This window comes from Zootoca vivipara, chromosome 5 (assembly GCF_963506605.1).
Source record: "Zootoca vivipara chromosome 5, rZooViv1.1, whole genome shotgun sequence".
Lineage (NCBI taxonomy): Eukaryota > Metazoa > Chordata > Lepidosauria > Squamata > Lacertidae > Zootoca > Zootoca vivipara.
Window position 1 is genome coordinate 91,443,357 of NC_083280.1, and position 258,182 is coordinate 91,701,538.

Here is a 258,182-nt window from a genome sequence, read left to right on the forward strand (position 1 = left end):
GGACTCAGTGTCTTCCTGCCCATAAGCCATGGAGACATGTGATCCATGCAGCAACTGCAGCGATTAGCAGTTGTATGAGAGGAGTGAGACGGATGAGGCTCAAATTAAGCAGTATAGCGCAACAGAGAGCAGCAGAGGCCCTGCAGAAAGCGTCTTATGGAACAAATAACTTGAGATTATTCAAGCCAAGCCATGGACTGCAAGACACAACCCCCAGCCCCCTAAGAACATAAGAACCAATTTGCTGCATCTGCCAATTTGATGGCTCAGGAGGTCATGTCATCTAGTCAGATGCCCCTGCATACTCAACAGCAGGGCACCGGAGTGATTTCCACCCCTTTTCATTTCTCCCCTGACTCTATTTGGTAGCAGGAGGGACCTGCTATGTTATGCCCCCTAAGAAGGGTGCTCCAGTTCTTTGCTCCTGCCAGCTTGGAGCAAGAACCTGTTTACATGGCGGAAGTTGGGGAAGAAGCAAGTGAGGAGGGGGGGGGAGAGATAGTACCTTTCCTGAAGCCTCCATGTATAACGCAGAGAGAGGAGTTTGGCCTCTCTACTGTACTATAACTTCGTTGGTCTTGGTTGTGCTTGACAATCCTACCCCCCCCCCCATTCCTGCAGCCGATTCTCACCTGTTCTCAAAATTCTGTTGGTCCTGAAAGCCACAAAGCCCTGACCCTCATCAGTCTGCTTGGGGTTCTCTTCTTCCCCACACATACACATCTTTTCATTTGCAACTCCCCCCACAGAAGTTATGTTTGCTTATCCTATCTAATAGCTATTGAACGTCCCATCCTTTGTGAATGTGTCTAATCCTTTCTAAAAGCCATCTAAGCCACTTGTCATTCCCAGACCTTGTCTTAGTGAACCGGATAAGTCAATTATATATGAAGGAGTGCATCTTTTTGCCTACTGTCAATCAGCTTGACTGTGAGATCTCCAAGTCCTAATTTATGAGAAGGGGGAGCTCCTCTCTCCTCGTTGTTCATACATTTATAAATCATAGAATTGTACAGTTGGAAGAGGTCCCGAGGATCATCTAGTCCTGTGATCTACTCTCAATGTTAAAAACTGGCAGTGAGCCACCCCCTTTGGGGGGCTTCAGGTCAAATTTGTTGAGCTTTTTTTAGGGAAGAGGAAGGCCCATATTTTAGGGGTTCAGGTCTAAATTGTGTAGCTTTTTTAGGAAAGAGGAAAGCCAGTGATCTACCAGTGATCTACTGGTAGATCGTGCCTGATCTAGTCCAAACCCCTGCAATGCAGGAATTATATGTCAGAAATTATATATTTCATGAAATATGTGCCATGTTCTTCTAAATCATATTTTAATCCAGAGGTGGACAGAAAGAAGATGAAGGTTCATAGTGTTCTACTGGCCAAATTCTGGTGGACCACCAACTACCTGCTTGTTTCCAGTATTCCTTGAAATGATCCAAGTGGATCTGAGTCCAGAGCTAAGTGGACCTGGGTCTAATGCTGCAAGGTTCTTCTAATGTTCTTAAAGATATTCTTTTTTTTTAAAAAAAAAAGATTCTGAGTATTCATTCTTGCTCTATAAATTAAAAATGCATCAGTGCCTTTAACTTTAAAAATATACTATGCAAGATGGTTGGTGCTTCATCATTGCAAATCTGACCTGGGGAAATTCTATTTTGATCCTGAATACAGCAAATCAAACTCCCAGTTATGCAAAAACCCCAATAGCATTTAATTGGGCACATCTTCATGGTGCACAAGCCTCATGTTTCAGACAGGTTCTGATGCTCCTGGGGATGTTGGGAGGAATTTTTTTTTAATCATATGTAGGGGGTTAAAGAAAAACTTATCTGACTCTGAAGGGCCGCAATATTTTCAGGTCAAAGAAAATGCAGCAGATTTGTAACTCATGTCTTTACATGTTCATTTGGAAACATGTTCCACTGTGTTCTCCCCAAAAAATATATAGATAAGGATTGCAGCTTAAATGTATCTGAAAACCAGTAAAGAGTCATTTCAGTCCCACATAAACAAAGATTAGTTCTTACCTATGCAAAGAATTTCCCACAGGGAACCTGAGGGAGTTTAAAACAAACAAACAAACAAACAAACTGGAAGAGATATAAGCCATGCAGAACCTCAACATCCTCAACGTCCACATCCCCACCAGCTCTACTTCCAATTTATATACACGTGTTTGCCACGGGGGCTTCTAAGTAACTTCACGGATGTGAACCTATCAAAGTGCAGTTCTACTGTACATACAAGAAAAAGACCTGGAGAAGGTCACTGGAATGCAAGCCTCTTAGATTTCTCAGAATGGCATAGGGAGGAAGGGGAGGGACTCACTGCCGTAGCGCTTACTGCAATGATGTCCATCAAGGGCTGTTCAGTATCTCATGCTTGGTGCCACCTTCTTGCTTCTGGTGGCACAAAAGGACCTGCAGTATGCAAAACAGTGGCCTCTGAGGAACAGAGATATCAGGGATTAACTTCCAGTGCTCTGAAAGAGCTGCTCCCATGCTGCGGGAACAAGAAATCTTCAAAGGACCTGGATAGATGGGGTGAGCAACCAAGAGTGGAAAAACCGTAATTGTTCCTGAACACTGCATAACAACCCTAATTGTTAGTCCTTAGGATAAAGGTCAGCTCACTTCCCTTTCTTCAATTATTTCCAAAATTTATATAAATCATGACCAAAGCCATCTCTCTGGTGGTTAAAATGTTCATCTGCAATATGACCAGACTGCTGGCTTAAGAGGAGAAACCATTAAGGGGATGAAAGCAAAACTCGCAAAAAGTGTGCTTCAATAATAAATAGCAAAGAAATTTTATAAATAGACAGGAGATTCTCCAACTAGGAGAAATTTTCACTTTATTTTGTTTTTATTTTAAATCCTCCTATTCACTGATGAATGTGCTGACTGTAATGTGAAGCTATCATGGCTGTTCGCTGTGAGAGTGGAATGTTAGGAATGTAAGTAAGACTGTGTGGATCTCAGAAAAAACCCCACTGATTGCTGGTGTCATGCGACAACTACTGAATGATCAATTGGAAGAACTTAGAACAGAAATGCACAGAACAGTGAATAAAAATGGACTGAGGGGAAAAGAGTACTTGGGAAAAAATACTAATGGAAGATTGCCAGAATGCGAGAATGGAATGGTAAAGCTGGACGATGAAATCGAGAGGTCTTCCACATAGGTGTCTGGAGGAGTGAAACAGTCAAATGGTGGAGCTATCATGTTGGAGGAGAAGGAAACCATGAACAGAGAGATTAATAGTTATCCTGAGCTGTCAGAGACAGAGCTGCATAAAATTTGAAGTTAAATTAGAGGGAAAAGCTACTAAGTCTCTGACAACATTCTTGAAAAAAGAATGAAAGAGAAAATGAAAGCCGACTTAAAAAAGAAAAAGCAACAGGAAATGGAATTAGAAGATTTGGACTTTGATGTGAATTAATGAATAAACAATAAGCAATTATGGATTGCTGTCTCAGTATATGACCACAGCGAAGAGTCACCTGAGGGAATATAGATAAATGATGTATTGTTTCTGAATATTGGAGGCAAAGCTGTTATGTTGGACTGGGGAAAGATTACTACAGTGGTACCTCGGGTTGCAGACCCAATCCATTCCAGGGTGCCGTTCGCACCCCGAAAAGTCTGCAACCCGAGTGGAACTTTCGCGCATGTGCGAAAGTGCGATAGAGCACTTATGTGCATGCACAAAAGCAAGCAGAATGCTTCTGCACATGTGCACGCACGGCAGAACCCAGAAGTAAACATTTCCGGGTCCGCCGCATTTGCAACACGACAAAACGCAACCCGCAGCGGACGCAACACGAGCTATGACTGTATTGGCTTTTATCGATAATACTTTTCAGAAAATCTCTTTTAAACTTTTTGTGTGGAAGGTCAACAAACTTGAGATATGCAGAATGGAAGAATATTGCCTAGCAGAAGGAGGAACAGCTGGATAGCATCCTGGGGTGAACATTTCAAATACTTGCAAGAAATCTCATATATACAACTGACAGGCCCCGAGAAGCTATTTCAGCTGGTGGCCCTGTTGCAGGATATAGGGGTGCAGTATTCTGTGTACAGTTAACTTGAAGAAACAAAGCAATAAAGGCATGCCAAGTTGCTCTATGAAACTCCCAGAGCAGCAACCTTCGTTTTAATATGGCTTCAGCTTCTGTAAACTTCTAGTCAAGAGCAAGGGAATAGTGGGTGAGGAAGTTATTGTCTTGGGATAAATGAATTTGAAAACAAGTCCTTAGAAAACCCAGCCTAGCAACAGAATGCAAATAAGGATGCAATTCATTCCACGTTGACGTTAAAAGTTTTGTTTATAATGCTGTGCATTTGAGCTCTTATACACAGGACTATTTTTTAGGATGCCTCTTCCTCTCTTCTTTCAAATCTTTCCTCACTCACCCCTTAACTTTAGCCCCAGCTGCAACTTAAAACAAAGCCTAAAAACAAGTAATTGCTGATTCATCCCCGCTGCTTTCCTTTCCTTTCCCTTCCTTCATGTCTCTCACTTGTTGAAAATTTGATTGTAAGCTCTTTGAAGCAGGGATCTGCATGTTGTCGGACTCCCGCCTGCCTTTGATAGTTTATATTGCTTATAAAGGTAAAGGTAAAGGGACCCCTGACCATTAGGTCCAGTCGTGACCGACTCTGGGGTTGCGTGCTCATCTCGCATTATTGGCCGAGGGAGCCGGCGTACAGCTTCCAGGTCATGTGGCCAGCATGACAAAGCCGCTTCTGGCGAACCAGAGCAGCGCATGGAAACGCCGCTTACCTTCCCGCTGTAGCGGTCCCTATTTATCTACTTGCACTTTGACGTGCTTTCGAACTGCTAGGTTGGCAGGAGCTGGGACCGAGCAATGGGAGCTCACCCCGTCGCAGGGATTCGAACTGCCGACCTTCTGATCAGCAAGCCCTAGGCTCTGCGGTTTAACCCACAGCGCCACCTGCCTCCCTTATATTGCTTATAGCACCATATAAATCAGCTAGCTGATATACCTTTCCTTTTGTAGTCACACAGTAGTGAATAATAGCCTTTGCTTTCTTTGGAATATCCCCCCTGCCCAACAAATTAATCACCACCTTCTCTGGAGACAGGATTTCACTCTTCCCCATCTGCCATACCTACAACGTAAGTATCTCTATTTTTCTTCTTCTTCTTCACGATGCACTGCATTCAAAACACATACCAACTTGTCACATTCAAATGCAGAGCACAGATTCCACGTCATTCCATGTCATGCCTCCTCTATACACACTTCTCACTGACAGATTGAGGAAGCTATGGCGATGGCATATTCAGTGCCATATACTCTACAGTGCTTCACAGTGCAAAGCAGCCATAGAATTTGGCACTGATTGTAAAAAAAGAAAGTTTACAGCCCTCACACCTTCAGGTAAAGTGCGTAGGCAATGCCTGGTGAAATCTCTGGAGCCAAAGGAACAGAGGAATTAGAACGTTCATTGGCTGAAAGAGAAGCATTAGAGCCCTGCAGAACTTACTCTCCCTCCCCATTAATAGGAAAAGCAGAATGCAGAAATGTAGCTTTCTTGGTGCAGACCGTTTACATATTTATTTGAGAGATGACATAGCCCTGGGTCGATTATAGCACCCCCCACTGTGTAATTGTCATGCTGTACTCACAGGCAGTCCGTGTAGACTTTCTGGATCCATCCCTGCAAGAGTGAAAATGCCTAGACTCAGATTTTCAGTCTACCCTTTCAAAGGGAGACACACCGCACATGGCACCATTTCGTAGTTGCTGGCCCAGGTGGGAATCCCAGGAAATCTATAAGCCAGATCTAGAGAAGATGGTCTTCAACTATTATTTCTCCTTCCTTGCATGTAAAAGTGTCTGTCTATCTATCTATCATCACTCAGGACCAGAAGGAAAGACAACAACACCAGTGTTGTTGTTGCTGAAAGTGTTGTGCTCTTTATCATCTCAAGGTACCCAGGGGCCTCATTCCATGGCTGCCACCTGAGAAGTCACCATAGCAACACCAGGGACAAAGAAGCAGGTGTGGCTGTAAAGAGACTGAACTTCAGGAGCTTGCAAAGATGCCTCTGGTTGCATAAAGTTACAGACTCAGGTGGGTTCTGCTGCACTAAAGATTCAGGAGATCAAGGGATATGTGTACAGTTTTGAATCCTACGGTTGCAATCCTTTGGGCCACGCATGTGGGAGTAAGCTCCATTGAACCCTGTACAAACTATTTCCAAATAAATATAAATACAATTGGGTTGCATGGCTGCAATCAAAAGCAAGCTTACTTGGAAGTAAGTCTAATTGAACTCACTCAATTTACATCTCAGTAAATATGCTTAGGTTCACGTTATATGGCAAATAAATTTAGGAAGGACTCTTTGTAAAATAAAATCCAATCCCATGCCTTGCCGCCACCATTATCATCTTCCAAAATTTCGATTGAAAAAAAGGTTTCACAGTTTTAAATTTGGTCACTCATCTCTGGTCAACTCATCATTTCAACGTGAACTGTTAAACACCATGCACCACATCTATGATTAAAAGTTGAAGCATTTGGAAGCAAATCCTACCTGCTCTCAGGTAATTTTGTATTGAGCTGCAGCCTAGGTGTGCTTGTTTGAAAGTCAAGTCCCACTGAATTCAGCGAGGCTTACTTCCAAGTAAATATGCACAAGATTGGACTCCCTCGCTGCAGCGCATGTTTACTGGGACTAAATGTCACAATCCTCCTCTGTTCAAGATCTGTCAGCTAAAATGCCATGCAATCTGGTGGAAGCTTTGCTCTACCTTGTGGGTGAAGCCTGTTCCCCCCCTGTGAAGATACACTGGTGGACTGGGAGAAAACAGAGTAGGGATGTGGCGCTGGACACACAAAGGCTATACACCTTGATGCCCACATTGGTGCACCACTGCATCGTCACCAACCCTGGCGCAAGACATTTCCCTTCCATTAATTTCACCGTGAGGGAGCCCTGCCCACGTTGCCACAATAGAGGTTTGGTTACTGTTATGTACTGAGCTGAATCATAGAACAATAGGATCCAGAATCAGCAGTCTGATTGGTCCGCTGGAGCCACCCAATCCAACTCCAGGTGGAAGTGAATCCGCAACCTGATTGGCCTGCAGGAGCAGCCAATCAGGCGGCTGGCAGAAGTGAATCCGCAACCTGATTGGCCTATAGGAGCAGCCAATCAGGCTGCTGGCAGAAGTCAATCCACAAACTGATTGGCCCACAGGTGTAGCCCTGAAGTAGCCAATCACGCAAAGCCCATTGTGTAAATAATGTATATAAGTAGATGGTTTTGGGAAAAGGGCATTCTTCTTCTCTTCTTCTCCTTGATGACTACGAGCTGAATAAAGAGCATGAAATTCACTCTCGACTCAGAGTATATTTCAGTTATGGTGTTACTCAGCATCCAGTCACATCCAGAGATATGGGGCTATACCTCTGGCATTTTGCTATATACACTTGTAGCTCACAAGGAGGGGAAAACTAAGGACAAGGGCATTTTTAATTACCTCACATGGAGCAGAAGACTCTGTCACCATATGTGCCGTGTTTCACTGCCGCACCCAAACAGGGCGGGTGGAAGGGAAAGAGTATGTACATTCGCAGTCACTGAAGTCTCCCCCTCTCCAGGGGGCTGAGGCGTGAGCACCCACTTGAACCATACCCTCTCCTCCCCCCCCCCCCACAGGCACCTCCTGTGCATGCAGGTTCAAGGATTATGTGCTCCAGCTGCCGACTGAAACTTTCTTTCGGTTTCTCCCCTTGCTCTCAAACAGGTTGCTCTCCCACAGATGCAGAGTCCCCCCTTGCGTCCCTTTCCACACTGGCCAGAGAAGAGGCCCACCTCTTGGCCAGCACCACAACCACATTGGTGGGGGGGGGGAGATGTCTGTCTCTTTCACCTTTTTCCAACCACAGATTCTCTACATCAGTTTGCTATTTCTCTCTCTTTTTAAGAGAGTCCTCGTGAAAATTCATCAGCATTGTTGCGTGAATTTTTTTCTGACGTACGCATTTTTGCAGAGTGGTTACGGCTTCTCCTGCAGCTCCCCTGGACCCTGATTGGATCTTTTGGCTGGGAAGGTCCAGGAAGAGACATGAATTGCTGTGGCTGAGTGGTCAGAGAACAGCTCTGTGGAGCTTGCAGTGTGGCTTTGGGTCCTGGCAGTTTCTTCACTTTGGACCCCAATGTGGCTCGCTCCGCCTGCCCAAAGCATGCAAGAGGTGACTGGGAGCGTGCTGGCCCCTTCTATGCCCAGTGGCGTGAGCCACTGGAGGCTGGAGTGGAGTGGTGATGCAGAGGTGTGCACAGGGAAACGCCCCTACCATCACAACATCCCAGCATCCCTCCGTGCATTATCAGTCAGCTAATTAACAGCAATTTGCATTTAGCTTCAAAATTTGTTGTTATTATTATAATAATAATTTATTATTTATACCTCGCCCCTCTGGCTGAGTTTCCCCAGCCACTCTGGGCGGCTTACAACAGAAAAATGAAATAAAACAATTAAACATTAAAAGCCTCCCTAAACAGGGCTGCCTTCAGATGTCTTCTAAAAATCTGGTGGCTGTTTTTCTCTTTGACATCTGATGGGAGGGCGTTCCACAGGGCAGACGCCACCACCGAGAAGGCCCTCTGCCTGGTTCCCTGCAACTTGGCTTCTCGCAACGAGGGAACCGTCAGAAGGCCCTCGGTGCTGGACCTCAGTGTCCGGGCAGAACGATGGGGGTGGAGACGCTCCTTCAGGTATACTGGAAGTGTTTAGCTTATCACTTATTTTAATTGTTATTGGAATGTTTTAAATAGCCATTTATATTGCAAAAGTATTCCCCTACATCTTGTAATGATTTTAAACAATAGGATAGCCAAAGGTTTCTTCTGCGTTGCAGAACTGTGTAGAAAGGGAAATAAATACTAATACTAATACTAATAATAATAATAATAATAATAATAATAATTTATTATTATTTATACCCCGCCCATCTGGCTGGGTTTCCCCAGCCACTCTGGGCAGTTTCCAACAGAACATTAAAATACAATAATCTATTAAACATTAAAGCTTCCCTAAACAGGGCTGCCTTCAGATGTCTCCTAAAAGTCTGGTGGTTGTTTTTCTCTTTGACATCTGATGGGAGGGCGTTCCACAGGGCGGGTGCCACTACCAAGAAGGCCCTCTGCCTAGTTCCCTGCAGCTTGGCTTCTCGCAATGAGGGCAACGCCAGAAGGCCCTCAGCACTGGACCTCAGTGTCCGGGCAGAACGATGGGGGTGGAGACGCTCCTTCAGGTATACTGAACCGAGGCCATTTAGGGCTTTAAAGGTCAGCCCCAACACTTTGAATTGTGCTCGGAAACGTACCAAGTCCCTCACTTTCTTTCATCCTTGCCCAGCAAACATTTTGTAACAAAATTCCCTCCTTTAGACAACTGTTAAAGGTGTAGCCTAGAGCTAAGTTCTGTCCAGGCATTCGGTGTGCATGGGTACCAAATGTCTGACAGGGTCAATGGGAACCCATAGGGTTAGCCAACTCCCTCAACAACAGGGAACATTCTGTCTGCTGCCGCTGGCCTATGGCTGGCATCCATCCGAAGATGACTGCTTCTGCATTCATAGGATTTCCTTCGCAGAGAGCACTGAATGAGCTGAGCTTCCTGCCCCTGTGTTCACTGGTCTCCCTGCTGTGTAAGCACCTGGTTATCCCTCTGTAAAAGGTAAAGGGACCCCTGACCATTAGGTCCAGTCCTGACCGACTCTGGGGTTGCGCGCTCATCTCGCATTATTGGCCGAGGGAGCCGGCGTATAGCTTCCAGGTCATGTGGCCAGCATGACAAAGCTGCTTCTGGCAAACCAGAGCAGCACATGGAAACGCCGTTTACCTTCCCGCTGTAGCGGTTCCTATTTATCTACTTGCATTTTGACGTGCTTTCGAACTGCTAGGTTGGCAGGAGCTGGGACCAAGCAACGGGAGCTCACCCCGTCACAGGGATTCGAACCGCCGACCTTCTGATCAGCAAGCCCTAGGCTCAGTGGTTTAACCACAGCGCCACCTGGGTCACTAACAGCAACTTGGTCTCCTGCAATTAGCCATCCCCCATTTCCTTGTGGTGCAGGGAGGAAAGACTGCCTGAAGCCTGGGTGTCTTGTGTGGATCATTAATATGCATTAAACACCAAGCAATCAAGGAAGCAGTTGTTGCCATTATCTCTTCCAATTTCTCACCATAAATAATACAAATTAGAATATGGGAAATAACAGCGCCTTTTACACATGCTGTTGTTTCCTTGGGGTTAGAAGCTTTCCAGAGACTGCACAGCTTTCTCCTGACATCAGCCTTTGAAGCATCACAAGGCTTTTTCCTTGGTTCTCCCAGCCTTCAAAATTACCCTTGTTTGCTTAGGTCTTTCAGAACAGTAAATAGGACCCAGGGCTTAGTGTTGCAAGAGACAGAAATCATATTCTGTACATATACAGAACTGCAACAAAGCTTCAAAGAAAAAGCTTTATGCGAGCCTTGTGAGGCAGGCAGATACGAATTTTGACAACATACGTGAATGGATTTTGACAACTAAAAATGTCAATGAATTCATAGAATCATAGAATCGTAGAGTTGTTAGAGACCACAAGGGCCATCCAGTCCAACCCCCTGCCAAGCAGGAAACACCATCAAACCATTCTTGACATATGCCTGTCAAGCCTCTGCTTAAAGACCTCCAAAGAAGGAGACTCCACCACACTCCTTGGTAGCAAATTCCACTGCCGAACAGCTCTTACTGTCAGGAAGTTCTTTCTAATGTTTAGGTGGAATCTTCTTTCTTGAAGTTTGAATCCATTGTTCCATGTCCGCTTCTCTGGAGCAGCAGAAAACAACCTTTCTCCCTCCTCTATATGACATCCTTCTATATGACATCATCTTGGAAGAGGGGTCTAACCAATAGCCACTAGTTATATAGACAGCTTCCAATTTCAGAAGCAACCTGACTTGGGTAGATCAATTCTGTATTCCCATTTATGCCAGGTTTAACACCACTCTCCCAACTGAGTGTTGGCCACAACCTATTCAGGCCAGCATGCGAGGCTGAAAATAACAGGACGCTGGAATAGATTGGCTGTACCCTACAGTAACTAATTAAGGATAAAGACCACAGTTGCGCTCTCTGCACCGATACATGGAGACAGCAGCCACCAATAATGTTCTGTACACACACACCCAGCATGTATTCCGTGTCAACTCATTCAGTGTCCAATAGCTACAGTGGCATAGTCCACTAGAGAAGCTGGAGGCAGGAGTTCAAACACCACCAGGGAGGAAGGTGACCTCCCCTGCCCTTTCCATATCAACAAGCTCCTATGCTCAAACACTGAAGACACCACAGAGCAGCACCCTAACCACTAAGCCAGGCATCCCCAAACTGCGGCCCTCCAGATGTTTTGGCCTACAACTCCCATGATCCCTAGCTAACAGGACCAGTGGTCGGGGAAGATGGGAATTGTAGTCCAAAAACATCTGGAGGGCCGAAGTTTGGGGATGCCTGCACTAAGCCACAGCAGCAGATGACCACCCCCCCAGTCCCAACAAAGACCCCACAAGCTTAGGGGGTATTGAAGGAACCTGGCTCTGGGGAGCAGGGAACATGCATGTGGATGACTCGTGGTTTGTCTCTGAGGCACGACGACATATGGGGTGGGGGGCTCACACCTCAGCCAATCGGCAGGAGCCCTGCAGAAACCAAAAGCCTGGCTCCTTCATGGGTCAACCAGCTCTTTTGGCTGCCCCCTCATTGTAGCCCGATAGGACTCTGCATTCTTCTCTTCCAGCCAATTGTCCCTCCCATGTCCAACTGCCTATCTCTCACACCATGAACCCAAAACAAACCCCTGTGTTGCAATAAGAACCAATCACAACAATACAAAAAAACACAACACGTAGGCTAATAGTTAGTAGAGGATATATCATAGAATAATGATATCATTCAAATTATAGGAATAAGCCAATCAAAACTCATATGTACAATAAAACAATGTGTATGCAGGTAGCTCAGTTTTGTTATCGTTCATCGGTTGTATGCCTTGTATTTTATTTCCAGCTGCTGAAGACCATTACGAAACAGTAGTATCATTCCGGAGACACTATCCTTTTGAGATGTCTTCCGTTGAAACTTTTGAAAGACTATTGTGAGATTGTACTTAGGCATCTGTTTTGAACTCACAACTTGACAGTCCTTGCTACCACTCTGTTATGGTGTAGTGGTTAAGAGCGGTAGACTCGTAATCTGGTGAACCGGGTTTGCTTCCCCGCTCTTCCATATGCAGCTGCTGGGTGACCTTGGGCTAGTCACACTTCTCTGAAGTCTCTCAGGCCCACTCACCTCACAGAGTGTTTGTTGTGGGGGAGGAAGGGAAAGGAGATTGTTAGCCTCTTTGGGTAGTGATAAAGCGGGATATCAAATCCAAACTCTTCTTCTACATATGAATTTTGATTGGCTTATTCAAATAATTTGCATGATATCATTATTCTATTATATATTCTCTACCAACTATTAGCCTACAGGCTGTGTTTGTATTGTTGTGATTATCTCTCACACCATGGCAGTATCCCCCATGGGTACCATGAGAAGTCTGTTCCCTCACAACCTTGGGAACCCGAGTGAATCTCTTCCTGAGGCAGTTGAGGTGGGCAAGGGCCCTGCCTACCACTCCCCATCAATATAGTTAAAACATTGCGTGAAAAGCACCAGGGATGGCGCAGATCCTCAAAGCGCAACACCCACATGTAGGGTTGCCAGCCAGTCCCTCCTGCAGGGCTCCTATGACTAGGAGGGTGTCTAGTCCGACATCAGGATAGCAAATGGAGCGCCACTTATGCCACCAGTTCAATAAAAGGAGACCAGAACATGCTGCATTAATATCCATCATGGGGAATGTAGAAGTTTGCATGAAGCAACACCCACAGCAGAAGATCATACCTGCCAAGTTGCTGTCAAAGAAATAGCAGACCGGAAGTCGCGCTGCAGCCATTTTGGAACTGGGCAAAGCAGCATCAAAAGTCGCTTCTGAGCATGCTCTGCCCAGTTCCAAAATGGCCGCCACGCCAGAATAAACCGAGGAAAAACAAAAAAATTCGTTTTTTCGGCTGGGAACAGCTGGAAAAACGGGGGTTTCCCGGGGAATACGGGAGACTTGGCAGCTATGCTTATGCCACCAGTTCAATAAAAGGAGACCAGAACATGCTGCATTAATATCCATCACGGGGAATGTAGGAGTTTGCATGAAGCAACCCCCACAGCAGAAGACCAGGAGCATCATGGTTGCTGCTTCTTGTAAGGTGGCAGGCCTCTGCTCTTGTCAGCACAGAATGGATCCTGTGCCAACTGGAGAGCGTCAATGGAAAGAAAGGAAAGGCACAGAGGAAGAGCAATGGGCAGCAGTTGGAGCACACAGTCCCTGGACCTGCACACAGGAAACCATTTGGGCAGGAGTGGTGCCATCTGAGTGCAATGCCAGGTGCCTCGGGCTCTCTTACCGTAGGTCCTGCCACTGGGGAAGGAGGAGGCTAGAGTGACTGCGAGTGTACTCACCCCTTCCATTTTTCTTCTGGTAACAAACACTGTGGTGGCAGCTTGCTCCCCTCCGTGCTTTTGGGGTGTGGCTCTGCAAGGAAAAACCGCTCATGAGTTGCAGTGGTTGGCGGGGAGTGCCTGGCCTTGGCCAAGGTCCCAGAGATTACCTGCACATGGGGATGGTCGCAGTGTTAGGAGAGAGGACAGGAGTGTTAGAGCAATGCAAGTTCAGACAAGACATATATATTCACCCAGCAAAAGTGGCAGTGGCTGTGGAGAGACATGAGATTGAGTCTTTTTAAAGAAAACAACAGCAATCAGGAGCAGTGATAGAAAGGCTAGGACTCCATGTGATGCAAGGCAAATGCGAGCAGAGTTTCTTAATCTTTAAACATTTTGCAGAAGAACAAATTTTGGTAGACGCAGGCCAGCAAAGGCAAGGTAAGAGACTCCTGCTTCAAATTTCCTCTTCTGTACTGATATTAACAGCCCCCTCTGATGTTTCAGGCTGCACCTGAGGATCACACCTGTTGCTGCTTTTGATAAGGCTTGAGAGCTTCCACATGGAGGAGGTTCCACACATCTTTAAGCTGCAATCAAATGTCACCCATTTTTGAGGTGAAATGTCTGAGGAATATTGAGGAAAGAAGGATTTCGGTAAGACTAGCAAAAATAGCTCTGGTTGTGGGAGTTCTAGCTGAAGGGGATCCAGTTAGCCAGTTGCTAAGGTTGACTTTTTAATCAGACATATCCTAGTTCATCCATAACTGCATAATTAACCAGATCCCAGATAAGTTGAAGTAAGTCAATGGTCATTCCACTGATTCTACTTACAGAATTTTTATGAGTCACTCTGTAGCCGGATGGTTCTGAAGCCCCATTGATTCTTCCCAAATGTACAGAGCGCTGATTTTGAGGAACGGTGAGGTATTTTTTGCTGTTTTTTGAAGCAGAGATCCGGGTGACTTTTCTATTGTAGGTAGGGTGTGGGGGAGTTAAAGGCATATCTGAGGAGCAAAGGTCAAGAAGAGGAATAATTCTGTAGTATTTAAATCAACTGAATAATTCACTACTTACTTAGTACTTGATTCATAGTAGCATGTGTGGATTGCCTCCATTGAGAGGCCTTACCAGTGAGGGGTTACCTTCCCGCTGTAGCGGTACCTATTTATCTACTTGCACTTTGACGTGCTTTCAAACTGCTAGATTGGCAGGAGCTGGGACCGAGCAACGGGAGCTCACCCCGTCGTGGGGATTCGAACTGCCAACCTTCTGGTCAGCAAGCCCTAGCGTTTCCGTGTGCTGCTCTGGTTCGCCAGAAGCGGCTTTGTCATGCTGGCCACATGACCTGGAAGCTGTAAGCTGGCTCCCTTGGCCAATAATGCGAGATGAGCACCACAACCCCAGAGTCAGTCATGACTGGACCTAAAGGTCAGGGGTCCCTTTACCTTTACCAGTGAGGGTGGCAAATGTGAATGTCTGGAGGTGGTTGGAGGTTGGATGGTGGTCAATGGATTGAGATTGAATCCTGACAAGACAGAACTACTGTTTCTAGGGGACAGCGGGAGGGCAGGTGTGGGGGAATTCCTGGTCCTGAATGGGGTAAGAGTGTCATGGCTTGCATTTTATTTATTTATTTTTTGGCACAGAAAGTATTGTTCCAAATTGTAGAGATCTGTTCTATTCTACTTGATTCAAAAAGGTTCTGGGAAATGGGCTCTCCAATCATGGAGAGCACGAGTTGCGGAAGGGTTAACGAGACATCCCTTGGGTTGTTGGGCGGATTAGTGTAGATGGTCTTTGGTGATTGGGCATTTTTGTTGCTGGGGTAAAAACATGTTTTGATTGATTGACAGGCCTTAGCCATTATAAACTCTTGTGTGCAGCTTCTGGTTTCACTTTTGCTAAGTGCAACGGATCTCCCTCCCACCCACCTGTCATGGGGTCGTCTGCTTTGGGGCAGGGGCCCGGTAGGAATTTTGTCCATTTGGCTGATTGGCTGGTGCCGTTTGGTTTTTGCCTACTGCGTAGCAAATTGTCACAACTTGTAAGGTTGGCGGTTAGGCATTGGTTAAAAATTTGGTCGGTGGAGGGGTATGGAAAGGCTGGGCCTACCCCTCAAAATTGCTGCTGCTTATAGAGGTATTCCGTTAAAGGAATCCTGGGGCTCGACGGGCTCTCGTCTGTACCCCTGTAAGGGGCTAGGGCCTTTCAAGCGCAAGAGCCTCAGGGAGCATTTCGGGGAGAGGTGGAAGGACCTGACTCACAGCTCCATCCTCTCTCATGGGGTGTTTACCTACTGACTTCCCTAGATGGCTAGAGGAAGTCAATGCGGATCTGTCCCAGGGCGGGGGACAGATGGAGGAACCAATGCCTAAGCAACCACTCACATTTGGTTGTATTTTAAATAAAGTTGTGGCCAAAATAATGCCAAAAACCTTAAAAGTAAATTGCTGTGTGCGGTGTGAATTATTGGGGGGATGTCTTATGACCTCGACACGCAACTTTCTCTGATACAAGCTGTTGAAAGCTAGAAGTTTCTAGCTGACAAGTCAGTTTCCTTTGTGCTGAGAGCAGGTGTTGTTTTGGTTTAAGATGGTTCAAACTGGTTCTATTATCTCTCTCAAGGTTATGCCAACTATAAAAACTTTCTCTTTCTTTCTTGGTTCTCTCTACTTCATCCCTGTGTGGTGATCTATACTGATAAAGTGCTAAGGTTTTAGTCTGTGGGTTAAACCACTGAGCCTAGGGCTTGCTGATCAGAAGGTCAGCGGTTCAAATCCCTGTGACGGGGTGAGCTCCCGTTGCTCGGTCCCAGCTCCTGCCAACCTAGCAGTTCGAAAGCACGTCAAAATGCAAGTAGATAAATAGGAACTGCTACAGCGGGAAGGTAAACGGCGTTTCCATGTGCTGCTCTGGTTTGCCAGAAGCGGCTTTGTCATGCTGGCCACATGACCTGGAAGCTATACGCCGGCTCCCTCGGCCAATAATGCGAGATGAGCGTGCAACCCCAGAGTCGGTCACGACTGGACCTAATGGTCAGGGGTCCCTTTACCTTTACCTTTAAGTTTAAGTTAAGGTTTTGCTGCAATTTAAGGACTGTGCCAATCCCGAAGAGTAGGATTTGTGACACTCATTTGCCTTCAGTAAATAATTAGTGGATGAAGCTAATTGCCCAAAGGAGCGTCTCTACCCCCATCATTCAGCCCAGACACTGAGGTCCAGCTTTGAGGGTCTTCTGGTGGGTTCCCTCACTGCGAGATATGAAGCTACAGGGAACCAGGCAGAGAACCTTCTTGGCAGTGGCACCTGCCCTGTGGAATGCCCTCCCATCAGATGTCAAAGAGATAAACAGGCAGCCCTGTTCAGCAAAGTTTTTAGTGTGTGGTGTTTTTTGTGTTTTTAATATGTTGTGGGGAGCCCTCCGGAGTGGCGGAGGCAACCCAGTCAGATGGACGGCATATAAATAATTAAATTATTATAATAATAATAATTATTTATTACACTGATGTGAAAGTTCTGCATGAAGTGTTTCATCAGAACCAAAGTAGATCTGATGGGGTAGGCACCGTTCTTAGGTCAGCCCCACTCAAATAAAAAAGGGGGGTGGCGCACATGGCCTGTGCTCGGGGGCAGGGCCAGCCATCGTAGGGTGGGGAGAGCTGGGACAGGCCGCTTTGTGGGGCCTCCAAGGATTCTGCCTGCCTCCTTCCACTCAGCCGCCCTACAACTGACGGGGAGGCAACGGGCGCGGAGCCTGTGGGTGCTCAAGTCACCGCATCACTCCCAGGAGAGACAAGTTGCTTGGGTGCGCTGCAGCCCCCAAGGTGAGTTCCGCCCACCATCTTGTCCCCCCCCCTGGTGCGGACACCTGGGGCGGGGCGCACCCACCAACCACCACTTGCTACGCCCCTGGCGCTTCCCTGTTGTGGCGGCCAGCAGAGGCGGAATTAGGGGAGCACTACTGGTTCAGTAGCACTAGGCGTGGAGCCTTGGGGGTGCCTCAGGGGACGGAGCAGCTTTGATTTAGAATAATAATAATAATAATAATAATAATAATAATAATAATAATAATTTATACCCTGCCCTCCCCAGTGACAGCCGGGCTCAGGGCGGCTGACATCAACAAGATCACAACAAAACGTAAAAGAAAGAAAAACAATAGATTAAAATGCGGATTAAAATACAATCCAGATTTAATTATTTTTTGTTTAATGCAGCCTCATTTTAAAATGGAGTGTGAGAGGTGGGAGGCACCAGATGTTGGTGCCCCACCAAAAGGTGTCGCTGAAATTTGAGACTCCATGATCCGCCACTGCAGCCAGGTAGCAGAATGTCCTCCTTTGAGAGGCCTGAGCGACCCTCTCTCTGCTGCTACGATCCTCTTATCCCAGCCTGACTTCCCATTTCCCACTGCTTTGGTGTTTCTGCTGCAGCCTGTGAAATATGCAGATTAGGGCATGCCTAAGCCAATTGAAAACTCCCCAGTTCTGCATAGGACGGCAACCTGTGAACATGATCTCAGAATCCACAAATATGGGGAAATATGCAGATAATAATAATACACAAATTATACCCCTGCCCAAATTTGGTGATTTTTCTAGCTTTTCCGTATAGATTATGTTGCCTGTGCTAATTTATATTTTCCCAGTAAGGAACTTAAAACTAGATACAAGAAGACCTTCTTTCCTGGACCCTGTTAGGAGTGAAAGCATAATTAAGAAAACCAGTCAAATACCATTCTGAAGTCACCTCCGTTCCTTCCCCTCCATGAGTTTGCCTCCTAGTGTCAAATTAACAGTGAAGCCAAGGGTAACCTTACCGTGGGCTTCCATATTTCAGCAAGGGCTTAAAGTTGCCTAGAAGTTGCCTGGACACTAAGAGGACGCGGCTGCGTTGGTCTCACGCTGGGGTATCATTGATGAGCAGCTATTTCCATCCTAGCCTGCGCTTTCTTGAAAGTCAGCCACGAGCCAAAGCAAATTAGCCAGATCTTCTGTTTCAATAATCACCATCTAAGCAAAGAGCAAAAATAACCAGCCACCAGCCACTGACGCTCAAGGGTATCTCCTAGGTGGGATGCCGGCATCTCTGCCTCTGACTCACAGACTGCCAAAAGCAAGAGCACAAACAGCAAGGGATAAAATCCAGGGCAAAGCCAGTGTCTTAAGTTAGAATCCGCTCTACTCAAAAGCCAAAGGAAGCAGCTGCTTGTGTCGGTGAGGATTAGGCAAGGAATCCTAGCTTATTACTGCTGCAAAAAGCCGCCGTTCATCTGAAAGGGTGGACAACGCTACCTGGCAGGAGGTAAGTGTGGCAGACTTTTTAAAAGCCTGCACTTCAGCTTGCTCATGTTACCATACTACCTGGGTGCTGTATGCTCATTTCAACATGAAATATTCAAGGGATTATCTTGTAATCAATGGTCTAATCAGAGCAAGGCCACCAGGTCCTACTTAGCCTCGAACCCTGAGGCAAAAGCAGGTCCTTCTCTGTGCTTGAGCTCTTACTGGTAAAAGTTTTCTTGAGCAGAGGAACGGGAATGTTGGAAGTGTGCATCCCTGGGGAAATGTTCCTTTTGCCATTGGTATCCCAAATGGTTTTTGTTTTTGTTGTGTATTGAGTCAAAGGATTTTATATCTGTATTATTATTGTCTGTATTTGCATTAGGATAAAGTAACTGCCTTTTGGTTCCAGAGGGTACAGCTACTATTGGTTCATTTAAGCTGCTGTATTTGGATCCTCTGTCTTATTGGTTTCCTCCAAAAGGCAGCACTGTGATTGCTTGATATTGTTCCCTCCAAAATGTATCCCTTCCTAGCTAGTCCCCTGTCCCTATAAATGTAGCTTTCCTCTCCTCAGTCTTCAGTCTTGTTCACTTTAATAAAGAGCTGTTACTAGAGAACTGTCTCCAGCATGTTATGTCAAGAGAGCTGAAATCACAAACCCCACGTCACAACAACTGGCGACGAAGGTGGGATCCGGAATGCTGAGGAGCGGTTAAACACAGCCCTGCCTCAGAGTCCGGATTGCAGCTTAGAACAAGACTCACTGGCCAGCTGAGAAGACGACCCTGCCCGCTAGGACAATGGAGAGTCCAAGGGTATTGGAGCCCTTCCAGCCATCAGAGCCCCACACATGGGAAGACTACGTCGAACGCTTCGAGTTCTTTGCAGTGGCTCAAGGGATCACCGATGCCAGCAAAAGAAGGGCCACATTCCTGAGCTACTGTGGGCCCGAGACCTTCAAGCTGGCCAAGGCATTACTTGCTCCAGCGAAGCTGAGTGAGACATCTCTCAAAGATATTCTTGCCTGCCTAACAAGCCACTTGGCGCCTACTGAGACCAAGATGGCCCGGCGGATGGAGTTCCATAAGAGGCAGCAGCATGCTGGGGAGTCTGTATCCACATTTCTGGCTGAACTCCGGAAGCTCGCTCAGCACTGCGGCTTCCAAAATCTGGAAGAGACTCTCCTGGATCGGTTTATTGGTGGTCTGAGCAGCAAGAAAGCCAGAAGACGCATCGTGGCTAAAGAAGAGGTTACCCTTGCTTCAGCCTTGAAGGAGGCCACCGCCACGGAGAATTATGAAAGAGAGGAGCTTGATGCCAGTCGCAAGGCCACTAAGCCACAGATAGAAGTTGCGCATGCCATGGACGAGCTAGAGGCTACTCCGAGCCAGAGCCCAGTCCGTGGGGTCGAGTTGGTGCGTCAGGCCTGCACAGTGCACAAAGATCGCCGAGGCAGTTGCCCAGGTTGTGGCGGAAACCATGAGCGGAAGAGTTGTCGTTTCAGGGATGCTATGTGCCGGACGTGCGGAAAGACGGGTCACATCGCCAGGGTCTGTAGATCGGCGGCGTCGGGAGCAACAGGAGCACCTAGACTGGAGCATCGCAGACCGCCCACAGCAACTCGTTTTCTAAAGGACTGCCACTACGTAACGGAGATCAACGGGAGGGCCGTGCAGTTTCCAGCGCAAGGCAAGGCACACGTCAAGGTGAAGGTTGAGGGTCAGCAGTGCGACATGGAGGTGGACTCCGGATCTGCATTCACCATCGTGTCGGACCAGACCGCGAAGACATTCTTCCCCAGGGGTAAGTTGCCCCCTCTGGAGCCCTTCCTGGCAACCTTGCAGTCGTACTCAGCAGGCCGCATCCATGTTATGGGAATGTGTGCCGTGAGAGTACAGTTCCGGGACAAACAGGCTGTACTCAAACTGGTGATTGCGAAGGGCAGTCGCCCCAGTCTCCTGGGCACTGACTGGTTCCCCGCCCTGGGACTGAGTATCTCAGGGCTTAATTCAATCCAAACCTGCCCTGAGATGAGCGAGGCATTATGCAAGGAATTTGCTGGTCTCTTTAATGGAAAACTGGGTTGTTATAAAGGGCCCCCAGTTGACTTCGAGTTGGACCCCGGTGTGGCCCCAATCCGACTCAAACCAAGGCGAGTGCCATTTGCACTGCAACCCAAGATCGAGGCAGAGCTGGATAAATTGGTCAAGCAGGGAGTTCTCTCACCCGTGGACTCTGCTAAGTGGGAGACTCCAATCGTCACGCCCCTTAAAGCAAATGGGGAAGTCAGGATATGTGCAGATTACAAATGTACTATCAATAAGGCACTCAGGGGAAACTCATACCCCATTCCAGTCGTATCACATCTGTTGGCTAAACTGGCTGGGGGCAAGGTGTTCGCCAAAATTGACCTGGCACAAGCTTACCAACAGCTGCCAGTAACCCCACAATCAGCGGAAGCACAGACTATTGTCACACATAAAGGGGCGTTCAGAGTTAACAGATTACAGTTCGGAGTTTGTGTGGCCCCAGGGATTTTTCAAGGGCTCATGGAACGCCTGTTAAGAGGTCTGCCGGGGGTCTTGCCATTTTTTGATGACGTTTTGATTGCTGGAAAAGACCCACAGGAACTGGTTGCGCGTGTCTGTGCAGTGTTGCTCAAGTTCAAGGAGGTGGGGTTGCAACTGAAAAAAGAAAAATGCAGTTTTGGGGTGCCAACTGTGGATTTCTTGGGGTTTAAAATTGATGCATCAGGCATCCACCCCACAGATGCTAAGATTAAGGCCATCATCGAGGCACCACGACCACAGAACAAGACGGAGTTGCAGTCATTCCTGGGACTTATTAACTTTTATCATTCGTTCTTACCCCAGAAAGCTTCGGTAGCTGAACCATTACATAGACTATTGCAGAAAAAGAATGTGTGGCGATGGGGGTGGGAGCAGCAGAAGGCTTTTGACTCCTTGCGAGGAATGCTGAGTAGCAGGAGCGTCCTTGCTCATTATGATGAGTCAAAGCCGCTGGTCCTGGCATGTGATGCCTCTCAATACGGTCTGGGGGCTGTGCTGAGTCATAGGGAACCGGATGGGTCGGAAAAGCCCATCTCTTTCTATTCCCGTACGTTGTCGCCCACAGAGCGCAACTATGCTCAAATTGATAAAGAGGCACTGGCTATTGTGTCCGGAATCAAAAGGTTCTATGATTATTTGTACGGTCGCCATTTCTCCATTGAAACGGACCACAAACCACTGTTAGGGTTGTTCAACCCAAACAAACAAACGCCACAAATTCTCTCCCCCAGAATGTTGCGTTGGTCAATATTCCTGAATGGGTTCCAGTACACCTTGACCCATGTGCCGGGGAAACAGTTGTGCCATGCTGATGCGCTGAGTCGATTGCCCCTTCCTGGCGGGAGCAATGAGGATCCTGCTCCGGCGGAGCACATTATGATGCTAGAAACACTTCCGGGGGCTCCTGTAACAGCTACGGATATAGCTGAGAAAACTAGGAAAGATGCTGTTCTCTCCCGTGTGCTCACTTGGGTGGGGAGGGGGTGGCCAGGTGGTCCGCATGAAGAAAAATTCAGGCCTTATGCGACAAGGCAGCACGAATTGTCCATGCATAAGGGTTGTCTCCTATGGGGAGATAGGGTGATCATCCCAGCACCACTGAGAAACAGGGTTCTTGAGACGCTTCACATGGGACACCCGGGAATGGTCAGGATGAAGTCGCTAGCCCGATGTTATGTGTGGTGGCCTGGAATGGACCAGAACATAGAACAATGGGTACGAACATGCAAGGCATGCCAAGAGGTGCGGCCAGAAGTGGCCAGAGCACCAGTCCACTGGTGGGAGCAGTCCAGGACTCCCTGGAGCCGGCTGCACATAGATTTTGCTGGGCCATTCCAAGGGAAGGTCTTTTTGGTTATCGTTGATGCATATTCCAAATGGTTAGAAGTGGCGATGGTCCCTAGCATGGCATCAGCTGCCGTAATCAAGGTGTTGAGGCAGCTGTTTGCTACCCACGGGTTACCTGAGACCATTGTATCAGATAATGGGGCAGCTTTTGTATCCCAAGAATTCAGGGCATTCTTGGCTGATAACTTTATAAGAGGGGTCACATCCGCGCCCTTTCACCCATCCTCCAATGGGCAGGCTGAGCGCATGGTAAGAACAGCCAAAGAATCCATTGCGCGCTTAATGGAGGGTAACTGGTCGGCTCGCATTGCGCGAATGTTATTTTTGCAGCATGCGACGCCGTGTACTGCGACGGGCAAGTCGCCAGCCGAGCTGCTCTTAGGTAGAAGACTGGTAACGGTGCTGGATTATGTCCACCCAGATAAAATGCCAAACCGTAATTCAAGAGCAACCCCCCAGGCTGAGACTGACACAACAAGGTATCTCGCCCCTGAAGATCTGGTCTGGGTGAGGAACTATTCACGAGGTCCGCGGTGGGTGGCCGGTGTGATCACCCGGGCTAGTGGACCTGTGTCCTATTATGTGACCTTGGAAAATGGGCAAGTTTGGAAGAGACATATAGATCAGCTGAGGCGCCGGGCGCTCAGCAGGGAGGAGTCAGATAATTCATCCCTGGCTAATGACGCACAGCTGCGAGACCAGAGTGAAGATGGCCCAGAGGTGCAGTCACCAGGGGCTTCAGCAAATGAACCAGGGTCTGCTAGTCCTCAGGATGACGAGGTACAGGTCGGGGACCCTGAGATGTCTGGGACTCCATCTGTTCCTGACGAAACCCCTATAGCAGCCCCTCCACCACAGGTAACACCCAATCCAGAACCTGCAACACCTGTTGTCAGGAGATCAGGTAGAAGTTGTAGGACCCCACAGTACCTGAGGGATTACGTCTGCTGTGCTCACTAGGGGGGGAGGGGTGTTGTGTATTGAGTCAAAGGATTTTATATCTGTATTATTATTGTCTGTATTTGCATTAGGATAAAGTAACTGCCTTTTGGTTCCAGAGGGTACAGCTACTATTGGTTCATTTAAGCTGCTGTATTTGGATCCTCTGTCTTATTGGTTTCCTCCAAAAGGCAGCACTGTGATTGCTTGATATTGTTCCCTCCAAAATGTATCCCTTCCTAGCTAGTCCCCTGTCCCTATAAATGTAGCTTTCCTCTCCTCAGTCTTCAGTCTTGTTCACTTTAATAAAGAGCTGTTACTAGAGAACTGTCTCCAGCATGTTATGTCAAGAGAGCTGAAATCACAAACCCCACGTCACAACAGTTTTGTCTTCTATAGCCTAGACAATTTTGTGCTTCTACATCTCTCACATGAGAGAAATAGAAGATTAGACTGCCTGTTTATTGAAAACATTTTCCTTAAAGCAGAAAAAAGACAGAAAGTTGCAAGAGATTTGCCTGTTAGAAATGCTGGCCATGTGTTCTTTAATGACGGGGTAGAATAAAACCTGGGGATTAACTGTAGTCAGTGTGGTATTAATTAGTTCACATCAGCAAGAGTTTCTCCCTTCTTCAACTAGCAATAATCTAAAAAGACACTTGCTGCTTCTTATTGGTTTAGGGAATGAGACAGAGCCACAGGGAACCAATCCACATTAGATTAGTATTCCAAAAAGATCACTGACCTCTTTACTAGGAAGCAGATTAGCGGTGAAAGGGCTGTGCAAAATATGCACCTTAATTCTCATTGGCTTTTTCCTCCTTCGCTTGCCATCACATTGCATGTTTGGGACGCTTGTCAAATAAATACATATATATTATATTATTTTTAAAGGGATGCGGGTGGAGCTGTGGTCTAAACCACAGAGCCTAGGGCTTGCCAATCAGAAGGTCGGCGGTTCAAATCCCCGCGATGGGGTGAGCTTCCGTTGCTTGGTCCCAGCTCCTGCCCACCTAGCAGTTCGAAAGCACACCAGAGCAAGTAGATAAATAGGTACCGCTGCAGCGGGAAGGTAAACAGTGTTTCCGTGCACTCTGGTTTCCGTCACGGTGTTCTGTTGCACCAGAAGTGGTTTAGTCCTGCTGGCCACATGACCCGGAAAGCTGTCTGTGGACAAACAAGGCTCCCTTGGCCTGAAAGCAAGATGAGCACTGCAACTCCATAGTTCCCTTTGACTGAACTTAACCGTCCAGGGGTACTTTACTTTACTTTACTTTACTTTACTTTAGTGGGATGTGGGTGACACTGTGGTCTAAACCACTGAGCCTAGGGCTTGCCAATCAGAAGGTTGGTGGCTCGAATCCCTGCGACTGAGTGAGCTCCCGTTGCGACTTAGTCATGCTGGCCACATGACCCGGAAGCTGTACGCCGGCTCCCTTGGCCAGTAAAGTGAGATGAGCGGCACAACCCCAGAGTCATCCGTGACTGGACTTAACAGTCATGAGTCCCTTTACCTTTACCTTTTATTATATTATTTTATTTATTAGATGTCTATACTACCCTTCATCTGAGGATCAAAGGGCAGTTTACAATTTATAAACATAGAAATGCATACCATAGTAACAAACAGAATCAATACCACCACCACCCCTTCTCTCTCACACACACAGTTTAAAAGGCCACGTATTGTTTATTTCTGCTGAGTGGCTGGTAAATCTGGAATGAGTTAAGAATGGTTGCAGGGTACTGATGCTAAGTCCTCATCTCAGATAGTCAACATTGTGCCCTCCTGATGTTGTGGATTTGCAGTTCCTATCATCCCTGATCATTGGCCATGTTGGCTGGGTTGGAGAGCGCCAGAGTCCAACAACATCTGGGGAAGACTGCTTTGGCTACAACTGGACTAGAATGAGTCAGGTCAGATACTGACCAATATTTCCAATATTTCAAAATATCATTTGGATCTAGAAGTCATAATAATTATTTTACATTTAATCTTATTTCCTCCTACTATATCTATTTGCTTCTTCAGCCTCTTTGTACTTCCATTTCCCTTATTGTCCACTCTTAATTTTATATTTCTTTTCCAAATAAATCTTGAATTTCTTCCAATCTTCTTCCACCTAACTTTTCATTTTCCTTTAGTAGCATCTAGGCAGGCCCCAAGCTCACGAGCCTATTAATTATTCTGCTACCGGTGAAAATGTGTCCCATTATTCTAAACTGAAATGTTGTAGCAGTGGCTGGCACTACTTTGCATTACCTTTGTTTTGAGCATCGCCAGAAACTAGATGACCAGGTAATTCATGTTCTAGTTATTTCCTGATCACTGTGGTGTATTTTAAATAGTGCTGCTCTTGAAGGCACTTTAGAAGCTTCAGTTAGCCAATAATAATAATAATGATAAATTACAATAATAAATTTATTATTTATACCCCGCCCATCTGACTGGGTTTCCCCAGCCACTCTGGGTGGCTTCCAACAAAATATTAAAATACAAGAGTCCTTCAGATATTAAAAGCTTCCCTAAGCAGGGCTGCCTTCAGATGTCTCCTAAAAGGCTGGTAGTTGTTGTTTTTCCTTTGACATCTGGTGGGAGGGTGTTCCACAGAGTGGGCATCACTACCGAGAAGGCCCTCTACCTGGTTCCCTGTAACCTCACTTCTCGCAGTGAGGGAACCACAAATGTTACACGGCCGTGGCGCTGGACCTCAGTGTCTGGGCAGAACGATGGGGGTGGAGATGCTCCTTCAGGTCTACTGGGCCGAGGCCATTTATGGCTTTAAAGGTCAGCACCAACATTTTGAATTGTGCTTGGAAATGTACTTGGGAGCCAATGTAGGTCTTTCAAGACCAGTGTTACGTCGTCTCAGTGGCTGCTCACAGTCATACTGTATTACTTTGCATATCAGTCAGGAAGCACCGTCTTATGCCAATTGTCATGGTCATTGCATGCCCAGGCTCCACACCCCGCCACCTCCCCCTACTGGCAGGATATGAATGATGGACACAACACAGTTAGATTGGATTGAATAAGGCCACAGCTTTATTGACAACAGATGTGAGAGGTTTGGCAAAGGCGCTGGACTGCCAGAAGTGACACCAAGGGTCAACCCGGCATCAAGGGATTCCTATGAGAAGGAGGCATGATGCTCTGACTGGGTCCTATAGTCCTCCCTCCTCCTTCCCAAAGCCTCCTTGCCTGCCTTTGGAATCATAGAATCATAGAATCATAGAGTTGGAAGAGACCACAAGGGCCATCCAGTCCAACCCCCTGCCAAGCAGGAAACACCATCAAAGCATTCTTGACATATGCCTGTCAAGCCTCTGCTTAAAGACCTCCAAAGAAGGAGACTCCACCACACTCCTTGGTAGCAAATTCCACTGCCGAACAGCTCTTACTGTCAGGAAGTTCTTCCTAATGTTTAGGTGGAATCTTCTTTCTTGTAGTTTGAATCCATTGCTCCGTGTCCGCTTCTCTGGAGCAGCAGAAAACAATCTTTCTCCCTCCTCCATATGACATCCTTTCATATATTTGAACATGGCTATCATATCACCCCTTAACCTTCTCTTCTCCAGGCTAAACATACCCAGCTCCCTAAGTCGTTCCTCATAAGGCATCGTTTCTAGGCCTTTGACCATTTTGGTTGCCCTCTTCTGGACACGTTCCAGCTTGTCAGTATCCTTCTTGAACTGTGGTGCCCAGAACTGGACACAGTACTCCAGGTGAGGTCTGACCAGAGCAGAATACAGTGGTACCATTACTTCCCTAGATCTAGATGCTATACTCCTATTGATGCAGTACATGGATGGAGTGCACCAAATTTTGGCCTCACACAGGGTTCCATGGTACCCAAGTCCACCACTGAGAACCGAACAGATAATTTCAATATCAACTTCGAAAAAGCCTTCCATAGATGCAACATTTACAGGTACAGTAGAAATAAGGGGAAGTAAATATCTCGAATGTTACATTGCACTTATGACTAAACTGAAGGGCTGCCCAAACTGTGCATTTTTTTTAGGTTGATTATGTAAACTAAAACACCTCTCTTGAATTCAGCCAGCAACTCTGTTGAATCAATATCTCCTCTTTGCACCCCTTTCCAAGGTCAACTCCTCCCATCCATTTTAGCCAAAGATTTAACATCAAATATGAATTTACCCTAACTGCACCATTTCCTTACACCTGTCACCTTTTCTTCCATCCATGGGAAACAATACCATGAAGGAATGATATGTGAAGTTTGTCTTTCGAATCGAGAATGGGATCCTCTGAAGTTTGATCCAAAGAAAGTCTGTACTTATTTTTTTTTACATGCTGCCATGGAATCATCTCAGTTTCTGAGATAAAGGAGGCAGGCAATATTTTGTGGAATATTTTGGATTGCCATTTTGCCCGCCACCCCAAAATCCACCATTGCCTGCATATAAGGCTTTATGTCCGCTTTCACCCAGAGCCCCAATTCCTGACTACTTCCCAAAACACCCTTCCAAAACAGGATTTGTTATTTGCTTCATCTAGTTGAGGCTAACATCTGTGTAACCAGTTCAAAATCTTCTTAAGACCCTAACTTTTATAAATAGCCAATAAAGCAGCTTAAGATCCCTTAATATGTGGTAGTCCATTCCTTGTTCATTGACACATCCCTTTGATAGAGCCTGAAACCTCCATCTCTTATATTCCTGGAGATTGTAAATTTATTTCAGATGGTTTGAGTTAAAGTTAGTTACTTGAATTGTTCGCTCCGGCGAACAGAAGGAGAAAGAGGGAGCTTTTCCCGCCTGCGGAGCATTTAAGTCATTGGCCCCGCCCCGCCCGACCTCATTGGCTGGTCGGGAGGTGACACAGGCGGGAACCTACCATCGCGTAGGGGCTGAGCTCGCAGGCCCTACGCGATGGTACAGTCGGGCAGCCCACAACCCCACCTCCGACGCAGGCGCGGAAGTGGCTTTACCAGGGGAATAGATATTGCCTTTTTATACAATGAAGCTGAATCTTCCTTTAGTTATCCCCCTCAGTGGTGCTTACAATTAAAGCCAGTAACTTCAATCTTTGAAAGCAACATATACCATTTACTTGTCAAAACTTTCAGTTTCATAAGATTTTTGTATGCATTTAAGAAGGTTAAAAATTTGGAATATAGAAAAGAAGGGAGACTTCCCCTTCCATTTGACTACCCACCTTTTGGAAGCTCAAACACAGATCCCCAATATAAAACCATTGCTGTTTATATTGACAAAATAATAATAATAATAATAATAATAATAATAATAATAATAATAATAATAATAATAAATTATTTATACCCCGCCCATCTGGCTGGGTTTCCCCAGCCACTCTGGGCGGCATCCAACAGAAATATTAAAATACGCTCATTTCTTAAAGATTAAAAGCTTCCCTAAACAGGGCTGCCTTCAGATGTCCTCTAAAAGTCTGGTAGTTGTTTTACTTTTTGACATCTGGTGGGAGGGCGTTCCACAGGGCAGGTGCCACTACCGAGAATGCCCTCTGCCTGGTTCCCTGTAACTTGACTTCTCGTAGCGAGGGAACCGCCAGAAGGCCCTCGGCACTGGACCTCAGTGTCCGGGCAGAGTGATGGAGGTGGAGACGCTCCTTCAGGTATAGATGAGATATCTCCCAGAAGATCTGGGGAGGAAAATCATTCATTAATTTTTAAAAGAAATTTAAGGTGTGGTGACAAACCAAGATTCAATCTGTTTTGCACTTTCTGCCAAAATAAAGGATACTGTCTTAAGTACACCAACAGATCTTCATGGGTGGGTAGAGAGACATTGTTACTCAACTTTGGGATCACCTTCTACTTCCTCAGCCAAACCTCAGCCTCTCTTCTTTGCCTTTGGGAAATGCTGTGAGATATTCTTATTCAGACTGGATTCTGGTCTCCAGGGATAGCACAGAATGATGGGCATATTGTTATTCACCCAAGACCTTGGGGTGGGTTACATCCATGTCCAATTAAATAAATGATAAATGTAGTACAACTTTCAGTTGGGATGAATAGAGAAACACAGGTGTTTTTAGATTATATAAAGCATCGTAGTTCCAACTTCACTGGGTGTCTTTGTTTTCTTCCCAAGGCTAGGAGAGTGGTGTTAGCTGATAATGCAGAGCTGTGACAAATAATGCCGTTATGCTAGATAGTGTTTCACGTACTGGAGGAGAATAGTGCTTGAAAGTCTTTAAAGTTGACTGAGAGATTACATGCAGTTAATAATTGAGGAGTTATATAAAACTTCTCCCTAAATCCATTTAATGTTCCTGTAATCCATCTTCTCTGGTGAGCTGCAATTAAATCAGTTCTTCTCCAGTTGGCTGAAATGGTTGGGGCAAGTCCAAAACGTATTTAAATATACAATATCAGTGGTGACACCAGTGTTTTTTTTTCCTGGAAAAATAAATGCCGATACTCATCATGTAGTTGTTACAGTAAGTGCCACGCTTTTGTTGTTGTTGTTGTTGTTGTTGTTGTTGTTGTTTAGTCGTTTAGTCGTGTCCGACTCTTCGTGACCCCATGGACCATAGCACGCTAGGCACTCCCGTCTTCCACTGCCTCCCGCAGTTTGGTCAAACTCATGTTCATAGCTTCGAGAACACTGTCCAACCATCTCATCCTCTGTCGTCCCCTTCTCCTTGTGCCCTCCATCTTTCCCAACATCAGGGTTTTTTCCAGGGAGTCTTCTCTTCTCATGAGGTGGCCAAAGTATTGGAGCCTCAGCTTCACGATCTGTCCTTCCAGTGAGCACTCAGGGCTGATTTCCTTCAGAATGGATAGATTTGATCTTCTTCCATGGGACTCTCAAGAGTCTCCTCCAGCACCATAATTCAAAAGCATCAATTCTTCGGCGATCAGCCTTCTTCATGGTCCAGCTCTCATTTCCATACATCACTACTGAGAAAACCATAGCTTTAACTATAGGGACCTTTGTCGGCAAGGTGATGTCTTTGCTTTTTAAGATGCTGTCTAGGTTTGTCATTGCTTTCCCCCCAAGAAGCCACGCTTTTTAGCAACCCCAAAAAAGAGGTACCATGCAGAGGAAGAAGCCCAGGTGGAAAGGTGAATAAGGGACCGTGCTGAAGGTGAGGAATGGGTACGGAAAGAAATTCCACCAGAAGAAGAAGAAGAAGAAGAAGAAGAAGAAGAAGAAGAAGAAGAAGAAGAAGAAGAAGAAGAAGAGGAGGAGGAGGAGGAGTAGTAGTAGTTTGGATTTGATATCCAGCTTTAACATTCTCCTTTCCCTTCCTCCCCCACAACAAACACTCTGTGAGGTGAGTGGAATGGAATGGAAAGAAGGAATGGAAGGGCCCAAGATGGAGATTTTCAATGCCCCGCCCCTCTGACCCCCAGTCATGCCAACACCATCACAGGAGCTTTTGACATTGGCTTCAACCCACCAGCCAATCACACCTCACCGTCAGACGTATTTAAGCTCCGCATGGGCAAGCTGCAACTTAGCCCCGTACCAGCTGAGCTCTTATCTATGTATGCTACACATGATCCTGGCTGCATGGACATTAACAGGCAACTCTGGCCCTGAAGTGCCCTTTCCTTCACCAAAGGTGCTTTGCAGTGCAAGGGAGCACCAAGAACACACAAAGGCTTCCTTGCTCACCATCAGGGAACCTGCCTCCAGAGTGAACTGGGAGTATTGGCCGGAGGAAGGGTCCTTACAAAGTCTGGGGCAGGAAATAGTGTTTTAAAAACAAAGAGTCCAGTGAGCTGAGGGTTATTTATGAATGAGTTTCAAAGCACTGGTCCCAATGCAGACTTCCTCAGGGAGCCCACCAACATGGAAAGGGATTTGGGGGTTGTGGTAATAATAATAATAATAATAATAATAATAATAATAATAATAATAATTTATTATTTATACCCCGCCCATCTGGCTGGGTTTCCCCAGCCACTCTGGGCTGCTTCCAACAGAAAGATAAAACACAATAATCTATTAAACAGATTTAATAATCTATTAAATCTATTAATCTAGGCAGCACAATGAAAAGAAGTTGGGGGTTGTTAGGCAAGGAATATTGAATACACCCACCGGCATCATAATGCAGGCTGGCTTGAAGGTTTTGCTGAGGTATCTACTACAATCCCAAGGTCTCTTTCTTGTCATATTAGGGATAATTGCTCCAATGTCTCTTTACCCATTGACACACACCTGCCATTTTAATGCCCATTCACCCAGTTTGGATAGATCCTTTTGGATCCATTGGCTGGAATCCATTGGTTCAGGTCTTACCTTCTGGAGGAGAAAACAGGCTCGCTCCCTCTTCCATGCATTCATGGCTCGCTCTTTACACTGATCATCATTGTACTACAGAATTCAATAGTATGTTATCTATAAAACTTCTGGCTTCTCTCTCTCATGTGTGTGTGTACACGTGTCTACATACTCTCCCTAAAAAGGCATTTCCATGGTTAAGTGAGGTGCCTGATCTAGGTGGGAACAACTATAAGACATAGTATGGGAAAAGTGTGGGACCCAGGTGGCGCTGTGGGTTAAACCACAGAGTCTAGGGCTTGATGATCAGAAGGTCGGCGGTTCGAATCCCTGCAATGGGGTGAGCTCCCGTTGCTCGGTCCCAGCTCCTGCCAACCTAGCAGTTTGAAAGCACATCAAAGTGCAAGTAGATAAATAGTGACCGCTCCGGCGGGAAGGTAAACAACGTTTCCGTGTGCTGCTCTGGTTCCCCAGAAGCAGCTTTGTCATGCTGGCCACATGACCTGGAAGCTGTCTACGGACAAACGCCGGCCCCCTCAGCCTATAGAGCGAGATGAGTGCCGCAACCCCAGAGTCGGACACGACTGGACCTGATGGTCAGGGGCCCCTTTACCTTTACCTATGGGAAAAGTGTACAGAGAAGGTATTTCTCCCTCTCATAATACTAAAACCCAGGCCAGCTAATGAAGCCGTACGTTATAAGACACAGGAGAGATAAAATAAAGCACCTAGTGAAACAACAGAATTCACTCCCGTAAAAATGTAGTGATGGCCTTTAGAAGGGAATTGTTGAGGGTAAGGCTTCCAGTTTTCCCTCCGGTGTTGGATGCAGTGGGCTCTGAATGTCATTTGTTGGGGGTCACAAGTGGAGAGACTTCTGCTGCAATCAGATTCTGCTTGCAGGCTACCCCGAAGCATCCAGTCGGCCACTGTGAGAACAGGATGCTGCCCTGCATGGGCCTTTGGGCTCTTTTTTGAATACACTTGCTATTGTGTTGTTGTTTTTAAGGAAGGAAAATACCTGAGAAAATACCTGCTCCTTATTATCAGCAAGAACCTTCCCACATGACTTGCTTATATAACTGTGTCGCCACCCACAGTAGCAAATGCAGTTGGGAAAAAAAATCCTGGCTCTTGACCCAGGAACAGCAGCTCAAAGATTTTTTTTTTCCCCTCTAGAGACTCAACTCAAATGCACTCTCACTGCAAAACAGCAGGGAGCTGTAGAGTCCTTATCATGCTCTTGCGGTTTGCTAAACTAGTTTATGTGCATAGCGTTCAACCTGGCTACAGGCCGATCTCGTTTCTCAATCTAATCTCTTGATCTCATGAAAGAGCCAACATTAGCAGCCCTGAGGGGGGAGGGTCTGTTTCTGAGACATCTAATCAAACTGTGTGCCTCAAGCGGCTTGATTAAATTAATAGGTGCAGAAGGGAGGAGCATGGCTTGAACAGCACTGAACAACACTGGACACAGGCAATAATTTTTGAGAGAGAGAAAGGTAAGATAAATATCAAATGTGGTCAAAGTATAATGCTTCAAAGGCCTCGAAACTTATTTGAGTGGAAGTGACAAGGAGATAAAGGACAAGTATGTCTACCATGGGCAATAGTGGTGCTATCATACCACTTTAAATAACCCTGTCTATCTCTAGCCTGAGACTTTGATTCCCAGATTCTCACTCCTGCAACAGTCACAGCTGTAGCAAGAAAACAAATGGCATTAACAGCTATGGGAACTGTCCTCTGGATGTTCTTGGAAACTCATGGTCTTCTCTGTTGGGAGCTTCTTGATGAGTGGACACCATTGGGCAATTAATGGGCTAATTCAGGTTCTTCATCTGGAAAATCTGTGCTGTCACTCTCAAGGTTGAAGTTTGCAATCTGCAGGCTGCAAGGAGGCTTTCCTCCAACCCCCAACTCACTCCAAACCAGGGGTAGGCAACCTAAGGCCCATGAACGACAAGCTGCCTACAGGGGTCGTTTAACCAGCCCATGAGCAGCCCCCGAACCCAGCTGCCTGCTCGGCGAGTCCCCGCGTGCTGCGCTAAACCGGCTCAGTGCAGCACAGGGACTTGCTTCCACAGCGCCGGAAATCACTTCCGCGCATGCGCGGATGCCGGAAACCGTGTCTGTGCAGACACAGACGCTGGAAATTATGGGCGCACGTGCAATCCGGCCGACAGAGGGATCTCCGCTGGAGTGAACTGGCCCAGGCGAGGTAAACCTTGCCGACCCCTGCTCGAAACAATACCCACGCTGGCTTGGATTGCGGGAAGGGTACTCGCTCCCCCTGGGCAGAAGATCCTGGCTCAAGGCCATTATTTGACATACTACTATTGACAAGGTCAGAGCACTGGGTCACAATGGGGTGTGTACACACGTGCACATGTTTGTATGCGTGTCTCAGTTTAACAATATGTGGGTCTATGAGTATCAAGTATAGAATACTTATATTTGTTTGTAAGAATATAAAGGGTTGAACAAACCCAAGCAGATGCCAGCTATCTCACCTGAGAGCTTGTAGATTCTCCTTCCTTGGAAGTTTATAAGCAGAGGTTGGAAGGCCACCTGTCATGGATGCTTTAGCTGAGATTCCTGAATTGCAGGCGGTTGTACTAGGTGACTACAGTGGTACCTCGGGTTAATGACACTTCAGGTTACAGACACTTCAGGTTACAGACTCTGCTAACCCAGAAATAGTACCCCGGGTGAAGAACAGAAATTGTGCGGTAGCAACGCGGCAGCAGCGGGAGGCCCCATTAGCTAAAGTGGTACCTCAGATCAAGAACAGTTTCAGGTTAAGAACGGATCTCCGGAACGAATTAAGTTCTTAACCCAAGGTACCACTGTATTGGGGTCCCTCCCAACTCTACAAGTCTATGATTCTATGAAGTTATACATATTAACTGAAAGCTAGGGTTGATTTCAAATTATCAGGATTATGTGCTTGCTCATTTATTTACCCAGTCAACAGTTTTATATTAAAATCTTTAAGTACAACACAACAACAATAAAAAGTCAGAATCAAAATGCTAAACTAAATATTTAGCAGTGCAACCTAAAAAAAATAGCAGCCAGGAATACTTCCTGCTTAGTGTTAATGAGGAAGGGTGCCCCCTGGTGGGAAAGCTCCCCACTGCACGTGTGAGAATGAATGTTTTCCTTTTCAGCTATGATAGAAGCGTGCCTTGATGAGGGTGGCTTAATGAATGTTTAAAGGTAAAGATAAAGGACCCCTGACAGTTAAGTCCAGTCGCAGATGACTCTGGGGTTGCAGCGCTCATCTTGCTTTACAGGCCGGCGTTTGTCCGCTCCACAGTTTTTCCGGGTCATGTGGCCAGCATGACTAAGCCGCTTCTGACATAACCAGAGCAGCGCACAGAAATGCCGTTTACCTTCCCGCCGGAGCGTTACCTATTTATCTACTTGCACTTTTTGGCGTGCTTTCTAACTGCTAAGTTGGCTGGAGCTGGGACTGAGCAACGGGAGCTCACCCTGTCGCGGGGATTCGAACCGCTGATCTTCTGATTGGAAAGCCCAAGAGGCTCAGTGGTTTAGACCACAGTGCCACCCGCATCCCTAATGGGTATTGTGGTTGATCTGGAACGTAGGAGGGCCACCAAGAGTAGCCTGCTAGTGGCGGCGTCACCATTCTGTACCTGACGGATGAGCAGCTCAGCTTGAACTGGCAACCGAAGTCTCATCCTCCGGTCTACCATGTTAACACTCTCCGCATCCTGCTACAAAAGACCCAAGTTCTGAAGATGGCGCTGTGAACAGCTCCCCTCTTCGCTCTCCGCAAAAATCAGCTCGTAAGTAGCCAAATTATCGGTCTGCCTGGACTTTAACAGGGATTTAAGAAATTTCTTATCTTAGATTTCTATGCCCTTAACAAGGTGTTCCCTAAAAGACCACCTGCTGCTTCTGTCTCTGCCTCACCCGCCTCAATTTCTCACCAATCAGTCTTGGCTGAGCAGGGGAACGTGGCCCTGGAGACAACCTCTTCAGATGTTCTCAAAGAGATCTTGGGTCAATTTCAACTTTTGAAGAGAACTTAAGAACCATTAGGGATAACATTTCCGTGCTTCAAGATGTTGCCAATTTAAAAGTGGACATTTCTGGGATAAAAAAAAAGATTCAAAACAAAGAAATGAAGAAGTGAGTTCTTGTGAAACTCACTGGACATTCTGGACAAGAGGACAACATTCCTTGTAAGCCAGATGCATAGATGCAATTTTCATATAATTGACGTTAGAAAAATTCCGTATCAAGAAAACTGCTTTGTGTTTATGGCAAATCTCCTTTAAAAACTTTTATCTTTGGGGGAAGTTTTCCTGCTTGAAATAGACCAGGTCACCGTAATTCCAATACTGAAAAGGAGTTCTTCACCTCCCTCCAGCATTGTGATACTTCAGTTTCTTCACACTGAAAAGAGACATGATTCTTTTATTATTATTATTATTATTATTATTATTATTATTATTATTAAGGATTTTCATGGTTTACAAAGGTAGTACAATGTCTCGTATTCTTTCCCATGTATCGTTTTTACACATTAATCTTGGCTGTTAAGACATTAGGAAGGGTGGGAGGGGTGGCTAATACTCCAGAGGACAGGATCACACTTCAAAATGACCTTAACAGATTAGACAACTGGGCCAAAGCAAACAAGATGAATTTTAACATGGATAAATGTAAGGTACTACACTTGGGCAAAAAAAATAAAAGGCACAAATACAGGATGGGTGACACCTGGCTTGAGAGCAGTACATGTGAAAAGGACCTAGGAGTCTTGGTAGACCACAAACTTGACATGAGTCAGCAGTGTGATGCAGCAGCTAAAAAAGCCAATGCAATTCTGGGCTGCATCAATAGGAGTATAACATCTTGATCTAGGGAAGTAATAGTACCACTGTATTCTGCTCTGGTCAGACCTCACCTGGAGTACTGTGTCCAGTTCTGGGCACCACAGTTCAAGAAGGATACTGACAAGGTGGAACGTGTCCAGAGGAGGGCAACCAAAATGGTCAAAGGCCTGGAAACGATGCCTTATGAGGAACGGCTTAGGGAGCTGGGTATGTTTAGCCTGGAGAAGAGAAGGTTAAGGGGTGATATGATAGCCATGTTCAAATATATGAAAGGATGTCATATGGAGGAGGGAGAAAGATTGTTTTCTGCTGCTCCAGAGAAGCGGACACGGAGCAATGGATTCAAACTACAAGAAAGAAGATTCCACCTAAACATTAGGAAGAACTTCCTGACAGTAAGAGCTGTTCGGCAGTGGAATTTGCTACCCAGGAGTGTGGTGGAGTCTCCTTCTTTGGAGGTCTTTAAGCAGAGGCTTGACAGGCATATGTCAAGAATGCTTTGATGGTGTTTCCTGCTTGGCAGGGGGTTGGACTGGATGGCCCTTGTGGTCTTTTCCAACTCTATGATTCTATAATTCTAAAGGAGGGAGAGGTGGGTGGGCTGGGGAACCGATATTTCTATTTTCCTTGGTATGTGTAGGGGTTCAGTGTCAGCGTTGGTCGTGCAGGTTCTCTGTTCGCTTGTGCTCCTTTGTTGGTGAGAGAGGTCGGGGGTTGGCGTAGGAGGCGCTTGTTCATTTGTGTTTGGCTGTGGTGATCTTTGGTTTCTTGCATGAGTGGGGTGGGCGGGTGTTTTGATTAGGTTAGCCATATTGATTTGTATGCTGATGGTAGGTTTTTGTCATTGTCTTGTTGGGCTGTGTAGGTGATGAAGGGGAACCATACTGGCGTGAAGGTGTCTTCTTCCGTTTGTCCCCGTGTCAGTTTCAGCTTACTGGTTAGTTTTTTCTAGTAGGGCTGTTTCCCATACTACTTGATACCATTGGTCCATGTTTACTCCTGACAGGTCTTTCTAAAAAATGTTGTCCAAAATCTTTTTCTTTTTCTTCTTCTTCTTCTTCTTCTTCTTCTTCTTCTTCTTCTTCTTCTTCTTCTTCTTCTTCTTCTTCTTCTTCTTCTTCACTTTTTAACTTTCTTTTCCTTGTTCTGGGCATATCGCCAAGAAGCAGATAACACTCAGCTTAATCATCCATATAATAATATGCAGAACTCAGCCAAACTACTGCAGTATTAGCTATGTGAATTGTCTAGATTCTAGAACTGACAGTTGTGCACAACGCCACCCCGTATAAGGAACACTGCAAGATTCAGAAAGCAAAATATCCCAAATATGTTGCTAAACGAGTTCAGAGTTTATTGCTCGGTATGTTACAATGAATGCCTTGGCTAGAAGAACAGTATCAAAATACAAAATACACAAAGAAAATTAGAATTGGATTGTAAATTTCATGGCAGCTGGGTACAAAAAAAAATAAAAAATAAAAATTCACATTAGCTCCCAGAGATATTTATGGCTTGCATTTCCGAGAGAGACATTCACACTGTCTGGCGCTAAAAACTTCATGCTGTACTATGGAGCCATTGGCACAGCGGAGGGGCACTCGTATGGACTCTGTCTCTGTAGCCGAACAACAGGTGCACCGATCTTCAATGCTGTTCAGTGTAATGTTATAAATGGCTCTGCTTGTGCATTTGCCCTGGAAGTGAAATTAGAAATATTTTATTCCTGCGACACTGTTTCCAGGATAAAATGTTCTGACACAACAATTGCTCATCCAGTCTCTGGGGAATTAGTTTTGTAAAAGGTCGGGTGCAGACAGAAGGCCATCTCTCTATAAAGCATGGTTTGCAAATCGGACTCTGGCTGCAGCATCTACACTCCTCCCAGACAAAAAAATCTACCTTATTTGCCTAAACCATGGCTTAACATGACATCATGCCCACTAAAACTGAACGGAGCAGCCGTGTTCAGCTGTAATAGCCTTGCCAACAACTTCTTGGAAAAACTTCAGTCATTAATATGGAGACTGACAGGCATCTAATTGGACTCAGTGTTTCTGATCATTACCTGGATGCCTCCCATTCTATTCCTGCAGATTTATGTAGTAAATCCGCATTTATTGATTAGATAGGCTATTTATTGCTATAAAACCCTCATGACACACAGAACATTTTTATGTATAAACAATGTTCACAAAGTATTATAGACCACTGGGGAAGTAAATGTTTTGTATTCAGAAGCTTCCCTCCCCACCTGACACCCTTTGTGTCTCTCGTTCAAAAGGCTTTTCTCTTGGCTAGCAGCACAGAGTCACAATGACTGCTACCTCACCTCCATCCCAGAACTATGAAGGAAAGAGTAAAGATCAGGCATTGGCAAACTCAGCCCTCCAGATGTTTTGGGAATACAACTCCCATCATCCCTAGCTAACAGGACCAGTGGTCAGGGATGATGGGAATTGCAGTCTCAAAGCATCTGGACGGCCGAGTTTGCCTATGTCTGGTAAAGATAGTTGGATTGGCTCCAATCTAGAGGCACAGAAGGGAGGCCTAATATAAATGTAAACCCCAATGGCCATTGCAATTGGGTAAGTAGCAGGAGAAGAGATGATTAATATTTTCCCTATTGGTCATCCTTCCACTACAGTGGTGCCTCGCAAGACAAATTTAATTTGTTCCGCGAGTCAATTCGTTTTGCGAAAAATTCATCTTGCGAATCATGGTTTCCCATAGGAATGCATTGAAATTTCCTTTTTTGCCCATAGGAACGCATTAATTAAATTTCAATGCATTCCTATGGGGAAAACGCGATTCGCGAGACGAATTTTTCACAAAACGAATTCATCTTGCGAGTCACCAAGAAAAATTCGTCTTGCAGGGCATTCGTCTTGCGAGGTACCATTGTACAGTGATTGCTCCCTTCCCCACCCATGGTGTTTATACTGAGAAGTAAACCCCTCGAGTTGCTTTTCTTTATGCAAAGTGGCCCTGGGGCTTTGTTTTAGGGTCTCTTCGTGTGTAGTTTGTCCCTGACTATATGCCCACACTTAGCAAGCCTTATTTCCTTGGAAGATTTTAAATTGCTGCTTATGCTGCAGCTCAGGCTGGGCAGAAGACAGGGAGACTGACTGTCGCTGTGTACACATTCCTGTTTACTCTGTACCCAGTGTGCTCCCACTGGTGGTTTGGAAGCAGTGCACATTTTAAGTCACAACCCATATCTATCCCGGATCTATTCTGCCATTGTCTATTTTGATGCTTCTCCACCCCCCACCCCCCACCCCCGCCAAACCAACTTTGATCAATATTGAGAAACAGAATGATCTGGGTATGTTTCAAGCTGGCAATGTGTACAGAGCCAGAAAATTCTGTTCCAGAAAGGAAGGAACATGCCTTTCTGCAGCCTGCTCTCTGTGAACTGATGCTAGGACGTGTCATAAATTGTCTGCAGCAGGCACGTCCAACAGGTAAATCGTGATCTACTGGTAGATCACTGGATGTCTGTGGTATATCACTGCTAGTCACTGGCACCCCAAAAAAGCTCACCCAAAATTTTCCTCCTCCCTAAAAAAAGCTGAACAACTATGACCTGAAGCCCTAAACAAAAATGGGCCTCCCTCCCTCCTAAAAGAAGCTCAACAGGTTTGACCTAAACCCCCCAAAACAGGGCTTCCCTTCCTTAAAAAAACTCAACAGCGTTGACCTGAACCCCCCCAAAGAGGGTAGATCACTCCCAGTTTTTAACTCTGTGAGTAGATCACAGTCTCTTGGGAGTTGGCCACCCCTTGTCTACATAAATATCTCCTCCAACTTTGCTCACCCAGAGTTCATGAAATGGGTAAGGATAGGTTACCTCACAGTAGTGGATATTCAGCTGGCTTTCATTCACACAGTCGGCCACTTTCACATATTCCAGTCTGCCTGTGATTTGCTTGCATTCTGGCTCTACACCTAAAGAGCAAAGAAAAGTGCAGTGGTAGCATCTGTAAGAAAGAGGCATGCATCCTGACATTCTATAAAAAGGTAAAGGTAAAGGAACCCTGACAGTTAAGTCCAATCGCGAACAACTCTGGGGTTGCAGCGCTCATCTCGCTTTACTGGCCGAGGGAGCCAGCTTTGTCCGCTCCGCAGACAGTTTTTCCGGGTCATGTGGCCAGTCATGTGGCACAACGGAACACCGCAACCAGAGCAGCGCACGGAAACGCTGTTTACTCTACTTGCACTTTTGGGGGTGCTTTCGAACTGCTAGGTCGGCAGGAGCAGGGACCGAGCAACAGGAGCTCACCCTATCGTGGGGGATTTCGAACCGCCAACCTCCTGATTGGCAAGCCCGAGAGGCTCAGTAGTTTAGACCACAGCACCACCCTACACTGCATGCCAAAACAGTAAGCCATCTTCTGTGACACTAGTGGGCAGAGCTTGACAGGGTAAATATTGTTGGGTTCTATGGGTGGATTGACATGACCAAACCATGTGCTGCATGTCACATGAGCAGCTCTTCTTTTTCTTTTCTTTTTTCTTTAAAAAAAAAACAATTTATTAGATTTTCCAATTAAACACATTTAAACAAAAACAAACCACACATACAATCACATACACAACAACACATAATAAACATAATAAACACAAATTTTTCTTCTTAACATCTTATCAATCCTTACAATTTTCTTGCTCTGCTGAGCTTTGACTTCCCTCCCTCCCCCCATTGGGTTTTCTTATTCACTCCTATCTCGCAGTTCCTTTTATTGCATCTACTTAAAGTCAATTCGTAGGATTTATTTCAGTCCTGCAAGTGTCTTTAAATTTCTACAGTTTTTTTCCCATATAGTCCACAAATTTACTCCAATCCTTTTGGAACCTTGACTCTCCCTGGTTTCAGATCCTGCTAGTCAGTCTTGCTAATTCCGCATAGTCCATCATTTTCGTCTGCCACTCTTCAATCGTCGGTAACTCCTGAGTTTTCCATTTTTGGGCTAACAAAGTCCTAGCCGCAGTTGTCACGTACATAAATAATACTTAATCTCCTTTCATTATCTCTTGTCCTATAATTCCCAGTAAAAAAGCTTCTGGTTATTTGGGGAAAGTATATTAAAAACTCTTTTCCATTTCATTATATATCATTTCCCAAAATCTTTTAATTTTATCGCATGTCTGAGCAGCTCTTCTCCATGTGGTGGCAATAAGGCTGTCAATGCTTTAATAACTACCACCAGTAATAAAGCTGTGTGCCACAAGGCGGTCTACAGCGAATCCCATCACACAGGCCATTGACATGTGTGGGTGTTAGCATCCATATTGCCCATCCTCACTAACGCATGTACTCTTTGGGACCCATGCAGAAATGCTGCTGTGGGCCTCACAGGTCTGATGGCTTCCTTCCTTCTGTGTCCTGAGCTCTGACAAATCTTGGCAGTGTCCAGGAGACTCAAATCTATGGTTATCTGAATCAGATGCTCAATAGGGACAGTTTGTTTTGTTTTGTGAATGTTTAAATGATCCCAAATGCCTTCTTTTGGTCCATCATAATAGCCAATTATATTGATGCATTACATGGCTGCATTATAATCAGAAATGTAAAAAAATTGCAGATTCCTTTAACGGAGGAAGTTGCACCTCTCCAGGATAGAGCTGCGCAATTTAGACCAAGGTTTACATTCAATCAATCCACAAAAACCCCACTATTCAGGCATCATGAATTGGTACAGAAAATTGAAAAAGCGGATGTGTGTGCAAAGCACAAATTAACGGTAGAGCATTGTCTAATCTTAAATATTATGTGATATTTCAATCAGCTGACAAAGGATGGGCTTTACTAACTTTGAACAGAACCTGATAATCCACAAAAAAACCAAAAATAATTGTGATCCCTTTCATATATGAATGATATACTAGGAAAATCAGAGGTATGTGATTGTCAAATCAATAAAGCAACCAACCTATATAGTGTTAGGCTGGCTTCATGTTCTCATAATGATGTGAACAGAACCTTTGAGACATTGCTAGCAGAAGAAATTGGAGGCTGATGTTCTGTATGCAATTAATTGCCTCGTTGGGAAATGTTTTTTGAACCCCATTGACAACAAACTGTATACATACAAAACTGTAACACAAAAGGAGTGGTGTGTGCTCTTCTGTGTCTCTGTAATGAGATCTATGTGGGAACAACAGTGAGATCCATCAAGGTTCGCATCTGTGAGCATTAAAGCTGCATTAGGAACCATAGAATACAAGCTCCCATTATCCAGCCATTTCCAGAATATGGATGTATTCAGGAAGGCCTAAATTTTTCTGCCTGGAAAAGATCCGTGCCAAAGGATTACAATTCCATCAGAAATTCCTGCAGAAAGAACTATATTGGATGTAGACTCCGAATACAAAATCCTCCAGGGGTTTAAATTAAAATATGAACTGGATGGGTAATGTTATGAATTGTCTATAAAAGGAGATTCTGGCTGCATAAAGGCCATAGACGTCTGAGTATACATATAAGTATTTGTTCATGCTCTTTCAGTAATGCGCTCTGTATGTAACTATGTTTTGAAATGGAGGGTTAGTTGCTGCCGCATCAGCACAGTTTGTTGTAAATAGGGTTGCCGTATTTCAAAAAGTAAAATTCCTGACAGCTGCAAAGTTGTTGACTTTTTAAAAAGAAGACCTAACCTAAAAATAGTGATTTAAAAGCTTTTTGAGCTGTTTCCACTGCTTTTTCCATTGCGTTGCCATACACCTGGGTTTTCCCTGACATTTTGCCAATTCGGCAAAATTTTCCCGGCACCATTTTTACACTGAAAACCAGGACATGTCAGGAATTTTCCTGATGTATGGCAAGCCTAGTTGTAAAAAACTTTAAAACAGAGATTTAGAAATGGAGATTTAGGGCTCAATAGCTGGTGTTTATAAAATGAATTTTAAAAGATGACCTAGATTGCATGTGGCAGTTAAGAGACGGAATGAAAATTTGATTTTGTTTGCATTTTAATAAAAAAAACTATTTAACTTACACTTCTCAAACCAGTATGTAAACCAAAATACACCTATCCTTCAAAATTTGCACTTATTTGAATCTTGCAATGCAACTCTCCAACCAAGCGATGCGTATAAATATAGATGTATTATTGGGAAATGTGCATAAAACACACAGTAATATATTAGCAAAAATAACACATGAAATGTATTTTACTTGGGGAAATTGCTTGCAAAAATGTGCATATTAATTAAACCAGCATACAAAAATATATTTGATAGGAGAAAACTGCATTAAATGGGGAGGATTTTTTTAAAACCACATATTGCTGCAGAAATGTGAAGGACTGAATTTAAGATGGGAAAATATTCGGAGAACTAAAATACAAACTCATCCATTCGTAGTGATGGAGTACCCAAATAAACTAAGTATTTTTTTCAGTTATTTCTAGCGTTGCATTTAAAATAGTTTACTACTGTATTTGTCAATTGGGCACGACCAGTACAGGAAATCTTATCTGTAGTAGCAATTTTACCCTTTTACATCACTATGACTGTCACCAGGTGAGAGGCTCTTAAAAAGGGTTCTGCAAAGGCACTGGCAAATGCATGAAGCAGCATTATTGCACTGAATTCCAAATCTGCTCATTTATACAAGCCACAAAAGAAAACACATCCTGCACCAGATTCTTTTTTTTCGGGACTATGGTTGTGCTAAATGTATTCACGTTGAAAGGTGTGTGTTTTCTGAATGAGTGTCAGAGCTGAGTTCTCCTCCACTGTCCCTTCTTCCTTCTGCTGTTGGCCAACTTCACTGTGACGTTCCTGGCTTGTATTAAGCAAGAATTCCCTGTTATTTCCATACCAAGGAACAATGGCTCAATGTCAGTTAAAGCAAAGGTAAAAGGACCCCTGACTATTAGGGTCCAGTCGCGGACGAATCTGGGGTTGCACGCTCATCTCGCATTATTGGCCGAGGGAGCCGGCGTATAGCTTCCAGGTCATGTGGCCAGCATGACAAAGCCGCTTCTGGCGAACCAGAGCAGCACACGGAAACGCCGTTTACCTTCCTGCTGGGCCTATTTATCTACTTGCACCTTGACGTGCTTTCGAACGGCTAGGTTGGCAGGAGCAGGGATCGAGCAACGGGAGCTCACTCCGTCATGGGGATTCGAACCACCGACCTTCTGATCGGCAAGCCCTAGGCTCTGTGGTTTAACCCACAGCGCCACCCGCGTCCCTTCAGTGTCAATTAGGAAGCCACAAACTCTTTTTATGTCTGAACCTGGGTACTCTGGTTTAATACGGTCTAGGATCTTCATGCCAAAACTGATACATGATAAGGTGGGGCGAGGGGGGGGGTGAGTCATGGCACCTTGAACTTGGACTGTGATTTGGTGCCCCATTTTCTCTTGGCTGCTGCTACTTCTTGTTGCCATTTCCCTTCCTTTTGTCTGCTCTCATTGCCATCATAAGACTCATTTGCCCAAGCTGTCATTTAATCCTGTCGTTTGGCAGTGGCTTCCTATGTGGTTTTAAGTGTCAGTGTTAGGAAATAAGGAAATACAAGAATATCATTGCGAGACCAGGCAGATGTGTTCACAAGTGCCAAAAATGGCTATAAAGAGGAGGTCCTTTTTCAACATTTGCAGAAACCAACATGAAAAGAGGCAGGTGGTTTTGACTTAGCCCTAGAACTGACATGTTGGTCCTAAAAGCAACTTTTGGACCTCTGTAATGTTCGTTGGAATTTTGCCTCCATTTTCACTGGATTCCCTCAACCTTGAATTAGTAGAAAATCCAATCAGAAAAACGATATTGGTCAAATTTTGGACTTTTCAACATATTTAGCATCATCCTATAAAAAGCTTTTCATTAGTAGATGAAAGCCAGAACTGGGAGATTACAGTTAGGAGATTTAAAAAAAATTATTTGCTTTGCTGTTCATTTTCTGCAGTGTTTCTCTCTTTGAGCCTTTTCAGTATTGCATTCACATCTGTTTTATGTAATGGTTAATTGACTATTTTCAGTAATAGTCACTGTGCAGATAAAAAAAACACCTCTTAATTAAATTAACCTGTGAGCACTTTACAGTGATAGTCTATTATCTCAAGAGCTCCGGTGACTTTTATTTCTTAAAACTGGAACTTGCTGATATATGGACAGGCAACGGCAAGAAATGATCTTGGAATAAATTCCTCAAACTGGGGTTTTGTTACAGCAGTTACTGTGGCTACATAGGGATGGCCATCTTTTATTTATTGGCACATGAAAAGAACAAAAAGTAAGAGGAGAGAGCATGGCGGGTGAAGAGGTGCTGACATTTTGACCTTCAAAGGAGGGATAGTTTTCAGTGATAAACAAATTCTATAATTATCCACCATATAACTTGACAACTGACGCCTTTATTTGAGGTCATGTTGAAGAATTGGTTTGGAGACTGATCCAGGCAAAAGAAGAAAATCAGGGTAAAGTCTCCACTTTAATAAATATAGTGTTTCCTAAACTTTTGGCAGTGGGAATCATACTTTTACAGCTCAAAAGGTTTATGCTTTAGAGAAGGCAATTAAAACCAAAACCAAAAACAACCCCCCTGACCTTCTGAGGAAGGGACTTTCTTGCCTGCAGGCATTTTTTTTCCTGCAGGAGTCATTGACCAGGGTTGTGCCTCTTGGCAAGAAGGAGGAAAGCTCTGTAACTTATTTAGCCTCCACTGTGGGGGTGATACCTGCATCTCTCTGTTTTATGCTTTGTTGTAAAAACCAACAAAAAGCAAAAGGAAAAACCATACATCTACGTCACTTGTTACACCAAATACAAAATAAACAAAAGAATAAAATCATCTGTTTTGACGGTAAATCTTCTTTAGGTACATCTAACTTCCCGTCTTCTCCATGCTTCTTTTAATATTTACAAACTTATTGCATAAATCTATCTGTTCATTTTATATTAAAGTATTATTCTCTTATACCCTTGTTTCTTACTTAGTACAACTACAGAAGTTATTTGAAGGCTGCGACCGTGTTCATACTACAAGAATTGATCTTAAGATATGATTTGAAAACCTTCTGTTTTGCAATAAATACTTGTATTGACTTATCTTTCATTTTTTCAATGATTGGGCTAGCTCTGCATATTTGGCTAGTACAGTGGTGCCTCGCTAGACGAATTTAATTCATTCCACGGGTCTTTTCTTATAACGAAAAATTCGTCTAGCGAATCCCATAGGAATGCATTGAATTTTTTTGAATTATTTTTTTTTTTTGCCCATAGGAACGCATTAATTGAATTTCAATGCATTCCTATGGGAAACCACGATTCGCTAGACGAATTTTTCATAAAACGAATTTGTCTAGCATGGCAACCTTTTGTTAAGCGGAAATTTCGTTAAGCAGGGCATTCGTTAAGCGAGGCACCACTGTATTTGTAACCATTCTGACCTGGAAGGGATTTTATCACTTTTCCACTATTAAGATTCTCGCTGCGACTGTGGCGTATAAAAAAAACTTCTTTTACATTCTTAGGAATGTCTGATCCTGTCATTCCAAGTAGAAATGCTTCTGGTCTTTTTAAAAACGAAACCCTAAACTTTTTAAAAAGTTCTATATAGACGTCGTCCCAGAAGATCTTACTTTTTTTACATAGCCACCACATGTGGAACATAGTACCAGTTTCTACTCCGCATCTCCCACAAGTTCTAGATACATTTTTGAAAGCTTCCAAAAATGGGGGTTACCTGCATCTCAGGGTGCCATATCTCTGTGTCAGAAAGTATTCTGCAGTCCAATCACATCCAATACAGACAAAATGGAATCGAGCCAAGTGATTCAGTGTGGTGTAGTGGTTTGAGTGTTGGACTAAGACCTGGGAGACCAGGGTTCAAACCCTAAGCAAGCCATGAAACTTGCTGGATTTCCTGCCTCACAGAGTTGCTGTGAGGATAAAGTCAGCAAACGGGAACTAAGTGTGCCACCTCGAGCTCTTTGGAGGAAAAGTGGAACACATACGTAAAGGTAAAGGGAAAGGGACCCCTGACCATTAGGTCCAGTCGTGACCGACTCTGGGGTTGCACGCTCATCTCGCATTAGTGGCTGAGGGAGCCGGTGTATAGCTTCCAGGTCATGTGGCCAGCATGACAAAACCGCTTCTGGCAAACCAGAGCAGCACATGGAAACGCCGTTTACCTTCCTGCTGTAGCGGTTCCTATTTATCTACTTGCATTTTGACGTGCTTTCGAACTGCTAGGTTGGCAAGAGCTGGGACCAAGCAACGGGAGCTCACCCCGTCACAGGGATTCGAACCGCCGACCTTCTGATCAGCAAGCCCTAGGCTCTGTGATTTAACCACAGCGCCACCTGGGTCCCACATACGTAAGAATACATAAAACACATGCAGCTACCCAAACAGCTACTTACATGTTTTGCAGCAAGTGTTGTCAAGGTTTGCGACTTTACCCTAAAAAGAGAACACATATTTAAAATATGTTAAAATATATGGAAGCCACCCAGAGTGGCTGGGGCAACTCAATATGGGTGGGGTACGAATATTAATAGTCTCTTTCAGGGGTACCAACTTGAATAAATAATTGGGGGGGGGAGTAAGTAAGCCCTACCCTGCATAAACGATCACAAGATGCACACACACTTTTTTTTAAGGCCTTGCCCATCAACTGAGGGAAGGAGAGGCCGTCTTCCTTAAATATATTATTTAAAACATTCAGAAAATAATTAAAATTAACAATAAGCTAAAAAGAGATTAAAACCCTTGTAAATATTCTGTATATCTGAGTTGTCTTATCTAAAAACAGAAAATGTTTTAGCAGATGAAGGTGCCTGCCTGGTGTCAGTAGGCAGGAGGCCCGAAGTGTGGGTGCTGCCACACTAAAATATGGATTTCATACAATTGCACAATGTGGCACCTATAGCAAGGCCAAATCAAAGCAGCAGAGTGCTTGTGTTGCTCTGCATGGACCAGGCAGACAAACGGTGCTGTAATAATCATCACCTCACTGCATACCTGCCAAGTCGCTGTCAGAGAAATAAGGGACCGGGCCGGAAATAGCAGACCGGAAGTAGCGCTGCCACCATTTTGGAACTGGGCAGAGCATGCTCAGAAGTGACTTTTGATGCTGCTTTGCCCAGTTCCAAAATGGCCGCCGTGCCAGAAGTTGCACTGCAGCCATTTTGGAACTGGGCGGAGCAGCATCAAAAGTCGCTTCTGAGCATGCTCCGCCCAGTTCCAAAATGGCCGCCGCGCCAGAATAAACCGGGGGAAAACAAAAAAATCCGTTTTTTCAGTTAGGAACAGCTGGAAAAACGGGGATTTCCCGGGGAAAACGGGAGACTTGGTAGCTATGCCTCACTGTGCGATCTATTCAATAGGGCACTCGGCTCATTACTTACTCCTTCAGACAGACATTTGTTGGTATCAAATGGTGGGCAAGCAGTGATTCTCTTTTCCCAGGTGAAATCTCCTTTCATATTGACTTTGCAATAATGGGTGTCGCACCCGTCCTGGATCATTTCAGCTGGCTGTGAAAAAAACAGAATGTCCAGTTATACAAATTATTGTCATCATTACCACCATCAAGTTGTATTTGTCTCCCTCTCTCCCTCCCTCCCTACAGCAAGCAGACGAAAGTCTCAAGGTCAGCTCGTATTTCTACCAACCAGGGATTATTCACCAGATGCTGAGTGTGGAACAGTCCCATGCACTCCTGGTCATCTACTTGTGGCAAAAGGTGGGATCTTTGGATTTAATAAAGAAATAAATATGAATATTTTTTGGAGGTTGAAGTGTTGTGGTAACTGGCCATGTATACTCATGGTATGCGTAACATGTTCAGCAGAATTCATCTTGTGGGGGTATAGAGAGCTCCACTGTTCCCTCCAGATAAAGGTAAAGGGACCCCTGACCATTAGGTCCAGTCGCGGACCGACTCTGGGGTTGCGGCGCTCATCTCGCTTTACTGGCCGAGGGAGCCAGCATACAGCTTCCAGGTCATGTGGCCAGCATGACTAAGCTGCTTCTGGCGAACCAGAGCAGCGCACGGAAACGCCATTTACCTTCCCGTCGGAGTGGTACCTATTTATCTACTTGCACTTGACATGCTTTCGACCTGCTAGATGGGCAGGAGCAGGGACCGAGCAACGGGAGCTCACCCCATCACAGGGATTCAAACCAATGACCTTCTGATTGGCAAGCCCTAGGCTCAGTGGTTTAACCCACCACAGTGCCACCCGCATCCCAGGTTCCCTCCAGATACACAGTGTATTTGTGTGGAGAACATGTATAAACCAGCCCCTTATTGTTCATGCTCAAAAAGCAAGAAGCCAAGCAAGACAATACCTTTTGCCTATCTTCCCTCCATTCTCCCCCTTTGTCTGTAAGTGGGATACCTTCCACCTGAAGGAGCGTCTCCACCCCCATTGTTCAGCCCAGACACTGAGGTCCAACACCCAGGGCCTTCTGGTGGTTCCCACACTGCGAGAAACGAAGTTACAGGGAACCAGGTAGAGGGCCTTCTCAGTAGTGGTGCCCACCCTGTGGAACGACCTCCCGTCAGATGTCAAGGAAATAAACATCTATCTGACTTTTAGTAGACACCTGAAGGCATCCCTGTGCATGGAAGTTTTTAAAGTTTTTTGAATTTTAATCTTTTGTTGAAAGATGCCCAGAGTGACTAGGGCCACCCAGTCAGATGGGTTGCATATAAATAAAATCATCACCATCTTTTTTTTGTGTATCTCCTGTTGCAAGTTCCTTACAGTAGTTGTCTAAGTGCCTCTTAAGCAAAAGGGACTCTATCCTGTATATAAAGGTAAAGGGACCCCTGACCATTAGGTCCAGTCGTGACCGATTCTGGGGTTGCGCACTCATCTCACATTATTGGCCGAGGGAGCCGGCGAATAGCTTCCAGGTCATGTGGCCAGCACGACAAAGCCACTTCTGGCGAACCAGAGCAGCACATGGAAACGCCGTTTACCTTCCCGCTGTACGGGGGAATACCTTCCCGCTATTTATCTACTTGCACTTTGAGGTGCTTTCGAACTGCTAGGTGGGCAGGAGCTGGGACCGAGCAACGGGAGCTCACCCCGTTGCAGGGATTCGAACCGCCGACCTTCTGATCAGCAAGCCCTAGGCTCAGTGGTTTAACCACAGCGCCACCTGGGTCCCTCATCCTGTATGTAGTTAACACTATAAATAATACACAACAGTACTGCTACTGCTGCCACCAAGACACAAGGAACTGGACTTCTTGTTGCCTTTTCATCTGGAGTTTGAAATGGCAGGAAATGTTCTTGCAGAAGCCCCTGTCTTGTCAATGGAATATAGGCTAGAGTGGAATCTTCCACACAAACTGCATTCACTCGGCGTTATCGTGGACCCAGTTTTACCGTAGGTGAAATCCACTCACCTTCAGGGAAATGATGGTTCTGTTCCTTAGCTGTATGGAACATGCAGAGGGCAAACACTTGCCGCAGCAGGAGCCAGAGACTTTTTCCATCCTGTAATTCTGCAAAGAAATAAAACAGATGATTTCACTGAACCTCAGTCTTCACCAACATCACATCTAAAGTGCAGTGGCCCTGCCTCACTTCACGGCCATACTCGACTATGGCATTCCAATAGATTGAAGCCACATCATCTGTAACCTAGTGGGCATGCCATTCACGAGACGGTCAAATCCATTCTCACACCCGTGGCTCATGTCCCTTGCGGGGAGACACCCCATAGCATTATGTAGTTACTGGGTTACAGATGACGATCAGTGGGAGGCAATTCTGTGCTGAAAATTTTTGTGTGGCAAATCCGATCCTCTTCAAGGAGGGTACGCATTGCGCTTGGGCCCCCAGGGGTCTCCCAGCTCCTGGGGTGGGCAAGGCTATGCCCTGCTCCACTCTGGTTGGTCGTTTTGTGGTCACTTGATCCCTAAAGCCAATGGCTTGGCTTGGGGAGTGGCCGCAAAACATTATTGAATCCTTGCGTGATGTTTGCTGGACCTCTTTGCCTTTGCACAGTGGATCACCCGCCCACCCACCCCCTTTTATCTGGTGTGTTGGCCTTCCTATGGATGTTGTTGGTTGCCTGTTTTGCAATAGGGGCCTGGTAGGAATTTTTCCATCTGGCAGATTGGCAGAGCCATTTGGTTTTTGCCTACTGCGTAGCAATTGTCACAACCTTGTAAGGTTTGGTGGTTAAGGATTGGATCAGCAATGTGTGGGGAGGGGAAGTGCGGCAATCACCTGCCCCTCCAAGCTCAAGGGTATTCTGTTAAAGGAATCAGGGGTTTGCCTGGGCCTTGTCCGAAACCCCGTGGAAGGGGCTAGGGCCATACCAGGACCCCACGGGGGCAGACTCAAGTCAGTTCGCATCGGCGGGGCTCCCTCTGGTGGTGTTTCACCCTTTTATCAGATTCCCCGCGATGCGGGTGTGAGTCTGATATAGTTTGGATTATTCCACTGCCTAAGCCAATACCACTCACATTCTGTATTCAAGAATGTTGTGCCCAATAACTTAAATTAAAATGCAATGTCACTGTGTCTTCATTTTTGCGGGTGATTGGGGATCTCGAAGTGCAACTGTTCTGCAACAATAACCTGAGAATCTGTCCTTAGAAGTCACACATTTGTCGTCATTTATAACAACACATAGGGATGCAGGTGGCGCTGTTGGTTAAACAACAGAGCCTAGGGCTTGCTGATTAGAAGGCCGGCAGTTCGAATCCCCGTGAAGGGGTGAGCTCTCGTTGCACGGTCCCAGCTCCTGCCCACCTAGCAGTTCGAAAGCACGTCAAAGTGCAAGTAGATAAATAGGTACCGCTCTGGCAGGAAGGTAAACGGTGTTTCCATGCACTGCTCTGGTTTCGCCAGAAGCAGCTTAGTCATGCTGGCCACATGACCTGGAAGCTGTACGCCGGCTCCCTCGGCCAATAACATGAGATGAGCGCTGCAACCCCAGAATCAGTCACGACTGGACCTAATGGTCAGGGGTCCCTTTACAACAACACATACATAAATACTGTGTGCAATGTTGCTTTGGGGGAGATTGGCAAAGGCCTATTTTTATTCCTTCCCCCCTCTTCCTTCCCTCCTCCATGATTTCATCATTTCATGAGGAGGGATTGGGCTCAGAGGAAGCTTCCCTGGAGTCTAATCCCTCTTTTCAACAGCTGCTTTCAGGGATGAAGTAAATGTTAAGACCTCCCTTCATCTCTGAAGCAAGTCTTGTGGGAACAGAACTGGGCACAGAATAGGAAATCTATACTGAATGACGTTGAAGGGGTTCTGCCTTTACACAAAAACTAAATGAGCAAATCTGAATGGCAAAGGGCCTACATAAGAAAAATGACATTTTAAAAAAAATAACAATAATGGCTGTATTTCCAGCATGTAAAGATTTAAAGTGTCCAGTCCATCCAGGAACTCTGAGAAATGTAGGAGTCCCTAGAAACCTTGGATGCTGCTGCTGCTGCTGCACACACGTGTGAAGTTTCTACCAGTAAAAGCTGTGTTCCATGAACTGGTAAGTTAGAGGGAGAATTTCAGCAAGGTTCTGAGCCGATCATGCTGCAACCTAACGTCCCCGCCAGTTTGGGATGCATCCACCATGAAAACAGTCATTTCAGGTGTTTAGAAATGTTTTCTTACTTAAGCCATTTTAAACAGATCCTTTACCTAATTGCATGTGGAAAAATGCAAAATGCATCTCTAACAAAGTTCAATAAAAAAATAAAGCACACACTAAATATGTAATAATATTCCGTTCTGAGCCAACCGGAGTGAAGGAACATGGGAAATTTAGGTAAGAATTGCGGCTGTGATTAATGAAAGAGAGCCTTGAAAATTATATGGCAGCAGCTGTCAAGTATATAGAAAGACCCTGAGCATATTCTCCTTCTCCTTCTTCTTCTATTAGAAACATTTAACACTTTTTGCAGACCATGTGCTTTAACTTCTACTTTTCTTTATGGCAGGGCCCTTTTAATTCTGCTTCAGGTATTTATTGCCTTATTTCATAAAATTTGTATACCACCTAGGTAAAGGTAAAGGGACCCCTGACCATTAGGTCCAGTCGTGACCGACTCTGGGGTTGCGCGCTCATCTCGCATTATTGGCCGAGGGCTGAATGATGGGGGTAGAGACGCTCCTTTGGGCAATTAGCTTCATCCACTAATTATTTACTGAAGGCAAATGAGTGCCACAAATCTAACTCTTCGGGATTGGCACAGTCCTTAAATTGCAACAAAACCTTAACTTAAACTTAAAGGAAAAGGTAAAGGGACCCCTGACTTTTAGGTCCAGTCGTGACCGACTCTGGGGTTGCGCGCTCATCTCGCATTATTGGCCGAGGGAGCCGGCGTATAGCTTCCAGGTCATGTGGCCAGCATGACAAAGCCGCTTCTGGCAAACCAGAGCAGCACACGGAAACGCCGTTTACCTTCCCGCTGTAGCGGTTCCTATTTATCTACTTGCATTTTGACGTGCTTTCGAACTGCTAGGTTGGCAAGAGCTGGGACCAAGCAACGGGAGCTCACCCCGTCACAGGGATTCGAACCGCCGACCTTCTGATCAGCAAGCCCTAGGCTCAGTGGTTTAACCCACAGCGCCACCTGGGCCCCTAGTGTTATTTAAAAAGCAAAACAAAAACAAAACCCTGAAGCAGTATGGAAATCAGTGGTACTGTATGAAAAAGCACATAGTTAATTTATATGGTCCAACCAACTCCTGTGGCACAAAACGCATGTTGCACTTTTCCATGAATTTTGTTAGAGTTTGTGACTGTGAGTGTGCGTCTTTTAACAGAGGTGTGAGAATAAAGTAGCTTGGACTATATCCTAGAGACCTTCGATATCAGCAGGGCCATAGCGCACTCTCTTACCTTGGGGCAAGGTTCACAGGTGATTTTTCCACATGTCAATTTATATTTCAAAAACAGTCCCCTCTGTAGGCTGCACTGACAGCTGGTGCATTGATCCAACAGCACACGTTTCCCAGGCTGAAAAATGAGAACAAAAATGCACTTTCAGCTGATCATGCTTTCTCATCAGAAACAAGAAGAATGGACCATTCTTAACCAGATGGGAAAAAGAAAAAAAAACTGTTCAGCCTCCAAACGTATAATTTCAAAAATATATACAAAAACTTCCACTTGGCATTTTATTTTCAGACACATTCATCCTTGATAGTTTAAGTAAATGATATTAATATTGAAGTGTCTAGGGAAATGAACTATCAAGTAAATGTCCTTCTGCCTTCCCGTTCAGCCCCCATTGTGGCAAAGAACTCCTTCCTCTTTCTCCAGTTGTGGTTACAAGCCATTCGTTGATGATAAATGCAACAAAGGACACACACGCAAGGAAATAATATGCCAATTATTACCAGACAAACCTTTACCAGGCTCCTGGTTATCCTGATCCCCTTCATCTGAATGCACAGTCCTGTGTTTAAGACAGGGTCACACACACGGGATAAATTTATTAGATTCCTACATGAAGTAGGAGAATTTAATTTTTGCATTTCCTAATTCAGTGGCTAAAGTTTCCACATAAAATCTATAATTACTATATCCCAGGATGGGGGGGAATCATATTCACAGAACTGAATCCAATGGCTCTCTGTTCTTTTAGCTTGAATCGTTTATTTAGAAAAAAAAGAAGTTTCTACACTGTAAACTAGCAGCAAGGCAAAATTAAAAACCCACAAATATCGCATGTTTTTGGGGAAAGCTGCCACCCAGATAAAATCATTATATAATTGATTCAGGGATTATTCCTGGACAGTAAAGCCCCATTAACAAGGAGATTACTGGGAGCTGGGAAATGCATAATTATTGTGAAATACACCTATGAAATGCTGCGTGAGAATCCTACAACATCTGCTAACACACTACTGGCCAATGCAAGCTGTAAAAGTCAGTATCAAGGCAAAGAGCACCCGGGTCTTCCTTAATCACTCTGCTCCATAAAAGCCTGGGAAACCAGATGACTGCTGCAAGGCGATTCCATTTGGTAAGTCAAGCCACCTGGTTGGAAGTTTAAAGCAATTCAGAATGAACGCAGTTAAACCAAACTATGGGAGGATAAAGCTGGTAACTAGATACGAGGTGGAAATGTAAAGGGATTAAGGCAAAAAACAAATGGCTCCAGTGATAGAATGGCAACAGAAGACTCTGAACGTTGTTAATGGGGGCCAGTAAGGAGAGGTGAGGAAAGAAGAGAGGGGATTTTCCTTTAATGGAAAGTGAAATATGTACTTCAAGGGTGGTTAAAAATACATTTTTTTTTTAAGTCTGGGAAATGTAAGTGTGTAAGATACCAAGTCCTGCTTCCATGTTACTTCCAGCAGTACTTTATTGGATGAAGGCCAAACTCTCAGGAGGATGTCTAAATATTACAAATCACAGACTATGCATTTGGAGATTCTTGGGTTTTTCTTTTCATGGGAAAACAGAAACCCTGGAGGAAAGATGGATGGATGTACTAAAGAAACACTGATGGGTTGAACTGAACTAGGAAGGGTGTTCTACAAAGAAAAAAACTTTTAATTAACACATGCACATACTTTAAACTGCTGACAGTTTTTGTGGAAGTGACCGCTCCCCACATAAAATGGGGGGCTCATTTTGCATGGTCGCGCGCAGCCCTCTCGAACCCCAAAAGGCGACTCCCTGGAAGTTCGGATCTGGCACCACCTTGCCAGGCAGGAGGCAGGGGGGTCTCCGCCTACCCCAGCCAACTGCCCAATCCTGCCTGAGGGAGGTGTTTGCCAGGGGTCTGGCCAGGTAAGGGGAGGGTCTTACAGCTCACGCAAACCTGTACAGGGCTATTGTTTTTTTCTAGATTTGTAAAGTTTTAGGTTTTTTTGCACTTTTGTCCTGCACATTCCAACTGGTGAACAAACAAACAAAGCTGCAAACCTATACTGCCTTATCTAGGAATACATTCCAATGGATTCAGTAGGATTTTCTTCTGAGTAGACATGCATGGAATTGCACTATAAACAGATAAATGCCCCTGAAGCAGTCATAATAATGAGAGACTAGTACTGGGCCTTAGATAGAGCTAATAAGGATGATTTAAAAAATGTTTTTCTAGCACTCTCTCTCTATCACCACCCCCTGCCCCCTGCTTCCTTTTCCTATCTTTCTCTATCCTATCCTAATTTGCCTTTTTCTGATTCCCTCTCTGGGCAAAACTTTTGATGCCTTAATTAGATTTGTGGGCAATTGTATTCTTCCTTAAAAACTGCTGCTGGGGCTCCAGATTGGAATGAAACATAATGAAGCACTGTTTGAACAATCAAACTGCTTCTCGGGCATCTTCTCTGTAATCTTTTTGGATTTTTTTGCATTCAGAGTGAGCTTCCCTTTTCCACAGAGCACAATGCTCTTCCATGGAGCACAATGCAAATATTGGAAGGAAAGTCCCTTGGTCTCAGTTCCTTTTTATGGTAATAGGGATAGTGAAATCAAACGGGGACATGTTACTCAAGTGCTTAGAAATTAATCTATTTTAGTCATGTTCAGTCAATGGCACAATTCTGAGGGAAACTGAGTTGCGCACCACCCTTCATTCTTTTAGTTTAAATAAGGCTGGCTTCCTGTTGATCCTTTGGCCACTATTCAAACAATATCATTTAGTAACAAAAGATGTAGATTTGGAGAGTCTAGGCCAGAGCACTTGGGGACAACTATCTAACTAACTCTGTTCTCCAAAATGCCAAGTCCTCCTCCTCATATGCCAGTCCTGCTCAATGAAAGCTGACGGCTCTCTGTACAGTTATTCACCAGTACTCATAATTATTCATTAAACTATCCCTGAGAATCTTTGTTTTCCAATAGTAGAAAAACCAAGGAATTAGAACTAAAAATATTTTTGAGAAGTATGCTTTTGTATGATTAGAATGTAATGCTAACCAAGTCAGTTGCTCATGCAATTTGATGTCATCAGCTAAGAAATCTGTATTTTTCCAAAGTACCCTCTTTAATTCATCAATATCTGAAGGAGGAGGAGGAGGAGGAGGAAACCCAGAAGAGGAAATGAGAGTTTATTCCCTGCTCAATCAAAGGGAATGACTGCATGAAAAACTCTCCAATTCATGGTTCCACTTCTGGTGCAAGATCAAGGGTCTGGAAACAGAGGAACAGTGGAGAGGGTTGGGTATGTTTAGTCCAGATAAGAGGAAATACGATAGCCATCTTTAGCTATGTAAAGGACTGTCCCGTGGAAGACGGAGCAAGTTTATTTTCTCCTGCTCTGGAGGGTAGGACCCGAACCAATGGCTTCAAATTACAAGAAAGGAGAATTTGACTCAACATCAGGAAGAACTTTCTGAAAAGAAGAGCTGTCTGACAGTGGAAAAGACTCCTTCTGTAGGGGGTTGGAATAGATCACCCTTCGGGTCCCTTCCAGCTCTACAATTCTATACTTCTATGATACAAGCAGCCTATGAAACCTTACAGTCTCTTGACGTTTATGACTCCGCATATTATTGGCTATTTTTATCGTGATTTTGTTAAGTAGAGTTTTTGTATATTTTTGAAATTGTAAGAAGCAAGAAGCAGTGTAAACATTTAATTGATAAAGTAGTAAGACTAGTTACAAGTGAAGAATTCCCCCCCCCCCAATGGACTTCTGACTCCCAATCTGGTATAAAAATATGTGGAGTTTAGCACTAGCTGGAAAAAATAATGCATAAATCAAGTATTGCCAAACACAGACACTGTCTTAACCATACTCTGCTTACCTGATTTAAGTCTCTTCCAGATATGCTGTACTGCTTTTTTGGGGTGGGGTGGGGTAAGGGGTATTATACTTCCGTTATTTTTATTGTGTTACTTTGTTTGACTTCCTTCAATATTCTTTTAAAAGAGAGAGAGAATATATAGAGCTTGGAAGTAAAGCACCCCCAGGCTGAATGTACTCAAAAGAATTGGTTGATGGCTCAGATCAAGGGAATGTAGAGGGAGAGGAACTACAAGGCTCATTTATACCATAAACCTATACTGTACAGGCAACTCCCCACTTACCCAGGGGTTGTGTTCCAGGCCCCTGTGCACATGAATGAAACACACATAAGTGGGGAGCACTGTGGCTCACAAAGAGACTCTCCCCAGAGCCCAAAGATGATGTTGGGGAGGGTCTCCTCGTGAGTCAGGGGTGCAAGAGGGCTTTGCTCAGCTGATGTGTGGGCATGCAGCGGCTGCTGTGCTACCCCACGTGCCAGCTCTTTGGCAGGGAGGCTAAGCAGCCTCAACAAAGCCCTACTGCACCTCTGGCTTGTGATCAGACCCTCACCGAACAGGGCCTTCACCTCCTCTCAGTCTGGCCATTCTTTTTGGGTCCATCCATCCTTTCTCTTCACCCTCCTGCCCACTCCTGTTCTGATAACACACCTAGAAACTGCACATGTGTGGAGATACTGCTGCCAGTGTCTGTCCAACAAAAAGCTACTCCAAAACCTAGGAATGGGCTGCAGTTCTGATGAAAACAGGATGAGACCCACTGTTGTCTAGATTGCATTGACCTAGATAGCCTGACCCAGTATGTTTCCTAGGTCCTTAACTCTTCCCCCTGACATCTAGTTTTCTGTGCCAAAGAAATGCTTTGCACTGACAAAATCCATTCTTCAGAGATCTGATGTGATACAGTTCAGGTACAGGGTTACCACCTTGGTGAGAACTAAGGCTACGATTTGTGGTTAAAGGTTTAAAACTGATGGAGAGAAATGAGAATTTTTTTTTTATCAGAGACCTCTTAACTCCCAAACTGAAGATCGTTTCAAAAGTTGATTTTCTATTATCTTACCGCAAGAACGGTGCCATTCAAAACGCAGCCACTTACAGGTTCTGCAAGAGAAAATGGGCGTCCATTAGCATGAGTACCTTCAATGCAACCACGGGGATTATAATAAGATATATTCTGCATTTCCATGGTGTCATCTGGAGTGCAATGTCATCCTTATGCAGGTGGCAAGCAGCCTTATTTCTCCTGCAGTGATGGACTAGATGGGGGCCACACTGCCCCGAAGGATCAGGTTCATAGCTGGGGGTACTCCTGGATCCATTGCTGTCATTGGTGGTGCAGATCGCTCCCATGACATAGGGTGCCTCCCACCAGCTTGGGATGATGCCCCAGCTCTACATCTATCAGGCTATCTGGGGCCTGGTAACATGGGCGTACCCAGCATGGGGCAGGGGGGCAGCTGGAGAGGACAGGCAGGTACGCTGCCTGCTGTGCTCCGCTTCAGCCTGCTTAGCTGAAGCGAAACGGCAGCAGTGGCAGCGAAGCTGCATCCGTTGAAAAAAACCTGGACCTGGACCTGGGCTAACTTCAGCCCACACTCTTTCAAGTCACAGCGAGCACAGCACAGAAATGAAGTACATGCAAATGAAGTGCCGTGGGGCAGTACTTTCTGTGCTGTGCTCGCTGTGACCTGAAAGAGTGTGGGCTGAAGTTAGCCCAGGTCCAGGTCCAGGTCCAGGTTTCCTTCAACGGAAGCAGCTTCGCTGCTGCTGCCTCACTTTAGTCACCGCTGCCATAAAAGGAGCGGGCAAGGCAGGAGTGCAAGCGTGGGTGGCTCCGTGTGCTGCCTTGCAAATGGCCCCCTTTCATCTGGGGGGCGTGGATGTTGACCATGCCTCCTGGGGGATCCTGGCCATGTCATTGCCAGCTAGCCAATCGGGTGGCTGGGACGTGGCTGGTGTGCCCCCCCTAGCTTTGATCCTGGGTACGACCATGCCTGGTAACCTCATGGGTAGATTACTGCATTGTGCTATACGTGGGGCAAATAGCACATGTTGTTCTGTATGATTCCCTCTGGGAGCAAGGGAACGTCAAGTCCTATCGCTCCCGAGAGGGACTTGCTCTATCTGTGTTGAAAGTGCTGGTGGCAAGGAGTCCCAGGCACTAGCTGCTCAGGCCGTGGGTAGCTGAGCTGGTTATTACCATTTCTCAATAATTCTTAAAAAAATAAACAAATCCCTAAGTGGTATACCATTTTAAAGTGGAGTGGAGAAGCAAAGGCAGCACACAGCCCTCAGACCACCTCATACAGTAATGGAACAGGCCACGTTGAGGATTCTGAAATGGACCATTGATTTCCCAAGGAAACAGAAACTGCTATATCCTGAAGGAGCGTCTCCACCTCCATCATTCTGCCCGGACACTGAGGTCCAGCACCGAGGGCCTTCTGGCGGTTCCCTCGTTGCGAGAAGCCAGGTTGCAGGGAACTAGGCAGAAGGCCTTCTCGGTGGTGGTGCCTGCCCTGTGGAACGCCCTCCCAACAGATGTCAAAGAGGAAAACAACTACCAGACTTTTAGAAGACATCTGAAGGCAGCCCTGTTCAGGGAGGCTTTTAATGTTTAATAGATTATTGTGTTTTATTTTTCTGTTGGAAGCCACCCAGAGTGCCTGCGGAAACCCAGCCAGATGGGCGGGGTATAAATAATTTATTATTATTATTATTATTATTATTATTATTATTATTATTATTATTATTTTGCGCAGCCTGTTTTTGCTTCCAAAACTGTTAGGCGACAACGTGCTTAGTCAATTGTCTTCTCCTCCATGAAAAAACATCCTAGGACAATGAATTCCACAAGGCAATTGTGTGTCCCAAAAGAACCATGCAAAAATTTTATTAAAAAAGCAAAAGTGGGGAGAAAAGTGGGAAAGTGAGTAATGCTAGAGAGGAAAAAAGCATAGTGGCATCAGTATGTTCTTGATGTCACACAAAAACAAAACAGAAAGCGAACTGTTGAGTTTGTAGCCCAAGTCCTACAGCCCAAGCCAAATGTTTCACTTTGACTGTCGGACCACTTTCCCTCATAAGAAATACACAAGAAACTGGCGATCCCTTTTTTGTGTGACAGACCATTCCGTACCACAGTGGCATGTAGGACAACAGCCAGTTGTTCGGTCACAGTGCAGTTCGGTTCCAAATGGGCAACTGGGTTGCTGTGCCTGAGCGCACGAGACGTTCTTTGTCTGAATAAACACCTCCTCGTTCACCCGGACGCATTCTCTGATGATGCATGGATCTGAGGGGGAATGCCACTCGGAGCCAACCTGTAAAGGAAACACAGGAAAAGGACTTCTGTGGAATGAAGACTGCCTTCCTCTTTTAAAGTGGAGGGAGAAATATGTCAAGGCAGTTGCCCTCTCCCATCCAAGCAAACTGTCAGCCAGCCCTTAGGCCAGGCAAAGGCAAACTCGGCCCTCCAGATGTTTTGGGACTACAACTCCCATCATCCCTAGCTAACAGGACCAGTGGTCAGGGATGATGGGAGTTGTAGTCCCAAAACATCTGGAGGGCCGAGTTTGCCTATGCCTGCCTTAGGCCTTGCCGTTGCTAAATGTCAAGCAATCATTAGAAAACAGCTGCCAAGGATGCTATCAGGATGACAACACTTGATAGCGATAATCTGCCTTGTATCACCAAAACCTAGCTGGGCAAAGGCAGAAAAGGGGTTAGTTTCTCAATTGTGTCCTATGTGGCTCCTCAATGGCGTGCCACCACCATGTTATTCACATTTTAGGAATCCCAATTGTGTTTATATTTGGCGTTGAATATATAACCCCCCTATGGGACCCGCCAGCTGAGACCTAGTGCTGAGGTACCCAAGGCTTTCAGGCCTTGTCAGGACCAGCGCAGGACTTTGTGGGGCTATCCCAACAGATTAGACACCCAACAGTCACTACCCTTTAGTTGGTGTACTCTTGGACGAGGTCTAATTATGGTGATATATAAGTGGGGGAGGACGTCAGGCGTGCCCTTCCCATGGTCCAACCCACAGACTGACCTCATGCCAATGGACACCTTCATCTCCATCTCCCGGAGACCAGTGTGATGCCTCTTCGCACATCGTCTTGAGACATTTCCCACAGCATGCTCCTTCCTTGTTCACATACTTATATCCCTGGGGGGCGGGAATGGAATAAAAGACATTCTGATTGCACAATAGAAACAAAGATGAGTTAGTAATTAGTTTATTTCCTTCCTTGGGGGCGGGGGGGGAGGGGAGAGGAATTGTCAATTACAGCTTGCCCTTAAACATTAACTACAGAGATAACACACACAACTAGAGAGATAGCTAACCATTGGTGAGCATTTTTTTTAAAATTAAGATGCATTTTTTATTTAAGCTATACCTTCTGGGCAAGGCCGGTGAGCAGATCCTTGCTCCCATTCTGCCCCCTGCGGCAGTGCAAGGGTCTGGAGTGGATTCCCTGACAGCTGTACCTGCCAAGGTGGTTGTGTATGCAAGAGTAGGATCTGGCATGTGCATATTGATGCGCCTCCCCATTCTCCCCCTCCTTCCATACCTGTCTCCCCCCCCCCCCCGGCTACAGGTCCCCTCCAACAGATCCCCCCCCCGGAGTGATGACGTAGGAAAACTAAGGCCCGGGGGCCGGATGTGGCCCAATCGCCTTCTCAATCCAGCCTGCGGGTGGTCCAGGAATCAGCGTGTTTTTACATGAGTAGAATGTGTCCTTTTATTTAAAATGCATCTCTGGGGTTTTTGTGGGGCACAGGAATTTGTTCATCCCCCCACAAAAAAATATAGTCCATCCCTCCACAAGATCTGAAGGACAGTGGACAGGCCCCCTGCTGAAAAAGTTTGCTGATAACTCTTGCAAAGGAAGCAACCAGAGCAGTGAGCTGACCCCCCAATCACCCCTGCTAAGGCTCTTCTGAAACCTCAGTAAAGACATCAACATTGAAATAACTTATTATATACATATTCAGCCATTTCCCCAGCATCTTTAGCCATTTCCCCAGCATCTTTAGCCATCTAGATTTTTAACCTAGGTACTTCTAGGTACCTATTCTATATCTTGGTTCCACTGTGTTTGCCATATCCTGCTACATGCCACACTCTTATTAACTATTTGTTATGTATTAAGTTAACTGCAGTATTCCTTCTGGCCACCATGACTGCAGTTCTTACCCTGCCCACTGTGGCTGCAGTTCTCACTCAGGTCCACAACATGCAAATGAAGGATTGAGAGTGCTGTTCACGGATTGGGTAGCTGGGGGAAGTTTGTTACTGTTGCAAGTTACTGAGTACTATATAAGCCAGTTGGCTAAGCTGCTGTTCAGTCTGGACTCAGAGCTAGAATAAAGAGCTGGTTGTTTTGAGAGCTGTGTCTTCATCCTTCTTACCCACTATTCTACCCTATTCATTCCTTATATTATCTTCATATGATCTACCTCAAGGATCACCTCCCGTTATGAACCAACCCGGACCCTGCAATCATCACTTGATCCATAGAGTGACAACTTGAGAACAGGCCTTTTCTGCGGTGGCTCCGCAACTGTGGAATGCTCTCCCCAGACAGCATCATTATACAGTGGTACCTCGACATCCGAATGACTCGACTTCCGAAGGTTTCGACTTACGAAGTCGGCAAACCCAGAAGTCTTTTCGCCAAGCGCATGTTCTGCACCTGCGCAGAAGCAGCGCACGTGGTCTGCGCCTGCACAGAAGTGCAAAATCGCACAAAACAGGCGCTTCAACAACCGAAGACTTTGACTTACGAAGAGCGCCACGGAACAGATCGTCTTCGTAAGTCGAGGCACCACTGTATACCATATTTTCCCGTGTATGAGACTATATTTTTTCCTAATTTTTTGAAGTTTAAAATAAGGGGTTGTCTTATACACGGATAGTGCATAGTGCATTTTCTTAATTTTGAGTCCCCCAAAATAGACACGAGGGCGTGTTATACACGGAAAATATGCTATCTTTACGTGCCAGACAAAAACTTTTCTCTATAACCAGGGCCTTTGGCCTTTTAATCTGTGGCCTTTTAACTGTGTTTGTGGGAGGGGGTAATTCGTTTGTGTTTGTTTTTTTATGTATTTTGTGTTCTCATTTTGTATGTTTATGTTCGAAACTGCACTGCATTCTTTGGATGAAGGGTGGGATACAAATTTAATAAGTAAATCATGTCCTCCCTTAAAGAGGGCATGTGTTGCGGTGAGACCTGGCAACCAAACCCTGTGTTGTGGGTGGGTATGATTGAATAGCCACAACACCCAATTGGGAAGTCCCTTGATGCAGGGTTCAATCAGGCCAATGGGACACAGTCCAAAAGGATCAAGGAACCTATATGTGCCCATGCACGTGACCCAGAGCTTCCTCTTTCGGAACGTGCATCGGAACATCCGCCCACCTCTCCCTACTTTAAGGGCTTGTGCGCTTGACCTTGCTATGCTGTCGTGTGTTGTCGGTCGTTGAGACAGGGGCACGGCAGGAATTTCCCCCACCTGGCTGATTGGCTGGGGCCATTTGGGTTTCGCCTGCCACGTAGCTTGTAAAGTTGCGGATAGGCTCTGGTTCAGGTGATAGGGATGGGGGAATGCTCTCGCCATCCCTATGTGAAGGGGTTTTCTGTTAAAGGAATCCAGGGACTCAAATGGTTTGGTCAACCCTGCAAGGAATTGTGCCCGTGCCTGAGTCCGGGGGACATCTGGGTGGTGGACATAGCATGTTCCCGGGCTTTCCGCCTATCCAGGTGTTCACCCTTGGCTGACCTATGCTGGTGCCCTGGGTCAGCGCTACCTGCAAGGGTGCAGGGAGCTAGTCGAACCAGAGCCTACGCAACCACTCACCTGATGTAATCAATAAAGTTGTGGCCTAAATTCTGCCAAAAACCAAACCAATATTTGAGTCTTGTGTGAATTTATTTAAGGGGGAGGTTTAAAGGTCTGAACACGCAAATCATTATCATCATCTAAAAGACAGAACAGTGCCAAATCCACAGGTTATGATAAACCAAAGCAGTACGAACATATTACCATCAACTAAAGCATTTAAATGCTTTACTGATACTACGGAACATAAATTTATTAAATCTAAGAGAGTTTCCTGTCCCTTTTCAAAATGATTATATGAGAACAATGTACAGAAAGTGATAAAAAAAGCTTTGCATCTGCCACAGTCAAATTTGTGGTGATTCTGTCACCTCAGCTTTCTGCTAACCTGGATGTTTTCACCGTCAGAATGTCTGCTTTCCTTGTATTGTTTATCCAATTGTATTATGCTGTTGGGATTTAGAAAATTTAACGAAGATTTAAAACACAAGATGTCTCTGTGATAAATATTCCTAAAGTTGGTCATATGGACAGCATGAAGATCACTATCTACAAGACTTGTGGGGGGAAATAATAATAATACTTGTCCCAGGAGGTAACGTTTTATGTAATTTTCTAGGTTTGAGCAGGTGATTTGGGAGTAATAATAAGCAGCAGCTGTGGGGAGACTGGCTCATATTCTGTTACAATAACTCTTTTGACTTGCATTGCCAAAACAAGTACAATCCAACAGTGAGACCGAGGACGACACTTGTACTTTTCACCATGTTCTTTCTACTTGTAAAGCTAGAGCTGGGGGGCTTTTGGGAGACAATACTCATATTATAGAACAATGCTCTCAAAGAAGCCTACCAAAGTCTCACTACTTGCTTATCACCAACTGCTGAAACTATTTTTCATTTACTGGCAATTTTTGGGTGTATCTGTGTTGCGAGTGTTATTATGGCTTCGTTTGAATTGCTTTTTTAAAAAAATTGTCATTGTATGTTCTGGTCTTTATATGAGAACCTGTTAAGGAGGGTGAAAGAGGAGAGCGCAAAATATGGTCTGAAGCTCAACATCAAAAAAACCAAGATCATGGCCACTGGTCCCATCACCTCCTGGCAAATAGAAGGGGAAGAAATGGAGGCAGTGAGAGATTTTACTTTCTTGGGCTCCTTGATCACTGCAGATGGTGACAGCAGTCACGAAATTAAAAGACGCCTGCTTCTTGGGAGAAAAGCAATGACAAACCTAGACAGCATCATAAAAAGCAGAGACATCACCTTGCCTAAAAAGGTGCGTATAGTTAAAGCTATGGTTTTCCCAGTAGTGATGTATGGAAGTGAGAGCTGGACCATAAAGAAGGCTGATCGCCGAAGAATTGATGCTTTTGAATTATGGTGCTGGAGGAGACTCTTGAGAGTCCCATGGACTGCAAGAAGATCAAACCTATCCATTCTTAAGGAAATCAGCCCTGAGTGCTCACTGGAAGGACAGATCGTGAAGCTGAGGCTCCAATACTTTGGCCACCTCATGAGAAGAGAAGACTCTCTGGAAAAGACCCTGATGTTGGGAAAGATGGAGGGCACTAGGAGAAGGGGACGCCAGAGGACGAGATGGTTGGACAGTGTTCTCGAAGCTACGAACATGAGTTTGACCAAACTGCGGGAGGCAGTGGAAGACAGGAGTGCCTGGCGTGCTATGGTCCATGGGGTCACGAAGAGTCGGACACGACTAAACGACTAAACAACCACAACAACAACCTGGGGTCAGACTAAGACTGAAGTAAGGATGTGGAATCTGCTGCAATGCATCTGTGCAAGGACAACTCCACAGTCTAGGAAGGTCTCTCTGGGTCAGGCCAAAGAGATGGAGCAAACAGGAGCCATGACAAGGCAGCCCTGCTCCTCTGCCCATTCTATATCTCCTGCCTTTCATCTTATCTCCTGGGTAAAAGGTAAAGAACCCCTGGACGGTTAAGTCCAGTCAAAGGGGACTATGGGGTTGCGGCACTCATCTCGCTTTCAGGCCAAGGGAGCCAGCTGGAAGCATCAGCCAGTTTCCAGTCTGGGCCAGTGTTGCATGTTTTCAACTGTAAATCTGTTCTGTCTCATTTTCTGAGCATTAAACACACACACACAATTGCTTTTAAATTGCACACATTTTAGGCACGTCCCCAGAAATTTTGTGTTTTGGATGTGTTTTATGATTTAAATATTCATCTTTGCATGCTTTTCTGTGTCCTCCCCCTAAAATATGAAATTTTCTTCACATTTTGTAAAAAAAACCACACACCATATAATTCAGAGAAATACGCAGTCCAGTTATTGCCTGTTTTCTGATCTCTGTCATGGAAGTGATTTACTTCAAAATGAAGCTGTAGCAAATGCTTAATCTCTAGTTTCATCCATTTAGGCAGTAAAAAGGCAAAGGTAAAGGACCCCTGGATGGTTAAATCCAGTCAAAGGCGACTATGAGTTGCAGCGCTCATCTCGCTTTCAGGCCGAGCGAGCCAGCATTTGTCCACAGACAACTTTCCAGGCCATGTGGCCAGCATGACTAAATCGCTTCTGGCGCAACGGGACACTGTGATGGAAACCAGAGCGCATGGAAACGCCGTTTACCTTCCCACCATGGTGGTACCTATTTATCTACTTACACTTTGACGTGCTTTTGAACTGCTAGGTTGGCAGGAGCTGGGGCAGAGCAACAGGAGCTCACCCCAAGGTGGGGATTCGAACCACTGACCTTCTGATCGGCAAGACCAAGAGACTCAGTGGTTTAGACCACAGCGCCACCCACGCCCCAAAATATCTCCTGGGTATCAGAAGGTGAAGGTGGAGAGTCTGTGGTGTGGCATGAAATTTCATTCAGGATCCAGGGTGAGCCAGGCATGCTGCGTGATCCCAAGCCTCTTCCCCAGATTGAGTACCCTCAGGAGAGACTGACTTCGGACAGGTAATCTTATTAGCTGTGGTAAAATAGCTGAAGCCACAACTTTACATGCTTACTTAGGAATAAGTCATATTGCCCGTAACAGGACCTGCCTAACTGTATCACGCTGCAGGAGAATGAACTGTGAACCAGGAAATCCTTAGTTCAAATCTCACTTTGGCCAGAAATGACAGCCAACATTCCTTAATGTTTGTGGCAAATCCATTTCTCCATAAAAAGCCAGGATTTTCAGAATGCCCTGGGCTAAGCACACACTAATTTACCCTGGGCTAATTTGCCCTGGGCAAAGCACACACTAATTTATAACAGATTAGCAGGAAAGAGGAAAAACTGGGAGGAAGAATACTAGTATGTCTGAAAGGAAGGTGATATAAAATAAAGCTCTACATCTACTAAACTTCGTCTGAATCTACCGTACATTCTTTCTTATAAGGCAGCTGAATGCAACCATTCAGTCTCCATTTCCCTTCTATAATATGGGGATAATAAAACTGGCCTATCTTACACAGTGGTAATGATTACAAAGAAAATGTATGGCAAACTGCTTTGAGTACTTCTAATGTGATAAAAGAATAATACTAAGTCTTCAAAATATAAGGTGACCTGGTATTTCATGTATTAATGCCTTAAATCCGGACAATGTCTGTCTTTTTAACTTGTTAAATATTTTATTTAAAAATTAAATGTGCTATTTTCTTTTAAATGCTAGCATTCCTTTAAATAAATACCCTTTTGATCTTTATTGCATCTAATGGCAAGTGCTTTTGCACTCATGTTGAACATCTGGGGGAACTTTGTGAGTTCAAATAAAACTATCAAACTGAAATATTAGTGATTAAACTCAGAGATTTCACGGTCAACCTCTATTACACTAATAATGCATCACATCCCACTACAAGTGAAGTAAATATTCTAGTTTTCCTATGTCATACACTGGTCCGAAGGGTTGGGAAATATTTCACGGTCAATTTACATATGATTCAACAAGTGAGTATGATTAAAGAATGTTTCTGAAAATCAGGAATAGGGCTATTATTCTGCTTTGAAAGTGGTTATATATAATTAATGCAATCTTACCAACAGTACAGGAATGGCAAGAAAAACTAATTGAATATCTAAGGATGGCAAAATTAACGGCAACAATTAGGAATGTTCTGAGGCAAAAGATAATAGGCAAATGGAAATATGTACAAGACTACTTGGAAAAAGAAAATATAGAAGTTAATTTAGCGAAATGCTTAGAATAGAGATTTAAAAGGAGAAAAGAAAACTATAAATAAAGAGAAAAATGGTAATGGAGTGGAGTAAGAGGAACAGCAAGGGAGAGAAAATCCGCAAAGGAACGCGTACTGTAAATAACAGGAAGTGAACCTCTTCTATCTTTATATTTCCTTTTCACCTTTATTTGATTTTTTGTAAATGTATTCTTTTGTTTTCTAATTTTTACCCTGCATTTTTTCTATGATTTGTTCTTCATGATTTTGTAATTTCCTTTTTTTTGTTCTATTTTCTTCGTTTTGTATGTTTTTTAAATTGAATAAAGATTATTAATAAAAAAAAAATTAATGCAATTTCCAGGAAAAAAGAATCAAGAAAGCATATAAAGAAATAAATGCTTTGTTATTTTGTTTCTGCATGGAGGGTTTCAAAGTTGTCACCCGCTTTATATTATTGCTGTGTTTTAAGATGTGCACACAAATCATGCTTCAGAATCTCCAGAAGGCATTATGGTCCAGGCAGCACTCCACCTTGTGGCAAACGTAGCAATAGCAGCAGGCTAGATTGAGAAGATTTATGTGGCGTCTTCGTTGGTTTATGGACAAGCAAGGCCATTATGGACCACCCAGCCCACAACACAGCACTCTTTGGAAAGGGATAATGAAGCTATCATTGCTTCCTTGCTCAAAGTCCACTTCACAAGGCTGCATTAGCAACCTGATAAGTGTTACAGGAGGCTGGTTTGCCTCTAAAGCTAAATGTTGGTTTAGCATGGGGTCACCAACCCAATGGCTGCAGGTGCAAAACACCCCTGGAAGAGGCACCAGACTGTGAGCTTCCTTTAAAAAGGGGGCAGGGGCTAATTCTCTAATTATGAAAGGAAAATGTGCAGGTATGCTTCTAAGCCAGGCATTGGCAAACTCGACCCTCCAGATGTTTGGGGACTACAACTCCCATCATCCCTAGCTAACAGGACCAGTGGTCAGGGATGATGGGAGTTGTAATCCCAAAACATCTGGAGGGCCGAGTTTGCCTATGCCTGTTCAAAGCAATCTATGAAACGGATCGGCCTGACTACTCATCCCTGTCAAGTGTTTTAACCATTCAAGAGTTGTGATTGATAAATACGTTGCTTGGACACCAGGCAATGGCTGGTGTTTTCCCTTCCCTTTTAGTGCAGCTTTCCTGCTTCTCGGTGGCTTTTTCTGGGGGCATGCAGGGGTACGCATACCCCTAAACATTTTGTGAATCTTTGTACTTTTGTCCATTTACTGTATTTATTTTCCCAATTGGAACTATAAAACAGTGATTTCCTTGAGTCAAAATTAGAAGAAGAAGAAAGCACTGATGCTTCATATTTTCTAGTCCCTAGAACAGGCACCCCCCAAACTGTGGCCCTCCAGATGTTTTGGCCTACAACTCCCATGATCCCTAGCTAAAAGGACCAGTGGTCAGGGAAGATGGGAATTGTAGTCCCAAAGCATCTGGAGGGCCGAGTTTGCCTATGCCTGCCCTAGAAGTTCTTTTTCTGAAAATACCGCTACACAGTAAGTGTTTCATGCAAGCAGATTAGGAGTTGCTCCTTGGTATTTTGTGAAAGAATCAGAGGACCACTTGACCCTGAATTCATCGTACCCAAGAATCAAGACTTCAGCATATGGCAGTGTATAATTAATTAGTGCAGAGCCAACTTGTGAGATAGATTGGGGGAAGGGGGGTGTTCCATGCGTCAGGATGTTGGAGGGACCAGGGACATGGCAGCGGCACGGCTCCCATGGCTGGTGCCTCCTCCTCCACCTCCTGCCACCACCACCAGCCAAAGATTGATTCCTCCTCCTTCCAGGGGCATAGGAAGGGGTGGGGTGGGGGCGTTCTGCCCCAGGTGCCTTCACTGAGGGGGGTGACATTCGGCGAGCCACCCACCCAATTATAAAATTGAACCACCTTCGACTGCTCACTTTTCAGGGGATTCTCCCGTGGCAGTAGGGGGCTCGTGGAGGATGGGATAGAAGAAGGTGGATAATATGTATGTACAGTGGTGCCTCGCTTAACGAATGCCCTGCTTAATGAAAGGTTTTTTTCTAGTGGAGGTTGCCTCGCTAGACGAATTCATTTTATGAAAAATTCGTCTAGCGAATCGCTGTTTCCCGTAAGAATGCATTGAAATTCAATTAATGTGTTCCTATGGGCAAAAAAATAAAATTAAAAAAAATTCAATGCATTCCTATGGGATTCGCTAGACGAATTTTTCGTTATAAGAAAAGACCCGTGGAACGAATTAAATTCGTCTAGCGAGGCACCACTGTATATGTCTTTTTTAATTATGTAAAATCAATAAAAATTATTTCAAAAAAAGAAAAAAAGAATTAAGCATTCATTCATGCACGCCCCCTAATCACACTGTCTTGCAGATCCCCAGCACCCACCCAAACCAGGAGGATTTCTTACATCCCTTCCGCAACCCGCATTATCTTTGATAAGATACTGTAATGCGCTTTGTCCACAACCAGTTTGCAGGTCATGTGGCCAGCATGACTAAGCCGCTTCTGGCAAAACCAGAGCAGCACACGGAAACGCTGTTTACCTTCCCATCAGAGTGGTACCTATTTATCTACTTGCACTGTGTGCTTTCGAACGGCTAGATTGGTAGGAGCTGGGACCGAGCAACGGGAGCTCACCCCGTTGCGGGGATTCGAACTGCCGACCTTTTGATCGGCAAGCCCAAGCGGCACAGTGGTTTAACCCACAGCGCCACCCGCAAGGAAAGGCTTTAGCCAAAACTGAAAATCTTATCAATGTTTAAATCCTCAGATAAAACATTTTAGTACTCCTCAGCAAAGAAGCATTCTGAGTTTAATGTTTTAGAAGTAGATGGTGGATTTGGTTTAGAGAAGAAAAAAACATCCCTCCAGCAACAAATAATTTTTACTCTGTCCCTTGGAGTTCCCAGCTAAAAGTTATGATGTCCATGATCCAAAAGAGCACACAGGCTCCATCTGTGAACACACCTGGACTTTTTGGACTTTTTTCCCCTCTGAGTTTCCGCCACAGAACTTCTCATGCTGCATTTTAAGCACCCTGGAGTTTAAAAATCTGTTTTGGGGATTGGAATGAAAATGGTTTTTAAAACTGACAATAGGGGGTGTGGATAGCTCATAATCGTTTGTGGAAATGGTTTGTGTTTTTTTAAGTGGCTCCCTACCAAAAGTGCCCCCAACAAACCTGCTCTTTAAAGCAAAGGGTGTTTAAAATGTGATTTGGCTGCACCTCAAGTTTTTGAAAATCCAGCAAACATGTTACCAGCTCTGCTCATGTGCGCAAAGAAGTGTGCAGTGCTAGCCTGTTATTAAATTCTGTTGGCTGCAGACTAGATGGCCTGCAAAGGAGTTTTCTTGGTGTCAGTTCTTAACTTTTTTTTACTACCTGCCACAACCCACACACAGCCAGGGAATCTGGTGCGTGAAACCAACCGTAACTGGCAACTGGCCTTGAAGAAAACAACAGAAGCCAGAGTTAAAATTGCTTTATTACTATTAGTCAAGCAATAGGTGTCAGATTTTATAACCTGGCTAGGAACATTTAATACAACACTGGTTCGCGATGTATTAATGAATTTGTTTTATTACACAACTGAGAATATGTGCAGGCCTAGGTCTTCTTCTACATTATGGTCTGGAGGGGAATGAAACCATGGAAAAAGTTTTAGGTTAAGAGGAGACTGTGAAGGAACAGTTCCCACGCCCAGTTGCGCCAGAGCTAACACAGGTCCCCATGCGATATATGTTCAGTGTCCTGCATTGTGTGCCATCAACAGTGAGGCCTCACTCCAGGGAGCAGAAGGAAGGCAAACCAGACCGAGTATGGTTTTAAAAGCCTCAGATCCACTTTTAGAAGTTACCTTTTGATGACCTTTTTTGCTATTACACGAGAAAAAATATGTCCCGTTGCATGTTTCCTTGTTTGTGTTGACAGCCAGGAAATTAAGAGCCAGGAAATTAAGTGTGTGGTTCAACTCTGAATGCCTTTTTATGTTTGCTATGCTTACAGCTAAGCAAGAAAGAAATTATTAATTACAGCTAAGAAAGGAATTATTACTGTACTGCAGAAGTCTTCACAATGAATATTTTAGCAGTTTTTTTTAAAAAAAACATTTTATATTTTGTTAGATTATTTTGAACTTTAGGTTTTGTAGTACCAAGCAGCTAAACTGCAAGTTTTGAAGATGGGTAGATGACTTAATTTTGAGAAACCCATGCTGTATCTTAGTAATCACAGCATCCTTTTCTAAGTGCTCACAGACCGACTGTTGAATTATCTGTTCTAGGACCTTCCCTGGTATCGATGTCAAGCTCACGGGTCAGTAGTTATGAAATGAAACTAAACTACTTTGTTACCAAAGAACAACAAATATAAAGTGTTAGGCAGGCATCCCCAAACTGCGGCCCTCCAGATGTTTTGGCCTACAACTCCCATGATTCCTAGCTAACAGGACCAGTGGTCGGGGAAGATGGGAATTGTAGTCCAAAACATCTGGAGGGCCGAAGTTTGGGGATGCCTGGTGTTAGGTATGCAAATCAGCCAACCATTCCGTTTAGAGTAGAAGCTGCAGTGGGAAAGGGAAATAAGTTCAGTGATGGGAGAATCTGCCCATTTTCTGTTTCTCTTGGTTTCTCAATTTTCCCATCTTAAGTTCACTTCTTCACATTTCCACATCAGTTCGAGATGTGGAAAGTAAAAATTTTAATTTTACTTTCACTAATATGTGCATTTTATGGCACTTTACCGTGGTATATTGGATAAATGTGAATTTCAAAGAAGTTCTCATATTGTTTCCAAATGTGCAAATTAGATCCGAATCGAATTTCTTTCCCATCCCTACAGAAGACTAGCAGGGCCATAGGAGGAAGGGTGCATTCTAAGAACAGCCTGCCACCTTTATGCCACCTGCAATTTCCCCGTTAGACAGAACTGGTATTCTAATGGAGATTTTGGAGTTTTACATACCGGTGGACAAATCTTATTGCACTCCTTCTCAAGGCATTCTGTAATTCGAAGTCCAGTAACATCATCTTCCATATCTGTGCAAGTACATTCTGTGCAGCCTTCCTCCCAAGTCTTCCCAATAGGATAGACAACATTTTGATGGACGCAAACCTGCCAATAACATTTGACAATAACATTTTGATGGACGCAAACCTGCCAATAACATGTGACATTTACTTCACAGAAAACCAACTGTTCTCATAGGATTTTGCTGGGTTGCAAGGAAAGCTAGAATTCCTTTATCAGGTGGTTAGGTGGACAAGCTTTCTTGTATGACAGCAGGCTTATCAGTTTGTTCACCATTGCTAACATCCCTCACAATGTGCAGTTGTGGAAGCTTTGAGTTTGTTTTTAGGGCACACTCTCAGTTTAATCCTTCTTATGCTTATGCAGAGATACAGATACAGTGGGTCCCAGCAAGGGTTTTATATATTTGCAAAACATTTCAGCAAACGTAAACCACGTCAGCAAGAAACTTGCACAACCAATCTGGTTCCCCAAAACACCATATTTTTTCTGATATGGGGCGTGAGATAGAGAAATGCACTGGAAAGTGTGGAATGACACTTGCTTTTGTGAAATGTCATCTAATCTCCCTGCAAACAAATCAGAACGAATGCCCAATAAAGGGATTGTCTGGAAGCACCTACAATCTGCTATAAGTTTTATTAAATAATTCTGATTTCAGTAAATCTTGCTTTGTATTTGTTTGGGGGTTTTTTTGCATTTATTGTGTCTTATGTATTTTAGCAACCCCCAGAGCTGTTTTGAATTCTTTTGCAAAGAAACTTAGGATAGGATTCAAAAACAAACATTGACATTTAGCATGCCAGTTTGCCGTCCATAACAACCAGTGCCGGATTTACGTATATAATAATAATAATGTTAATAATTTATTATTTATACCCCGCCCATCTGGCCGTTTCTCCCCCGCCACTCTGGGTGGCTTCCAACACACATCAAAATACATTAAAATATCACAGACTAAAAACTTCCCTAAACAGGGCTGCTTTTAGGTATTTTCTAAATGTCAGGTAGTTGTTTATCTCTCTGACCTCTGATGGGAGGGTGTTCCACAGGGCGGGTGCCACTACCGAGAAGGCCCTCTGCCTGGTTCCCTGAAGCTTTGCTTCTCGCAGTGAGGGAACCGCCAGAAGCTATAGCTTAGGGGCCCCCTCTATTAGGGCCCCCCAAAAATTAAAGAAAAAAACACACCTGGGTGTACATTTCCAAAATAGAAGATAAAAAACAAATAAAATAAAAGCTACATACAGCAACAGTGTTTTGTGTTGTGTAGGCTCCTATGATGTAAGTAATGGCCCCCGCCTGCTAGCCTGCTCCCTAAAATACCACTTTGATAAAATACATATTTTGTTATGTACAAATGGCTTTAGATACCTAGATGGCTTTAGATACCTAGGTAATTTAGATACCATAAATTACCATATAGCATATATTCAACACAAAAAGCCAGCGACAATTTGTTGTTGACAAAGGACAGCTGGACATATAAAGGGCCCCATTACCTTCAGGAGCTTAGGGCCTCATCAAATCTAACAACCATCTCCTTCTGATGTTATCCTCCCATTCTGATGGTGCCCTATGCATTATACCCCTATTGCAAAATGACACAACCTTCAGGTACCAGCTGGATTTGGGTTGGCTGCACCAGAGCTGGCAGAAGATGGGACAGGCAGCCCCCGATATGCACAAACTCTGCAAAGGTAGCATCTTGATGGGAATAAAGGAGATGGTCTGGGCATAGCTGCCAAGTCTCCCGTTTCCCCCGGGAAATCCCCGTTTTCCCAGCTGTTCCTAGCTGAAAAAATGGATTTTTTTTGTTTTTCCCCGGTTTATTCTGGCGCGGCGGCCATTTTGGAACTGGGTGGAGCATGCTCAGAAGCGACTTTTGATGCTGCTCTGCCCAGTTCCAAAATGGCTGCAGTGCGGCTTCTGGCACGGTGGCCATTTTAGAACTGGGCAAAGCAGCATCAAAAGTCACTTCTGAGCATGCTCCGCCCAGTTCCAAAATGGCGGCAGCGCTACTATTTCCGGCCCGGTCCCTTATTTCTCTGACAGCAACTTGGCAGGTATGGGTCTGGGTGAGATGGGCAGGAATAGCCCACGCATGGTGCGAGCCTTGTCAACAAAGTCATTCTTCATGGGCAGGTAGGACAATTCATTATTTTTACCTTGTCGGGGTTGCAGGTGGTAGATGTGCAGCCGCAGTCATTAGTGAGAGATGTTGATAAGTATCCAGCAGGGCAGGCCACTGTTGAATTGACACAGTCACAAGTACACTGAAATTCATCACAGCACTGAGTCTTCTTAACAGTAAGCTTCCGGTGAGGTGGGCAGAAAGCAATTGGCTGTGGGTTGCAATCCTCTTTTTTGCACACTAGGAAACAAAGAATCCAGAAACAAACAATGCTATGCGACGAGCAAGCTGCAAAAGGAGTGTTTGCTTTTTTAAGAACAGTATTTGTATGCTGCCCAAAAGCTAATGTTCTCAGGGCAGTGAATACAATGTGAAAACAGCAAATAATTTATTAATTAACAAACAAGCAAAAACAAATAATCCTATTAAAATGAAAACAGAACCACCAGCAGCAATCAAGATAAACACCGCAAAAAGAAATCAAGTACATGGAGCTCACAGAGCACATCTCATGTGTTCATACATACACATAAACCTTACCTTCCAAGTCCCGGACTGCAGAATCCGGGACCGGCAGCCGTGTGACACCGGAGGTTGCGTCGACGTAACTTCCGGTGTCGCTTTGCCCTTCTATGGGCACCAAAAATGGCCAACACCGGCTTCAAAAGTTGCTTCTACGCATGTCATGAAGTGCGTCGACGCAACTTCCGGTGTCGCTCTGCCCATCTATGGGCACCAAAAATGGCCGCCGCCGACACCGGAAGTAGCGTCTATGCACTTCTGGACATGTGTAGATGCAACTTTTGAAGCCCATTTTTGGTGCCCATAGAAGGGCAAATCAGAAAGAAAAAAAATGGCTGCCAGCAGGAGAAAATAACGGAGAAAAACGGAAGACGAAGTGATACAGGGGACCACCGGGAAAAGGTAAGTAAAAACGGGGGTTTCCCGGGGAAAACAGGGTACTTGGCAGCTATGACATAAACACACAATCATGCACCAGAAAGAATTGCATAAGTAAGTAAAACCAGTATTTGATGTATCAAAGGAATTTTACCACATGCATAATCTGGCCTGCATTTCCCAGGATTCGTCTGCAAAAGCTGGAGACCATCTTCACAATGAGGTACAGCAGGCATTTTGCAACTGACCAGGTCGCAGACTGAAAACAGAAAACATAAAATGGAAGGAATCAAGGGTTATGCATTTTTACCGTTTTGCAGCACAAAATGTCGCACTTGCTTGGGGTTCTAGCCAGACAGCCATGTCCTATTTGATGAACCCATTTGAATTCCCCAACAAGCACTCTGCTGCCACTGCACATGCTCAGTCCTCACTGGGCTTTTCCTGGGGGTTCTCTACTCCGAACTTTTTCAAACCCCCACAGCTCCCCAATGCCTCCATCTTCTGATCAGGCAGTGCCCTTTCGGCTACATAAGGATTGGTTCTCAGGGAACAAATTTGATATTAGTATATATTATTTTAGGGTTTGCCATATTTCAAAAAGTGAAAACCCAGAGACAAAAGTTGTTCAGCTTTTATTTGGGGGGGGGGGGAGTTGTTGAGCTTTGTTCTCCCCCCTTATTTTCTTTTGTAAATCGCTAAGAAATCTATACTCCTGATATGGGGTGCCATATGCCTGGGTTTCCCCGGACATTTTAGCCACTTAGTGAAATTTTAGACGGATGAATCCCAGACGTATGGCAGCCCTAATTGTTTATTCTGCTTTTGTTAGTCATGGGCAAGAGTTATGGCACTGAAACTCTTCCTCCAATCACTGGAGATCTGGTTCTAGTGCCCTAGCTTGGGGGTGGAGCAAGCAGCCCATGGGGTGGGGCAAGCCAGGGCAAGGTGCGCTGCACAGAGCCTCCAAGGAGTCCCCTTGCTGCCTTGCCATCAGTTGTAGGGTGGCTGGGGGGGGGGTGGCGGCAGGCAGACGCAAGCCCCACACTGCTGTTTCGCGCAGCGCGGAGCTTGCAGGTGCCCGAGCCACCGCGTCACTCCCAGGAGAGATGTGTGGCTCGGGTGTGCTGCAGGCCTTGCGGTAAGTGCTGCCCCCATGGTGTGGCGCCCTGTGCCCCCCCACCCCTCTAGCTGCACCTCTGTCTGGCTCCCCCGAGATCTGAATAAGAGTCACATTTTCAAACCTATATGTGTACCCACAAGGGGGTAGAACCTGGATTTTCCATTTAAAATCAAAGTCAGGATTCTCAGTGCTACATTCTGTACGCCAGCTGCATGAAGACAGCCCTCCAACATTTTTCCAATGAGTGTAGGGATGTCCCATTCCATAATGATAATTTTACTATTTATACCCCACATATCTTGCTGGGTTGTCCCAGCACTCCAGGCAGCTTCCAACATATATAAAAACACAATACAACAGTCGGGAGGAAACCTTCCCTACACAGGATTGCCTTGAGGATAACTCCATACCCTCCCACATTTCTCCAATGAAGATAAGGAAAAGAGGGACATTCCAGGATCAAATCAGAAAGTGGGACAGCTTCTCTAAATTAGGGACGTCCCAGGAAAATAGGGACACTTGGAGGGTCTGTGCATAGGACCTCCCTCAGAGACTCACCGCATTCGTAGAACGGGCAACACTGCTCAGAATCCCTTCGTAATCTTGGAATTTCACAGGAACCACAAGCAGGAGCTACAACAAGAGGGAAGCAATAACCCACGTCCATTAATACTCAAAACAAGAACAGCCAACCTTTCCCCCAAGGGCCACTCTCCTCTACAGACACAAACCTGGAGGCCAGAATTGCATATATTTCTCAAAAATGGCCAGGCTCTCTCTCTCTGTATATAAAAACTGGCCCTGCCTGGTAGTGAGGGCTTCACAGATACAAACACTTGTCTCGGGTGGGATGAAATCAATGACCGGTAGAGGCAGGGCCGGCCCAAGACATTTTGAGGCAAATCACAAGATGGAATCTCCCTCCCCATTGGGGAAGAAAAGGTGAGTGAAGATCTACATCAGGATCCGCTACCCGTGCGGATCTGCTGCCTGAGGTAGTCACCTCACCTTGCCTCATGAGTGGGCTGGCCTTCGGTGTAGGAAGAGGTTGGAACTAATGCAGCTCCTGAAAAGTCTCTTCCAGTGGCTCTGAGCAATTAGCCCTGCTCAGGCTTTTAAATAAACACAAGAGGACTTAAAACAGCCCAGGGGCATATGGGCTCATTTTCACATCTTCATGTGTTTAACACAAAGGTCTGCACACAGGTTTTAAGTGTGTTTTACAGGATGCATGTAAAAGGCAGGGCCTTACCTTCCAAGACTGCAGAATCCGGGACCGGCAGCCGTGTGACACCGGAGGTTGCGTCGACGCAACTTCCGGTGTCGCTCCGCCCATCTATGGGCACCAAAATGGCCGCCGCCGACACTGGAAGTCACGTCTATGCACTTCCAGACATGTGCAGATGCGACTTATGGGCCATTTTTTGTGCCCATAGAAGGGCAAATCGGAAAGAAAAAAAATGGCCGCCGGCAGGAGAAAATAACGGAGAAAAATGGGAGACAAAGTGATATGGGGGACCATCGGGAAAAGGTAAGTAAAATCGGGGTTTCCCCGGAGAAAACGGGGTACTTGGCAGCTATGGGCAGGGCCATGGGGTGGAAGGACAGCACAGGTAATGTCTGACCTACAGCTTAATCCATGAAAAATCAGGGAAGTTTTAGACGGTAAATCAAGTGTTATGTCTTTTTTGAAGGGTGGGAATTCTTGACTTACGCTGGGGAGTCGGACAAGGCTGAATGGCACAGCTGATGGTCCTGTTTTCTAGACACATGCAGATCTTGCAGGGTTCATTGGAAGGAATCCACGTTTCCAAGTGCTATTTGTTTGAAGAAGAGAAATTGTGTGATTATTTGTTATGCAATCTGGTTGGGGTGGGGAGGGGTGAGGAGAGAGAGAGAGAAAGCTACCCAGAAAATAAAGCAAAGCAGGATACTACATGTGGCATTGCTTTGGTTTGTTAGAACAATTACAAGAAACCAGAGATGTTGCCCAATTTAACATTAGGGCTAATACATTTAGCACAGGATGCAAAGAACGAACCAGATCTCTGCAATGCCCCTTTCCTGACTTTATGAGCACAATTATAAAATACTAGAGGAAATATAAGGCATTGTGGGGTTCTATAAGTTGAAGATCACATACCAAACATTGGCTGTGTAAGCCAAGTAAAGCTGGACCTTATAAAGTTTCACTAAATGAAATGTTTCAAATTAATCCTATTTTAGGCTGAGAATGTTCCAGATTTCTTGCCACAGCATATGACTACAGTCCTTTTCTATTGGATTCAGACTGGTAGTAAACAGACCTTGGATCACACATCAAAAGAACCTCAGAGAGATTGCTAAAATACAATAAATAAATTGGTAGGTGATGAGCAATTGACAGGTGTTCTGCACATGAAGGAAATGAGGGGGAACACTTAAAAGCCTAGTCCTAGGATTTCAGTACATTACCCGTGATCAGTGGATCTACATACACACAGAACATGCAGAAATTCATATAAAAGTTAGACTGGGCAGGAATGGGATGTAGAGGAAAGCAAAGTCCCTGGGGTCACCCAACGAAGTCGATTGATGGTAGGTTCACAACATAAAAATACCTACTTCTTCACACAATGCGTAATTAACTTATGGCATTGACAGCCACAAGACACAGTGACTATAACCATCTCTGAGGGCTATAAAATGGATTTAATAAATTATCGGGTAGTGATAAAGCGGGATATCAAATCCAAACTCTTCTTCTTAACAAACTACAGTGCCCAGAATTCTCTGAAGGAAAGAACCTGCTTCGACTGAGCTTTAAAGGTAAAGTGAATACACAGCATTGGACAACCAAAATCTATAATTCATTACAATTAAGTGCACCCTCCCCCCCCCCCCACAGCCAGAGTCTCTGAAAAACCAACATTGCAGATAGGGAAGAGCCATTGCCTTAAAGCCCTGCTTAAAAGCTTTCTAGAGGCAGTCAGTCAGCTGTCGCTGACAGAAGCAAGCCAAAGGTACAGAATAGCTTATTGATCTGAGTAGCGTGAATCTCAACCATTTCATTTTTTTTAAACATACTTTTTATTAATTTTACAAACTGCAAAAAAGAAAACGGTACATACATAAACACCTTTTCCACCTCCTTCCCACCCACCCACATGGATCCTCCCCTGCCACAGAAGTATCTCATGTAGGTGAACAGTCAGAGATGGTCCATTTTATGCTTGGAATTCTGTCCTCCTCCCCCTCCCCTGACCCCAAAGCCCCCCCCCTGCCACCAGGGAGCTCCAGCAAACCAGGGCAGTACGCAGGAGGACATCCATCCAACCATCTATTGTCATACCAAAAAAAGAAAAAAATTGAAATAGGAAAAAAGAGAAAAAAGAAAGAGCAAAAAAAAGAGAAAAAGAACAGTACAAAACAGAATTTTTTTTTCTTACATTCATAATTGTAAAACCATATTTTGTGGGCTTCCCCTCCCCCCCCCTTCCCCGGTTTTCATCCCTTTTTTATCATCTTTAACAGTTTCTTACTTTATAAAAATACACCTTTATATCTTATACAACTTATAAATCAATTATTATCATTTTCACCTAATGTTCAAATCACTGAAAAATCAAACTCCCATTTTATCTTCCCGTGCCTAATTTTTACTCCCTCTATAAGCCTCCATATTTTCACATTTTTCCAAAATCCATTCACTTTTAAAACTATAACTATTCTCAATTTAACCTTACATCCCCGATTACCGGCTCCACCCCCCCAATCCAGCAAATTCCATAATCAGCAGACCAGTTATAAACCTGTTAATCCATCCTTATAATCACAACATCACTTTCCCTTCACCCCACCCCCTGTTTACAGTCTTTTGCCATCCAGGCCACCATACAAGACCCCTGAATTTCTTCTCTTCTCTGCATATTTTTTCCTTGTTCCCTGTGGGTGTTCTGGAGTTCCAGTAATACCAATCGTGCCCCCCTCAAATGCAGGGCACTCCATCCAACTTTTTGTAGAGTAAAGTCATCATTTTTTTCGTGGTGTGCTTCATTTTGTGTTGAATCATCACAGTCCTCATCTTCATCTTTTTCTTCCAAATCACAGTCACCATCATTGTCATTCTCACATTCATCTTTTTCAGTTTCAAAAGCTTCATCTTCTAGAAAATCATATTCTGCCATCACCATCTGAAATTGTTGCTGTAACTCTTGCCGTTTTGTCTCCTCTTGACATAGTTCTATTCTTGTTTCCCACATTAAGGTCAAAACAGACCGCTGGAACTCAGGGGAACACTTTTTTGTTGACATAGTTCAATCCTGCCAAGGTCAAAACTTGTCACGTGGGGTGGAATATGATCACAGTTTATTTTCTCGACTGCATTTTAACAAGCTGGCTGCATTCTTCAAGTCTTATTGACAATAAAGTTCGAACTCACATTTCACAAACATTTAAACCAAAAAAGAATTTCCACAAAGTTCAAAAATACAGTGAAATAAAAATTGACTTATAAATCCTGATCAACTCACTGGGTTGTCTGGGCTGCCGGCTCCCGAGGAAAAGAAAGGTTTTTCGTAGTCTTTACCTCTTGCTGCAGGGCACTCACAACCACAGTCTCTCTCCCCTTTCACCCTGCATTTAGGGGAGATTCTCTTTGATGCCTTTGAGGGATCCTTTTAAGTTAAGATCTTCTGTTTACGGCTTCGGGTTTCTGTTTACTGTCTCTTATGTTACCGTGGGGGGGGTGGCTTCCTCTTTTCCCCCTCTCTCCCAAATCCAAATTGCCTTAATTTAAATTCCAAACAATCAAAATTACTCACAGTCTATTCATTTGCTAATTATTCTTGGAAGAATTGGCCGCCTCCACTTCCCAGACTCGCAGCTTCGCGCTCTCAGAGCAGCAGTGTCAGCCTGTCCGCCGCGGTTCACCTCCTCGCTCTCGGGGGCTTAAACAAAGCCGATCCGGGGAGGAGAGAGCCCGCTTTTGGCGCCGCCAGGCAAAATCCGTCCCCAAAAAGCTCGATTTGGGGCTTTTAAGGAGGTTTTGCTTCGCTGGAGCAATTCCCTCCACCTCTGAAGCGCCGAGGTCCGCTCCGCTGATCGGACCCCCGTCTGAGCAAAGATGGCGCGGTCAACCGGAAGCCTGAATCTCAACCATTTCAGTCTCAGTGTATTTTAAACCAGGGTCTCTAAATTGGGGGGGGGGGGCGTTGCAAAAAGGTAGATTGATACATTGACACCAATAAAGAGTATTTTCAATAAATAAATAAATAATGGCTGAGAAGGGAGTGCAGCATAAACTTTTTGTCTTTGGAAATGGGGAGGCTATGGGGAGGAAATTTGGAGATTTCTGGGGAGGGGGGGAATTGAGAAAAATGGGATAAGTTTTTTTAAATAAAAAAAGCCTCTGCCCTCGCTACTTGCATAGCTGCCAAGTACCCCGTTTCCCCCGGGAAACCCCCGTTTTCCCGGTGGTCCCCTGTATCACTTCGTCTCCCGTTTATCTCCGTTATTTTCTCCTGCTGGTGGCCATTTTTTTCTTTCGATTTGCCCTTCTATGGGCACCAAAAATGGCCACCGCCGGCTTCAAAAGTCGCATCTACGCATGTCCGGAAGTGCATAGACGTGACTTCCGGTGTCGGCCATTTTTGGTGCCCATAGATGGGCGGAGCGACACCGGAAGTTGCGTTGATGGACTTCCTGACATGTGTGCAAGCGACTTTCGAAGCCGGTGGTGGCCATTTCGGTGCCCATAGAAGGGCAAAACGACACCGGAAGTTACGTCGACACAACTTCCAGTGTCACACAGCTGCCGGTTCCGGATTCTGCAGTCAGTGACTTGGAAGGTAAGTACTTGCCATTGTATGTATGCATCCTGAAAATTCCTAGAAAGTTTCCCTCTCCATTGCCAAAATGTCTTCCCCCACTTTAATGGCCTGAGTCCAGGGGGAGATCTTGGTGGTGGACATAGCATGTCCCCGGCTTTCCGCCATTCCAGGTGTCCACCCTAGGCTGACCTATGGTGGTGCCCTGGGTCAGCGCTACCTGCAATGGTGCAGGGAGCTAGTCGAACCAGAGCCTATGCAACCGCTCACCTGATGTAATCAATAAAGTTGTGGCCTAAATTCTACCAAAAACGAAACCAAAATTTGAGTCTCGTCTGAATTTATTTATAGGGGGAGGTTTAAAGGTCTAAGCACGCAAAACAATGTGAACTCCTTAAGAGCCAGCCGAGATTCAGAACCGCTAAGCAATAACTAGAGATCTACCTGGTGGCGCGTCCCATCCTCACTGACGCACTGGGTGCATTCTTCTTCGTGAACACACCTGCCATCGAGGGTCACTTGTCCCTGTGGGCAGAAACAGCCTTCTGTGGGATAATCCATGCAGATTTCTGTGTTGCTACCATTCCCACAGTGCTTCATGCAGCCTCCTTGACAGTAGCCATACCTCATCGAGACTGGACATTCCATAGCTGTGAAGAACACCAGACACAAGGAAATAAACGAAATGGTAAGTAAGCAAATAAATAAATAAATAAATAAATAAAACAATATTATTATTTTGTCTGCAATGGAGATGCAATATAGAATAAAAACAGTCCGTCTTAAATCCATCCTGAATGCTTGGACTAGGGTGAGAGAAATCTAAGTTAACTGCAATTCAATCAATCAATCAATCAAATTAATAATAATGGTTTTATTATTTATACCCCGCCCATCTGGCTGGGCCTCCCCAGCCACTCTGGGCGGCTTCCAACAGAAAAATGAAATGAAATAATCTATTAAACATTAAAAGCCTCCCTAAACAGGGCTGTTTCAGATGATTCTAAAAATCTGGTAGCTGTTTTTCTCTTTGACATCTGATGGGAGGGTGTTCCACAGGGCAGGCGCCACCACTGAGAAGGCCCTCTGCCTGGTTCCCTGCAACTTGGCTTCTCGCAACAAGGTAACCGCCAGAAGGCCCTCGGTACTGGACCTCAGTGTCTGGGCAGAACGATGCGGGTGGAGACGCTCCTTCAGGTATACTGGACCGAGGCCTTAGCTGGGAAATGCCAAGAGTGTCATTTCATATTTCAGTTGGGCACATTGAATGTTAAAATATGGGAGGAGGAGGGCACTTTTTGAAGTATTTATAGTGGTTACTTTTTGATGCCAAGCATAAAAATGTTGTCAGCACTGGACAGCAAGCCATTTTTTCAAGCAAATGGATGTCAGCCTTTGGCACACATAGCTCACATACGGCATTTAGAGTGCTCCATGGGGTGTTTATTATGGAATGAGTGCTTCTGGAGCATCCCCATGTCTCACAGCAATTCTTTGTGGCACTCCAAGTCAGAGACTGCTCTAAGGTGCCACGGTTAGTAACTTTGCAGGCTGCACATCCCTGTGACAATTCAGAAGACAGCATACATCTTTGTCCTCCCTCCTGCCTTTGCATTTTGGCAGGTGGGGGATCTTTGACATCTTAATCCCTCTCGTGGGATATACTATGCAGGAAAGATTCAAAGATGGGCCTGTAGTGTATTTAAAATATGTCCGTATTTGTGCTTGAAAGATATTAGTAAAGCAACCGCAGAGCACTTGAATGAAGGTGTTAACCTTGTAGCATCTTAAAGCGGAAAAAATATATATCACAGAGTCATCTTCATCGAGAGCCCTGCCAGAAAGTTGGCTTTGTAGCTGCTGAGCCTGCTCTCTCATTTATTTAAGTGACTATTAAAAGTTTTATGAGACTTCAGTGCGAACATAACCCAGAACTTTTCCTATCCCATGTATCATTCTTTCTTATCACTGCACAGGATCACCACTGGCTATTCAAGGATGAAACAAAATTATCTGTAACCCAGAGAGGGTCATGGTGGAAAGTCATTGCTGTCGTCATGGTGGCTGCCATTGGCACTGGTGCACCATGAGCTGAGCACAAGAATCCCATTTACACCTCATTTGCATGCAAGAACATTTTGCCTCTATGAACTCCCCCCCCCCCAAGTTCTCCTTCCCTACCTGCTTTCCCCCATCATAGCCCAAGCCAACCTAGAACAGAGCAGTCACTGGAAAAGTGTGATGTAGCACCATGTCGTGTCACACATTTGTCAACCACGTACATATTACAGATAAGGTAAAGGTAAAGGGACCCCTGGATGGTTAAGTCCAGTCAAAGGTGACTATCTCGCTTTCAGGCCGAGGAAGCCGGTGTTTCTCCACAGGCAGCTTTCCGGGTCATGTGGCCATCATGACTAAACAGCTTCTGGCGCAACAGAACACTGTGACAGAAACCAGAGTGCATGGAAATGCCGTTCAAAGGGACCCCTGACCATTAGGTCCAGTCGCAGATGACTCTGGGGTTGCAGCGCTCATCTCGCTTTACTGGCCGAGGGAGCCGGTGTACAGCTTCCAGGCCATGTGGCCAGCATGACTAAACTGCTTCTGGTGAAACCAGAGCAGCGCACAGAAATGCCGTTTACCTTCCCACCGGAGTGGTACTTGCACTTTGATGTGCTTTTGAACTGCTAGGTTGGCAGGAGCTGGGACGGAGCAATGAGAGCTCACCCCGCCACGGGGATTCGAACCGCCAACCTTCTGATCGGCAAGGCCAAGAGGCTCAGTGGTTTAGACCACAGCGCCACCCGCATCCCTACAGGTAGGATCGTTCCCCCCCCATAGCATATACAATTTGGACCTTATGAAAGCTGTGCCTTTGGGGTCGGGTGGCAGGTGGACTGTAAACATATTCCCTGGCTATTTCTTGTCGCAGGCATGCATTGCTCGTTCACATCCATTACTGCGGGTAACTAGCTAAGGATTGATTTATTTTTAGTTTGACAATGCACTCTTCTTTCCACAGACAGTGAGGTCATGTTCAGAAATGAGAAGATTTTCCTAAACACCATCAGCATCCATCTGCAAGTTGTTTGTTGCAAGGCGTGATGCTCAAAGGTTACACCATACTTTTGTGTTTACTTAATTGAGCAGCAACGTTCCTTTCTTTTTAGCTGCAGATCGGGTCCTTAAAATACCTTCGTGGCTATAAAAGCCGGCAGTATTATTTGTAACGCTTGCATCAAAATGGAGACATAAAGCCTCTTACGTGGGGATTTCCTAGTGCTTGATCCAGAAGATGCAGTTGGTGCAGACTGCTGCAGCACAATTGCCGACAGGAGTGAGGCCTTGTCAGTATATAAGACCCATGCTCAGAGATGCGCACTGCTTGCTCATTTGCTGCCAGGCCAAGTTCAAGGAGTTACTATTTGTATAGAAAATTCTTGGAACCAGTTGACCTATCATCTTGCCTTGCCCCACATGTGCCCACTGGACCGCTTCAGTCGGCAGAATTGGAACTGCCACAGATGCCACATAATACCCGTTTTCTGCATTTGTAAAAACTTGGTCATTTTGCGTGGCAGCGCCTACAACTTTGGAACTCCCTGCCAATGGAGATGAAGCAGGCGCCTTCCCTTTACTCTTTTCGGCACCTGCTAAAAACATTCCTGTTTAGACAAGCCTTCCCAGATGTTTAGAAAGTTGAGGTAATTTTTATCTTTATTACGTTTTAAAGTAGGGTTGTGAATTTTTCTTTATTTTACTGCATTATCAAAATGTAAACTGCTTTGAGGTATTTTACGGTCAAGCAGTTCGAAAGCACATCAACGTGCAAGTAGATAAATAGGTACCGCTCCGGCAGGAAGGTAAACGGCGTTTCCATGCACTGCTCTGGTTCACCAGAAGCAGCTTAGTCATGCTGGCCACATGACCCGGAAGCTGTACATCGGCTCCCTCGGCCAGGAAAGCGAGATGAGCGCCACAACCCCAGAGTTGTCCATGTCTGGACCTAATGGTCAGGGGTACCTTTACCTTTACCTAGTACAGTGGTGCCTCGCTTAACGAATGCCCTGCTTAATGAAATTTACGCTTAACGAAAGGATTTTTCGAGTGGAGGTTGCCTCGCTAGACGAATTCGTTTTTCGAAAAATTCATCTAGCGAATCTCGGTTTCCCATAGGAATGCATTGAAATTCAATTAATGCGTTCCTATGGGCAAAAAAAAAAAATTTAAAAAAAATTCAATGCATTCCTATGGGATTCGCTAGACGAATTTTTCGTTATAAGAAAAGACCCGTGGAACTAATTAAATTTGTCTAGCGAGGCACCACTGTATATGAATTTTATGAAATAAATAAAAGTTTAAACAAAATTATATTAAAAGAAATAGTATTACTTCCCACAGTGAGCTGTTCAGATCTATCAATCTGTTTAGAAAACAAAATTATGAACAGTGAGCGAGAGATTCCCCTCCCCCCACAAATACTGTAACTCAGTGAATGAAACTGACTGACGGTAGATTTAGCATGACATAACTATTTCCCAACACAATGCACACTTAGCTTAACTTATCAATTCACTATAAGACTATTTAATTTTATATTCATTTATAAAAGTTGTAGACTTCAGATGTGGTCCCAAAGTGGATTCCAACACAAAATGTGATTGATAGACTTCAGAAAAGGATCAGAGAATATCAGTTGGCTCTCAGCACAATCAACATTTAAGCAGAGAGGCTCAGAGATTGGGCAACCTTCACATTATGAGTCAATAACAATGGGCCAGTGTAGAAATTAGGCTGGTGGGAAAGAGGAGATACAACTTGCACCTTGCCCAACTTTTGAGGGAGGCAGTGGAAAATGGAACAGCTAGCTGAAAAATCCACTGCGAATCAACACCAGAGGTACAATCATTGTCAAACTCACGAATCAGGGCCGAGAGGGAACGGCAGGTGATCCTAAATCTGAACTTGGATGCTATGTTCTCTAGCTCGGGATCCCTGGGGTCAGTGGCTGGAGCTGAAGAATCAGGGAGCTAGAACCTGATGTGCAACAGGCAAAGGTTACTGGCCCGTTGACCAGGCAAGGGCAGAATGACAGGCCTGGTCAGCACAGAAGCTTCATGCTGCTGGCCAGTTGTCGAAGCCAGCATCACAGGTCCCTGTTCAAAAGAGATCTCCAAGTCCTGCACACACATGGTCCCAGATGCTCATTGGGCCAAGTTCCAGATACAGCCCATATACAGTGGTACCTCGACTTACGAATTTAATCCGTTCCGAATGCACATTCGTATGTAGAACATTTGTAAGCCGAATCGCAGTTTCTCATAGGAATGCATTGGAAACGGATTAATTCATTCCGGAACCTAGAAAAAAGCCCCAAAGCTGCGGAAAAAACGGCCGCAGTGTTCTCGCACCACGGAGCAGGGAGCGCAGCGGTGGCGAGGGCAATGATCCGGCAGGAGGCCGGCAGGGCAGTGAAGAGGGCCGGGTAAAAGGCTCCCTCGAAGAAGCAGGAAGCGTGATGGCGCGGCAGGCATGGCGGCGGTGGCCGAAAATCTCAGCGCTCCACTTTTTGCCTCCCTGCCACCGCACTTCCTGCTTCTTCGAGGGAGCCTTTCATCCGGCCCTCTTCACCACCGCTGCCCTGCCGGCCTCCTGCCGGATCATTGCCCTCACTGCTACTGCGCTCCCTGCTCCCTTCGGATGTCGAAAAAATTGATTAGCGCGTGGCCATTTTTTCCCTTCGTAAGTAGAATATTTCGTAAGTAGAGTCATTTGTAAGTCGAGGTACCACTGTAGTTTCTCGTTGAAGCCCAGGTGTCCCTAATATCAGGACACCCAGAGAAATGTTGTAAAGTAAACCATTTGCCTTGTGAATAAGGGCAGTTGCCAACCTCCGCTCTCCATCTACCCACCCACCTTTAAGATCCCTTCTTCTCCCTGGCCTTAAGGGGTGTGACAAGAAATGCAACAGCAGCACCACAACCTGGTGGGAGCTCCATGAAGAATTACATTGCAGCTCCAGGAATTAACTAGTTCTCAAACAGAGATCTGCAGAAGTAGGTTAAATTAGGTTTGGTAAACCTATACGCATTTTTTATTGGTCTGCAATGTTACAGTGATTAAGCAGTGCTGTCCATTGAGTCATTTGTGTATTCTGCACAATGTCCTTGTAATTGACAATGCTATTCCTGGCCACCCTAAGTTATGCACCTGCTCCTAAGAAACAGGGAAAGAAGATGCCATTGTTAATACACCAAAGACTACTTTATGCGAACTGGTAGTTAAATTGGGGAGTTCTTTGGCTGTATGTGGCTATGTCACAAGCTGAGAATCTGAGGAATTCAGAGAGGTTATTAAAATGCCTGAGCCTTGGATGCTGTGACGGGAAAGCTGGCTTTCTCACTAAATCCAGGAAATGGCAGGCAGTACTTCTCTCTCTCTCTCTCTCTCTCTCTCTCTCTCTCTCTCTCTCTCTCTCTCTCTCTCTCTCTCTCTCTCTCTCTCTCCCTTTTCTCAGATTATTCCTTATGGAATATTTGCAGTAGGTAGTTTCTTAAAACACTAGGCTGCAAGAACAGTGCCTTCTCAAATATGTCTCGTGCAGTTCTCTAAGAACTGAAATCTATTTCATTCTGGCTAAATTCCCCTTCAATTAAAATGCAAGTAGTTTCTTCTCTGCTTGGATCTGAAGGTCAAATGAAAACCACCAACAGCAGAGATGCCTTCTTCATATACTTGCAAGGTGGAGACTGCACCTTTTGTTGTGGTTGCACCAAGCTTTTAGGTAGTGGTTATTTTATGTGCAGCCTTGTGTGACTGAGTAACAGAAGAATATTATAAAGAGTGAGAGGGAAAAGAGCAATACTGTACAGGAGAACACCCTTCACTGTGTCCTTCTAGGCAGAAAGAGGGCAGACCTGTAGAGCAGTGGGAATTAACAGTAGACAAGAAAATCATGGCATATTCAAAATTTATATCCAAGATTTGTCTTGGAGACAGCCTCTTGTTTTAAAAAAAACTGAAAGTGATGTAAAGGACACTTAATTTCCTGTTGGAGATAGGCACTTTTTATTTACTGGCATCTCAGGCCAAATGGATTTTTGAAAAATCTCTTCCGCCGTAGGAGGAGGAGATGTTGTGGGCCCACGAGGCCTTCACGTGGGGGGGGAATGGTTGCCATTCCCCCCCCAGCCCATTGGTCAGCTCCCTGCCGCAGCGTGCCCTTGGCGCATCCAATTAGGAGGTTCCAAGGGGGCATGGCTCGCTGATTTAAGCGAGCGCGCGGCAGGGAATCGGCCTCATTGGATTATCTCTGAAAGGTACAGGTGGGGGGGAGGTTGCTGCCATCACCTCCCCCAAATGCGGAAGGGTACTCCCTTTAGGAGTCTGGGGGCGTGGCCACGTCCGAAGCCGTGGTAGGTGAGGGTCAGAGGGCACGCCCTCTAGTGGTGACCCCAGGATGAGCTCCTAGTTGATGTGCATCACAGGACTCATCCAACGGTGGTTAACCCTTCACAGACTGCCAGCAGAGTGGGCTGGAGTCGGATATAGTCGGTTAGATCCATTGCCTATGCCAATACCTCTCTACATCCGTAATCAATAAAGTTGTGGCCTTCTATGCCCATTAACCTTATGCAATGTGTCCTGTGTCTTTATTTCTCCTGGGGAGGCATCGGGGTATCGCCACACAACTGGAACATAAGAAGAGTCTTGCAAGATCATGACTCCCCTTAGTCAATCATCTTGTTTCTAACATTGACCAACTATACGCCTCTGAGAAGTCCATAAATAAAGCATGGACAACTGCCCTCCCTTAGGTATTCCAAGGTATGTTGCCTCTGAAGAGGAAGGGTTCGTTATATTTCCTGGCTCGCCCCCTCTAGAGCAAATGTGAGATGAGACTACAACCAGCCGTTTTGAACTTTCCGGGGCGAAAGCTCAACAACCATCTTCTAGCCTTATAAAGCAGAGCTTGGTGTCAAATCACACTACCAATGGCAATCACATGTATTTCCCACATAAGTCCGCAAAACTGAGCAAAGGGTTGGAGCAGCCTCTCTATGAGAAAAGGTTAAAACGTAAAGGGGATGGATATGCTAGAGTAGGGGTCAGCAAACGTTTTCAGCAGGGGACCGGTCCACTGTCCCTCAGCAGACCTTGTGGGGGGTCAGACTATATTTGAGGGGGGGAATTGGAGTGGCGGGGGCTGGCAGAGGGATGGTAAGTGGCACGTGAAAGGGCTCCGGAGAGGGGCTGCTTAAAATGGCAGCCACTCGAGCGCTGCTGCTGCTGCTGGCACCAACAAAGCCCAGCCCCCTTCCTCCTCTAGGCAGGGCGGGGACAAGCCAGGAGGAGGGAGGGAGGGAGGGAGGGAGGAGGAGGCGCCATGTAGGGAGGGAGGGAGGGAGGGAGGGAGGGAGAGAACACAGGTGCTGGTGATCCACACGGCGATTCCCGGACCGTCCGCGGGCCGGATCCAGAAGGCAATTGGGACTGATCCGGCCCATGGGCCTTAGTTTGTCGACCCATGTGCTAGAGACAGCAAATTATGAGTGAGACGGAAAGAGTGAACAGAAAGCATTCTCCCTTCCTCATAATACTAGGATTCAGAATAACCCAATGAAGTTGATTGGCAATAGGTGTAGGTCCCAATCAAGACTGGAGAGCCCATGATAGTTAACTCCATTGGAGCGGTGTGACAAATTGAAGCACTTTTGAAATGTTTATTTCTGTCCGGCTGGCAAAGAGTTAACCCACCTTTAGCCTGACTGACATAGAACTCTGATGGGGGCGGGACTGTGCCCGGTTTGAAAGGAGGGAGTGTCGGTTTGGTCAGTGAGGAGGGAGAGGGAGGAAGGTGTGGTGTGGTGTTATGAGGTGGCTTGTATAAAGACAGTTAAGAGGCTATGAAAACTTAAAGTTAAATGTTTGACTGAGTTTATTTTGTACAACTGGAACAAAGCTAATTAATAAATGACACGTTAAAGAATCACTTATGTTTTTAACACAATAAAACTTCATCTCTGTTTTTGCCAACAAGAGGTCCGTCTGTATTTTTCCAGCGAGGTACCAGGACTCACAGCCGTGGTGACTCAAGAGAGGGCAAAACTCACCTCAGGCAGGGAGGTAGTGGTTTGTGTCCTGTAGTTACACGGAGGAGGCTTAGAAGGGTAACCTGAGGTGCCAAGAAGTTGCCAGAGTGCATAGGGCAAACTTCTACAGTGGGGAAATCCAACTGAGGGAGACCCTTTACTGGAGGCAAGAGGTTATTCCTGGGGGACAGCCTAGAGTTTCTTAAGGTACCAGGCCACGCAAGCTGGAAGGCTCTCCTTACTAAGAAACTCATTAGTAAAAGGGGGTTTATTTTTGAGGCGGCAGGACCAGAGGGTGGGTGTTTTCCCCTCAGGATTCCTGTGTCGCAGTGATAGTAAGGCAGAGTGGGACACGGGTCGTCACAAGCGGGAAGGGTCAACTTGAGAAAACGGGAGCTCTCTCTGCCCCAGCAAAGAGAAAGCGTGGGAGAATCCAAATCTAGGTGTGGCTTACCAAACCTCCAATTGAATTTCAAAGAGCAGTTCTCACCACGGTTAATTGCATGTATTTAATTGTATTTAGTTTCGTCCTTAGTCATCTTTGTAAAGGCGTTACCACAGCCAGTGTAAACAACAAATCTACCCACAGCTATTAGTGAGGACGGTTTAATAATAGAAACAAAACAAAACCAGCCTCTGTGTCCAAAGTAGCATTTCTCTGAATATCAAAAGCTGGGAGGAAACCAGAAGGGAGGGCTACTTTCTGCACACCCTGCTTATGAACTTGTAGACATATTTGCATGGTTACTGTTGGGAGGTGGCAAAAACTAGTTATAAGCAGGGAGGACAACAGTCTGAATTAAAAGGTATACATTTCACACCTGTGTGTGTACTATATATGTGTTTGTGTTGTCTGTGCTGGTAGTCAAGGGGGGGGGATGACCAACCTGCCCTTCCGCACCCCATACCTGCCAAGTTTCTGTCAGAGAAATAAGGGACCGGGGCCAGAAATAGCAGAACGGAAGTAGCGCTGCCGCCATTTTGGAACTGGGCGGAGCATGCTCAGAAGTGACTTTTGATGCTGCTTTGCCCAGTTCCAAAATGGCCGCTGCACCAGAAGTCGCACTGCAGCCATTTTGGAACTGGGCAGAGCAGCATCAAAAGTCGCTTCTGAGCATGCTCCGCCCAGTTCCAAAATGGCCACTGCACGAGAATAAACCGGGGGAAAACAAAAAAATCCATTTTTTCATCTAGGAACAGCTGGAAAAACGAGGATTTCCCGGGGAAAACGGGAGACTTGGCAGCTATGCCGCACCCCCACCTCCAAGGTTTAAATATTGTGTTCAGAAATTTGAGGCAGCACAAAGACCGAGTTGGATTACTGAGGATTATATTTCTATAAGAAGCAGTGAAATCCTTACCGCAAAACTCTGGAGATCTCCAATCCACGCAGATCCTTTGCATCCTGCAGAGGTGTGCATAGGAAGATATGATCTCACATATTTCATCACCATAGCAGTTGTTTTCTTCACAAGCTGCATAGTACAAGTTTGGAGGAATGATCTGGTGGCATTCGTAAAATTGAGGGGACAGCAAAATGCTGCACTTTGTCGTGGCATGGCCAACGCATTGGCCAGCTCTGTTCACCTCACAGATCTCCCCTGGCCGCTTCACTGTCCACTCGTCAATGAAGAGGCTGCTGTCAGATGTAAAGGAGCCATTTCTTAACACCAAGTCATTGCCACTGTTTTGGTCACAGATCCCTACAGGAGAGGGACGGAAGAGAATTGTACAATATCTCAGCTTTAGAAGTCATTTATCTCCAACAGGGACCTGAGCTTAGAATATGCATAAACCCCATACTTGAAAATGTTTGCTAATCCTACCAAAACTATGTTAGGCCTATCTCAAAATTGCTACAGATGTTTCACCTGAAGAGGACCCTTCAAATTGGCTTCACATTTTGCTTCACCTAATGCTACACCCCTGCCACACACATTTTCTGTATTTCAGGTGAGCTGCAGACACAATTCTAATCAAAAGCTCCTAGAAGGTTTATGAGAAAGGCAAGAGTTGGTTTATGCCAGCTCCAATCAATGCACACCATAGCTGCCAAGTTTTCCCTTTTCTCACGAGGAAGCCTATTCAGCATAAGGGAATTTCCCTTAAAAAAAGGGATAAATTGGCAGCTATGATGCACACTGTTTCTAGAGAGGGCTCATCCAGACTTCCTTTTGTTGCTTCTAGGCAAAGGTCTGGGCTTTGAAGCTGCATGTCCGAGTGTTTTTTGTTCTGATGTTGTGTTGTGTTTGTATTATTTATTGTTGGCAGCTGCCCAGTGTGGCTGGGGCAACCCAGTCAGATGGGCGGTATATAAATAATCAATTGTTGTTGTTGTTTTGTCCCAGTGCTTCCCGTGGAAAAGCCCGTGTTGTGTCGATATGACCCACCATTTAAAACGCTAAAAACCCTTACCTAATAACTACCTGAAAACCACCCAAAGTGTAAATTTTCTAACATACCACAAAGGCCATGCGTTTCTGAAGCGAAGCTCTTTGGGCTAAGTTGTAAAGTAAATTCATTGTTGCTTGGAGTGAAGGAGAGGATGTGCCCCAGAGAAGAGAACCGGATCTCATGCATTATTGCCCCATAGATATTGACTTCAACATGACCATCAGCATAAGGAACATTCGTTGTTTTGCCATTCACAGCAACCTGTTTGAAAAAATTGAGGGTAATGTATACAATTAAGGTGAATGACTGACTCATTTGGGGGATATGAAAGGGCTACATTAGGTGGCCACCACATTTGGGATGGGGGCTATACATTCTACACTCCCCTGAGGTCTCAGCCAGTGCAGTCTTTAGCATATGCACCCCCGGGGTGCAAAGATCCGCCCAGCGCCCCCCAAATTTAGTTTAGACCCCAAATTAATTTTTATTATGCTTATGTCAGATACCAGGCTTATGCCTTATCTCTTGTTTACGAAAGAACGGAGGAAAAAGAAACAAACTTTTTTATTTGCTCATTTATATACAATACACTTATCCTTAAGTACACAACAACAACACACTTAAACTTCTAAGTATTGTTTAGGCACCTACTTAGGAGAAACATCAGTCGTGTCAAAGGTGCCGCTGACCCCGCTGCCGCGTAGCAGCTCAATACAATACGTAACACAATATTTTGATGTAAGAGTTAATTTTGCGCACACGGCGCCGTTGTGAATAACAAGCACCATTGTTGACTCTGACAAGCGCCACCGTTGTGAATGAAACAATAGGTATACATTTCAGTAATACCTAGGTATATCTGTATTTTGTTTTCCTAGCTTGATCAAAATTATTTATTATTTCATAACAGGTAGATAGTTAAGAGATTAGGCAGCTTCAGCGGCAGACGCCTGGCGCCCCCCAGAATTCAGCGCCTGGGTGCCCCACACACCTTGCACCCCCAGGTAAAGACGGCCCTGGTCTCAACCACTGAGAATCAAGACTGTTCTTGTAAGCATAGCCCAGTCCCAGGTTCTGTTTTGGGTGACACTGGAAAGAGATGGAACGTTGGGAACTGGTTTTTACATATACTATATATTTTGGAAAGTATATGTAAAAACTAGTTCTCAACATTCCATCTCTTTCCAGTGTCTGTCCATCCATCTCTTTGTTCTCCATAGGTTAGGCCAGCTCTTGAGAGATCACAGCTAAATTTGGCAAGGGAGTTCTAGAAGTGGGGGTAGCGGTGTTTGTTGGGACACTAGCTGCCATTTTGCATCAAGAGGGTTGACTGAAATGTCACTTTGGGTGACTTTGCCGGGTTTATTTGGCTCAGGTTCAGCTGCCTCTTGAGGTATTGTTTCGGCACAAAGCTTCCCAAGTAGAGGGCGGTGCTCTTCATCAAATGTTTGGAGACCAACTGCCATTTTATTTCAACATGGTGGAGATCTTCCAAGGTACGGTACCTTCTAGCCAGCTGCAAGACTCAAGGTTGTAGTCAACTAAAGTTTACTCAAAGTAGACCCAGTGACATTAAGGAATGTGACTAGGTCCATTAATTTCAATGGGTCTACCTTGAGTAAACCTTAGTTGAACACCATCCCCAGGCTTGTTTCTTCTCCACTGGCTATATCACAATTCTAAGCTGCTCATCTAGTCCTGTCAAGCGTTATTCCCACTACAATGGTTTACCGTCATGTTGCTGAAGAGCAGCACAGACAAGCCCTTGTATGTGATCCCCACGGCATTCATGCAATTGAATCTTGGGGTTGAACTGCAGGGCCTGTTGCGAAGAACGATGTCAATATCATGTTCTTTGTCTTCAAACAATGTGTAGGAACAATTGCCTGTCAGTTTGAAATCCAGTCCATCAAAGGTGACAATATGCCTCGTTGAGCTTCCCATGCACGTGCCTGTAAAGTGGCAGGAAAAAAACAAAAATGACCATCAGAGGACATGATCATTTTAAGTAAACCTTCTCTTTGTTGAAATAAATTAAAAAAAATAAAAGGTGCACCTTGGAGACCAACTAAGTATGTTCTGGCTACAGTCGTACCTTGTTTTTTCTGGAGCCCTGGCCGCTAGCTGAAAAGGATGGAGGGCAAAGCGCCGTGTCTGCGCATGTGCACAGAGCGGTTTGAGCTTCTGCGCGTGTGCGAGCAGCAAACCCGGAAGTAACCCGTTCTGGTACTTCTGGGTTTGCCACGGACATTCGCCAGAATGGACACTAGATGAGGCGGATGTTCACGGAAGTATTACTGTATAAGCTTTCGTGTGCATGCACACTTCTTCAGATACCCTACCTGAAGGTATCTGAAGAACTGTGCATGCACATGAAAGCTTTTACCCAGAACAAACTTAGTTGGTCTCTAAGGTGCTACTGGACTATTTCATTCATTCATTCATTCATTCATTCATTCATTCATTCATTCATTCATTCATTCATTCATTTAGGCTGTGTCAGACCTACACAGCTACCTACCTGAATCTTCTCTTGTTGACAGGCAAAGCAACAGGGGAAACTGAGCAGTTGGATTCTGGTGCCTTGCTCCCTATACCATTGTGCCAGTTCTCTACTGCGCTCTAGTCCCACAATTGCAGGTGGTAAGAGGAGCCAGCTGGCCATAGTTGAGAGAAATCTGCTGTCTGCAGCCTGGCTCCTGAGAGTGAGCAGCTTTCGAACTGCCAACTCACGCCTTCCTAGCGCCACTGTCAGCTTTCTTCCAGGCTACCTGCTTCCACACCTACCCTCTTCTTACAGACGTATAGAGTCTATTTTAACTAATCATTTGTAAAGATGTGTTGCTTCGCTCTATGCGTTAAGTTCAAGTAAGCTGAAACTCTCCTGCCTGTTACTTAAACTGCCCTCATTCGCTCTGTCAAGTACCAATCACACCTGAGGGAGGATGATAAGGCAGCAGAGCCAACTACTCACATGGACACACCCAACGACAGCCACATGTTTCCTCTACTTTAATAGCAGGGAGACTGTTGCGACATGTTGGTCTGGGCATCTTCTCACAATTAATTCCATGGCTCTCCAGAGCTGTGCGGCCACCCGGGAAGCATGTCACAGTGTGACATTGATCCAGCAATGTCCATTTGTCACCAGGCTGAGCAAAAACGACATACTGAAGTCAAAATAGGATTCTATGTTTAAATGATAACAATCAAAGAGCATTTCGTAAGTAGCCACCAGACTGATCTACAGTCTAAAACTAGACAAGTAAGATGATACTGTCCTCGGGCTGCTAAAATAGCCTTGGGCAATTAAATAAAAGAAAGGAACAGGTTTTGTGCGTGTGCAAAAATATTAACAATGTAGAGAAACACTTTGTTGGTGTTTTAAACTCCCACTGATTTCAACAGGGGAATTAAGCAGGTATATGAAGGTTATCAGATTTTTTTTCAATGAATCCAGGGACACTTTTCAACCTCCTACTAAATAGATGGAATTTGTCAAGGGACTGATTTGGAAATCTGGGGACTGTCCCTGGGAAACGGGGATGTCTGGTAACCTTAATGTATATATGTTTGATCCACTGAGATCATGGGACTTAATTGTCTTTAACTCTGCAAGAAAGACATGACAGAATGTAAAACAATCAATATGATGGAATACAGCGCTTGAGGAGAATGGTACTTGGTCCTATGCAAGGACTATTTTACGATGAGACTATGAGAGTTCATGCATAATCAGACAAAATCCCAAAGAGAAACATGCCAGTAAAGCATGTTTTCTCTTACTTCTTCCAACATGAAAACATCAGGAGTGAAACAGTAGACGGTCCCTTTTACCACACTGAAATATACTCGGAGTCGAGAGTGAATTTCATGCTCTTTATTCAGCTCATAGTCATCCAGGAGAAGAATGTCTCTTTTCCCAAAACCATCTGCTTATATACATTATTTACACAATGGGCCTTGCGTGATTGGCTACTTCAGGGCTACACCTGTGGGCCAATCAGGTTGTGGATTGACTTCTGCCTGCAGCCTGATTGGCTGCTCCTACTGGCCAATCAGGTTGCAGATTCACTTCTGCCAGCCGCCTGATTGGCTGCTCCTGCAGGCCAATCAGGTTGCGGATTCACTTCCACCTGGAGTTGGATTGGGTAGCTCCTGCGGACCAATCAGACTGCTGATTCTGAATCCTATTGTTCTAGGATTCAGCTCAGTACATAACACACACCTTGATTAAAATTTACTAGAAATATCAGGTAAGAAAGGGCCACATTAGGTGGCACCACGTTTGGGATGGGGCTATACAAGCTCCACTCCCCTGATGTTTTGCTTAATGTTGGCAGTACTGATATATTAGCCAATAATAAGCAGCTCTCATTCAACGGTTGAGCACCATCAACCTAAAAGGCATTTATTCCTCTGCACACCCAGTCCCATAAAACGGAGGCCATCTAGAGACGTTCTCCAAGACAAGTGGCTCTGCAGGCTGATTTGATCAGTTGGACACCCACATCATACCTGCCAAGTTGCTGTCAGAGAAATAAGGGACCGGGCGGGAAGTAGCAGACCGGAAGTAGCGCTGCCGCCATTTTGGAACTGGGTGGAGCATGCTCTGAAGTGACTTTTGATGCTGCTTTGCCCAGTTCCAAAATGGCCACCACGCCAGAAGTCGCACTGCAGCCATTTTGGAACTGGGCAAAGCAGCATCAAAAGTCACTTCTGAGCATGCTCCGCCCAGTTCCAAAATGGCCGCCGCGCCAGAATAAACCAGGGAAAAACAAAAAAATCTGTTTTTTCAGCTAGGAACAGCTGGAAAAACTGGGATTTCCCGGGGAAAACGGGAGACTTGGCAGCTATGATCCACATAGTACCTTTAAGTTATGTAAATGTAAATATAATGTAAATGTAAATATATATACTGCATCTACTTACTGCCCTCACATTCCCATCCTCATCTATGCACTCTAAGACAGGCTCTGGAAGAGAAGCAATCATTACACATTTAGAATATCTCATTTATGCAGGGTGCTGAGGACTACTAAACCGGGGGTTCAAAAAATACAGGCTTCAGCATCACCCACGTGTCACAACATATGTTATTGTTGCTGTGGCATCTTGAGGAATCATCCTTCGTGGGTTTTAAGTTTCGCTCCTCATATTTTTATTATGTTCTCAATGTTGATATATCCACAAAATTCTATAAAAAGTATTGTAAAAAATAAAATAAAATACATGATTGCTTGAAGATGGCGGCCGCCGGCTGTGAAAAGGACTTTTGGATTTCTGGACTGACTTGGCAATATACCAGCGTGCGAAGAGTCAGTGCTAACTTACAGAAGGGAATCATAGGCATAAATTCACACAGAATCATACGCTGTTTGGTTAAACTTGCTTGCTGGAATAACTCAGTGACTTGAAAGAAGATAGAAGGATAATAATAGATTGTTGGATAAGATCTGGACTATATATTGAATAGAAATGCAGTGATTATAAGATGACTAGGCCTTCTGAGTCTGAAGCATGGGAAGTCAGATTAAATTTGTATAATTTGGCAGAAGATTTGGATTAATTGTTTAATTTATATTTGCATAATTTGCATAATTTGAAAATGGATTAGATATTTAAATTGCAAAATTTAATAAAAATGTTTATTAAAAAAAAAGATGCCCACAGACTAAGACAGAACAAGACCTAACTTGATCCTATACTGGACTTGGGACCTTTCTAACTTTCTCACTTTCTGACAAAATTTGTTTTAAGCTACAAAACAGATAAATCACCAGGGTGGGAGTGGGGGATGGTAGTTGGTAATGCATAGCTCAGGGGTCGGCAAGGTTTACTGGCCATGGGCCGGATCACTCCCACGAAAATCGTCCGTGGGCCGAACTGGCGCAGGCGCGATTTCCGGTATATGCGCGGGTGCAGACACAATTTCTGGCGCAGCTCGTCGAGTCCCCGCGCCGTGCTGCACCGGTTTAGCGCAGCGCGGGAGAGATTCACCAAGCAGGCAGCTCGGTTCGGGGGCAGCTTATGGGCTCTTAAAACGGTCTTCGTGGGCCACATCTGGCCCATGGGCTGCACGTTGCCGACCCCTGGTGTAGCTCATAGTCTTAATTTCTTCTTAACAAGTTTTGTTCTTCACCTCTCACTATATGATGAAGTGGCATACTTGAAGAACTTCTATAAGGTAGGATCCTCTAGGTTATGAAAAAAGAGCGGCAGTTTCTGAGAATAATGGAAGCAATTAAAGAAGCAAAGATTGCACCTTCGATATCTTGTTGTGATGATGTTGTTTTCTTTCCATTTGTTTTTCTGAAGCTCACCTGTGCAAAGTTTCCTGAAAAATGTACCACCCGATGCCAGCAGAGTTGGAAGGTCATCAAACTGTTGCAGCTCCATTATCCTGTCAGAGGCAGATGGCCCAGCTAACGTGCTCAGTTGTGCCTTCTCATACCTGCCTCCGACTCCAATGGGAAGCAGTGCTACCCCTACGGAAAAGTTTGGCATATTGAAATACACCCTCAGAAATTGGTGGACTCTGCTTCACTGGAAGTTCTTTAACTTATTCATTCATTCATTCATTCATTCATTCATTTATTATTCCCCACTCATCTGACTGGGTTGCCTCAGCCACTCTGAATGGCTTGCAATATATATAAACATATACAGTGGCACCTCACAAGACGAATGCCCTGCAAGACGAATTTTTCGCAAGACGAATGCATCTTGTGATCTGATGGTGACTCGCAAGACGAATTCATTTTGCGAAAAATTCATCTTGCGAATCGTGGTTTCCCATAGGAAGTCAATGAAATTTAATTAATGCGTTCCTATGGGCAAAAAAAGAATTTTCAATGCATTCCTATGGGAAACTGCGATTCGCAAGACGAATTTTCCGCAAAACGAATTGACTCGCGGAACGAATTAAATTCGTCTTGCAAGGCATCACTTTATAATGAAACATTAAACATTTAAAAACTTCCCTATACAGGGCAGCCTTCAAATGGCATGGGGTCAGATAAATCCTGTCCTCCATCATGGAGGGCATGTGTTTCGGTGAGATCACCATAAACTGCCTCCCTGTTGTTGGGCGGGACCATTTGGATAGCCACAACTCCCCATTGGTTGTCCGCTCGGTTGCTGGGGTAGAAATTTGGCCTGTTGGGTCATCTATTGGCTACTGAGGGGCTATTTCACCTGTTGCACATTTCTGGGAGCTTTCTCTTTCCTGCGACCTGCATCGGATCACCCGCCCTCCCACCCTATATGTAGGGCTATTCTTTGACCTTGCTGTGCCCGTCTAGGGGTCGTCTGTTTTGGAGCAGGGGCCCAGTAGGAATGTTGCCATCTGTGTCTATTGTGCCTTTATTTTGGGGGTCGTTTCGGGGGGTCTTCACACGCAACTCCATACCCTCCAACAATTCTCCAATGAAAATAAGTCGTCCTAAGGTAAAGCAAGAAACCGGGACAGCTTCTCTAAATGCGGGACTGTCCCTGCAAAATAGGGACACTTGGAGGGTCTGAACGTAAAACATCTGGAGAGAGCCAGTGAGGGGAAGGCTGGGCTTGGGAGTGAGACCAGTGTGCTCTGTGACATTGAGGGAGTGGGATTTACTTGCATGTGTTCATGGTGGCAAAGCCTCTGGTCTCAGAAAGGGGTACTTTGCAATAGAGACAATGTAGAGGAAAAATGAACTCTTAATCATTTTCCTGCCTCAACATACCCACAGATATATGGTTCCACTAACAACAACAATTCCCAGGGCTCATTTTAAAAATTGGAGCTACTTTCCACAGTACCCTCGTACTATAAAAATAAAAGGAGTGGCAGAATATTTACTATTGACTCTTGCAGAATATACAGCAGCCTCCACAGAATCTTCTGATGGGGAAGATACAATGATCACAGCTATTTTGGAAGCATTGGGCCTTCCCCCGTTGGCTTCCGAAACGGCATGCTGAACTGTGAAGTCAATCACTTCTCCTGAAAATGAAAAGAAAAAGTGGTCCATACACAGTAGACTATTTTTCAAGAGGGCTTAGTAAATGGGCCTTCACGTATTGTTGGGCTACAACCTTCATGTCCTGGCTCAAGGGCTGATGGGATTTGTAGTTCAATGCATCTGGAAGGTACCAGGTCAGTGAAGAATGATTTAGAGCAGGCATCCCCAAACTTCGGCCCTCCAGATGTTTTGGACTACAATTCCCATCTTCCCCGACCACTGGTCCTGCTAGCTAGGGATCAAGGGAGTTGTAGGCCAAAACATCTGGAGGGCCGCAGTTTGGGGATGCCTGATTTAGAGCATGGGTAGGCAAACTAAGACCCAGGGGCTGGATCCGGCCCAATCGCCTTCTCAATCCGACCCACAGATGGTCCGGGAATCAGCGTGTTTTTACATGAGTAGAATGTGTCCTTTTATTTAAAATGCATCTCTGGGTTATTAGTGGGACATGGGAATTCATTCATCCCCCCCCCTTGCTGGCACCGGGGGGGGGGCGGGGAGAGAAAACACAAACTTTGGTTCACACATATCACTAAGTCACATTGTGGCTCAGTTCTGGCTAGCACTCCAGAAGTGCGAAGCGGCCTTGATTTCCCTTCTGAGTATTCTTGCTATTATTATTTATTAAATTTGTATTTCACCCGTCATCTGAAGATGACAGGGCAGCTCACAACATAAAAATGGGAACCTCCGGACTTGCTCATTCTCATGCAAACCAGACCATACCTTGTTTCTATATTTACACTTGTTACTCTTTATGTTTTGTGCGCAATATTCCTATATCTATAGATCTGCAATGGTAGATTTATAGTACAATAGTAGATTTATTGTACAATAGTACAAATTCTAAGCATTTGTATGTAAACTGTGTAATAAAGTACTTAAACAATGTATATGCAAGTAGCTTGGCGCTTACATGAAAAACAAACCTGCAAGAGAACATTGTAGAGGATATACGAAAAAGGTTCTGGGGGAAAATATTTTTAATTCGGTATAAGGCCAGAACAATGGAACTTTGCAGTAAAAATAAATTACAGATGGCATTTATATACCCATTCAACTCTTTCTCATCACCTCCAGTCAATCTTCCAGTTGTTGGAAAGGATGTGGAAATAGAGGAATGTATTTTTATTTGTGGTGGGAGTGCCTTCTGGCATGGATGTTATGATCCAATATTTTTTTATTGAAATAAGGTATATTCTTAGATAGCCTGTTTAAGCTACACCTCAGCTGGTGCTATTATCAATATTTTATGGTAGAAATGGGATCACGAAGAGTCGGACACAACTAAACGACTAAACAACAGCAACAACAACATGGTAGAAATGAGGAAATTAAAAAACCCCTATTATTATGGAATATGTGAAAATGGTGCAGTTTTTTGTGTGGAATTCTATTGATATTTTTATGCTTCCCTTTCCTCTTTCCTCCCTTCTTTTTAGCTAATTTCTTATGTTTGTATTACTTCTGTGAAGTGCAAGACACACCAGTCATCTATATCAGTGGTTCTCAACCCCCAGGCCACGGACCGGTACCAGGCCGCCCAAGGAACATTAAATACAATTAACTTAAAATTATTAAATCAAAACAATTTAAATAAAATATAAACAATCAACGTCCCCCACTCAGCGGGCCGTGAAACAATCCACACACCCCACTCAGCGGGCCACAGTAAAATTATCAAGGTGTTCAAGATGGCGCTGGCTTGTGTCGGACTGTTGATGAAAGAAAGGCATTCCAGATCAAGAGAGATTTATGGGGAGGTTGGACTGGATAAAAAAACCCACACAGGAAAAATGGATATGTGTTAAATCTTGTTTGATGCCTATCTCAGAAGCTGCAACAAAAGACAAAGAGAGATGAAAACATCTAGAGGGACTGTTGGAAAAAATCGGGACTATTGTGGATTACAGCAAGATTTTGATATCAGGATTAGGATGGCAGTGCGAACAATTATCTAGAATCCCAGACATTGAAGCATGGGAAGCCTAAATTTTTTTTATGATTTGGCATAATATTTGGCTTAATTGATATGTATGTGTATAATTGGATATAATTGAAATAATTGAATTGTGTTTTAATTGGAAAATTTAATTAAAAGTATTTTTTAAAAAAATAATAATTATCAAACGCTGACTGGTCCGCGGCGATAAAAAGGTTGGGGAGCACTGATCTATATTATTTATGTCTGCTGTCCATCAAAATGTGTTTCACATTTATCACTTACTTTGTTTTATTGTTTTTAAACTAGGTGGAAAAATTAATGAAGATTATTTAAAATATTTTTTAAAAGATAAACTATATGACATTTTAAATAAAATTAAAAGTTCACAAAAGTACTAACTCATCAGGGCGATGATACAAAATTACCATTTTCAAAGCAATTTCGGAAATATTATTTTTCTAGTTAAGAAACTTCATTGAGTTATTTAGGCTAAAGGCTAGGAGAAATATTCAAACACAGCATATTTTAATGCCCTGTTTAAATATTTTTAATGGTGCTACAGCGACACCCAGTGGAAAGAAAAAAGCACAAACATACCCATTCACTCATTAATTAGGACAGCATGCTACAACCATCTCAAACTCTTAGTCACTCGAATGCCAAAAGATATATTTAACAAATTCCTGACATGGCCTAAGGAGTGTTTTCACTGCTACTAGGAAAACACCCACACAAGCAGCAGAACAGCAAATTACCTGAGTGGGCAATGATCTGCCAATCTGGGTGACTAATCTGCATGTTGCTGCTAGGAGTGGCAAAGGTTGAAATGTTTGTGGCATTAATGGATAGGAACAGGAGACTTGCGGACTTGGCTATGCTGTACTCATTGTGTTTCTTCTGAAGTGTTTACTTGGCCAAAACATTCTATAGCATATTAATCACCACTATCGGGAATTTATGTCCCACCCTCCAAAGATATCTTCTGATGCCTTACAGTAACAACAACTGTGTTGGAGATACTTTGCACGGTAAGGACTCTCTGGGCCCCAGATGGCAGGGGAACCCCGAGATGGACCTCTGATGAAGAACTTAATGTATGGACAGGAACATGCGGAGGCATGCAATGGTTCAGTTACATTTGCCCAAAGCCACATCGAAAACAGTAGCTGTACAGCAAAGTAGCATCAGCCGAGAATCTAAACTTGATTTGTGGCATGCTTGCCAAAACTTTGACCACCATATACTAGCCTTGCTTCTGAGCTGCCCTATGTACTCCAGATGACAAGTGGGGACATCATACGACTTAATTATTCCACATATATATATGTCTAGAGCAGGGGTCAGCAAACTTTTTCAGCAGGGGGCCGGTCCACTGTCCCTCAAACCTTTTTGGGGGGGGGGACTATATTTTGAAGGGGGGGATGAACAAATTCCTATGCCCCACAAATAACCCAGAGATGCATTTTAAATAAAAGGACACATTCTACTCATGTAAAAACACACTGATTCTCGGATCTTCTGCAGGCCGGATTTAGAAGGCGATTGTGCTGGATCTGGCCCCCGGGCCTTAGTTTGCCTACCCATGGTCTAGAGCAGGCATCCTCAAACTTCAGCCCTCCAGATGTTTTGGACTACAATTCCCATATTCCCCAACCACTGGTCCTCTTAGCTAGGGATCATGGGAGTTGTAGGCCAAAACATCTGGAGGGCCGCAGTTTGGGGATGCCTGGTCTAGAGGGAAGGGTTCAATGCTTGCCACCCTTCTTCCTAACGTGCTATTTCTCAATGTGTTGGTTTTTTTCACATGGGAGAGTATTCAAATACGTAATCTATCCACCTTCAAAGTGAAATGCCCTTTCCCATGTCCCTTGGGAGGCACAAACTGTGGCATGTTTCAAAGTGCCGTATAGAAAACTTTTGTTTATTTGGTCTTTCCACGATCGTTGAAATATTTTTTTCATATTACACTGCCCAGAGTTGTGATTATGTCTCTCTTAGATTTTTATGATTGATTTTACAATCGCACTATTCTTATAAACTACTTAGAGATGTTTATGTTAAATGATATATGAACTGCAAAAATAAATCAGTGCGTGGGTGGCAAAGTCCAGAAACAGTTTTGCCATGCCACTCACTGTGTAGGTTAGACTAGCAGACATTTGTACTAACCAATAATAATTTAAAATCCCCATGCCAGGGACATACAGTGGGAGAGAATTGCAACAGAAGTCTATGAGTTGCAGATTTCCCCGCTATGAGAGGGGATGAGAAGATTTACTTGTTTCAATTCCTTTATCATTTCTCTACTTGGGTCTGTGCGGTGTTGAATTCATGCTGAGTTCTGGTTTAACTAGACGAACTTCTAAAATTAATTCCAGAATTTGAGCATACAGTACATAGCTTGCAACAATTTTCAGTCCATTTCATCTTCCCCTTGACCTATGTTAATTACACTGGCATCTGCATACTGAAAACACTGCAAAACAATAAGTAGCTGATTTTGCAGTGAACACCTGGAGGTGTGTGTGTGTGTGTGTGTGTGTGTGTGTCAAAAATCTTATCATAAACTAGAAATCAAGGTAAAAATTGCCAAAATTGCTCCTTGCAAAAAAGGGGTGGGTGGGAGCAGGGCCATCTTAAGCCTATCCAGCACCCTGGTTCAGAGATCCGCCCGCCCGCCCCCTTTCCCAGCCAGAAAGCCAGAGCCACACGCTGCCACGCGCTTTGTTTGAGCAACTGCGCCTCACACACCTCCGAGGCACTGCTCACCCCCAACACCGCCACACCGTGCCTTCTGCTTCTCGCCCGGTGTGAGCAGGACCGGCAACGGCAGACTTGTGCTCTGCCGGGCAGTGCCAGGCACGGTGGGCCGCCAGAGGAGGCAACCTGAGGGGTGGGGACGCTGCCAGCTATGGTCCGCCTCCGCCTGCTCGACCAAAGCGGCTGCACGGCGCTGCTGTCCAGGGAGCCCTGGCTGCCGTGCCAATGGGAGGCTCGCGGACAGCTTCCCCACAACGGCGTCCTCAGCCCGAGAAGAGGCAGGCGAGGGCGGCACTGCCGGCAGGGCTTGAGGGCAGCTCCTCCAGCAGGGAGGAGGCTCCAGGCATGGGGCGGCATGGCGGAGGCGCCCTCCAAAGCGCCTTCCAGAACTTGGCGCTGTGGCGCCTTGCACCAGTAGCCTCTATGGCTAAGGCGCCCCTGGGTGGGAGGGAAGGGGAAAATACTGTACTCAACACTAATGCCTCATTACAAAGGGGCAATTTCTGCTTCAGACTGACAAGAGGAAGAATTTCTAAGATGGGTTGGGGTTGGCTAACAGGGGTCAGCAAACTTTTTCAGCAGGGGGCCGGTCCACTGTCCCTCAGACCTTGTGTGGGGCCAGACTATATTTGGGGGGGGGGTGAACGAATTCTTATACCCCACAAATAACCCAGAGATGCATTTTAAATAAAAGCACACATCCTACCTAGGTAAAAACACACTGATTCCTGCACCATCCACAGGCCGGATTTAAAAGGCGATTCGGCTGGATCCTGCCCCCGATCCCTACCCATGGCTTAACTGGAGTGGGTAACCTTTTTTTGCTTCCACAGGTCAGATCGACCTCATGGGGCAAAGATACAATCTGGGAATTTGGCGATTAGAAGTCTTGACTTCAAAGCAGGCAGCAAGGCACTGCTAAAGGAAGTCATTTCAGAAGCTGTTTCAATGCAAACTGCTTTAAACTTTCCTTTTTGCACCACATTGCCATTTTGGTCAAAGCTCAGGTGCGTGAGAGAATTCCCTGCAGTGAGCTCTCTTGCACACGCAGATCAAGCAGGATTGCAGGGTTTACCTCCCTGTCTGGCATTTATTTTTTGCAGTATGCCCCACTCTGCTCCTTTCAGCCTTCCAACTGGAGGCTGAAAGGGGGTACGTGAAGCTCCTTCAAAGAACAGCAGCTTCCATTTAATGGAAAGGAGAAATCAAGAGTGGAGGAAAAGATAATAAAAGCTAGGCATGTGCTTTATTCAGAAACAGAGCAAAGCACTGGCTCTTAAAGATGCAACAACTGAAGGAACACAGCAGAAAGGCGAGAGCCACTTCCCTTAGGTGTGAGCTGTTAGGGCTGTAGGTGGGCTTGACCACCAAAATCTCCTAGCTGTAGAAGACTTCAGACTTACTTTGCTCTGTGCAGGCATGGAACCCATATGTAGATTAGTTAAAGACCCACAAAGAAGAACTATTAAAATTATACAGGAGGTCTTTTGCACCTGCCACATCAATGAACTTTCCACAACAACAATAAACTTTACAGTTAGTCAAGCTAGAAGTTCTTAATGGGATGTTTTTAGGCATATGAGTATCTATTATTCAACAATTCCATTCATGATTTAGAGAATGGGAGGGGGCAGAACAAGAGACCAAACAATCCCTCGGGCATTATATTGGAGCGCAATGGGAATGCGAGAGAAACTGCGCAAAGCTAATGTTTTTTTTAAAAAAATGTACAGGAAATAAAAACATAATGATTGGAAAGAGGAATGCAATGTAGAGAAAAATCAAAATCTACTCAAATGGTAGAGAAGTAGAACCTGAAACATGATAGAATATCCATTAGTAGTTATTTTCTTCGTCCGTAACCCAAAAAAAGCCAAGGAATAAAATGTTAAATCATTTTAGGATGTTGTATGATTACAGGAGGCAGGGGAATTCAACAAAGCAGAAGTTCCTGCCTGGACCTCATGAATCACCATATTAAAAAGGTCTCCACGGTTCTAATAACACCTCCTCAATGGCTTTGACCACGGAAGCATGAATCCCCAAAGGCCTTTCTTCCCCCACACTTATGGAATGCTTCCTGGGGAAGAAGTCAAAAGAAGCAACTTACTATTACTTAAATATGACAAAAGCAGACACCTGACAGGAAGGCTAAGACCTGTGATATACGATACAACTGCACCGAACTAAAACGCTAACCTGTTGGACATGCCCAACATAGTAGGTTTTCTTTGGCAATCACTCATAGCTGAGTAAGATTGTGAACACAGTCTTAACAGTGAGTCTGTGACTGTGGAGGCCAATTCTGGATCCACATGTCCTTCCACAGTGGGGACAGAGGTTCCCAGGTGGTAGCTGATCACAGTGTGGCTTTGCTAAGCGTGCTTTCCTCTTAGCACTTTTCTCCTTTTTGTCCTGAGTTCGAGCACCTTCAAAGTTCATACCTTTGGTAAAGGCTGTTCTCCAGTTGGAGCACTTGCAGGCCAGTGTTTCCCAGTTGTCGGTGTTCTTATTACTTTTTTGAGATTTGCCTTGAGACAGTCTTTGAACCTCTTTTATTGACCACCAGCATTACACTTTCCATTTTTAGGTTCAGAATAGAATAGTTTCTTGGGCAGATGATAATAAGTCATCCACATGACATGACCAGTCCAACAAAGTTGATGTTCCGTGTTTCTCCGAAAATAAGACACCGTCTTATATTTATTTTTCCTCAAAAAAACACATTATGGCTTATTTTCAGGGGATGTCTTATTTTTTCCCCTCCTCCTGCCGCAGCCAGCATTGCTGCTGCGCCTATCACTCTGTCTTATTTTCGGGGTATGGCTTATATTCCTTGAATGCTTAAAAATCCTGCTATGGCTTATTTTATGACTACGTCTTAAAATAGGAGAAACAGGGTTGAAGAATTATCACTTCGACACTGGGGATCTTTGCTTCTTCCAGTACACTGGCATTAATTTGCCTGTCTTCCCAAGCGATATGTAAAAAATTTCGGAGACCCCGTTGATGGAATCTTTTGAGGAGTTGGAGATGGCGTTTATAAATGGTCCGTGTTTCACAAGCATACAGTAAGGTTGGTAGTACAATAGCTTTGCAAGCAAGTATTTTGGTTTCCCTGCGAATATCCTGGTCCTCAAACACTTTGTGCTTCAATCGGGAGAAAGCTGCACTCGCAGAGCTCAGGTGATGCTGAATTTCAGGTGATGCTGAATTTCGGCATCAATGTTGGCTCTTGTGGAAAGATTAACTGCCCAGCGGCAGTGGAGGAAGTGATCAACACTTTACTTTCCAATGTTACACTACTGAGTTGGATTTGTGGTGCTGCAGAGCGGTTGTTTTGTGCTTGTTGGTGCAGCACTTTGGTTTCTGGGGTGTTGAGTGACAGGTCAAGATTTTCATAAGCTTTTGTGAATATATTTAGGTTGGTTTGGAGGTCATCCTCCAAGTGTGCACACACTACACTGTCATCAGCATACTGAAGCTTTATGATGGAAGTTATGGTAACCTTACTCTTTGTTTTCAGTCTACTCAGATTAAAGAGCTTTCCATCTTTCAATACACAATTTCTACCCCGGTGGGGAGTTTCCCTTTGACAATGTGTAGGACAATGAAAATAGTAAATAGAGTTGGGGCGATAACGCAACCCTGTTTAACACCTGATCCCACTGTGAATGGCATCCTTTTTTAATTATATCATCCCTCCAAATAACAATTTTGATTTTTCTGCCTCAGGCGTCAAAATGATTTGAACCGTGTCCTGGAGAGAAGTTGGAAGTATGGATGCAGACTGAGGTCACATCCACACCATAGATCTAAAGCACATTGCTTCCCCCAAAGAATCCTAGGAACTGTAGCTTGTTAAGGGTGCTGGGAGGTGCAACGCTGTAAAGAGTAAGCTACAGTTTCCAAGATGCTTTGGGAGAAGCCATCCGCTTTAAATGTATGGTTGTAGATGTGACCAGAAGTGCCCTAAATGTGATTCATCATATTTAACGTAACTGTCACATTTTAACAAAATAATAATAATCTGACAATACAGCAAATTATATATATTGCAATGTCTAAATGAAGCTACCCTGCTGAGGATGGCGAAGTAACAAATAGGCTACCTTTATTGCTAGCAGAAAAGGCCATCTGAGAGTTTTCTTATTCATCAAATACAGGGATAATATTCTCCAAAATTGACTTCTAGGAGCCAGTTTCAGAGTGGCGCTGTAGAAGTATTAATTATTATTATAATATATGTATTTAGGCATCTTACAGGGGGAAAAATAGGGACCCAGGTGGCGCTGTGGGTTAAACCACAGAGCCTAGAACCTGCCGATCAGAAGGTTGGCAGTTCGAATCCCTGCAACGGGGTGAGCTCCCGTTAGAATCATAGAATCGTAGAGTTGGAAGAGACCACAAGGGCCATCCAGTCCAACCCCCTGCCGAGCAGGAAACACCATCAAAGCATTCTTGACATATGCCTGTCAAGCCTCTGCTTAAAGACCTCCAAAGAAGGAGACTCCACCGTTGCTCGGTCCCAGCTCCTGCCCACCTAGCAGTTCGAAAGCACATCAAAGTGCAAGTAGATAAATAGGGACCACTCCGGCGGGAAGGTAAACGGCGTTTCCGTGCGCTGCTCTGGTTCGCCAGAAGCAGCTTTGTCATGCTGGCCACATGGCCCGGAAGCTGTCTGCGGACAAACGCTGGCTCCCTCGGCCAATAACACGAGATGAGCGCTGCAACACCAGAGTCGGACACGACTGGACCTAATGGTCAGGGGCCCCTTTACCTTTTTACAGATAAAAATAAGGACCAAGCTTAATGCCAATCAGACATAATGCTGAAGGCGTAAAAAGGGATGGAGTCCACATGAAAGCAAGGGGCTGGGGGAATTCTGCATGTCATTTCCAGTCTCATAACCCTAGTTTTACATCTTTGCCAGCCCTTGGTGATTGCCAATTTGCATCTTCAGCCCCAAAGCCCAGGCAGCAACCTCAACCTAAAATTCTGCAAAATCACCACTAGCCAGAGCAGGCAGTGCCAGGCTAGACAGTCCCATTGACCCAGCCCTGCATAAGGCAACCTCACGTTGCAATCCAGCTGACCACCACAGACTGCTATGTGTGCATTTCTGCAACTTACCTAAATGAACGAAACCATTCCTCTCTTTCACACACACACAAAAAAACCCTGACAGAAAATTCTTGACCATCTGTTTGGTTTTTATTATTATTATTATTATTTCTCCAGGCTGAGAAAGCAATCATGGCCAATCCTCCAGCGAACTATGGAAGTCAGGTTTCATTTCTCACTTTTCGGCAGCAATAAACTCTACAGTACAAAGTAGGCCAAGGATCCTAAAATCTGGATACTCCCCTGCTCCTACGGGGCCCTGATGCTCGGCTGCTGCCAGACAGACTATATTTTCCAGTCCAAAAACATTATGGGTGGGATCCAAGGCCATCCATGGTGTTGCACACACGCACCAGGGCTTGACTGATCCCCCCCCTTTTGTAGCAAGTTCTCTCCACACACACACCCTGCTGCTTCTGAAGACTGTGGGATTCTCCAGAGTGGGAATAAATGTGGCACAAGGAGCTGCGGCCAGGAAGCCAAACCAACAAACTGCCACCACCACAAGCAGATGTGCACAGGAGTCTGTTTGGGTCTTGCACAATTCATTTTATGACCGTTTAAGGAAAGCCACAAAACGAGGCTTGACATTTTAAAGGCTTGCCTTGGGGCCTTCCGTTTACAACGGGCCAACCTCGTTACCTTACTGTTTTTCAAAGGTGATAAGGAATGATTTGGCTAAGACTGGGGGAAATGGAAGCTTGTGAATTTCATTATGGGTCCCCTTTCCACTCGCGATTCACTGTCGTTTGCCATGACAATAAATGTTGCTTGTGACACCTGTACACAGGTGACCTACAGGAGTATCCTTTCACCTGCTGAAACCCCATGTGACTTGGGCAGGAAGTCAGCTGACCTTAAGCATAGTCTCCAACTGTGCCAAGAATGCAAGGACCGTCACGAAAACCCTTAAACTGTCGCGCAGAATCCCAAATTCCCATCTTCGTGAAAGACACGCTAACTGGAAATGGCTTCCTGTTGGGGGAAGTGGGGCGAAGCGAGAGTTGGGGCTGAGGCTGAATGTCACTTTGCTGTCAAATGTGCAGATAAAAGTGTGTGTGTGAGAGAGAGAACTCAACTAAGCCATATTAATGCTACACCAGAGTTTAGATCCAGCCATTATAGCTGGGAACCAATACATTGACTTTGAAGTCCTACATTTTCTGACTGCCGACAGGTGATTTTTAGAATTGTTGTTGTTGTTTAAACCACGTTGTGAGCCACCTTGTGCTATAGGAGAGCAGGGGATGAAATGTTTTAAATTCAAAAAGCAAATGTAGGTGGGGTCAGCCCAATAAACCTTCACAGAATCGCCCTCTGTATAAAGTCCCTGCCCCCCTCACAAAAATCTGGCCCATCACTTACCTAGTTTGCTGGGACCTTGCTCTCTTTGGTGAATTGAACTCACCAGAGACAACAGGGTCGCTTTTTCTTGGGGTACGTTCCATGAAATTTCCAAAGTATTTGCTTTTCCATATTGAAGAACTGCCACCTGAGTTGTAGTTTCACCTGGGGGAGGGGGTGGGGACAACATAAAAAATTATTGAAGGAAAAGGCATCGAGAAATTAAAAGTGGTGGAACATATGCAGTCTGATTTTTAATGGTTTGCACCCAGAAGACATTTAAATAGTTCGGGTAGCTAGAAATGCAAGGACACTTGGATCTATGCTATATTCATTTATACTGTAATACTTGATATCTGCCACCTAGTTCCCAGATTAACTTAGATCTGCCATTCAGAAGAAAGTTCTTTTGGTAACCAGTTGGCTCTCTACAGCTTATATTGGCTGAAGTTGTCAATGCATCTATCCTGCCAGAAAAATAATTATGGTACCTGAGTGACAGGCCCAGTCTACACATGAAATGAGGCAGTACAGTTCTAAGGTGACAGAATGAATGCAAGGATGCAAGTGGGGAAGTTATTTTTGAATGTTCGCCTGCATGGAACGAACCAGCACAGGAGAGAACAGAGGGACCTATAAGCTTTGTCTTTGCCAAACTATTTTCATTTTCGCAGATGGTTTGTGCTTGTTTTTCTATGGGGGAGAACAAATGGCACTCCTGTCTTCAGCCTGCCGTGCTATAGACCACTCTCATGACGCTACATGTTGCAGCAGATTAAGCCCTGTTTGAGAATTTCCTAATTTACACTCCTCTGCTTTGAAGTCATTGTGTTCATTTTTACTAAAACATGTTAGTTTTCCCCATATGTCAGATATTGGTTTGCATTTTTTTATTATCAAAGCAGAATGGTTGTAGCTCATGCAAATAGACCAAATTCAAAGAACTGATGTTGAAAAATTCTATTTGCACAGATATTACACAGGCACGTTATTAAAACCTAAGTTGCCGATTAATTTATATTTCTGATATGTGTGGGATGTGTGGGATATTACATTTCTCTTTGCTTTAGAAGACCTTGGATTTTAAAAAAGCTCATGGTTTGAAAACAGCTCATGAATTCTAAGTCGCTTAGCGGGGAAGCAAGAACTTGTTGGTCTGCCACTAAGTGCCTGCTGTCCTCTTTAACAAGGTCAGAAAAAAATAGCAGAAAGCTGTATATTCTTTGTGCAAGAAGAGATGCTGTGTCTGGATTTGGGTGTCTGAGCTAGGCCAACATCTGCCTTGAGTCAATCTACCATTGCATGTGCCAGACAAACAGAAAATCTGGTGCAGCTTGCTGTGGTGATTGCCATAATCTGAGGCATTTATGCCAAGTCAAACTGTTCTGATTATTTATTTTACAAGGGTGGAATCCAACTGGTGCTTTTGCACTCATGGAATAACTTTTCATCCAGCTGAACTTTTCATCCCCCCCCCCTCTCATTGCACCCAGGCGCGGTGCTAGGGCTTTTTGCGCCCTAAGCAAAACACTTTCTGGCACCCCCTGGGCGCATGCATCATGATGCATGCACGCACGCACACCGCTGATGCCCCTGCATTCCCTCCATTGGCGGGAGGAGCGCGGGCCAAGGGGGGAGCTCAGCGCCCTCCCGCCTGTGGAGGGGACCCTTTGAGCTCCTCAGCAGCAGCGGCAGCAGCGCCCATAGCTGAAGGCTTCAGCTGCGGGCGCTGCCGCCGCTTGCTCACTGCAGCTGCTGGGGAGCTCACAGCGTCCCCTCCACAGGCGGGAGGGCGCTAAGCTCTCCTTTTGGCTCGCACTCCTCCCGCCTGTGGAGGGGACGCTGGGGGCTCCTTGGCGAGCGGGCAGGCGGCAGCAGCGCCCATAGCTGAAGGCTTCGGCTGCGGGCGCTTGCTGCCACTACCGCTGCTGCTTGCTCGCTGTGGCCGCTGCCGCTGGGGAGCTCTTGGCGTCCCCTCTATAGGCGGGAGGAGCGCGAGCGAGCGCCTTGGGAGGACGGCGGTGGCGCAGGGGGTTTTGCAGGGCAGGCTTGGCAGCGCCCCCTCCATTTTCGCGCTCTAGGCAATGGCCTAGTTTGCCTAAATGGACGCACCGGGCCTGATTGCACCTGTCCAAATGTCCCTGATACAATGAAACCTCGGTTGTCAAACGTAATCTGTTCTGGAAGACCGTTCGACTTCCAAAACATTCGACAACCAAGGCAAAATGGGAGGTCGGCAAAATCCATTGAAAAAAATGGAGAAACGTGCCTCGGAAGCCATTGGACTTCCGAGGCACATTCGGAAATGGAAGCATTCACTTCCGGGTTGTTGGCATTTGAAAGCATAAAACGTTCAAATTCCGAAGTGTTCGACAACTGAGGTTCCACTGTAATCGCCGTAAAAGGCCTGGGGAAACTTTTTGAGCAGTGTAGAAGATGGCACTGGGGTGGAGGTTGAAGGGGGAGAACTTTGTTAACAGGTAATCATTTGTAAGCTTCTTTACATAATATTTCATGCTTCAGCTAATATTATTTGAATTCCAATTAATATTAAATTACTTGCATGCTTGGTGTAAAAATAACCAAGAATATCACAGGAAGTTTAAATGTGTTCCTTTTTTTAAACTGTATTTTAACATTAGTGACCAACCTCAAGAATTCATCTGTGACTTCGATAACTGTTTTCTGTAACAATATGAATATTTAAAAAAAATCCATCTGTAGCAATATACATAAAGAGCTAATGTTTCCCGGGCAAGTGTCAAGCCTACAGCGGGAAGGTAAACGGCGTTTCCATGTGCTGCTCTGGTTTGCCAGAAGCGGCTTTGTCATGCTGGCCACATGACCTGGAAGCTATACGCCGGCTCCCTCGGCCAATAATGCGAGATGAGCGCACAACCCCAGAGTCGGTCACAACTGGACCTGATGGTCAGGGGTCCCTTTACCTTTAAGTTTAATTTAAATTATGTTAAAAATTCATTTACACTTTGCCTTCAACCTTTTATAGGGTTGTGTTGTTTCCTTGAGGCAAAGCATGCAACCTCAGCTCCCAGATTCCTCCAGATCAGGAGTGGGAAAATTCTGGCACTTTTGACTACATTTGGTGCAGAAGTTTGATTGTTTGCTTTTTAAACACACATCCCTGCTTATGTCTACGACAAATCTAGATTCTTTGCAGAAAGAGTTTCTGGCGCACCACTTCAGTCGTCCCCTTGTGGATAGAATGAACATGGACCCCAAACTTCTAAAACGATTGAGTAAATATATGGTACTCACCAACATTGCTGTGCTCAATGAACGCTTTCACAAATTGCTTCATTTCCTCAAATTGTGATCTGCTAACCTTTGAGCTCCCATCCAGAAGAAATATGACATCCATTGGTTTGCTGCAGGTTTCTAAAGATTATTTTTTTAAAAAAAGCTTGTAATTCTTTTTAAAAAATTATACAAAGCAACTGTTGATAGAAATCAACTGCATGATTTCAAAGAGAGAACACAATAGGTTAAAAACATTACGGAGGGAATATTGAGGGAATACATTCCCTGTCAACTCGTATAGTACAGAATCCCTTGCATGCCTCTCACAGAAACACTCTGAACTGCAGAATAGTTCCTGCAGCCACACCATGCTCAGATTTTGGGCCCTGCTGTCACCTCATGTCAATAAAAACACAACCCATTTCCCATGTAGGAAAACTGCAGGGAGAATATAGAACCAAACAGTGAAAATGTTCATGAATGTCGTCTTGGCAGTCAAGATAACCCTGGGACAAATTGTCATTTGGTGCAAGAATAAGCTCACCTGTTTTGAATCTTTGAGGCTTTAGTTTTGGTTCAGCTGGTCAGGAGAGGGGAGGGTTCTCACACTGGCTCCCTGGCAACTTCCACCTTTATCTAAGTCAGGCATAGGCAACCTCGGCCCTCCAGATGTTTTGGTACTACAACTCCCATGATCCCTAGCTAACAGGACCAGTGGTCAGGGATGATGGGAATTGTAGTCCCAAAACACCTGGAAGTAGACTGGGAAGGGGCCTCTAAGCCAGGGGTGAGTTAATTGGGCTATTGATGCCAGCTTACATAGCTTCCTATGCATATAAGTACAGTGGTACCTCGGTTTATGAACACAATTGGTTCCGGAAGTCTGTTCATAAACTGAAGCGTTCATAAACTGAAGCGTTCATAAACTGAAGTGAACTTTCCCTTTGGAAGTAATGGAAAGTGGATTAATCTGTTCCAGATGGTCTGCGGAGTACTTAAACTGAAGCGTTCATAAACTGAAGCGAACTTTCCCATTGAAAGTAATGGAAAGTGGATTAATCTGTTCCAGACGGTCCGTGGAGTACTTAAACTGAAGCATTCATAAACTGAAGCGAACTTTCCCATTGAAAGTAATGGAAAGTGGATTAATCTGTTCCAGATGGGTCCGCGACGTTCATAAACCGAAAATTTGTAAACCGAGGTGTTCATAAACCGAGGTTCCACTGTAATGCTGAACATATTAACACGTCACGGACACGTCATGACAACTGCTTAGTTGTATCTATCTCATTTGTAGCCATGTTCACACAGGTAAGCACTAGAACTGGCCATTCGGTCATTTTTTTTACCCCCTTCGTTGGTATCCCTGCACCAAACCACTCACACAAGCTCTCCTTTGAGCCTGTAGATCAGGACAAGGGAGAGATTGATCTTTACAAAAACCAGTCAGAAGCAACAGCTCGAGGGGGTAGGGTAGGAATGGTATGGCAATATCTGTGCTATCCTGCCACCCTGAAATCTCCGTGGCCTGCTCAAATGTGTTGAAGAAGGTGCAATCTATTGGCTCCAGAGTTTAGCAGGGGAAAATATCTGTTAAATTTTTAAGAGGGTGCTGTTAAGATTCAAAACTAAACAACTGACTGGATGGCTGCAATATCATCAAGTGTTTATAAATGATGGAAAAATAGGTTTTGAAGTTAAAAGGTCCAAATTTCAAATAGATTTTTTGGAAGGCAGAACAAAATTGTTGTCAAAAATGTATGATTTGCTGTTAGAATGGTATACGAAAGATGAATTGACAAAAGATGTGATGATAAAATGGGCAAAAGATTTTGGGTATAATATTGAATATGATGTGTGGTTGAAATTGTGGAATCAAACTTAGAAATTTACTGCATGTACTGCCCTGAAAGAGAATGTTTGGAAGATGATGTATAGATGGTATTTAACACCAGTAAAATTGGCTAAGATGTTTAGGACGAGCAGTAAAACATGCTGGAAATGTAAAGAGAAGGATGGTGAAGGATGGTGAAAATGATGGACTATGCAGAATTAGCAAGACTGACTAGCAGGATCCGAAACCAGGGAAAGTCAAAGTTCCAGAAGGATTGGAGTAAATTTGTGGACTATATGGAGAAGAACTGTAGAAGTTTAAAGACACTTGCAGGACCGAAATAAATCCTACGAATTGATTTTAGGTAGAAGGAATAAAGAAACTGTGAGACAGGAATGGACAAGAAAACCGATTGGGGGGAGGGAGGGAAGTCAAAGCTCGGCAGAGCAAAGAAAATTGTAATAACTGATAAGATGCTTAGAAGAAAAATTTTGTGTTTATTATGTTTATTATGTGTTGTTGCGTTTGTGGTTGTTTTGTTTTTGTTTAAATGTGTTTAATTGGAAAATTTAATAAATTGTTTTATATATATATAAAAAGATTCAAAACAAAACCCCAAGTTAAGAAAACAGGCATTACCTTCCCTTGTGCAGCATGTTTTTAAGATCAAGTCAGGTCCTTCTTGGATGAGTCTGTCATAATCCTCTAAGATTATGGGAGCCTGAGGCTGGCTTAACTCTCTGAGTTCCTGGATGTTAGCGTTAGGGCTTATACCAATGGGAATGAGGTTGACATCAGTGGGTAGGCGAGTGATGGTATCTGTGGCAGGATTCGCAGTCACCATGTAAACCAAGTGGGGAGCTTGCCTTCTTTCCCTACTGCTTGTGGCTATCGTTTGTTCAGAGACAAAGTTGAGAGCCTTTCCGGTGTTGGTGGCGTTCCCTCCACGGAACTTCATCTCCCTCACCTTCCTAATCAGGTCGGTTTTTGATTGTCTGTCCCTGAAGGAATATTCCACCGTGATTGTGAAGGAGTACTGAATGATAGTGATATGAATGGTTTCCTCCCCGATATCCATTTCTCTGATGGTGCGGGCGATAAACTCTTTGACCAAATTGAAATTCGCCTCGCCAACTTTGTCAGACCCCTCAAGTAAAAAAACGATGTCAATGGCCTTATGAACAGAAACTAAAAATGGTGTTGGGGCTGCTTTGGTTAACTCCCAGCCGAGCCCAGGGGCTGCGGTGACACTGGGGAGGGTTGCAATAGGGGGCCGTGTGGTAAACAACATGGCACTTACTTCAGGCACAAGGCCACAGAAGTAATCAATTATTTCATCCCTACGTTCCCTTAGTTCAAGCACACTGCTCATTATGAAGGCTTTATTCTCAGGCGACTGCCTTTCAATTAATTGAATTTGGTCAATGCTGATATGAGGTCCAAGTCCGACTGGTATGACAGTGATTTTCTTCTTTTTCAAAAGCGGGAAAATCGTTTGGATTCTCTTCGGATCCTTGCTGGCTGTAAGTAAGACAGCGATTCTGGCAGCGTTTGTCCGTGGAGCCTTCCCAAACACATGGAACACAACATACTTAAGTACTTCAGTTGCAGAGGCAACCTCTCCACCAGTGTATTTTATATTCTGAACAATCCTCCTCATTTGAGATGGCTTTTTGATGTCTTTGAGGCCAAGGTAAATGTGTGAGCCAGTTCGGTATTCTAGGATCGCCAGGCGAATTCTTTTCTGGGAGATGTGGAGTTTTTCCATCATGCCAATTATGAAAGCTTTCAGCTGTTCAAAATCACTCTCAGAAAGCTTATTGGAGCCATCAATTAAGAAAGCAAGGTCCATCATTTTACTGCAAGAATATTCATAGGTTATCTGATCTTCTGGAGCAATAGTTGTGGTCATTAGAATTTCATCTGTCTCCTTTGGATCACATCTATGACATGTCAAGTTTCGTCCTTCACAATGGCTGGGGAGGGGAATCAACAAGATAAACCATTACAAACAATAGCAGTATTTCTCCACAAAACGTTTGCAACTAAGGATTGCCTCAAAACAACGAGGCAGAGAAGACACTGTTAAGCTGGAAAAGAGTTGATTCCTTTCTCCACCTTCGGACTGTCACTGTGCTAGAATGAGTAACATGTGCATAGGAAAGATTTAGAGCAATTGTCGGCACCAACAAAATTACAATATGCGACTTGAATAAAAGTTAAGCGTATTGGGTTGCAACAATTCCCTACTGCAGAGTAACACTGGAAGTGGCCTTCATTCTCACTCTTCTGGTCATGGCTCTCCCACTTACATACTAGGGCCATCAAACTACAGAACTGCTTATGAAAACCCACCAACATTTCAACATATCTCAAGCATGATTTCCCCCTTGTTCTCAGCATCTTCAAAGAGTTTGTTTCTTCCAGTTGTTAAAAAAGCAGATCTTGAAACAGTGTCAGAAGAGCGAGCACAAGAAGAGCGAGCAGACTAAGTTAAGTAGAAGCACAGTTTCTATCTAGATGAAACAATATGCCACGTGTACCTTCCTGCATTGCAGGGGGCTGGACTAGATGACCCACAGAACCCTTCCGATTCTACAATTCCACGAGTCTACAATTCTAGAACCTAGCCAAGGTAACATTCAAGAATTCTGCATGGTTGTTTAATGTTATCTTAATGCTTAAGTACCATGTTTTGTTTCAGCTGCTCCATTGTCCCACCAAAATATAAGCACAATACTGATATGAAGGGGGTTGGGTTGGGAATACTTCTTCTTAATTCTGATGCAGCCAGGACAATACAATACAATTGCATCAACAGAATTAAGTGACACTTTTTCTACCAGGAGCTGTGGTTATGGTGTGGTCAGGGATGCTGGAAGCAACACAGGTCTCTTGCTCCCGATTCTAGTTCCCTGTGTTGCACGTTGCCTGAATTTCCTGTGATACTGACCTCACACTACTGCCTTGTCTTGCCTCTGTATCACGTCAAACCTAGACTGATTCTCCATTCATGATCTTAGTTCAGTGATGGCGAACCTATGACATGTGTGAGCCCTCACTGCTGGCATGCGCCCCATCGGCCCATTCACGCTGTTGTTGTTGTTTTTCCCCCATTTGTTCTCCCGCTCCTCCTCACACTACAGCTTATCTCCTTGTCTCCGCTGTTAAAACCCAGATCCTTTTTTGTTGTTATTGCTGCTGGTAGCCAGAGATTGGGTTTTTTAACCCTTTCTGTGCTGTTTTGTCTGGTGCTTTGGCAGACGATGATTGGGTGTAACAGCGTTCGTTTTTTAACCCGTTATGTGCTGGGTTTTTTGGCGCTTTGGCAGACTATGCCGGTGCTGCGTGTTAGTTCCAGCGAAGGTATTATTCATCATTTATTTCTGTTTTCTCCCCCCCCCCCAAAAGCAAAGCAGCTTTGGGGCACCCCCCCAAAAGCAAAGCAACTTTTGCACCCCCTCAAGAAAAACCCTCCAAAACATTGGTCAGCAGCTTCCCCCCAAAAAGCTCAGCAACTCTGGGCACTTTGTGATAAATAAGGGGTTTTTGGTTTGGTTTGGTTAAATAATTAGTTTTTGGTTTATTAAATACAGTTATATATTATAATTATACATTTTTGTTATTTAAACTATAAATATCGCGAAATTGTGGTTTTTTTCTCTCGAAGTGATACACCACCCGAGTTATGCTCTCTTTTTTGGCGAATTTTGATACACCAAGCTCAAAAGTTTTAGAGTCTTGGTTCCTATATTGGGCTGCTCTGCACCCGTGTCCTAGTTGGTAGTGTTTTGGTAAGAGGCTTTTACCGGCTGGGCCCCTACACCCCCATCCCTGAGGACACCCACTAGAGTGTGGCGCTTTTGCCTTCCTCTCCTTCTGCCTTTGTCTTGCCCCATCCTGGGTGTGACAAGGACTGAGCTTTGGAAGTTCTGAAACAATAGCTGTGCATAATCCACTGACATCATTGGAGATGACGTAATGCTGTTGTGGCTAAAAATTATTGGAATGAGCATCACTGATTTACAGAACTATTGCAATTTATTATTTTAAGCCTGGTGTAAATATTTGGTGGATGACATTCTACAAGCTTCCAGTTTTCTTTGGATATTTGCTGTAAAAATGCTTTCCTATTGTTTGTACAGGTGGCGTAGGCATCTAAATTAGGTGACAGCTACGTGCAGTGATATATCCCTGGTGAGGCAAATGTACATAACATTCCCAAACTGCATGGAGGAAGAAGTCACAGTGTGTTGCCATGCACGTTAAATCATTAGCAGGCATTGGGGAAACTGTGGTATAGGATTCTAGGCGAGCAATTTCTCTCAAACGATATAGTGTTTAAAATGATCTGATTTTACAGCACTAATAACCAAGGCCTGCATTTTCTTCCTGGATTCAGAAAATGAGCTACTTATCCCTCGGATAAGTAACGTAAACGCTATGTAAGGAATGGTTCTGCATCCAGAACCTGGGTGTTTTTTTTTACTTTCAGGGTGTCCTTCCTCCAAAACAGAAAACGTTTCCGGAGTCTTGACTAAATGCTTGTGCCTTCATGCAAAATCAATGCTGAAATTCACCGCTCTGGGTTATTTGCATGCATATATTCATGCTCCCCATTCTCACCCTGCCTGCCCACCCCCGTGCAGAAAAAGGCATCTGCTTTACCAGGATTGGCAGAGCTCCGCATCTTCAGTGTTCAACACGATCCTCTTCCCGTGGGGAATCCGGAGATTGTCTAATTCACACACCGGGCATTCTTCAAGATCAACACAAGACTCTGACAGCTCATCAAGTATTTTCCCTGTTTCACAACAATTTTAGAAGTTGGGCTTTTAAAAGAAACAGTAAACAACAATCTACGCTTGCACTTCCCAAGCACCAATGATAAAGATGGGATGGGACATCTGCTTTCTGAAGGAATCAAGTTACCCCACAAGTGGTCCAGTTGCACAACTCAGCCAGTTCCATCTCTACCTGCTCTGGGGACCATAGGAGCCAACTCCTAGGGGCCAAGGTCCCTTTGCCTCCCCCAATAAAATATTTGAGCCCCCCCCCGCCCACTTAACATGCACTGCCATTCACATGGTGAGTGTGTGTGTGCGCGCACACAGCATTTTGCGATTATGTGGGGTGGGGCTTACCTGCCCCCCATATTTTATTCAAGTTGGCACCCCACTGTGGACAGTAAGGAAGGAAGTCAAGATCACCTGTGTGGCTCCTCCTGCTGATGAGAGGGGCAATCCCAAAGAATATCCAAACCAATCCCCTCCTTTCCCTACCAGAGATTAATAATAAAATTTATTTTCACTTTTGATTGCAGAAGCTAAGCTAGTACGTCCACACCCAAAGGACCATGCTTGCCTGCTGGACAATCCACATGACATCCTTCGACACACTTCGCAGGGCAGGCCACTGGATCCAAGTGCTGGCATGTCCTTGGGCAGGCAGGGCCACAGCTGTTGTATCGCCACTCACACAGGTACCCTCCTCCTCCTCTTTCCTTGTTCATGTCTTCACAACTTTGTGCTACCAAATATGAAGAAGAAACAACAACAACTGGGTGCTTGTGCCATGAAGTAACAACGCGACGTCACATCTTATAGTGCTTCTGAGGATTCAGCATGATTTGCACGATCCCGTTTATAACAAGCCTGCAATGTGTCAGCACCGCTTAGGACCATGTTGCAGATGGAGGTTATGAGTTCATGGAAGAAGTGAGAGTCAAACTGGAAACTTCACTTCACACTACTATAGATTCCATCTAGGGATGGACTCAGTGACCTTGATCTGGTTTGTTTCTATGCCACGGGTTCAGCCCAAATATGTGTGTGTGTGAAATTCGAAAAAAAATCCACACAAATTCAGTACTTAAAACAAAACAAAACAGAAAGTGGACAAAAGGCTGTCGTTCACGCTTTCACTTTCTTTTTACACATATTACTGGGGACGTAGGTGGCGCTGTGGTCTAAAGCATTGAGCCTAGGGCTTGCCGATCAGAAGGTCGGCAGTTCAAATCCCCGTGACGGGGTGAGTTCCCGTTGCTCAGTCCCTGCTCCTGCCCACCTAGCAGTTCAAAAGCACAGGGAAGGTAAAACAGCATTTCTGTGTGCTGCTCTGGTTTTGCCAGAAGTGGCTTATTGATGCTGGCCACATGACCCAGAAAAATTGTCTGCGGACAAACGCCGGCTCCCTCGGCCAATAGAGTGAGATGAGCGCCGCAACCCCAGAGTTGTCCGCGATTGCACTTAACTGTCAGGGATCCTTTACCTTTACCATCTAGCTGAATGCAAAAATTCCAGCGAGTTCCATCCATAGTCTTGCCCTAGGTGTGCTTTGCCACTCTGATATATGCACGAGATCTCGGCATAAACCAAAACATCGCAGTTGCCTCAGTTCTGCAGAACATGGCTGGCCATTTCTTGGTTTTGTTTTTTGATAGATTTCCCATTAACAGCAACAAAGAAAGACTTGGATTAAATAAAACCGCTCTAATCTCTCCTTTGCCAACGGAAGCGCCACATAGTGAGGTCACATCCACGCTGCATAGTTTAACAGTTCCGGCTTCCCCCAGGGAATCCTGGGAAGTGTGGTGTGTTTGCCACAGAGCAGCCTGCCTCACCCCTAACAAACTCCAGTTCCCATGATTCTTTATCCCATGACAGTTAGCATAGTATGATAGTGCTTGCAATGTGCACAACTCTCATGCTGTGATGATCATTCCCCCCCCTCAATTCTCCAGCACTTACGGCATAGAGTAGGAGACCTCCAGTGAACCACAACCCCTTTCTGTGCACAGGCATAGGCATAGGCAGCTAGGACGTCACAGAAGCAAGCGCAGTCCCCAATGGATTCACAAGCACAAGTGTCATACAGGCAGATATCCACATATGGCTCAGGGTCCACCTACAAAGAAAGTCATATGGGTTAAATGTGCTGCTGCTAAGTATTTGTCCAGTTAATGAAGCCAGCAAAAGAGAGAGTGAGAACTGAATAAAAAGCTTCTTACCAATTTTTTACACTCTTTGAAGGTATTGCTGTTCAGGACGTTGCAAGATGTTTCCACCATCACTTGCTTCATCACATTACCATTGCACAATGAAGATGCCAAGCTCTGTCCCTGGGAAAGCTTAACAAAGGGAAGTGATATTGACATGTTGTTCTTACTATAAACATATGTGACTACTTAACATTCATCTGCTTACTTATTTGGCCTATATGTAGCAACAACGGTGATAATCCAATCTAGGAAGTCACCACTGGATCCCAATAAACAGACAGGGACAGATCTTAATATCTGACATTTCATTTCTTAATGAACATGGCAAGCTGAGCAGTTTATGGTCGGGCACATGGAAGTACCGTAGCTGCGCAGTTCTTGCACCCTGTCCTATATTCATAATTTTTAAAGTGTACATACAAAAAGGGAAATAGGTAAGGTAAGAAGCGCATCTGAAATTCATGATAGAGCAATTTGCTATAAATAAAAAGGTAAAGGGCCCCTGACAGTTAAGTCCAGTCACGAAAGACTCTGGGGTTGCAGCGCTCATCTCGCTTTACAGCCCGAGGGAGCTGGTGTTTGTCCGCAGACAGTTTTTCCAGGTCATGTAGCCAGCATGACTAAGCTGCTTCTGGCAAACCAGAGCAGCGCACGGAAATGCCGTTTACCTTCCCACTGGAGCAGTAGCTATTAATCTGCTTGCACTTTTCGGCGTGCTTTCGAACTGCTAGGTTGGCAGGAGCTGGGACTGAACAACAGGAGCTCACCCCGTTGCGGGCCCTCAAACCACTGACTTGACAAGCTCAAGTCTCAGTCTCAGTGGCTTACACCACAGCGTCATAAAGGACCTGACCATTAGGTCCAGTTGTGACCGACTGGGGTTGCGGCGCTCATCTTGCTTTGTCATGCTGGCCACATGACTGGCGTACAGCTCCCAGGTCATGTGACCAGCATGACAAAGCCGCTTCTGGCAAACCAGAGCAACGCACGGAAATGCCATTTACCTTCCCGCTGTAGCGGTACCTATTTATCTACTTGCACTTTGATGTTCTTTCGAACTGCTAGGTTGGCAGGAGCTGGGACCGAGCAACGGAAGCTCACCCCGTCACGGGGATTCGAACCACCAACTTTCTGATCGGCAGGCCCTAGGCTCTGTGGTTTAACCCACAGCGCCACCCGCATCCCACACCACAGCATCATAGGGACCTCCAAATATAGATAACAAACTGGAAACCATGAAAAGTCAGCTTCTCAGTATCCAGCCATACACTAGTGTGTATAATGTTCACAACTCAGTTTTTAATTCTGTACTGAAGCCTTAGAAGACTTCATTGTTTGAATTAATTGTGGGATGTATCTTAATTTATTGATCGCTTGTTTTTATTCATTGTCTTACTTGTATAATTTTAGCCACTCTGAGCCCAGCTTTGGCCGGGGAGGGCGGGATATTTATTATTAATTATTATTAATTATTATTATTACTATTAATCATTATTATACCAGACTCCCAATCATAACTACTGTAGCTTAATCTCCAACAATAAAATCATGCTTGATGCAAACTTCAAGGCAAACGCATCACAACTGTCAACATGTACTTATTTTGTCTTCAGAATTATTTATTATTCTTCGATTGGATTCTTTGTTGAAAGGTGTTAGGGAGGCTTACACAATTCTCCAAGTCATACCCATGAGGCAAGAATCAGGGCCACACACAAATCTTAAGCACATCCAGGCCATTCACTAGACTTATCTATCTGGAGATTTAAAAAGTGAAAGTGTGGGCAGGTGATTCTGCCCCCTTCCCATTCTGTTCACACCAACAATACCTTTGTGACATCAGCACACTGTGGATTAACTTTCCAGGAATTCCCAAAGTCACTTGGATCCACTTCAAGCTGGTTTTTGCTGCTGGTCAAGTCATTGTTTTGCATTCCATCAAAATTGCCACACAGACCACATACTTTATCCTTGAAAATAAACAAACCACAGTGTATTCAATAAAAATGATTCTGATATGATTTTTATTATTTATTACTATTACTATTATTTACTAAATGTCTATACCATCCTTCATCCCAGGATCACAGGGGAGTTTAGAATATAAAAACATAAAATGCATATCATCATAAAATGCATAACAAACAAAAACAGTAACACCCCATCACCACCATTCAAAAGGCCATAGATTGTTAAATTAGATTCCTAATTAGTTTACTTAGGAAGGTTTTTGCCTTGGTACCTAAAGATATGTAACGAAGGTGCCAGGAGAGTCTCTCTGGAGAGAGCATTCCAGAGAGAGCACAATAGGGTCCTCCAAAGGGTTTAATCCAGTTCTGATCCTCCCCAGTTGAAACCCAACACTATAGCAACTACCCCATTGGATCTCATATGCAATTAAGAAAGGATGCAATTCAACTAAGTTTTACAGAGAGGAGATCCATTGAAATCAGTGGACATGATTAAGTTAAGTCCATTAATTTCAGTAGGTCTGCTCTGAGCTGGGCTGAATAATATTCTCTATCCTGTGTTCTTTCAGATGCAGCAAGAGTTTTCCTCCATCAGTCCCTGATGATGCCTTGGCCTGCCTCCATCACTTTCTTCCTTTCTCCAGTCCAAATGGTGTCAGTTGATTGGGAAAATGTAGACCCAGAAACATTCTGTTATGGGAATGCTGTACATTTGATTGCTCTGTACTGTTTAAGCCACCTTTTGGGCCTCAGTGAGAAAACGCAGAGTGGCTGGCATAAATAACACACTATTTCAAAATAAACCAGAGTGGACTTACTTTATAGTTCTCTTTCAGAACAACCGTAACGCCCATGTCTCGATCCCAAATGAGAGCAATTCCTCCTCCACCCAGCAACAAGATGTAGTAACGCCCAGACTTCAAGACTTCAAAGTTGACTTCTTCTCTAGGAGGTGTCAAGATGTTTACCTTCATCAGAAAAATATATATATAGAAACTTCAGCATTTGTGATATATAGACGACAGAGGACGAGATGGTTGGACAGTGTTCTCGAAGCTACCAACATGAGCCTGACCAAACTGCGGGAGGCAGTGCAAGACAGGAGTGCCTGGCGTACTCTGGTCCATGGGGTCACGAAGAGTCGGACACGACTAAATGATTAAACAACAACAACATATTACATATATATATATATATATATATATATATATATATATATATATACAGTGGTGCCTCGCTAGACGAATTTAATTCATTCCACGGGTCTTTTCTTGTAATGAAAAATTCATCTAGCGAACCCCATAGGAATGCATTGAATTTTTTTTTTTTTGCCCATAGGAACGCATTAATTGAATTTCAATGCATTCCTATGAGAAACCGCGATTCGCTAGACAAATTTTTCGTAAAACAAATTCGTCTAGCGAGGCAACCTCCGCTAGAAAAAACCTTTCATTAAGCGGAAATTTCGTTAAGCAGGGCATTCGTTAAGCGAGGCACCACTGTATTGCATAAAATGCGAATGCCAGTGGCAAAGGACCAGCACAGCCTACCTCTCTTGCTTGCTTTATGCAAAATATATATAGAAACTTTATGCTTTCCCACTTCTCCTGGAACGTCTTACCACTTGGGGAAGTGGAAAAGCATAAAGCATATAGGATCAGTTGTGAGAAGAGTGTACAGGACATTTCTGGGGTCTTGCAAGAACTATCAAGTATAGTTGAAGTTTCCCTCAGGTTTATTGTACACTGCCCTAAAATCCTTGGACAAAGGGTAGTTTAGAAACATTTCAAATAAAATAAATTTGAATTTGTTTCACCGTTGGCTAAAGGGAGTAGCAAAGTTTACTAGCATTGAGGTCGAAAGATGTGCAACAAGGACACAGGAAGGAATAGCATAAACACAGCTTTAGTTCAGCTCTGCAATAGCCTAGAAGCTCTTAGTAACTCTTTCCATCAAGCAGATTGAAGATACTTCCCCCTCTTCTGCTTCAAAAATATCCTGTTAGACCGAACTCAAACAAGTAGCCATCAGCCAAGAATCCAGTCATTATCTATGTCAGGCATCCCCAAACTGTGGCCCTCCAGATGTTTTGGCCTACAACTCCCATGATCCCTAGCTAACAGGACCAGTGGTCGGGGAAGATGGGAATTATAGTCCAAAACATCTGGAGGGCCGAAGTTTGGGGATGCCTGATCTATGTCCATAGTGCCCATCATCAAGTGTCATACCATGCAAAAAAATTGTTCTGCAGTGACCTATGCATGTTTACTCAGAGGTAAGTAGGTATAGCATTGCAGCTTCATGCTTTTCTAGGAGCAAGTCATGGCTCCTGTTGGATCTCTCATCCAGCTATCCCAGAAGGATAGGAAAATTTATGTTCGATCTACTTCAGGCTGAACCAATGTTCATGATGGGTCCATAACATGGTGGGTCCAGAGCAGCCGCCTGGATGAACCAGAGCAAGGTTGGTTTAGTGCAGTATTCGGCCACTCGTCTTCACTAGCCAGGTGCCTCTGAGGAGCCTTCAGAACGAGCTCAGTGGAGACAGTCATTTCCTTATCTCAGGTACGTAACACCCAGGTGTAAAGCTAATAACTGTCAACAGGCTTCTCCATGGATTTGTGGTGTGCTTTTGATTTTTTAAAAAAATCAAAGTTAATGGGCATCACGACATCCATGAATGATGAGTTCCATACCTTAATTGCACGAAGAAATACTTTTTTATTTCTTTCATACATAAACCTATTGCCTGTCTCTTGACTGGCTGATTTTGAGAGGGAAACGTCTGTAAATTTTACTCACAGAATTCATAGTTTTATAAATCTCTATTGTTTCTCTCTCTCTCTCTCTCTCTCTCTCTCTCTCTCTCTCTCTCTCTCTCTCTCCCCCCCCCCTCCCTCTCTCTCTCTCTCTCTCTCTCTCTCTCTCTCACACACACACACACACACACACACACACAGAGAGAGAGAGACAGACAGACAGACAGACAGACACACACACACACACACACACACACACACAGCATTCCCCCTCCATGTGCCTAACTGGTCAATCTCTGTTCTTTAACTTTAAAAGAGGATAAGGAAGAGGCTGGAAGGTGACACCATCAACTATATTATATATTTGGTGTTAGCCGCCCGAGCCCAGTCTCAGCCGGAGAGGGCGCGTATAAATTTATTATTATTATTATTATTATTATTATTATTATTATTATTATTATTATTATTATCTCCTGAAGATGGCACAGCTCCTCTCCACCACTTAAAGGCCAGTGAGCCCTGAGGCAGAGGAACAAAGTTATCCAGGCCAGCAAGCTGCTAGTTTATGTGTTTAAAAATATTGTTCCCTTTGTTGGTGTAAATTCATTTGAGTTTTTTAAAAACTGAATTGTTTGTGTCTTCAAATAAACAGAAGTGCATTCCCCCCCCCCCCCGTGCAACTTAAAAAGGAAATTTTTGAATGGGAGGGGGGATGGTGGCAGCCATTCTTTGTATGTTCAAACCCCAAAACAAAGAAGCATTGTGTGCCTTCAGATTTCACTGCAAAAAAATGTTTGCAAAGCTCTAGTATTCCAGGGATAATACAGCACTTTCGGAAGTTTAGGTAATGGTAATTCTATAACACACTGGAGATCTGTGAAGGATGAATGCAGCGACATTCCTGGCTGTTACAATGCCCAAGACAAACAGCTGAACTCTGCCCTCTGGAAGGGGGCTCGGTCTTTTGTGAGGGGAAATGCAAAGCGGGGCGGACCCTCTGATTTCCTTTGCGTAACATGTGGTTGAAAGGAGAGAAGAGCAACAGGGCCATCTACAGAATTATTGTTATTTTTCCTGGTCAACCCAAGATTTGCTTTTAAGAGAGGGCTAAATGTCTGAAGTCTCTTGCCTCCTAGATTTTGCCTTCTCTTGAAAGGTATGCCTTTTTTCCATCGGTCTTTTCTCCTTACCCCTGAATTTGTGGGGAAAGAATCTGGTGACTATTTGGGCCAGATCTGTCCTAAAGTTCTCGGCTTGGGGAAGTGTGAGACAGAACTGGAGCCTCTTCAAGGAAACACCAGTACATTCGTACCTTGGATCCCAAACACCTTGCGAGTCAAACGTTTTGGCTCCCGAACACCGCAAACCCGGAAGTGAGTATTCCAGTTTACAAACGTTCATTGGAACCCGAACGTTCGACAGGCTTCCATGGCTTCTGATTGGCGGCAGGAGCTTCCTGCTGCCAATCAGAAGCCACACTTTGGTTTCTGAACGTTTTGGAAGTTGAACGGTCTTCCGGAACGGATTCTGTTCAACTTCCAAGGTACAACTGTAGTGATATTTTAAATGCAAGGAAGGAGGAGGCACTTGACTGGATATGCAACAATCCAGCCTCCCTTAACTACCCTCTCTTGTCGTATTCCAGGTTTCCAGACTGCTGCAATGCAGTAGATACCTTTTAAAAAAGGGCCTGCAGTTAGAGTTTTCTTCTGCCACAAAATCTGAATTTACTTTCCGAATAACAAAAGACAGTGGGGCTCAAGTGTGCCCTAACAACATAACCAACCTGCTCTTTCGAAATGGTTACTGTTACCACAACTGGTTAACACGGATTATCTTGGTGGGTGGGAGAGCAGGGGGGGGGATTTTTGATGTATTTAAGGCACCCACGAGCACTAACACAGAAAACAAGTTCTCGGGCTAATATGCAGGAGCCCTGCTTCAAAGGAAACCTTGCAGAGCCCAGATTCTCTGTTAGTATACCTAAATCGGTTGCTCTCATCATCCACCAAGGGCTTCAGAGGGCTCATCCAGACTCCCATTTGTCTTGCCACTCTCCCCCCCTCCCCAGGAAACCAGATCTTTACCGCCGAATTGGAGCATGCATCAACTGAGTTTTCTCCCAGATTGATGTTTGCTCTGATTCAGTGCTAAAGAGCAGGTTTTCCCTGGGGCAAATGAAAAACCACTCAGACCCATGCTTTCTAAGCATGGGACAAGCAGAAGTGTGAACAAGCCCAGAAAGTCCTGCCCCACCAATATGGAATCCCTTGCTTTTAAACATGACACCACTGAGATCATAGAACTGCATATTAATCAAGTAAAAGTTCTTGGTCCAGACTTTTTAGGAAAGCAATATAAGGCTTGCTCCTCCACAATGGGACTGAAGTAAAGATAAGGGGCTCATACTTACATCTCCATCGTACAGCTCAATCACTCCACTGTCAAAGAGGATGCTAATCCTTTTAGTACATGTCTCTCCTGTGAAGCTACATCCCTCATTGGCAATGAGTACTCGGAAGGTTCCAGAATCATCACTACCATCGCAGTAATCCTTTAAGAAAGGGAAGCGGCATTGACGACAGATGTTTTGAACATGCACGCAGATTACCTGAGGTTTTATTGACAATTGCGTTGTATGGATTTTATTTAAAAATAAAGATCACAAGTGTAGGACCCAGGTGGCGCTGTGGGCTAAACCAGAGAGCCTAGGGCTTGCCGATCAGAAGATCGGTGGTTTGAATCCGTGTGACGGGGTGAGCTCCCGTTGCTTGGTCCCAGCTCCTGCCAACCTAGCAGTTCGAAAGCACGTCAAAATGCAAGTAGATAAATAGGAACCGCTACAGCGGGAAGGTAAACGACGTTTCCATGTGCTGCTCTGGTTTGCCAGAAGCGGCTTTGTCATGCTGGCCACATGACCTGGAAGCTATACGCCGGCTCCCTCGGCCAATAATGCGAGATGAGCGCGCAACTCCAGAGTCGGTCACGACTGGACCTAATGGTCAGGGGTCCTTTACCTTTACCTTTAACCTGAGATCTTTTTTCTCTGCACTTTGGGCTCTAAGTAAGAAAATCAGTTGTGGAGAGTGATCATATCCATGGGCACTGGCATGTGTCTCCTCTCTCTGCTGCAATCTATGTGCGGATGCAAAACATCCACCCACAAATGGACAAAGCCAATTTAGGTCCATACAGTTACAGCACTGTACCACCAGAACTGGCTTTTAGGCTGCTGTGGAGCACAGGAATTGGACCTGGGCATAGCGGTTAAAAAACCAATTTAATGTAAAAGGTTTTCCTTTCAGAATCTTGTATGCATTTGTAGATGGATGAATCCCACCGGTTCTGAAAGGGACTTACACAACAGTCAGCATGCAAGATTGCTACAGGACAACAGCTACAACTACAACTAACCCAGAATGCGGCAGCTAGACTGGTGACTGGGAGCGGCCGCCGAGACCACATAACACCGGTCTGGAAAGACCTACATTGGCTCCCAGTACGTTTCCGAGCACAATTCAAAGTGTTGGTGCTGACCTTTAAAGCCCTAAACGGCCTCGGTCCAGTATACCTGAAGGAGCGTCTCCACCCCCATCGTTCTGCCCAGACACTGAGGTCCAGCACCGAGGGCCTTCTGGTGGTTCCCTCACTACGAGAAGCCAAGTTACAGGGAACCAGGCAGAGGGCCTTCTCGGTAGTGGCACCCACCCTGTGGAATGCCCTCCCACCAGAGGTCAAAGAGAACAATTACCAGACCTTTAGAAGGCATCTCAAGGCAGCCCTGTTTAGGGAAGCTTTTCATGTTTGATGGATTTCTGTATTTTGATATTTTGTTGGAAGCCGCCCAGAGTGGCTGGGGGAACCCGGCCAGATGGGCGGGGTATAAATAATACATTATTTATTATTATTATTATTATTATTATTATTATTATTATTATTATTATTACCTATTCCTCTCTCTCTCCTGTTTCTTATAACACCACCCTGTCCCAGGCAGTGGAACACAGCTCTGCAACTCTATCCAGGGGTCCCTCAGTTTTGTCTGGCCTTGCAACTCAGCAAAACTTTATAGTGGCCACCAACTCTGCCCTTTCCCCTAATTGCAGGTGGGGTTCTCGTCCGTAACACTATACACACCTTCAGAACTCAGGGAGAAAATTTGCTACAAAGTGCCTTTGGACCCCAGCACAATATCCCAGAAATCTCTCATCTTTCTCTAGGCTTTGGAGAAGAGTGATAACTTTGTTCTCAGTATCATGCTGGGCTTGGAAGGAACTTGGAAACAGCTTTACTTCTCACTGCTTTCCAAGTGCCTCCAAAGCCTAGAACAAGAACTGTGAAAAAACAGTTGGAGGTGTGGGGAAGTGAGAGGGGACTTTATGCATATGTGGTGGAGATGCCGGATGGTCAAAGACTTTTGGAATGCAGTATATGAAGAAATGAAAAAGATTTTCAGGCTAAACTTTCAAAAAAGGCCAGAAGCTTTTTTGTTGGGAATTCTGAACAAAGATATACCGGTTAAGTACAGGGATATTTTCTTATATGCCTCAGCAGCCGCTCGATCGTTAATTGCGGGCAGGTGGAAAGGGGATACCGTCCCAACAATCAATGAGTGGCAAAATAAATTGTCATATATGATAAACTTGGCCCAATTAACAGATAACCTAAGGGGAACCACCAAACAGTCATTTGCAAAAAAAATGGGATGTGTTTAGGAGATATATACAAGAGAGAAATAATTATAACGTAATTTCCATGGCAGCCTTAGAATGACTGGCTTTTTATTAGAGGGTATAAGAGTTGTTGGTATGATTGGATTCAGTGATGTACAAAAGAGATTTTTTTTGCAAAAAAAAGATGAGAAGCACTACGGGAGGTGATGGGAAGTCAACACTACAATAACAGTATAAATGATCTTGTAATTTTTGTGTTTGATGATTAATTTTTAGTTGAGTTAAGATTTTTGGATTCATTGTATTATTTGTTTCAAATATTTGGTGTGTTTGTTTTTCGTTTAAATTTCAATAAAAATTTAAAATGCAAAAAAAAAAAAAATAGAACAAGAACTGTGAGGTATCTTCACCAGATTAAAAGTGAACCATCACTGTGACAACTTGGAAAGTATGTTTGATCTGCCCCACTTGCTACTCAACATCTTAGGAACCTGCTGGCTATGCTTGCTTCACTGGCCAATGTTTGCACCCTATTGGGCATGGCCTGTTGTGACCCTGCTCTCCTTCCTATCCAGGCCTACTGCCTCTTGATGAGACAATGGTGGGCTCTTCTCCGATGCCAGACTGTGAAATCACGCTCTTGATTTAAAGTTGTCATCAAATATATACAATCTAAAGTGACTTTGAGGGTTTCTTCTCTGGTCCAAATTCTGAAGAATATTGAGGGAAGCCAAAAGAGTGTCCATAGGTTTCCATGGTAAGGTAAAGGTAAAGGTACCCCTGACCATTAGGTCCAGTCGTGGATGACTCTGGGGTTGCGGTGCTCATCTTGCTCTATAGGCCGAGGGAGCCGGTGTTTGTCCGCAGACAGCTTCCACGTCACGTGGCCAGCATGACTAAGCCGCTTCTGGCGAACCAGAGCAGCACACAGAAACACCGTTTATCTTCCCGCTATAGCGATACCTATTTATCTACAGTGGTACCTCAATTTATGAACACAATTGGTTCCAGAAGTCTGTTCATAAACTGAAGCGTTCATAAACTGAAGCGAACTTTCCCATTGAAAGTAATGGAAAGTGGATTAATCTGTTCCCGACGGTCCGCGGAGTACTCAACCTGAAGCGTTCTTAACCTGAAGCATGGGTGTAATTGGTTTCGGAAGTTTGTTCATAAACTGAAGCGTTCATAAACTGAAGCGAACTTTCCCATTGAAAGTAATGGAAAGTGAATTAATCCATTCCAGATGGGTCCGCGGCGTTCGTAAACCAAAAATTCATAAACCGAGGTGTTCATAAACCGAGGTTCCACTGTACTCGCACTTGAAGTGATTTCGAACTGCTAGGTGGGCAGGAGCTGGGACCGAGCAACGGGTGCTCACCCCGTCGCGGGGATTTGAACTGCCAACCTTCCGATCAGCAAGCCCTACGCTCAGTGGTTTAGACCACAGTGCCACCCGTGTCCCTGTAGTTTCCATGGTAGTTTTACATATCTCTAACTCTTAGCATTCTCTCAGCGGCCGCCACCCTCATCTCCAAGAACTGCATTCTATCCCCCCTCTTACCTGAACTAGCACATACTGACAGTTCCCTGGAAACCTGTATTTCAGTCCGTCAAAGGTCAAGTAATGAGATGTGCCAATGACTGAGCAGCTCCCATCACAGACATTTTCTGTGCATTCCCACTTTCGAGCACGGCAAACACTGCAGAGGGCAAAAGACCAGCAGCTGTTATTGCCTATGTTTATTAATAAAAGTCTGCTTTATAATTTGGTACAAAAGACAGCCTGTGTCTTGAGGAAGCATGCAAAAATCATCATGTTACTTATAAAACCTTGAGACACTAACATTTCTAGATATCATTGCAATACCTATTCACGTTTGTGAAGATAACAAGCTTCTTCAGCCTAGACAGTCAGATTACACACTTACACACACACACACACACACACACACACACACACTTCAAAAATTAAAGTCCTATCCCCTGGTTATGACACTGTTAAAACTTCAGAGGTCCACAAATTTTAATTTAGTTTGGAAACCACCCAAAGTTTGTGGGTGCCATCAAACTTATTTCTCCTCTGAGAGAATTGAAATCTGGAACCAGGCTTCAAAAAACTTTTTATGTGCTTCAGAATAGTTACATCTTCTTTAAAACAACACACCAGTACCAAAGACCAAACAGGCAAAAAAAAAAAACCACCCCAAAACCAGTGTAACCATACCATTTTATATGCTTGAAAGTCTAGTAATCTCCAGACTTTTCCAGGCTGTACCCACGACCCTTTCATGTCAACTGAAGTCTCGTGTCCAGATCAAGGGAAGTAAGAATACTGCTCTATTCTGCCTTGGTCAGACCCCACCTGGAGTCCTGTGTCCAGTTCTGGGCACCACAATTTAAGAAGGATACTGACAAGCTGGGATATGTACAGAGGAGGGCAACCAAAATGATAAGGATCTGGAAACAAAGTCTGATGAGGAATGCTTGGGGATGTTCAGCCGGGAGAAGAGGAGACTGAGGGCAGATATGATACCCACAAATTTTATTGGGAGGGTTAAACATGTGCTGAAATCTTCCCCTGTTGAAAACTGTGTATCTTAAACATGCATAAATTTATCTGGATTGCAATCCATGCATTTTAAAAGCTGCTTCTGAAAAAAAAACCAGTAACTTCCTTCTTTAAAGAAATGTACAGTCTAGCATACACTAATGTTGTGTGTATGGAACCCACAAACAGCAAGTTAAGTTACCACAATGACCGCTCCTCACATCAAATGGGGGGTGACTTTTGCGTGGTCAAGCGCAGCCCCCTGCATCCCAGTGCTGCTCCTGGTAGTTTGGGCTGGCCTCATCCCCCCCCCACTGGATACCTGGAGGTCTCTGCCTATCTCAGCCAATTGTCCAATCCTGCCTGGAGAGGCGTTGCCAGGGGATCGCCCTGCCCACACAGCAGAAGGTGAATCTTACCTGTGAAGCGTCAGTTGGCTCCATAGCTTCTCCCACCCTGCCCTCCCTCAGTTAAGTCTTCTTTTGCAGGTTAACCTCTTCTCCACAGGTACACAGGTGCTGCTACGTCAAGTTCGCTGTTGATGGGCCGGAAAGGAATTTTCCTGCATTGGCAGGTTTTGCCTTTCCCGTAGCAAAATGTCACAACTTTGGCGGTTTCAGGCCTTGGGCGGAATCCTTTAGTCTATCTACCTTAAATGGGGGGGGGTAGGGCATGAAGCGGTGACCCACGCCCCCCCTTGCGGCGGTGATACCAGAGTTCCCCGTTAAAGGGGTCTTGAGGGGAGGCATTGGCCATACGCCGAGAGGTTGTCATTGCTCTCCCCTGCGAAGGCAGCGAAACGAGGGGGCGGGCTCTCTGCTTGAACATATGTTCTCCAGAGCCAGCCCAATCCCCACACATTCTGGATACCCCTGAAGTCTCGAGGATCCCCAGCTGGAGACTGGGAAGGATAAATGCCCAATGCCTGAGCCAAGGTCTCCCTACACCTATATCTTAATAAAGTTGTGGCCAATTTTAATCCCATAGCAAGTTGTCTTGACTCATTATTCCACTTAGGGGTCTCCTGGGGTTGGGGGGGGACTCCGCCTGTCCACGCAAATAGATTCTCTCTTTACTTAAAGGCTATGTGTAAAAATTTCTGCCACTTCTGTATTCCCAGAAAAGATCTAGGCATAACACAAAGTGGAGCATTTTACAACATGTAGCGATTTACCGTGCATATCTGACTCTGTGCTGCTTATTCTCTTACAAAAACACTTTTATTGCCCTCTGAAGGCCAGTATGGGTTAAATAAGGGATGTAATAAGGCTAGTATTTCCTTTCATTCATTCTTTTCTATTTTGTGTGCTCATAAGATGACTAAATAGTAGTCGAGGGCGTGAGACTCCAAACTTCCTATGGCTCTCTGTTTACCAAGGATGGCCCCTAATTTCTGGTAACAAAAAAAAAAAAAAAAGGCAACACGTTAAAGGAACATCTGCCCTGACAGGAACACTGCATTCCTGGAAAGTGCTGTGAGCAAGGTTTTACTGGAATATGTTGAACAATTCATTATTGGGACAGTTTACTGCTTTACAAAAATGGAACTTGCAGCTCCTTTCTGAGGCACCGCCTCTTCCTTTTGTTTCATTGTGGTTGGTGCTGCGTCCTTTATCACCTGCTCCTATTTTTATTTTATTTATTTTAGCATCTCTTTTATCTCTGTTCTGTCTCTGGGAAGATTTCTGGAGGTGCCTTTTAAAATCTGGTTATTTTACTTCTGGGGACCCAGGTGGCGCTGTGGGCTAAACCACTGAGCCTAGGGCTTGCTGATCAGAAGGTCGGCGGTTCGAATCCCTGTGACGGGGTGAGCTCCCATTGCTCGGTCCCAGCTCCTGCCAACCTAGCAGTTCAAAAGCACATCAAAATGCAAGTAGATAAATAGGAACCGCTGTAGCGGGAAGGTAAACGGTGTTTCCATGTGCTGCTCTGGTTTGCCAGAAGCGGCTTTGTCATGCTGGCCACATGACCTGGAAGCTATACGCCGGCTCCCTCGGCCAATAATGCGAGATGAGCGCGCAAACCCAGAGTCGGTCACGACTGGACCTAATGGTCAGGGGTCCCTTTACCCTTTACCTTTATTTTACTTCTACAGTACAAGAATCTTTTTCTGGGGTACCAGGAGTTTCCTGGATCTCAGAAGCTGGTGGGGTGATAGTCTACATGTTGGTCTCAGCAAGATCCCACAATAGTGCCCTGCACATGTTTCCTTCCTTCCTTCCTTCCTTCCTTCCTTCCTTCCTTCCTTCCTTCCTTCCTTCCTTCCTTCCTTCCTTCTGTTCTCCCCCTGCCCTCTGATTCTTTGCAGGAAAGGTGGGCTCCCCTTCCAACTGGGGCTCATAAGGGTAAATGGGATATGGGGGTGCTCTGAGAGATGTAAGTGTAGCAGGCAGCCCAGCCCATATCCCCACACGCAGGGTAGTTCACTGACAACCTTTCAGTGTATGGCCAGCGACACCCATATATATAACCCCTTTAAGAGGGGGGACCCTGGAATCGCTGCCGCAGGGGGGGTGAGTCACTACTTCAGCCCCTCCCCCCATATAGGGGAGAAAAGACTAAAGGATTCCACCCAAAGCCATAACCGCCAAAGTTGTGACGAATTGCTACGGGGAAGACAAAACCTGCCAATGCAGGAAAATTTCTTCCCGGTCCTTCAACAGCAACCAGTCAAAGAGCGTAGCAGCACCCGCTAAACAGGAAGAAAAAGTTAACCTGCAAACAAGAAACATTAAACAAGGGGAGGGGAGGGAGGGTGAATCTCCAGAGCCAACTGCCTGGCTATTGTTGGCTCCACCCCCTGTTTATAAATCGGGCTGGCCCCACCTCCCAGCAAGAAACTTGATTACTGAGGCTGGGTGTGAACCTTCAAAAATTCGTCATACAGAGTCAGGTTTTATTTTAATGCAAAATCAGTCTCCTTCCTGAGCCAAGGGACCTCAACGAAAAGCAATTGCTTACCAGGTATTGCAATCTTTCATGACCGTTTCTCCTGGAGCATACTCCCGCCCGTTATGAAAACAGGGGCATTTTTCAGGTACAATGCATTTGTTTCCATGTCTTACCTAGAACAGAGACGGGTGTTTTATGAAATCATTATAGGTGACAGAATAAATATGGTAGCACACAACAGGAACAGGAAAACAAGGCACATAAGTAAAAACTACCAGGGCCAAATTATACAGCTCCCAGTGAATACTGAAGACACCACTCTTTACCATGACCTTTGACACCAGTGAGATGTGTTTATAGGACCCATGCTACAAACCAAGCAGAGGGCCTTCTCGGCAGTGGCGCCCGCCCTGTGGAACTCCCTCCCACCAGATGTCAAGGAAATAAACAACTACCTGACTTTTAGAAGACATCTGAAGGCAGCCCTGTTTAGGGAAGCTTTTAACGTTTGATCTTTTATTGTTTTTTTAATATCCTGTTGGAAGCTGCCCAGAGTGGCTGGGGAGGCCCGACCAGATGGGCAAGGTATAAGTTAATAATAATAATAATAATAATAATAATAATAATAATAATAATAATAATAATAATAATGTTTCTGTAATCATGTGTTGGTTCAAAAGGTCTTTAAACTCTGTTTGCTATTGTGTTTTGATGTTGTAACCTATCCGAACACCTTAGGGTGAAGGGCAAGTAATACGTTATAATAATATAAGAAGATGATTTTAACAGTAGTAAAATATTTGAACAGTCAGTTGACTGGCATTCTCAATCGAACCTCATGAAATCGAATACTAAAGATATATCTTAACCCTGAGTGAGTCTACTGCCCACATAACCTGAATGAGCGCAATGTGTGCCTTCAGAATTTGGTAATAATGAAATTTTAGAATCAATTATCTCTTTGGCATCCAGCAGAGAATGTCACACCTGGGAGTCCTGCAAAGATGCTGGCCTGTTTCTCCCTGGTCCAGGGGCCCTGACCGATTCCTGCTATCAAAAACTGTTAAGGCTGAAGGTGACAGAGAACAGCTTGCTGTGAATCCAGAAAAGCAGGCTGTTTAGGAGCTTTCAATCTTGTCAAGATTTAATAGTGGCGGTGTGTTACTTTTGGGGTTTTTTTTGTATGTTATTGTTAAACTTTACAATTATTTTTTTAAGGGAATTGCTTGATTTATTGCACTGTATGTTTCTTAACGAGATGCTTTCATTATTGCATTTAAATTTTGTGCAATGTTTTTTTTCATGCTGTGAACTGCTTTGAGCCTCCAAATAAATGTTGATGATTCTTCCCCACCTTCCTTTCCCTGCTTTTCCAACTTATGGGGCTTCAACCTCTTTCTCATAAAAGACAGCATTTATGCAGATCTAGCCTGCAAAGCTGCAGATGCCAAAACTCCAGGTTTCTACACAAACATCAAGAAGGCAGGGGGATCTCTTTAGCTGTTTAGGCATCAACTTCTTAGTCGAGTAAGGAGCTGAGAAGAAGCCTTGAGCAACAGTGCCATCTAGTGCCCTACAAAATACTCTTCCTGCTTTATCAAATGGGAAAATGTTATACCCAGCCAATTAAAAACAGCTGGCAAAGACACATCCAAAATGAAGATTTACAGGATATATGATTAAAATAAATGAACGGTTAAATCTAGACCGCCTTCCTAACTTTGACGCAGGGCTAAGACTTGAACTGAGTAAGTAGTCTGCAAGTAACAAAAGAGACAGCTTCTTTTCTCAGGAAAAGAAGAATTATGGATGATGCTTTCATGTGTGAATATGTACATTCTGATACATTTTTCCTATATCTGTAGCCTGGCATTACTGCCTTTCTACAACTGACATACAGGAAACATTTTGTTTCCTAAGGTAAAGGTAAAGGGACCCCTGGCCATTAGGTCCAGTCGTGACCGACTCTGGGGTTGCGCGCTCATCTCGCATTATTGGCCGAGGGAGCCGGCGTACAGCTTTCAGGTCATGTGGCCAACATGACAAAGCCACTTCTGGCAAACCAGAGCAGCACATGGAAACGCCGTTTACCTTCCCGCTGTAGCGGTTCCTATTTATCTACTTGCACTTTGACGTGCTTTCGAACTGCTAGGTTGGCAGGAGCTGGGACCAAGCAACGGGAGCTCACCCCGTCACAGGGATTCGAACCGCCAACCTTCTGATCAGCAAGCCCTAGGCTCAGTGGTTTAACCCACAGCGCCACCTGGGTCCCTGGTATTTTGTTTCCTACATTGTAACAAAAGTGGCTTTTTTTGTTTGTTTTATAGAAAAAGTCAATCAAAAATGAAAGTTTTCCCAAAAATCTGCTAAATAAATATTTTCCTCAGTATAGAGGTTGCAATCATTATTACATTTGACTCCTGTCTTTTCTCCAATGTGCTTACTTAGGACAGTCTTACGTCGATCCTCTCCATTTAATCCCCTCAACAAGTCTGTGAAGTAGGTTAGCCTGGAAAAACTAGCCTGTCCAGAGGATATTCAGACAATGTCCAGACAATGTGTACTGAATATGCAGAGGGAGGGAAAATACAATGTCTTCCACTGTCCTTGCTCTGCAGACTCTTATGCCCTCAGCTGAAAGCCTCAACAATGAGTAGGTCTCTTTGCTCTGCTCTACATTTGTGACTGAAGAAACACAACCCCCCCCCCCCCCCGTGTTGCAAAATGTGACAATCTACAAAAATGCAAACGCAACACGCTGGCTAACAACTGTTAGTAAATATATAATCGGGATGATGTCATCGGGATGATGCCCATCCATATGAGATCAGCGTAAACAGTTGGGCCAATGAACACTTAACCTGTTCCCAGCCCTAACCCTGTGGAAAGCCATCTAATTAGACTTTAATTTGATTTGACCTGTTTTTAGGAGGTAATTTAATTATTGCTTGATTTTATACTAATGTTATATAACTGATGTTAGCCGCCCTGAGCCCAACTTCGGCCGAGGAGGGATATAAATAAAAGATGATGATGATGATGATTAAAAATATACAAATAAGCCACTTCAAAATAATATTATATATATATATATATATATATATATATATATATATATATATACACACACACAAACACATCTCACAAAATATACAAGTAACTGCAAGTTGTTATATGTATCAGAATCAAACAAAGATTCAAACAACCAATAAATAGCGAGGAACGCAAACCGTCTCTCAAAGGAAGACGTCTCAAAAAAGTCCCAAAGGAAGACACTGTCAAAAGGACAGTGCATCCGGAATAATTCAACTGTTTCAGAATAAAGTGTTAGAATTCACCACTCACTCGCTATTCATTGGTTGTTTGAATCTTTGTTTGACTCCGATACATATAACAACTTGCAGTTACAGTGGTACCTCGACTTACAAACGACTCGACAACCGAATTTTTCGACTTGCGAATGGGGGTAATGGCCGCGCGCTTACGAATGTCTCGACATCCAAAAAAAACGCGCGACGGTTTTAGATAGGGATTTTCCGACTTACGGATTTTTAGATAGGGTTGCTTCGACTTACAAATTTTTCCGTTTTCAATGCATTCCTATGGGAAATCGTGTTTCCAATGGCGTTTTTCGACTTACGAATTTTTCGACTTGCGAAGGTGCCTTCGGAACGGATTAAATTCGTAAGTCGAGGCACCACTGTACTTGTATATTTTATGAGGTGTGTTGTATGATATATATATTATTTTGAAGTGGCTTAGTCATACATTTTGAGTGGCATCATACCGACTATGTATTTACTAAGTGTTACTAGCCAGCGTGTTGTGTTTGCATTTTTCTACATTTCTACGTTTGTGACTAGCAGGGCTGGCCCATCCATGAGGCAGACTTCGGCAGCTGCCTCAGGCGGCAGAATCCAAGGGGCACCTTCACAGGTGAATCTCCTGCCGCCGCCGCCGCTACTATTGCCACCAACCCAGAAGTGGAATCCAGGAGTGGTGATTAGAGTGTGCTGTTGATAACACCATGATCGAAGGTTTGATCCTCATACGGGACAGCTGCTTATTCCTGCATTTCAGGGGGTTGGACTAGATCAGTGATGGCGAACCTATGACACACGTGTGAGGCGTGACACACAAAGCCCTCACTGCTGGCACGCGCCCCATTGGCCCATTCACACTGTTGTTGTTGTTGTTTTTGTTTTCCCCCCATTTGTTCTCCCGCTCCTCCTCACGCTACAGCTTGTCTCCGCTGTTAAAACCTGGATCCTTTTGTTGTTGTTGTTGTTGCTGGTAGCCAGAGATTGGTTTTTTAACCTGTTCTGTGCTGGGGGTTTTAGTGCTTTGGCATTCCCCCCCAAAAGCAAAGCAACTTTTGCACCCCCAAAAAACCCTCCAAAATAGCAGCTCCCCCAAAAAAGCTCAACAACTCTGGGCACTTTGTGATAAATAATGGTTTTTTGGTTTGGTTTGGTTTGGTTTGGTTAGGTTAAATAATTAGTTTTTGGTACATTAAATACAGTTATATATTATAATTATACATTTTTGTTATTTAAATTATAAATATCGCAAAATTATGGTTTTTTTCTCAAAGAGACACACCACCCGAGTTATCCTCGGTTTTTTGGCAAATTTTGACACACCAAGCTCAAAAGGTTGCCCATCACTGGACTAGATGATCGTCAGGGTCCCTTCCGACTCTACGATTCTATGATTCTTACCCATCCGGTGGGACAGAGGCAGCCAGATGTACATCCTTGGCTGAAACAGCCTAATTCATAGGTCTGGCAGGTCTTCATGCATTCAATTCCTTTAGCCCTCAGGTCATTTGCAGGACATACAAACATGGTCATTGGGTGCCTGCAGGCCACACTTCGTTTTGCTTTAAGAAATAAAATTGGAACATGAGAATTAGCATTCATTCCTGTAAGGGGGAGGGCTTATAGAGAACCCACCCCCTTCATCAGAAGCAGCCCGTCTCCCAGCAATCATGAGAGTGAAGGGTCTGATGGAGGGAGTCAGGAAGCGGAGAGGGAGTGCCAGGGCTCCGGCAACATCCAAGAGCCCCTGCTCCATAAGCAGGAATAGAGGGAGGCAGAAAGAGAGGACAGGAATAGGTCAGATAGAAGCAGGGGCGTAGCCAGGATGAAAATCAGGGGGGCAAGGGGCGGGGGCCAAGGGGCGGGGGAGGGGCCACAGCGGGGCAAGGAAAGCTCCCTTCTCCCTTGCCAGCTTTCCCTCATCCCGCCCCGGCAATCGCGGAGGGGGAGGAGGGGATCGAAGCAGCCCGATTTCAGGCTGCTCCGACTCCCTCCTCCCCCTCCGCGATCGGCAGGGGCGAGGGGGAGCCAGGATCAGCCCGAAATCGGGCTGCTCCGACTCCCTCCTCCCCCTCCGCGATCGGCAGGGGCGAGGGGGAGCCAGGATCAGCTCGAAATCGGGCTGCTCCGACTCCCTCTCCCCCCCCCCGCGATCGGCAAGGGCGCGGGGGAGCCAGGATCAGCCCGAAATCGGGCTGCTCCAACTCCCTCCTCCCCCTCCGCGATCGGCAGGGGTGAGGGGGAGCCAGGATCAGCCCGATTTCGGGCTGATCCGATCCCCTCCTCCCCCTCTGCAATCGCCGGGGCAGGTGGAGGGAAAGCCCCAGAGCCGCGCAAAGCGGTTGCCTGGCTTTCCCTCCGCCCGCCCCACAGCCAGCCAGGGAGAAGGGAGACGGCACCAGGCGGGCAGCGGGGCAGGCTGGCCAGCGGCCCTGCTTCTACGGGGGGCAATTGCCCCCCCTGCCCCCCTGCCTACGCCCATGGATAGAAGACCCGTCCCCCCCCCGACGCCGGAATTGAGGAGGAGGAGGAAAGGGAGGCGCTTCTCAGTTCCGAGGCTTTTATGTTGGTCCAGAACACGAGTGGGTAGACATGAAATCAGCAGTCCGTTACACTGTAATAATGTGCACCAATAAAAACGTCTGAAAGACAAGCATGTGGATGGTCGTTACTCAAGAGTAGTCAATACAACCCTGACAATTCCCAACAGTAAATCATTACAATGTTCCAAAGGGGGTCAAACTTCATCGCTCATTCTCCGTACCCTATTGTATCCCTGTCCAAAAAGTAATAATAATGAAGCATTAAGCAGAGGAATGGATAGAATAATAAAGAAATGATAATTATTCAAACTCATTTTTGTAAATAAAAATAAAAATACTAACCTCTGGCAGAAGGACGGTGTTGAAAGAAAACGTCTGGCAGGAAAGCCCCTGGAAGCCTGTTTGAGCTACAATGCATGAAGCCGTTTTCACAATAGCTAGAAGAAAGAAAGAAAAAAGCAGTAGCTCCCTTGGAATAAACTGAGGAACGGTTTACATACTCTGCTTTGGATTGGCCTGCCGCAGCAGCCAGTAGCCACATGGCTACCTGACTGGTGTCAACGGATGTAAGGGGGAGAGGTTATAGAGAACCTCCCCCTCTCATCAGGAGCAGTCCGTCTCCAAGCAGTCATGAAAGCGCGGAGTCTGAAGGGGCTAGTCAGGAGTGGGAGAAGGAGTGCCAGGTCTTTGGCAGCATGGGAGAGCCCCTGCTCCACAGGCGGGAAGAGAGAGAGGCGGGAAGGGTGGACAGGGAGAAAGCAGAGCATAGACTCTTCCCCCTGACACCGGAATTAAGGAGGAGGAGAAAGGGGAGGAGATTCACTGTCCCGAGGCTTTTATGTTGGTCAAAGTTGCGAAAAGGGGCAGTGCCGGATTCTGAAACGGAATGAGAAGTCATGAACCGACAGCTCACTACACTGTAAATAACGTGCACCAATAAAGACTTTTGAAAGACAAGTATGTGGAAGCTCATTACTCAGGAGTAGTCTGAACAACCCCTGACAACCACAATCTCCAGAGGCAAAAAAGAGGGGGGTTGGGCAGCAAGCCAGGTAGCCCAATGGAATGTGGAATATTGATCCTGGGCCAAGTTGCATCTCATTAGTAGTTTAAAAGCAGGACAGGCCCACCCATGAGGCACCGTGAGGCAGTTGCATCAGGCGGCAGGATGGGGCGAGCTGGGAGGGATGACTGATCTGGGCCCCCAAGATGCACGCCATTCGCCTCCTCCTGTGCCTGTCACCAGCTCTGCCTCCACCACCTCCTCCTCTATCACCGACCTCGCCACTGCCAACTGTTCCTCTATAGCCTCCTTTTTTCTTCCCGCTGCCTTCAGCATACCAGGGCTTGCCCCGGCCACCTCCAGTCACCAGTGGAAGCAATGATGGGGTGCCATGTTCTGTTTCGCTTCAAGCAGCAAAATACTGTTTGAGAACCTTGGTTCTCAAACTTAATCCGTTCCGGAAGTCCGTTCCAAAACCAAAGCGTTCCAAAGCCAAGGCGCGTGTTCCCACAGAAAGTAATGCAAAATGGATTAATCCAGTCCAGACTTTTAAAAACAACCCCCAAAACAGCAATTTAACATGAATTTTACCATCTAACGAGACCATTGATCCATAAAATGAAAGGACTAATCAATGTACTGTACTATAAAATAAATAAAACAGTATTGTAGATGATAAAAATTATATATAAAAAAAATCTTACCTGCATTGATAATAGTCATTGTTTGGATGGGGGGATTTTATCCATTTCCGCAGCCACATAATCAATCAATCAATCAGTAACTGAACTGGCATCCACACAGTCACAAAAACAAATTAACTGAAAAAGCCTCAAAACAAAAAAACGCAAAATAAATAGCAAAAACAAAAGCATCAAATATAAGCTCCAAATATCACCTCAGAACACTGCAATCAGAAATGGAAGGCTTGAATTACAATGGGGGGTTGCAAAGGAGCAGCGCAACAGGAACACAGGGGGGCGCAAAAGGGAGCACGTTTGGCTTCCGAAAAAAGTTTGAAAACTGGAACACCTACTTCCAGTTTTGCAGCGTTTGGGTTCCAAGTTTACGTGAACTAAGCTGTTCGAAAACCAAGTTACCACTGTATCCCGGCCTGGCCCTGCTTACTGTTCTCCTCACCTTCCAGACCTAGATTTAGACACAGCCATGTACAGCAAGGTGGGATACAATTAGTTCCAAGCCATGCACTCACCACATGGTGTGATGATCGGAAAAGACGTCATCTGGCTGGAAGATCTCGCCATCGTAGTAACAAGAACACAGGGACTTTTGCACACAGTCTCCCTGCTGGTCAAGGAATAACCCAGCAGGGCAATAGCAACCTTCCATACAAAACTCATTGCAGTTTGTATCCGGATAGGACAAGGATCGACAAGTCTGATTGCATGGACTTCCACACTGCTGGTAAATCTGACCTTCTGGACAACTCAAAGCTGTAGAACAGAGTAAAGGGGAGATGAAATGTATTGTGGATTTTTTAATTATTATTTTACAGTTACTGATATAACTGGAATGCTATTTTGGAAGATGAGAGAGAAGAGATGGCCCTCTTTTGTCAGAGTTGCCCCTTGCCACTAGACATACCACAGGTGGGATTCTGTATATGCCTCGGACCTGTTATCAACCACACTACATAACACACATCCCAATGGGGACAGGATGGAGAAACAATTTCCAAAGACAGGTAGGTAGCCGTGTTGGTCTGAGTCAAAGCAAAAATAAATAAAAATCCTTCAGTAGTACCTTAAAGACCAACTAAGTTTTTTTATTTTGGTATGAGCTTTCGTGTGCATGCACAATTCTTCACATACACAGATACACTGAAACAGAAGTAACCAGACCCTTATGTATATTCAGAGGGTGGTGGGGGTGGGTGGGAATGGGTGATGGGCTGATAGGAGTGGTAAACCTGTTGATTGCTGTTAACGACTGCTGATGACTGCAATAGGTCCTGCAGGGAAAAAGCATAATGAGATAAGAATCATATGTCTTTGTTCATCCCAGGTGACTCCATGGTTTTAAGCTTGGTAATGAGTTCCAATTCAGCAACTTCCCTTTCCAGTCTGTTTCTGAAATTTTTCTGTAATAAAACAGCTGCTTTGAGATCTTGTATAGAATGTCCTGGGAGACTGAAGTGTTCTCCTACTGGTTTCTCTGTCTTGTGGTTCCTGATGTCAGATTTATGTCCATTTATCCTTTGGCGTAGGGTTTGGCCTGTTTGTCCAATATAGAGAGCTGAAGGGCACTGTTGGCATTTGATGGCATACACAATGTTAGAAGATGAGCAATTAAATAGTCCTGAGATGGTATGTTGGATGTTGTTGGGGCCAGTAATAGTGTTTTCCGGGTGTATGTGGCAGCAAAATTTCCTCTGAATATACATAAGGGTCTGGTTACTTCTGTTTCGGTGTATCTGTGTATCTGAAGAAGTGTGCGTGCACATGAAAGCTCATACCAAAATAAAAACTTAGTTGGTCTTTAAGGTGCTACTGAAGGAATTTTTTTATTTCAATTTCCAAATGTCAAACTTTTAATGCTGAGGAAATGTGATATCATTGCAAAAAAAGTGCTGTCTTAAGGAAAGACATTCCAAAGGATGATGCCTTCTGAGCTCAAAAGCCACTGCAGCCTAGATCCTCCCCACACAATAATTTGGGGGAATCCATACTATTTTGTTATTGTTTTTAATTTATTTATACTCTGGTTTTTCCTCCCTGATGGGACTCAAGGCAGCTTACAATCACAAAAACAGGAAGAAGAAAAAAACATGAATAGAATTGAAACTCTCTTTGTGGAACGCAAGGTGGCGTACAGACTTGAGTCAGGCCTGTTTAGCTTCAACAAAATGGTAGTCTCAATCTTCAGACCATGCTCTAGGCCCACCAGGTCAGATTAACTGGCCCTGAGTGACACCTGCACATTTAGCTACATAACGGAAGATTGAAGGTGCTAAACGCAAGACACCAGGTATGAACCCCGTACCCTGCCAGCTGGATTCCCTTCCCTGCAGCCAAATTCTTGCAGTCCTAGCAAAGGCAGAGGTTAGTCCATCTTTGCTGGGCCAGCATTCATGTCTGAATGTTCTATTTGGTGGGATTTGGGTTATTCAAGTGCGGTGCACTGGGTGAAAATAAGGACCCAAATCATAGCTAGAAAGTCCTTGTGAGTACAAAATGACTATAGGAAAATGCAGCCCTGCAAAACACCAATTATTCTTTCATGCACTCAACATTATATGGCACCGAGGCTGGATCGAGACACGTCAAAGAAGCTTTTCAGTTAAAACGCCTTGCAAACTTTGTATGAGAAAATTGGCAAAATGGATCTGCACAGCGCCATCTGGTGTCACAGTGTTAGAATGCATAAGCAGCGCGTATAAAGTGCTTTTTCTTTGCGAGAGTAGTTTTTCTTCTCTTTTCATAAGCTAGCCAGAAGGCCAAACTAGGTATTACTTTAATTTCGTGATGAACAGATGCAAATAATAACAATAAATTATTTATTTTATAAATAAACAAAATAACAGTATGTGTGAGGTATGTGTGGTTTTAATTGGGACCGCAAAGAGGGAATAATAATAATAATAATAATTTATTATTATTATTAAATTGCTCCCTGCTGCCAAAGCCATGATGCTGACTAAAATACATTCTGAATAAAACACACAGAAACCCACATTTGGTAATAATTTTTTTTAAACAAACAGATGTTGCTGCTGGCCACAAAATTAAAGTAATGTCTATTATTTTTATTTATTTTATCTGTATGCTGCTCTTCATTTGAAGATCACAGGCTGGTTCACAACTCAAAAATACAAAATGGGGGCACAGAATTAGAATAGCGGAAATATAATTCAATACCGAAGGAACAGGATATTCCCCACCTCCCGAATCCCAAGAATGAAAACTGGTTCCTGAACCATCAACGCCACACCTTTAATGCTACCCTCGGCATGTTGCCCACGATTGCACAAAGGTGTGTGCTTCTTTTGTTTGGCAGGTTTCTGCGGGGCTTTGTTTGTAGTACTTCAACCCCCACAAAATTTATTTGCTCAAGAGTCCACAGCGGACAGAACAATATTGGCATAAGCACAGCTCCACCACCTCTCCTTTGAGCTTCTAGAAAACAAAACAATCATTCTTACATTGCCCAGAATCCCAAGGAGAAAAACTAAGGCCTGGAAACGATGCCTTATGAGGAACGGCTTAGGGAGCTGGGTATGTTTAGCCTGGAGAAGAGAAGGTTAAGGGGTGATATGATAGCCATGTTCAAATATATAAAAGGATGTCATATAGAGGAGGGAGAAAGGTTGTTTTCTGCTGCTCCAGAGAAGTGGACACGGAGCAATGGATTCAAACTACAAAAAAGAAGATTCCACCTAAACATTAGAAAGAACTTCCTGACAGTAAGAGCTGTTCGGCAGTGGAATTTGCTACCAAGGAGTGTGGTCTTTGGAGGTCTTTAAGCAGAGGCTTGACAGGCATATGTCAAGTATGCTTTGATGCTGTTTCCTGCTCGGCAGGGGGTTGGACTGGATGGCCCTTGTGGTCTCTTCCAACTCTACGATTCTATGATTCTAGTTCTTTCGAGTCATTTTAACTGGCCGTGGAAGAAGCAGGTCAGGGCCAAGCAATGCATCATGCGGTTTGCCCTGAAGCACAAGATTCTTATTTCACTAACAGCCCTGTGCTCAGGTTCCAATACGGAACATGGCGTGGGTGGGATGCCAGTGTTGGGTGATTCCATGCCACCTTTTGCTGCAGGCATGGGATTGTTACATGTCACATGTCTGTTTACATTTCAGCACAGATTGCTGTCCCGTGAGCAGAACTTCCGCTCTGTGTATAGCTTTTGTTTTGAGTCTTTCTCCGGTAAGACAGCAAGAAGAGACAACATGTTTCTTTGTCCTGATTTATGAATAATAAATCCATAGTTTAGTATGTATCCACAGCCTGAGTTTCTTCTGTTGTACAGTTTATTCTGCTAGCTAAAGTGTGCTCAGAAGCTCAACATCAAAAAAAACCAAGATCATGGCCACTGGTCCCATCACCTCCTGGCAAATAGAAAGGGAAGAAATGGAGGCAGTGAAAGATTTTACTTTCTTGGGCTCCTTGATCACTGCAGATGGTGACAGCAGTCACGAAATTAAAAGACGCCTGCTTCTCGGGAGAAAAGCAATGACAAACCTAGACAGCAACTTAAAAAGCAGAGACATCACCTTGCTGACAAAGGTCCGTATAGTTAAAGCTATGGTTTTCCCAGTAGTGATGTATGGAAGTGAGAGCTGGACCATAAAGAAGGCTGATCGCCGAAGAATTGATGCTTTTGAATTATGGTGCTGGAGGAGACTCTTGAGAGTCCCATGGACTGTGAGAAGATCAAACCTATCCATTCTTAAGGAAATCAGCCCTGAGTGCTCACTGGAAGGACAGATCGTGAAGCTGAGGCTCCAATACTTTGGCCACCTCGTGAGAAGAGAAGACTCCCTGGAAAAGACCCTGATGCTGGGAAAGATTGAGGGCACAAAGAGAAGGGGATGACAGAGGACGAGATGGTTGGACAGTGTTCTCGCAGCTACGAACATGAGTTTGACCAAACTGCGGGAGGCAGTACAAGACAGGAGTGCCTGGCGTGCTCTGGTCCATGGGGTCACGAAGAGTCGGACACGTCTAAACGACTAAACAATAACATGTATGCTCAAGTCACCAAGCTTGAGTCGCTGATTTATGTCAGAGCCAGAGGTCGATGAATCTCCGCAGCATGAAGGCGGAGAGGGAGGTGATCCAGCTGGGACCGAGCCAGCTGGCTTTTCGACCCTGGATGCCGACAGCCAGCAGGGGGCTTCAGCCCAATTTCATCCCCCACTGTAATCCTGATCTGGACAATCTGCCTCCTGTTTGCATAAGAAGAAAACTCCTATTTGCTCCCATTGAAACTTTTTTCCCCCTATGCAAACAGCAGACACCACAGGGGCAATCTGAATCAGGACCACAGTAAAGGCTTCTTCCCCTTGGGCAAGCCCCCAAGCCCTATGGCAGGTTCCCAATCTGGACTAGGCACCCTGTGCTGGCTATTTGTGAAAGTAAAGTCTTGCGCTCATGGGGAAACCACAGGATAAACATATTATGAAATATGACCCTCAGTCCCTGAGCAGGAAGCTATCCAATACTTTGGTCCATCAGCAGTCATTATGCAAAACTGCCAGCTGCAATCTCAATCCATTTAAATGAGCAAACGTTTTTTTCTGTTGAGCCACGAGAGGTACCTGGGAAGCCAGGATCACGTAATGCGGCTTTTAAGGGATCTGCAGCCACAGAAAGCCAGCTTTTGTGCAAGGTGTAAATGCACATAATGGACAGTTGAAAGGAAGAATGAACTGCACCACATATCAAAGATTAATTGTGGCAATTGAATGTGCCAAAGCACCTCCCAAGTACAATTGCATCATTTTACCATTTGCGGTCCTTTCCCATTTCTTCCCCTCGTTCCTTTTGCGATTGCTGCATCATTCTATCATAGTACTGCTGCCAACAAGAGGTTCATTACCACCATCCTCTCACGCAGTCTCCAGGCCTGCATAATTTCAAAGGAGGATCATCCCCCCCCCCTCCTCTACTGTTTCACTTCCTAAGCACAAAACTATGAAGCCTTGCTGTGGCTTTGCATAGTTCTGGGCCACGTCTGATGCTGAAGGTTGTGGCCTGCCATTTGAAGTGGGAAAGGGCGTGCCAGTCATGCATAATTGCATACCCACCACGCGCATTAAAATATATGTCCACGTGCCCACAATGCACACTAAAGCACATTAAACATCATGTCATGTTTTATATTACTAACATTTCGGCAATGTGTACATACCGCAAAAATCTGGCTTCCTCCAGTTGATGAGAACTCCTTTGCGCGCGCAAGCCATCGCATAAGCAGAGATGGCCGTACACAGACAGTCTTTTTCATCGGAACAAGAACAGACATCATAGCGGCAATTCTTGAGGTACGGAGAAGGACTGACTTTGCGGTGGCAAGGTTCAAACAACGGGGATAACAGAACCGAGCAGGAGCTTTCAGCGTACTTGGCTGAAATGAAAACAATTTCAAAATGTTAGATGAGCAGTTGTCGGCTGTAGAAAGAAATAGGAACCACCGTAAGCCATCAAAAAACACATTGACCCAGTTAGCATGTAACACCAGGCCAAACCCGTTTGCCAGACAAACCAAGAGCCACGGTTTGGACAATGCAGTAAGCCAAACTGTGGCTTAGCTGATAACATATACCTGAAGGAGCATCTCCACCGCCATTGTTCAGCCCGGACACTGAGTTCCAGCTCCGAGGGCCTTCTGGCGATTCCCTCACTGTGAGAAGTGAGGTTACAGGGAACCAGGCAGAGGGGCTTCTCGGTAGTGGCACCCTCCCATCAGATGTCAAGGAAATAAACAACTATCAGACTTTTAGAAGACATCTGAAAGCAGCCCTGTTTAAGGAAGTTTTTAATGTTTGATGTTTTATTGTGATTTTAATATTCTGTTGGGAGCTGCCTAGAGTGGCTGGGGAAACCCAGCCAGATGGGTGGGGTATAAATGATAAATTTATTATTATTATTATTATTATTATTATTATTATTATTATTATTACAGCCAGACCGGAGGAAGAAAAACACACAAACGGTGGATCAAGGCAAAAGGGGGTGGTCTGCCTTTTCTCCCTTTCTTTGACAAGCTCTGAGCATGACAGTTCAGAGATAAAATGCTGAAAACTGGCAAGCTGAGTCTCTCTTTTTTCCACTTTAGGGACACAGCTGCCAAGTCTCCCGTATTCCCCGGGAAATCCCCGTTTTTCCAGATGTTCCTAGCTGAAAAAACAGATTTTTTTGTTTTGTTTTTCCCCGCTTTATTCTGGCGCGGCGGCCATTTCGGAACTGAGCGGAGCATGCTCAGAAGTGACTTTTGATGCTGCTCTGCCCAGTTCCAAAATGGCTGCAGTGCGACTTCTGGCATGGCGGCCATTTTGGAACTGGGCAAAGCAGCATCAAAAGTCACTTCTGAGCATGCTCCGCCCAGTTCCAAAATGGTGGCAGCGCTACTCCCGGTCTGCTACTTCCGGCCCGGTCCCTTATTTCTCAGGCCGGAACGTGGCAGGTATGTTTAGGGAGCCGTTTCCTCATGCACTTGTCTGCAATGGAAGACTCTATGCTGAAAGAAGATAAACATGCTGCTGTCTTTCATCACAAGCCAACCCTGGCTTCATTGCAAGGGCCAGTACCTAAGCGAGGGTTGAGATTGCAGGTGTTGCTATCTTGCTTCTGCAAATCTTGACAATCTTCTTTGAGCTTCCAGGAATTCCCAAAGTCCTCCACGAGGGTTTCCACCAGACCAGAAGGCGTAAGGAAATCATCTCCTTGGTTGCCATTGTAGTTGCCACACAGGCCACAAGTTCGTTCCGTGAATTCCGAGGGTAACTGAAGAAGCATAAGCGTTAAATTCAGTATTTACATGTTTTGATTTTTTTGTCTCCTGCCAGCTGCTTATAGAACTTCTGTTGAATGAACCTTATACAAACTGTGCTAAATATGAAAGTGCTGTGTATAAAACAAGATGAAAGGCACTGGCCACGATCCCCTTACCCAAAACAACAGTAAATTTAAGTGTATACAAGTACACATTAAACTCTGTGTTGGATTGACATAATAGTTTCTGTCCTCAGGCAGAGAACAGATCTGTGCTTCAGGATCACAACTGACAAAATGGTGTGCTCACTTCGGCAGCACATACAAAATGACAAAATGGTAGCACAGATTGAGTGTTTTGCTCATATAAGTATTTTGCATGTGCCCAACAGTATTAGAAATCTCGGATTAGGAAGGAGTCACATGATTATCAATATTAATCTCCTGTTTTATAGCACTATCACTCTTACAAATAAACATATTTAATATGGCAGTTTATACCTAAAATGTGTTGTATCTGAGATCCAGGGGAGCATAATTGCTATGAATCTGAGCAGGGAAATTCCCAGTTCAAATAGTTTATCTTCAACATGCCTGACAAATTTGCCATAGCAGGGCCTCAGAGGATGCCCACACTCTGTTTCCATGGACAGAAGGCAATAGTCCTCTCATCACACAGAACGTGCAAAAGGCACAAAAGTGTGTGTGCTCTAGCACATACTTTGGCACCAGTACGTGTTGCAAAAAATGCTAATTTCCAAACAATACACCCCCTAGGCTGCAATGCTTTACACACTTACTCAGAAGTAAGCTCCAATGGATTCTGTATGTCTTCCTTCTGAACTGATATGCGTAACACTGCATTGTCAGAGTGCAATTCAGCCAAAGTTGAACACTTTCAAATCCTACTGATTTCAAGGGGAGATTTAAAAGCGTGCTGAAATCCACGGGACTTAAAATTTTAAAATATTTTATGTTGCATGCCAGCTCTCTTTTTAAAATATTATTAGGACATGATGATGTAATCCAACCAAACCAAAGAAAACTGAAATTTTCCTGAAATCAATATAACCTTTAAAAAGTGTTCAGCTTTATAATCTATTTTTCCAATTTTCCAGTTAAGTCCTAAGTAGGAAATGGATGTTGTTCCTCAGGACTATAGCAGGAAAACCCAGAGTTCATTATATTTCTCAGAAGTGTCTGCCCAGGTCACTGGGATGAAAGTACTAAATCACTTCCCCCAGTTGTCTAAAACATTTGGCAACAACTCACTTTGTGTGTGTGTTTGTGTGCGTGAAATTATTTTTGATTGCTCCAAAAGCAACAATGCTGACCTTTAAGGAGCAGATGGAAAGGAACATGACCATTTAAAAAGGCACTGGAAATGTTCTATAGCTTTTATCACTATCACGACCACATTCGAAGTTGAGAAGACACAGCTGTCATCGTCTGGGGCCTGAGTAAGTTTAGCCAGAAAGGTAGGAAAAGGTCAATCGTGGCTTTGCTCTTGCATGATCTAATTTTATATATTAATTAAAATCTTCATGTGTCTTAAATTTCAGAGAAAGGCTGTGTCCTCAGGCTGCCTTAAGAGTCAAAACTGTGTTATCCTGAGTATTAAGTGATCCATGTTTAATAAGACAGGAAATCAGAGCCGTCTTTCCCATAAGGTTTAGTGGCGTGTTGCACCAGGGCGCTGGCCTCTCAGGGGTACCCCAGCGAGTGGGGGAGCTGCACGGCTTTGCCGGTGGCGTCCCCTTTCCCTGCACATCCGTCAGCTGTGTCCTGCCAACCATATGGCTGGCAGGCGAGCATCTTCCCTCCCAAGCCTCTGTGGGAGGAGAGCAATCACCGCAGAGGCTTGGGCTTACCTTCCAAGTCCCGGACTGCAGAATCCGGGACCGGCAGCTGTGTGACACCGGAAGATGCGTCTACGCACTTCTGGTCATGCGTAGATGTGACTTTTGAAGCTGACGGCGGCCTTTTTTGTGCCCATAGAAGGGCAAATCAGAAAAAATGGCCGCCGGCAGGAGAAAATAACGGAGAAAAACGGAAGACGAAGTGATACGGGGGACCACCGGGAAAAGGTAAGTAAAAATGGGGGTTTCCCGGGGAAAACGGGGTACTTGGCAGCTATGGGCTTGGGAAAAGGTCAACAACTCTGCGAAACGGGGTGTGTGTGGGGCGCCGGAGGGATCTTTGCACCATTGCGCCGGATATGCTTAAAACGGCCCTGCAGGAAATGGTTTGGATTAGGCCAAGATGCAATCTGCAATCTGTCTGGAGGGTGGCTGCAGCCCCTCGCAAGTTGCCCTCCGTTCCCAGGGTAGCGAGGAGTCACATCCCAGCGGCTGGCTGTTGTAAATTCGCCAGCTGGTCACATTGCAGGGCAGGTTAGCATGTCGAGTCCAAAGTTTAAATTGCCCAGTCATGGGCAGCCAATGGCGTGGAGCCTGGTCAGTGAACCCGAGAGCAGAAGTTCTTGTTGGTCTGCCAACTGGGGTTAAAAGTCTGCTGCGCCTATTGTTTGCAGCGCAGTCTCTTCTACTCACATGTAGAGTATACCGTATCTAGAATTTCTAGCACATGACAACCATATTTTCTTAGGGAAAAATCAATTTAAATACAATTTAAATACCTTCATCACAAGAGTTCCATGCCCATCCCAGTCAATCTGTATATTCTCTTTATAGCTGAGGCGAACTGCAGACTTTACGGTGTGCTGGATACGGAGACCACCTGGGAAAACCAACTGCTAATTACAGATACATACCGTAGGGATGAGCAACAGAAAATGTGGATGCAATAAAAGGAAATCTAGACAGATCTAAATTGTCTGCTGAAGGTGTAGCCTTATGAGGCTCACATAGCAAGTAGCTTTGCAGGGGGAGGGGTGTGGGTTTGCAACAACAAAAACACCTTGTTTTTAATTATTTTGTGTTATTATTATTGTTATTATTATTTTCTTTCACTGCCCTCTATACGACGCAATAAAACCAAGGCTCCTCATACTGATCCCTTCGCTTATCGCCTTGGAAGACGACCGCATGAAATTTCTATTGGTGGACGCTAACCCCAGGGTTACCCGCGGAGTGGTCATCTATATCTTGCAGGGCCTGAAACTCAGAGCTCTCTCGACTGGCTAACTTTCTCCAGACGCGGATTTCACTAAACATTCCCCAGTGGACAAAACACACATGATGCACCCTAGCTTTTACCAAATTCTGTTTTATATCGCATGTTTTTATATCCAATGTTTTGTAAGTGTTTTATATGTTCTGTATAATAGCGGTAGGTTACCGCTATTATTATTACTATTATAATTATTATTAATGTTTTATGTGTTATGTGCTATGGCCAACCGGCTAATGCAATAAAATTTTGATTGATTTTGTGTTTTTATCTTGCATTTTTATGTTGTGAACCACCCTGAGATCTGCAGATGAAGGATGGTATACAAATTAAACAAATGATAATAATAATAATAATAATAATAATAATAATAATAATAATAATAATAGCTGTGCTCTTGTGGAATGTAGCACTGAAAAGCTCCCTCCACAGGCAAGGGGGGCTACAATAATGGGTTTCATACTATGATCCAGATAAGGAGGAGACTGAGAGGAGATATGAGAGTCATCTTCAAATATCTCAAGGGCTGTCACATGGAAGAGGCTGTCACAAGCCTGTTTTCTCCTGCTCTGGATGGCAGGACTCGAACGAATGGCTTCAAGTTACCAGATGGGAGATTTTGACTCAACATCAGGAAGAACTTTCTGACAGTAAGAACAATTTGACAGTGGAACGGACTCCCTTGAGAGGTGGTGGATTCTCTCCTTCCTTAGATGTTTTTAAGCAGAGGTTAGGTAGCCGTCCGTGATGGATGCTTTAGTTGAGATTCCTGCATTGCAGGGGGTTGGGCTGGGTGACCCTCGGGGTCCCTTCCAACTCTACAGTTCTAGGATACTATAATCTGTTCATGAAGAGAGAACTGTGCACATTTGCTGGTCAATCTACATCATCTCCAGCAAACCCTGGGGAATGTGAAATTCGGGTTTTCTGCAGATTGCTGTTTGCTCTGATTCAGTGTTAAAGAGCATGTTTCCCTGGGGAAAAGCGCAAAAGGGCAAAAAAATAAAAAAGGGAAAGTGCTTCAACACGGATGGCACTTTGAAGTGTGGACCTGTGCCTAGAAACGCAGTACAAAAGGAAGTCTGGATGAGCCCCTTTCCCCACCAAGAACTGAATTCTCTTGCACATGATCTCTCCGCAGTGGGAGGGGGCTGAAGGACTTCGCATCCTTGCTCCCCCCTAAGCTTAATAGCAGAATGAAGGACTATTGTTACAGTACATGGATAATGGGAGGGGCAGGGGCAGGGCTGGAATGTTTGATGAGGCCCTAAGCCAGCGGCCAGCAAACTTTTTCAGCAGGGGGCCGGTCCACTGTCCCTCAGAGCTTGTGGGGGGCCGGACTATATTTTGAAAAAAAATATGAACGAATTCCTATGCCCCACAAATAACCCAGAGATGCATTTTAAATAAAAGGACACATTCGACTTGTGTAAAACATACTGATTCCTGGACCATCCGTGGGCCGGATTTAGAAGGTGATTGGGCCTCATCCGGCCCCCGGGCCTTAGTTTGGGGACCCCTGCCCTAAGCTACTGAAGATAATGGGGTCCTTTATATGTCCCACTGTCCTTTGTCAACAACAAATTGTGGCTCTTTTTTTGTGTTGAATGTATGTTGTATGGTAATTTATGGACCTAATAGGTACAGTATCTAAAGCCATTTGCACATAACAAAATATGTATTTTATCAAAGTAATTGTTGAACTGAATTAATAGTGAAATAAATTTAAGAAGTACTGTAAGGGGGACTCCCTACAGGGAGCCAGCCCCCATCATCCTGACGTCCACCTCGTCAAGTACAGAGAGCACCAGGGGTTTTGAAGGAGCCAGAGGGGGAGGAAGAGACTCGGAGGGGGAGAGAAATCAGAGGGAGGAACAATGGGAAAGCTTGGGGGCGGAGGGAGGCTGCCAGACGCTTAGAGATGCTGCAGAGCCAGGGCACCTTCTGCTCCTTCCGGCACCAGAAGTAAGGAGAGCACCACAACGCAGGTCAAGGGGGGCGGCGTTTTGGGGTGCCCAGACTACTTTGCTGGCATAGGAACAGATATACACCATTGCCGGATTCTGATTCGGGATGAGAGGTCATGTTTTAAGCTGTCTCTACACTGTAAATAAGGGACCCAGGTGGCGCTGTGGGCTAAACCACTGAGCCTAGGGCTTGCTGATCAGAAGGTTGGCGGTTCGAATCCCTGTGGCGGGGTGAGCTCCCGTTGCTTGGTCCCAGCTCCTGCCAACCTAGCAGTTCAAAAGCACATCAAAATGCAAGTAGATAAATAGGAACCGCTATAGCGGGAAGGTAAACGGCGTTTCCGTGTGCTGCTCTGGTTTGCCAGAAGCGGCTTTGTCATGCTGGCCACATGACCTGGAAGCTATACGCCGGCTCCCTCGGCCAATAATGCGAGATGAGCGTGCAACCCCAGAGTCAGTCACGACTGGACCTAATGGTCAGTGGTCCCTTTACCTTTACACTGTAAATACTTTGCAGAATAAAAGTCTTTAAAGACAAACTGGACTCAAGCGGAGTTACTCTAGAGTAGTCACGACGACCCTCTGACAAGTAGGTATATTAATAGTGAAATAATTAAGCTCTAACTGTATGTAGGCTTTATTGTATTTGTTTTTTTATCTTATATGTTGGAAATGTACATCCAGTTTTTTTTCCTTTAAAAAAAATTTGGGGGGGGGGCAAGAGAGTGGGGCCCTAAGCTATAGCTTGTTTAGCTTATACGTAAATCCGGCACTGGGCAGGGGAGGTTCAAAACTCTGCTCTCCTTATGATTCTTCATCACCCACCTTGTGATGCTCAGTTAAGTAATGAGTAGCTCAGAGTGGGGAAAAGAAGACTGGACTGCAGGGGGGAGTTAATTTTTATATTGAGCCTCATCATTATTCCCGCTGTTTGGCCAGTCAATAGGAGGGTGTGTTGTGTACCTCCTAATATTAAATAGTGGGCCAGAAGCTGCCTGGGGTAGGGAGGGGGGAGATATGAGCCCACTCCCTTAAAGGTAAAGGTAAAGGTACCCCTAACCATTAGGTCCAGTCGCGGGCGATTCTGGAGTTGCGACACTCATCTCGCTTTACTGGCCGAGGGAGCTGGCGTACAGCTTCCGAGTCATACGGCCAGCATGACTAAGCCACTTCTGGTGAACCAAAGCATCACACAGAAATGCCATTTACCTTCCCGCTGGAGCGGTACCTATTGATCTACTTGCACTTGATGTGCTTTCGAACTGCTAGGTGGGCAGGAGCAGGGACCGAGCAACGGGAGCTCACCCCATTGCGGGGATTCGAACCGCCAAGCTTCTGATCGGCAAGCCCTAGGCTCTGTGGTTTAGACCACAGCACCACCTGCTGGTAATGCAGAAAAGCACAGATTCTGGCCCAGTCTGAGATACACTTAGTAACATGACACAGAACACACCTTGCGTAAAAGGGATTTGTACATCCTGCCCGTTCAAAGAAATGACACCACCGTGTTTCAGTTTAATAATGCTGTTCTCCTCCAGAAGCTGGACGGATGCTGATTTGGTACACACTGCATCAGGGTCATCAGCACACTAAAAAGAAATCCAAGCATTAAATTAGCATTGCAATTTTGATTTAGCTGCAGCCTCAGTCCATCAGTTGCCGTGAGACCATGCAAGTAATACTTGAACCAATGTTAAAATTGCTATCTGTCCACAGCCAGTCTTGTTACAGAACAGAAAACGAAACACAAAAGATCAATAGAATAAATAACGATAAAATAACAGCGCATTACTAATTTGTTGTAGAGTTATTCCCCCGCAATGTCTAAAAATATAAAATATTTTTTTTAATAAAACATGTGACCAAATAACAGCACAGTGGTCAGCAGCAGAAGTAATAAGCGTCTTTTTGCATGAGGGCGAGTGGGCATGTCTGGTTTAGCAGCTGTTCCTTCTCCGAAGGAAATTGAAATTTTGGTTTAGGACAGAGAATTTATCAGCACCAAGCTGAGGGCGGAGAACCATAACCGCTATAATGTAGTAATATAAAACCAATATAAATTTTCTGTGTTGGTATGTTCCATGTTTCTAAAAAGAGACAGACACTCATATATTTACCTCTGATAGCACTGGCATGTATGCTAAAGCAAAACACCCAGTTCATTTGCAAATGTGAAAATGGTATTGCAATTAAGTCATCCATGGGAAGTCTCTATTCTTTACAATCTAGCATCTTGCCTAACCTACCATGGGGCATATTGATACACAAGTGAGCTGCTGCCATTATACAAATAGTCTCAATGTAAATCTCACTGTAATAATGTCAGGACACAAGATGGCCTGATCTAACTTTATGGAGGGGAAGAAGGAAAACTCAACACCAGGCTGCCATTTAAAAACACAACACAACACAACACAAGAACACAACACAACACAACACCCCAGACTGCCATGTTCAGCTTTGCTCTCTGCAACATGTTGTTTGCCCAAGCACTTTCTCAAATCGGTCGGTGTGTTTTTCAGTGAAAGAGGCAGCCCTTGTTTTTCCTTTCAAGGAAGAGGCTCTTACCTGGACAGTCTCTATGAAAACAGAAAAGGTGTCCTCTGCACAATCTCTGGCAAACAAGTAATGACAGATGCCGCTGAAGGTGAAATGCTTGTTGTCAAAGCTCTTGAAATGCGACTGGCCAGTGACAGAGCATTCACCTGGAAAAGAAACAGCACCAAAAATTGACTTTAAAGCAGGGTCGTCTTGAGCACATCTGGCGCCGTGTCGCAAAGATCCCTCCGGCGCCCCCTCCCTTTCCCAGAATATAGAACTCGGGGCCCCATCAATCAATCAATAAACTTTATTTGCATAGCCAACAGCCATAGCAACAGAATACACGCATTGTAGAATTAAAAACAACATGGATAAAAGGATCGTATGACTATGATTATCGTTTAAAAGGTAGCCCTTAGTCTCACTGGCGCACAATTTCCTGCTTAATGAATCAGGAGTGTAATGGTCCCATCTGCACTGTAGAACCTCAGGCGTGGGCCCGATATTTCCAATCACTATTCCATCACGGGGAAGCCAAGACTAACATGCTAAGTGTTCAACTAGAGGCTCTACCGCAATGGCCACCAGTATCTAAAGAGGAGATTAAGAACCTGATCGCTCAGCTAAGGAATAACAAGCCCCCTGGCATTGACTATATCCCAGCAGAATTTTTGAAGACCAATGCTGGGTGGTGGGCTCCACTGCTGGCGAAACTCATCTCTCTCATTGACTCTACAGGTCTTTTCCCCAAAGGATGGGCGGAGGCGATAATCATCCCAATATACAAAAACGGTCCCACATCGAACCCAGCAAGTTACAGACCAATCAGCCTTCTCTCTATCCCCAGCAAACTATACACAAACTTTCAGATCACCTCGTGGCCCCAGGAGCCTCCGCCCACAGAAGACACCGCCAATGTGGTGGCCGCAGCGCGGCTGGCCATACCTCTGGAACCCCGCGCTGGCCTGCGAGGCTCCAGGGCGCCTCCTCCTCCTCCGCTGCCTGACAACGACAGCCCACTGCCAGTGCTCTCGCTGCTGCTGCCCAGCAGCCCGAGAAGCACGAGGCGGTTCCACACCGCTGCCTGTGCCCTGGGGAGTGGTGGTGCGGCGGCGGCAGGCACTGGCGACACAGAGGAGGCCCCTCAGGAGCCGCTCCCACCACCAACGCCCTCCCTGCCTCAGATGACGGCGGCTCGGCGGGCGGCGGCTGAGGGGATTCCTGCGGCTGAGGGAGAGGAGGAGGAGGAGCCATAGGGCTTAGTGGCTCATTGCGCCCCGCCAACCATCTGGCTGGCATGCAGGGAAAGGGGAGGCTACCGGCAAAGCTGCGCAGCTCCCCCACTCGCTGGGGCGCCCCTGAGAGGCCGGTGCCCTGGCGCAACGAGCCACTAAGCCCTATGGGAAAGACCCCTCTGCTTTAAACAACATGACTTCAAGCTAAAGCAGAGTTCTCACGATCATACTAAGATATTCCCGATTCAAATGGCTGGGCTGGACAGGTGTCCGCTTCAAAGCATATTCCTCTCTGGTTGCCCTTGTAAGAATAACTGCTCAAAAGTATCACTGAGATCTTTGGGCCTGAATTTTAAACATTTTTAGGCCTGGGAACTAAGAAAGCTGGTATCAAGTGGGATGGTAAGATAAAATAGGATGTGCCAATAGTAATCATGAGATGAAAGATCTCTGTTGTGACAAGTAGCAATGTTGTTGTTGTTTAGTCATTCATTGTGTCCGACTCTTCGTGGCCCCATGGACCAGAGCACGCCAGGTACTCCTGTCTTGCACCGCCTCCCGCAGTTTGGTCAAACTCATGTTTGTGGCTTCGAGAACACTGTCCAACCATCTCGTCCTCTGTCGTCCCCTTCTCCTAGTGCCCTCCATCTCTCCCAACATCAGGGTCTTTTCCAGGGAGTCTTCTCTTCTCATGAGGTGGCCAAAGTATTGGAGCCTCAGCTTCAGGATCTGTCCTTCCAGTGAGCACTCGGGGCTGATTTCCTTCAGAATGGATAGGTTTGATCTTCTTATAGTTAGTAGGTCTTAGTACTAGTGTGCTTACCTACAATGGACTTGCACTTAAATACGCAGCAGCAATGTATCTTCAGCGTTGCTGATGCAGCAAAAACAACGTGAGAGGCAGCAGTTACAAGTCCCCCTTTAAGGCAAGACATCTTGAGTAATTTTGTTGTTCCCGCAAGGGGACAATGACAATAAAGATATCTTATCTCATCTTATCTACAGTTCTGGTTGGTTTGGGCAACCCCTTTGTGTTCCGTTAGGGTTCCAGATCAGATATACTCAATTCACTCCTTTATTTGTGCTTTCTTTTTAGCATAGGTCTGTGGCAAGTCGTCGCACTCACTTTGTAGGTTTCTGGGATAGTTTGGGGTCCTTTTTACTCTCAAGATCAAGGTGTGTATGATGTGTGATTTGCTGCCCAATTTTATTGTAGCCTTGCTGTCTGAAAGCAGCATCGAGACACACTGTCATTTTCTTCTTCTCCTTTGCCTTTGTAGGCATTACAAGAATAGGCCTTCATAAAAGATCACAAAACATCCATATATAAAATTTTAAAATATATGCAAATAAACAGCCATGTAAACTATATAATGACAAGGATTAGATAGCATTGGGATTTCTTCCCACAATTAGTGCCATTCACCACTCTGAGAGATACAATTGATGAAAACTCAGCCAGCCCCCCACCCATGCAGTTACTTCCAGGTTAATGTCAGATAGATAGAATCTGATATTTTCATTGTGCCGTGATATTAGACTACCCAAAAAAGGGGATAGCACGCATTTGCAGAGTTGGTTATACAATGGACAGTAGAAAAGGATATGTTCTACAGTGTTCGACACATTCAAAGAACATGTGCAATGTCTATCATTTTTGGGTATGTTTAAACATCTGCCCTTGACAAAAGCTGAGAGGAAAACGTTCAATCGGGCTAACATATGGGACTGGAATTATTAATTTTGAGATATAAGTGGCCCTGTTATATGTTGTATTTAAACCATAGAACTTGGAGGAGCAAATTTTATATACAGCTGACTTGGTGTTTTGTTTTTCAATGTCCCTCAATCTGGTCTGAATATTGCAATAAATATATTGCTGTCATTTTCAGTTCTGCATAATAAACCAAAGTTCCTTTGTTCCTCAGGTGTATGGGGCATATGGTTAAGGGCAGAAACACATATTCATAACAGACATGTGTTCCAACATCTGTTGAGGATCCTAACAGGAATACACATGAGTGTTAGACAGGCATGTGGGTTCAGACGCACACCTCATAACAAAAATATCAACTCATTAAAATAGTGTAATTTAAACAGTGCATGTATTTCAGCATTTTGTGTGTGTGTGTTTTGTATCAACTTATCAAGGGTCTTCAGTGTGCCATCACAAAATACCTAGTTTAAAATTTGAGTTCACCAAAGGGGTAGAAATATGTATCTTTCCTTCATAAATAAAATCCACAACAGAGAGCAAGATACTATTTGCCATGTGAGACACTTGAGAGTTAGATTGTGCTGATTCACTTACTGGTTATTCAATATCAACCTACCTGGGCAAGGTTCATTGCTGCAGATCCAGGTGCCATGCCTGCAAATACTGAAAAATACATTTTTTTATTATTATTTAGATACATGGACAAATTGAACACAGCCTATCATTATTCATACTAAAGCACACATGACATGGAGATTTGTGATGGGATCACCAAAGGTCTTTTTCTTTAGCAGTCAAGGAGATGAATTTGACGGGACAATTGACACAAGGTATGGGAAGCCACACAGATGCTTGTTCTAGTACCTGCATGCCTACTTCCCTGCGGCTAAAAGCAGCTCCTGGGGATGAGAACCCTGTGCACTTTGCACTGGGCTGTCCCCGGGGGGGAGGGATCCTTCTCTGGAAGCCCAGATCCTACTCAATTAAATCTCACTTCTCTTTTTTTTCCCAATTCATTTTTATTGTTTTTCCATATACAAAACAAAACATCCAAAGGAAGGTATCACAAAAAATTCAAAAAATATTTAAACAAGTCTGTACACATATCTGTCCTAATAATACATTCCAATATATACAGATGTTGTGCCGAACCTGACTTCCTTCTTTCCTCTCCTTGGTTTTCCATTTTCTTCTCAACTTTTATGCGCTTTCTTCATTTTATCCCTGTCTTTTCCCTTAAGTAGTTTTTATTATTTTTTGAGACATGACTTTCTTTCTTTTATGTTGCAGTTTTCATGTTAATCCTACTAGTGCAGGGGTCCCCAAACTAAGGCCCGGGGGCCGGATGCAGCCCAATTGCCTTCTAAATCTGGCCCTCGGACAGTCCGGTAATCAACATGTTTTTCATGAGTAGAATTTTTTAAAATTTAAAATGCATCTCTGGGTTATTTGTGGGGCCTGCCTGGTGTTTCTACATGAGTAGAATGTGTCCTTTTATTTAAAATGCATCTCTGGGTTATTAATGGGGCATAGGATTTCGTTCATTTTTTTTTTTTCAAAATATAGTCCGCCCCCCCACAAGGTCTGAGGGACAGTGGACCAGCCCCCTGCTGAAAAAGTTTGCTGACCCCCGTACTAGTGTTTTCACATTTTTAAAATGTTCCTTTAAGTAATCTACAAATTTGCTCCATTCCTTTTTGAATCTCTGATCTTTTTGTTCCCTTATTCTTCCCGTCAACCTTGCCAATTCTGAATATGCCATCAATTTAGCCCTCCACTCATCTACTGTTGGAATCTCTGTTGTTTTCCACCTTCGGGCTAGTACCATTCCGGCAGCAGTGAATAACATGAATAACCGTTGGTCATTTTTTCTTAATTTCACTTCCCATCAGCCCCAACAGAAAGGCCTCCGGTTTTTTCGGGAAGGTATATTTTAACATTCTTTTTATTTCATTATATCTCACTTCTCATGCTATTATTCAACAAAGTTCCCTTTAATCTTTTATGTTATGCTCTTCAGATGAAGGGTGGTATACAAGTAATAAAATAATAATAATAATAATAATAATAATAATAATAATAATAATAATAGTGCCCAAGGCCTTAAGCACATGCATGAGTGTGTTGAAACTTATTATGCAGGATCATCTATAGCAGGCACGTCCAACAGGTAGATCACTGGGCGTCCGTGGTAGATCACTGATAGATCCCTGGCTCCCCACAAAGAAGCTCAACAACTTTTGTCTCCCCATAATAAAAGCTCCACATTTTTGCCCTGTACCCCCCAAAACGGTCCTTCCTCCTCCCTAGAAAAGTTCAACATTGACTTGAACCCCCCCAAAACAGGGCTTTCCTTCCTTAAAAAAAGTTCAACTTTAACCTGAACCCCCCCAAAGTGGGTAGATCACTGCCAGTTTTTAACTCTGTTAGTAGATCACAGTCTATTGGGAGTTGGCCACCCCTGATCTATAGTTATGGCCTAGGCACTTATTTTACACACTGAGATACAGGAGAATCAACCCCATACTACCACTTCATGCTCCAGTCATGGAGCTTCATGCCTGAATGTTTCCCCATCATGAAGTTCCTTGCACATAGAAAAATAGCATACTGTATATGGGAGACAGCTAGACTGATGTCTCCTCCCTCACTTGCTAGCTTTCTATGTGTCGGTTGATTGGAGTTTTTGTTCTTGGGTGTTTTTGGTGCTGTGGAACTGAACTGTACATCTAAAGCACCACAATCCAAAATAAACATTAGGACTTGATTTGGCTGCATGTATAGATTGGTCCTCAGTGTATATAACCAATGAGTTGGCCAGAAATGTAAGTGCCTATTATGGGGATAATCACACAGGGTTTCACTGCCTGTGACAATATTACCATTGTGGATCACATTATTCTATTTACCATGAGTTGCAGTCCTGGAAGACAGAAGAGCCGGGAGCGTAGCGCTTGCCTGAATGTAGGCAGGGGCAGTCAGAGCTGTCAACACAGAGATCTCCATCAAGCAGCTTGCCCTCTAGAGAGCCCAGCAAAAACACTGTTAGTATCTACAAAACCATTTTAACCCTAAATTCTAAGGAAGAAGATTGACACAAGTCATAAATGTTTATCAGTTGGCATCTTTCACCCTAGCACAATTATTTTCAAACTGTGCTGGAATTTCCTTGCAAACTTATAAGGGATTTCTATGTTTCTACATATAAAGAGATAGAGAGATAGGTAAAGGTAAAGGTAAAAGACCCCTGGATGGTTAAGGTGACTATGGGGTTGCGTCGCTCATCTTGCTTTCAGGCCAAGGGTGTTGGTCCGCAGACAGCTTTTCGGGTTGTGTGGCCAGCATAACTAAACTGCTTCTGGCGCAACAGGACAGCGTGACGGAAACCAGAGCGCATGGAAATGCCGCAGCAGTACCTATTTATCTACTTGCATTGACATGCTTTTGAACTTCTAGGTTGGCAGAGATTGCCAGACACACACACACACACACACACACACAATTAAGGTGAAAAAAAATCATTCCAGTAGCACCTTAGAGACCAACTAAGTTTGTCATATGTATGAGCTTTCGTGTGCATGCACACTTCTTCAGATATGTGCATGCACACAAAAGCTCATACCTATGACAAACTTAGTTGGTCTCTAAGGTGCTACTGGAAGGATTTTTTATTTATTTTTTGACTGCGTCAGACCAACACGGCTACCTACCTGTAACTAGTACAATTAAGGTGGAAAGAGTAGTTTTGTTGATGCTACCTTAAACCACTGCAAGTCAGAAACCCTTGCCAAACTATTACAAATCACTCAGAGATCTACCAGCAGATGCCAATATACCTTCTGCCCACCCCTGACCTTAATGTGCTCCTACAATATTCTGTGATAAACTGGGGCTTCGTAGGCGTTCCTCAGCAGACAAGTCAATATGGAACAGGTCCCCTGAATACCATTGCCCTAGCAAACAAAGTTTGCCTTAGCTGAGCTGTGAAAACAACTCTAATCAGAGAGCTAGTATACTACCCAATGTATGTCTAGTTGAAAAGAATACATACTCTTACATCTCCAGGCTCAATTAAAAAGCCTCTCACAGTATTACTTCTTCATTTTCTTTCCCTAACAGCTGGAATGACTTAGAAATAATTCAGAAGCGACTTAAGACTTTGCAGGCAAAGGGAAAGAAGTAATGGATCCTCATCCATCGCCGAACTCACATAGACCTTTATTTCTTTTTATTTAATAGTAGCTCTTTGATAAAATACATGTAGGCTGTATGCAAACCGCCTAATCTGGGGGACAGAGAATGAGAGAAGGAGAAGAGAGAGAAATAAATACTCCTAAACATTTGAAAACAGACACCAGTTTTCTTCTTTAAATGAAATGGGAAATGCTACTGCTCAAAGATCGGCTCTGTAAACAAATCAGGAAATAAATTACCAGGGCAGCTGCAGCCATCAACACATTTTTCTTGGCACACTTCGTTGATATTCAAACTCTGGCAGGTTTTGGCACAAGGGGATGTGCACTCCTTATACTCCAAGCCAACTGGACATCCTGGCCCTGGAAAAGTTGCAGGGATATGAGAGGCAAACCCTTTAGGAATCTACTAGCACTCTCCTTTATGATACAGAAAGGTGGATATTTTATTTGGTCAATTCCTTTCTCGTATTTTATTTTATTTTAAACCACTTCTAAGGAGGTAAACTTACACATACAAAACAGATAACGTATTACAGTGAACATTTGGCAAATAACCATCATGTGTGAATGTTGAAATTCCAAGAAACGTTTGTGAACGTCTGAAAACTTAGTTCTGGAGACAGACAGGAACTGAATGTGGCTCAAGAGATAGTTTGCTTTCCATGGTGTAAACATGCAGTTTGTTTGTTCTATCTCTGGCCAAATCATTTTTCAAGGAGCACCAAAACCTGCAAACAGCTATTAGCTATGGCTAACAGTGAGATGAGCGGGCATGCAATGGGTGTTCTTTCATTCTGCCTTTTGCTCTCTGGAAACAATTAGAATCTGTCTCCAGCTTCTGTGATACAAAGGTGAATGCCTGACTGTTATTGTTGCAAATTATGGTGATTTGCATTGGGAAATGTTCTGATGCCTTGGAACAGAGGTGGCCAACCTGGTCTTTCTGAGATGTTATTATTGGTCTGCAACCAGCATCGTCCCTGACCTCTGAGCATGCTGGCTAGGCTGGGCTGAAGGGAGCTGCTGTTCAACAATATCTGCAAGGCACCTTTGTGGCCACCGCTGCCCTAGAGAGTAGCCCTAATGCAGTGTGTTTGTGTTACTTGTATTCAGTAAAGAAAGCTACTGTATTTTTAAAAACATTTGAAACTGCTAAGTCGGCCTGATATGTACAGTGCAACCTCGGTTTATGAACACCTCGGTTTACGAATTTTCGGTTTACGAACGCTGCGGACCCATCTGGAACAGATTAATCCACTTTCCATTACTTTCAATGGGAAAGTTTGCTTCGGTTTATGAACGCTTCAGTTTATGAACACACTTCCGGAACCAATTGTGCTCATAAACCGAGGTACCACTGTACTAGCAATAGGCACCCATTCATTGTTACAAATGAATTTATGAAATGGCAAAAAATAATCTGCAGAAAAATCACTGCAAAATTTGGAGCCTCTGTACACAATTTGGAGATGAGGGGAGGGTGAAGATCTGTAGTAAAGAGGCACTAGACTAAATAGGGCTTTAAAAGTCTTCACCAGCACTCATAACTGGACCTAGAAGCTAATAGGGAGTCAGAGCAGCTAAGGCCCGGTTTATGTAGCCCTCTCCCACAGCAGGATTCTGCATCAGCGGAAGCTTATGAATTGTCTTCAAGCCCTCAGAGGAGCACATTACAGCATTTGATATGAGAGATTTCCAATGGATGACCGAGGGCAATTTTGATGGAGAAAAGCACCCACACAACTAGGGATTTAGTACAGTATATAAATTTTCCCTCGGCTCTTTTTGCTGGCCCATGTAGGACCAGCATGGATAGTTGGCCCCGGTGAATATTTGACGTTTTCTCCCCTTATGGCTTTGATCTAAGGGGTGCCACTAAAACGAGGCTCCATTTTAAAGCTGCATTTTAAACTGTATTCTAATTTATATTTCAATCAACTGTTTCTTTGGGTTTTTAAAAAAATGTTTTTACTGTATTTATATTTGGTGTTAGCCGCCCTGAGCCCGGTCTTGGCCAGGGAGGGTGGGGTATAAATAAATATTATTATTATTATTATTATTATTATTATTATTATTATTATTTATAGCTCACCTGTCCAAGCTTGTGAAAAAGAACAATGCAGGAGTACTTAACGGAGTCCTTTAGAGGGAGTTTAATCCTATACAGCAGTATTCCTCAACCTTGGGCCTCCAGCTGTTTGGGGACTACAACTCCCATCATCCTGAGCTAGCAGGACCAGTGGCTGGGGATGATGAGAGTTGTAGTCCCAGAACAGCTGGAGGCCCAAGGTTGAGGAACACTGCTATACAGGACAGATGAAAGCAAAAACCCTCTTGCCCAAGGCCAGTCCACTATCATAGCCTTTGACCTATCTGGATTGTGTTTTGTATTGCTAGCCCTCATCTAACCCATAATTTGGTGCAGACCAAATTCAGGGACTCAGCCACTGCCAACGGGTTTGGTGAAAAGACAAAGAGGTCCTGTGTATCCTTAGCACAGTGGCAGTGACACCACATGACAGTCCCTTCCAATGGTTACACATCTCTGTTGAAAAGCATGGATAAGAAACAGCCCACAAATAGCTTGCACCATGAGAGATGCAAGGTCAGAGCAATGCCCTTAGGCAATCGTGACAGCTTTTTGCTCGGAACTGGAAGTTCAAGCTACGTTCCTAGTGTTTCAAAACTCTCCCAATCAATCCATGGGATATTCTAGAAACCAAGTCTTGGAAACTTACTGCATGCAGCACTGGCAGGCCACCCTTCCAGAATCACACCTTGCCGAGCACAGTTTCTGGCGTACTCTAGAAAAACAGGACAGTGGCAGTTCCTATCCTGGGCACATCTGCAGATGTCTTCTTCACAGAGGCCAACGAATTGCTCAGGATCAACCAAGTGATGACATTTGGAAAACACAGTGGATGTCTTCAGCAGCTGGCAATTTTCTATAACGCCCTGCAGGCACAGAATAATGAGAGCTGTCACAAAGCTCTTACAATAAGCCTCGTGGGATAAGGGTGGATTAGGGAAGGGAAGGGTGTAACTGCGGGAATATGCAGGTGCTATTCTCTTCCTCCACCCCGTGAATTGTCCCTGGAGAGAGGTCAGGAGCAGGGCTTCCATGTCTGAATACTCTTTCCTCTGTTCAATCCTGTCTCATTCACCGCAGAGATTTCATGGGGGGGCCTGGCCCTGCTGGCTGGTACAGAGCAGAGGCAGGGCCAGATTTAGGTTTGATGAGGCCCTAAGCTACTGAAGGTAATGGGGCCCTTTATATGTCCAGCTGTCCTTTGTCAACAACAAATTGTCGCTGTTTTCTGTGTTGAATATATGCTATATCAGGCATCCCCAAACTTCGGCCCTCCAGATGTTTTGCACTACAATTCCCATCTTCCCCGACCACTGGTCCTGTTAGCTAGGGATAATGGGAGTTGTAGGCCAAAACATCTGGAGGGCCGCAGTTTGGGGATGCCTGTGCTATATGGTAATTTATGGACCTAATAGGTATCTAAAGCCATTTGCACATAACAAATACGAGCCTATCACAACACAACACAAAACACTGTTGCGGTAGGCTTTATTTTATTTGTTTTTTATATTATATTTTGTAAATGTACATCCAGGTTTTTTTCCGTTACATTTTTTGGAGGCCCCCAAGAAAGTGGGTCCCTAAACTACGATATAGCTTGTTTATTTTATACGTAAATCTGGCACTGCGTAGAGGCCAAGTCCCGAGTGCAAATCTCACCTTTGCCATAAACTCATTACACAAAGTGTCTTTAGTCAAGGCACAGACTTTGCTTTCAAGTCAGGAGGCAGGCTAGCTCCTGTCTTCTCTCTCTTTTAAAAAGAATTAAATGATTCATTATGTTATTATAAATTTTATCCTATACTCCTTTTATTTATTGGGTTCTTAATCCCATAGATATGCCCCAACGCTGCACCCATTTTTTCCTCACACTAACCTTCAGAGAGATTAATCCGAGAAACAGATTTAATGTTCACTGAAGAAGTAACTGGCAGGACTCAAGAGTCACACAGCACTTCTCCACCAACCCCTTTGAGTAGGAAACCCTATAGCTCAATAGTGGTGGGCAGAAGACAGACTGAACCATAGCTATTGTTCTCTGCCCCCGACAGCTGACCATGGCACATTGAAAGGCGCTGAGGGATGGGGAATTGTGCATTCTTGAGACAGAGCCTAGCAAACAAAGGAAGCTGTTTTTCTTTATGTAAAAGATCAAAATTCTTCCAACAGGCACTGGTATTGCTGAACTGCTATTAATAGAACAATGTATTGCTTTGAGAGTGAATAAATTAAACTAATGTTTGAAAATGCCACAAAAGTCTCCTGAATAACACAGAGGCTTCGCTTCTTCGGCCTGCAGGAGAAATAATCCTCTATCCAAGCACTCTGTTCGATAGTCGTTGATACAAGCACAACTGCTGTGGTATCTGTTGTGTAGTGGGTATTCAGCGATTTCAGCCCAGTGCAGATAAGAAGCTGGAGGCGAGGATCTGGTACAACATCTCTTTACTTCAAAGAACAGGTAAGAGTCAGAACACAGGAATGGGGAAAACTGGGGCTTATATAATAACAGAGGACTAGCAGGGAAAAGATACATTTTGGCGGGAACCAATGGCACGGATTCCCTCCCGCGGAAACCAATTCGGCAGAGGATCCAAATCCTGCACCCTGAACCAGCAAATGATAGACGTTCCCACTGGAACCTGTGCATATAAGTAAACTCTGTAATACAATACAATAAACTCTATATTACAATACATACTTGGCTGTGCTATTACTTTAATACACAACAGTATCTTTTCGTAATCCCTAATTCTGCCCAAATGAAGCTCAGTCTCACCATCAGGCAAGGTGAGGTGGGCCACCTCAAAGAGAACATTTCTAGTGCCATCGAAGGTCAGCAAAACAGGTAGGTGGGGGCAAAGGACACTGGGAAGTTGGCAAGCAGTGCACCCCATATTTAAAGGAGCCTGAGGTACAGAAGTCATGCTAATGAACCCTTAGGATTTTCTGCTTTTGGTTAAAAGGTCCAAAGCTAGTCCTAGTTCTGATATTTTAAAAAAAAGGTTAGATCCAGACTTAATTATGCTTAGAGCAGACCCACTGAAACCGATGGGAGAAGTTGATCGTGACTAAGCTACCGTATTTTTCGCTCCATAAGACACACCTGACCATAAGTCACACCTACCAGTAGTCTTTAGAGGAGGAAAACAAGGAAAAAAATATTCTGAACAAAACAGTGGGTGTATGTTTTTTTTAATTTTTTTTGGTGAAGGCTATAGCCATGGACATGCTATGGACATACCCAGGTGGCGCTGTGGGTTAAACCACAGAGTCTAGGGCTGGCTGATCAGAAGGTCAGCGGTTCGAATCCCTGCAACGGGGTGAGCTCCCGTTGCTCGGTCCCAGCTCCTGCCCACCTAGCAGTTTGAAAGCACGTCAAAGTGCAAGTAGATAAATAGGTACTGCTCCAGCGGGAAGGTAAACGGCGTTTCCGTGCGCTGCTCTGGTTCGCCAGAAGCAGCTTTGTCATGCTGGCCACATGACCCGGAAGTTGTCTGCGGACAAACGCCGGCTCCCTCGGCCTATAGAGTGAGATGAGCGCCGCAACCCCAGAGTCGGACACGACTGGACCTGATGGTCAGGGGCCCCTTTACCTTTACTATAGCCATGGACATGCTATGTGATCTGATGGTGAATTTGCAAAAATCCAGAGGATCCATGTGCTTTTACCCTCCCAAGGGCTTGTTTTAGTATTCCTGTCTCCTCTCCTTCCATGTTCACTGTCTTTACCTCCCCCCTCCCAGGCAGCCTCCTTTATCGCTAGTGTCCCTTATCTCCCTCCCAATCACTTGCCGATTAGCTGCTCAACGGCTTCTTTTCAATGCCTCCTTCCCACTTTCTAAAATAAAAAACCACAATCTGCTTTCCGCCCCTGGGCAATTCGGCTCCAGGGGCCATGCATTTGCTCCATAAGACGCACAGACATTCCCCCCTTACTTTTTAGGAGGAAATAAGTGTGTCTTGGCAGGAGCTGGGACCAAGCAACGGGAGCTCACCCCGTCACAGGGATTCGAACCGCCGAACTTCTGATCAGCAAGCCCTAGGCTCAGTGGTTTAACCACAGCGCCACCTTCGAAAGCACGTCAAAATGCAAGTAGATAAATAGGAACCGCTACAGCGGGAAGGTAAACGGCGTTTCCATGTGCTGCTCTGGTTTGCCAGAAGCGGCTTTGTCATGCTGGCCACATGACCTGGAAGCTATACGCCAGCTCCCTCGGCCAATAATGCGAGATGAGTGCGCAACCCCAGAGTCGGTCACAACTGGACCTAATGGTCAGGGGTCCCTTTGCCTTTTTAAGTGTGTCTTATGGAGCAAAAAAATAAACTGAGTTCAATAGGGCTACTGTAAGCATGACTACTTGTGCAATCTTCCTAACCATGCCTACCCAGACATGCCCTATTGCAGGCATCCCCAAACTTCGGCCCTCCAGATGTTTTGGACTACAATTCCCATCTCCCCTGACCACTGGTCCTGTTAGCTAGGGATCATGGGAGTTGTAGGCCAAAACATCTGGAGGGCCACAGTTTGGGGATGCCTGCCCTATTGCATTCAGTGGGGCTTACAAGCAAGCAAATGGAATTAGGATTGTAGTCTAACTCTAGATCCAACCCAACAATATCATTGCAGTTAAAATGGCTGTCATTACCACAAAAGCTGCAAGTTGGGCTAGATGTGGTTAGGTAGGCAGCACTAGACTGGCTGAGGGCAGAGGAAGGAGGAATTGTCCCTGTTCTGGGAGAGAAGAGGACCGAGGGCCTTGGTTAAGCATCTCCAAGCAAAACCCCAAACAAGCAGAAAGCATCAGTCATCAGAAAGTTCAATGGTACGAAAACAAACAGGATATTTGTATGAACCACAACCTCTGTTTTCTATCAACAGGTGTTGCAAAAGAGAAAAGCAGATTTGCAAAAACAAAGTTAGCACCTCAAAGGAAGTCCAGAACATAATAAACAGTCAAGAAGGGAAATGCCTGGCTAAGGCAGTTTGGGTAAGAGACAACATAGAGAGGGGGTGCTTTCAGACATACATAGTAGTCGCTCCCAATTGTCACTGGTCAACTGTAGCTGAATTAGTAACTTATTTTATTTTGTCTAATCCGAATAACATTTTGTAACCAGGTGGGCAATTCCCCTTCCCCAGACCCAAATGTGTGTATGGAAGGGGGTGTGTGACTTTTGTTTAGATCATTGTTTATGGATAAAGGGTTACGTATGTATTCCAACCCTTGCTACAACTCTGACCTTCCCACCTTAGAACTGAATGATCCCCGCTGCAGAACGTCCAGCTGTTGAGACCCCCATCCATACTCCTGCCCAAATAACTGCCTCTCTCCACACCAGAGACCCACATCAACACAGACAAAGAGGTCTAGAGGGCCTGTTAAAGAGGAGGAGGAATGCTAGGCTCAAAGTCAGAGGCCTCTCCCTTTTAAGCCAACCATTCCCGTCAGAAGAGGCTGGTTGATCAAGTCCTAGAAGCATAATGACCACTCCCCACATCAAACGGGGGGCGCCTTTCAGATCCCAGCAGTACAGCCTGGATACGCGACCCCCCCCAGGCTGGACATCTGGAAGTAACCGCCTACCCCTGCCAGTTACCCAATCCCAGCTGGGGGGGGCGTTGGCAGGAGAGAGTTGGCTAGGTAAGGGGAGGGATCGACCAGCCCACACAACAGTGGGCGGAACTTACCTAGGAGTTCTCTCAGTCGGCTCCAAAGCTTCTCCCACCCTGCCCTCCCTTAGTTAAGCCTTCTTTTGCAGGTTAGCCTCTTCTTCACAGGTATGCGGGCGCTGCTACGTCATGGTCGCTGTTGAGGGGCCGGAAAGGGATTTCCCTGCATCGGCAGGTTTTGCCTTCCCCGTACCAAAACATCACAACTTTGGCGGTTTCAGGCCTTGGGCGGAATCCTTTAGTCCAGGGGTGGCCAACTCCCAAGAGACAGTGATCTACTCACAGAGTTAAAAACTGGGAGTGATGTACCCCCTTTTGGGGGGTTCAGGTCAAAGCTTGAGGTTTTTTAAGGAAGGGAAGCCCTGTTTTTGGTGGTTTAGGTCAAACTTGTTGAGCTTCTTTTAGGAGGGAGGGAGGCCCATTTTTCTTTAGGGCTTCAGGTCATAGTTGTTCAGCTTTTTTTAGGGAGGAGGAAAATTTTGGGTGAGCTTTTTTAGGGGTACCAGTGATCTAGCAGTGATCTACCACAGACATCCAGTGATCTACTAGTAGATCACAATCTACCTGTTGGACGTGCCTGATTTAGTCTATCTTCCCTGCCCCCTTCCCTGCCCCCCTTGCAGCGGTGATCCCAGGGTTCCCCATTAAAGAGGTCTTGAGGGGGGCATTGGTCATACGCCATTAGGTTTTCATTGCTCTCCCCTGCAAAGATGGCAAAATGGGGGGGCGGGCTCTCTGCTTGAACATATGTTCTCCAGAGCCAGCCCAATCCCCACACATTCTGGATAACCCTGATGTCCCCCAGATCCCCGGCTGGGGACTGGGAGGCATAAACACCCAATGCCTAAGCCAAGGTCTCCCTACATCTGAAGTTTTAATAAAGTTGCGGCCAAATTTCAATCCCATAACACATTGTCTTGAGTCATTATTCCACGTGGGTGTCACCCAGGGTCGGGAGGTCTCTGCCTGTCCGCGCAAAAGCTCCCTGCACACTCTTGGGCTTAGTCAAGTTGCTCGCTAGGAGGCTGCCCTACTTCACAGGTTTTTTGCTGGATTGGACCACATATTCTCTGGCTGCACTTGGTAGGGGTCTTCTACCTGCCCCACCTTTGCACAGTGGAAGTGGCTGACTGGCTGCAACATTCATTGCAACAGCCTCGGTGGGTAAAGGAGGGGCATATTTGCAATCAAAATAGTATCCCCTTCACCTTTTTTTTTTCCGGCAAGGAACTCTGCTACAGTACTTCCTTTTCTTTTATCAACTGTGAAGGTTGGCAGTTTCCATTACAAAAGCACACACAAAAATTGGGCACAGACAGTTGAGTCGTCCCTCTTTCCCAGTACTACCCCTGCACTCAACTTTGCAAGCTTTCAGCTGCATTTCCCTTTTCAAACCAAACGCTGTACTCTGTTTCCTCTCTCAACCGCATCTCCAGCTTGCAGTGTTTACAGTAAAGTACACTGGCCTCTCTTGCTCTCTCTGCCACAGCACTCCCACAAAAAAATGCCACAAATCTTAAATATGCATTTGTCTTGGCAGGCGAGTTGTTTACAAAGTAAAAAAAAAACCCACAAACTTATTTCTCCCCACAAAGACAGCATGACTTAGAAAAAGCATGAAAGCATCTCCCCTCTTTTTTCTGGATGGATATTGTTTCCTATAGTCAGCTCTCATTCTGCCCCAGGAGAGGAAAAGATGTTGTCAAACCCAACCTCTTACGTTATCAGTAAATAAATTGTTATGTACTAAGCTGAATCCTAGAACAATAGGATCCAGAATGCAGCAGTCAGGTCCGCAGGAGCCACCCAATCCAGCTCTAGGTGGAAGTGAATCAGCGACCTGATTGGCCTGCAAGAGCAGCCAATCAGGCTCCTGAAGAAAGTGAATCTGCAACCTGATTGGCCCACAGGAGCAGCCCTGAATTAGCCAATCATGCGGGGGCCATTGTGTAAATAATGTATATATAGCAGACGTTTGGGGGGGAAGTTTCATTCATTGCTACAACGAGCTGAATAAAGAGCATGAAATTCACACTCGACTCTGAGTATATTTCATAAATGTTCTTAAAAGGAAGCAGGAAGTGGGAGATTCAGGTGCTTGAATTATCAAGAGTAACTCTCTGCTTTTGCTTCCTGAGGCTCCAGGGCCTTATTGGGATATTTGGTTGCCATTTGTGAAACAGGCTTCCCTTAGCATCTAACTGTTAATCTCTCTTCCTGACTGACCACAGCCTGATAGAGCACTTACTAAAATCCCACCTCCCTCCTAACATAGCTGCTAAAGGTACAGGAGCCCTATTGCCCCCCCCCTTGCTGAATCCTGCTGTGCCAAATACCTGAAGACCTGCTAGAAACAGCAGACAGGCAGGTGAAGAGTACAGGTGAAAAGACACAGGGGATAGTCGCAGCCGCCTTGTCTTCTGATTCAGCCCTGAATTTTTGCAACATAACAGTATCTGAGAGAAGCTGAAGGCAAATTTTGGGTGTGGGCCTCGCTCCTTTTCTTTTGGAATCTCAAAGGAGGGAGTGTTGCACATTGTCTCTGCTAAAACAGGTTCTGCAGGGAATTTGTATGGTTTCAAAATCTGATTGACCAGAGATGACAGTCAGACAAATGAAATGGGAAGGGGAAACTCCCTTTTAAAAAATGCCATTTGGAACTTTTTAAGTCCGCTATTAGTCTCCTGCCAAATGTATAAGGAAAAGGTGTTCACGGGAATTGCCTGGGTCCTGTCAAAAATCCACTCTGAAATGCTTTGTGCAAATTTTAAAACAGCATCTGAGAAACTGCTTAGGACAAGTAGAAACTGGTTGACATCCACTAGCAGCAGGAAAAGGCCTCTGCTGTGGGGTTTCTAAATCATGAACATACAGTTCAAGAGAATAAGGTGCATTCTTTAACATGCCTTGAACTCCCTCGTCTGAAAAGCTGTTATTTTGGCATAGGAAATACTGTGTGTGTGAACATGAATTACTATTTTGTACTGCAAAATTATAATATAAATTAACTACAATGTAGGATTCCCTTCTGCCCTGCAGTCAATGAATCTCTCGGTGCCGCACCAACCTTCTCTTCCATCTCAGATGAAATGTTGCAGGTATAGCTCGGAGGATTCACCCTCTGGCATCTCCTCTCTTCACTGTGCATGGCCCAGGAATTAGCAAAAATGTAGGGGTTCTCTTCCAGAGTTCCTGCAGTTGCAAGGAGGAAAATAGGCCATTACTTGGATATGACAATTTGCTTAGAGTTCCATGATCAAGAATGAAGCTTAAGCAAAGGAATCTTCCTTCCTCAACAGTCAGTTGTGCTGGATGGTTTTCTGCAGACACAGCCCATTTAAAATATTCTGCCAAAAGTGCGTAATTGTTTTCTAAACATGTTCCCACACTGTGATCCTTAGAATGATAACACATCTGAAATGTAACTGCCAAAAACCTCATTATAAAGGTTGGAGCTGTTTACTGAGGTAGCTTATTCTAAAGTAAAGACATCAGAAGTCCAGAAAGCATCACATTTAATTATTAAGGTAAAGGTAAAGGGACCCTTGAGAGTCCATGGGACCCTTGAGAGTCCCATGGACTGCAAGAAGATCAAACCTATCCATTCTTAAGGAAATCAGCCCTGAGTGCTCCCTGGAAGGACAGATCGTGAAGCTGAGGCTCCAATACTTTGGCCACCTCATGAGAAGAGAAGAATCCTTGGAAAAGACCCTGATGTTGGGAAAGATTGAGGGCACTAGGAGAAGGGGACGTCAGAGGACAAGATGGTTGGACAGTGTTCTCGAAGCTACGAACATGAGTTTGACCAAACTGCGGGAGGCAGTGCAAGACAGGAGTGCCTGGCGTGCTATGGTCCATGGGGTCACGAAGAGTCGGACACGACTAAACGACTAAACAACAACAACAAAGGGACCCTTGACTGTTAGGTCCAGTCGCAGATGAATCTGGGGTTGCGGCGCTCATCTCGCATCAATGGCCGAGGGAGCTGGCGTACAGCTTCCAGGTCATGTGGCCAGCATGACTAAGCCGCTTCTGGCGAACCAGAGCAGCGTACGGAAATGCCGTTTACCTTCCCGCCAGAGTGATACCTATTGTCACGGTCTGGTTGGCGGGAGGTAGCAGTCCCGACTCAGGACGTCAGGACCAGAGGCAAGATGGCAGAGTGGAAGCAGGAACCGGAGTCCAGGTGGTGTGGGGCTGCGGGGCAAGCAGCAGGAAGTCGCAGGGTCGAAGAACCGAAGGTCGGGAAGGGTGTCACAAAGGCGAAGGCCTGAAGGTTGAGGAGCAAGGCGTCGGCAAGGTGAAGGTCCAAGGGTCGAGGAGCAAGGCACCAGCAAGGCAAGGGTCCAAGGAGCAAGGTGAAGGATCAAGGAACAGGAGGCCAGATGCAACAAGACAGGGATCGCGTTGCTGTGGCAAAGAGCTGAAGGGAAATGCTGAGCTATTATCCCTCCCAGCTCTTGCCACCAGGTGCAGTGAGTTATCAAGTGGCCTCACCTGAGTGGCCACTCCTTGCTTCTCCAGAACAAGCTGAGGCAGGACCCAGTCCTGCAAAGAACTACAGGCCCCAGAGCCTGACTCCTGCCCATACTCCTGACACCTATTTATCTACTTGCACTTTGACATGCTTTCGAACTGCTAGGTTGGCAGGAGCCATAGCTGCCAAGTTATCCCTTTTTTAAAAGGGAAATTCCCTTATGCTGAATAGGCTTCCTCGTGAGAAAAGGGAAAACTTGGCAGCTATGGCAGGAGCTGGGACCGAACAACGGGAGCTCACCCCGTTGCAGGGATTCGAACTGCCGACCTTCTGATCGCAAAGCCCTAGGCTCAGTGGTTTAGACCACAGCGCCACCCACGTCCCTCAATTATTAACGTAATTTAATTTAAAACGACAAGTGATGAAAACTTGCCCATGTTAACCGGTTACAGGTCCTATGTTTAGAGCGATTGTTTGTGTATATAAAAGTAAAAGCATGCCTGGAAGTTATGGTAGCCTGAAACGAAGTGGCTTAGATGTAATCAGTCTGAGAAGCAACCAGCAGAGAAAAGGTGTGGTTAGAGGAACTAATGCTTACCTGAACTCAAGGGGAGTGGGGTTTACTGTCTGGCGGAGTGCTGGTTCCATGTGGGGCAATCTTTGGACCGCCCCCCAGCCATTGGAGGGAAGCCAGGGCCTCCCTCTTTGGCCAGGCAGACTGGAGCCAATACCCCATTTAAACAGGGAGCAACTGGCAGATAGAAGGTGTGGTTAGAGCAGTGGCTCCCAACCTTTTTTTGGCCATGCCCCACCGAAAAATCTCTAAAATCCTGATTCCACCCCTCCCCCCCGGGGGGGGGAGACATATAATTCTTATTATTGAAAAAGTGAACTCCTATTTACATGGGGAAACCGAAAAGGCCATTACAGTCATACCTCTGGATACGAATGCAATGCGGGTTATGAACGTGCCGTACCCGGAAGTAACGGAAGGGGTTACTTCTGGGTTCGGTGGTTCGCGCATGTGCAGAATGAAGTCATGCACATGCACAGAAGCGTCGAATCGCAACCCGCACAGAAGCACAGACACGGGTTGCGTACTGCTCTGGATGCGAACAGGGCTCTGGAAGGGATCCCGTTCGCAACCAGAGGTACCACTGTAACTGTTAATAACTCATTCTTGAATTGCCCCCCCCCCTTAAAAATCAAATTGCCCCCATTTGGGAACCACGGGATTAGAGGGAAGCTTCCAAAAACATCCTATGCGAAAACCACATCCACTGACCCACTGAAGCACAAAAAAATCCACACCTAGGACTACTACTACTACTACTACTATTATTATTATTATTATTATTATTATTATTATTATTGCTGTTTCAGAATTTTAATAAAAGTCAGACTTCCCTCATTATTGGGGGGTGGGGGTGGGGAGATAGGAGGAAAAGACCCTGGATAATTTCACATTGGGAAATTAACAAAATCTTAATGGATTGCAGAGAAGGGACTAAAAAAGGTCCATTTGGAAGCAGACTCTACGAGTATTGGATGAATAAGCAAGGGAGTAAACGTTGGCTACAAGAGATTGCCCTCTACCTCTGGAAAAAGTAGGCAGCTTGCTTGCCAACTGCCTCCATTGGTGCTCCCCCTACGAAGCTTGACAGCAGCCCTGCAGCTCTGCCAGCAGATAGCAATATTCTGCCTCTTATTTTGGAATATTTTTGCAGACTTCCCAGTCATGCATACTCCTAAACTGAGTCAGCATCCCACTTTTTCATATATATTTTTCCAAAAGAAGGATGTTTTTCGGGTACAGGGAATCCACAGGGCTAGAACAAGGTCAGTCAGAAACAATGAAAAGAGACCTTTGGCATTTGGCTGTTAATTTAATGGCCCTTTCCCAGACCTGTAAGAACACTCACAGTGTTTTAAAGTGGAAAACATTTTAAGATACTGTGTTTCTCGTCTTTTCCTCAAGAAAATAAGCCTATGGCTTATTTTGGGGGGATGTATTCTTTTTTTTTATTACGCGTCCAGCCTCGCCTCTTCCTTGGCGCCCTCCAGAACTGCACCTATCACTCTGTCTTATTTTCGGGGTATGGCTTATATTGTGCAAATGCTTATAAATCCTGCTATGGCTTATTTTATGGCTATGTCTTATTTTAGGGGAAACAGGGGTACACACACACACACACACCCCTATTCTGAATTCAGTTTTTAAACTCCACACAATAATACCCAGAGGCTATTTGTAATGAATTCACAGGGAATTTGAATGCACTGTTTAATAGTTGATTCACGCTGAACCTATTTGTCAGAAAGACTTGCTGCCATAGTCGCATCTCTACCCTAACAGGTATTAGCCTCCTAATGTGCTTTTTGAAGGAAATAGCACTTACACGAGGAACCAGGTTGGAAGGACAATTGTTATCGAGAAACAAGGCTGTGTGGAAAAACCCTCCCCATAGGCCAATCTCCAAATCCAGCTGCTTTTTCTTTTTTAAAAAAATAAATAAATATCCAGTGCTAAGCACACTTTTAGAGTTGTATGTAGTATAGTTGCTAAGACAGCAATGACCAGGTTAGAATCATAGATTTGTAGAGTTGGAAGGGACCCTGAGGATCATCTAGTCCAACCCCCTGAAATGCAAGAATCTACAGCTGTCCCATGTTGGGATCAAACCTGCAACCTTGGTGATAATCAGCACCATCCTCTAACCAACTGAGCTAATATTTAGTTCTGAGCAAATTGCTCTGGTTCGCAATTGCTCCGTAAGAGTTTTCACGCATGAAACTCAAATATACTAGAAGAGATGACAAAATAGTTGATTAAAGAGGACGTTGGTCATAATGTTGGGGTAAGTAGGAGCCATAATTATTTCCGAGAATAAATCCTGCCAGGTGAATCTTATCTTCTTTTAAAATTGTTATTGGATTACTAGTTTGGGTTACTAGTGTTCTAGATTGTGGGCGTACGGCGGACTACATCTGGCAAAGTTTGCCAGGCTATTTTGGTTGGCAAACTAAGCAATAACACCATCAGGTGGATTCAGAACTGGTTTAAAAAAACTCTACTCTGAGTGCTCATTAATGACCCCTCATCAAAGTAGAGACACGTTTCAAGGAAGTTCTGGAATCCTCATACTTTCCAGTTGTAGAGTTCATTCTCTGCATGAAGCTAGAACAAGGCCCATTCCTTGGTATCTCAACTTGAAAGGACCTCAGGAAGCTGAGCTGAGGCATACGACCCTCGGCCTGAGATCTTGGAGGGCTACTGCCAGGTCAAGTAAATAACACTAGGACCACGGACCATCTGTCACTCCACATAAAACCCTCATAAATGGAAGGGTAAGCTATAAACGGATTCGAATGTGAGCCAGCCAGGCCACCTACAATAATTTCACCTTAGCTAGGGGAGCTCACTTGGTTGCCTTAAGCAAGACAACGTTATCTCAGTCTCAGTTCTCCCATCTACAACTTGAGTATAGTAATGCTGATGTACCAAACTGGATAGGAAAGACTGCTGAGAAAAACTCTGAATGCTTTCATATATATATATATATATATATATATATATATATATATATATATAAACTTATATGCAGAATTCATCATGCGAAAGGCTGGACTGGATGAATCCCAAGCCGGAATTAAGATTGCCGGAATAAATATCAACAACCTCAGATATGCAGATGACACAACCTTGATGGCAGAAAGTGAGGAGGAATTAAAGAACCTTTTAATGAGGGTGAAAGAGGAGAGCGCAAAATATGGCCTGAAGCTCAACATAAAAAAAACCAAGATCATGGCCACTGGTCCCATCACCTCCTGGCAAATAGAAGGGGAAGAAATGGAGGCAGTGAGAGATTTTACTTTCTTGGGCTCCTTGATCACTGCAGATGGTGACAGCAGTCACGAAATTAAAAGACGCCTGCTTCTTGGGAGAAAGGCAATGACAAACCTAGACAGCATCTTAAAAAGCAGAGACATCACCTTGCCGGCAAAGGTCCATATAGTTAAAGCTATGGTTTTCCCAGTAGTGATGTATGGAAGTGAGAGCTGGACCATCAAGAAGGCTGATCGACGAAGAATTGATGCTTTTGAATTATGGTGCTGGGGGAAACTCTTGAGAGTCCCATGGACTGCAAGAAGATCAAACCTATCCATTCTTAAGGAAATCAGCCCTGAGTGCTCACTGGAAGGACAGATCGTGAAGCTGAGGCTCCAATACTTTGGCCACCTCATGAGAAGAGAAGAATCCTTGGAAAAGACCCTGATGTTGGGAAAGATGGAGGGCACAAGGAGAAGGGGACGACAGAGGATGAGGTGGTTGGACAGTGTTCTCGAAGCTACGAACATGAATTTGACCAAACTGCGGGAGGCAGTGCAAGACAGGAGTGCCTGGCGTGCTCTGGTCCATGGGGTCACGAAGAGTCAGACATGGCTAAACGACTAAACAACAAAACAACAACAACAATTTTTAAAAAAACTATAGAAAAGATAAAAGGTCATCAGCTAATTTACTTTGCTGCTTCAAGTATAGTTGAAAGAAAACCATGCCAAACTATCAAAATCTCTCCTGAATAATGATGAACCTCACCTTCTTGCGTCATGAAATCATCCTCACCAAAGCTATTCAAGTTGCCACAGAGTCCACAGGTCTTATTGTAGTGCTTGTCCGCAAGGGTTATATGAATGTTTCCACTGATATCAGCCTTCACCACAAAGCCATGTTCTTCACTGGCTAACTTATAATAACCCGCCTCCATTTCTATAAATACTCCATTGGAGGCATGAGGTATTGAAATCCTACGATTAGAGAAACAAAGATTCCTAAGTATAAGATGCAGAGGAAAAAGGCATTCTTCACAATTCGTTGCCACTATCAAAATCTTTACCTTTCGTCACCTTGAGTCACCGTGCCATCTAAAAACAAATGAATATCAAAATATTCTCTGAGGTACAGAGAAATGCTGTTTCTTTTTCCATTCTGGTAATCGCCTGAAAAGAAACAAGATGTGATGAGTTTTCTCCCTTCAAAAATGACGCTTTTTAAGAAGTATGTACAGTCCCATACTGTTTCCACATGTGCCCATTCAGTTGACTTGAACTTGGGCTTAGCACGCAGGTTTTGTTTATGTTGAAATCTATAACACAGCTGTTTTCTGAGTTCTCCTTGAGAGCTGAGGGAGATGCCAGAGCCCTTCCCATTGCATGAGACCATCCGGCAGCCATGGCCTCACGCCAACATGACTGATCTTGCCTGCAGAAGCTGAGGGGTAATAACAGGGTGCTGCTCCTGTTTGCACAAAGACCCATTTTAGCAGTAAGCAATCCCAGGGGAAGCAGGGTGACGCTCCAGCTTGACAGGGGCATGATCCTGGTGTATAGAGAATGTGGGCCTTTGTCCTTCATCTGAGTTGTGCTCAGAAATATAGAAAACAGCCACCATCTAAGTGAATGGCCTGTTTTACTGTTTAATTGCTGGTGTCCCTTTAGAAACACTACCCAAGTGCAACACCACTAAAATGACGACTGCACACTAATTAACCTTTAATCACTTCAATTTAGTCAAAACTGTTGGTCCAGCAGGCCTCCATAAATGGAAGTCTTAGACCTTTGCTTCAGCAAGCAAAATATCGTGAGCCAGCTTCTGGAAGTGGAATACAAATTGCCCACCTCTTGGCTTGGAAGCCAACAGTCTTGCTGCACCATTTGGACAGCAATTCCTGCCTCCCACTGTCTCATGCTGCCGCCCCTACCCCACACACTTCACAAACATCTGCCACAAGGCTGGAAAAGGTAGAGAAGCCTGTTGGCTAGATGTTAAAATCCAGAGAACAAAGTGGTTACAGACACCCAGATAACGAGATTGTTAGATTTCATTTACACCTGACTACCAACCACAATTGTGTCTGTGCACACAAGTTGGTCCATTCAGAATCCAGTTCAGACTCACCCAAGAGTGAGAAGGATCTCTTGTGACAGTCTCCAGCAAGCAGATAACTGCAGTCACCGGCAAAATCATACAAAGATTCATCAAATGTTTTAATATGGTGATCTCCAAAAAGGCTACATTGTGCTAAAGGTTGAACATCTGCAAGAGAAAAAATAATAATGATATAGCATGTCCAAAACGCTGAAGTGCAAATCTTGCGGGATGGCTGTGTTTCAGTTTGCATATTGAAACAGTGCTAATTTAACTCATGCTTTTGTTTAATCCAATGATCCTTGTCACCCAGCAAACACAAGACTGTGCAAATTCCTCTCGTATTAATCAATTGTACAACAATAAAGGTAAAGGGGTGCAGTCACGGACGACTCTGCGGTTGCAGCGCTCATCTCGCTTTACTGGCCAAGGGAGCTAGCATTTGTCCGCAGACAGCTTCTGGGTCATGTGGCCAGCATGACTAAGCTGCTTCTGGTGAACCAGAGCAGTGCACGGAAACACTGTTTACCTTCCCAACGGAGCGGTCCCTATTTATCTACTTGCACTTTGATGTGCTTTTGAACTGCTAGGTGGGCAGGAGCTGGGACCGAGCAACGGGAGCTCACCCCGTCGCGGGGATTTGAACTGCTGACCTGATTGGCAAGCTTACCTTCCAAGTCCCGGACTGCAGAATCTGGGACCGGCAGCCGTGTGACACCGGACGTTGCATCAACGTATCTTCCGGTGTCGCTCCGCCCATCTATGGGCACCAAAAATGGCGCCGCCGACACCGGAACTCGCTTCTATGCACTTCCAGACATGCGTAGATGCAACTTTTGAAGCAGTCGGTGGCCATTTTTGGTGCCCATAGAAGGGCAAATCGGAAAGAAAAAAAATGGCCGCCAGCAGGAGAAAATAACGGAGAAAAACAGGAGACGAAGTGATATGGGGGACCACCGGGAAAAGTAAGTAAAAATGGGGGGTTTTCCGGGGAAAACGGGGTGCTTGGCAGCTATGGTGGCAAGCCCTAGGCTCAGTGGTTTAGACCACAGCACCACCCGCGTCCCTTGTACAACAATAGTTGAATTAATATCAGGGTGAATAATCTGGATTCAGAATTCTTTCATCTTGACACAGGAAGTAGAGAGATATGTCCACTGTTGCTGCTCATATACGCATCCTCAGTGGAGCTTTTTGCATAGGTAATATGTGAGTTCAGGCAGGTGATGTTGATCCACAAGCTTGAAGCTCATATCCCCTTCAAAGCCACTGAGCCGCATTTTGTGGTTCCCCACCCAAGGATAGGGAGAAAATTCTTCTTCCATGCTAAGAGAGCTTTGGGGATCTGACCCTAACTTGCATACCCAGACTCCACTGTCCAGTGTTCACCAAGGGGTATATGCCTGGCCCTTAGGGCACCCCAAGCCCCATGCTGTGAGTGACGCCCCAGGAGTTCCCCCTACCCAATAATTTTTCAGTGTGGCAATCAAATATAGTCTTATATTAATTGAGCTCTCCTGCCTGCACTGATACCAAATTAACAAAATCAACCCCATCAAACGAACGGAACACCTTACAGTGCGAAGGAGGCAAAAAAGAGCAGTCCCAAGCAGGAGACCCCCCCCCCCGACCAAAAAAAAATCCTACTCATCCCCAGAAAAGGCAGCAACAGAAGCCCCCACTGTAAAGTGGGTGCAGGAGGGTTGTGCAATGAGGAGGAGGAAGCGGGGCAGCCTAAAATGCAGGGTTGCACTGCCCCCTCTTCACTGGGTATTCCTTTCCGTTTGGCCAAAAATCTACCTCCCTCTGAAAGAGACCAACAGGAGCTTCTTCTGAGGAGGAGGGGGGTGAGAATGCCATCGCCCATAGGAGTCCTAAAAGCAATGTAAAACTTTTTCCTTTGTAGCATGGCCAGGTGTGCTACAGAAAATCTTTCAGAGGGAAGAGAGTCTTGAAGTTACCACCTCTTCGTTGATGGGCAGTGGCTCCCAGCATCCTTTCTGCAGGGATTGGTTGTGTGGTGGTGTTTCCTACAGGGAACTTGGATGTGCAGCCAATCCGGTGGGCTTTGAATCGCTGTCTATCAGCTGGTAGGCGATGGCATCAAGCCTGCCGGCGTTCTGAAGGCAGCCCTGTTTAGGGAAGCTTTTAATGTTTGACTGGTTATTGTATTTTAATATATTGTTGGAAGCTGCCCAGAATGTCTAGGGAAACCCAGCCAGATGGGTGGGGTATAAATAATAAATAAATTATTATCATGATTATCATTTTCATCATCATCATTCCCCATACTGGGCAGGGGTCGGTAAACATAATGGACGAAGGGACAGGATTGTCCATTGAATTGCCCTATGCTGGTTGGGTTTGCGCTGCTTTTGCATGGCTGTTTTCTCAAATGGAAAGGAGCTGCAGAAAAAGGGAAGGGAATAAAAGAATGATGGTTTGATGGCTACACCATCTGGGTGATCACTAAAAAGTGAGTGAACTAGGATAGTGATTCTGGACTAAAAACCTAGTGTAGAAGCAGCTAGGTAAAGGTAAAGGGGCCCCTGACCATCAGGTCCAGCCGTGTCCGACTCTGGGGTTGTGGCGCTCATCTCGCTCTATAGGCCAAAGGGAGCCGGCGTTTGTCCACAGACAGCTTCCGGGTCATGTGGCCAGCATGACAAAGCTGCTTCTGGCGAACCAGAGCAGCGCACGGAAACGCTGTTTACCTTCCCGCCGGAGCGGTCCCTATTTATCTACTTGTGCGACCCCAGAGTCGTCCACGGCTGGACCTAACGGTCAGGGGTAAAGGAAAAGGAAAAGGGACCCCTGATCATTAGGTCCAGTCGTGACCGACTCTGGGGTTGCAGCGCTCATCTTGCGTTATTGGCCGAGGGAGCCGGCGTACAGCTTCCAGGTCATGTGGCCAGCATGACAAAGCTATTTGCACTTTGATGTGCTTTCGAACTGCTAGGTTGGCAGGAGCTGGGACTGAACAACAGGAGCTCACCCCGTTGCAGGGATTCGAACCGCTGACCTTCTGATCAGCAAGCCCTAGACTCTGTAGTTTAACCCACAGCGCCACCTGTGTCCCTCGTGAAAGCAGCTAGTGCATCTCAAAAACTGCCAGCCTCTTCTCTTTCACACAAAGGCATCTCCATCCCTAGAAGCTCTTTTGCCCTGCTGGCAATCGCCTTTCAGAAGTGTCTCCAGAGCAACACATTTCTCCTGGCTTATATAGCCAAGGGTAACAGATCTGGCCAGGAGCAGGGGCTATACACTTAAGCTACAGAACTGGTTTAACCATTTTAGCAGCCCTCCTCTTCTCCTGATCCCAATCGCACAGTAATAGATTAGAATAGGGTTAGAAGTGACCCCAAGGGTCATTTAGTTCAATCGCATAATAATATGTGCCTGCCTTATCCTCAGTTCAGACTACCAGCCCTTTTAGCTCTCCCTTGTCTGATCTGTGGCTCAGTGTGAATAAGCGTAAAGGTATGCACTTGGTGTGGAGGTGAATTTCTCAATGAAATTGTTGATCCCTTGTTATGTTTGGGCAAGAATGCCAGGGCAAAAAAATGCAGGGCAGGAATCATAAACTTTCTTACCTAGTGCCGAGACGGGCAGAACTAACAGCAGCAGCAGCAGCAGCAGCAATACTTTAGAGCCTATCATCTAAAAAATAAACGCAGTAGTTATTAGAAGTTTTTCCCCACCCCTTAATGTATCAAACTGTAGAGACAACAGTACAAATAGCGAAAAGCTTATGCACATTTTTGTTATATTGAGCCTGATCCAGCCAAAGCTAATGCTTTGATTTCAATAGGATTAAAACAGGATTGAAATCAATGGGTCTTTAAAGTGCATAGCCATGCACTACAACCCTACACATATTTACAAAGAAACAAATCTCGTTGGATTAAATGGGATTAATTGCCATGAGAGTGTGCGTAGGATTTTAGGCTTAATCAAATCCCGTTGATTCTTTTTATATTCATTGACATTCTACTTCTCCTCCGTTTGTGCAGGATATTTGGACCCCCCAAAAATGTGATTTATGAATTGGTCTCTATCCTCCATCCCCCGCCCCCAAACATTTCCCCAGCTATATCCAAAAAAATTACAGTACATGCTTTGGATTTGTTACAAACTATGTACAAAATATGTATAGGGATGTCTTTCTATGGCTTACAACCAACCAGCCATCTTCAGAGCCATGTGGTGACATGAAACAGATGTGTGTGTTGTTCACAATTGACCAGTTACTCCTGCCCCCTCATCACACCCAATCTTTATTTGTTGGAGGTCACACCTGCACTGGATTCTATGCACAAACTCTGCAATGCATGTAGGTGTTTGTAACTAGCCCTTGGAAAATGAAGTGTGCATTCAGAATTTACCAATATGCCTGTTAGGGTGTGCAGACAGGACAGGCGGTGGTGTCAATGGCCATGATTCTGCCCCGCCCCCCAAATATAACTAAATGTGCTTTGTGTAGCCATCTTCTCCGATTTTCCATAACCAGTTGGTAGCAAGCAGCTAAGTGTTGGGAAGATTTTTACCACTCCTTTCTCCCCCAAATTTCTGAGCATATGCAGAAGCATGGTAATATTTCCCTTACCTCTTAGCAGAATTATACAAAGTGGTTTATGAAGTGACTACACACCCACTGTAGTAAGTTATTTTGCAGCCAATGCTTCTGTTCGTATGAAACTGGTATAACAGCCCAGCCAGGGCTAACACATGCTAACTGCACTGGTGCAATGCAAACACTTTTTGGGGCAGGTTTGGGGGAAAGGGAGGGGAAAATATGCAGTTGATTGAATTATATCATCAGTTACATGAAATAAATTCCCACATGTCTAATTTCACTAATACCAGTGAAATATAAATTTGGCGTATCCATGTATGGAAAAATTGGGACCCAGGTGGCACTGTGGTTAAATCACAGAGCCTAGAGCTTGCTGATCAGAAGGTCGGCAGTTCGAATCCCTGTGACGGGGTGAGCTCCCGTTGCTTGGTCCCAGCTCCTGCCAACTTAGCAGTTCGAAAGCACGTCAAAATGCAAGTAGATAAATAGGAACCGCTACAGCGGGAAGGTAAACGGCGTTTCCATGTGCTGCTCTGGTTTGCCAGAAGCGGCTTTGTCATGCTGGCCACATGACCTGGAAGCTATACGCCGGCTCCCTCGGCCAATAATGCGAGATGAGCGCGCAACCCCAGAGTCGGTCACGACTGGACCTAATGGTCAGGGGTCCCTTTACCTTTATGTATGGAAAATTAAACAAGAACATTTGAAAAAAGCATGTCTCATTCAGCAATAGCAAAGAAAACAATAGAATCACAACAGGACCCCAATGGTAGGTTACAGAATTATTTGCAGCGGATGGTTTCCTTCCAGATGAGCTGCCAGGTTACATGTAATAAGTTCCCCCAACTATTCAGCACAAGGTTCTAAGAGAGTGTAGCTTCAGAATATTAATAATGACTGGGTCCCCAAAGAATCAATGAAATTTGATGGACAGGCCCCTATTTTGGGTGCTAGCATATAAAATAAAACTGTTTGCAATTGGTCCAACTTAAAAGTCTAAATGTGATCTTAAAAAAGAACAGTTGAGAGTAAAATCAACTGGCGCATTTTATATTTTGTGTAAGAAGTCAGTTCAATGTCACAGTATACAGTACTGTATTCTGAACTCATTACTCATTGTATCATCACAACCACCCAATGAGATAAGCCAGACCAGGGCCGTCTTGAGCAGATCGCGCGCCCTGGTGCTGAGGGGCGGAGATCGCTCCGTCGCCCGCCCCGCCCTCGCAGGGCGCAATTGGTTTCCGCACGGCTTCGCCGCGCGGTGCCCTCCTTGCCAGGCCGGCACCCAGCTTACCAGCCCCCCGCCGTGGTGCACTGCGCCACCGGGGGTCTATGTAGAGCCGGCCCTGAGCCAGACTGAGATGGGGTTTTTCTCCAGGCCATCCAATCTGCTTCACCTCTAAGCTGGAATACAAACCCAGGTCTTCAAATGTACAGCAGTTACTCCTTGCATCAGAGACATTCTAGAACTCTAAAATTTTCACAACCATAAGTACACACATGCACGTCCATATTTTAATTTAAGCTTGCTTTTTGCCTTTTGCCCAATTCTGATTCCATGAATATTTCCTTTGACTACCCACATCAAATAATGCCTGAACAACTCAGATGGTGAACAAATATCAGTTTTCTAAACATTTATCTATTGTAAATTCCTTCCTAACATTTATAAAGGGTCCACTTAATTGTTTTCAGCCGATAGACCTACACTTTGCTGCATCAATGATAATCATAAAAATCTGCTGAAATAATAATATAGATACCTTTGCTTCTGTGCAAAATTTAAATTGCCCATCAACAATGTGCTTCTCTAATGATCGAAACTAGATTCCTGAAGGTCCTTAAGCCGCCTCTCCTTTAGAAGGCCACATTGGAATGGCCTCGGTGGGCTATTTGTTCCTGTTATATAAGCCAGGAATTCTTGCTCACCAAAGGGAAAAGATAAAGAGTGACTGTTGCTTCCGCCAGATTTGCAACACAATGGTGCAACCAGGAAAATCAGTTGCCTTAATGGCTAAAAAATAACAATGAAGGGAAGTCGTATTAAATAATCTTTACAAGACAGATAAACCTTTGAAATGATGTGTGCGTCTCTCTGTGCGTGAGCATAAAAGTCCGAGAGCCGTTTTGCTTATGCGCTGCAAATAAGACTTTACAGGGAGGGAGTGAAATAATAGATTTGGTTGTATTGGAATGCAATACGGTGCTTCCTGACAGTAGCAAAGTGATATCTTCCAAATAACACGATGATTGACGCTTATTTCTAAAGAGCTGACAGCTTTCCTGGAGAATAAAAACAGAAGTGGGGCCAATTGACACCTTGCCACTCCAAGTCAATACAACCTGTCCTACTGCTTAACCTTACCTGGTAACAGGCACACAACCATTCAAGGTATCAGGCAGAAGGCTTTCCCAACCTCACTGCCTGTTTTTCTTTTAACTAGGTGACCTGGAGGCTGAACCTGGGACTTAATGGAAACCACTAAGAATTGAACCCACACCTGTCACCTTAGCCCAACTCTTGCCTGTTTCTAGGAAAACAGTCAGTCTGGCTCCTTCCTTTAAAAAAGGCAATGTGTAGCTAGACTTTAGGAATAAGGTGACTTTGAATTTTATACTTAAAAATATATGTAACCAATAATAATAATAATAATAATAATAATAATAATAATAATAATAATTTATTATTTATACCCCGCCCATCTGGCTGGGTTCCCCCAGTCACTCTGGGCGGCTTCCAACAGAATATCAAAATACAGAAATCCATCAAACATTAAAAGCTTCCCTAAACAGGACTGCCTTAAGATGCCTTCTAAAGGTCTGGTAATTGTTATTCTCTTTGACCTCTGGTGGGAGGGCATTCCACAGTGTGGGTGCCACTACCGAGAAGGCCCTCTGCCTGGTTCCCTGTAGCTTGGCTTCTTGTAGCAAGGGAACCGCCAGAAGGCCCTCGGTGCTGGACCTCAGTGTCCGGGCAGAATGATGGGGGTGGAGACGCACCTTCAGGTATACTGGACCGAGGCCGTTTAGGGCTTTAAAGGTCAGCACCAACACTTTGAATTGTGCTTGGAAACGTACTGGGAGCCAATGTAGGTCTTTCAGGACCGGTGTTATGTGGTCTCGGCGGCCGCTCCCAGTCACCAGTCTAACTGCCGCATTCTGGATTAGTTGTAGTTTCCGGGTCACCTTCAAAGGTAGCCCCACGTAGAGTGCATTACAGTAGTCCAAGCGAGAGATAACTAGAGCATGCACCACTCTGGCGAGACAGTCCGCAGGCAGGTAGGGTCTCAGCCTGCGTACCAGACGGAGCTGATAAACAGCTGCCCTGGACACAGAATTAACCTGTGCCTCCATGGACAGCTGTGAGTCCAAAATGACTCCCAGGCTGCGCACCTGGTCCTTCAGGGGCACAGTTACCCCATTCAGGACCAGGGAATCCTCCACATCTGCCTGTCCCCCACAAACAGTACTTCTGTCTTGTCAGGATTCAACCTCAATCTGTTAGCCGCTATCCATCCTCCAACCGCCTCTAGACACTCACATAGGACCTTCACCGCCTTCACTGGTTCTGATTTTAAAAAGAGGTAGAGCTGGGTATCATCCGCATACTGATGAACACCCAGCCCAAACCCCCTGATGATCTCTCCCAGCGGCTGCATGTAGATGTTAAAAAGCATGGGGGAGAGGACAGAACCCTAAGGCACCCCACAAGTGAGAGCCCAGGGGTCCGAACACTCATCCCCCAACACCACTTTCTGAACACGGCCCAGGAGGAAGGAGCAGAACCACTGTATGACAGTGCCCCCAGCTCCCAAGCCCTCTAGACGGTCCAGAAGGATCTTATGGTCGATGGTGTTAAAAGCTGCTGAGAGATCCAGCAGAACTAGGAAACAGCTCTCACCTTTATCCCTAGCCCGCCAGAGATCATCGACCAGTGCGACCAAGGCAGTTTCAGTCCCATGATGAGGCCTGAATCCCGACTCCCCTTCTTGGAGATGTTCAGCAGCCACTCACTCAATCACCTTGCCCAGGAATGGAAGATTTGAGACTGGGCGATAATTGTTGTTGTTGTTGTTGTTGTTACTGCTACTATTATTTTATAAAATTCATATAATGCTTGATTGTAGAAATAAAATCTCAAAGCGGTTTAGACATGAGGTGATTGCATCAAGTTGGAGCGGTCCCTCGTGGGTTAGCTCCCCCCCCCCCAGGGATCACCAAGCTTTTTAAACTCGTGGGCACATTTCAGATTTTGACAGAGCGTTAGGAACCTGTTACAAAATGGCTGTCCTGGAATGGCATGGCATAACACAAAATTAGAGAGACAACTGGGGCTGGGCAATGTATCATTACATCATCCAGAAACTGGTCCACAACATGAGAACGGTTTCATAATATTCAGCATGGTGATATATCACGACTCACGATGTGTGTGTGTTATGTAAAAAAAAAAAACAACAACTGTGATGTGGTTCCTTGTTGCTCTGTGCTGTAACAGTTGTAACAATATGTTAAAGGTAAGTAAAAATGTATCAGTTTTAGACCCCTAAGTAGTAACAATTTCCAGGACATTACTCCATTACATCCTTATTTCAGACATCGTGATATACTGTATCGATATATCACAGTGTTTAGCTGGTGACACCTGAAGGAGCGTCTCCACCCCATCGTTCAGCCCAGACACTGAGGTCCAGCTCCGAGGGCCTCCTGGCGGTTCCCTCACTGCGAGAAGTGAGGTTGCAGGGAACCAGGCAGAAGGGCCTTCTCGGGAGTGGTGCCTGCCCTGTGGAACGCCCTCCCATCGGATGTCAAAGAAATAAACAACTATCTGACGTTTAGAAGGCATCAGAAGGCAGCCCTGTTTAGGGAAGCATTAAATGTTTGATGTTTTATTGTGTTTTTGATATTCTGTTGGGAGCTGCCCAGAGTGGTGGGGGAAATAAATAAATAAATAAATAAATAAATAAATAATATGATGCTGAGGTAAAAGGTAAAGCTAAAGGACTCCTGGATGGTTAAGTCCAGTCAAAGGCGACTATGGGATTACGGTGCCCATCTCGCTTTCAGGCTAAGGAAGCCAGTGTTTGTCCACAGACAGCTTTCCGGGTCATGTGGCCAGCAGGACTAGACCGCTTCTGGTGCATGGAGACACCACGACGGAAACCAGAGTGCACAGAAACACTGTTTACCTTCCCGCCACATTTATCTACTTGCACTGGCGTTCCTTCGAACTCCTAGCCAGACATTGCTCAGTCCTAGAGGCAACCACCCCTAAGACAACCTTCTGGGGAGTAATCTGTGTCCTGCTGGTCCAGATTATGGAGCCACACACTGATGCTGTTGCTGTCTGACAACCACAGGCAGCATTTTTAAGGGAAATATATTTAAACTGGCCATACCACTCTTATTTCACAGAAATAATTAGAATGTACCTACACATTTTGCCCCACAACCTCCTTTCTAAGAGTGCTAGAAACTTATCTGGGGCACAGGTTGGCCACATGTGGTTTATTCTGCTACTTCTGTGCCAGGGTGATGGGAGCTGCAATTCTAATTCATAGGTCAATCGACCAAATGGAATCCCAAATCTCTCCCATTTCCTCTTGTGATTAGGTAGTTCTAGCTAAATACTATCATGCCCAGTGATTGTGAGTATGCTCCAATTAAGACTCAACTTTCTTCTAGGAATCCAGGAAATGTTGACCAAGGAAGTATGGGGCAACCTGTTCATTTATATGTCCAAAAGCAGGAATTCATTGGCTCCTCAGTAACCTTGGCTGCCCAAACAAAAAAACAACAGATTCTTTGTGATCTCATGGAAAATTGACAAACTCCTCTGGAATACCAACACCCAGACTTTCAAAACTACATTTTGAAAGCTGTCTATATTTAGAAAAATATATATATGTAAAAGGAAGGAGTAATAGATGAATATCAAGTTTCACCATATTATTCATAAATACTACGTAACAGTTATTGCACAACAAATGGGTTGTGCAAATATGTACAAAGGAAATATCAAGTAGCAGATTATTCATAAATATTATGTAACAAGGGTTGCACAGCTACTTATGGAAATTCTGCCTGGTACAAAAGACTTTCTGGGGCAATGGCAGTTGTCTTCTTCTGGTTCTACAATGGATCAAAGTTGTAGTCACAGCCAAGAACACACTAACAAACCTCTGCTGGTGGATGGCTTTCTCCCTCACACTCTGCTCGTGCGCCTTTGAACACTAGTTTGAAATACTAAAATCTGGCAAATGAAGATTTTTCTTAACACTGAGATAGGTAAAGGTAAAGGGACCCCTGACCATTAGGTCCAGTTGTGACCGACTCTGGGGTTGTGGCGCTCATCTCACATTATTGGCCAAGGGAGCCGGCGTATAGCTTCCGGGTCATGTGGCCAGCATGACAAAGCCGCTTCTGGTGAACCAGAGCAGCACATGGAAATGCCATTTACCTTCCCGCTATTTATCTACTTGCACTTTGACGTGCTTTCGAACTGCTAGGTTGGCAGGAGTTGGGACCAAGCAACGGGAGCTCACCCCGTCGTGGGGATTCAAACCGCCAACCTTCTGATCGGCAAGCCCTAGGCTCTGTGGTTTAACCCACAGCGCCACCTGCACCCTGTTAACACTGAGATATCTAACAGCAAAAAGTCCACATGCTAAATCAGGTTTCTTTTCAGAAACACAGAACCAGGTCAGTAAAAGCCCCACCGGCAGGAGAGAAGGTGAGGAAATACAAAGGGGTGTGTGTGTGTGTGTGTGTGTGTGTGTGTGTGTGTAGAGCTGCACATTTTGATAAGCTGGCCAGTCCATAAAAGGACTCATGTTCCATACCCTCCAACATTTCTCCAATGAAAGTAAAAAAACGGTAAAGGTAAAGGACCCCTGACAGTTAAGTTCAGTCACAAATTACTCTGGGGTTGTGGCACTCATCTTGCTATACTGGCTAAGGGAGCCGACATTTGTCCGCAGACAGTTTTTCCAGGTCATGTAGCCAGCGTGACTAAGCCGTTTCTGGCAAAACCAGAGCAGCACACAGAAACACCATTTATCTTCCCGCCGGAGCAGTACCTATTTAACTACTTGCACTTTGACGTGCTTTTGAACTGCTACATTGGCAGAAGCTGAGACCAAACAACGGGAGCTCACCCCGTCATGAGGATTCGAATCGCCAACCTTCCCATTGGCAAGCCCAGTGGTTTACACCGCAGCGCCACCCGCGTCCCTATCTGATGAAAATAAAGATGTCCTATTCCATATTTTTATTTATACCCCACCCATCTGACTGGGTTGCCACAACCACTCTGGGCAGCTTCCAACAAATATAAAAACATGATAAAACATTAAACATTTTAAAGCTTCCATACACAGGGCTGCCTTCAGGTGTCTTCTAAAGGTTGTATAGTTAATTATCTCCTTGGCTTGGTGGGCGTATAACCCCATGCCCACCAACATTTCTCTGACGAAGATAGGGAAAGCGGGGCATTCCGGGATCAAATCAGGAACCGGGAAGGCTTCTGTAAATCTGGGACTGTCCCTGGAAAATAAGGGACATTTGGAAGGTCAGGTGTTTCTTTAATAGTTACAAGGAAGAAATGGTTTTCAGCAAGTTCAGCCTTTTTTCACCCCTACATGACAGCCTTTATGTCTACAAGAACCTTGCCCTCCTTTGCACTGCCTCACCCCCCCCCCCCCCCGTTCTCCTACTTCCCTATCTAACTTACTTTACCCAGAGTTTAAATATATTTTCTTAACAAGTTACCACTGTCTTTATCCCTCCCTCACCAAAGGCATGGCTTTTCAGATAAATGAATAATTCTTCCTCCAGCACAGAGTTCCCATTGAGCTCTTTTCACTTGATAGCGAAGCAGACAGCTGCTTTGTAAATAAATAGACTCCCCACCCCGCCATGGAAATCACATGACCCTTTTTCTGATGTTGTGGCTTACCCTAGCAGTACAAGACGGTGCATGTTACTGTTGTGATGGATGATAAAGTCTTGAGACATTCACTGGTCCTAGGAAGAACAATTGGTGCAATTATTGCATTCTCCCCCCCCCCAGGTAATTTTAAATAAGAGTCTTTTTTCTGGCTTCCCCAATTCTTCTTTTCAATCTATATCTCATGAAGTTTATCCCATGAAGTCTGATCACCACCTGACCGTTTTAACATTCTGCACTTTATTTTCAAGATTCAGGACCACAAATCTCAATACACAACTAAGTGTACATGTTATTCTTTACCTTGTATTTATCACTTTTTAAAGGAAGATGAGCCAAACACGCAAGTACATTCATACATATATTTATGTCTAGTTTCCACAGACAAATGGTACAGAGATTACAGACATATGTATTTTGTAAGACTCTGCTACTCTGGTGCTATTTGCATGATCATGGTGACTCTACTTTATGTAAAAGCTGTAGTGCAGAGTGGGAAATTGCTGGTTGTGTGTGTTGTGTGATAGCATAGCGTACCAGTCTTTCCATTTGCTTCTGGTGCATGTGCCATGCTTCCTTACGTCAAACATACCATCTCAGGACTATTTAATTGCTCATCTTCTAATATTGTGTATGCCATCAAATGCCTTCAGCTCTCTATATTGGACAAACAGGCCAAACCCTACGCCAAAGGATAAATGGACATAAATCTGACATCAGGAACCACAAGACAGAGAAACCAGTAGGAGAACACTTCAATCTCCCAGGGCATTCTATAGCCTACAAGATGTCAAAGTAGCTGTCTTATTACAAAAGAATTTCAGAAATAGACTGGAAAGAGAAGTTGCTGCTCTGGTTCGCCAGAAGCGGCTTTGTCATGCTGGCCACATGACCTGGAAGCTATACGCCGGCGCCCTCGGCCAATAACGCGAGATGAGCGCGCAACCCCAGAGTCGGTCACGACTGGACCTAATGGTCAGGGGTACCTTTACCTTTTACAGCAGACCAACACGGCTACCTACCTATAGCTAGACAATTTAAGAGGGATGATGGGTAGTTGGTGGAGGACGCTTTTAAAAGGAAGCTTCTCCTTCATTACTGATATTCTCCTTGAGGAGCCACAGACACCTTTCCAAGAAAGCCCCAGGGCTCCTAGGAGCAGAGTTTGAAAACACTGGTGTAAACAATGCTGTGGCAGTAATCTGCTAAAAGTTGTACGTTGTGTGTACTCCACCTCATATAGATGTAAACAACTATTACAAATAGACAAGTACTAGCAACAGCTAGAAATAACATTCACCTCCCCCCCTTTTTTAAAAAAAGTAAAATGTTGTAAAATATCTCATGTGACAAAGGTTGATCTTTGTAGCATTCAAGCCAGATATTTTGGGGGTGACGGGATGCAAAATCAGGTCCTCTCTAGAAGATTCTGAGCTTCTTGTTTACAGTGCAGCAGTTGCTCTAGGGTGAGAGAGGAGGTATAATCACCTTTGTTTGTGAACACTGGGGACATTACTTTCCTTAATAATCAGTTAAGTGGCAATAGCATGTGGTCCTAAGTTTTGTTAAAAACAATTTCCAAACTTCATTTATCCAAAAGCATGACCAGCTTCTCTACTCACTACCGTAAAAACTGAAACAGGTGTTGGACAGAAAAATTAGTCTGTTCCCCTACAATTTCAACATTTGCCCTATTTCTGCTAAACACTGTGCCTGTTTCATTTCTTTGAGTCATGTTGCTAGGCTCCTCCACCAACAGAAGCCCTCTCGGGACCTGCTTCTCCCTCGGAGTATGAGAGCCAGAGGAAAGCAGGGCTTGTGCCTTGGGCAGTTCCATGGCAGAAGTGATTTCAGCAGGGATAAGAAAAGCTGACTTGCTCCAAATTCCATCTTCTGCGAGCTCTGTTCTCTTGGCAACTGGTTATCTGGAATAAAATGGGTTTCTTTCATGGGTTGTTGTTGTTGTTTAAAAAAGTTTGGTACAGTTGGTCCATTAAGTGTCTGTTCTGTGCTGAATCCAAACCTGTGACTTGGAGCTTCAATGGGAACCTAATGGAGAAGCAAGATCTGCTGGGAGGGTTGATGCTGTGAGGGCCCCCCCCCATCCTGTGCTCAGGTTGTATATATGTGCAAATAAAACCATGTACCCTAAAGACACCAAAGTCTCCACTGACCTTCATTCCAAGAATACACAACCCCGGCACCTTGGAGCAGCACGTAACACTACGATCACATGGAATTACATGACAATTTCCTCCTGGTCCTTTCTTATGCAGACAAATTTGGCAAATTTGGTCTTAAACGAGTCCCTCCAACAAGAGCAAATTATTAAGTAAAATTATTAAGACAAAAAGAATCACAATTTATTTTTATGTTCAAAACGCTCAATCCAGAAGGATGAACTCTGAGTTAGATTTGAATTGTTTCATCTCATTACAGTGGTACCTCGGTTTATGAACACAATTGGTTCCGGAAGTCTGTTCATAAACTGAAGCATTCATAAACTGAAGCGAACTTTCCCATTGAAAGTAATGGAAAGTGGATTAATCCGTTCCAGACGGTCCGCGGAGTAACCGTTCATAAACTGAAGCGAACTTTTCCATTGAAAGTAATGGAAAGTGGATTAATCCGTTCCAGACGGGTCTGTGAAGTACTTAAATTGAAGCGTTCATAAACTGAAACATGGGTGTAATTGGTTCCGGAAGTCTGTTCATAAACTGAAGCGTTCATAAACTGAAGCGAACTTTCCCATTAAAAGTAATGGAAAGTGAATTAATCCGTTCCAGATGGGTCCGCGGCGTTCATAAACCGAAAATTCATAAACCGAGGTGTTCATAAACCGAGGTTCCACTGTATATTACTTTCAGGATCTTGAGGTTGCATGTTACTTTAAAATTTCAATAGCCTTCATTAACTAGGGTGTTACCTGTGGTGGAACTGTATATTAAGCAGGGCAGTCTTAAGCGCCCCTGGCACCGTGGAGCGGCGGATCCCTCCGGCGCCCCCTGCCCCATTTCCCAGCGCGGTGGGCGGGCGGGCGGGCGCAGCGTGCAGCGCGGCTGCCACAGGCGCTGCTGCACGGCGGGCAGGCAGGCACAGCGCGGTTGCCGTAGGCGCAGCTGCGCGACGAACAGGCGGACCGGTCGGCGGGCGGGCAGGCGCAGCTCACGGCGCCCTCCTGGCGGGCCGGCGCCGTGCTGCCCTGCGCCACCCAGCCTGCACGTAGGGCCGGCCCTGATATTAAGCTTTCTATTTCTTGCTTCAGGCAGCAAGGGTTACATATGCGTATGACCCCTGTTCCGCAGATTGCATACAAACACTAAGGTATGTTTGTATTTTTGTGTTTTATTTTTGTATTTTCCTGTATTTTTTCAATGTTGAAATATTATGGACTGTATAGACTCGTGTTCATGCTGGCCATTGGCCTTAATATAATGTATGACATAATTAATGATATATATTTATTTGATTTATTTTTTGTAGTTAAAAAACTGAAGAAGACCAAACCGAAACAGTATGATTACCTTGGATCACTGTCTCGCATGTTGTTATAGTTTACAAAGATAAAAACAGATATATTTCACCCGTGGAATTGGTCGACGTGTTACCTCCTCTCTTTTTTGGTATTTTGGCTGAGGGAACCGGCATACAGCTTCCGGGTCATGTGGCCAGCATGACTAAGCCACTTCTGGCGAACCAGAGCAGCGCACGGAAAAACCCTTTACCTTCCCACCAGAGTGGGACCTATTTATCTCCTTGCACTTTTTTGGGGTGCTTTCAAACTGCTAGGTTGGCAGAAGCTAGGATCGAGCAACGGGAGCTCACCCCGTCACAGGGATTCGAACTACCGACGTTCTGATCGGCAAGCCCCAGGCTCTGTGGTTTAGACCACAGCACCACCCACGTTTTATAGTACTAAACAATTGATTATACGGTAGTACTAAACAACTGATAATGACAATAAAAGTTAAAGTTTACAACCTAATAAAAGTCAAAAGTACAAGAAGGAAGGGAGAGCAGGAGGACTATGCCAATGCTGCAGGTAAAATAATATCACAACAGAAGCAAAAGCAATAATCATTACATTGAAAAGTAGACTCCAAAGGGAATCTGGATTCGGCTGTAGGGCAGGGCCTGCTTCCCATAGCCCACAGCCTGAGTCCAAACTAAGGACTGCAGCTGCTTTTGCAAAATGAAAGTTAATCTGGGTCCTGTAAACACAGAACAGCCAACTTCATGTCCAAGGCTTTAGCTGAGATTCCTGCATTGCAGGGGGTTGAACTAGATGGCCCTCAGGGTCCCTTCCAACTCTACAATTCCATGACTCTATGAAGCCCCGTGCTTTAAATGTGCATTGGCTGTATAGTGTGGATCCGCTCCAAAATTGCTGCTGTCTAGACAAGCTTCTTGCCTGCATTTCCACAGGGGCGATGTTGGTTTCTAGTTTCCGGTTCCTTATTGGAAATAGAGTCTGAGTAGCCTGAATCAGGAACTGATACCCATGCAAAAAAGACCAGGAGACTGTCCTCTTCTCTGCAATGAAACTGTTTTATGTAACATACATTAACACATTAACAATACATTGTCAAGCACATGAATATGGAACTGGGGAATTTCCCTACAAGACTCCATAGCATTGTGACTGGTTCATAGTTTGTTTTGGTGAAAGATGTTACCCGTTGCTCTTCACATTGCCAATAATTGCCAATACACGCACACAATCCTATATAATAAAGTCCAAGTGTCTCTGCGTCCAGTCCCTGTGTCCTTGGGTTTGCGCTACGGCGCATGTGCCCCACGGACAGCCGCTGGGACTTGGAACGCAGAGACGTAGCACGTTGGCCGGCGCGTAAGGGAGCTCAGCCTCTCGGGGTTCGGAGCAGCTCTCACTCTGTCCGCGCCACCACCACCCCAGGCTGCCCACTCAGGAACTTGCCTCAGTCCGGACCCTGCCGCCTGCCCACTCGCCTCTCCTGCCTCTGTAGTACTATGTCTCCCAGCATGCACTGCGAGCTCCTCCTCCCTCCCTCCCTCCCCCACGAGCCCCTTGAGAGGCGTGCGGAGCAGCGTGCGGGAGGAAGGCAGCAGCTCTCCGGGGATGAGAGAGGCATGTCCCCGAGGTTGCTAGAGCAGTGTTTCCCAACCAGTGTGCCTTCAGATGTTTTGGGACTACAACTCCCATTATTCCTGACCACTGGTCTTGCTAGCTAGGATGATGGGAGTTGTAGTCCCAAAACATATGGAGGCACACTGGTTGGGAAACACTGTGCTAGAGCAACAGGTCTGCTCTAGCACCCGTTATTTTAACGGGCTTCATGATACTAGTCTATGTATAAATGAGGAACTGGAGGTGTCAGCCCCAAAGTAACAGGAGTGAGGCCTTATTGACATAGAACGCCTGTGCTCAGTGATCAGAAGTGGTTGCTGATTTACTACCAAGTTCAAGGTGTTACTATTAGCATACAAAGCCCTTAGCAACTTAGGACCAGTTTACCTATGAGATCGCCGTACCTGACATGTGCCCACCCGACCCTTTTGATTGGTGGAATTGGCACTATGACAGGTGCTACATAATCCCCATTCCACTTTTGTAAGATCTCAATCATTGAATGAGGCAATGATTGAAACTCCCTGCTTATTGAGATCAAGGCAGGTGCCCTCACTGTACTCTTTTAGGGACCTGCTAAAAACATTCTTCTTTAGATAAGGCTACCCAGATGCTTAGAAAGCTGAGGCAATTTTATTCGTTTTCAGTATTTTAACTTTTGCATGTTTTAAAATAGGGTTGTAATCCCCCCATTGATTTTGCTGTCTTATGCTTTGTAAACCTCTTTGAGGCTTTTTGCAATCGAATGATATGGGCCACCCCAAAACATGTACCGATACTTCCAGAGAGTATAAGGTTAAAACAGGCTTCCTCAACCTCAGCCCTCCAGATGTTTTTTGGCCTACAACTCCCATGAGCCCAACTAGCAGGACCAGTGGTCAGGGATGATGGGAATTGTAGTCTCAAAAACATCTGGAGGGCCAAGGCTGAGGAAGCCTGGGTTAAAAGAACATGTAATTAAAAGGAGGGAGGGAGGGAGGGAGGGAGAGAGAGAGAGGAAAGGAGGAAGGTCAACCAGTACATGTGTGGCAATGATACCACAAGCGGGATTTGATGTCACACTGGAGAGGGACAGGAATAAAGAGATGTGGCAATCGGAAGAGAAAGTCATCTATGGAAACTCTTAATTGCTGGGGCAGCTTAATTAGGCAGCCTGAGCTCTCCCCCCTCCCCCAGAGTGCCCTCCATAGCAATCCGAAAGCCACTTCCTGCCCACCTTCTCCATGATACTAGCTTTAAAATTACAATGCTGTAAATTGATATGCATTATATCTCCTAATACTGTAAAAAAATAATAATCTTTTTTATACTTGTTACATTGGGCAGTTTGTTGTGTAAATGACATTGGAAATCAATAAAATATTATATAAAAATAAAACTTTGTATTCAAATAAGACACTGCCCACTTTTTATGCCCTTTAAGAACAAATGTGTTGAGGGATGTGTGGGTGTGGCAGGGGGCCCAATCTGAGTTTTTGACCTGGATTAAAGCCTAGATTCGCCCCTGAGCTCCAATTCAGTGGTAAGGCACAAGTTTTCCAGGGGGGAAGGGGCAGGACAAGTGGAAGCATGGAGAAAGCCTTTTAAAAGAGAGTTAGGCAAATTTATTGAGGATGGGCTATGGATGGCTACTGGTCATAATCACTATGTACCCTCTCCCATGTTGGAGCCATATATTCAGTGCTTTTTTTTTCTTTAAACAATGTTCAGGGGTACTCTCATTTTCCTACTCATATTGAAATACTGCCCCTCAATGAGGCCAAACTTAGATTCACAAAATTTTTAGGGGTATGCGTACCCCTGTGGCCCCCACCCCCCGGAAAAAAGCACTGCATATATTCTTCCGAATATCAGTTGCTATTACATGCGTGTCTTGCTTGTGGGCTACCCATAGTTAGCCAATGTGAGAGTAGGATGCTGGACTAGGTGGCTCTTGTTTGAGATTCAGCAGTACCTTGGGATTGAAACCATTTACGATCACGCACACACAAAATGCCAAGTCTAAAGGCCCCTCCATGCTTCCTTTTGCGCTCTGTTTCTAGTTCAGGCTTCCTCAATCTCGGCCCTCCAGATGTTTTTGGCCCACAACTCCCATGATTCCTTGCTAGCAGGAGCCTGGTTCAGGGATGATGGGAATTGTAGTCTCAAAACATCTGGAGGGTTGAGGTTGAGAAAGCCTGTTTTGGACAAGGAATGGGGTTTCCAGTGCCACATGTGACCTGAGTGGTTTCTTTCCCTTTTCAGCAGCTTTTCCTGGGAAAAATCTACATTTTAGCCCTGGATCGGAGCAAACGGGAGCTGGGGTTTCTGTGGACTGTTGTTTGCTCCGATTCAGCAGCGATTCACCTGGAAATCCCAGACCTGTGCCTAGGAAATGTGGATAAGGGAGGAAAAGCACCACCTCCTAAACGTCTGTGTGCTTGAGGCTGCTATTCAAAGAGAACAAGGGTGCACAAAACAAGAGGAGGAAAGCACCCTTCTGCTTGTTTCGCTTTGCCTGCCTCCACCAAGTTTCAGGTGGCAAGATCTTTAGGGCAAGGGCCGGTCCTCTGTTGTTGTGTAAAGCAAACACTGATGACGCAGGGCAAGTCATAATGCCAAACAAGTTTGGCGGAAAAAACAACAAGCAACTCCGGCAACTCTGCAAGCTTTCGGGCTCTACAGGACTCTTCGCTAGAAAGCAGGAGAGCCCCGGCGGGGTGGGCGGGGCGGCGGCCACCCCCCCCTCTCGCCTGCGAGTGACTCAGCCCCAGGGAAGCCCGGCGGTTCTTTCCGACCCAGCCTGCAAGTCTCCGCCGCCGGGGAGGGGGCGTCGCCGCTGGGCAGCTCCGGGAAGGGCGTCGGCGAGGCGGGCGCAGCGCTCGAGGAGGCGGTGCGCGGCGGCGGCGGCAGGGCGAGGCCGCCAGGTCTGAGGTGGGGCTTGCGGGCCGGAGCAGCGGCAAGGAGAAAGCGGGGCGGGCAGACGGCTGGCAGCTGGAGACGGAGCCGCGTCGTCGAGAAACGCCGAGCAGCTTCAGGAGCGCCGCTTGAGCCAAGTCGCCCCAGAGTGAAACCTGCCCGTCTCAGCCCGCCAAGATGCCCGTCAAGGGAGGCACCAAGTGCATCAAGTACTTGCTCTTCACGTTCAACTTCTTCTTCTGGGTAAGTTCGCGCGTCGTCGGATCGGGAGCCCGCCAGGGCGCGGCCGGGGAATGCAGACTTGGCGGTGCCCCGCCAGGGGGCTCCCTCATTCCTCAGCCGGGGCTTCGTAGCCCCCGAACATGTTGAGAGGCTGGGGGGGGGCGTTTCATTGCTTTCCCGAAGCCCCTAGACCTGAGAGGACCCCCTCCCCGACCACGTGTTGCGGAGCGCCTTGTAGCCGCGGCCGACCGGAGTTGAGCTTCCCGGGCGGGCCAGGTGTTGCGCGTCCCTAACCTCTCCGAGGCCGCGCCTTTGTTTGGGGTGGGTGCGGTTAATTAAAGTGACTTAGGACCCTTCGCGCAGTCTGGCAGCCCATTCCCACCCCTACCCCCCCAAAAAAAAACCCCAACTTTGCGGCAAGGCAAGTGGGAACATAGGAGCTAACTCCTAGGGGCCGAGGTCACTTTCCTCTTTAATTTTTTTTATGGGACTGCCCCCCAAGTTTATTGGCACTGCCATTCAAAAGTTTTGTGTGTGATCGATTATGCAGGGTGGGGCTTACCTGCACCCCCCCCCAAATATTTTATTCAAGTTGGCACCCCTGGGCGGGGAGACGCCCGGGGAGAGTTGTCGGGTGATACTTGCTTGGTGCAGCGCCGCTTTCAAGCGAGTCGGCAGGGTTGCTGCTCCAGTCGCCGGGCAAGCGCTCCATAAACAGGCCCTTGATAGCGACCTTAAGTTTAGGGACCTTGGCTCCCTCCCGCTCCCCCGGACAGTCTCTCCCGGCAGGCCCTGAAGCTGAGGCGGAGCGGGGAGTGGCAACCCAGCGCCGGAATCGGAGGAGCAGGGTAGCGGAGGGAGATAGCACACCTTACTCCTCCTGCCCAGGTGCGGGGCTTCAGCCGGCAACTTGGGCGTAAAAGATAACCTGCCCTCTGGGCAGTGCATTTCGCTCTCCGCTGAGAAACCACAGAGAACATCTTGGGAGCTAGTGGGAAGAGTTCCAGAGAGCTGGTAATTGGTGGAGAGTTTATAGTTAAAAGTTTAGCCCCCGCACAAGAGAGGTGCAAGTTATCAGGACTCATGGTAAGAGGTGTGGTCTGCGCCACTGGTGAATCTGGCAGAGCATGTGGTTTCTTGGCACAGCCCCCCCCCCCATCATGAGGGCTTCTCTGCTGTTTCCTCCCTTGTGCTTGGGAGGGTCACTGAGCAGTGGGGCGGAAGGGCTGCCTCAATCTGTGCCCCCTCCAGTGCCACGCTGTAGCTCTCAGAGTTGCTTTGAGCTGGGGATTCTCTAGGATTCAAAAGTCTGAAACGGCTTTTCACTCCCAGGAGCTCCGTTCTAAGAACATAAATACAGACCTAGCCCGGAAGCCTAGCTAAACCCAAGCTCTGTCTTAGTGGGACCTCCCGGGAGAGGAGATCGCAGCCACTTGGCTCCTTCTCTGGCTTGCGTCTGCTGTGAGCTAAGCCCCCGTTTGGCTTGGTGTGTGAGGTCTGAACCCAGGCTCATGGTTTGCCCTTGCTTCGTGAGCTGTTCTTGGGTTCACAGCTTGTGGTTTTTCTGGAGGCAAACCATAGGCCTGGGTTCAGAAAACACTTGAAGGCAAGCCATGACTTGGCTCACAGGAGCTGGAGGGTCTCTCCAGGAGCCCCCACATTTCCTTGTTTTCACTAAGCCATGATTTGTCTTATTAGATCAGGTCACGACGACGTGTAACACTAGGGGCCCTGATCATGCGCAGAGGGCATTTCATATAAAGAGGTATATAACCACAGGACACCCAGATTAGAATAGCTTCTGGGAAAGATGGTACAGTTTTTGAGTTGTAACTTGAAATGCCCTTTCCAGTACAGTACATACTTGCTACTCTTAAGTAGCCAGAAAAATATTTGGATGTACAGTGTTACCTTGGTTTGCAACCGTTTTGGATTACAACCATGTCAAATCCGGAAGTGCGTGTCCCTTTTTTTGGATTACAACCCATTATTTTTGGATTGCAACCCATTTTAATTTTTTGGGAGGCCCCATTGGTGAAAGTGCACCTTGGTTTACAACCTGTTTTGATTTACAACCGGACCTCCGGAATGGATTATGGTTGTAAACCAAGATACCACTGTAGCTCCTTTCCATATCATAGACTGAAGTTCTTTTAATAGGTTGCAGGAGACTCCTGGAAGGTTTCCCAAATTGTTAACGCTCTTTGTAAAGAAGGTACATTCTGAAGGTGCTTCCATAGGAATGGTATCATTTCCCTGCTTTCTATTCTAGATGGCAGAATGAGTTGTAGACCAGCCTTCCCCAACCTGGTGTCCTCCAAATTGAAACTCCCATCGTCTCAACCACCAGGACCCAATGGTCAGGGATTATGGGAGAGTGTCAGGCTGGGGGGAAGGTATTACAATCAGTGTTTGAATTACATTCTTCTTCTGCCCTAGGGCCATCTTTTATCTTGGCTTTATCTGGAATCTGTCTCTTTGAAATAAATACACTCCTCCACAGGAGTTAACATTGGTGTAATCCAATACTCTGGCCGCCCCCCAGAATGCACATCAATGTTGCTTGCTTGAAATTGCCTACCTGTGAAAAGTGCCTCATGCCAAAATGCATTTATTAAAATATGCGAAACACTCCCAAAGGGCCTTCAAAGGCTGGTGTAGCATAATGACTAATAATGAACCAGGAACACACACACACCCCTTCAGATCTTGCCTTTTGCTTTGAACTCATTAGGTGACCTTGAGAAACCTGCACTCTCTGCCTAAGTCCACTTATCTACAGTATGGGGAATAACAATAAAACTGGAATGCATCTAGCTGGTGCATGTGAATCAAATCACCATGACCATCAGAAATTGCTATACAAATGTTAATTCACAGTGATGCAGAGCCGATAGAGTCCCATAGGAGTGCTCTGCCACCTCAGCTCTGCCACCTCAGCTTGTGAAGTGACTTGGCATTCAATAAGTTCCAGAGGAGGCCTGAGATGGAGAGGATGCCAAACCACGGATAGTGGATTTTAGCAAGGGCCCTGTTTTTCAGGCTGCGGTGAAGTGGGGACTTCATCTTCTGAGTGACAAAGCTTAGCTGAGTAATCGGCTAGTTTCTCCAAGAGTTATTGCACCCACTAGAAGACTAAAATTCGATACTTTCTCCTTTCCGCCTGCCTCCCCCACCATTGTGCAACTTCAGGTCTGACCTGCTTGGGAGGTTGTTGCGGAATCACATAATATGCAAAGGGATTTTCCAGTACAAGGAATTTCCCTTCAGGTGGAAACAGGAGAACATCGAAGTGGGCATGGATGCCGTACCAAGTTCAGAGAGTGTGTTCAGGTATATTTATGTATATTGCACTTCTCTCTCCCCACCCCCATTGCAATGATGCAGATGATTGACAGTGAGTGGGTGACTTCTGGTGACACCTCCATAGGGTGATCTTCGGATGAACGGTGTTCTAGAAATATCGTCTCCCTAAATGTTCCGAGTTGGCTTTTGTTGTCCTGCTTTTGTATAGCCCCTTCAGATAGCAGCAGTGCGGTCTCATTGGGCAAACATCACAGAACAACTAAGGAAGCAGAATGACAATCCACTGTTACTGTGTCAAGAACTTGTGGCAGAATAGATCTGCAAAGCCCTCTGAAAAACCGTTAGGGGGGCCCTAATTGTATTTTATTTTTTGTAAAAGAAGCCTGCTAACAAAATCTGAGTCTGCTCAGTGCAGAGCTCAGATATTGGATGTGGGGCTAGGTATGCGGGTGATTGTGCATTCTTGGCTCCTGGATACTTTTTATAATTTGCTGTTAGCGTGTTCTAGCTGAAGAGAAGTGCTGGTGCTTCAGAGGTCTCTGTGGCAGAGACAAGCTGTTCTGGAACACTTCAAACCAGGAGCATCTTACCCATAAAGGTGCGGGGTGCCAGGGTGCCAAGTTCTGGAGGGCGCTAGGGAAGGGGCGGAGGCTGGACGTGGCGCCCCCCGGTATCAGCTCGCCGCCCTCGCCTACCTCCGCCATGCTGCACCGAAGCAGCGCCGCGCCTGCAGCCTCCATCTGCTGTGGCCACCATGGCACAAAGCGGCCAGCTGAGCCGGGAGGCACTGTGGCCAGCCTCCACCTCTTCCCCGCTGAAGGAGCTGCCCTCCAGCCACTGCCCGCCTCCTTCAGCCCCACTGGCAGTGCTGTCCTCCCTAAAAAAACTCTGGGAAATTGGGGGGACGCCGACGCCGGGGAAAGCTTTGCACTATAGCACCGGATATGCTTCAGGCGGCCCTGCTTCAAACATGCTTGACCAGTTTCGAATTGGCTTGCCTGCTGTTGTTGGTTCTCTCTCTGTGTGTGGTGAGTAGTTGATTGAAGTAGGGAGAGAAATTTCATTTATCCTTGTTCGGCGTTTTGTTGTTGCTAGGGAGTGGACAGGCTTGTGCTTACATAGTTCAAATTGTTCCTTGATGCTTTTGCTTCGCTTTAGTATGAAGTTTTTTTTTAAAATGAAGCTGAAGTCAAAAAGAAAGCACACGATAAGAAAGCGGGCGCTGAAAGGCAGCGAGCATCTTAAAAAGCAGCTGGAACATAAAACCAGTTTCAAGAAAGGAACCGGCAGAAGTTCATTGAAATAAGTCTTTGCTTCCCATCTAAAGATAGCAATGACAGGGCCAGGTAGAGCAGGCATCCCCAAACTGCGGCCCTCCAGATGTTTTGGCCTACAACTCCCATGATCCCCAGCTAACAGGACCAGTGGTCGGGGATGATGGGAATTGTAGTCCAAAGCATCTGGAGGGCCGAAGTTTGGGGATGCCTGAGGTAGAGCTCTTCCTTGGGGCCTGTTTCCAAACAGAGCAGCAGCAGCAGCAGCAGCAGCAGCAACAACAACAACAACAACAACAATTTATTTGTACCCCACCCATCTGGCTGGGTTTTCCCAGCCACTCTGGGCAGCTTCCAACAAAAGATTAAAAATACAGTAAAATGTCATATCCAGTTCATACACATGCATACATAATTGTGCGTTCCAGAGCAGAAAAAGTGGCACACAAGGTGTGTTTTGTGGAATCTTGCCTGCTGTTATTGGCAGAGGCATTTCTGATAAGCTACCAAGGAACGCCAGGAAGAAGTGGCACTTACTCGGTTCTTGTCTGTGAAAACCGATGGTGCCGTAAAACCATACATTCCAGCTTAAAGAGGTAGCAGGGTGCCTTCTTCTTCTTTTTCTTTTTCTTCTTCTGCAAAAGCTTCTTCCCAGCAGTCCCTCCCCTGAAGCTGTGAAATGTCTTGGTTGCACAGGAAGGAAGGCAGGAAGGAAGGGGGGGGGGACTTGGCTTTGACAGTGCAAAAGCTCAAGGAGGTGGCTTGTTTTAAAGTGAAGTTAGAGAAATCTCCACTTGCCTGTATACATACTCACAATCCTGCCTCCATCCACCCTCTACTGCCTCCCCCAAACAACATAGGACATATTCTAAGATACTTTTTAATTGGGGGAAAAAACCCTTTACTTTAATTGAAGAGTTTTGACACCAAAAAAAACAAGGAAACTGTGAGGAGTCATGGCACATTTCTTGCCTCACATGATGTGCTGGCTTACAACTGGGCCTTTGTGCACCCACGCTTTCTGCCACACTGCTGGCACCCAGTGTTTGAAATTAGCCAGGTGCACGAAAATTTATTGCTATCTGATTTATCATTTTTTGAGCTCTGTGTTGTAAGGAAGCCAAGCAAAAGTATGCTGTGCAAATTTTATGTACTGTATACGTATATCCAGTGCTTTTTTTCTGTATAAGTATATCCAGTGTTTAGGGGTCCTCTCATTGTCACTCAAGAAAATCAGCATTTTATACAGTGGTACCTCGCAAGACGAATGCCCTGCAAGACTAATTTTTCGCAAGACAAATGCGTTTTGTGATCTGATGGTGACTCGCAAGACGAATTCGTTTTGTGAAAAATTCGTCTTGCGAATCGCGGTTTCCCATAGGAATGCATTGAAATTTAATTAATGGGTTCCTATGGGCAAAAAAAGAAATTTCAATGCATTCCTATGGGAAACCACGATTCGCAAGACGAATTTTTCGCAAAATGAATTGACTCGTGGAACGAATTAAATTCGTCTTGCGAGGCACCACTGTAATTCAAATTGGAGGAAATAAATACAGTAAATGGACAAAAGTACAAAGAACATGCATTTCCTCATATTACACAGAGTCATCATTAACTTTATACTTCTTTGCTGGCTGTGATGATGAAAAATAGTAATTTTTCTTACTCATGTTGAAATACTGCCCCTCAGTGAGGCCAAACTTGAACCAGTAAAACACCACACATCCAGATTCCACACTGCTTCACACATTAAACGCTCGCTTCTGTCTGAGACAGAAAACACCGGGAAAGGAAATGAGGCTGCCATTGGGGGTAGCAACAGAACTGACGATTCACCGTGTTAGAGGATAAACTAAGAATTTTAAGTTTCTTCTCCTGTTAGATTCACAAAATGTTTAGGGGTATGCGTCCCCATGCATCCCCCCAGAAAAAAGCATTTAAAGTACATTTAAATAGAGTACATTTAAAGACTTTCTAACAGTGCAAATATTTGAACTAAAGTACGTAATTAGTGTGTGTGGGGGGGATAGACAACCATATAATTTTATCTTCAAAGCTTTATTTAGAAATCATTATTGATTTCAAATAGTTGTACCGTATTTTCCGGCGTATAAGACGACTTTTTAACCCAGGAAAATCTTCTCAAAAGTTGGGGGTCATCTTATGCACCGGGTATAACCGGACTGGAGAATCTGCGGTCACCACATACGGTGGGGGGAGCTCAAAAACGGCCGCGGCCGCTTCCCCGCAGTATGCGGCGACCGTATGAAAGCAGCAAGGGGGCGCTGTACAAGTACAGTAAATCCACTCACCAGGAGCGGCGCTGTGCCCATGGAGGCCGTTTATCTGGCCACGAGCCGCCCGGTCACCGAGCCGCCTGCTTGGCAAGTCCCCGTGCTGCACCGTGCTAAACCAGCACAGTGCGGTGCGGGGGCTCGCCGAGTGGTGCCGAAAATGGCATCTGCACACACGCAGAAGCGATTTCTAGCTTCTGGGCATGCCCAGAAGCTGGAAATGGCTTCTGCGCATGTCCGAGCAGAAGCATGTCCAGGCATGCGCAGAAATGGCTTCTGCGCATGTCCAAGCAGAAGCGATTTCCGGCACCTCAGAAATGGGCAGCGCAGCACCGGGAATCGCTTCTGCGTAGTCTTATGTGGCGAGTATATTTCAACTTCTATATTTTAACTGGAAAAGCGGGGGGTCGTCTTATACGCCCAGTTGTCTTGTACGCCGGAACATTCGGTAAATCATTTTACAATAGTATACAGATGTCTTACATGGTTCAATGGAATATTTGTCTTCTTTTTGTAAACTTCTCCATAATTGCTGGTTGCAAAGCTTAAAACTGCAGAGTAATTCTTCCACATGTCCAGGGGTGAAACCAGAAAAGCAATGATTAAAGTTTATTCAATTTATCAGAACATCAAAGGCTAACCCATTGCAAAAGACACCTTTTACATGTTACAGGTAGGTAGCCGTGTTGGTCTGAGTCGAAGCAAAATAAAAAAATTCCTTCAGTAGCACCTTAAAGACCAACTAAGTTTATATTTTGGTATGAGCTTTTGTGTGCATGCACACCATCTGAAGAAGTGTGCATGCACACGAAAGCTCATACCAAAATATAAACTTAGTTGGTCTTTAAGGTGCTACTGAAGGAATTTTTTATTTTACCTTTTACATGCTTTACCTTACCATATGTCACTGTACAATGTTTGGCAGCAGTACCGGATTTACATACGGTATAAGCTAAACAAGCTATAGCTTAGGGCCCCACTCTCTTAGGGCCCCCCAAAAAAATTTAAAGGGAAAAAACCCTGGATGTACATTTCTAAAATATAAGATTAAAAAACAAACAAAGTAAAACCTACATACAGCAACAGTGTTTTGTGTTGTGTAGGCTCATATTTGTTAAGGGCAAATGGCTTTAGATACCTATTAGGTCCATAAATTACCATATAGCATATATTCAACACAAAAACAGCAACAATTTGTTGTTGACAAAGGACAGCTGGACATATAAAGGGCCCCATTACCTTCAGTAGCTTAAGGCCTCATCAAACCTCAACCCGGCCCTGTTTGGCAGTGTGGTGTAGTGGTTAGGTTGTTTGAGTAAAACCTGGGAGGCCAGGGTTCAAACCCCCACTTGGCCATAAAGCTCAATGGGTGACCTCAGGTTGGTCACATACCCTCAGCCTAATGTACCTCATGGGGTTGTTGTGACAACAAAATATTGAGGGGGAAGAACCATGTACAACCCTTTTGGGCTCCTTGGAAGAAAAGTGGGATATAAAAGCGGGAAGAGACATTTAAGCATTTCACAAGCGTGGGAAAGCTTTGCTTCAGTGCAAAAATGTTAAAAGTACTATAAGGCAGCCACACACACACACACACACACAGAGAGAGAGAGAGAGAGACACTTTACTGAAGTTTGATTCAACAAGAGGTAGATCTCCACGCTGAGCTTCAGAAAGATAGGATGAATTTTCTTTGATATACCTTTGATATACCCATGGGCGTACCCAGGATCAAAACTAGGGGGGGGCAAGGGGAGGGGCCAAGGCACGGAAGGGGAGGGGCCACAAAGTGGGCGGGAACAGCGAACTCGCGCTCCGCCGGGCTGTGCCCCTCCCTAGAAGCAGGGCTGGTGGGCGGAGGCGGAGCCCAGCCCAGCGGAGTGCGAGTTCAGCGTTCCCGCCCGCCGCGCTTGGCCTTGCCAGAGGGCGCGACGGGGAGCTGGAGGGAGGGCGCAGCGCGGCGGGCGGGAACGGCGAACTCGCGCTCCGCCGGGCTGTGCCCCTCCCTAGCAGCAGGGCTGGTGGGCGGAGGCGGAGCCCAGCCCAGCGGAGCGCGAGTTCAGCGTTCCTGCCCGCCGCGCCGCGCTCTCTGGTTCCCCGCCGCGCTTGGCCTTGCCAGAGGGCGCGACGGGGAGCTGGAGGGAGGGCGCAGCGCGGCGGGCGGGAACGGCGAACTCGCGCTCCGCCGGGCTGTGCCCCTCCCTAGCAGCAGGGCTGGTGGGCGGAGGCGGAGCCCAGCCCAACGGAGCGCGAGTTCGGCGTTCCCGCCCACCGCGCCGCGCTCCCTGGTTCCCCGCCGCGCTTGGCCTTGCCTGAGGGCGCGCCGGGGAGCTGGAGGGAGGGTGCGGCGCGGTGCGGCGGGAATGGCGAACTCGCGCTCCGCCGGGCTGTGCTCCGCCTCTGCCCACCAGCTCTGCTTCTAGAGTAGGGCAGCTGCCCTAACTTGCCGCATGGTGGGTATGCCCTTGGATATACCTGAAGGAGCGTCTCCACCCCCATCGTTCTGCCCGGACACTGAGGTCCAGCGCCGAGGGCCTTCTGGCGGTTCCCTCGATACGAGAAGCTAAGTTACAGGGAACCAGGCAGAGGGCCTTCTCGGTAGTGGCACCCACCCTGTGGAATGCCCTCCCACTAGAGGTCAAAGAGAACAACAACTACCAGACCTTTAGAAGGCATCTCAAGGCTTTTCAGGGAAGCTTTTAATATCTGATGGATTTCTTTATTTTAATATTTTGTTGGAAGCCACCCAGAGTGGCTAGGGGAACCCGGCTAGATGGGCGGGGTATTAATTATTATTATTATTATTATTATTATTATTATTATTATTATTATTATTGATTTACAATGAACAGAAATGCCATACTTTGAGGCACTCTATCCTTAAAGTAGTGTAGTTGTCAGAATCCTAACCAAATTGTCATTTTCTTGCACTCTTGGGTTTCATAAGTGTCTCTTCTCTGTCTCCCAGCAAGTTCCCCCACCTACTACACCTTGCAGTCTTTACCCCTTTTTTGATGAATTATTCTTCTTAGTTCCATAAATGCAAAATTCAATATAACATTTTCTTTTTAAAAAAACACACAAATACAGCATTTCAGAGGTTTCAGGTGCATCGTTAGTTAAAGGTTCTGATAATTTCACTGGTACTTTTACTTGCAGCTCACATTTTAACTTAATAATACATTATACCAGGCATCTCCAAATTTCGCCCCTCCAGATGTTTTGGACCACAATTCCCATCTTCCCCAACCACTGGTCCTGTTAGCTAGGGATCATGGGAGTTGTAGGCCAAAACATCTGGAGGGCCGTAGTTTGGGGATGCCTGGCTTATACATTTATGACAGATGAGATATGACAAATCTGAAATGCTGTATAAATGTTAAGCGGCATGAGACTTACCGCTTTGTTTCGCCCCTAATCTCTTAATTATATTTGTTTGTACAGTATTTCTGTTTTGCTCTCACCCCATCAGGGGTAAAAACCCTTTAAATGCAGGTTTTCTTGAGTAGCCATTCATTCCGAACATTTATCTCCAGTGCATGCACAATACATCTCCAATAAGGCTGTTTGTAAAGGATTACTGAGTAGGTATTGCAAACGGCATTGAACATGCCGGGGCATGATGCACTCACGGAAGTCCCGGTTGTTTTAAGCTTGGGCCCTCGTGATTCAGCAGAACTGGCTGCTACGGAAAGGCGGCTTTGTGTGGTTCTTCCATGTTGAAACCTGTTGAGGTTGTGTCACAGTGAACACACGTCAGAAAAGCATAAGTTGCACATGGGACATGGACGGGTGGTCAGTCTGCTGCCGCAAACATCCTTGTTTACTGTCTGTATGGAAACAAATGCCTGTGAGGTCATGTCTTCCTCTTCTCTTGCACAGAAGAAAGCTGCGGCTAGACATGAGGAAATGCTCGCTTGTAGGATGTGGATGTTATTTGTTTTAAACTATAATCTCTACTGCACCAAGAGAATGTCATGCAGTAGACCCTGGACCTCTTGAGAAGCACAGATCCTGTATAGAATAGTCATGAATATATCCGGAGTCTGTCTGTTTCTATAAAGCTTGGACCCTAAGAGTAGGCATCCCCAAACTTCGGCCCTCCAGATGTTTTGGACTACAATTCCCATCTTCCCCGATCACTGGTCCTGTTAGCTAGGGATCATGGGAGTTGTAGGCCAAAACATCTGGAGGGCCGCAGTTTGGGGGTGCCTGCCTAAGAGGCTTGGCTTTATAGCCCAGGCTTCCTTAACCTCGGCCCTCTAGATGTTTTGAGACTACAGTTCCCATCATCCCTGACCACTGGTCCTGCTAGCTAGGAATCATGGGAGTTGTAGGCCAAAAACATGGGGGGGGGGAGAGGTTGAGGAAGCCTGCTGTAGCCTCTAAAAAAGGTGAAGGTACCCCTGACTGTAATGGGACGTGGGTGGCACAGAGCGTAGGGCTTGTTGATCAAAAGGTCAGCGATTCAAATCCCTGCAACGGGGTGAGCTCCCGTTGCTCGGTCCCAGCTCCTGCCAACCTAGCAGTTCGAAAGCACATCAAAGTGCAAATAGCTTTGCCATGCTGGCCACAGGACAGCAGCGCTACATGGAGCAACAAGGGCCCTTCGCGCTTTGTCAGCGCTGCAGCCACCGCCGCTTCCGGGCGCCGACCCGACCTGGCAGGCTTCCTCCTCCTGCCGCGGCCAGCGTGCTGGGTCCCGCTAGCTGGCTGGGGCACTCAGCGGTCTTGCTGCACGCAGCGCGGAAGTATGGCTTATTTTCGGGGTATGTCTTATATTTCTCAAATCCCCCAAAACCCTGCCATGGCTTACTTTAAAAAAGGGGAAACACGGTACATCTCCTCCAAGCTGGGCATGGGAAATTGAAATTTATCAATTATGAAAGTGCTTGCAGATCAGCAAAGTTATTTATATGCCATATATTTACACGGTTTAATACAAAATGTGGGAAAAAATTGTCCCTATTTTTGCCAAATTATGCGTACAACACAATCCTGTGCATTTTCTGAACACCAAGTGAAGTTATGTACAAGGTTATAACTTGCATGGAAAACTGCATGTCCTCTAACATGTCTCTGATGAAAACAGGGACATTTTTTTCTATTTTTGTCTGAATAGGGGCATTTGTGCCAAAGATTGTTGCCTGAGCAACGTCCCGCCTCCACGAGGCCCTGAAGTGATTCTCAGGCTGCTGTTTGCATTTTCCAGTAGCCTATCCTGCAGTGTTTATTCTCTGGATTAAATTACACGTTAGAGAAAATCTTCCCCATGCCTTAGTGTCCATGTTTGTTCACCAGACACAAGGGATGTCCTGGTTAAGCCTGAAGGGTGACTCTAGAAAAAGACTCCTTTTTACAAAGAGGCATTTTACTTACTGAAAAGGGAAATAGGTGTCAGTGGTTAACAGGGAAATTCATCAAACATCATTTAGCTGTAAAAGTTGCTTAGTGGTGATACACAGAAAGAATATTACCCAAGTTTCTGGAAATTGCCTAATTAAGCTCTAGCAATGTTTGGCTATTTAGGGCAAAAAGACATGAGGAGACCAATCTGAAGTCGAGTTTTTGTTGGTAAGAAAAAATACCACTTGCCCTATTTAAGTGTAGTGCTAGGGTCTTGGAAGCTGTTGTGTAACTTTTCTTCTGCCCCCCCCCCCCAACTTCATTTGCAGGATGTATTGAGCTATACTGACATTTGTACTCAGATCCCTCTCTGATTATTTTGCCCTCATTTCTCTTTCTCAGCTTTAACTGGAAGCTGGCAGTCACCTTTTACTTATGACCTTAGTCACTGGCTATGGAGGAACCTTCCCTGCACTAGGATTTGAAAAAATATTATACATTTTTAGGCAGCGATCCTGCACAGGGCTGAAATACATATTTCAAAAAGCTCTAGGTGCCTCGCCATCTATTTGTTTTATAGGTATGTGCCAAAATGGCTCCTAAGTAGTTTACAACTACAGTGGTACCTCTACTTACGAATTTAATGCGTTCCGAACACACATTTGTAAGTCGAAAAAAATTGTAAGTCGAATCCCATAGGAATGCATTGGGAGAAAAAATTCGTAAGTCGAAGCAACCCTATCTAAAAATTCGTAAGTAGAAAAAATCCTATCTAAACCGTATCCAAGATGGCGGACGGAGCTCCATTCGTAAGTAGAAACATTCACAAGTAGAGTTATTCGTAAGTAGAGGTACCACTGTATAAAATCAATACACAATCATCAAATTACTGTGTGCCCGGATATCCTAGCATAACTCTAATCCAGTCCCGGCCCATTCCTAGGAATTCTGTGGCACTACGTCGTTTTTCTCTCCTTTGTGCCCGAAAAGGTTGTTTCCATCCTCTGAACATAAATTGCACCACCTGTCCTTTGTGAGGCATGACCAGCTTTTCTCATACTGTGCCAGAAACCAATTCTTTCCCTGCTTAGACTTGCACTGTGGGTGCGAGTTAAGGCTTGGGGTGGCAGGCAGGCAGGCAGAGGCTGAGCTGCTGTTCTTGGGCTGCTATTATTCAAGACTGGCGTAGATACGTGCCATCTCTCTTCTGCCTCTTAGGACGATTCTTGAGGTGCCTTGTTGCACAGTCTTGCCATCCTGAGGTTGCAGCCCCTTTCCTCACACTGAGAGTTTACTTTCTTTCCGAGGAGTGGATAGCTTTTGTCTAAAGTGCACATGGAGCGCCAAAATGCCTTCAGCCTTCAATTCCACATGTATGCAGTAGCCCTGTTGAAATGGAAGCGTGATTCTGTATTGAAGGACAATTACGTATGTGTGTTCTTTGGGTTACGTTGTCCTGCTAAATCACAAGAGCTAGAAATTGGCTGAGTTGATACTTATCCTGGCTGTTAGAATCATAGAATCATAGAGTTGGAAGAGACCACAAGGGCCATCCAGTCCAACCCCCTGCCAAGCAGGAAACACCATCAAAGCATTCTTGACATATGCCTGTCAAGCCTCTGCTTAAAGACCTCCAAAGAAGGAGACTCCACCACACTCCTTGGTAGCAAATTCCACTGCCGAACAGCTCTTACTGTCAGGAAGTTCTTCAACAGCCAAGCTGCTGAGCTAGCTTGGCTTTGCAAAGAGAGGAAGAAAAGCAGAGGGCTAAGCTACTCCAGCAGCCCTCCCGTGGCTCCCCTGTGGAGAGAGATGCACAAAGTGCACTGCACTTCAGATGATATCTTCCAATTCTTTTCTCATCTAAGACCTTAGGCTCCACAACACTGCACCACTTTTTTTCTCTCCTCTCCCACTGCCACCTTGGGTTAAAAAGTATCTTCAAAAGCATTAAAAAGTATCTTCAAAAGCAGCCCGTGAGTAAGTTGCACATCCACAGATCTTCAGAAATGCAGTAATTCTATTTGCTATATCACTGTGTACACCAGGTTACAGTCATACGTCGTGTTGCGAACTTTTGTTACGAACTTTTGTTATGAACTCTTGTTACAAACTTTCAGCTTATGAACGCCACAAACCCAGAAGTGTTTACTTCCGGGTTCGCCGCCTGCACATGCACAGAAGCGATCATACCTGCCAAGTTGCTGTCAGAGAAACAAGGGACCGGGCCGGAAATAGCAGACCGGAAGTAGCGCCGCCGCCATTTTGGAACTGGGCGGAGCATGCTCAGAAGTGACCTTTGATGCTGCTTTGCCCAGTTCCAAAATGGCCGCCGCGCCAGAAGGCGCACTGCAGCCATTTTGGAACTGGGCAGAGCAGCATCAAAAGTCGCTTCTGAGCATGCTCTGCCCAGTTCCAAAATGGCCGCTGTGCCAGAATAAACCGGGGGGAAACAAAAAAATCCGTTTTTTCAGCTAGGAACAGCTGGGAAAACGGGGATTTCCCGGGGAAAACGGGAGACTTGGCAGCTATGGAAGCGATCTATGTGCTTCTCGCATGCTCATAAACTATCTTCGTGCATGCGCAGAAGCGATCAATTGCGCTGCACACATGCGCAGAAGAGGTACTCTAGTTGCAGACTTTTTGGGGTGTGAACGGCACCCCGAAACAGATTAAGTCCGCAACTAGAGGTGCCACTGTATTTGCAGCTAGAAGCAGTAGGAGACGTGTGCTTCAGAAGGGAGGGTATTGTCTACAGGGCAGATGTTATCCTGCTTTCCTAATTGCCTAGTTGTGGTTAAGCACACCAGGAACCTTACCTGCCCCACCAAGATAACTGTGGATCCCTTCTTAAGAAATGTTCATAATACAATAAAGCGTTGTCAAGGAAAACCTCATGCCACAGCACACTGACCTGGTTCAGATGTTACACAGGGGCATGTGAAACCTGCTTCTCTCTTTCTTTCCAGCATTTGTTTTGAACTCACCTCAGTTTGTCCTGAGTTTGAATGAAATGACATTCATTCAACGGTTGCAAATGGAAGCAGATGATTCCAGGTTGCAAATGGAAGCAGATGATTCCCGTTTCCTCCTCCTCGTGGCCCCCCTTTGCCCAGATGAGCGGGTAGTGCTCAGGAACCTGAGGATGTTCGACTGGAATGTGGCCATTGAGTTACTTGATACCCTGCAGCATCTCTTTGTGTCGGTCTGATAGAATCATCCACTTCTCCTAGCAACTGTGAAGGAGAGGGGAGCTATGCATGCCCAAACAACCAGAAGGGGGTTACCAGTTTTAATAGGACCACCAAGCCACATTATACGAAGGAAAAACTTGTAAAGTTTGGTACACTGGCAATGTTTGAAACTTCTCTTGATGTAGCTGTTGTGATCTCCTTTGAGAGCTGCTAATCACCGCCTCCATATCAGGACGTTGATGAATTTTTTTGATACCCCTCCTCATGAAGGGGTGCACATGAGCCTTTAAATATGAGAAACTGGTTTATAGCACTGTTCATAGCAGATAACTTGTATAAGAATACTGCAGTGACTCTTGAATGTACAGTGAGAACCACATCAAAGGCATTTTCAAGCTACAAAAGAAACCTTGACAGAATTAAAGGATTGACTCTGTGTGTTGTGTTGTGTTGCTTTTGTTAGACCTGCCTCCCAGGCTGCTGGCTATTCAACCACAGCGTTCTCTGGGTCAGCTCACACATGGAACCGTAACATGTGGCATTTCACCACATAATGATACGTCACTGGATAACTCATCCATATGTTATGTTGCTGTTTATAAGATGCCTTGCAGCCAAAAAAGGGAGAGAGCCCCCCCCCAAGGTTGTGCACACACAAAAATATAAGCATACAAATACAAAAAAATTATATATATATAAATAAATCAAGGTAACAAAATCTTAAACATTTCAGAAATATTAAAAACCCAGTGCAGCCATGTTCCTGCAAAAAAGGCAAAGTGCATTCCTTCACAACAAATGCTGGAGAGAGCAAGAATAAATACTTAGGTTGCAGCTGCTCCTTAGAAACGTCTGAGGCAAGGGGTGAGGTGAGCCAGGTGGAAAAGGATTGCCCTTGATGTTCCACTAGTCTCTCCCCTCTAGCAATATCTTAAGTTCAACCATTGGTTTGTTGAGACTTACGCCATCCATTCCAGTTGGCAGTGGTTCACCAAAATCTCAGGCACAGGCCTTTCCCAGCGATAGCCCTCCTGAACTTGTAATGCCCAGGGAGTGAGTCAATGTTAGAAGCTCAGATATATAAGCTAGATGCCAAATGACTCCTTAAACCAGGGTTGCAGTTGCCATTATAGGGGCAGATGGCTCAAAAGTCATATTTTTCAATACAGTGCTACCTCATCTAGTGTCCGGCTCGTCAAGCGCCCATTCCGTCGAAACGTCCGCAGCAAACCCAGATGTACCAGAATGGGTTACTTCCGGGTTCACTGCTTGCACAGAAGTGTGTGCGTGCGCAGACACGCCACTTTGTCCAGTGTCCTTTTCGGCCAGCGACCGGGGCTCCGGAACGGCTCCCGGTCACAAAACGAGGTACTACTGTACGACTTTTTGGTTCCTGAAATATTCTGATTGTGCAGATAAAATATAACAGAATTCTACAGGATGTGTTGCTAGCATGTGAAAACAGTCGAGATTAAAGGATTCCCAGGCATCTTCACTTGGTAGCCAGGTGCAAAATGCGCCTGGCAAATTTCAAACACTGGATTGAATCTGGGACCTTCTCTGTACGCTAGGGTACAGCAGCCTTCCTTTCATTGTACATAGATTTTTCTAAGATAAACTGCCTCCATTGGGAAAAGACTAGCATTTGACGATACAGTGGTGCCTCACTTAATGAATGCCCTGCTTAACGAAATTTCCACTTAACGAAAGGTTTTTTCTAGCGGAGGTTGCCTCGCTAGACGAATTCGTTTTATGAAAAATTCGTCTAGCGAATCGCGGTTTCCCATAGGAATGCATTGAAATTCAATTAATGCGTTCCTATGCACAAAAAAATCAAAAAAATTCAATGCATTCCTATGGGATTCGCTAGACGAATTTTTCGTTATAAGAAAAGACCTGTGGAATGAATTAAATTTGTCTAGCGAGGCACCACTGTATATCAAATGTTACAAACATTTTCACCTTGTTGTTGGATTTCTGACGCTTCCTTTCCCATCTAGCATGCTTTCCTGCAAAGGGAAGGGCTGTGTCTCATTTTTAAATCTGCTTTACATGTAGCAGGTCACAGTAGACAGCACTGTTACGTAAGTGTCAGGATTCAAGACCCCAATCCAGGATGTTTGGAGTGGCCCTCCAGAAACCGTTTTCAGTAAAATGAGATACAGTATTTGTGAGAACTTTGCAGTACTTCCCAACTTACTCTCACCATGTGAATGAGGGAAATGGGACACCCAGCAACTAAAGCACACTCCTATTTATACTAAGCGTGACATAACCCAAAGAGATACACATGACAATATCGGTAGTAGGAATTTTCCACTCCCCAAACTAGATCTTCTGCTCTTTCTCTTGTTCGTGTGTTTGCCCAACAGCCTCCCTTGGGAGATAATCACACCTTGAGATAAGCTCCCAGTCTACGTGGTCTGGTGGAGGATGCCTGTTGCTATCAGTTTATGTAGACTTTACATTCCACTCAGCCCAGAGTTGCAGGACCCACCATTTCTCATAAACGCATTTCTCTTTCTTTCTCTTTCGATTGCTTTATACTTTCATTTCTCCTTCTCAGTAAGTTGTCTCTTGTATAAAGTAGTTCCCTGTGTTCCTAATTTTGGAGGGATTAACACACATTTGTAAATGGGATTTTAAAAATAAAATTAAAAATAAATCTGAAATGTTGCAAGGGCACGTTAGTAAATTCTCCTCTTAAAACCATTTTTGCAGTGGTTTAATGGTCTTATCCAGGGAACGCCTTGTACCCAATAATAATTGCGTTCTCAGAGATGAAACAGTGTGTCTCTGAATTGGCTCTTCCATGAGCTGGCATTGGTGCTTCCATACCCTAGATGGGTCTGCGGGTTTCAAACTGTGATCTGGAAAACTAAGGGGTTTCTCCATGACAAGATTAGTGACAAGCTTCCTTCAAAAAGAAGGAATTCTACCAATATTCTGCAATGTAGATTTTGCTGGCTGTGCATTCTAGAGCGCATTCGCAGATCGCAATGTGACAATGAGGCCCAACCAGCTCAGCCAGACATTCCACAACAGCAGAATGCGCATCTTCGAAAGCTCCCCAGAGTCCTCTGTAAAGTGATGGCAATCTCTCCTAGAATCCCAGTTTGGGAGAAATGAGTAGTAGATGATTTGTTGTTGTTGTTGTTGTTGTTGTTGTTGTTGTTGTTGTTGTTGTTGTTTATTGTTATTAATATAATGAATGACAGTCTTGTCATTCATTTTCCAGAATTTAATAATCTCCTTTATAACACAAATTGCACAACTTTGCAGTGAATTAGGAAAGCTTGAAAGCTTAAGAAACCTGTAACTTTTCAGAGTTTCGGATGGGGAGAGGGGAAAACATGAGACAAAAGACATGTGAACAGTTCACCTTGAAGTGTTTTCTCTTCTCTCTTTTTCATCTCCACCCCTCTTTTTTAAAAAAAGAACCATCCTGGTATTCTGTATTTGCCACCCAAGGTTTCTAGAATTCCTGTTCCGCCATCAAGACCAAGTACTGATGCTTGCAGTAAATGATCCTGGCCTGCTTGAGAGATTCCAAGGGCATTTGGTTGGCAGCTCTTGAAAACAGTAGATGGTAGTAGATGGGCCTCTCTTGTTCTGAATCAGAACAGGCAGTTCTTACATCTTCTATCTGTTACCCCAGCAGAATTCTACTTAGCGTTCTTACAAACTCTTCTTTCTACACAAACGGCATGTTTATTGGCGAAAGGTGTAAACGTATTGGCGTGCTCAAGGATCTGTATAATTTGGCAGTTGGTTTCAGCCATTTAAACAAAAATGCAGTTTCACTCTTCGCTGTTTTTGTTAAACCTGTGGGCACATGACTACAGTCGTACCGCATGTTGCGTTAGGTTCATGTTGCGTCTCTTCGGCTTGCGAAGGCGGCAAACCCAGAAGTGTTTACTTTCAGGTTGCGCACACAGAAGCGTTCTGCGTGCTTCGCACATGCGCAGAAGTGCTTGTGCAGAAGCACCACTCTAGTTGCGGACTTTTCGGGGTGCGAACGTTACCCCGGAATGGATCGTGTCCACAACTAGAGGTACCACTGTACTGTATATTAATTGGTGGCTGCTGTGCTACTGTTCCCTCTTGGGTTGTCAAGTGTGCCTGCCAGTCTGCTGAGTGATTTCCCCACACTCTCTCATGGAACCCCTTTAAAGCTACTGAAAATTCTAGCGTGCATTTCAGTGAGCATGCCTGGATCTCCCCACATGCTGATCAGATCTATTGGAATCTTTTGATTGACCCCTGTGTTTTCACCCTGAGTGCTTTCCACACTCCCCGAGGAACACTGCAGCCACGCCAAGCAGTCTTTCTGGGAACCCCTTCTCATGATATCAGCTTCCAAAGGAAGGACCAAAAGTTTGAAAACCAATCAGTCTAATGCATATGGGTATTTTAAAAAGTCAATAATATCGGGGGACTGTCCAAAATTGACTTCTTAGGCACCTAAAATTGTAAAATGCATAATTAAAATTTTTGTTTTTTGTCTCCCCCCCCCTTTTTCCATAGCTTGCAGGAACGGCAGTCCTTGCAATTGGACTATGGCTTCGATTTGATAAACAGACAAAAGATATTTTTGATCAGGAGGAGAATAAAACATTCTATACAGGTATGTTGTGAGATTATTGCTCAACGGTATGAACAGAACACCTGATACTTACACTGCTTTTAAAAGTATTAACTGTGACTAAGGAAACCAATTATTAGATGTGTAAAGATGCTTTGTACGGAATGACCTGTTCACATAGATACCAAAAGTATTAGGGTATTTCCTTGCCCTTGACAAAGTGAAATTTTGTATATGTGCCATCTCAGATTCCTTGGTCTCTAAAAATGTACAAAAATATATCTTCCAGCTGGAAACAGGAGTATAGAGTGCCCCCTAAAAACGATATGGCACTTTTACCCTAGCTGGAAATCTGAAATTGTGTAAATCTTTGAATTGGCAGAAAATTGGATACTTTGATATCTCATGATCACCACTAAGGATACACATTAAGAGATGCTAGCACAAATCAAGCTGAGCCACTCTTGGGAAAGACCTTTAATATTAATATAGTAAAATAATTACTATATTTTGTACTGTTTTTATCTTTAGTTTTTTCCCAGAAGAAAGGGGAATTTCTGTCCTTCCTTTCTTTTGACATCTTACAGTCCCGCTGTAGGAACATTGGATTTGTGGGCAAACAAGTCTGTGGGATTTTCTCCCTTGCTTCCTCCCCCACTCCCTATGTAACAACCAGTGTCAGTTTTTTCTTAGCTTGACACACTGGTGAAGTTATTAATGGTTATATATTCCATCCAAACCCCATTATTGGTATTATTGGTTTCCTAGTCCTTGTCTGGCAGAGGTTTCTATCTGCTGGGTGGTCTTCTTCTTCTTCTTCTTCTTCTTCTTCTTCTTCTTCTTCTTCTTCTTCTTCTTCTTCTTCTTCTTCTTCTTCTTCTTCTCCTCCTCCTCCTCCTCCTCCTCCTCCTCCTCCTCCTCCTCCTCCTCCTCCTCCTCCTCCTCCTCTTTGTACATGTCATCAGCAAAACCATTGCGTTTTGGAATTGCAGTCAGCCTGGATTTTATGCCATGCTCCATAGACTTGGATGGCATGCTCTGCCATCTTTGAATTGCACCAATTGGGCATCTTTGAATTGCACTAATGGCTAGCCAGTTGTAACTTTCTCATATGGCCTGAAGCATTGTGGGGAGATGTCGGAAAGCCTATCCCACAGGTCATGCACGAGGGGAAAGGTCGTCTCTCACAGATAATAAAATCTGAGGATTTTAATGGATGCATTAGAAGGAGGACCAGAGGTACTGTGATGCAGAAGTGTTGAGGGCAGCCCTCCACAACACATATTGCAAAGATCTTTCTGTATGGGTAAAGTGGTCAACTGAAAGCCATTGGCTGAGAACGGCCATTTCCTCTGGCCGTCTGCAGGAGTTGAAGGTGCTGGCTGCTTGCAAACATTTGCAGATGCAGTTGAGGTCTTGATGAGTCCGGATGAGTCCAGAAGCTGGATTATTAAGGCTTGCACAACTGATAAGCTTTGCTGGGTCATGAGGGAGTCCCTAGCCAGGAGGGAAATACTCTTAAAAAGGACTGCTGTAAACCTTTTCTGGTGATAAGAGAAGTTAGTGATTTTATTATGGGAATAGAAAAAATAGCCTTCCCCACCGTCCTCTGCTCTCACCACCTAAAACCCATTATGGTAACTTGTTCTGAAACACTGCTAGTAGTGCTCTCTTTTTAAATCTTGGTGATTTACTTACTAAGTAGAATAAAATGAAAGAGGCAACAATAATGGTGCTAGTGTAACCATGTACACAACCTTCAGATCCTTGGAAGAAAAAGTGTAATACATAAATAGTAGTGGCAGTCTATCTGGTAGCCTTCATGTTGTTCAAACTTAAAAATATGAAGTTTTTTTTAAGTTGAGAATAAATCTCTGTTTTAATTTATTTATTTTTAAATCCCTCTGCCTCCAGGGGTTTATGTTCTAATTGGAGCTGGTGCCCTGATGATGCTGGTTGGTTTCTTGGGATGTTGTGGAGCAATACAGGAGTCGCAATGCATGCTTGGTTTGGTAAGTATGGCAATAGTTTCTACAGTAGGTAGAAGGCTATACAGTAGTACCTCGGGTTATGAACACGATCCGTTCCGGGTCGCAGTTCGTAACCCGAAAAGGTCGCAAACCGAGCGCCATTTCTGCGCATGCGCAAAGCGCGTTTTTCGCGATTTTTTGCGCATGCGCAAAGCGCGCACGACGAAAACACTTCCGGGTTTGCGGAGTTCGTAACCCGAAGTGTTCGCAACCCGAGCGGTTCGTAACCCGAGGTACGACTGTACCGCTTTAATGTCTGCTGAATTCTTTAATGTCTGTTTTCAAAAGGAAGTACTTTCCTTGACAATGTGCATAAACTCCTCCCAGAATGCACACTGTGCAAAAAGTTGCCGACACAAGTTAGATTTCAACGTTTATGTCACAGAACCTCCTACATGTAGTGAAACTCATTCACGTTAGACCAGGCATCCCCAAACTGCGGCCCTCCAGATGTTTTGGCCTACAACTCCCATGATCCCTAGCTAACAGGACATGTGCTCGGGGAAGATGGGAATTGTAGTCCAAAACATCTGGAGGGCCGAAGTTTGGGGATGCCTGCATTAGACCATGGATACCTGGAGCCCAGTGCTCCCTACTTCATCCAGTAAAAATCTTCCAAGAAGGCTTTCCTAGTTATGCTACCCGAGGATCCCTTTTAATTGGAGTTGCTGGGGATTAAAATCTACTTGCATGTGGGAAGTCTTGATATAATTTGCCTTTGAACTATTTCCACTCCCTAATTCAGACCCCTGGGCTCTCACTTGTGGGGTGCCTCAGGGTTCTGTCCTCTCCCCCATGCTTTTTAACATCTACATCAGGCATAGGCAACCTTGGCTCTCCAGATGTTTTGGAACTACAACTCCCATGATCCCTGACCACTGGCCCTGTTAGCCAGGGATCATGGGAGTTGTAGTTCCAAAACATCTGGAGAGCCAAGGTTGCCTATGCCTGATCTACATGAAGCCGCTCGGAGAGATAATCAGGGTGTTTGGGCTGGGTGTTCTTCAATATGTGGATGATACCCAGCTCCACCTCTCTGTCAAATCAGAACCAGTTAAGGCTGTGAAGGTCCTGTGTGAGTGTCTGAAGGCGTTTGGAGCAGCGCCGTCTTAAGCGCCCCTGTCGCCATGGTGCGGCGGATCTCTCCGGCGCCCTTCCGCCCCGTTTCCCAGCGCGGTGGTCGTGGCGCTGCTGCGCGGCGGGCGGGCGGGCAGGCACAGCGTGATTTCTCTGGCGCCCTCCCGCCCCATTCCCCAGCGCGGTGGGCAGGTGGGCGCCGCGTGCAGCTGCGCAGCGGACCGGCAGACCGGCCGGCCAGCGGGCGGGCGCAGCTCGCGGCGCCCTCCTGGCGGGCCGGCTCCATGGTGCCCTGCGCCACAGGGGGTCTACGATGAGCCAGCCCTGGTTTGGAGGATGGATGGTGGTTAACGGATTGAGGTTGAATCCTGACAAGACAGAAGTACTGTTCTTGGGGGACAGGGGGCGGGCTGGTGTGGAGGACTCCCTGGTCCTGAATGGGGTAACTATGCCCCTGAAGGACCAGGTGCGCAGCCTGGGGGTCATTTTGGACTCACAGTTGTCCATGGAGGCGCAGGTTAATTCTGTGTCCAGGGCAGCTGTCTACCAGCTCCATCTGGTACGCAGGCTGAGACCCTACCTGCCCGCAGACTGTCTCGCTAGAGTGGTGTATGCTCTAGTTTTTCTCCGCTTGGACTACTGCAATGCACCTTTGAAGGTGACTTGGAAACTGCAACTAATCCAGAATGCAGCAGCTAGACTGGTGACTGGGAGTGGCCGCTGAGACCATTTAACACCGGTCCTGAAATATCTTCATTGGTTCCCAGTACGTTTCCGAGCATAATTCAAAGTGTTGGTGCTGACCTTTAAAGCCCTAAATGGCCTCAGTCCTGTATTCCTGTATACCTTAAGGAGCGTCTCCACCCCTATCGTCCAGTGAGGTCCAGTGCGGAGGGCCTTCTGGTGATTCCCTCATTGCGAGAAGTGAGGTTACAGGGAACCAGGCAGAGGGCCTTCTCGGTAGTGGCACCCGCCCTGTGGAACGCCCTCCCAGCAGATGTCAAGGCAATAAGCAACTATTTTACTTTTAAAAGACAACTGAAGGCGGCCCTGTTTAGGGAAGTTTTTAATGTTTGATGCTGTTCAGTTGGAAGCCGCCCAGAGTGGCTGGCGAAACCCAGCCAGATGGGCGGGGTATAAATAATAAATTATTATAATTCATCCTCCTTTCTATGGGCTTCTATGATTTAGAGCAGCCATTTAAAGCTTTGGGTGCAGCCCATGAAATTTCCCAGTAAGTACCCATGTGGAGCACAGCCCCAGTCTGTGAGGTTCGAGGCTTCTCAGTGCACGGCATTCCTTTTTGGAATTCCCAGGTACGGGAACAGAAGTGACGCCATTCCGTTGGTCGCTGGATGCGTATAGTGCAACAAGCAAAGCGGGGTGTGCAAATTGATACTCTGCTATAATTTGATTGCAGAGTTCACACACGGTGCTTGGAGAAATGCTGCGCAGTAAGCCCACAATTTATTGCACATTTAACTTGCGCACATTCAGCTTTAGGTGTGTTGACATTAAAAAGAAAAATAGGGGGCAGGGTTTCTGGGGGAAATGTCTTTGGCAATCCTACCTGCTGTTGAACCCAATGGGTTTTGACGATATGTGATTTTGGCTTTAGGAGCATACCATATTTTTTCTGTGTATAACACGCCTCCATGTATAAGGCAACCCCTATTTTGGGGGACACAAACTGAAGAAAATGGCTGGGGGGGGGGGAGATTGCGAGATTGCCCAGAGCTGTTAAGCTTTTTTTGCGGAGGACTGACCAGAGTTGTTGAGCTTTTTTAGAGGGGAGATTGCAAAAAATCACTCACCCGTCAGACCATCACACAGCAAAAGCTGTTCCCTTCCTTGATGAAAAACAGAAAGCGCACGTCTAATACACAGAAAAGTACAGTAACCCCTGCATAAGTGACAGGCTTACTGTATTGGGGAAATGTCACTTAGGGTTCACAGATGTGTTTAGCAGTAACATGAGTGCTAATATAGATCATTAGGTGAGAGAAGAAATCCTTTTTGCGCTGAGAATTTTTCAACGGAGTCAAAGCACTCTATACGCCTTTATCACAATAATCCTTAGCATGCATACTTGAGTGTTGAATAAAGTGGAACTTCTGATTGCATAGGATTGGGCTGCGCAAGTGTGAGCTAGGAAGTTCAGATGTCTCCTCCAATGTCCTCAGTGGTCTTACATGAGCTGCTACCTCCAATGTCCTCAGTGGTCTTACATGAGCTGCTACACTTAGCCTGCTATCCTGCCTTGGAAGGTGACTGTGATATGGTAACTGAGATAAAGTTAACGAAGCACACAGAGCATTCTAAATCCCTAACTATATAGACTTGTTCAGTGTTATCATCTCATGTTTTTATAAACCAGCCATGAATGACCTTACTCTAAATGTCTCTCTTCTCCTTTGCCTCTAGTTTTTTACCTTCCTTCTCGTGATTTTTGCCCTTGAAGTAGCTGCCGCCATCTTGGGATTTTCAAACAAGGAAACGGTAGGCGGACATCTTTTTAAAGTTGATTTTGTATGCCATCTAGAATTAGAACGGAATCCTACATCCAAAATTCTGCCTCCAAATATCTGCTCTGGATTAGCAGATAGAAACTTGAAGTAGAGTTGTGGGTCACCAGTATTCTCGGGACTTGGCAGCTGAAACCTCCAGTTGGTTTCCCCCAGTGGTTAAGGACTATGTGGGCTGTAGTAGTATTAGTAGTAGTAATTACTGAGGGGGACAGAATAGAACTTGAGGCACCCCATAACCAGAAGGCCATGAGATAGAGCAGCAGTCTACTAGCACCTCCAACAGGTTCTGTCCTGGCCAGAAAGAACTGGAACCAAGACAAGACTGTGTCCCCCAAATCCAGTCTGACAACCAATAATAAACCTGTCAGTCTTTAAGATACCACAGGGCATACATCATATTTCCTTATTCCAAGCATTCCTTTTTGGTAGAATAGGGGCTGCCTCCCCACCCCTCACATCTGATTGACATGGTACACACCACTTAGACCTAGATGCAATCATGGTTTAATCCTGATTGAGAATTCAAAGCGACACAAGCGCTATTCCCCTATTGTCCTCCTTTCCCTCCCCCTCTGTAGACATTAAGCCCTAGATATGGCCAAGTTAGATTTTTTTTTGGGGGGGGGGGAGCTGGGGAGGGCAAGGAGTGTTTTGGAGATTAGCCTGAAGGACTTCAGCAGTCATGTCGTAGACAGCATATTCCAGCTTCTCCTTTTCAAGCAAAAAGATTAATGTAACCAATTTGTCATTATTGGGGTGAATTATTATGTTGTTTGTGTTTTTAGATTATTAAGCAGGTGCAGGAGTTTTACAGATCAGCATATGACAAAAGAAGGGAACCTGCCGCCAAAGAAACTCTGAAAGCCATTCAGGCCGCAGTAAGTCAGATCAGATCTCAACTATTTTTTTCTTTGCTTCTGTAACCTGTTCAGAGCACTAATCCATGATGGGACTCTTTGCATTTCCCCCTCCCCAACAAGTGCTACCTATAGTTGATGTTAACATCCGCACCAAACTTGTTTAAAACCGACTGTGGTCGGTGCTCAAGTTGCAGCCGTCACAAACACTGTCCGTAGTTGGAGGAGAATTGGAAGTGGAGGGGAGGAGGCAATTGTGAGATTGGGGTGGGGTGGGGGAGTTGCCAAAGCTCTTAACCATGCCTAAGAAATTGAAGAACATCCCATCTCCACTGAGCCAGCGAGTGCTAGGAATGAAAGCCAGGAGTCCCAATTTGCAGCAGCTTAATCTGGGACGCGGGTGGCGCTGTGGTCTAAACCACTGAGCCTGGGGCTTGCTGATCGAAAGGTCGGCGGTTCGAATCCCTGCGACGGGGTGAGCTCCCGTTGCTCAGTCCCAGCTCCTGCCAACCGAGCAGTTTGAAAGCACGTCAAAGTGCAAGTAGATAAATAGGTACCGCTCCGGCGGGAAGGTAAACAGTGTTTCCGTGCACTGTTCTGGTTTTGACAGCTTAGTCATGCTGCCCCATGACCTGGAAAAACTGTCTGTGGACAAACAGCGGCTCCCTCGGCCAGTAAAGCGAGATGAGCGCCGCAACCCAAGAGTCGTTGGCGACTGGACTTTACTGTCAGGGGTCCTTTACCTTTACCTTTGATCTGAAAGGGGTGCTATTGTTTCTTTGTCCACCAGTCGCTTCCACCTAGACCATTGGGGCTCATTATAGTGTGGACGTGTTGTGTCCAGTGCAAGGCTGCTCAAAGGTTTTCTGCATCATGGATAGCTCCAAGTGAGCAGCTTGCTCTGACCAAGTTGAGGAGCTAAAATAATCTCCAAAGATCTTATTTCAGCAAAGTTCTTCGAGTTGATAATTTACCCAGATCTGTTGACTTGTATATATGTTTCAAGGACACCCATATTTTGAAAACACAACTGAAATGTAACTTTTCTCTCTGCTCTAGCTAAACTGCTGTGGCCTCACAGGGGCTATTGAGGCACTAGTTGAAGACACTTGTCCCAAACAGAGCGGTCTCGTCGAAACCGTGCAGCTACAGGTATGTCATTGGACCCCAGATAGGGACATGCCTCGTGGTACTAAATCTCAGCACAATGTGGCAAAATCCATCTCTTTGGTGCTTGCATGTATAAGAGTACAGAAGGTGAAGGGTTGTTCTTTTTTTCCCCAGGGATGCCCTTCAGTTATTGAGGAAGTCTTCACCAAAAAGCTGAATGTGATTGGTGCGGTCGGCATCGCTGTTGGCGTGGTGATGGTAAGTACCAACATTTTCCATAAGTTTGGCACATAGCTGCATGTTGCATAATGCCAAGCATGGCGTTTTTTGTAAGACCATAATTATAATATTTATACCCTGCCCATCTGGCTGGGTTTCCCCAGCCACTCTGGGCGGCTTCCAATAAAGATTAAAAATACAATAAAACATCAGTCATTAAAAACTTCCCTAAACAAGGCTGCCTTCAGATGTCTTCTAAACGTCAGGTAGTTGTTTATCTCTTTGACATCTGATGGGAGGGTGCCACCACCGAGAAGGCACTTACATGTAAAAGCCATCAAGAGGCCCAATTCTGCTAAGAGAAAACCAGCCGTGGCAAACAGTGTGAAGCTCAATGGCTGGTGTGATCTACTCTCCTGCAAGATCTGAGGACACTTCAGAACTTGAGCTGTGCTGCACTGTTTTTCCAAACCATCGCTGGCTTTGAACCATTGCAGTTTAAACCTGGAGCAAAATTATTTAATTCACTGATCTCCTTGGTGGTATTCTTCATGGAGAAACTTTGCCAATTGTGTGTCTGTCTTTTTTTTTAGATCTTCGGTATGATTTTCAGCATGATCCTTTGCTGTGCTATTCGTAGAAACCGAGAAATGGTCTAAAGGAGCCTCAGGCAGAGTGGATTATAAGCAGCATTCAAGGAATTGCCAGTTATTCACTTTAGCATTCTGAAAGTCATTTCTAAAGTTATATATTTGTTTTAAAAATGCTTTATTTAGTACTGATCTTCGTTTTTATGTTTTTGTTTATAAAAGTTTAAAAGAAATCTAATTTTGAGAAGGTACTATATTTGTTAAGCTAAAGTCTAACAACTTGTATATAAGGGTTTGTCTTCTTTATTCAGACTTAACTGGGATGTAACTTACATTGGAGAAAATTTGATACTTAATAAAGATTTAAGACCACATAGTGACTTTTTTTAAAAAGTGACTTTCTTTTCAGTGTACTAATTCTGACACAGGAGGGGGGTAATGAGGGCTAAATTGTTTTTTCATGGTATTTCTTAGCAAAATCCTCAAATACTGAAAATATTTCTTGCATGTGGGTAAGATCCTGACTCTTTTCTCCCGTTACTATAACAGACTTGGTGGGCAACAAATATTAAACTAAAGCATCCTATTCATGAGCAACAGACTAATTATTGAAATTATTTTAGATATATATTGGAAGTGATTTAATAGGTGACAATTGACAATGAATATCTTCAAAACTACCATGCAGAGGAGTATTTTTTAGTTGCTGGGGGAAAAAACGTGACAGACATGAAGAGATGAGTCAAAATATTTGGACAGAATTTATGCGGATGGGTTTGCATTTTATACTCAAGACTTAAATCATAGAATTGTACAGTTGGAAGTATCCCCAAGGGTCATCTAGTCCAACCCCCTGCATTGCAGGAATCTCAACTAATGCATCCTTGACTGATGGCCATCTAACCTCTGCTTAAAAATCTTCAAAGAAGCAGAGTCCACAGCCTCTTTAGGGAACCCATTCTACTGTCAAACAGCTCTTCTTGCCTGAAAGTTTTTCTTGATGTTTAGCCAGAGTCTCATGCCTTGTAACTTGAATCCATTGTTTCGGGTCCCACCCACCAAAGCAGGAGAAGGCAAGTTTGCTCCATCTTCCATGTGACAGTCCTTTAGATATTTGAAGATGGCTCTCCTATCTCCTCTCAATCTCTTTTCCAGGCTAAACATACCCAGCTCCCTCATACCCAATGTGAAATGCATAATTTAATTTTCAGTTGTCTACAGAATTCTGTCTAGAGAGAGAAACAAAGCATTGTAAATACGGAGCAGAAAAAAAATGGAATGTAGACTGCAGGCCTGGGGACATTTACCTGTAATTTTCACTTTTAAAACAGGTAGATTATGGACAGTCTATCCATTCATCACTTAAATAAAGCAAAGTGAGGATGATACCCTAGAGCTTCTTTTAACCATACAGTGGTACCTTGGTTCTCAAACTTAATCTGTTCCAGAAGTCCGTTCCAAAACCAAGGCGTGCTCTCTCTTGGAAAGTAATGCAAAATGGATTAATCCGTTCCAGACTTTTAAAAACAACCCCTACAACATGAATTTTGCTATCTAACGAGACTATCCTATATAATAAAGTGAAAGTGTCTCTGCGTCCAGTATTCCCTGTGTCCCTGGGTTTGCGCTACTGCGCATGTGCCCCACGGACACAGGGATTGGACGCAGAGACTTGACGCACAAACACACACGCTCTCCCCACCCCTCTGCCTACCGTTTCCCTCGCAGTCCTCAGAAGAATCGCGGCCTTCTCCTGGGCGCCCGCTGGCCAGCTGGGCTCAGCGGAGCACCCCGACAAAGCGGCGGCCGTGGGAAGGGCCAGCCGCCCCCCCCCCCCACGCGCCGCTGAAAAAGGCCGAATGTTCTAGCGCCCGTTTAGTAAACGGGCTGAATGACACTAGTTGATCCATAAAATGAAAGCCATAAACAATGTACTGCAGTCACACAGTCAATCCATCAGTAGCTGAACTGGGTTCCACACAGTCCCAAAAACAAAACAAAAATGAGCCGCAGAACAAAAATGCAAAATAAATAGCAAAAACAGACAGACCTCAGCGTAACACTCAAAACAGAGCATGTACGGCTTCTGGAAAAAGTTCACAAACCGGAACATTTACTTCCGGGTTTGCAGTGTTTGGGTTGTTGTTTGAGTACCAAGGCGTTTGAGAACCAAGGTACCACTGTTTTATGGTTTGCCGTGGGATAATTTTAATTAATCTTGAAAGGAACTTGATTCTTAAAGCGTCCTTGCTGCTGAATTATCATCTGCCTCTGTAACACAGAGCAGTATGTCCTGGCTATGGAGTAGAAGCTTAAGCGAGGCTTGTTGGCTTCTATATTTAGAATGTGGGCGGTGCCTGCAAGTTCCCCTGTAATTGCAAGGCACATATAATGAGCTACATCTTTCTTTGTTTTGCTCTTTTACATTGGTTTAAAAAGAAAAGAAAAAGGGGGAATCTCAAATGCATAATTACAGCTTGCAACATTCAGGACCCCAAACAGTTATAAAGAGCCAGAGGCTGTTTTTTGTGTGCTCTGTAACTGGATCGCAAAACCAGACGAGAGATTTTTCCATTGTCAGACACAAACTGCCACATTCTCCTCTTACTGAAAATAAATCTACAAGGCAGCCATTCATGGGGCGTGAATGCTTCACTTGACTGAGAGCCCCTGTTAGATGTTCAATAGATCTTCAGAGCTGAGCTAACTGCTGGCCTTTGTGCGTAGGTTTGTCAATTGTGACATTTATCCCAAACCCCCAGCAAATCCAGACTACAGCAGATTGAGAGCTTCTAAGATGTACAGTAGTAGAAACAAAATAAAAAAATTCCTTCAGTAGCACCTTAAAGACCAACTAAGTTTTTATTTTGGTATGAGCTTTCGTGTGCATGCACACTTCTTCAGATACAGTGAAATGGAAGTTTCCAGGCACTTATGTAGAGAAGGGGTGGGGAGGGGTGGGGATGGGGAGGGGGGATCACTCAGAAGGGTGGTGGAAATGGGTGATTGACTGACTGATAGCTGTTGATGACCGCAAACGACTGCAAATGGTTTTGCATGAAAAAGCAAGGGTGGAGATGGCTGAAGATCGCTTATCATGTATAATGAGATAAGAACCCGATATCTCTGTTCAAACCAGGTCCCTCCATGGTTTTGAGCTTGGTGATAAGTTGCAATAAGTAGAAACAATTCTTCTTAAGATGAGCATTCTGGAGAAGAAACTGGCTGTCATTGTAAGCATTCCCACATCGATTTCAGTGTGCTTGAAGTGGCACCGCAGGCCACAGTGCCAAGGCAAAGTTGTGTTTGCCAAGGCAACAGCAGCGTAGGTGTTTGTGGGCCGGGAACAGAAGCACAAGGAAAGTCCTTAACTTTTAAACACCCTGGAGTGTGGTGTGTGACTGCCTTATATAGGTACAGGTAGGTAGCCGTGTTGGTCTGGCGTAGTCGAAACAAAATAAAAAAATTCCTTCCAGTAGCACCTTAGATACCAACTAAAGTTTGTCATTGGTATGAGCTTTTGTGTGCATGCACACTTTTTCAGATACAGTGGTGCCTCGCTTAACGAATGCCCTGCTTAACGAAATTTCCGCTTAACGAAAGGTCTTTTCTAGTGGAGGTTGCCTCGCTACACGAATTCGTTTTACGAAAAATTCGTCTAATGAATCGCGGTTTCCCATAGGAATGCATTGAAATTCAATTAATGCGTTCCTATGGGCAAAAAAAATTCAAAAAAATTCAATGCATTCCTATGGGATTCGCTAGACGAATTTTTCATTATAAGAAAAGACCCGTGGAACGAATTAAACTCGTCTAGCGAGGCATCACTGTACACTGAAACATAAGTCTCCAGACCCTTATATATAGCTTTATATAGGGTTAAAGCAAAGTTATGGTGAGAGTTATGCTTCCCCATTCTAGATGTGCAGAGGCTGGCTCAGATTACTTAATAGGAGGAAAAGGTAATCTGCACATGCACAGGTGCGCTCTCTGGGCGGTACTACATATTCCTTTCCATAACTTTGGAGCCTGGCTGAAGATACTCCTGTGTAAATTGGAGCTCATAAGGCTTGAATTGCAATGGAAATGCTTTTGGGTTGTGTTTTGCTGCTGTTTCTCACCCATTCTGCAACTGTCATCTGTCAGCTGCTAGCCCTCTAGCCATACCTGCCAAGTTGTGTCAGAAATAAGGGACCGGGCGGAAATAGCAGACCAGAAGTAGCGCTGCCACCATTTTGGAACTGGGCGGAGCATGCTCAGAAGTGACTTTTGATGATGCTTTGCCCAGTTCCAAAATGGCCGCCACACCAAAAAAAGGAACAGCTGGAAAAACGGGGATTTCCCAGGGAAAACGGGAGACTTGGCAGCTATGCCTCCAGCCCAGGTTCCAGCTTACTACTACTACTACTACTACTGCTGCTGCTGCTATTGAATTTATATACCACCCTATTCCTGGGGGTCTCAGGGCAGTTCACAGAATAAAATCAAGATATAAAACCACAAAATACATAATAAAAAATAACAACAAGCCAATACTCCCCCCCCCCCCAATATTAATAATACTATTAACAGAAGTGAAGACGGGAGTGCCTGGCGTGCTCTGGTCCATAGGGTAACAAAGAGTCGGACACGACTAAACAACAACAACAACAACAAAATTAACAGAAGCACTTATCTGGAATTTTGCTAGGGTCAAAGCCACGGTACTTGAGGGAGAAAGCCACAAAGGGTTAAGTTCAGCATCTCCACATTTCCCCTGGAAATTGTACCCTCTGACTCTGCAGAGAAGAAGATGCAAATCAGACTTAAAGGGCTGAGCTGGAGCACTTCTCGCCTGCGCCGTATCACTCCAAACTGTCCACACTTTACTTGTAAACGTTTGAATCTAGCCTGTTCTTTCCTTGCTATTAAATTGACATCTTGCATTAAGAACTTGCAAGATTCCACCAGATTCCATTTCCTGCTTTGTATGTTAAAGCTTACCAGAATTCCCAGGGCTCAGCTTCCTGAAAGAATCTCACTTTTTTTTTACCTGGAAAACTGATCTACTTTTCTCACCTGCCTGAGAACATTCTGTGTAGTGAGCCTTTAAAAATAAAATGGAAAATAATCCCAAGCCGTTGGACTGTATCATTGGATGGTGCGCCCAGTGTGATGGGAAGGAGACTGAAATAGCAGGAAGATGCCAAAAAAACACAGGAAGAAACAAGGAGGAAAGCTTTCAGATGCATAAGAAACAATTATTCACCAGATACTGAGGAAGAACTCCGTTGGAAACATGTTGGGCTCAACTAAAAGTTATTTTCTGCACCTGGATCTTCCCTGCTTCCTTCCTTCCCTCTTTCTCCCAGAATGGTCACATGGGAGAAAATCCAACTGGCTTCTTAGCCAAGCCTATTCTATGCTTAGGGTACATTTCTATACACATTTACTTGGAAATGATTCTATATGAAATCAGTGAGACTACACAGTAGATACATATAGGATTACACTGCTAATAACACCCTGAATTCACTCACATAACTCCGAAATCTAATCTAAATTCCTTCTCATACTAAGTCTTACAGCTGTTCTAAATTATTGGTATTAACACATTATGAAGATTTTGAAATGTTCTTTACGTCGGTTAAACTATCAGGTCTTTGAAATTATACTTTCTATTTTGATTAGGTTTTTTTTTAGTTGCTTAATTTATGTATTTGCTTTGCTGTTTCATTTACTTGTATAATCCCTGCTGCACTATATTGTGTCAATTAAGAGTTCTAGAAGAGGGGGGGCAATAGGAATGTCTTTTCCCATGAAATACATAAATACTTCCTCACCTGAAATCCCAGCTCTTCCTTATATTTGGACAAAAGCTTCAGAGTGTCCTTCATTCCAGTCATTTTCCTGCTCATTCTGATTTCACTTTCAATACTGTTAAGAAAAGAGGCAAATACACATATGCACACTACATTAATTTCATCATCAACTTTCCTTGCTGATGTTGTTGAGGGAGGTTATTTGTTTAATAACTTGAGCTTTAGTAATCTCAGATGCTTCACAACTCAAGCAGGGCCAACAGGAGGCAAACCAAACTCAAAGGGCATCTAAAGATGTTTGACAGAGGTGTGCTGGGCTAGACAGAGCCAATTCTGATTGCTCAACTTTGTTTACCACTCACTCTTTCTCCAGGAGCTCAGAACCAGGGTGTAGGGAGCTGTCCCATTTTATCCTCGCAACAACATTGGAAGGTGTGTTAGACTGAGTGAGATTGACTGGTTCAGGCCATCTGGTAAGCTTTATACAGTGCTTTTTTTCTGGGGGGACGCAGGGGTACGTAAATCTTAGAATTTTGAAGTGTCAGGCATAGCTCTAGTGGCTTTAGCCCAAACGTAGCAGAGTTTTCCTGCACAGCGCAGAAGCTACCGTAGTTGAGGTGGAAATGACTAGTCGGCTAGACGCAGAATAACTATTTACAGGATTTATTAAAAGAAAATAAAACCAGCAGAGTTTCTGCATACAAAGCAAAGCAAAATAAATCCTTACTCTCTCTCTCTCTCTCTCTCCAACCATACGCAGCACTCCTACTCCTAACGCCCATGAGAAACAACTGTGCTAGCATTCCTAGATAACAGAGTTCAGTGCTGGTCATTAACCAATGAGAGAGTTGTTGCCAGGCCAGGCAGACCTTGGCTTTCTGCCAAGAGTAAATTGACACTGCCTTGAGTTAATTGTGCGAAGCAAGAATCTGTAAGTTTCCCATGAGAACCAATTATCAGAAACCGAACAGTAAACCCCTAAACATTTTGTGAATCTTTGTACTTGGTTCATTTACTGTATTTATTTTTCCCGATTTGAACTACAAAATGGTGATTTTCTTGAGTCAAAATGAGCGTACCCCTAAACATTTTTTTAAGAAAAAAAATCACTGGCTTTAAGAGAGGGGATTTTCATCCAGTTCTCCATGGTCTGAATCCAAAGTTCAGTTCACGAAAATTTGAGTGTGCCTCTAAATTCTGCTGGAGACAATATAGCAGAAAATGAGCCCATCTTTTCCCAGAATCCCCCGCCCCTTTCTTCTTATATCTTCTTTTTAAAGTGTCACTACTGCATGCACCAGGGAGCACAACAAATGGCAGGTTTGGGGAAAGAAGCCAAAGGAACATGCGTTTCCTCAGTGCTGGAGCCTGGCAGTCCTGATGTTCATGATGTTACATTCTCATTGTGGAGGCTGCCCAACAAACTGCCCATTTTTTCCCCCTTGCTCCCTTCTCTGAAGCCTTGGGTTTAAGATTGATAACTTTGGGAATCATGGGTGGAGCCCTGCCATTTCTGGTGGATTGCTCACCCAACATATACAGCTGAAAAGGAAGTTGCCTTTGCCCTTTGTTTTCTGGCAACAAAACAACTAAAATCTCTGCTAGACCGGTGTGTCTTGGACTTGGCGTCATCATTCCCAAGGCCTCGGCTTGCTGTCATCGAGTTGTATCCACCACCCCTTCCTGATCATGGTGCCCAGGTCTTCCTTACCCACATCCTTGCATTTGAGCATCCAGCCCGTTTCCTCAATTTATTTACATTTGGCCAGCTCTTTCCCGTTACTTAACCCCCCTACATAAATATCTCATTTTCAGTCTAAGGAAGGAGGCCACCCTGAAATGTTTCTGCTCATTGTTAAAGTGGGAGTTTCTTTTTCCTCGGAGATACCACAAAAGCGACCTCCCCACCTCACTTTGCAATGGCCCCCGACGTCATTCTGAATTATTATCTTTATGATACATTTCTTTGGGAAATGTTTGAATTCAGCAAGAGCTGAGCTGGTGCATCTTCTTTTCAGAAACACGGTAGGCATTATAGTACGGCTCCCCGTGATTATCTTGGTTCATGGCACCGAGGGGAATAATATCCAGACATTTCTAAGAACGGGATTGAATGTTGACGTTCACAATGCTATAAGGTACACAGGCATTCACTGGGATAATTTGTGGCAGGGCAGTATAATAGTAAATATTTATTCTCCTGCAAATCCTTGGATGTCAGTCCTTGGCCAAGCTCCAAATCTGGAAACAGGTTTGGGCAAGGAGAAAAGCATTTGGCAGAGGTGGCGGGGAAGGGGGTATTTACAGGGGAAATTAGGGAGGAAGGGAGGCATTTAGTGGTTTAGCACTCCTCTCCCCTGATTCTCCCCTGCAGGAAACATCCAGTTGCTTCTCAGGCGATCAGGGTTGGTAATAATAAACATCACACGCACTTAAAAATAAAATCATCCCTTGCTGTGCCTAAGAATGCTGGCCCACAGAGGAATGTTCTACAGCTCCTTCAGGAAACCATTTGGTCTCAAACTTTGGAGGGCCTGGAGCAGAAAGAGCTGTCAGAAATGCCCCTTTGATTGTCCTTGCCTGGTTGGTCCAGACAGCAGCATATGCTCAGCGTCGATAAATGGCCATAATGGTGCAAAACACAGAAGGCGGGCTCAGAGTTATGTGGGGCCCAAGGTATTTGGGGGGGGGGGTGCTATAGGCCGCACCAACGCCACAAATCATTGTTTTTGTAGAATACCTAGCAAATACCTACAAAAGCAATGCAAAGAACAGGACTCATTAGGAGGTTTTGAGTAAACATTTACAAGTAACAAAATTTATACAAATTATAAGATTAAGTATAAAAAATGAATGGATAGGAAATAAGCAGGAACTGATATTGTGTAAAAACAATATAGAGAAGGGAGGGGGAGGGATAATTTGGGATTGGTGAATTATGATATTTGTTATACTAGGGGGGTGCGTGTGGAAAAACTTAATAAAAACTCTTTAAAAAATACAAAAGTGCCTCTCGGGCAGTAACGCTACCACTGACTTCAAATAAACAATGTTACCAGGTAAACCAGGCATCCCCAGACTGCGGCCCTCCAGATGTTTTGGCCTACAACTCCCATGATCCCTAGCTAACAGGACCAGTGGTTGGGGAAGATGGGAATTGCAGTCCAAAACATCTGGAGGGCCGAAGTTTGGGGGTGCCTGAGCTAAACACACACACACACACACACCACGAATCATGCTCAGAAAACAAAACTGAACTACGTATGCGAAATTGTGTTAAATTGCCTAGTTTAGCCTGGATTGCTTCATTTTTATTCTTTATATAGCACCTGCCAGGAGAAGACTGCTTCTTCAGTGGGAGGGCTGTTGGCTGCACCTCAACCCTGTTGAAAATCCCCACCCAAAAAGCTCCTCCTGTCTGTGCCCAGAGGAAATGTGCCAGAGGCACCTAGCTTCCCATAGCAAAAAGCGCCGGGTTGGGACCACAGCACAGCAAGAAAGGATTAAAACCATGCTGCAGTTCACAGATGCTATTTAAAGCTGTAAACCGTCTCCGGCAAATTAACATTCAGACATTCAGACAAATATCATGTTCCCGATGAATATGTAGCAGCAAACCCATGCTCTTTGGAGCCACGGACAGAGAGGAATGAAAATGGGTGTGTTTTGAAATGGAGGGCAAACATCGCAGACCCTTCTAGCTCGGCCAATTTGTTCACCCCTGATCTGTGTTTGTGCCATCGCTGAAATGAGTTAACATTTTGTAGGCACATGATGGGAGGAGATAACGCATCGTTCTCCAGAACATGCAGTCTCCTGCCTTTGGGTGTGGAGTTGGAATCAGTAACTTTTGGGTTCGTTCCAGACCCGGGTTTCTAGAGTAACAGCTCCCTGGGCTTTCCTGCCAGTTGTTTTTAAAAGTTTATATAAGCCTACCTACATTCCTTTCTTATTTGTGTTTGACAGTGTTGCAATTAATCGCCTAAGAAACCCTGCAAACAAATGAAAGGGCTCCCTGTAAGTTCAGAGCCCTCAAGGGTGCGGTGCTCGGCTCGCTGTGTGGAGAAGTGGTTAGATTTTTGCTGGATGACTAAACTGGAAGCTATTCAGCTGTGCTCCCCACAAAGGTTTTTTCTTCTTCTTCCTACGCCATTATTTGCCAAATGGATTGTTCCACTGGATAGAGGGACACTGGATAGTATTCTCCAAAGCGGATCACAGAGACTGGATCCACTGTTTACCGACTGAAGGAAATTCCTCTAGTCACAGGGAAGTTTTGGTAGAAAGAGAAGGCTTGTTACAAAGCAGAGAAACCAGTTTCCGAGGAAATTGCAAGGGTGTTGCAGCCTCACCGAGTCAGTTTCAACATATAACTGGGCTTCTCGCTCTTGTTTGTTTCCTAAACTTCAGATAGCAGAGGAAATACTTTTTTCTGAATTTAAACTGGTGGAACAACTCAACCTTGTGGGCCCAAAAGTTTACTTTTAGAGTGTGGCACTGTAAGAGTAAGGTTGGAAAGAACCTCTCTCAGAGAAACCCAATATCTGTGTTTCTGCATAAGAAGGAGGCACAGCCCAGGCAGTAATCCATGCATGAGGACGAGCCATTTTCCTGTGGTTTTGCAAAGGGGAATGTGTGACCAATTCATTGCACCAGATGCAGGGATGAAGCTCAGGGCCAGAGCAAAGCATCATGCAGAGACACAGTGAGCAGCCTCCTCTGCGATTTGAGAGGATTTGATTTCCTTATCGTGGCACACTAGGAACCAAACGGTAACTCCCAAATTCGTTGGTTTGAAAAATTCTTCACCACCCTTCAAGAACAGTTCCCAAGGTAATTGCAATTAACATAATAAATAGGGGTGGGGGTGGGGAAACATAATCATGACATAAAACAAAAACAGCAGCGAAAATAGCATAAAAAGATATTAGACAAATTGCAGGAGACCAAAGGCACCAACCCAGATAACAGCAGAACCTTCCTGATTGCAGACAAGGGTGCTACAACTGAAAAGGCCCTCTCCCTAGTTTCTCACTTGCCTTACCTGAGCCGGCCGGGCCATTTGGAGGAGAGCACCGCGACAGGGTGAACTCCCGTTGTTCCGCTCCAGCTCCTGCCAACCTAGCAGTTCAAAAGCACGTCAAAGTGCAAGTAGATAAATAGGTACTGCTCCGGTGGGAAGGTAAACGGTGTTTCCGTGTGCTGCTCTGGTTTCAGTGTTCCGTTGCGCCAGAAGTGGCTTAGTCATGCTGGCCACATGACCCGGAAAAACTGTCTTCGGACAAACGCCAGTTCCCTCGGCCTGTAAAGCAAGATGAGCACTGCAACCCCAGAGTCGTCTGCAACTGGAACTAACTGTCAGGGGTCCTTTGCCTTTACCTTTTTACTGATAGATGATCTCAATGTGTGGGCCACTCCAACTGAAAAAAATATGAACGACAAAGGAAGAAATTGCATTCAGAGCCACTTCAAACATCAGATTCTTAGCCATTATCCTCCAGCCCATACATAGAATTGCAGAGTTGGATTTGACCCTGAAGATCTCTAGTCCAACCTCCTGCAATGCAGGAACATGCAGCTGTCCCGTGTGGGAATCGAACCTGCAACCTTGGCATGATTTGGCACCACACTCTAACCAACCGAGCTGTCCAGGAGGGGAAGACACACACACACATGCGTCCATATATTCATACACACATTGGTTTGGCATGTGAGTTGTGCTGGGCCATGAAATGTTTTAGACTGCTGTTTGAATGGTTTAGTTTTGCATGTGAAGACCCCCCAAGACCTCCCAAAGAAAGACACAGTTGACACCAATATTAGTTTAAGGTTATTGGCATAATTTTGGCCACAGCTTTATTGATTACAGAATGTGAGTGGTTTGCTTAGGCATTGGTTCAACTAGCTGCACCAACACCTCAGGCAGGGCAGCAACTGGACACCAGCAGAAGTCAGTAAGGAGCGTTGGTCCTACCACAGACGCAACCTCACCCCAAAACGCTCCCAGGTGCTCTGGCGTGGCCCTAACCCAGGCTTCCTCAACCTCGGCCCTCCAGATGTTTTTGGCCTACAACTCCCATAATCTCCCACAATCCCTAGCTAGCAGGACCAGTGGCTAGGGATGATGGGAATTGTAGTCTCAAAACATCTGGAGGGCCGAGGTTGAGGAAGCCTGCCCTAACCCCTGGAAGGGGATTGGACAAAAGCAGGCATCCCCAACTGCGGCCCTCCAGATGTTTTGGACTACAATTCCCATCATCCCTGACCACTGGTCCTGTTAGCTAGGGATCATGGGAGTTGTAGGCCAAAACATCTGGAGGGCCGCAGTTTGGGGATGCCTGGACAAAAGCATAGAGAGCACCTGGATTCCTTTAACAGAATACCCGATCACACATTGGGAAAGGCAGGTATGACAACCTACCCTACCCTCCACCTTGAATCAATGCCTAACCGCCAAACCTCACAAAGTTCAGTGTATCTGAAGAAGTATGCATGCACACGAAAGCTCATACCTATGACAAACTTAGTTGGTCTCTAAGGTGCTACGGGAATGATTTTTTAAATTTTGTTTTGAAAGTTGTGATGATTTGCTATGCGGCAGGTGAAACCCAAGTGGCACCAGCCAGTCAGCCAAATGGGGAAAATTCCTGCCGTGCCCCTGTCCCAACGACAGCTGACACACGACGGCATAGCAAGATCATAGCAAAACACTAAATATAGGGAGGGTGGACGGGTGATCCGGTGCACGAAGCGAAAGAGAAAGCAAAACGTACCTATGATTCGGACTCAATTCTCAAACATGTCTCGGCTACTCTTTGGAAGAATTTATAGAACATTTCTGAATATAAGATAACATCTTCTTTTACTGAATATAAGAGAACATAGTCTTCTGCTCCGGAGAGTCAAAAATTGGCAAACGACCGGAATCACTTTTATAGGAAAGTCAAGGATTATCACCTAGAGCAATTCACTCGGCGCCAGAGGCACCAACAACCACCTCAACCTGTTCTGAAGTCACTACAGGGACAGAAGGCAAAAGCTCCAGGCGCAGTCGGAGTGAATCCTTTGCTTGAAAGAGTGTTCTGCACACTCCGATCCTCACACAGATATTTAACAGATATTTTGTATAAAGTACGTTTACATTGTAAAATTAGCCAAAGCAAATTCCAAGTATGTAAGTACTTGGCAAATAAATGACTATTCTATTCTATTCTATTCTATTCTATTCTATTCTACTCAACATGCAGTGGTATATAAAGGTCCCTCGGTTAATACTGGAAATTCCCTTATTCCAGCGCCGTTTCCCGCTGCTATCTTGGATTGTTCGATATACCGTAGACCAGGCACCCCCAAACTTTGGCCCTCCAGATGTTTTGGATTACAATTCCCATCATCCCTGACCACTGGTCCTGTTAGCTAAGGATCATGGGAGTTGTAGGCCAAAACATCTGGAGGGCCGCAGTTTGGGGATGCCTGCCGTAGACTGTCCCCATGACAGGTGAGGCTGCTGCTGATCCCTTATTTTCAAATCCTAAAGTTGACAGCTTTGCATCAATCGGGTTGTTGCGGCCTATCCAATCGCTCCCACCCACACCAACAGTGAAGTCAGTCCTGATGATCTCACCGCAACATGTGCCCACCGTGATGAGGACACGATTTATGGGAATGAGATTATTTATTCATTGGAATGAGGTGATTTAGTTCAAATGTGTTATTTACACATGATGTGGTATATCCTGAAAGATGGCATAGAAATATTTATAATGAATTCTGAGTGAAGTGTGTTATGCTTCTTTTTATTTTTCTGACGCACACTGCAAGGTTAATTATTGACATACAGTGGTGAGGGTTATTTTTTTCTGCAACTAATTTTTTTTCTGTAACTATTTTTTGATTTTCCCTAGTATTAAAACCCTGGTTCCGATCATTTTAACCTAAGTCTGCAGGGGAAAATCTTTGGTTTCAGAGAGGGAAATTTCAATGCATATGGGAGGAAATTTTGACGGAGACAATTCACACAAACGAACATGACTAGATCTTCCTTTTAATTGCGCAGAGTGTTGAGAGGTCTTGCTTATATCCTGCAGTTACTGTGGTGTATTGCAAAAGCAGAAAGGTGCTTTCAAAAAGGAGAAGTTTTGTGTGAACAAACAGACTGACGTCATAGGAGGAACTGTCAGAGTCATGGGAAATGCATTCTCCACTCATCGCTTTTGTTCTGTTAGAATCCCTTGTGTATAAGTCCTATTTGTGCACAGGCCCGTCCTAGCCATAGAGGCTGGTGGCGTGGAGAACCATGGCGCCGGGCGCTGGAGGGCGCTGGAAGGGTGCCAAGTGAGCGCAGGGTTCCGGCGATCTGACCAGGACTGCGCTCCACGAGCTGAGAGGCAGCGCCGCGTCTCTCTCCTTCTCCGATGACTCCGCGCTGTGCCTCCTTCTCGTTTCCCCAGCGCTGGGTTCCGCTCAGTCAAGCTTTGCCACCAGCGCACGCACAGCACCCAAGCAGCTCTTGCTGGCCTGGGGATGCGCGCGCTGATGGCAAAGCTTGACTGAGCGGAACCCAGCGCTGGGGAAACGTGAAGGAGGCACAGCGCGGAGTCCTCGGAGGTGGCCTCCCGCTGCTGCCGTGGTCCGCTTGGCACTCCCGGGTCCTTGGAGAGGCTCTGGAGGGGGGCGCTGGAGGGACCTTAGCGCCAGGGCGCTGGATGGGCTTAAGACGGCCCTGTTTGTGCCTATAAACCCAAAGCAGCAATGCACAGCTTCTACTGCAACAGCAGAGAGATTTCACGACTTGAATCTGTACCCTTTTCCTGGTTTTCTCATCCATACGGATTTGAAAATGGCCAAGCTACATGTTACAGAAAACAGACTGGCTCTATATAGCTCAATTTAGCTGCCATTAAAATTAATGAGACAAATTAATCATGGCTTAAATCCCTTTGAAATCAATGGGAACTAAGTGGGAACTAAACTTAGTAGAGTAGGCTGCATTTCTACTATATATACTCCCCTGGGAGTAAGGTGGGCACATATATGCCCATTCCTGTTTCTCATTTTTCCACTCACAATGTATGTTTTCCACATTTCCAAATGAGTTTGGAATTAAAAAAACAAACAAACAAACAAACAAGGTATTCCCCAAAATTCCTCAGTATCTTAGTGCAAATTTCTCCTAAGGAGCAAGATGGAAGATTTATCCCAATGGCCTGTCCTAAATCTATCATTTGTAGCATAACCTTTCTGCAGTTTTGGAAAAGACACAAAGGGTTGGCAGACAAAAATGAATCATTTTGTTTGAGAGAATAAACTCTGGAGACATGAGAAAGAAGGCAGAGTGACAGATTTTCAGTTATATCTGCATGCTGATCAGTTGATTTTTGATTTTTTAAAAAAATGCCTTGAAAAGCCCTTGGGAACATAGCATGGACCAATGGTTTATGTCATTTAAGAGAAATGGAAGTGGAGGGATTTGGCAAGCTGTGTGGGATGCCCAATCGCAACGGGGCAAACAAGAGATGTAAATGACATGGAGGTTTGGCAAAATGAAGGGCGGGGCAGAGAGAACAAAACCGGGGAAATTAAGAAGAGAAAAAGTTTGAAATACAGATATTTAACTTTTCCTGAGAGAAGGAAATGCAACAGAGCTCATTCTCAGTGACTCACAGTTGAGCCAGAATTCCACCATGTGGACCAAATAACAGTAACAGGGCTTTCCTCTCAAAATCTACAGTTGGGGATTTTTCCATGCCTCTGTTAAAAATGAAATAAAACCCCCCAGCTTGTTTTTATTCCAGTGCAGTTGATCATAGTTTCCACGGCTGGCTCGGGCATGGTGGCCCGGTCATGCTGTGAGAGCCGAATATCGCAGAAAAGGTTATATGTGCAATTTGAGATTCAAAACATCTGAGACTTGCATCCCAGGGAGGCCAGCTTTTGTAGTCATTTCATCCAATGGGGGGATACAAACACATATTATTAGATCCTATCCGAATTGAAATTGAAAAAGAGCAAGTAATTAAACATGTTCATTTAACTTCAGTTCACTGGCATATGACTCATTTGTAATGGGTTCAAATAATAATAATGTTGCCACAGGATATATTAATCAACAGCAACATCCAACAGTCTCTGATAACATTTGACCGGGGAAATGTCCTTCCAGGAGATAACACGAAATCTGCTCTGTCTCTGCTGTTTTAAACAGGAAGTTAACACAAGCAACAAGCAAGCTGTTTCTGGTGCCATGAGCTGAAGTGCAGAAACAGAACAATTGATGTTTAAGCCAAAAATATTGGCAAAGCTACTGCCTATGAATTAAGGGCCCATCAGTCCAGAGCAGTGCCTGACCCATTCTTCCTTATCCTCTTCTGGCCCTCGGGAATCCACCCTGGAGGCTGGATTAAGGATTTCAGGAATGAGCAGAGGGTGCTTGACAGGGTGGCAAAAGTGTACCAATGAAGTACAGTGGTACCTCGGTTTATGGACACAATTGGTTCCGGAAGTCTGTTCATAAGTCTGGTCCAGGTATAAAGATTTGCTAGAAAGGAAAACACCTAAATGGATTTCGCCTTTAGAGGCCAAGGCTCGAAAAAGGTTAAACATGGAGACCGGTTGGTTGAAATATAGAGATTTGTTGATTGAGGAAGGAGACCAATTTAAGTTAAAAACTTATGAGGAGCTGAAAGGTAAACTAGATGACTGGCTCCAATACCATCAGATAAATGAAGTGTTTAAAATGGACAGATTAGTTGGTTTTCAAACAGAGAAGTCAAAGGTGGAAACAGAATTGTTAGAACCTAAGACGAAAATACTTTCCAGAATGTACAAATTGTTGCTAGAGTGGTATACGAAAGATGAACAAACAAAAAATGCTATGATTTTGTGGGCAAAAGATGTTGGACATAATATAATGATGGAAGATTGGGGAAAATTATGGAAAGAGAATATTAAGTTTACTGCGTGTAACTTATTAAGAGAAAATTTAATGAAAATGATGTATAGATGGTACCTTACACCAGTAAAACTACCAAAGATCTATCATAACCATGATAACAAATGTTGGAGATGTAATAAAGAAGTAGGTTCTTTCTGCCACATGTGGTGGACGTGTCCACTAGTGAATGACTTCTGGAATAAGATTTATAATGAACTCAAGAAAGTGTTGAAAAACACATTTGTTAAGAAACCAGAAGCATTCCTAGTGGGCATTGTAGGAAAGGAGATTCCCAAGAAGAATGTGTCTTTTTTTATGTATGCCACCGCAGCAGCGAGACTTTTGATAGCTAAGCACTGGAAGCTACAAACATTACCAACGATTGATGAGTGGCAGATGAAGATGATGGAATTTATGGAACTGGCTGAGATGACCGGACAAATCCGCAACCAGGGAGAAGAAGCGATGGAAGAAGAATGGAAAGATTTTAAACTATATTTGAAAAAATATGCTAAAGTAATATTTTAGATTAGAAATTAAGCTGTAAATAAAACTGTGGATTATGTGAAGATGTTATTTAGAGGGAAAGAAGAAGTTTTTATAAAGTGAATATTTTGACACAGAATTTGCTAATTAGAAATGTATATAAGAACCACAGGGACGGGAACCCGAGGAGGTCCCAATATACATTGTGAGGGAGATAAGATACAATGCTTTATATGTTTTTGTTTTCTGTTTTCTTTGGTTTTTTTGTTTTCTGTATTTTTATTTTCTATTGTGTATCTGTTTTATTGTTTTTAGTGTTTTGTTAACCCTTTTGTTCTGGAAAATCAATAAAATATTATTATTTTTTTAAAAAAACCCGGTTATTGTATTGGTTTATGAACACAATTGGTTCTGGAAGTCTGTTCATAAACTGAAGCGTTCATAAACTGAAGCGAACTTTCCCATTGAAAGTAATGGAAAGTGAATTAATCCGTTCCAGGTGGGTCCGCGGCGTTTGTAAACTGAAAATTCGTACACCAAGGTGTTCATAAACTGAGGTTCCACTGTACTGCAGCCCTGGATTTCCTTAGAGGGCTGCCTGAATCATATTGACATTTATTAAGGACTGGAAACTTCTCATGGACTTTTTGCATGAAAAAGAAACTTGCAATATCTGGATTTGAAGACTGAAAAAAACATTGGCTCGTAGAAAATAGAATAGTTGGATGTAGAATTGAGTGAATACTTTGAACACGTTACTGTATTTAGCTGACAAGAGAGTCAGAAGTCTTCATTTTTCCCTTTACTTTTACTTTCTTCTGTTTTTTTTTCTTCTTCTTCTCCCTTTCCTTTGCTCCTCTTTCTGTTTAGATTTTCTTTGCTTTTATTCTGGTATATTGTCAAAAGATACTTTGTTTAGGGTATAAACCAGGAATCCCCAAACTGTGGCCCTCCAGATGTTTTGGCCTACAATTCCCATGATCCCTAGCTAACAGGACCAGTGGTCAGGGATGGTGGGAATTGTAGTCCAAAACACCTGGAGGGCTGAAGTTTGAGGATGCCTGGTATAAACTTTTCTATATCTTTAGCTGTATATCAATGAAAATAAAATGTTGGAAAAAAAGAAAGCCAGGAGGTCAATTCTTTGTGCTCTGTTTTGAACATCGGAAGGAGGAGCAAGACCCAGAGCTGCCAGAATGGGCAGTAAGCCATGAGCTCCAATGACTTAGTGGGGCAAAATTCCTGCTAGCAAAACTAATGAAGATTAACACACCAAGGGAACTCAGGGAAGATGACTCTTGGCCTGGTGGAGACTCATGAAGCTTGTGGAGGACT

At 45.0% G+C, this 258,182-nt stretch overlaps 2 protein-coding genes and 1 long non-coding RNA gene across 4 annotated transcripts; 2 read left to right on the plus strand and 1 right to left on the minus strand.

The window, feature by feature from the left end:
• Positions 1–5,111: 5,111 nt before the first annotated feature.
• On the plus strand, positions 5,112–14,098 carry LOC132592113 (uncharacterized). Its single transcript, XR_009557544.1, has 3 exons — positions 5,112–5,143; positions 5,963–6,105; positions 14,076–14,098. It is a non-coding gene; the product is annotated as an uncharacterized LOC132592113 (long non-coding RNA).
• A 24,063-nt stretch (positions 14,099–38,161) lies between these two features.
• VWF (von Willebrand factor) lies at positions 38,162–196,982 on the minus strand. Of its 2 annotated transcripts, XM_035138705.2 has the most exons (52): positions 196,803–196,982; positions 194,054–194,120; positions 190,491–190,628; positions 189,430–189,532; positions 189,132–189,340; positions 183,122–183,246; positions 175,030–175,246; positions 172,529–172,651; positions 171,005–171,116; positions 168,712–168,758; positions 165,171–165,307; positions 164,056–164,191; positions 160,142–160,242; positions 157,320–157,515; positions 155,921–156,136; positions 150,258–150,498; positions 148,384–148,478; positions 146,900–147,060; positions 142,248–142,351; positions 138,300–138,438; positions 134,479–134,619; positions 130,125–130,274; positions 129,166–129,306; positions 127,346–127,465; positions 127,086–127,242; positions 125,701–125,865; positions 125,005–125,140; positions 120,976–122,312; positions 118,521–118,640; positions 115,266–115,409; positions 103,909–104,052; positions 102,392–102,556; positions 101,001–101,044; positions 99,043–99,220; positions 97,800–98,020; positions 96,137–96,329; positions 95,036–95,377; positions 85,027–85,232; positions 80,490–80,592; positions 79,334–79,408; positions 77,807–77,911; positions 76,787–76,992; positions 74,556–74,705; positions 62,599–62,715; positions 61,681–61,864; positions 59,602–59,642; positions 54,675–54,791; positions 51,211–51,309; positions 49,196–49,324; positions 48,209–48,248; positions 40,684–40,781; positions 38,162–38,527 (listed from the first exon to the last, which is right to left on the minus strand). In XM_035138705.2, exons 2-52 carry the CDS (start codon positions 194,118–194,120, stop codon positions 38,339–38,341), a joined length of 8,424 nt encoding a protein of 2,807 aa, XP_034994596.2. In that variant the 5' UTR covers positions 196,803–196,982; the 3' UTR covers positions 38,162–38,338. The 2 variants fall into 2 exon arrangements, with proteins under 2 accessions (XP_034994596.2, XP_034994597.2); XM_035138706.2 differs by lacking the exons at positions 189,430–189,532; positions 194,054–194,120; positions 196,803–196,982 and having other exon boundaries at positions 190,491–190,621.
• Positions 196,983–210,982: 14,000 nt separating this feature from the next.
• CD9 (CD9 molecule) lies at positions 210,983–240,007 on the plus strand. Its single transcript, XM_035138031.2, has 8 exons — positions 210,983–211,235; positions 231,159–231,258; positions 233,131–233,228; positions 236,748–236,822; positions 237,637–237,729; positions 238,768–238,860; positions 238,993–239,076; positions 239,631–240,007. The coding sequence occupies exons 1-8, from the start codon at positions 211,170–211,172 to the stop codon at positions 239,694–239,696; spliced, it is 675 nt and encodes a 224-aa protein (XP_034993922.1). The 5' UTR covers positions 210,983–211,169; the 3' UTR covers positions 239,697–240,007.
• Positions 240,008–258,182: the final 18,175 nt, after the last annotated feature.

What these genes read in the sequence shown, in the direction of transcription:
- VWF (XM_035138705.2), bottom strand. Translation starts at nt 194,120, where the DNA reads ATGATAGGCTCTAAAGTATTGCTGCTGCTGCTGCTGCTGCTGTTAGTT. An exon ending in ATGGAACTCTTGTGATGAAG is followed by an intron (nt 157,516 to 160,141) that starts GTATTTAAATTG and finishes ATGCTTCTTCAG; the next exon opens with TTACCCTCGGAATTCACGGA. An exon ending in CAGGCCAGATTATGCATGTG is followed by an intron (nt 76,993 to 77,806) that starts GTAAAATTCCTT and finishes TTTGTTTCCTAG; the next exon opens with TGTGCAAAAAAGAGGATTGC.
- CD9 (XM_035138031.2), top strand. Translation starts at nt 211,170, where the DNA reads ATGCCCGTCAAGGGAGGCACCAAGTGCATCAAGTACTTGCTCTTCACG. An exon ending in TGAAAGCCATTCAGGCCGCA is followed by an intron (nt 237,730 to 238,767) that starts GTAAGTCAGATC and finishes TCTCTGCTCTAG; the next exon opens with CTAAACTGCTGTGGCCTCAC. An exon ending in TCGAAACCGTGCAGCTACAG is followed by an intron (nt 238,861 to 238,992) that starts GTATGTCATTGG and finishes TTTTTTCCCCAG; the next exon opens with GGATGCCCTTCAGTTATTGA.